General features: G+C 40.5%; 6 protein-coding genes across 17 annotated transcripts; 4 read left to right on the forward strand and 2 right to left on the reverse strand.

Moving 5' to 3' along the window:
* Positions 1–1,561: 1,561 nt before the first annotated feature.
* LOC131197241 (GDNF-inducible zinc finger protein 1-like) lies at positions 1,562–23,894 on the forward strand. Its single transcript, XM_058181047.1, has 6 exons — positions 1,562–1,867; positions 5,246–6,493; positions 17,434–17,528; positions 19,831–19,998; positions 20,758–20,915; positions 21,960–23,894. The coding sequence occupies exons 2-6, from the start codon at positions 5,247–5,249 to the stop codon at positions 22,197–22,199; spliced, it is 1,908 nt and encodes a 635-aa protein (XP_058037030.1). The 5' UTR covers positions 1,562–1,867; position 5,246; the 3' UTR covers positions 22,200–23,894.
* A 3,442-nt stretch (positions 23,895–27,336) lies between these two features.
* Positions 27,337–44,444, forward strand: GZF1 (GDNF inducible zinc finger protein 1). Of its 4 annotated transcripts, none has more exons than XM_058180899.1 (6): positions 27,337–27,385; positions 29,838–31,215; positions 36,162–36,256; positions 38,073–38,240; positions 39,461–39,618; positions 41,216–44,444. In XM_058180899.1, the coding sequence occupies exons 2-6, from the start codon at positions 29,849–29,851 to the stop codon at positions 41,573–41,575; spliced, it is 2,148 nt and encodes a 715-aa protein (XP_058036882.1). In that variant the 5' UTR covers positions 27,337–27,385; positions 29,838–29,848; the 3' UTR covers positions 41,576–44,444. The 4 variants fall into 4 exon arrangements, with proteins under 4 accessions (XP_058036882.1, XP_058036890.1, XP_058036872.1 ...); XM_058180907.1 differs by lacking the exon at positions 27,337–27,385 and adding an exon at positions 27,526–27,710; XM_058180889.1 differs by lacking the exon at positions 27,337–27,385 and adding an exon at positions 27,731–28,959.
* A 1,522-nt stretch (positions 44,445–45,966) lies between these two features.
* On the reverse strand, positions 45,967–86,762 carry LOC131197230 (beta-soluble NSF attachment protein-like). The gene is made up of 11 exons (XM_058181021.1): positions 86,593–86,762; positions 66,091–66,170; positions 64,227–64,343; positions 62,722–62,768; positions 62,508–62,585; positions 61,914–61,969; positions 61,411–61,495; positions 58,928–59,032; positions 57,564–57,632; positions 52,086–52,136; positions 45,967–50,650 (listed from the first exon to the last, which is right to left on the reverse strand). The coding sequence occupies exons 1-11, from the start codon at positions 86,697–86,699 to the stop codon at positions 50,546–50,548; spliced, it is 900 nt and encodes a 299-aa protein (XP_058037004.1). The 5' UTR covers positions 86,700–86,762; the 3' UTR covers positions 45,967–50,545.
* Positions 86,763–98,648: 11,886 nt separating this feature from the next.
* GPCPD1 (glycerophosphocholine phosphodiesterase 1) lies at positions 98,649–153,944 on the reverse strand. Of its 7 annotated transcripts, XR_009154903.1 has the most exons (22): positions 153,687–153,944; positions 141,901–141,978; positions 137,338–137,434; positions 135,188–135,272; positions 129,719–129,794; positions 127,505–127,543; positions 123,497–123,620; positions 122,748–122,994; positions 121,597–121,759; positions 116,304–116,436; positions 115,753–115,807; positions 113,469–113,561; positions 112,001–112,078; positions 111,001–111,040; positions 109,760–109,821; positions 107,178–107,243; positions 106,345–106,481; positions 105,352–105,487; positions 104,840–105,000; positions 104,127–104,231; positions 101,147–101,185; positions 100,141–100,242 (listed from the first exon to the last, which is right to left on the reverse strand). XR_009154903.1 is itself a non-coding variant. In XM_058180943.1 (21 exons), exons 3-21 carry the CDS (start codon positions 141,947–141,949, stop codon positions 100,056–100,058), a joined length of 2,028 nt encoding a protein of 675 aa, XP_058036926.1. In that variant the 5' UTR covers positions 141,950–141,978; positions 144,762–144,969; positions 153,687–153,944; the 3' UTR covers positions 98,649–100,055. The 7 variants fall into 7 exon arrangements, 5 of the variants coding, with proteins under 5 accessions (XP_058036926.1, XP_058036937.1, XP_058036910.1 ...); XM_058180943.1 differs by lacking the exons at positions 101,147–101,185; positions 104,127–104,231 and adding an exon at positions 144,762–144,969 and having other exon boundaries at positions 98,649–100,242; XM_058180954.1 differs by lacking the exons at positions 101,147–101,185; positions 104,127–104,231 and adding an exon at positions 153,355–153,449 and having other exon boundaries at positions 98,649–100,242.
* Positions 153,687–232,543, forward strand: SHLD1 (shieldin complex subunit 1). 3 transcript variants are annotated; one of them, XM_058181010.1, is made up of 5 exons: positions 153,868–153,988; positions 164,441–164,490; positions 168,747–168,820; positions 187,165–187,323; positions 230,616–232,537. In XM_058181010.1, exons 3-5 carry the CDS (start codon positions 168,787–168,789, stop codon positions 231,122–231,124), a joined length of 702 nt encoding a protein of 233 aa, XP_058036993.1. In that variant the 5' UTR covers positions 153,868–153,988; positions 164,441–164,490; positions 168,747–168,786; the 3' UTR covers positions 231,125–232,537. The 3 variants fall into 3 exon arrangements, with proteins under 3 accessions (XP_058036975.1, XP_058036983.1, XP_058036993.1); XM_058180992.1 differs by lacking the exons at positions 164,441–164,490; positions 168,747–168,820 and having other exon boundaries at positions 153,687–153,988; positions 230,616–232,540; XM_058181000.1 differs by lacking the exons at positions 164,441–164,490; positions 168,747–168,820; positions 187,165–187,323 and having other exon boundaries at positions 153,687–153,988; positions 230,616–232,543.
* Positions 232,544–253,458: 20,915 nt separating this feature from the next.
* On the forward strand, positions 253,459–273,034 carry CHGB (chromogranin B). Its single transcript, XM_058181057.1, has 5 exons — positions 253,459–253,573; positions 262,147–262,193; positions 265,295–265,388; positions 267,726–269,437; positions 271,633–273,034. The coding sequence occupies exons 1-5, from the start codon at positions 253,522–253,524 to the stop codon at positions 271,714–271,716; spliced, it is 1,989 nt and encodes a 662-aa protein (XP_058037040.1). The 5' UTR covers positions 253,459–253,521; the 3' UTR covers positions 271,717–273,034.
* The last annotated feature ends 2,453 nt before the right edge of the window (positions 273,035–275,487 follow it).

Here is a 275,487-nt window from a genome sequence, read left to right on the forward strand (position 1 = left end):
TCACATGCATCTTTTAATTATTTTTTTTAAACTAGAATAATTTAAAAATAAATTCAGACAGGTCATGGACACCAAGAGAAGTTACTGGGGCAGTAGTGCCCATAGGTACCTAAATCTTATTATATTATATAAACCCTGATACTATCGGTAAACGTGTGTGTGTGTGTGTGTGTGTGTGTGTGTGTGTGTGTGTGTAGCCAACTGTGGTTTATACACAATGTTTATTTAACAAACTTCACAATTCATTCAAAGCAAAATTTGATTGATTCAGTAAACTGTGATCAAGTAATGATGGGTATGAATTTCACCAATCAATGTTTAAAACTGCTTAGCTTCACCAGCTGGCTAACATAATAAAACGCAACATAGGCTGTGATCACAAAACATACTAAATCCTAATTTATAAGCCGTAACAGCTAGATTCTCATAGCTTGCTAGCCATATGGCTTTTTCATAATCCATGATTTAATGTATCTTCTCACCATCATCCAGTCATCACTGCAGTGATATAAAGCCTGTTCTCATTATTATTTTGGAACAACCATGGTTGGATGATTCGGGATGAATTATAGTAATAGGGTAAACATAACAGGCCTTTTTGTTACAAAGTCTTTTCAAGGTTTCTGTATTATTAATTAAAAGAACCATGGTGCAGCAGTGGTTACAATGGAGTTGACTCAGCCTTCCATCCTTCTGAGGTCGTAAAATGAGGACCCAGAGTGTTGAGGGGAAAATGTTGATTCTGTAAACTGCTTAGAGAGGGCTGTAAAGCACTTAAAGTGATATGTAGGTCTAAGTGCTTGTGTTATTGCTAAAAGTTTGGGTCCTTCCCCTATCACCATTCTCTGCTTCAATTTCAGTCTTTCTTTTGAAGAACAAATACAGAGAAGGAACATGATGACATGTGAATTACAACACTGAAATATTTGCATCAGATTTTGGAACAGAAATACACTATTGGACGTTTTGTATGAGGACATCGTACTAATTTTTTATGGACACAATCAGGATGGAACTATCCAACTTTCTTTTCAAACTACTTAACTGTTTTTTTTCCCCTTTTCCTTTCTTTTCTTTTCTTTTTTTTTTTTGTAGGAAATCCTGTGGAATCTTACTTTTAATTTGCCACCCCATTAATGGCAGAAACAACATTTTGACAGCGATACGGCAGAAATCTTAAAAGCACAGAAATGCAAAAGTATGGGCCATCCAATCCAGCAGGATTTACACCAGAGGAGACATGGGCAAAACTATAAGACATGTGGCTTACCGCTATTTCTCTATACACAAAGATGAAACAAAGAAGCTTTCGCAAGGAAGCAGAAATTTACTTTAGGTGGGGATAAATCTCGGTGCATCCCAGTGTGACCCAAACGCTGCTTGCTTATTCGCTATTTCTCTCTGTGTCTGCCTGTCTGTCTGTCTGTCTCTCTCACCGATCTTTTCCATAAGCTTCGGAAAAACTGGGAAAACAACGCTACAAAGCGAAAGACGACACAGCGCGGACGCGAGCCTCCAAAAGAATGCACCGCTCTTCCTAAACTCTTCCTTTCTCCAGCAGGTGGCGCGAGCGCACCAAGTCTAGCGTGTTTCGCGCTAAAAGATGGCTTCTGAGGCTTCCTTGCCCACCGGAAAGATGGCGGACCGCTGCGACTCAATGGCATACCATCGATGACGGGCGAGGAGGGGGACGTGCTCCAAATTCCCAAGCACGCCTTCCCTTATTCCTTGGGTAGACTCTCGGTCCCGGGGCTGCGCCTCTATGGTGGCCGCCGAAGTCGCTTTGACAGCTGAGGCTTAAGTACACGCCCGCGCGAGAATTCGGCTTTTTCTCCCCGTTTCGACGCGCTCCCCCCATTTTGAGCAGGTCAGTCGAACCTCCCGGGAAGGCGCCCCGGAGCATCGTTCCGATTGATGTTTGTGCCAAACAGGCTGGGTGGGAAGATGGGATACAGCAGTGGTGGGATTCAATTTTTTTTACTACCGGTTCTGTGGGCGTGGCTTGGTGGGCGTGGCGTGGCTTGGTGGGTATGGCTTGGTGGATGTGGCAGGGGAAGGATATTGCAAAATCTCCATTCCCTTCCCACTCCAGGGGGAAGGATATTCCGAAATCTCCATTCCCACCCTACTCCAGGGGAAGGATACTGTAAAATCTCCATTCCCTCCCCACTCCAGGGGAAGGTTACTGCAAAATCCCCATTTCCTCTCAATCAGCTGGGACTCGGGAGGCAGAGAATAGATGGAGGTGGGGCCAGTCAGAGGCGGTATTTGCCGGTTCTCCTAACTGCTCAAAATTTCCACTACCGGTCCTTCAGAACTGGCCAGAACCTGCTGAAACCCGCCTCTGGGCTACAGCCTCTTTGTTTGTCCGCAACCGGGCAAGAGGCTATGTACTGCCTAGAAATAGGTCTTGTCACTCAAGGCTGCTGCAGGACCTTTTTAACCATCTGAAACTCTGGCTGGTCCTAATGCAATCAGCCTTGTGGTTGACCGTGGAGACTTCTTTGGGTGACAAGTAAAAGCCAGGCAGCTTTCCCCAACTTGCTTCTTTCCAATGAGTTTCCAGAACTATACAATACAGGTAATCCTTGATTTACAACAAACAGCTCATTTAGTGACCGTTCAACGTTACCACAGCACTGAAAAAAATGAGTTATGACCATTTTTCACACTTAGGACCGTTGCAGGCTCCCCCATGGTCACGTGATTTGCATTCAGGTGCTTGATAACTGGTTCATATTTATGACGGTTACAGTGTTTCGAGGTTATGTGATCCCCCTTTTGTGACCTTCTGACAAGCAAAGTCGATGGGGAAGCCAGATTCGCTTAACAACTGCGTCACTAATTTAACAACTGCATAGATTCACTTAACAAATGTGGCAAGAAAAGACATAAAATGCAGCAAAACTCACTGAACAAATTTCTCACTTAGCAACATAAATTCTGGGCTCAATTGTGGTCGTAAGTTGAGGACTTGCCTGTATTGTAACGCCATTATCCTCTGTCAGCGGGAAGCAGGGGAAATACCTGGAGGGTATGGTTAGTGGATCACTTCCTTGAACCTTCCTTAACACAGGGCTGTCAAACTCCCGGCCCATTGGCCGGATGCGTCACACGCAGGCCATGCCCACACCAGGTTTAGCGAAGGGGGAAAATGTCTCAGTACGTCACATGATACCACTGTGATGACACGCGTTTGACACCCCTGCCTTAACATAAGTACTACATGGAGTACTGCTTTTGTTTCATTAATCCTGGTTCTCTTTCCGTATTGGTAAAGATTTAACTTCTTGCAAGATTAAGAAATAAAACTTCTCTTTACATCTTGGGCAATCTTTAGAAATCATAGCATTTATGGCCCTCAGTTTTTCTGAGAAGTCAACCGTCAAGGCTTACATGAAGTTCTCCACTATAGTTATCCTCACAATCCCCTTGTGAGATAGTCTGGACTAAGGGAAGGTAAAGATCCAAAGGAAGCCCTGTTGAATGATGCCTTGAACCTCAACCTGTCCAATTGCCATTACTGCTGTATTATACCTTTACCCAACATAATGCCCTTGGAGATTATAGTTCAACAGATTAATGCATTCCCCTGCTGCTACAATTGACAGAATGTGTGGTCTCTTATGTGGATGATTGTAGGATAGTAATGCCTCTTTTTGATCATTCTCTGTCGGTCCTTTCTCTTCTGGGAAGCAAGGGCAAATGTGTAATTTTCCTAGAAATAGATCAAGAGAACTGGCCCTGTTAATTATCTATCAACCAGCCCTGCATATTGTCTGATCCATTTAATGCATTCGTTCAGATGAAGATTTTGCTGAGTTGCATTACAACAGGCCGTTTGTATTTTTGAATATTCTTTCATTTAAATAAAAACAATTTCAAGTAGAAAGACTGGGGTTGGGGCAAAAGTCTGATTTTGTATTTTTTGTGTCTTTTTCTACATATTTGTACCTGAAAATTTCTGAGGGAGCAGTATTAATTCCATTGGGAGTGGTACAGGCTCTGGAATGAACTGCCATTTACTATAAATCTACTGAACTGAGCATTAAGAATGTATGAATTAGACCTCTGACGGAGTTAGATCTATTCTTGTGTCATTGGGTTAATCAAAGAAGCTTCCTCCTTTCCCAAGTTGGATGCTTTTATACATAAACGTAATTTTTTATAAAATTTTACACTAGTGTAGAAGAATTTGATTTATGTATGCTTCGTGTTTCTGTTTTTTATATGCTGGTTGTCAAAAAGTCATCCTTTCAGCTTTACACAATTCACAATTGTACAGGACAGAGGCTAGAATATAATGCAACCTTAAGTAAGCTTAGATGGTATTGTAGCAGTGGTGAAATCTGAACCGGTTTACTATCGGTTTGCTGGCTATGCATGCGTGCCATGCCCCAAATGCGTGCTACGTGTGCGCACCAAACGTGAGTTGTGCATGCGCACACGCAGTGTGCATCAAAAGGAGGCTTTGGAAGGTAAGTAGAACAGCGTGGGAGGGGGTGACCAGCTGTGGCACGTGTGGGAACTTTTTAAAAAACTTTTTAAAAGCATTTTTTACTACCGGCTCAGGCAAATAGGTAGTAAAAAAATGCTTTAAAAAAGTAAAAAAAAAAAAAAAAAGGCTCCGGTGATCGCACTGCACAACTGTGAGTGTCGGAGCCTTTTTTTTTACTTTTTTAAAGCATTTTTTACTACCTATTCACCTAAACCGGTAGTAAAAAAATTTCTTAAAAAGTAAAAAAAAAAAAGTTCCGATAATGAACTGAGCGATGCATGATTGTCGGAACTTTTTTTTTTTTACTTTTTAAAGCCTTTTTAACTACTGGTTTTGAAGTAGTTTAGTAGTTCTGAAGAACCAGTAGTAAAAAAAATGCTAAAAAGGTTTTTTAAAAAAAGTTCCGATGATTGCGCGTTGCTCAGCTGATCATTGAAACTTTTTTTTTTTTACATTTATTACTACTGATTCGGCAAACCAGTAGCATTTTTTACTACTGGTTCAGGTGAACCAGCCCAAACCGGTAGCATTTCACCCCTGTATTGTAGCTTTTGAATTAAATGATAATTTTTCTCAGTTAATCTACCATCATCTATCTGGCCAGTGATTGTAAGAATTTTAAATAACTAAAAATTTGTATAAGTCCTTAGTGAGAATATGAAAGATCTGACATTAAAACTGATTTGGATTAGAAGGGTAATTTAATTTATGCAAGCTGATGTTGTCAACTGTATTTCCGTTTAATAGGATGGAAAAAAAGAAAATTTTAATGAAATCCAGTGTTGCTGCCTCCAACCTCCTGAGAGCATTACATTCTCTCTATCAATTTGGACATTTTTGTGATGTTACAATATACACAAACCAGCTGGGTATCCAACAAGAATTTTACGTCCACAAAGCTGTTTTAGCAGCTTCTAGCAATTACTTTAAAAGCCTTTTTCTCAATAATGAAATGAATAACGTCAAAAGCTGCGCAGTGATCCTCCAGGATATTCAGGCTGAAGACTTTGTCTCCTTCCTGAAGTTTGTCTACACTGCAGAGTTAGAAATTGAAGTAGACAGACTGCACCAGATCAAGGAGCTCGCTAAAAGATTTGAATGCCAAGATCTGCTTGAAATTTTTGAAGAAATGAAGGTTGTAGGTGGAAACTTGGAACCAAATGTTCATTTGGAAAAAAACAAAGGTGTTAGATTGCCTGGGAATCAAACAGAACTTGAAGGAGAAAAAGCACAGCATGATTTATCTCATGTTTTGGCTGCTGCACTGATGAAGAAGAATCATTTGGGGAAAAGAACAAACCATCCAAAACCAACCACCAATTTTGATGATATTAAAAATAAACATCTAAACCCTAATGAAGACAGGATTGCGAGTTGTAATTCCAAAGATGAGTCAGCAACGACGTCTGAGCATATCAGTGTGACTGACTGTCCTTCAATAAATGAGGAGGACTTGAAGGAAGCCCACATCGCTTTAAGCAGGATATTGCCTGACCAAAACGATGACAGTAGTTTGACGCTTTCTAAGGCCAAACTCAGAAAGTCAACCCGCAGTATATCAAAAGCCTTGCCAAGATCATATGCCTGTGACAAGTGTAATCATTTATTCCATTTTGCTGAGCAGTACCAATCACATATTGATCTGGAGCATAGCACAAGCTTGGGAATTAAGTATAGCTGCAGTATATGTAGCCAACTCTTTCCCAATGGTCACAGCCTAAGGCAACACAGGCTCACTGTCCACAGCCGACAGCGGACCTTCCCTTGTTTGTTGTGTGACAAAAAGTTTCAGCGCCAGAAGGATATTGATGCTCATATCCGCATGATTCATGAAAAGAAGCAGCATCCTCAAAAATGCCCCTACTGTGACAAAGTCATCAGCTCCAAGTGTGGCCTGACAGTTCACATACGAACCCACACAGGAGAGAAGCCTTATAAGTGTCAGTGTTGCCCAGCCAGTTTTGCTCAGAGGTCAGCCTTTAATACTCACGTAAGGTAAGTTTTTTTAGCATTGATGTAGTAGCAGAGTTCCTACATTAGGATTGGTCATAGTAGAGCTGTTGTGATTTTGGTTTACTGTGGATTTTTTTGGTGTAAATTTTATTAAAAATTGATAACATAAAAACTAACCCAGAGTAACAAAGTTACTTGTAGGAAGACTAAGGAAGTAAGGAAGAGTATTAGGAAGCAAAGAAAGAAGAAATAGAAAAGAAAAAAATGTAAAAAGAAGTAGAAAAACCTTCCATACAGTAAATATAAGTAGAATTACAATATTGGCTCTTACTCTTACAAAACTCACTTTTTTCTGTTATCCAGTTTTTTCTAACCATAAAAACCAGAAATCATGAGTAATCTTTTCCATTTCATGCAAAAAGTCTATAAGCAGTTTCTCATCAGACATAAATTCAGATACTGATTTTTTTGTAATCAAAGAAGTTAATTTAGCCACCTCTACAAGTTCCATCATATTCACTAACCACTACTTCATTGTGGGTAATGTCAAATTTTTCCATTTCTGAGCACAAAAGAGTCTTGTTGCAGGTATCCTATATAAAAACAAAAGTTCCATGGGGTTGGGGGTTTTTTCCTGTCCATTAGTCCCAAAAGAAAAATCTCTGATTTCAATTGTACTTTAACCTTTAACACCTTCTGGATTAATGCATGTATTTATTATAGCCATTTGTTTTAACTTTTTGCGTGTCCACCAAATATGGTAAAATATCCCTTCAATGTGTTTACATTTCCAGCGGAGATTCAAAGTACTTTTATATATTCTAGAAGTTTCTGTCTATAATGATATCTCATTTTATAAAAATTCTCCTTGAGGCTAGAACATAAAATACAACTAATCCCCAACCTACAACCAGTCACTTTGCAACTGTTCAAAGTTACAGCGGACCCCCCCCACACCCCAAAGTTATTTACGAACCAGTCTCAAAATTTTGGCTGCTGTGGTAACTTCCCCCTCATTCGTCCCACTGGGCCCTACACCCTCCTCCTCACCCATCACACTGTTACCTTTTGAAGATCTCTGGAGCGCAGGTTTGGGAACCAAAGCAAGCCGCTTTGTTGTTGGGCTGTGCGACTCAATCCTGGAAGTGGCTACCATGATGGCCACAATTCAGTGCAGCCCCCTAAAAAATGTGGTGGCCACTTTGATGATTATACAACACGGCCCAACTATGATGTGCTTTGCTTTGCTTTCTTAATACAACCTCTACATGTTCTGCAGCGTTTATATTATATCATATAGTATAATGTTAACGGAAGCCCCCCCCCCAGAATGAAATATTTTGGGGAATATTAATAGAGGCAGAATATTATATTTCCCCTAAAGGAGAAGAGGAGAAACATGGTCTTAACAAAGGCAGAAAGCAGCCCCAGTCTCCCTGCCATAGGAAAACAGCCTCAAGCAGGCTGTTCTTTTGGAATGGAGATTTTTGTATCATTCAGAAAGAGTGGGCTAATCTATTCATAAGTAAAGAGACTCCAAATAAGCAACATGTTTAGGCAAGCCAGAGCTGACAAGATTAGCTCAAATACCTAGGATTTGCATTTCCCATTTTACTTATAGAGCCAGCCATGACCCTCTACATCAGGGGTCTCCGACCTTGGCAACTTTAAGACTTGTGGACTTCAACTCCCAGAATACTTCAGCCAGCAAAGCTGGCTGAGGAATTCTGGGAGTTGAAGTCCACAAGTCTTAAAGTTGCCAAGGTCGGAGACCCCTGCTTTATATGACTCCATAGGAATCTGGCAACAGCCATTAAAATATTAAAGGACACATTCTTACACAGGAAAGCCCCAAAGAATATATAAAAACCCACCTATCCCAACCTCATTTTGTCAGCCACCCCAGAAACATGATGTTATCACTGAACTTTCTGGGCATCCAAATAGAGTCCTTCTTTTCCTGCAGCCAGCCTCCATTTTATTTCCAACGTTTTTCTCCCGGATTGGAACCGGACTGGATTTTTCTTCCAATAACCTCTTTGCTGGCATCCCAAACTATCCTCTTGTTAGCTCCTTTATTTAAATTATTTTCCAAAAAATCCTTCAATTTCTTTTTACAATCCTGAACAACTTCATCCTCCTGTAACAATACTTCATTTAATCTCTATCTTCATTTTTAGTACAACAAAACAAGAAGTCCTACATCAGCAGAATAAAAAAGATAAGCTCCTGCCTGTTTTTTGTTTTCCTCTCACTTTTAGTCCCTTTCAGTAACCTTCACCACAGCAAAGCTCAGATTTCCATGGCATCTGAGCACCCATCACTTAAATTCTTTAAAAATAACTAGTAACATTCCCATGCCAGGCTGATCTTATTAGCTGGCTTAATGAAAAATTGTAGCAAAGCACTTTCATCAAAAAATAAAATTAAAAAAATAGAGGAAAAAAGACTGTCCCCTTTAACTGTTTTTTAAAACATTCTTATCTTAGCTGAGCTATTAAATCAATCTTGTGTTGTTTTTTGTGATCTCAAAAAGATTCAACTTACCATAAGGAGTATTATCTCTGTTGCAGAAACAAAATCTCTTTTCATCTATAATTAATTACTTTCCAAAGTGATTAATAAGTGGATGGGGGTGGGGAGAAAGCATGTAATGTCCATTTGGCTCCACTGTAGTTAGGAGCATAGATGGAGGTCCAGATCTCTCATCAGCTCAACCCCTGAGCCAGATGTAAAAAACTTCCAGTTTTTGCAATATCTCAGAAGAAACAGAGTACATGTGGTTGATCACTAAATCTTCCTTTAATCCAGGAAGATTGCAGTGACCGGAATCTATTCTCAACTGTCCCAGCTGGCATTTATTCATCTGTGATGGTTCTCCACACCTGGAGAGTATCAACTTGCCATTACCATATTTTTTGTTCCATAAGATGCTCCTGACCATAAGACACACCTAGGTTTAGAGGATGAAAACAAGAAAAAAAAATCTGCCTCTGATTCCTAGCATCCATCTGACTAGCATCCTTACAGCAAACAGCCTAGTCAGTTTCAGCAGGTGGCTCATCAGCTGAGCGATGGCTGGATCCCAGCCTCCCTTGGCCCTGCCGATCAGTGGGCTGTTTGACTAGAACTGCCTCCTCTGTGTCTGCTGCCTCTGCTGGGGACCGCTGGAGCTTTTGCCGCTGAGCAGCTGATTGGCGGTTGCATCGGCCTCCGGGAATACCACTGATCAGCTGTTTCAGGTGGCGGGGATCACTGCCGCCATTCACCGCTGTTGCCTATCGCCCATATTTGCTCCATAAGTCACACCAATATTTCAACCCATTTTGGGGAGAAAAAAAAGTACATCTTATGGAGCGAAAATTTCGGTAATTCCCACCAGAAGTCCAGTTTTGGTTTCCTCTGTTGACTGAATCCAGTCAATGTGGTTTCTGCACCCTGCTATATGACAGAGAGGGGAAACCTATATGACAGCTGTTGGGTCCGGGAAGTAACGAGGCTGGAGACCAGGGTAGTGACAACAGCTCTTTAATATAGGGTGAACCCAGCAACAGGCTGGGGGAAAAACCTCTCCTTTTATACAGTTCTGGTGGAGGCTTCGACCAATCAGCAACGTGCTGATTTCCCGCTCAAATATTTAAAGGTACAAACATGAATACATAACACTCCTCCCCTCCCAGAAAACACTTTGCCTCTATTTACATATTTATTTACATGTTATTTTTCGACGTAGTCACGCAAATAACCTGGGCGTCTCCTAGTTCTTTCTGACCTGCGCGGTTCAGTTCTGGGTGGTGTTTTGAGCTGGTCGGAGGGGCTGTTTTCCTCCCAGCTCTTTCTCTGGGCCAACGGGCTCCGGATTATTGGCCGACTCTTTTCTTGGCCATCCGCCTTGGATTAATTTTGGAACTTTCCTGCTGCTTCCTCGGGACCTGATGGCGTCGCTGGAACTCTGGGACCTCAGCTAAGTCTTGCGCCCCCGGTCATTGTCAGCTGTGGATTCAAATTGGTATTGGTCATGATCTGTTTCATTTGGTTCGGTTTGATCAGTTATTCGCTTCCTTAACTGATCTATGTGGCGCCCACACTCGGTTGTCTGGTAGCTCTACCACGACGATTTTGGGCCGGTTATCTTTATTATTTGTCCTGCGAACCAACTAGGGCCGCCCCATAGTTTCGGCCCACACCCGTCGCCTATGCTCATTTCCTTGTCTTTTCTAGTTCCCCTTGTAACCCTCGGGTGTGTAATGGGGTTCAAACGGTCAAGTGGGCACCGGAGTTTCCGTCCCATTAGCAATTCGGCTGGGCTTTTCCCGTGGCCGTGCTTGGGGTTCTGTGCTGGACGGCTAGGAAAGTCTATTTTGTTTGCCAGTCACCTGGCTTGAGCCTGACACGCCTCCTTAGCGCCCGGACGGAACGCCTGCAAGGCCATTCGACGCAGGGTGGAAAGGCGCAGAGAGGGCATGTCGGATGCCTTCCTCTGCCAGGTATTCTTCAAACTGGGCTGCCGTGAATTGGGCTCATTGTCGGACACCAGAGTGTCCGCAACCCGTGAGTTGCGAATAGGTGGCGAGGGTTGCGATTACTGCTTCGGCCGTAGTGGATTTCATGATTATGATCTCCAACCATTTAGAAAATGCATCCACAACCACTAGGAATGTTTGGCCGTGAAAAGGGCCAGCAAAGTCAATGTGGATTCTTGACCAGGGCCCTTGGGGCTTTTCCCATTCTCTGACTGGGGCTGTTGGGGGTAGAGGTCTGACTCTTGGCAAGCTTGGCATTTCCTACCCTCTCAGCAATCTCTGCGCCCATGAGTGGCCACCACATAGCTTCTAGCTAACCCTTCATCCTTACGATCCCTGGGTGACCCTCGTGGAGGAGGTCCAATACCTTTCCCCTTAACTTATCAGGAATTATTACACGATCACCCCATAACAGGCACCCCCCTTGAGCCGAGAGCTCATCTCGTTTTTTAACAAATTCTTTGAACCGTTCGCCCGGCGCAGCGGGCCACCCTCTCTGTACCCAACCGAGTACAGTCCTTAACACAATGTCCCGGTATGATGCCCGAGCCACTTCCTTAGATGTGACTGGGCCAGAGTCCAACGAGTCAATAAGTAGGATGGGCGTCCCCGGAGTGGGGTCTTCGGTCGCCCCTGGTAGTGGGCATCGGCTTAACGCGTCTGCATGCCCCACTTCTTTTCCTGGTCGATGCTGCAGCTTGTAGGAGTAAGCGGCTAAGAATATAGTCCAACGGGTCAAGCGTGGCGAAAGTGCCACAGGCGTTGGGCGGTCGCCAGCCAGTATCCCTAGTAGCGGTCTGTGGTCAGTCACGATTTCAAAATTCCGCCCAAAGACATACTCGTGGAATTTTTTGACCCCTGACACAATGGCTAGTGCTTCTTTGTCTAATTGGCTGTAGTTCCTCTCTGGGGAGGACATCGTTCTAGAGTAGAACGCTATGGGGGCTTCTGTGCCGTTTGGAAGTCTATGGCTGAGTACAGCCCCCACCCCATAAGGGGAGGCATCGCAAACCAGCACTAGGGGTAATGAGTCGTGATATTGGATGAGCAGGCTATCACTTGAGAGCAGGTTCTTTACTGCTTCAAAAGCCCTATTTTCTGACTTTCCCAAGACCAAACAGTATTTTTCCTAAGAGCCTATGCAGCGGTTCCAAGAACGGTTGCTTTGTTCTTTAAAAGACCGCGTAAAATTAACCAATCCCAGGAATGCCTGCAGCTCTGCTTTGTTTTTGGGCGCTGGAGCCTTCCTAATTGCCTTAACCTTGCTCTCAGTAGGGTGAATTCTTCTTGTCTATCCGTAGCCCAAGAAATCGACGGATTCGACCCCTATCTGGCATTTGTTTGTCTTGACTTTTAATCCGCTGTCCGGAAAATGCTCAAGACCTTTCTTAACCGCCTCCCCAATTCCTCCATGTTTTCCCTGAAATTAGGACATCATCAAGTAGGGAACTACCCTGGGAGCCCCTGCAGTAGTCGTTCCATCAGGTTTTGAACAGCCCTGGTGCCACACTGACCCCAAATTGCAATCGGTGCACTTGAAGGCCCCCTGTGCGTCACAATCGCTTGGGCTTCGCCAGCGGGCGCCTACTGGCAGTTGTTGGTAGGCTTGGGCCAAGTCTAACTTTGCAAAGACTTGCCCTTGCCCCAAAGAGTGCAATAAGTGTTGCACCACGGAACCGGTAAGCGCTTTTCTGTAAGGCTTTGTTAAGCGTCGCCTTGTAGTCAGCGCAAATTCTAATTGACCCGTCCGGTTTTATGGGGTGACGATTGGCGTCTCCCACTTTGCGTGATCGACTGGCACCAAAATCCCTGATTAATGAGCTTATCCAGCTCCTTATCGATTTTTGGTTTTAGGGCAAAGGACTCTCCTCGCCTTAAGCCTAATGGGGCTACCTGGGGTCTAAGTTGAAGGAAATAGGGGTCCCTTGTACTTGCCCAGGCAGTCCTTGAAGACATCTTCGAACTCGTTAAAGAGAATGTCTTTCAGGTTACAGTCACTTGTAGATGCCAGTCACTCCCATGCCCAGGGCACGAAACCAGTCTAGTCCCAACAGACTGGGCAGAGTTCCTTCGACGATCGTGATGGGCAGGGTCTTTTATGTGGACCGTACTCGACTCGGACGGAGGTGGTCCTCGAACAGGGATGCGATTCCCTGGTAGTCGTGCACTCGTAGCCGTTGTGCTTGCAGGTGGCGCCGCGACGGACGGCAGCGACTTCGCCAAAGTGTCCCAGGACATGATGGTGATCGCTGATCCCGTGTCTACTTCAAGCCGGCACCGTACTCTCTATTTTTGGCTTGGTGAAGATCTTCTTCCACTTTGGTCGAGGCGCGCCTATGACCACAGTTGTTTGGTTGGAATCCGCGCCTTTTTGTTTGAGCCAATCGCGGGCCGCCTTGCCGATTCCGCGCCTGATTGGCCGATTTGAATTTTCGGCGGAAGGTTGGGCCGCTCGACAAACTTGAGCTAGGTGCCCTTTCTTCCCACACCGCCGACATGTCGCGTCTTTAAACTTGCAGCGTTGGCGCTGGTGTTGACCCCGCAGCTTCCGTGATTCGCCTCGGTCCCCTTTGTCGCGTTTCTCGGTGCGGCAGACCCTTCCTCGCCTTCACCGCCGGATTCGGTCTGAACCTCCTCCTGGTGCACCGGAGTTGCCTTCGCGCCGCCTTTGTGGGACCGGCTTCTGCAGCGTCTCTGCCGCTTGGGATGACATTTCATGTGCTCTGGCTTCGCCCAGAGCGTTGGCTAGCGTGAGGTTGCTCTTTGCCAGCAGCCGCCGCCGCAATCGGATGTCTTTGACCTCGGATGAGTTGCTCGAGAGCACCTCGCCCAGGTCACGGTATCCGCAGTCCTTGACGCCTTCTTAGGGCGCCATGTAGTCGCCATGGATTCGCCTCCATCTGCCTTCGCCTCCGAATTCAAACCGCCGCACGTATTTGGACGGCGCAGCGGCGTGGTTTCTTAGTAAAGTCTGTAGAGTTGGCCACGACACCGACTGCAACGGCGTTGGCTCTGCCAGGGCTTCCGCGATGTCGATGACCTCCGACCACAGTGGCTTAGGAAATAAGCCCTCTTCGGTTATCTGGAACTCCGTGCAGTTCGTTGGCTTCTAGAAAGCTTTCGAAACGGGTCATATACGTTCCCCATTTCTCTTTAGCCGGGTCAAACGGTGCGGGCGGAGTGTAACTGGCCATCTCCGCTTTTCTGCCCTGGGTTTGCTGGGTTCGGGTCTATCGTGCTTCAGCTCGGTTCTGGTTCTCCTTAGCCTCGAGATCCCATCCTCGTCGCCAATGTTAAGTTCTGGAAGTAACGAGGCTGGAGACCAGGGTAGTGACAACAGCTCTTTAATATAGGGTGAACCCAGCAACAGGCTGGGGGAAAAACCTCTCCTTTTATACAGTTCTGGTGGAGGCTTCGACCAATCAGCAACGTGCTGATTTCCCGCTCAAATATTTAAAGGTACAAACATGAATACATAACAACAGCTGTGGTTCCTAGAAACTCCATTTGTAATTTTCAGAGCAGCCTGAATAGATAAGGCTAAAGATTTTGAAACTCCTTATTTTGAGAGCTTGGGACAAAGTTATTGGGCAAAATCAGGCTGATGGCTCTCATTTGGGAAGATACTATGTGCAAATGGCTTTTAAAAGTTTCTGTAAGGCTCAAAGTACCATTTCCCTATCTATAAATTCTTTTTTCTCCAATAGAAAGATACACGAATCCAAGAAAGAGGGGAAATGCATGCCAGCTTACTGGAAAATAGTTCCACCAGCAAAAAAAGTAGATGTGATAGATAATAGAATCAACAGGAGTAACAAAACACAACTCAAGGTACCAAATAATGATCTGCAAAAGGAAAGACTTGGCAAAGCTACTCAGGAGCCTGAGGGAGAATCTGGTAGATCTCTTCCAGAGGAAGCACAATCTGACAACCAACCAAACAAGAAGCTGGAACTAGGTACTGAAAATAATACTAAAAAGTGGGAAACTTGTAGACAAAGGCCTGTGGATGGGAAAGGAAATGGAGAAAGAGTTTGTGAAGCAAGTGTATATAGCAATAAAGACAATGAGTCTTTCTCTTCAGATGATGATCACAATGAGGACTCAAATGATCACGATACAGAAGACCCCGAATGGGACGTAAATTGCAAAGTCAACAAAACAAAACAAAACAAAACAAAACAAAACAAAACAAAACAAAACAAAACAAAACAAAACAAAACAAAACAAAACAAAACAAAACAAAACAAAACAAAACAAAACAAAACAAAACAAAACAAAACAAAACAAAACAAAACAAAACAAAACAAAACAAAACAAAACAAAACAAAACAAAACAAAACAAAACAAAACAAAACAAAACAAAACAAAACAAAACAAAACAAAACAAAACAAAACAAAAAACAAAACAAAACAAAACAAAACAAAACAAAACAAAACAAAACAAAACAAAACAAAACAAAACAAAACAAAACAAAACAAAACAAAACAAAACAAAACAAAACAAAACAAAACAAATTATATTCAACATGAGAAAGTCCACAAAATGACTTATCTGAACTCCGCAGTTCGTTGGCTTTAGAAAGCTTTCAAACGGGTCATATACGCTCCCATTTCTCTTAGCCGGGTCAAACGGTGCGGGCGGAGTGTAACTGGCCATCTCCGCTTTTCTGCCCTGGGTTTGCTGGGTTCGGCCCATCGTGCTTCAGCTCGGTTCTGGTTCTCCTTAGCCTCGAGATCCCACCTCGCCGCCAATGTTAAGTTCTGGAAGTAACGAGGCTGGAGACCAGGGTAGTGACAACAGCTCTTTAATATAGGGTGAACCCAGCAACAGGCTGGGGAAAACCTCCTTTTATACAGTTCTGTTGAGGTTTCACCAATCAGCAACGTGCTGATTTCCCGCTCAAATATTTAAAGGTACAAACATGAATACATAACAACAGCTGTGGTTCCTGGAAACTCCATTTGTAATTTTCAGAGCAGCCTGAATAAATAGGGCTAAAGATTTTGAAACTCCTTATTTTGAGAGCTTGGGACAAAGTTATTGGGCAAAATCAGGCTGATGGCTCTCATTTGGGAAGATACTATGTGCAAATGGCTTTTAAAAGCATTTTTCTAAAACCTCTTCGACTGAAGAGGTTGTAGAAAAATGCTTTAAAACTCTTTGATGATTCAGCTGAGTTGCCTGATCGTCAGAAGCTTTTTTTTCTTTTAAAGGCAAAAAAATGCTTTTAAAAGAAAAGAAAAGCCTCTGGCGATCAGGCAACTCAGCTGGGATCATCAGAGGAGCCTTTTAAAAGCATTTTTTCTACAACCGCTTTGGCCGAAGAGGTTGTAGAAAAAATGCTTTTAAAAGTAAAAAAAAAAGTTGGCCACGCCCACCCAATCACATTACACCCCCCAAGCCATGCCCACAGAACCGGTAGTAACAAATTTTACATTTCACCACTGGCCCTATGCCAGTCCTTATTAAACTGAATCTGAACCAGAACAGCAATTCTTTTCCCCTGTTTTAATAGAATACTATTTCCTTGAATTGCTGATTTTTCTCTGTTGCTTCTCATGAGCTCTTAAAACTGGGATGTCAAACTTAATTTCATTGAGGGCCACATCAGGCTGTAGTTGACTTTGGGGGTGGGGTGGGGGGCACTGGTTAGTTTTGGCCAACTGGGTGGGCATGGCCAGCTAGACACCACTGCCCAAACTGCTGGCATGTTTCCTCTTTACACTGAGTAGACCGGACCGACGCCACCCTTGCCCAATATTTCCTCTTCGCACTGGGTAGGCTGGGCCAGAACCGATGCGGCCTGGCCCCTTACATTTTCCGGGATGAACCTGCGAACTGGCTGGATCCGATCCGGCCCGCATGCCTTGCGTTTGACAACCCTGTGACTTAAAACATGTAGAAAAATAAGGACTCTTTGTCGGTCAAGGATTTCAATTCCAGCATTGCATCTATCTTCATTTTGCCCTAGTCAAGAGAGTTACATGATGAAGAAGTATACTTCCTATAGCCCTGGATATGGCTGCTGCAAAGTTACTGCCTAATTGTAATTTTTAATATGGTAGAAGGCTAAGTTATTAAATACATAGAGGACAATGGAATAAACTCTGTGGATTTAATTAGAATCATATTTCACTACAATAAAATACAGTTTCGTTTTAATTTAGTATAAGTTAAAATGGAATGAAAGCTTTTTTCAGGTTTTTTTTGGGGTGTTTTCTCCAACCAAAGTTTCCCAATCATCAGTTTAAAAGTCCTTGTTATATGCCTCTGGAAAAAAAAGGGGGGAAATTATTTTGTCCAAATTGTGGAGTGGAGGCAGCTTCTTTGTACCGAGTTGCTTTCATGCATACTTTTGGTTTGCAATATAAGGTCTTGATGAACCCCTTGCAAAATTTGCAGCGAAATTTGGTTTTAAATACTTGGACAGCATTTTCATATTCCTCTGAATGCAGGTCACACACAGGTGAAAAGCCATATATCTGTGAGGAGTGTGGGGCATCTTTTGCTGATAAAGGCAAACTTAATGGCCATAAGAGGACACATACAGGTAAGGCTTAAATTAATTTCCTGAACATGAAAAAGGCCAAATTTACTTACAAAGAAGGGGTATCATATTCTCTTTTAACGAGAAGAAAATCACTACAGTAGTAAGGTATCTTGATTCAAGCAATTCAACCTGTTGTCTGATAGCCACATAGAGAATAATTTAGGGTTGACTGCATGTGTGCACACGTTCCTGGTTTCTTGCTGCTTGTACGAGTGGGAAAACAGGGATCAGTTCCTCAATGGAAAGTTTTAGGTGGGTTTTTTTTTTTTTGCTAACTAGCTGGTCATGACAAGGTTCCAGTGGTGGGATACAAATAATTTAACAACTGGTTCTCTGCCCTAATGACCAGTTGGGTCGGCGTGGCTCGGTGGTCATATGATTGTGTGGGCGTGGCCAACTCAATGTCACTCACGTCGACAGGTGCTTTGCCTTAGCTGTTACAATATAATAAGGGTTAACCAGAGAGGCAGTTTCTGTAAGCAGGGCAATAAAGATTAGGCTAGAAACACCACCAGAATATTTTCCTCCTGCGTTCCTTACAGGATTAGCCCTAGAAAAGTGGAAAAAAGCAAAAATAAGATTTCTTCCAACAACCGGTTCTCCGAACTGCTTAGAAAGTTAACAGCCGGTTCTCCCGAATAGATGCGAATTGGCTGAATGCCACCACCGCAAGGTTCCCTACAGTTCCAAAAATCTGCATATAATGTAGGCAAGGGTTGGAGATTGCCCACTTCTACTGCAATTTCAAGCGGTTACACTGCAACTTTGCATACTGTTAGCTTGCTGCTTTGCAGAGATCCTTCAGGAGAAAAGGAATGTTGAACTCTTCCCCCCAACATCACCTTTTCCTTTTGCAGAATTTTAGGAGAAATGGAGGAGTAAGCTTAAGCTCCCTCTGTCCATCACATGCTTTTGTTTTATCGAAGGAATCGTTTGCAAAAAAAGAAAAGGTTTTCAGATGACATTTATTCAGTATCATAGAAGAAAAAGAAACAGGAGGAGTCCAGGTGGTCCTCGCTTACTGACAGCCCTTGTTTAATGACCATTTTTAGTTATAAGGTGTAAAAAAAAACAAAAAAGCTTTGCAACCAATCTTTACATTTCTGACCATTGCAGTGTCCCATCATGTGATCGCACCTTGCAACTGGCTTTTATAAAATTTTAAGTTATGTCTTTTGCTTAACAACCAGAGTGATTAACAACTGAAGGGGAAGTGAGATGATAAACCTAGCCATCCAGGTTCTGTGATGCTTCATTTAGTGACCACAGCGCTTAGCAACAGAGTTACCAGTCCCAAAGGGCCTCTGGTGGCTCAGCAGACTAAGTCTGTCTGTTATTAACAGCAGCTGCTTGCAATTACTCCAAGTTCAAGTCCCACCAGGCCCAAGGTTGACTCAGCCTTCCATCCTTTATAAGGTGGGTAAAATGAGGACCCAGATTGTTGGGGGCAATAAAAGTTGATTTTGTATATAATATACAAATGGATGAAGACTATTGCTTAACACAGTGTAAGCCGCCCTGAGTCTTCGGAGAAGGGCGGGATATAAGTGCAAATAAAAAAAAAATTGTAGTTGCTGAGTGAGAACCACAGATAGTTGTTGATTTACCACCATAACTGAGCCCAGAATTATGGTCGCAAGTCATGCCAGTCATAAAGCAGCTCATCACATGACTGCATCTTTTTTTTTTTTTGCATGGTTTTTACATCCTTAGTCTGTAATGGGCATTGCTGGAAACTGGCCAAAAATGTCGTAAATTGCAGTCGGGGGTGGGGGGGGTATGCAAGCCAAGAGCCCAAAATGCAATCACGTAACCATGGGGGGGGGGAGGGCAAGCTGTCAGAACTTCAAATCTGTCTCATAAGTGGCTTTTTCAGGATCTGTCATAGCTTTGAATGGTTGCTAAGTGACCAATTGTATGTCAAGGACAACTTGTATAATATGCAAGTCTATAATGTTACAAATAAGCCCTTGGGCATGCAGGATACAGCAAACTGACAGAATTTTTAGATTCTTCATGGCTTCACAAGTTCTCAGTATTAACAGTAAAATGCATTATTTCTGAAAGGTTTTTAATAATCATGGGGAAGGAAAAGAGAAATATATTAAGAAAAGCTTGAGAAAACATTATTTTGAAAATCTCCGCTGGATGATCCTCAGTTTGGATGATCCTGCATTGGAATTGAAATTATTCATTCAATTATCCCTTTTCTGTCCTCTGTATAATGTAGCTTACCATAAAAGAGAATATAGCGATGGCTACAGTAGATACATGTGTATGTATGCATGTATTTCCTTTACAGGAGAACGCCTCTTCAGATGTGATGTGTGTGGGAAACATTTTGCTACCAATGAATATTTAAAATGTCACAAGCGTTGCCACATGGGAGCTAAGCCGTACAAGTGTGATGTGTGTGGGAAAACCTTTGGATTGAGAGCTTCATTAGCCCAACATAGTAATGTTCATGCAGGTATGGAAGAAATTGTGTATTGGAGAGATGGATATGCAAAAGAGGTTTCTGGGGTTTGGTGTTCACAGTTACCATAAATCCTATACGTGTATCAAGTACAGAAAACTAGGATCCCCCTAGTTTTTCTGTTTGATTAAAAAAATAATGACTTTCTGTTCATTAATTGCACTTAAAATAATTTAGCTTGCAAGCCAAACATCTATGCATCTATGCAGAGGTGGCGCCAGTGGTGGGCTTCCCCCGGTTCAGACCGGTTCGCAAGAACTGGTAGCAAAACCAGCGGAAGGCTCCGCCCACTGACCTGGACGTCATCAGGAAGTTTCTGCACATGTGTGCGCAGGGTCCCATTGCGACCATTAAAGGTAAGTAGAACCCACCTCTGGGTGGCGCAGTGGTTAGAATACAGAATTGCAGGCTAATTCTGCCGGCAGTTCAATTCTCACCGGCTCAAGGTTGATTCAGCCTTCCATCCTTCCGAGGTGGGTAAAATGAAGACCCAGATGGTTGAGGACAATATGCTGATTTTGTAAACCGCTTAGAGTGGGCTGTGAAGCAGTATATAAGTCTTATTGGACTATTATTGGACTATTGCTAAGTGCTATGCCAGTCCAATATATATGCAAGCATGATCTAGCCTGTCTTCACCTCTGCAGGTCACAAAGGTCAAAAAGCAAGATAGACAATACGTTTTAAAAAGTGACATTAGGATTGGAAGTAAACTAGCATTGGCTTGCTTCTTCACATTTGTTTTCTTTCCAGAGACTCCTCCTTATTTCTGTGAGCAGTGTGGAAAGACATTTACTCAGCAAGGAGCTCTAAGACGTCACCAGCGTATTCACACTGGTGAAAAGCCATATAAATGCAGGGCTTGTGAAAGAACCTTCACAGATATGTCTACCCTGAGGAGGCATGTATTGGTATGTTCAGTAGTTTGTGCTATAAATTTTGTCTGTGGGAATAGGTCGATTTATGTCCCAAGGTCATTAAATAGTTCTCTCCCTGAAGGTTTTCTTAAGCCACGCCTGGCATGGCAATCATCTTTCATTCTTCTGTCACTTTGTGCATTGTGGCACAGCTGCTGAGTTAGGGAGGCAAAAGCAAAGGCACCTCTGCATGGGCAGAGAAAGCCCCAGTGATTTCTCCCCTGTTTCCTTATAATACCTACAACTCTGTAATGCACAAAGACTACACAACTTTGGAGAGACAAAGGGCCAACAACACCCACACCGTTTGTGGTTTCAAAGCAGTTTTGAAGCTAACCTTGGCTTAGAACAATGTTTTTCAAACTTAGCAACTTTAAGATGTTTGGACTTCAACTCCCAGAATTCCCCAGACAACATGATAGCTGGGGAATTCTAGGATTTGGTCCAGTGGTGGGTTTCAAAATTTTTTACTACAGGTTCTGTGGGTGTGGCTTGGTGGGTAAGACATGGCTTGGTGGGCATGGCAGGGGAGGGATAATGTAAAATCTCCATTCCCACCCCACTCCAGGGAAAGGTAATTGCAAAATCCCCATTTCCTCCCCATCAGCTGGGACTCGGGAGGCAGACAATAGATGGGGATGGAGTCAGTGAGAATTTTTACTACCAGTTCTCCAAACTACTCAAAATTTCCACTACCACTTCTCCAGAACTGGTCAGAACCTGCCGAAACCCACCTCTTGTCCACATATCCGACAGTTCCACATATCTTAAAGATAATGGTTAGACTATTCAATGTAGGGGAGAAAACTCTGTAGAAAGGGTAATACACTTGTCTTATTGTAGCTAAAGAATGTAAGTTCTCAATCACTGAATTGCGAATGCTCCATTTAAAAAATCAATAAATTAATAAATAAGAAACTTATCCAGATTTCATTTTTTAAAAGTTAATGACACTATTTATGGGTTTTTTTAAATATGTTTTTGACAAGACAAATGAGACCTTGAATAATGAAATATTTCTTTTTCCTTCTGTCATAGGTCCATGATCGGAATGCTCATTGGAGAAGTTTCTTAATAGATCTTACTATCAAAAAGGATCATAACTGGTCCAAAATAGAGACTTTGTCCACTGTTTGTATGGAAGAGAATTCTGCTACAGTTTGGCCTGACTGCCAAGAGAAATGCTACACATCAGAAAACACAAATGTTAAAAAAGTAGAACAGATACCAGGCAGTAGCAATGTGAAAGAATCTCAACCTACCCTTATGCTTTTATAGCTATTAACAATTAAAGTTCAATATGGATATTATAAACTTCTCATATTGTTTCAATTTTTTCCCTGTATAGGAAGATTTCAAATGCCTGTAGGATCCACAAATAGATATGGCGTCAGCTTGGATATGGAATGTTTTCTAAGTGAGCTTTCTCTTAGTTTAAAATGGTAAATGTTAACATTTTACTACTCATTTGAAGACTTTTTTTTGTTTCTTTTTTTTATTGAAAAAGTTTTAACAAACAAAAACATTTTTCCCCCTTTCCCCCCCTCCCCCCTCCCCGCAAAACCCCCTTCCCCCCTCCCTTCACCCCCCCCCCGCTTCCCGGGTCAATCACAAGGTATTGTTATACATAAACCAAACATAGCATAAAATTTTCCCTTCTAATCCAATTAACCTCATCCAAATCTTTTCATTTCCTAACCCCCCCATTATATAAAATAATACATCCTAATTATTCAAAGGCAATCTGATATCTCTTAATCTGATATCTTTTGAAGACTTTTTTTTGTTTGAGTACAATAATAAAGACAAATCAACAACTTTGTTACATTTATTTACTAACTTTTATTTGTACATAATAAAAATGTAAACCTGTATCCAACAGTAGAAAACATACATAGCTCCAGATTAAATTGTTGAATCCATCTTCTCTAATCCTGCTTCTCTTCCTGAAGATGTTTTATTACCAGTCTAAGTAATATCAGTGCATGGGGAAATGAAGTTCATTGACTGTTTACATATGGTAGTTTGCTCTACCAGCCTTGGTGAAGTATTATCTAAAATTCAAGGTAATAAAAATAATAGAGGAAGAGAAGTAATCTGACCTATTCTATTACAGAAGTAATAGAAGGTAATTCTTAAATTATATTTGTAAATGATACTTGCTTTTGAGTAATTGTAGAATTACATAGTCAGCTATTGCCTAATTAATGTTGCCTGAGAGAAAAGGATTAGGGAAAAGGGTGCATGGAAGAAACTGAAGGACATAGAAGTTCCAGTTATAAGAGACCTTGGTATGTTGGAAAATATAGTGCTGGAATGAAAAGAGGACAAGGTCGTGAAAGCCTTTGAAAATAAGACTAAGGCATGTTTTGCTGGATTTGGAGGACAAGAAGCCCATAAAGAAGAAGCATCTGATTAAAGCATGATAAGTTAGTATTTACGAAGTGCTGTATAAATAAAAAAAGCAAAATGAAGAGAAAAATAGATTCTAATACTAGAGCAAGCATTCTGTAGAACTTAAAAGATCACCCAAAGAATGAATACAGATTTTTTTTGGGGGGGGGATTTCCTTATAGAGATACTTATGTAATTGGAGCACCTTTAGATAGTAGAGTTGTAACATACAGAAGAAAAATGGGATAATTTATAATAAAGTGTTTTATATAACTAAATACTTACACTACCGTATTTAGCAGTAGTTATATAAGTAGTTATATAAAGCGAGAACTGGGATCCAATCATTTGTTTCTTTCTGATCTTTATTTTTTGAGATACTGCTTTTAGGGCTGCTGTGCTCCCTACAAACGCAGGCAATTGTGAAAAAAGGCACTAAATTTGGTGCTTCCCATGCAACTATTCCACATACTTTGCATTGTAAACAGATTGAGGGAGTTGGTTCATATCCATGATGTTTGACTCTTGTTTAAGTTTGCTGGTATTCTACTTTTGTGTTGGGTGATTTGCATACCCATGAGGACAGGTGAAGCCAATAAACAGTTGCTGTCTCTCTTGTTTGAAAAGTTTTTCTAATCTTTTACAGGGTTTATTACCTTTAGACTGCTTACAAAACACACCAACAGAAGTTTACTTCTTTGTGACTTAGCAGAGATATACATATGTTAAACTCAGGTTAACAAAACACAACGTGCAATGAATGCCTTATGTTGGCCAGTTTATCCTCTGATGTTGCAAGTCCAAATCGTCCATTCCCATTGTAGTCTAGCCAGGTTATTGAGTGAATCCAACTATATTTGAAGCCAGGGTTTACAATTACTATGCTTGGAAGGGTCAGTGGTAAAAGAAAACGAAGTCACCAAAAAGTAGGTGGTTAGATACCATCAAAGCCAACACCAACCATAGCATAAAACAACTGAAAGAAGCCAGACAAGACAGGAAAATGTGGAGCTAGTCCATAGAATTGCTAAAAATCGGACATGATGAAAAGCTATCATCATCATCATCAATGGTGAGTTTCAAAAAAATTTGCTACCGGTTTTGTGGGCGTGGCTTGATGAGCATGGCAGGGGAAGGATACTGTAAAATCTCCATTCCCTCCTCACTCCAGGGGAAAGATACTGTAAAATCTCCATTCCCACCCCACTCCAGGGGAAGGTAACTGCAAAATCCCCATTTCCTCCCGATCAACTGGGATTTGGGAGGCAGAGAATAGATGGGGGTGGAGCCAGTCAGAATTTTTACTACAGGTTCTACTCAAAATTTCCACTACCGGTTCTCCAGAATTTGTCGGAACCTGCTGAAACCCACCTTTGACCACCATGCTATGTAAAGATAATCTCAATTGGACATGGACAAGCCAGATGCCGCTGCCCTATTTTTAGAAGATAGACTGTGACCACTTTGAAAATGGCTAGCGTAAGACTACACGAACAGCAAAATCAAATAATAATCTTTTTCATTGGTATGCTGCTATGCTTGAAGGTATCCAAGCCAGTACTGGTAGTCTTTGACTTACAAAAATTCATTCAGTGAATGTTCAAAGTTACAATGGCAATGAAAATGTGTCTTATGGCCCCTTTTCATACTTATGACGGTTGCAGCATCCCCATGGTCACATGATCAAAATGGAGACATTGGCACCTGACTCATATTTATGATGGTTGCAGTGTCCCGGGGTCATGTGGTTTCCTTTTGCCACCTTCTGATCAGCAAACTCAATGGGAAAGCCAGATTCACTTAACAACCGTGTTACTAAATGAACCACTGCAGTGATTCACTTAATAACCGTGGCAAGAAAAGTTGTAAAATGGGGCAAAACTCACTTAGCGACAGAAATTCAGGGCTCAATTGTGGTTGCAAGTCAAGGACTACCGTAGTTATGCAATGCCTGCAAAAACAGTCAGCTGGGAATCCTCAGCTGTTGTAAGATATGCAGTACCAAACTGCTTCTCTCTTTGTGTGTACATGTGCCTTCAAGTCAGCACTGACACTACCTGGACTGATCCCTGCAGTTTTCTTGGCAATATATATTATTGCCAATATATATTATTTCTCACCTAGTATATTTAAGCATAAGTATGAAATTACTATACAATATATAAGCATATGTATAAGTATGAGAATGTAATAACTATATTAATTGGATATAACGAAAGGAAACAATAGGACAGGAACGGTAGGCCCGCTTCTGCTCTTATGCACAATTATTATTATTGTTTAATTATTTTTAATTATATTTAATTATATTATTTATATTAAATATAAATTATATTTAATTATATTTATTATTATTATTATTGCCAAGAAATATATATATATTTTTAAGAAGTGGTTGCCATTGACTGCTGTTTGAGGCTGATAGAGAAGGATGGCCCAAAATCACCCAGATGGCATTGGCGCGGTTCACTGTATAATGCACTGGGAGTTGAAGTCCGCCAGACTTAAAGTTGCCAAGGTTGGAGACCCCTGATATAATTTATTTATTTATTTATTTATTTATTTAATTTTGTCACAACATCATATAAAAAGGATTATATAGTATATAAGCATATATATGAGTAAATATTAGGAGGTATAAGCATCAATATATATATATATAGGAAGAAGAAAAGAAAAGAAAGAAAAAAAGAAAAAAACAATAGGACAGGAACGGTAGGCACGTTTGTGCGCTTATGCACGCCCCTTATGGTCCTCTTAGGAATGGGGTGAGGTCAATAGTAGAAAGTTTTTGGTTGAAGCTTTTAGGATTATGGGAAGAGACCACAGAGTCAGGTAAAGTATTCCAAGCACTGATGATTCTGTTACAGAAGTCATATTTTCTGCAATCTAGATTAAAGCGGTTAACATTAAGTTTAAATCTGTTGATTGCTCTTGTATTGTTGCAATTAAAGCTGAAGTAGTCTTTAACAGGAAGGACATTACAATAGATGATTCTGTGAGTTAAACTTAGGTCTTGTCGAAGGCGACGGAGTTCCAAGTTTTCTAAGCCTAGGATTTCAAGTCTGGTGGGATAAGGTATTTTGTTGTTTTCAGAGGAATGGAGAACTCTTCTTGTAAAATATTTCTGGACTCGTTCAATTGTATTGATGTCAGAGATGTGGTGAGGGTTCCAAACAGGTGAGCTGTATTCTAGAATTGGTCTAGCAAATGTTTTATATGCTCTGGTTAGTAGTGTAGTGTTTTGGAAAAGAAGCTACGAGGATTAGATTTACAACTCTTAGAGCCTTTTTTGCTATGTAGTTACAGTGGGCTTTGACACTTAGATCATTTGACATGAAAACTCCAAGGTCTTTAACGGGGTGGGGGTCATCTGTAAGGTAATGTCCATCAAGTATGTACTTAGTGTTTGGGTTCTTTTTTCCAATATGTAAGACTGAGCATTTGCTGGTTGAGATTTGGAGTTGCCAAGTTTTAGACCAAGCGGTTAGATTATCAAGGTCTTTTGGGATGATAGATGCATTGTCTGTGGTGTTAAATAGTTTGACATCGTCAGCAAAGACAACACAATTACTTGCGATATGCTCACAAAGATCATTAATGTATAGTATGAAGAGTGTTGGATAATGGATATCCAAAAGCCAGGCTAACCAAGCGAAGGAGACAATCGAGCAACCTCAAACACCGCGAGAAGGAACGCTCGAAAAAGAGATTCTGTAAAACCCGGACAACTTTGCTAGGCACGGAGAGCCTCGCCTTTCTAGCCCTTTTAGACGTCTCTATGGTGGAAGCCCTTTCTCTGTTTGGGTAGGGTAGGACAATAGAGCGGCCACCCCTCTTCATAGGAGCCCGGCGGAAGTCTTAATGAAATCAGGGCTAGGGAAAAATCTGACTCCTCCCCTTCCCTCCCCCCTCCGCCGCCGCCTTCTCCTGGCAACGAACGCCGTAGGTATGCCGTGACGTCATCGGGAGGAAGGGGCGGCGGGGCAGCCGTTTACCGGATGTGGGAGCGTGACGAGGGGGGGAGGGGCCGTCCTGCCCTGAGGCTGCCCAGCTGCGGGGGCTGCCCGGTGAGTGGGATGGGATGGTGATGGTGGAGAGAGTCGAAGCGGGAGGGGCGCGGCCGGTCCGATGGCGGGTCGGGCGGAGGGGAGGCGAGGCGGGGGTGGGGGCTGAAGAAGTGAGCCTGCCCCTTAGGAAGGGGGTGGGGGGAAGAGACGAAGCGAGACAAAGTGGTGCCCCTATTGTGCTCATTCTCCTCCTCCGTGGTGTGTCTTTGAGTGTGTGCGGTGGGTCTCCTGCAGAAAAGATCGCGGTGCGGAACTGAGGACGAAAAGGAAGGCGCCGTCATCCCCCCCCCCATCCCAAATACTGTGTGGCTGTGAGCTTGGCAAGGTATTCGTAGCTAAGCTAGATTGATTCTTGATGAACGTATCTTTTCTTTTATGCACACTGAGAGCCTATGCACCAAGACAAATTCCTTGTGTGTCCAATCGCACTTGGCCAATAAAAAAATCCTATTCTATTCTAAAAGGATGGGGAGTAATTTATGCTTAACATCATTGCGCTGGGACAACAACAACAACAACAAAAAAGCGGATGGCCGAAGGATCCTCCCGCTTCCACAGGGCTTCTAAAATAGCCTTGGTGCCTTCCAAATAGATGGAGGACAATTTCCAGTTGCCCTTAGCCGTTGGTCATGTACCTGGGATGAAATGGGACTTGTGGTCCCATATCTGCATGGGCATCAAGTTAGCTCAGGCTGATGGTCCTGGAGGGCAGCAGACAGAATGGGAGGAAAGTGAAGTTCAGCTGAGAGAAGAGTATATATTAAATGTATATGGAGGTGGGTTATTTAAAACACACACACACTAGTAAAGATGCGCATACTTAAAATATAGGATTTCTAAGCAGTTTTGTGTTTAGAATGGTTTTGAACTAGAAGTTCGAGACCATAGGGGGGGAAAAATGCTCGTTTGATATTTTTTATTAGAGGCTGGGGCAGATTTGTTAGCAAAAGAATGCCAAACAGTTAGCTGTGCCTGGAGTTAGGAGGGTGAAATTGCTTGATTCTATTGATAAAACTTGCCTTCTTCCTGTCTCTCAGTGAATAAAACTGGGAGGAGGGGGAAACCAGAAGTCTCTCTGGCTCTCTGACTTTTTCTGTCAGATCTCCTGAGCCCCTTATTGTTGTTGTTATTAGACTTCGCATCTAATAACAATAAATCATAAAATAATTTCAGAACAGCTTCATAAGTTTAACCGCCAGTTTATTATCTAAATGAGATTGTGTGAAAGGAAAAAAAGCTGAGGAGAACAAGCAAGTGTGGATTCTAGTTCTTGAACTGAGTTTCATTATATGATAAACCCCTGGCTATCAGATGGGCAGGTTATCCAAAGTCACCATGGATCAAACCCTGGTTAAAGCCCTAATTTGTTTTAGGTTTACTTCCCTTAGCCATAGGCCTGTGTGTCATCTCAATCCAGGTGTTTTGGTTAACTTTGATTAACTCTTCTTCCCAAGCAGTTCAGGGGGAGTGTCAAGATGAAGAGAACTGGATGGATGGGGTGTACATCAGTGAGCTGAAAATTTTAAGAAAGCGAAATATGGAAAACTGCAAAGTGCAAATTTATTCTAAATAAAGTAAGCATTTAACAGGACTGTCAATGGGGCTGAGAAGAAGGGAAGGAATGACAAAGAACTTCAGTTTGTTAAGCTTCAAAGAGGCCACATACCTATCCCTCCCCAACCCCAGATTTTTGTATCATTAGAGATCTGAACTAAGCAGTTTGCCTCTCATTGTATTTAATTTAATCAATTTTTTCTCTACCTGTTTTTCTCATCCTTCCTTTTGTACGTATGTGTGAATGAAAAAACACAGATTTCTTGGTATGCCATCCTACTCAGGAATATTTTTTTTAATCTTTCTTTCTGGCCTGAGCTTATAGTGTCAGAAGAGTTGTGACAGCACAGTAAAACCAAGTCCAATAGTTTGCATCAAAAAATAACAACTTCTCCTTTCTTGCTGTTTATATAGGTAGTCCTCATTTAGGCTGCTTCGTTTAGCGACCATTCATAGTTACAACTGTGATATAAAAGTAATTTTATAAATTTTATAAAAGTCCAATTCCTGCAAAACCTTTTGCAGATCTGTAAAGCAAAGGAAAAGTGAAGTAAGATAATAAAAGAATTGTGTTTCACTTAGCAATCAATTTGCTTAATGACTGAGTTGCTGGTCCTATTTATGACTGCTAAACAAGGACTACCTATATATGCCAAGCAACTTAGGGAGATACAGTTGCAAATCACTGGCAGCCTATCAAAGTCTATGAGGGCCTACTACCAAGGAAATTGTTATATACATATTGAATATTCAGAGACCCTTCCAATGAATGGTCATAATTGGATTTTGCCGATTTTGTGGATCTATTTCTTTTTTCAAACTGGCTGGGAGAACATTACTTTGGGGTATGAATCTCATTTGCGTGGCAGACTGTTAACATGTAATAATGTATTTTTAGAGAGGAAGAAGATGGAAAGTAATGCTGTTCTTCTGGAATCCAAATCCTCACCAATCAACCTTCTGAATGAAATGCACCAACTGCGTCTCCTAGGTCACCTTTGTGATGTCACCGTGAGTGTAGAATATCAAGGTGTAAGAGCAGAGTTTGTTGCTCACAAAGCTGTGCTGGCAGCCACAAGCAAGTTCTTTAAAGAGGTCTTTCTTAATGAAAAAGGCATGGATGGACCAAGGACCAATGTGTTACTGAATGAAGTCCAGGTAGCTGACTTTGCGTCTTTTCTGGAGTTTGTTTATACTGCCCGGGTAGAGGTAGAAGAAGATCGGGTACAGCGCATGCTGGAAGTGGCTGAGAAACTGAAATGTTTAGATTTGTCAGAGACCTGCTTTCAGTTAAAAAAGCAAATGCTTGAATCGGTATTGCTGGAGTTGCAAAATTTTTCTGAGTCACAGGATACCGATGAGGATGGCAAGGCCCATCCTGGAACTTTAACTGAGCCCAAAACTGTCACTGAACCACAAGGGGACAATATGGATTATTTTGCAAGCTCCGCCCTCAGAAGACCCAGAACTGGACCGGACCTCGAGTCCACCACCCTGAAATTAAAGGAAAAGTTGGACAAAAAAAAAGAAGCCCTGAAGGCCCCCTGTGCCAAAATCAGGCGGGCGAGTGGCAGGTTGGCTGGCAGAAAAGTCTTTGTGGAGATACCCAAGAAGAAGTACACAAGGCGCCTGCGAGAGCAACAGAAGTTTGCTGAAGCTGTTGTGGAAGAGAGCCGGCTTTCCAAAGACCAGGGCCCCCGTGAAAAGGGTAGGGAGGAGGAGGAGGAGGAGGAGGAGGAGGAGAAAGATCAAGCGGTGAACAGCGTGAAGCTAGAGGAGAAAGGGCCTGATGGTGCTGAGGACCACCGGGAAGAAAACTTAACTAAACTGGAAGAGGATAAAAAGAACCGCAGTGGCAACTTTACTTGCAGTACTTGTGAGCGGGAATTCCTCTACGAGAAGAGCTTTCTGAAACACATCAAGCAGAGCCATGGCATCGCAGCCGAAATCATTTACCGTTGCGAAACCTGCTGTCAGACTTTTGCCAACCGGTGCAACCTCAAAAGCCACCAGCGCCACGTCCACAGCAGCGAGCGCCACTTCCCATGCGAGCTCTGTGGTAAGAAGTTCAAGCGCAAGAAGGACGTCAAGCGGCACATTCTGCAGGTTCATGAGGGTGGTGGGGAACGTCATCACTGCCTCCAGTGTGGAAAGGGTTTGAGCTCCAAAACGGCCCTGAGGCTTCATGAAAGGACACACACAGGCGACAAGCCTTATGGGTGCACAGAGTGTGAGGCTAAGTTTTCTCAGCCTTCGGCACTTAAAACACACATGAGGTATGAACAGACGGGATGGGCCTTGTAAGCTAAATCTCCGGGCAAAAAGCTAATGCCCTCCCTGAGGCAGCTTCTTCCTGGGCAAAAAAAATAATAGGTTGAAGCTCCTCTCTGGCGGGTTCAGTAATAGGGGTTTTTCCTTTGAAACAGCAGATCGCGGCCATAATCTAAAATGCTCCTGAGCCACCGTAACATACGTTGGAATGAATGTAAACCTTAACTAAAGACCAGAGAACATTTAGAGTCCTGATTATTAACGTGCTCAAGTTGTGGGAATGACAACAATATTCCAGTCACAGACTGACTTGGGTAAAGTACAATACTGTGTAAAAGTTAAGGAGAATTGTAGCAGGTTGTGTCACATGTTAGAAAGCCAGTTCATACGATTAAACCTTGTCTAGGTAATATTTGAAAAACTGTCAGGAGGGTTACAGGGGTATTTATTCTTTAACAGCCTTCTCATTCTGGTGCTCTCCAGATGGACTGGCTGAAACTGCCAGAACTACAATTCCTTCCCCCTCTCGTTTTGACATGAGTTTAGAGATAATCAGTGCTGTTGGCAGTCAGTTTACCATATTAAACATTCAGAGAGCAGACTTTCTTTAGTTGACTGTATCCCAAGCAGATACATTGTCTCCGTGGAAGTTTGAGGGTCCTGACTGAACATTTCTAATTACTTTTGGCTAGATTTCTTTTCTTCTGAAAAGAAACCAGAGTATGTTTCTAATATTACTTAGAGTAGAAATGATATTTCCTTGGTAAAGACAAGGAATTGGATTGGTCTTTGAGAAAGAGATATTTCTGCCTGTGTTTGGCTGTATAGCCCTTTTCAGTCATAGCCGGCCAAATAAAATAATCCATGTAAGGGATATGCAAAGCTTTCATCATGTTTGGAGGCTAGACCAAGCTTTTGTATAGCGTGACATAAATGAATGTAGCCTTTTTGGCTAGTTGTTTTCTCTTGCTATTTCTGCATTGATTGAGGAGAATTTCAGAATCTGTTTAGTTTTGACTGGTCCTGATTTATTGTTTTGCCTAAATTGGGAATTACAGGTGAAGTCTGATTTCAAAACAATTCAGCTTCAAACCATTGGTTACAAATTAGACGAAGATAATCATAACGCAAAGCTCTACGTTTGAATGAAATAGGTAGCTGTACTTACCTAATGGAACAGGGCCGGAATAGCTCAGGCTGTAAGGAGCCTGTTATTAGAACACAGTAGCCTGCAATTACTGCAGGTTCAAGCCCGGCCCAAGGTTGACTCAGCCTTCCATCCTTTATAAGGTAGGTAAAATGAGGACCCAGATTGTTGGGGGGGCAATAAGTTGACTTTGTAAATATACAAATAGAATGAGACTATTGCCTTATACACTGTAAGCCGCCCTGAGTCTTCGGAGAAGGGCGGGATATAAATGTAAAAAAAAACAAAAAAACAGTTAAAGACTGTGCAAGTAGAAAAGAGGTGTTGGCATGCTTAGGAGAAAGCTGTGTGTACTTAGCTAAGCAAGGATTTAGAACCATAGCTGAATGGCTTTTTCCGTGGCTTCCTGGCTGGGATACTGTGACTAAGCACCTCAGCAAAGATATATGCCACTGAATCTCGGAATGCAGGTAATTCTCGACTTAACCATTCATTTAGTGACTGTTCAAAGCTACAATGGCACCGTAAAAAATTACTTAACAATCATTTTCCACACATATGACCATTGTAGCAGCCCCATGGCCACATGATCAAAATATGGGCACTTAGCAACTGGCATTTATTTATATCGTTTGCGGTGTCTTGGGATCATGCAATCACCTTTTGCAACCTGGCAAGCAAAATCAGAGAAGCCAGATTTATTTAAGAACTGTATTGTTAACTCAACCACTGCAGTCATCCACTTAACGACTCTGGCAAGAAAGGTTGCAAAAGAGGACAAAACTCGCTTAACAACTCTCTTGCTTAGCTCAATTGTGGTCCTAAGTCGAGGACTACCTGTACATAGAAGGTGAGAACAAGGCAGATCTAGGGCAACTATGAGTTCAGCCCCTATAATGTTGAGCTACAGCTTCCATGATCCTTCAGGCGATATAACTGACATCCATGCTGATTAAGAATTACAGGAACTGAGGTCCAATACATCTGGAAGACATAGAATTGGAGAAAGCTACTTCAGCGATTGTTGTTTTTATACTTCCTGTTATGCAGCAGCAGACAAAATGCTGCTGCTAATCCTAGCCTGTGAATCATCTGAGATAAGATTCTGTTGTTGTGTCCCACTCCTCCGCTGACGGCCGGGTCAGGGAAATCCGAATCAGGCTTGCCTCTGCAGCTCTGCCCAAAGTCCTAGCAAAGTCCTCAGAGCAGGCAGGAGACCAGAAAGTGACTTCAGCAAGATAAGTTCGACTTTGCCTGACTCAGAGACTGCCAGAAAGCAGATCCTTTATATAGGCCATGGGATGTGGCTCCATGACTCAGCACTCATTAAGGCCTGCCCCTCCCTTCCTTCTGTTGCCTCCGCCTATCCAGTCTTCTGATGCGAGGGTCACTCCAATCAGCAGCTGTTGGAAATAAACTTTCCTCAGGCTCACATGCTGTGGAGGAGGGGGAGGGGTCTACTGCTCCGTTTGCCTGGGCATGGAGCCAGGGCTGGGGCCGGGGGGTGCTCCCTCCTCTGCAGCCTGCTTGGGCATGGAGCCAGGGCTGGGGCCGGGAGATGCCCCCTCCTCAGCCTGTCTGGGCATGGAGCCAGGGCTGGGGCCGGGAGGACATTTTTCAGCGTTCGGAAGCAGATAAGCAGACCCCGGCTGCGGTGAGAGCGGGCAAGACACAACACCTGCTTATTCTTGGAAATAGAGAAGTTTGGATATACAAAGGTTGAATGAAAAATAAGTGGCTCCATAAATTTTAGTTTAAAAGGGAATATTTAAATATATGAAACAGGGGAATCATCCTTGAAATGACCTGCACTTACTTCTCCATATAATCACTAGCATTTACTACACACTTGCCAATGATGGACAAGCTTCTTAAAACTCTCATTAAAAAAATGGTGTCTTTGCCCTAGTCCTAATAGTCTTTCTCACTTCTTCATTTGAGTGAGAGAGATGCCTATGAAGGTATTTTTTCGATTGTGGGAAAAGGTGGAAGTTGTATGATTCCAAGTCTAGACTATACTGCAGATGGGCTAATACAGTGAGATCAAGCTTTGCCATTGTCTCCTGGGTGGCCCATGGGTGAGGCCTAGAGGTTGACGACAACAGAGTTGCATCCATATCTCTCTGTGCTTCTAAACCCTGTCTAATCGTGTGTGTTTTTCAGGCATTTTAAGCTGATACTGGTGCTAGGTTCAAGGAAATCCACATAAATAATACCACATAAGTAGACTAAAAAGTGGTAACTGAATGTTTTCCTGACAAAGCCAGTGTTTTGAATTTTTTTTTCTCAAGGTGAAATTTTTTAATAATATTCCATGCACCGAAGTTTCATTTCTGAATCTCATTGACAAGCCCATGTTGCACTGACTCGATAATGTAGTAATGAAATTTAAACCTTATCTTCATCCTTACAATAGGACAATGATGGCTGACAAATTTCAACCCTTGAAAGCTTTTGTCTTAGATATCAGCATGAGAGAAACACATCTTGCATGTAATGTGAGTCACATTGCTGATATATTGAAGTATATCAGTAATGCGACTGACCCACACATTCCTGTTACAATGCTATGGTTGTGTCCCTTTGACTGATTCACCAATTCTCTTTGATCTGTTTATCAACATTTCTCATGTGAGGCTTGCTAGATGTTGTCATAGGTTATCTACGGTACTTCGTTCTTGATTATACAAATCAGCCTTTCCCATCTGTATCTTTTTTGGCTCAGTGATGCAGAATAGACATATCAAGGCAATAATCACCCCAAACAATCTACATTTGTTGTGAATTTCAGTTGGAGAGATTCCTTTGGCAATCAAAACTTAAAAGCGCAATCTTCCATTTTACAAAATGGGGAAAAAACATGCTGAAGGAACTATCTAACATCTCGTACACCAGTATTATTGCCATCTGTTAACTTACGTAACATCGGAAACCTTGCTTTTCATTCAGCCCTTGTAATATAGGAGAAAAAAAATGAGAATTTAATGGGGTTTGGATATATCACCTCTATTCCTAAAGCAGATATCTGTGGTGAAATCTGGTTACAAAGCTATAGGGACATTTTGGTCCTTCATGCTTCTTGATTCAGGAGTAATCGTTATTCTAGGGGCAGAATATGAAATACTACCTGCACTCAGAGAGGAAATGACCTATAATCCACATGTACTAGTATTTTTTTATTTAAGGAGCTCAAAATGCATTTGCTATATAGCTTCTATAAGTAATTTTTCCCAGCCTTTGAAAATTGAAAAATATTTGCAGTATTTGCATAAATGCAAAAAGACATTAATCTGAAAGTTAAGGCATTTTCAGTTGTGATTCATTTCCCAAGTTAAATTTTAATCATGTTTGTTCCTTTTTTATTGCAAGTTAATTTAGATCACTGTTGCTTTTGATTTTAAGAAAATAACTTTTCATTTGACTATTGTCCATTTTGAAATTTATTTCTGGTTTCTCTCTTTTGAGGGGAAGCATGCCTAGACGTACACCTAGAGTTTTATTCTCTGAATTTTGTTTTAAAAAAGTATTTTTAATATGAAAGGTTATCTTCCCTTCAACTGGAAAAGTATATATATAGAAGACATCTACGTACATACTACCTGTTGGATTGAGCACATCATGCACAAGGGATACGCTAGGTATTACATTTCCCAGTCAGTATTAGAGATCCCCATTCTGGACTGGAAATCTTAAGTGTCATCCTAGTAAATGCCATTGTTTGCTATCCACTGACTTATGTCTCAGTGATGCTGAGGAGCAAATATAATACATATCTTGATTTGTGTTATTCTTTTCTTATTTCAGAATCCACACAGGCGAAAAACCATTTGTTTGTAATGATTGTGGAGCAAGATTTACACAAAATCACATGCTTATATACCATAAAAGGTGCCATACAGGTAGTAGGATAATACTGCATTTTCACACTCCAGTTTTTGTTTTTGTTTTATTCAATGACCGATACGTGCAGTATATAATCTGTTTTGATGTATGTTATTACTATACGTAGGAGCTGATGGGGATTAAGGTTAATGTTCTTGAAGATCAATGGCTATCAAATTTTATTCTTTGTCAATTTAAAATTATTACCTGGTCCTCATTAGTTTAGAAAAATCGTTGTTTACCTTTGCTCTGGATAGTCCAGTCTGTTTTCCAGAACTATATGGCTCACAGCTATTATTGGAATCAATAGAAATTCAGTTTTCCGCTTTCAAAAAACCAATCAAATGATAAGGGTAGGTTGTTATTATATCTAGTTAAATGTTATGATTTGTTATTTAGAAATACAGTATTCCTGTTAGCAGTATCCCAAACCATGAAATAATTATACTAGCCAATAACCAGTATCTTTTGTTCACATAAAGTGTTGTCCCATGGTTAACTGAATCCTAGTTCACTCAGGTAACCCAGTTGGATATATGGTTTTTTTACCTGAAACTATTAAAATCATTTGAACAGGTTCCTAAGTTATGCAAGCCTAAACCATAATTGGCTAGTTTGTAGTTCATTGTATGATGTGAAAACAGCCTTATTATCTACATTAGTAGCATTAATGAGATTCTGCTAAACCAGCAAGACCAGGATAAGTTCCTTTTTTTTTACATTAAAACAATGCACAGAAAAATAGGCGCTGTTGGAAATGCCATAATATATTAAGAAGGGATATGTATTGGCAACTTGCTATTCTTCAAACTCCGTAATCAAGCATATGTACAAACTGTATCTTCATTAGCTAACTAGCAAGTTGGATCCAATATTGCTGTGGTTTTATCTCAATCTCATTTTAATCTTAAACCCTAGTCATTTTGAGTATAACAATAGGCTTTTTGTGGCCGCTATAAAAATCTAATGAATCTAATTGCACGACACTCTAAAGCAGTGGTAGTCAACCTGGTCCCTACTGACCACTAGTGGGCGTTCCAGCTTTCATGGTGGGCGGTAGGGGTTTTGTCCGATACTGAAGCACTTTCCTTTTTTTTAATTTAATTGACTTTTAAAAAAAATTCATAGCATTACTTAAAAAACATTTTCATTAGGTTTTCATAAAATTCCCCATGACAATTTACATTTCTAAAAATATACTATTTGTATCGCCCACACATAAGTTTAGTTCACGTTACCTAAGTGAAACTAAATGGCGCTATAGTGCAACCACAAACAAAAGAGCCTCATCCCAGAATAGCTCGCGCATCTCCCCCCACACCACCCAGCTGTAACAGACAAGCAGAGCTGGTAGCCGGCACCCCTCCCTCCAAACCCAATCCATGACGCGCAAGAGGCATGCGCAGACGATGATACACAGTGCATTACTCTGGAACCGGTGGGCGGTTAGAAAATTTTACTACTAACAGAGATACAAAAGTGAGTGGTAGGTATAAAAAGGTTGACTACCCCTGTTCTAAAGTAAGAACTGTTTTGCAAAGTATTTTTATTTCATATTTTTAAAAATGTTGACTATAAAAAGTTTTCAGTCATCCATCATTAATTTTGGAATACATTTCAGAGAAATCTTTTTGGCCATGTTAGCTTTGTAGAGATGTCAGTATAAAATATTTAGGGAGCACTTGGTTTTCTATAACTATTCTATAACTATAATAGACAAAGCAGAAGTGGATGGCCTTGTGTGGAAACGCATGTTCATATATGTGCGTTGAACTTGACATCTGTAAAAAACAGTCTTTCTGCTTTTTTTCTTCCAATTCCTTTATGCTCTAGGAGAGCGACCTTTCATGTGTGAGACATGTGGGAAGAGCTTTGCCTCCAAGGAGTATTTGAAACACCATAATCGAATCCACACTGGATCTAAGCCCTTTAAATGTGAAGTTTGCTTCAGGACATTTGCGCAGAGGAATTCCCTCTATCAGCACATCAAAGTTCATACAGGTAGGAAGCTACAAAAACGACTTAGGAAAAGGTTTGGCTTTAAAACTTTTTTGGGGAAAATATAGAATATTCAGCTCTGACACTTTCTTGCTAGCTGATGCCAATCTTCTTGTAGCCCTTCGTTTTGTCAGCTGATAGTAGCATCCTTTACAATTTCCAGGTTTCCATAGTGCTATCTGCCAGGTCACCAGATTGTCTGTGTTTCAGCCTGAATTCACTACTATACCATATTGTCTTGAGTTTTTGCCCAGCCAATCCCAGTGATTTGTAAATCATCATTTGTGGCTTTATGAATCAGACTGCTGTAATCTCGTACTTAAAACAAACTAGCTTGAGCTAAGTTCAAATTGATTGTTAGAAATAATTATTTCAAGTGTAATATTTAAGATTGTTTGAATCTGACATACACAATCTAGAAACATACACTATTTTCAGTAGTTTGAGATTCCAGATCTTGTATTTTTGACTGTTTTCTTGGGGTATTGTTATTTAGTTTTAGAACTTATGTAAAGAACAGATAATGTTTTAGGTTATTTATGCAGAAATATCAAAAATTCAAATGGTTTCGCAAACTTTGAAACAACACTGTAAATATTTCTTCCCAATGTCTTTGAATCTAATTGTTATATTTTGAACTCTTCAGAAGAGTTGTCTTGTTTTCCTCTGATTGCTTTTGGCTGAACTTCCTGTCCCTAAAACTAAAATTTGCCTGTTTTTGTTTACTTCTTCAGTTTTTTTAATAAGTGCATCTATAAACTTGTTTCTCTGCTTATAATCTTCACTGATTCCTGCTACTTTTTATAGCTTTAACCATTTGGGGTTGTTAGTGTTGTGTTTGCAGACCTGCAAATTCTCGCAACTCCTGTATAGCTTTCTGTATTATTCCCTGAAATTCTGTTCTTCAGGCCTTTAGGCATTTTCCTCTTTAAAGTATATAAGAATCTATTTCATTGAATTCTAACTGCATTACCAGCTAATATTCTTTGCATCTTTTGAAAAGAATCTCCCGATTAGATTCTTCAAGAGATTAGGCCTATTTTTTTCCCTATAAACTCGAATTGGTAACATTTTTTTTTTTTGCTTTTAATTGGAGGTGTAAATATGCTGAGTAGCACAGCAACCTCAGCCAGGTGGCAGTGTAGTCAAGGCTTTCAGTCAGGTTATTCCTGCATTTCTTTGGCAAAACCTCCCCTGATTTCTGTAGGTGCTTTATCTTACAGGTGAGCGTCCATACTGCTGTGATCAGTGTGGCAAGCAGTTTACTCAACTCAATGCACTGCAACGTCATCATCGGATCCACACAGGAGAGAAGCCATTCATGTGCAATGCCTGTGGACGGACATTTACCGACAAGTCTACTCTTCGGCGTCACACCTCAGTAAGGGAAAACAGGCACTTTTGTGAAAATCGCTTTTTGTGTACTTCCAGTTGCATTTTACTGGTGCATTAAAGGATAGGAAAGGTTATCTTGTATAGATCCCACAGTATGATATACCGTATTTTTCGGACTATAAGACGCTTTCGGACTATAAGACGCACGTAGCTTTTGGGGAGGAAAACAAAAAAAAATTGCCTCCCAGCAATTTGGCTTCTTGCAGCAAACAGCTTGGTCAGCTTCAACTCAGCCTAATTTAGCACGACCAGCTGATTGGCGGTTGGATCCTGGTATACCACCGATCAGCTGTTCCAGGCTGCGGGGATCACTGCTGCTCATTGGCGCCAGCACCGCCCTTTGTTGCTGCCACCTATCACCATCTGCGCGCACCCTATTTTTGGCATCCACACAACTCATTTTTGGCCTCTGCGTGTCCCATTTTCGGCCGCCTATCCCCACCACCTGGAATGGGCCAAATACAGGATGTGCAGAGGCCGAAAATGGGGCAGCCAGAGGCTAAAACCAGGATGTGCAGAGACTGAAAATGGGGTACGTAGAGGTAACGATAGGTGGCAGTGGCAATGGGCGCTGCCGATGGGCGGCGGCAATCCCTGATACCTGGAACAGCTGATCGGTAGTATTCCGGGAGGCAGATCCAACCGCCAATCAGATGCTCGTGCTAAATCAGGCTGTGCTGAAGCTGACCAGACTGTTTGCTTTTGCTGCAAGGAGGCAAATTGCTGGGAGGCAGAGGTCAAAGAGTGTGGGTCGGCGGATGGGCGGGGCTTCAGCAATATTTATTCTATAAGACACATAGGCATTTCCACCCACTTTTTTGGGGGGTGGGGGATGCGTTTTATTGTCCGAAAAATATGGTATATGGTTGCCTTGGATAATGAGATTAGAGTAAGAACTTTTCATGGATGAGCAGTTTATGCAAATGAAAAAAAATGGGAACCTTTCACATATTAGCAGAGGGTATTTCCATTCCTTTGGATGAAATACCTTCCTTATTGCTGGATTGTTGGGTTCCTGATTGGTGACATCTGCCAAAGCAGGCTTTTCAGAATTACAATGACAATTTTGATTTTTGTTTTGAAAATCCACAAAAAGTCATCCCAACACAATTACAAAATGTGATCCAGAATGTCAAACATAGAGCCTGATCTTTGCCATCAAAAAGCACACAAGCTTTTCCTTGAAGGAGAAAACAATTTACATGTAAATGAATGCACGGGCAAGCTTTAATACTTGAGATTATTTTTAGTTTGCCTTTAATGTTTTACACCTTCCCTTCACTTGGGAAAAATGTGTCCCGCTTCTTGCTATCTCAGCATTTTAATTGCCACTGTTCTTCTCTGAATTCTAAATTTTCTTTAGTGTAGACTTTGTTACTTGAATATAAACCAATTCTCTCGAATAGTCTGCTGTATTTGAATGAAAAAAAGAACTGTTAGGTTGACTTTTACTTAACCAAGAATCTCCTCCATACTGTATCAGAGTTTAAAGCTCTGCGCAAGGGGTTTGCTACAGTCCTTCAGACTACAGAAAGTGCGTAGAATCCAGTGATTTAGTATGGGTAATCGTTTTTCTTTAATAGATTCACGATAAGAACACACCCTGGAAGTCTTTCCTTGTAGTTGTTGAAGGTGCTTCTAAGAATGACGAGGATCATAAGACTGAGCTTCCTGATGAGGAATATGATGGACCTCGTCCCAAGTTATCAGAAAAGCTGCTGTCGTACGCTGAAAATGGGCACTATCAAAGTTTGACGGCTGTTGAAGAAAGCATGGCTGCTGGGCATGAAAATGGATCTTCCTCTGTAACAGACTGTAAATTGAGGCCTGCAGCAGAGTCCCAAGAAGCCCCTATAGCTACAGCTTTGCATGATCTGACAGTGTTGCACACCCAGACAGACTCACTTCAACCGCCTCTTCACAACTTGGTGAACATGGAATAGGCCCATCAGTTGAGTGGAGAAGTTCAACAAGGGAAAAGTTACTTTATATTGTGTAAAACTCTTGTAGTACAGTGACCTGTGAAAAGATGCTGTTAAGAGTCCTATATTCTACCCAAATTAGTTGAATTCAAATGGATGAAGTCAGTACTTAACCTATTTGTCAAAGAGAAAAGTGCTCTTTCATGTTTTATCTGCATAATGTAAAGTAGGGTCCAGATCACAGTCATTATAGAAGGAAATGGCGGTTCTGCTTGAGTCCAGATTTTTCTTTTTCTTTTCTTCTCGGCATTATATCCCGTTAGTTTCCTTTTTAAAAAAATATCTTATTTAACTTTGTTTTCATATTGTATGCAGAAGAATGTGAAATACTGTGCCACAATCTCTCTCTGGGTCCAATACTTGATGCAGTGTAATCTTTTTTCAAAGAAATCTCAGATAGCAGGAAATATCTAACACTGTTTTTGTAAACTACAGAACTGCTCGTCTGATGAAATTCAGGAAAATCACCATTTGAATCCAACTATGTCCCTTGGCTGTTGCAATGAAGTCCTGGGTTTCTCTTCCCTCATGTAACCCTTTTGCACCTGTCAAAAATCTGCCAATGCTTTGGATAGTCTCCAGAATTGATGTGTACAATCACCATAGAGGGAGAAAAAGGGAAAATCACCTCGTTTGCCCCTACAATTTGGATGTTGACTTAGCTTTGTAAAAGGAATGGAGATTACATTAAACTAATGTAATCAGTATGACAGACTACTTCCTGGGGGGGAAAAACTTGGAAACAGATTTTTTTTAAAAAATTGCAGCAGCTTTGTTCTAAAGCTAAATTCCCTCCTAGGTAAGCCTGCTAGCTCTCTGTTTCTTCAGTCCCTACTGATCTGTCCATATGATAGTGATGTCTACTACAGAAGTAAGGAACTGACAGTTTTCCAGAGATAATGCTAAATTACCGATCACAGTGCCAACCAGCATTTGTATTAATGAGACTAACTGAGAATTGTTATCTGACAACGTCTAGAGATTTATAGGGCCTGTTTTATAAATTCATCATCTTATTGCATCCACCTAGGTGTCTTCTCACTACTGCACATTCTTTGCCCCGAATCTCTCTTTAGATTAGAAGGTCCTGCACGTGGTTCTTGGTTCCCCCATTCCCCGCTCTCCAGAAGTTATTTCCTAGTTGCTGCTGTATTCTACTTACTGGTATTTGCATATGGAGTTCTGTACCTTGAAGAATTTCATGGGCAGAATTCTCATAGAACAGATTGCTCCAAATATTAAAAATGTTTTTTTTTTTCAAAGATGGTACATCTTGTAGATAATTTATTGTAAATTACCTTGCTTTGCCCCATTATATTAATATTTTGAATTAAGAAAGTTAAAATCATCAGATTTCTGGCAGTGGTGCCTGAAATATTCTGGATGTAATTTTCCTGCTTTGGATTTACGTTTGCATGAAACACTTCAATCTCTTGTGGCAAATTAAGTTATAATCTGGGCTGTTTGTAGATTTTTACAAATAGATTCACCCAATTATGTTTCAGTCCACTCATAGCTTGGGAGACTATGCAGTGTAACCAAGATAAAATAGTTGCTCCAAATGTAAAAGTAAGTTTCCTATATCACACAGGTTGCGGAGATGAAAACTTTTAACTCAAAAAGCATCAGTAATGTGCCTTTTTACTTTTAAAATCAGGAAATAAGAAGTGCCAAAGCCTATGTGAATTTGAAATTCCACCTATGTCCTGAATTTGCTAGTATTCTGGGTTTTAATTTTTATATTCAGAAACCATCCTTAGTACTATTTAAGACTTTAAAAAATTACCAACATGTTAAATGTTTCTTTCCAAATCACGTATATTGCGGTGTTCGTGGTGTTTTTCTACATTGGGGAACTAAGTTGTAAGTTAAAGTGTTGTAGTTTCTGTCATTCTGTGTGCACACCTAAATTTTCTTTGGAAGGTTGTGAGAACCTTAAAGATGCAGCATCTTTAAGAGAGCTACAAGATGGAGAAAACAACAAAATAGGGGGAAAGCCCATTTCAAAAGTGGAAATCTGCTCACATGACATCAAGTATCAATCTTTTTAGGCATTTTTAAAATATTCTGTCCCTTTCAAAAATAGGTGCAACTAGTGATGTGTGTGTTGGGGCATGTACTCTTTATGACAAAAAAATGTGGTAAATTTGAGAGAGACACAATTGTTTTGTCTTAAGGGACAGGATTTTCACTGAAGTAATCTTGTAGGATATGATTTTCCTCAAGGCATTTGTGGATTCAGAGAATATGCCAGCTGCTTTTACTTGGTTACTTTTCAAAGTTGATTTATTCCCGCATTGGATCCGATTTTGGATATTGGTTGCACCCTTTGGTAAAGTTTTGGATTCGTTCAGTTGTGTATCCTCAAAATTTCCTCTTTTTCCTTACATCAAATTCAAAATCACTTTGTGGAGGGGAGGAATAATTTAGGCCAACTTTGCTATATTAGCTTTTCAAATTCTTGCCCTAATATTTTGTTTCTTCAGAAGGAAAAGCAATAAAAAGTTCCTATATATAATTTTTTAAAGGTAAACTCTGTAGTAAGAGCTGTATGTCATTTCTTCTGTTTTTATTTAGTCTGGTAAAATGAATGTTTTTAGAAATACTATCCAGGGGTTATATTTACATATTTATTTTGTATACCATGTGCTCCTTTTGACTTGCATTTTAATAACCAGTTGCAATATATTTGTAGGGTATATTTCAACCTTAAATACCAATAGATAGGGATCATTATTTTATACTGTATAAATATGTGAAAGTAGATGGACTTTAATAAATTGATTGGCCTTATTAAAAAATCAAAGAATTCCATCTTTTTTGCAAGTTACTTATTTAGAGAAAGTGGTTACATTTTTTGGAAAACATTGCAATCCAGAAGGCTGAGTTGCAATTTACATGCACTGTAAGCTTTCATGTTTGTGTTCAAAAATAATAGAACTGCTCTCTACTAAAGGATGTGTTTTTCACAGCATACTAAGCCCTAATGTGGTTTCTTTGGTGTGAATTCAGCCATTACAGAAGGATCTGTAAGCCACTTAGGTCTTAAAGCAAAACCAGCCATTGTGTTGCAATGTACAGCTATACTGGAGAATTTTTAGTTTGTTAAAATTAGAAAGGAACATAAGGGACCTAGTCCTACCTGCTAATTACTAATTTCTGTGCTGAAAGTGTTGAAATGGCATCTGTTCACATTGGTGTGCTATTTCATGCTAAATTAAGATCAGTTTCAGCAAAGGTAACTGAATAAACCACACTTGGATTTAGAATACTTTGAGGCAGTTCATGCTTAGTTTTCTTACTCATGGTTACTGATTAAACTGATTGATACAGTCCACTAAGCCAAAAGGTGCTACAAAGATTAAAACCATTACATAATTACATAAAGGCTTTTTCATTAACTCGAAATCTACAAATCCTGCGAAGAGAGAAAACGCAATTACAACTTTTGAGTGTTTTATGTAGAAATAATTCACAACTCCTTTTTGGAGTCATAAATCGTTCAAACAGTTGAATAATTTTTTTTCTATTTACCAAAATAATATGCTGGGCTTCAAACTAAAGGGCAAAATGTGATACGGGGGTCACTTGGCAACTGCAGGAAATAAACCAAACACATTTTTTTTCTTAAGTTCATGTATCATCTGCAAAGGGCAGTCACATGACTGGAGAAAATCCTAGCTGTATTAAGTTTTTGGGATATATACTACATGCATGCTCCCAATTCCGTCTTGTCCTTTAAATCTGATTCTCTGCACACACACAGAATTATTATACTACTACTAGTATTCTAGTAGAATTAATACTACTAACGATATTGTACCAGTGGTGAAATCTGAACCAGTTTACTACCGGTTCGCTGGTTGTGCACGCGCAGTGTGCGCGCATGCACAGCACACATAAAATGCGAGGTGCATGCGCCATGCATGCCAAAAGGAGGCATGAGGTAAGTAGAACAGCACGTGGGTGGGTGATCAGCTGTGGTCTCTAATCTTTTTTTTTTTTTTTAAAGCATTTCTTCTATTGGGCTGTAAAAAAAATGCTTTTAAAAGTAAAAAAAAGGCTCTGACAATCAGGCAGCTCAGCTGTGATCATCAGAGCCTTTTTTTTAACCTTTTAAAAGCATTTTTTAAAATAAGTGGGCAACTAGGCGATTGGGTGGGCATGGGCCGGGGGGGGGGCAGGGATTTTTGCTACCAGTTCTCTGAACCACCTGCCGCCATTGCTACTGGATTGGCTGATCCGGTCTGAACCGGGAGCGTTTCACCCCTGTATTGTACCAGCCTGACAAATCTATGAAGAGAAAAAAATACAGGACTAGTAAAAACACACTTTGTCTTCACAGTGGGTAATAAACAAGTTTAATGACACTGCCAACAATAAGCAATGCAAACAGATGAAATCTTCGGTATATTGAATTACAGTTCCTTCAATTAAACATGATCTCAAGAACTCGGGTGGTTGCAACCTTACAGCTGCTTCAGAGAGTGTAGTATTTTCCAGCTTTTAAGAGAAAAATCCAAGAGAATTCACCAAGTGATGCCACTTCTATGCCTCATGTTACAAACGACCAACAATGAATTTGCTGTGTGTGCATCCAGGAAGATTTCACAGATTTCTAAACTATATTACCAATGCATTACTACGTGAGTTGTGACTGTAGTCTGTCAGTGACTGAATATAAGCATGGCTATAGTATCTCTTCAACACTTGAGTATTTCACAACATGGTGGATTTTTATTTGAAATATTTCCAAAGCTTACCAGGTGATGCTTTTTGTTGAAACCTAAAGCAATGGTTCTAAATACTGCTAACATTGGCTTGTGTCTTAATCCTGGCACACCAAACATACACATGCATCAAACAACTGTCTTTAGCTTAAAGAAATGGCATTTGTTGTTTGGGAGGAGTGAGTCCAAGCAACTCAACCTTGTATACACAAACACTCAGAACAAGTGAGTGGCACCACAAAGTGAGTTGCGCTGGCATTAGCATTCGGTGAAAGAAAAAAAAAGTTCACACTGCACAGTGTGAGGAAATTCTGTTCAGTGCACTGGAGAGTAATCCAAATTTGATTTTGTGCCCATATTGAGCTTAGGAAACCGGATCCATTTATTCAAAAAAAAAAAAAAAGCCCTGCAGAACTCAAAGAGGCGGGCCAGATCTAAGTACCCCACGGGCCAAATCTGGCCCCCAGGCCTTGAGTTTGATACCCGTTTTAGACCTTTCCAACATAAGGGATTTCCAACATTGGAAACCACGAACCACAGATAGTGATAAGGAGAGAAGGAAGATACTGCATTTGCTTTCCAAGGCCCGCATTGTTCTTCTGACCTTGGGAAACAAACCTCAGCCCCATCTAAAGCTCTGGGATCCTTTATGCCTGAGAAGACTGCCTAATGAACTATTTTAACAAAAGCGCGTGAATGAATTTGAACATAGTGAACACATGGTGCAGAAAAGTGGTAGTAACAAAAAGTGTTACAAATAATTTTCAGGGATACCAATAAAGTTGAGATTAATTCTTCAATCACCACCATGATTCATTTGGAAAGAAATAGAAAATAATTTCCTAGTCCTTTTTCCTGGGTTTCTTCCCAAGCTAGTTTATAACTATAATCTCTTTTCTAAGCACTAAGCAGCTCTGACATTGCTTAGATCTTTCATATCGGGCAAAGTTGGCTGGGCATAGCCACCTTCAACTTACAGATAAACTAAAAATTCCAACATAGTTCGCATTAACAGAGTTATAGAATCAAAGATTATGTGAAGTGTTAATACCACTTTATAATGCCTTGACAAGATCACATTTGGAATATTGCATCCAGTTTTGGCCACACTATAAAAAATTTGTTGAGATCTAGAAAGACTAAAGAGCTACAAAGATGATTAGGGCACTGGAGGATGAAACATGAACAACGGCTGCAGGAATTGGGTATGTCTAGTTTTATGAAAATGATAGTGTTCTAATGTATAAGGTGATGCCACAAAGAAGAGGGGGTCAACCTATTCGCCAAAGCACCTGAGGGCAGGACAAGAAGCAACGGATGGAAACTAATCAAGGAGAAAATAAACCTAGAACTAAGGAGAAATTTCCTGACAGAACAATTAATCAGTGGAATGATTTGCCTCCAGAGGTTATGGATGCTCCAACATTGGAGGTTTCTAAGGAGAGATTAGAGAGCCATTTGTCTGAAATGGTACTATAGGGTTTCCTGCTTGAGTAAGGGGTTGAACTAGAAGATCTCCAATGTCCCTTCCAACTCTGTTATTCTGTTATAGCTTCATTAAATAATACATGTTTGTATATCAAGTATAAAACTAAAAAAAATAGCTCTAGGTCAATCTTCCTTCTCCTACTACAATGCTAGGGAGCACATTTTGTCTAATGATCTTCCATTGGAACCCTCTTTAGATCCAGACTCACTTTATTTGAGTGGGTTTCAGCAGGCTAAGGCGTAAGATAAACCTGTATGGCACTCATATCATAAACATATGTCTTATCTTCCACATCTATTACCCACTGGCTGCCTCTGTTCCTTTTATCATCTACACTTCACTGCCAGTGCCATCCGAGAAATACTAGTGAAATACTCTCCTAGCCAAAAGTATAAGGTGAATGGAATTTAAGGCTATAAATATTGTTAAAACTGAGGGTAGAGCAGCTTGTTACTGTTTTTTAACGATGTTGAGGAGATAGGACCACAGTGTAGACTTCTTTGGAAGACTGTCACCTGCAGAGCTGAGAATGACACACACTCTCTCTCTCTCTATTTCCTTTCTCTCTCTTTCTTTCCCTTCCTTTCCTTTCCTTTCCTTTCTCTCTCTCTCTCTCTCTCTCTCTCTCACACACACACACACAGTCTTTCTAAAATACCTGACAAGCTAGGTCAAAGGTCTGATAAAGCAGAAGGTAGGCAGACAGAATGACCTCTATGTCTTTATACTTTTAGAGTGAGATGCCATTGTAGAAGCAAAAAGCAAAATCAAGACCAGTGGAGAGAAAAATTATCTCTAGACAGTTGTGCTTTGAGGGAATCTGTATGTAAAGGAGTGTCAACATGTATGGCCTTCTCATCTGCTGTAGTTGTCAGCGTTATCATACCAAGCATCCATCACTTCATTCTGTGTGGGCCAGACATGAGAAAAACAATTTGGACAAACAATTTGTTTCCTATACTTCCTCACTGTTACTTATTTCAAACCCCGATTGTTCTGTAGTTTCACATACCAACTGAATACGTATCTACCCATGCACACTGTGTAGATAAAAATGGCGGGTTTTTTACCAGCAGCTATTGAAACAATCACATATAGCTTCATACAGACAAAAAGTGAACTGTATAAGTACTATCTGATCCAACAATTCCCTGTGTCATTTATCACAAATAAAAAATACACTCTCATAGATTAAAGGTTTATCCCAGCTTAGAGAGGGGAGAGGAATGAGCGTTTGGGGCGGGGGGCGGAAATCTTTTCATTTTTCTTTTCAGTTCAACTGAAAAGTTCAGTTGAAGTTCAGTTTCCAGATCATATGCAGTTCAGTTTCCAGATCATATGCACCCTGATCAAAATTTTTGCAGCTCCAAAACAGAATGGGCTACAACTGATTAATTCTACAACTGATTAATTCACATAAACTCCAATCTACTCTCTTGTTTATTACAGATGGTGGATCATATTGTCCCAGATCTTCTGATCTGGTTTCAAGAACTCTGCCATCCTCACTCATCTCAAGTAATGGTAATTATAACATGCAATAATTTTTTCTGATACATTCTTGTCATCAAAATAAACACAAGGTTATAATTTGAACATTGTTGAGGATACTCTCTAGAAATCAAGTTGTCTTTATAGTGCAACCCAAAGCATCTTTGGGACTTACAGAGGTAACTCCAGTCTCATTGTGAAAGTCTACTTCGGACAGTGGAACGAATTGGACAGCAAGTTGGAGCCCAGTCACTTTGTGACTCCTTGTTGGTGCAGTCACCTCACCATACTTAAAACATAGCTCTTCTTCTCCAGCTGATTACTGTCCAAAGATTGCCTCTGAAAGATCCTCCAGATCAGGGCACTGAGTGGGCTACAATCAATGCTGCTGTGGGCAGATGAGACAGCCCTATAATATGTCATTTTGAGGATTCCCTCAATGACACATTCTGACGCATGATTCTGATGGCCAGGAAATGTCCAGGGGGACAGGAGTTAGGTGACCACCAGTGAAAGCATCTGCAGAAGTGGGAGAAAGGGGCTAGAAATGGATCCCTTGAAGCTACCTTTTGGGTCTTATTCTTAATTATGAAACATCATTGAAGCTTCACACAATCTTGTTCCACTGAATCATGCTTGGGATTGCACTGCAAGGATAACTTGTATTTTGGTTACCATCTCAGTGCTATTCAGTGTTGTGACTCCACTGTGTTATACCTGTGGTAGTGCAAATCACATGTGAACAACGTAATATTGGTTAATATTTTAAACTATACAATAAGTGGTGTTCTTTTTGTGGTGATTCTGTAATAAATAATATTGAAATAACACTATTTCTAGGACAAGAGGTATGGAGTCCAGTATCATGGGAATATAATTTAGTATCAGCAGACTGACTGGTTTGAATATGGCTTCATGAGAACTTACTTCAGAGTTAACTTACACAATCCTATGCTCATTTATGAGGAAGATCCATGAATTTAGTGGGACTTGCCTTTCTGAGTAAACATGCATAGGATCAATCCATAAGCTCTCCCTCCAGAAATGAAAAACAATATAAATTCATGTTCACAGTTACAATGAATGAGCCACAACAGGATATTAAACAAGACACCAGCCAATTAAGCAGAAAGCATTGATCATATATTCCATAATGATCCTTGGCCATGACACAGGGTATTTCAACAGACAAGTCACAATGCCACACGCTGCACAGAATGTTCACTTTAGGTCCCCGTCGGTTTCTCCTTGAATTGACTTTTTAATGCGGAGTAACATGGTTGTGAGCCATTGATCCAAGCGGGATATTGAATCAAATTCTTTAACCTAGTTAGAGATAAATGATCAGGTGATGTAGCGTCAGCACAGAATTCACGTTTTCTTTTCTTTCTTTCTTTCTTTCTTTCTTTTTTTTTTTGCAATTTTAAAAACTTTGCCCAAGAGGAAAACTATAAATATATGACCATTGTTCAGTTACCCAAAATTAGAAATAAGCAGAAAAGAATAACTGTGCATATTGCAAAACCATTTTCAACACCACCAACCCACTCATCTGAGCAGCTTTAAGAATCTGGGGTGAGAAAAACTGCCAAGTGAGTCAAGTTTTTCAGCTTCCTTTTTACCGCCCCCTTGGAAGAATAATTTCCTACTGGGGGAGGAGTGAGACTGCGTTACGCCTGTTCTTACGACCATCTAGAATACAAAGCACCCAAGAATAATAATGGGCTATTTGAGGAAGAACAGAGTTAGTTTTCTCCTCTCAGCCACCAGCAGGTTGACAAATACCACTGCAGATTAATTGCACACTTCCTTACAAGGCTGTTTCCCTCTGAACTGTAAGTGAATGGTGCTTGATTCCTGGCAATCATTCACACACAATCCCAAGTTCTTCTTCCCATTTGACCCTAAATAGCCCAGAAATTAATCAGAGGACCCTTAATAACCAGAGAGTTATCCACTGAGAAAACACAGCAGAGTATTTCGACACACTGAATTTTCCATGAAATAAGGCAGCGATTGGAAACGGATCTCCCAACATGCCCGGCCCTACTTTTTTTTTTTTAATTTACATTTATATCCCGCCCTTCTCCGAAGACTCAGGGCGGCTTACAGTGTGTAAGGCAATAGTCTCACCCTATTTGTATATTTATATACAAAGTCAACTTATTGCCCCCCCAACAATCTGGGTCCTCATTTTACCTACCTTATAAAGGATGGAAGGCTGAGTCAACCTTGGGCCTGGTGGGACTCGAGCCTGCAGTAATTGCAGGCAGCTGTGTTTTAATAACAGGCTATCTTACAGCCTGAGCCACACCGCGGCCCTTTAGCACCGATACCATTTATTTAATTTATTAAGAAATTTTAAATTTAATTTATTCAGAAAATTTGAATAACCAAGGCAAAGCATGATGATATCACCATCCTCAAAATATTGTACGTAATCCTCTCACTCCAAGTTCTACAAGTCAGATGAGTTAGATTCAAATCAAATTAGCTCCCTTGAAATCAGCGAAATTTCAAAGCCGATTGCTTTCAGTGGAAACTAAATTTGACTGAGGGTGCATCTGATAACCATTTAACTAAGACCTCTGCTGAATTCCAACTAGATGTGCATCAGGTTGGACTGCAATTTGACGCTTCTGCTGCTTGATGGCACCAGTCGCCTGGTTGTGGTTCAAAAATGCTCGTGAGACAAAAAGTAAACATTTTTCTTAACTAAAACTCAGTTCAAATGTTTCATTAAAATAATAGATCTACTTACTGCTTCAGTGTATGCTTCGCAATTTTGTTCTTCGTGAGCTTCCAGTAATTTCTAGCAAGACAATATAACAAGGTTAGCAGCAAAAATGATCTTTTTACTACATTTTTTTTATAAAGGATGGGTATGTGAATGAACTCCATTTATATTCTTTAACAGTGAAAAAAGACTATGCATTATTTGAAGAGACATTTTATAAAATATCTAATTATTGAGAGCCTTCAACTAGAAAAAGCCATTCACATCCAATTCTCACACACACCCCATCCTATTCAGACTATTGAATCTGATATCTTGCTTAAGGTGCTTGCAGTTTCTCCCACATATATATTCAGAGATTGTGACCTCACAACGGCAGAGTTATAGGCAGTGGAATAGGGAAGACCACACTGTTCTGAGATCCCAGCTGCTGTAGATTTCATTGTGAACGGAGAGAGAACAAGATTCAGGTATGAAGGGAAGGCCCACAAAGTACCTTCAGCATACTGAGGTCCCCACAGTAGATTTACAGATAAGCATTTACAGATAAGATGTGAGCAGTGCCAACCCAGAGTTTTGAGAAAAGTATTCAAGAATTTCTACTTGGGGACAATTCCACTACTGTATGCCTTGATTTCATATCAATGAAAAAGGAAGAGGATGACGCTTGGAAGGAGAAGCTGCCCCAACACGGAAAGGGAAAGAAGGAAAACACATCATCATCATCATCATCATCATCATCATCATTATTGTTTTTCTACAAATGCTTCTTCAGGTGCTCTCCTACCAGCGCAGGGATTATACAGTAGCCCAGTATATTAAAGTTCCTTTCATGTAACAAAAAGGAAATTAAACAAGAACAGAGTATAGCTTGGAAACTACAGTAGACCAAAAGAGAACTTAAAATCATAGAATGGAAGGGTTTGAGAACATTTAACACAATCCTTGGCTCATTATGGGAATCCATAATTACAGCATCCTTGACAGATGGCCATGCAGCCTGTTTCATCCATCAAAAGTAAAGTCAACAGCTTTAAGACAGTTTCTAATTTGTAAAGGTATTGTCGTGTCCCACTCCTCCACTGACGGCCGGGTCAGGGAAATCCGAATCAGGTGTGCCTCTGCAGCTCTGCCAAAGTCCTAGCAAAGTCCTCAGGGCAGGCAGGAGACCAGAAAGTGACTTCAGCAAGATATGTTTAGACTTTGCCTGACTCAGAGAATGCCAGAAAGCAGATCCTTTATATAGGCCATGGGGTGTGGCTCCATGACTCAGCACTTATCCAGGCCTGCCCTTCCCTTCCTTCTGTTGCCTCCGCCTATCAAGTCTTCTGACGCGGGGGTCACTCCAGTCAGCAGCTGTTGGCAATTGACCTCCCTTAGGCTCACATGCTGTGGAGGAGGGGGAGGGGTCTAGTTGCTCCGTTTGCCTGGGCATGGAGCCAGAGCTGGGGGCTGGAGGTATTTCTTCTTCTTCAGCCTGTCTGGGAATGGAGCCAGGGCTGGGGCCGGGAGGCATACTAGAACATTCCTCCGTGTTCGGAAGCAGGTAAGAAGACCCCGGCTGAGGTGAGATTGGACGAGACACAACAGGTATTTCTGAAACATAGCACTCAGAATTGAACACAATATTCAGGATGTATCTGACCAACCCCAAAATAGAGCAGGACCATTTCTTTTTATTTTGACACTATTGCTGATACAGCCTAAGCTTTTTTTTTTAGCGCTGATATCACACCTTTGGTTCATGTTCAGCTTGTCTTTTTGACATACTGTTCACTGCTATCTAGTATAGTCTCTTAACCTACATTCATGCCAATGATTATTCTTACCAAAATACAGGATTTTGTTTTTGTCCCAGTTGAAATTCATCTGACTAGTTTCTGCCTACAGTTCTAGCTTGGAAAGATCCTCCTGGCTGATCAACTGTCCTCTAAAGTCTTTGCTGTTTTCTATATCTTTCTGCTACCTGCAAATTTTATAATAATTGTATTTTCTAACTCTTATCCCAAATATTATCCAAGAAATACTGAACAACACATAACATAGCCCTATGATATGGTCTGCCTGTCTGCCTATTTATCTATCTAGATTTATCTCTTTATCGTCTATTTATTTATATCTATCTATCTATCTATCTATCTATCTATCTATCTATCTATCTATCTATCTATCTATCTATCTATGGCGGTGGCGCAGTGGTTAGAGTGCAGTATTGCAGGCTACTTCTGCTGATCACCGGCTGCCAGCAGTTTGGCAGATCGAATCTCACCAGGCTCAAGGTTGACTCAGCCTTCCATCCTTCTGAATTCGGAAAAATAAGGACCAACATTGTTGGGGGAAATATGCTATATAAATCACTTAGAGAGGGCTGTAAAGCACTATGAAGTGGTGTCTAAGTGCTATTGCTATTGCTATTACTATCTATCTATCTATCTATCTATCTATCTATCTATCTATCTATCTATCTATCTATCTATCTATCTATCTATCATCTACCGTATCTATATCCATATATTTGAGGATTTCCATATTTATGATGCCTCTCTTAAATACAGTATTTATAAACTAGTCCAGGAGGACATCTAGCCGATCTTCTGCATGGATTGACTATTAGTAATACCTCCCAACCTTCCTAACATCTTTGATGCTTCTCCTCACTTGTGTTTTTACAAAAATGTTCTTGACTAAACCCTCAAATACATGAATCTCAATATATATGGGCACTGTTTTCAGATATGCCTTTCCTTCCCCTCTCTCTGGCCTATTCCTTTTGAATAATTTTATCCTTCAATCCATGTATTTCATCTACATGTTTTGTCCACCTGGTTTAGCAATGCCTTCTACATTATATTTGCCTTCCTGCATTCAAAATTTTAGTTCTTCCTGTTTCCCTGTGCTATGCATTTATAGAACCACAATCGAATCCTGGCTCACTTGACTTGACTTTTCTGGAGGTTTTTAAGAAACATTTAAAACAGCCATTTGTCTGAATTGGTGTAGGGCAGGGGTCTCCAACCTTGGTCCCTTTAAGAATAGAATAGAATAGAATAGAATAGAATTTTATTGGCCAAGTGTGATTGGACACACAAGGAATTTGTCTTGGTGCATATGCTCTCAGTGTACATAAACGAAAAGATACCTTCATCAAGGTACAACATTTACAACACAATTGATGATCAATATATCAATATAAACCATAAGGATTGCCAGCAACAAGTTACAGTCATACAGTCATAAGTGGAAAGAGATTGGTGATGGGAACTATGAAACGATTAATAGTAGTGCAGATTCAGTAAATAGTCTGACAGTGTTGAGGGAATTATTTGTTTAGCAGAGTGATAGCCTTCGGGAAAAAACTGTTCTTGTGTCTAGTTGTTCTGGTGTGCAGTGCTCTATAGCGTCGTTTTGAGGGTAGGAGTTGAAACAGTTTATGTCCAGGATGCGAGGGATCTGCAAATATTTTAAGACTTGTGGACTTCAACTCCCAGAGTTCCGCAGCCAGCTTTGGGAGTTGAAGTCCACAAGTCTTAAAGGGACCAAGGTTGGAGACCCCTGGTATAGGGTACCCTGCTTGGGAGTGGGGTTAGACTGAGGGACCTCCGACGTCCCTTCCATCTTTGATACTCTATCCTGTTATTTTTTCTATGATCATGTGTATCCATCCCATCAAGCCCCCCAAAAGTCCTGAATGGTATAGGATCTCCTGCCATGGCCAGAGGGTTGGACTAGAAGACTTCCACAGACCCTTCCGACCCTACTATTCTATGCTCTATATCCTGCCTTGTTTTTATGTGCTCATTATTGATTCCCCATCCTAACCACTCTTCCCAATCCCAGCATTTCTAAACCGCAGCCCATCTCTGGTCAGAAGTCCCCCATCTCTACTTCAGAAACGCAGTCCAGTGAATCCAAACCATTGTCACTGGCACTACCTGTGTACCCAGCTTTTCATTTGAAGTATTCTTTCTTTGACAGGAAAGAGTAAAGAAAACACCAACTGTCCCTCCAATGTAACTTTTCATAAATTAGTGCCTTGTAGTGTCTTCAGGCCTATGTAATGTATTCTCACGTGTATTAGTAGGACAGAAAATTTGCTAGAGGAGCTAAAGAGTCTTGGGATTTCTTCCATCATGTTCCAAAAGAAGAGCATTGAAAATAACTAGCTTCTTTATGTTTTATAAGATCTTTTCGTGAATGGTTCCATCCATTTTAAGAGTTCCAATGGAATAACGAGAGATGTTCTGCCTCCTGATTTGAAGAGTTTTCAAATTAGCCTGATGACAGCCTTGGAGCCCTTGTCCCCTGGCACCTTCAGGGCTGCCTTAGTGGAGATGAGTGGAGCTGTGGGAACGGGAGTGGGGAGGTAGAGATAGCTGGGCAATTGTAGTCAAAATAAAATTCTTTCCTGTGAGAACCAAGGACTTCTCACCAGTGTGAGGAGGTAAGATCTGAGACCAAGTGACCTTTGGATTGTGACCTGATTGGACCATGTGATGGACTGTATGGACAAGGAAAAGAAAATTTACTTTTAACTAGGGGGAAACTCGATGTGCCAATATGACATGCCTAATAAATCTATACTTTGAGGAATATGCTTGCCTTGGAGTTTTGATTCCATTGGGTGTGTTACTTGGAACCCTGACACCTGAAACATATTTCACATAGCTAATGTTTAAATCAGACCAAGAAATAACTTGTTACTTTTTGACATGTAAATTGGGATGGTCATTCTTCTTCTCTTTTCACAGTGAGACTATAGTCTTTAGTCCAGAATGCAGCTGCGCGGGTGATAGAAGGAGCTCCGCGTAGCTCCCATATAACACCGCTCCTGCGCAGACTGCACTGGCTACCTGTGGCCTTTCGAGTGCACTTTAAAGTGTTAGTTACTACCTTTAAAGCACTCCATGGCTTAGGGCCTGGGTACTTACGGGACCGCCTGCTGTTACCACATGCCTCCCACCGACACGTACGCTCTCACAGAGAGGGACTTCTCAGGGTGCCGTCCGCCAAGCAATGTCGGCTGGCGGCCCCCAGGGGAAGGTCCTTCTCTGTGGGGGCTCCCACCCTCTGGAACGAACTTCCCCCGGGTTTACGCCAAATACCTGACCTTCGGACATTCCGTCGCGAACTGAAGACACATCTTTTTATTCGCGCGGGGCTGGCTTAAATTGATTTTAACAAATTTTTAAATTCTTAGAAATTAATTTTAAATGGGGTTTTTTAGCTTATTATATATTTTACTTCTCAGGCCAATTTTAAAATAAGTTTTTTAACTGCATTTTAAATTTGTATATTGTACCGTCTGTTTTATTCTTGCCTGTACACCGCCCTGAGTCCTTCGGGAGAAGGGCGGTATAGAAATCAAATAAATAAATAAATAAATAAATAAATAAAATAACCCTTCATCACTGTTTAATAAATATAATACTTCTAATTAAGACTAGCAATCATACATCAATTCTGTTTTCAACACAATAAAAAAAAGCATGCTGTTTCACTTACTTTCAATAATTTACACTCTCTTGAATCTGTGAATGCTGGGAACATTTCTTCATATTTCTCAAGAGCCAGCTGAAAAATAGCAACTGTATTTACTTCGTATCAAACAGGTGTTATCTCATAATAGATGTTTTCTCAGAAAACTAGCCAACTCTGCCATGCTGAATAGCCATTCAACACCATGACATACACAAGTTATGCTCAAAACAAAGTCATATGTTTTGATGAATCTGAGCAGCCACATATATATGCTTTTCTGTAAAGTGACAAATTGGGATATTTTAGGGTTACACTAAACCACATTTAAGAGGAGAAAGCCTCCCAATATGTTTTTTTCAGAAATGGAACTGCATGGCATGTTTTTCACCTGAGGAATAACAGGGAAGATAGTGTCAGCTACCCTAGGTGGGCCAGACCAAATCCACAAGAAGGTTAAATTTATTTTTATTGAGAGTGGTTATAATAACAGAATTTTGCAGATTTGATTGTGCTGAATCTCCTTTCTTCTTATATTTCAGTGAATCCATCTGAGCTGCCTCTAAATACTATACAGTATATCTGTTGTGTACTTAAAATATGTTTTACCTCTCATCACTTTGGTAAAAAAGCTTTGCATATTTATGTCAAGGCCATCTTCCTTACTCCCTACAGAGACATTGCTTAAGCCTGTACCATCCCACAATTAGTCCACTAAAAGTCATCTCTGATCAAGCTGCTTTTTTCTGCTCAGAAAAATTACTATGAAGTCCGTATCTATAGTTTAGGTTGAGTTCTGTTCATGCATCGCCTGCACAGCAGGTAAATTAATTCTCAACTTGCCATAAACTGCAATTCTTGCAAAATGTGAATATTATTTGCATTGCACATTAGTATTAGATTGGAGGATTTCGTAAAGTAATAGTGATACAAACATCTGCAATGGTCAAACATGAGGCTTCCAGCACATTCAATTGTTTTCAGCAAATATGGCCTTGCTGTGAATTCCAACATCTATTGTCTGAAATAATGAAAACATGGAATATTGTTTTTGAATCAATTTGTTTTGTATTGAATTCAAAACTACAGGTCCGTATTTGCAAATGAAAACTCTGGTTCTAACAGGCACGTACAAGTATCAGCTAAGTCATATGGCAAGTCTACAAAGCAATGTTATCATTCTTGTGGCACTCCCATGTTTACATAGCCATGTTTACATGGCAATGCACAGAAAGGGTATTCAGATTAGAAAGCAGAATTTATGTGATGTTTCATGCAATAAGAGCAGGCATTATTGATAGTATGTTACAAATAAAATATTTTGTTTATTCTTGGGATACTCTGGCATGCTGATCTCTTTAATTGTAGTATATTAAAAAACCTGCACTAACCTTCGCATTCAACTCATCGACAATAAAGTGACATAAAGCTGCTTTAAAGAAGTAGTCCTTTGCACTGTGCTTGAGCAATGGATTATCCATTGTACTTGTACCAATCTAGGGAGATAAAAATTACATTTAGAGTTGATAAAGTATGCGAAAATGCAGAACATGATTGAAAACAATATTTTAGTTCCCTGAGAATCCCTGTTCTCGTATTTGATATTTTCCCACTACAAAAGAACCCATTTTCCAAAGTTCCCAAATGTCACATTGTTCCTTAAATTTCTCTGTAAGACCTGACATTGTAAATACCTTTCAAATTCTGTAACACATTTCTCCACACAAGGATTTACGTATATTGAATCTCATGCATGTTATTGTTTGGCAAAAAGCTCAACAATCAATAGAAATCCTCAAGCATTTCATCGTAGCCAGGCATTCTTATCACTTCATCATTTACATTATTATTTACGTGAAAATATTTACAGATCCCTCACATCCTGGACATAAACTGTTTCAACTCCTACTCTCAAAACGACGCTATAGAGCTCTGCACACCAGAACAACTAGACACAAGAACAGTTTTTTCCTGAAGGCCATCACTCTGCTAAACAAATAATTCCCTCAACATTGTCAAACTATTTACTAAATCTGCACTACTATTAATCTTCTCATCGTTCCCATCACCAGTCTCCTTCCACTTATGACTGTATGACTGTAACTTTGTTGCTGGTAATTCTTATGATTTATATTGATATATTGACCATCATTTGTGTTGTAAATGTTGTACCTTGATGAAGGTATCTTTTCTTTTATGTACACTGAGAGCATATGCATCAAGACAAATTCCTTGTGTGTCCAATCACACTTGGCCAATAAAAAATTCTATTCTATTCTATTCTATTCTATTCTATTCTATTCTATTCTATTCTATTCTATTCTATTCTATTCTATTACATAGTAGCTTAGAAACTAGATATTAAAGCAGTTTGTAAGGATAACTGGATTTTCAGATTTTAAAATAATTCAAGAAAGTTTTAAATATTGGAAATACTGCGTAATAATACGTCTTTCCACCTATATCTTGAGATGATGTATGTTGTAAACTGAAACTTCTCTGATGAGTTCAGTTCGAAGAATCTTAATCCAGCTGCTTCATTTGGCAACTGATTGGTTAGTGCTTTGGGCTTCCAGTGAATGTGGTTAGTGCTGGTTAGTGCTTTGGGTTTCGAATGATTAGTGCTGGTTAGTGCTTTGGGTTTCGAATGATTAGTGCTGGTTAGTGCTTTGGGCTTCCAGAGAATGTGGCCGACTGACCAGTTGAAAAAGCTCTTTCCAGACCAAAGCTTCTCCAATTTACAGAGACCTGAGTTCCTTAAATTTATAAGGTTAAGGAGAGTCCCAGAATTCTTGGGTTAAGGAGAGTCCCAGAATTATTCCACAAAATCCTCCATATAGCAGCAGTCTGCAAGGAGACTCTGGAGCAATACTCCAAAAATAACCAGGTGAATTCTCCATAAACTGGGAAATGGGGCTGCAATCACTTTATTGCTGAAAAAGCAGCCATTTTGGAATATATTTTTCAAACAGACACCTAAGTCATGCCTTTTACTTGTTATTTACTTGTTTAACATGTTATTAAATTATCTTTACGAAACTAAAAGACACTCTTTTCCATCACATGCAGTTGCAACATCTTTTGCAATAGTGGTGAATATCTGTAGCTCACATGTAGAATGAGGGTAAAAGTTCGTTCTCCGAGCTTGTGGGTTGGTTTCCAGGTTAGGTAACAGTATCAGTGTTCTGTTTGTAAGACCTTCAGGTGTGGGTGTGTCAAGTGAGGGTTTGTCTCACCTGTCACAAGACCCTCACTTAACACACCCACACCTATAGCCCTTATAAACAGAAGAACACTGACATTAACATCCCCTAAACTCCACTGAAGGGTTACTTAGCCTGGTAACAAAATGTTTAGAAATCAACCCACAAGCTCAGAGAATGAACCTCCACCCTCATCAACATCTTTTTCTCTCCTCTTTTTAAAACTGTTTTATCCTGCAGTCCCTCCCCCTTTTAAACTTTATGTTCATTGTATTTTATGCTGTGATAATAAACTTTAATAAAACTTTCTTTTTTAAAAAAAGGTTACTGCTTTGATTAATTTGTACTCTGTGCCTCTGATTTACAGTTCTCTTTTAACAAACCAAATGGTAGTGTACCAGTGGTGGGTTTCAAATTTTTTTACTACCGGTTCTGTGGGTGTGGCAGGGGAAGGATACTGTAAAATCTCCATTCCAACCCCACTCCAGGAGAAGGTTACTGCAAAATCCCCATTTCCTCCCAGTCAGCTGGGACTCGGGAGGCAGAGAATAGGTGTGGGCGGGGCCAGTCAGAACTTTTACTACCAGTTCTCCGAACTACTCAAAATTTCTGCTACTGGTTCTCCAGAACTGGTCAGAACCTGCTGAAACCCACCTCTGTAGTGTACCTACCTGTTCAAAAATTTCAGTTGCTTTCTGATATTGCTCCAACTGGGCAGCATATCCAGCTACCTTCAGCAGACACTTGTTGGCAGAGCTAGAAGCAAAAGGCATAATGAACTGAAGAGCACAGAAACGCAGGTGTGAAAATCAAAGCGTGCCCCTGTCAGGTGGCACTCTGGCTAAAAGGATCTGACCTTATTTGAGTAAAGATTCATTTTGTTGATATTCATACAGAGCCATCTTCTGATATTTCTGTTCTCGCTAACCAATTTTCAATTATCATGACAATAACATTTCTGAACTCTGTATTCAGAGTCACGCAATTGTCATGCAAATAGAATGCCAAACCAAAAGTTATTTTTAGGATCTGAAAGTTCTTTTAATAGCATTAAGTGAGGGAATCATAACATTTCATGTCATAGTCACACAAGAAAAACAACAACCCCAAAACAAAATAGAATGAATCTAGATTTAGATAATTGGCACTAAGATTGTCTTTTGTGGAAACTTGCCTGTTAGATTCTTCCCCTTTGTAATAGTCTGCAGATTGTTCATAGTGGGCGATGGCCTAAAAAGAATTCAACGTATCAATTTTCAACATTATACTTTGACATTGTGATGATAGATTAGACAGATTCAGGCCATTTCATTACTGTATTAGTGTAGAGATTTACAACATTTTCACGGTATCGCCCAGCCATCACTGGGGTGAGATAAAACCTGTCCACACCACTTTTAAGATGTTAAGATGCTAACAAGCATCCAGGTTTACAGATCTTGGGTGGTATTAGCAAGTTTACAGTGAATGCATGATCAAGATGCTGTTTTTCAAAACAAACAGGAAACTTCTCACATATACATATATTAAAATATTCCTTTCCTATGTCATTCACCATACATCCATACAGTGAGAGAATTGATGAGTTAAATCCAAAAGTGACAGTCTGTGATCACCAGGGCCTTTCATTTAGTGGAAGAAAACACACTTGGACAGTAGCCATGGAACCTGAAGTGATGGGCTCACTCAATTCTTCCAAATTTAATGGCACTTAAGCGTATGCCTAGGAATTAAACCCAAACCTTTTCAGATAAACACATTGGCTTACCTTTTCAATGTCTACCAGCTCAGATTCATAAATCTCTGCAATAGTAATGTGATGCTTGGCAGCAATAGTAAATCGGCCCTGAGGAGAGAAGAATTTGGCCCGATGTGAAAGGGGGCAAGCAATGAATACAAACTGAATACAATTTGAATTCATGACAACACCAATAGGAAAGGTTGTAAATTGGAATCCCAACCTAGCACTTTGGATGTCTTACCATGTCTGTGTAAATATCGATGGCAGCATTTAAGCAGTTGATAGCCTCTGCATTGGATGCATTTGGAGGAAAACAATGAATACAATCAACTCAGGCATCCAAACGTAATCATTTTGTCAGTGCAAGAAAGTGGACGTTTGTATCAGCACATTCAACAACTAGATTCTCGGCTATTTTTCTATGCAACATCCGCTGAAGAAAAACCTCCTTCATCTTTTTCTGCCAGCATTGCAGACTGCAGATTTATAGGATATTCATGCATTCATTCATTCCATTCCATTCCATTCATATATGATGAAGTCTCAAAGTCCACCAAGTGAAAACTGATGCAAAAACATACACCAAAGAATTGTGTATTGAAAGCTCTGTTTTGAGTGCTGAGGAGGAATAAATGTCATAGTCTTTCTACACACACACAAAAAAAAAAACCCCACTCCTAATTATTCCTACCTCTTTATTTCAGTGATTTAGTTTTGGGTAGCAGAAGGACACAAAATGTAGAGTGAGAAATCTTTGCAGTCCCATTCACTGCAAATCACAGAGAATTCAGTAGTCAGATCCAGACCTACGTGCTCTGTTCTTGCTCCCATAAAGTAATGCCTTTAAGGAATTGATGCTGTGGTGTGATGCAGATTTCTAGTTTCTAGAGTTTCTCTAGAAAGCAAGGTAGTCCTTGCTTAATGACCAATTGCTTAGCAACTGTTCGGAATTATGATGGACCTCCCAAAAGGTACTTATAAGCCAATTTCAAAGTTCGGGTGGCTGCAACACTACCACTACCACATATGAACACATTTTGGGTACTTGGAAACTGGCTCACCTTTACCGCCACTTGCAGCATAATAGACTGCAATTTTCAACATTTTTTGCCAGTTTCCAGTGTTTACTTCTCAAAAGAAGGAATGGCCAAATGCGGGGCAGAGTGAAAAGAGGGATCAGTCTAGAATCCCTATATAAGCACAAAGTCTAAATCCCTTTGAGTGCCATTGTCCCTTATCTAACTCTAACCAACTTCCTCCTAATTTTCCTATCATGATCTTTTTAATCCTATAATTAAACTTTTAATTACTCATGAACTGGCAGGACAAAGTTAAACGATCAGCAACATATTTAGGTGTATCTTAGCCAAACGGATTTAGTTTGGGGGGGGGGATCACTCAAGCGTTTTAATCATATTCAAAATGGCAAGACATATACTATATTATACATATATCTACACTCACTCCATTATCCCATCATGGCAAATGAACAACTTCATATAATGTGAATAATTCATATAGTATGATAATTCATATAATGTGAATTGGTACAGCACTCCATTGATCTCAAAGCTCTTTAGATGTTTTCAGGATTATTTATGTTGATCTGAACAATGGAGAGTTTGTTGTTTTTGTCTGGCGCTTTATTTCTTTTAACACATCCTTATAATCGGTGATGTTCCTATCTATCTTGTTTACCAAGAAGAAACATCACAAGGAGGCCACTCTGCCCCCAATACACCTTACCTTGAGGATCTGCCTTTTTGTAAGCGTTCCCTGCGTCAACGAAACAGGTGGCTGAATCGTGTTTACTCTGCAACTGCATGTGGAGTTTTGCTGCCTGACAAAAGGCATTACCTGCAGCTAAAAGAGAAACAGAGCAGCATTTTGACATCAAAAGTAGATATATGAACCAGAAAAAAGCACTTCTCCCAAGTATTTAAGGAACTGTAACTGAAAATCTACCAAGGTGTTCCTTCATTGGAGTGTTGCTTTTTTTGACAAAGATAAGGAGCCTTAAATTATTTCCACGTTTCCCTACCTGCTTCAGCCACATAGCTGTTCAATTTAGCCACAGCGCTTTAAATCCTCTCTCTTGAGATAATCAGTTTCTCTAACTAAATGGAAGGGAAATCAGAGGCATTGGGTTTGTTCAGCCTTTTCCTTTTGGCCAGAATTTTAAGTGGATTAAAGTAAGCTGTGGTTTGGCTACATGGAGATTCCATTATTTAGATCAGTGGTTCTAAACTTTTATGAATCCGTGGCTTAATATCAAATAGAACAGTAATTGCTGTACCACATTAGAAACAGAATGGAATAGGAATAGGAATAGAATTGGAATTGAGAATAGAATAGAATAGAATAGAATAGAATAGAATAGAATAGAATAGAATAGAATAGAATAGAATAGAATAGAATAGAATTCTTTATTGGCCAAGTGTGATTGGACACACAGGGAATTTGTCTTCGGTGCATAAGCTCTCAGTGTACATAAAAGCTATTATGATGATCATAGTCATCATAAAAATACATTCATCATAAATCATAAGATACAACACTTAGTTTGCATCTTATGATTTATATTTTATAATAATTTGATTTAAAAATTATTAATACATTTTGTTAAACATGTAACGCAGGGGTCCCCAACCCCTGGCCTATGGACCAGCACCGGTCCATGGCATGCCAGCAATTGGACCGTGCAAACAAGTGAAACCCCATCCGCACACAAAACCACACACCCTCCTTTTTCCAAAGAACTGCTCCCTGGTGCCCAAAAGTTTGGGAGCCACTGATGCAAGACATGGCTCACAAGCTAAACTTTAAAAAATCCTGCATTGTATTGAATATGTGGATAGTGCAGAATACATATAACCCCCCAAAATAGAAAAAAGGAAGAACTTTTTTTCTTGTGGCACACTACAAACAAATCCATGGCATATCTTTGTGCTGTGGTGTGCTAGTTGAGAATTACTGATTTAGATGAAACAGCGACTTCTATTGTTAGGGGGACATATTTATTATCCTGTAGCAAAGCTTCAGAAATATATTAGTAGTTCATAAAGACAACTGTTCAATGAAATTAACAGTTGTGCAACCAATTTTCCTATACATTTACTTAAAACAAATTAATGGCAAAAATATCACTCCTCAATTAGTATACCACGGAGTTGAAAATACAGTACGCGTAATAATTTCTGAGGAAACATGAATCACTCTATTTCATTTTGGGGGGAAAGGGACTGGGTTATCAATAAACAATGGAGAAAGGCAATTTACTGTATGCAGAGATGGATGGCTTTTAAAGTTCAATGATAGTGAGTCACAACTTGAAATATCAGATAAAGCAGCTAAATCCCCAGCTTGTGATCACTTCTATGTGCAATTAAGGCATGTTATTTCAGGACAATGACTTTGGATTAATCCCCTCGGCTACTGCAACAGTATCTGAATTTTCTACAGGAAGACTGAGGGACTTATAACCCAATTCTCAGTAGCTCCAATCAGCATGGCCATTCTTGAAGGATGTCAAACTGAAGTCAAACAATATCCAACCCTGTTGTAATATCCTTTATATTTATAAAGAAGATAAAAATGTCTCTGTATATACCATTCCAGTTTTTGGCTATCTTGAACATATTTGCAGCTCTTGTATACATTTCACATGCTTCTTCAAGCTTTGTATTTCCCCTAGGAGAAACAAAAGGAGACACAGAATTAGTAGATACCGTTGCATTATGAAATAGCCAAATATGAAACATATTCAAAGAATACGAAGAAAAATTGACAGAATTGGCACAGAAACCAGTTCCCCATAAATAGTGCCTACTGCAAGCAAAGAATCATTGGTTTTGTTAATGTCGTGTCCCACTCCTCCGCTGACGGCCGGGTCAGGGAAATCCGAATCAGGCTTGCCTCTGCAGCTCTGCCCAAAGTCCTAGCAAAGTCCTCAGAGCAGGCAGGAGACCAGTAAGTGACTTCAGCAAGATAAGTTCGACTTTTGCCTGACTCAGAGACTGCCAGAAAGCAGATCCTTTATATAGGCCATGGGGTATGGCTCCATGACTCAGCACTCATTAAGGCCTGCCCCTCCCTTCCTTCTGTTGCCTCCGCCTATCCAATCTTCTGATGCGAGGGTCACTCCAATCAGCTGTTGGTAATAAACCCTCCTCAGGCTCACATGCTGTGGAGGAGGGGGAGGGGTCTAGCTGCTCTGTTTGCCTGGGCATGGAGTCAGGGCTGGGGCCGGGAGGTGCTCCTTCTTCTGCAGTTTGTCTGGGCATGGAGCCAGGACTGGGGCCGGGAGGCATACATTCCTCCGTGTTCGGGAGCAGATAAGAAGGCCCCGGCTGCTCTGAGGGCGGGCAAGACACAACAGTTAATGCATCGGAAGCTGAATTGTGCATAGTGAGTACCCAAGAGAGCCAGAGTCCTTTGACTCTTTACAAATATTCCCTCCTGACACAATCACATATACATACATGTTACTTGAATGGATCCAATCACAGCAGCATGCAGAAAACTGGATTGTGGAGGCCCTCTAGAAGAGAACCTGGGATTGGTATCATTTCAGTACTAACAAAATAGAGCCAGATCAATACCAAGTTTCCCTGAAAATAAGACCCTGTCTTATATTTTTTTTGAATCCTGAAATAAGAGCTTGGCCTTATTGCCATGCGCTCAAAAGCCCGATTGGGCTTATTATCAGAGGACGACTTATTTTGGGGGAAACAGGTTATTAGGTCTAAGAAGTTAAACTATAAAGGAGAAGAGCTAGGTTAAAATCCCCACTCAACAGAGCTTCTGGATAACATTGGGCCAGTCATTTTCTCTGTCCAACCTACTTCATATAGTTGCTGCTATAAGTATAAAATAGGATATAAATAAATACATAAGTACTGGGCAAGATGCAGTGTCCCCAGAAAGAGAGTCATCATTACATAGTTGCTATTAAATAGAGCTTTAATATTATAGTAGCCTCTTTCCAAGTGAATGTAAAGATACTAAGAAAGTCCATTAAGCTAAAGTGGAAATTTGATCTATTTATAGAACAGATTGTTCGGAATGTGATAATACAATTTTTTAAAAAATCACAGGAATTATTTAACGAACACAAAAAATGAAGTTTATACTAACTTTGGGGTCGGGGGTACTATTCCTGTTAGCTTGCCACTCTGGAAATTAAAAAAATAAACATCTACTGCATTATACAGGTAGTCCTCAATTTACAACCACAATTCTGGCTAAAATTTCAGCAAGACATTGGTTGAGTGAGTTTTGCTCCATTTTTCAACCTTTGTTGCCAGAGTGGTTAAGTGAATCACTGCAGTGGTTAATAACATGGTTGTAAAATGAATCGGGCTGTTGTGACCCAGGTTCCTGGACCCGGACTCCTGGACTCGGATGATTCAGAAAGTGAGGGAGAAGACCTGGCAAGCCCTGCGTCTCTTGGGCCCTTTCCCTCCCTGGCACCCACTCAAAGGGAGGAGGAGGGGCCGGCAAGGCCTGATTCTCCCGAGCCTTCTTCTGATTTGGCAACGCCCCAAGAACAGTTTTGGAGTGATGCAAGACTGCGCAGACGTGACCGGCGCGCGCAGCAGAGGAAGCGTTGGGACAAAGCCAAGGAATGATGGTCATGCAGTGACATCTGCAGAGACTATAAATAGGAGGCGGGACTTCCTGGTTTTTTGTCTTGGACAAAGCAATGAATTTGCACGGGCAAACTGTATCAATGGAGGGAAGAATATATTCGTGAGTAATTCTGGCCTTATCTATAATTTCCTCGTTATCTCCAGAAACTTGGCAGGCCCGTGGGTAGACGTGGCCAGGACATTTATCTATGTAAATAAAGTAGAAGAGAAGGCCTTTGACTGACTCTTTGTTGGGAGTATTGGGGGAGGGAAACAGAACATTTTGTCCAAGACCCCGACTAAACCATCTTCCACCAAAGATGGACCAGCAGCAGGTACAGCAGCAGTTACAGCAGCTACAAGCGGCTAATCAACAGCTCCAGCAGCAAGTGGCTCACTTGGCAGGCCAACTTGCTGCCGGGAATGTGCCTGGAGCCCCCCCGTCCTCCCACTCCTCCTCGTCGTCGCAAGTGCCCGATAACCGTGCCGGATAAGTTTTCTGGGCAGCCTGAGATGTTCCCGACCTTCTTGGGACAGTGCCAGCTCTACATGGCTATGCGGCCAGAGGATTTCCCAGACGACCGGGCTAAGGTGGCCTTCGTGATTAACCTTCTTTCCGGCTCGGCTGCTCGATGGGCCACGCCCCTTTTGCTCCAGGACAGCCCCCTGCTAGCGAACCAACAGCATTTTTGGCAGCACCTGCGCACCATGTACGAGGACCCCGTTCGAATGCTGATGGCAACCAGGCGCCTTAAGGAACTCCGTCAAGGGAAACGCCCCCTGCAGGAGTACATCGCCGAATTTCGTCTTTTGTGCCAGGACTCTGACTGGAATGATGCAGCGCTGGTGCACGCGTTCCAGGAGGGACTCTCAGAGGAACTGCAAGACGAGCTGGCCCGGGTGGAGGCGCTGCGGACCCTCGACAACTTGGTGCCCCTTTGTCTCCGCCTCGACGCCCGTCTGCAACGGCGACCGTCCCGTCACGCCCCCCGGGACCCGCCGTCAACATCTGCACCCCCACTTCCTGCGCCACCAGCACCCCGGGTCGCCCCACGTTTTGTAACCACTGCGGAAGAGCCCATGGAGTTGGGAGCGGCCCGACCTCACCTGACAGCCCAGGAGCGGAACCGGAGGCGCCAAGGGGGATTGTGCCTGTACTGTGGGGAGCCCGGCCACTTCACCGCTTCTTGCCCCAGAAAGTGAAGTGGGGCACGCACGCCGGTCCCTGAATCACAGCGTGACCAATCGGGAAACGGAGCAGGCCCGACCTCGGGGAAACCCAAGGTTGGGAACGTACTAAGCCCCACTGGACGTTGCGGAAGTAGACTCTGGGCCCCCTCGGCATCTGATTCTGGACACACGGATATGGTTGGGGAACCAGTCGGATGGGCTCCAGGCACATGCGCTGGTGGACTCAGGGGTCACAACTAGCTTTATGGACCAGGCCTTTGTGACCCAGTTTGCGGTCCCTGTGGTTCCGGTGGATCCTCCGATGTGGGTAGAGACAATTGATGGACAAGAACTGGTGTCCGACCCCATTAAATTCGCCACCCAGCCTTTGCGCCTGGCTATTGGGGACCATGAGGAGGCGATCCAGTTTTATGTCACGGTGGACCTTCATTTTCCCTTGGTCCTTGGGTTGGCCTGGCTTCGGACCCACGATCCTCAGGTGGCCTGGTCGCAGAACGCCATCTCTTTCCCGAGTCTGCAGTGCGTCGACCACATCCGCCACACCTGTGTCGGCCAGAACGTCCCCACCGCTGCCATCACCTTGCCTCTTGAGCTGACGGACTTCGCCAACGTGTTCAGCGAGAAGGAGGCGGACCGACTACCCCCGCATCGGCCCTACGATTGCCCCGTGGACCTTCTGCCCAACGCACCACTGCCTGTGGGACGCCTGTATTCCATGTCGGAGCCCGAGTTGGCTGCCCTCAGGGACTTCCTGGACAAAAATATGGCCCGAGAGTTCATCCGGCCTTCAAAGTCCCCTCTCTTGGCCCCGGTCCTCTTCGTGAAGAAGAAGAGAGGGGACTTGCGCCTGTGCTGTGATTACTGCCGGCTAAACGCCATTATGGTGCGGAATCGCTACCCCCTGCCGCTCATCCCGGAGCTGCTGGAGAGGTTGCGGGAGGCCACGATCTTCACCAAGCTCGATCTCCAGGGGGGCCTACAACCTGGTGCGGATGCGAGAAGGAGACGAATGGAAGACGGCATTCAGCACCCGATAAGGACACTACGAATACACTGCCATTTGGGTTGACCAACGTTCCCGTCGTTTTCCAGCACTTCATGAACGACGTGTTCTGAGACATGTTGGATCGGTTCATGGTTATCTACCTGAACGACATCCTCATTTACTCCCGGTCCAGGGAAAGTCACCTTCGACATGTCGGTCTGGTTCTGCAACGCTTGTGGGAGCAACAACTCAATGCGAAGCTGGAGAAATGCATCTTCTTCCGGACTTCCATAGAATTCCTTGGGCATATCATCTCGCCCGAGGGCATAGCCATGGACCCACGCAAAGTAGAAGCTTTGTGTAGCTGGGAAGCCCCTCGTCGGGTGAAGGATGTTCAGTGCCTGCTGGGCTTCGCCAACTACTACCGGACCTTCATCCTGGGCTTCGCCACACTGACGGCTCCACTTACCCAGCTCCTCAGGAAGAAGGTCGCGTTCCGGTGGGGTCCCCCGCAGCAAGAAGCATTCACAGCCCTCAAGAAAGCCTTCGTCACGGAACCCATCCTGAGGCATCCCGACCCGCTCCGGCCTTTTGTAGTGGAGACGGACGTGTCCAATGTGGCTCTGGGAGTGGTGCTGCTACAGGCTCCGACGAATGGCGGCACACTTTTTCCCTGCGCTTACTACTCCCGGAAACTCAATCCTTCCGAGCGCAACTACACCATCTGGGAAAAAGAGTTGCTGGCTATCAAGGCTGCATTCGAGGCTTGGCGACACCATCTGGAGGGGGCCCGACATCAGGTGGAGGTCCGAACGGACCATCGGAATCTCGAACACCTCACCACAGCTCGGAAGCTGAACCAGCGGCAGATCCGGTGGTCGTTGTTTTTTGCCCGGTTCAACTTCCGCGTGACCTACATTCCCAGTGGTCACAACCGGAGGGCGGATGCCCTGTCCCGCAAGCCAGAGTACCTCTGCGCCAAGGACCCCCTTCCTCCACGGATGGTGCTGCCGGCAGAAGCCTTGGCCGCAGCACGGAACCAGTGGACTTGCGAGCCCAGGTGCGAGAGGCGCAGCGCCAGGACGCCTGGTTGCAGCAAAGGAGTGTGGAGGTGGGCCCCGCGTCTCCTTGGACCTTGGAGGAGGACTTACTCAAGTTTCGGGGGCGATTATATGTGCCCACAGGACCACTCCGAGCCCTCGTCATGACCCAGTGCCACGACAACCCTGCAGCAGGACATTTTGGGTTCTTCAAGACCCTCCACCTGGTGACACGGACCTTTTGGTGGCCCCGAGTGCGGCATGATGTACATGCCTACGTGACATCCTGCATAGCGCGCCGGCAAGCCAAGGCCGCCACGGGGGCCCCTCCTGGGCTCCTCCAGCCCTTGCCGACACCCGACAGACCCTGGGGGGCGATCTCCATGGACTTCCTGACGGACCTGCTGCCGTCCTCTGGGTTCACCACGGTGCTGGTGGTGGTGGACATGCTCACCAAGATGGCACACTTCATCCCATGCCGCAGACTGCCCACAGCCGCAAAAACGGCCCGTCTCTTTCTGCAGCACATCTTCTGCCTCCATGGTCTACCGGACAGGGTGGTTTTGGACCGCGGAGTTCAGTTCACAGCTCGCTTCTGGAAGAGCCTGATGGCCGCGTTGGAGGTGCAGGTGTGTCTGTCATCATCGCACCATCCGGAGACCGACGGGGGTACAGAGAAGGTCATCGGTATCCTGGAACAGTATCTCCGTTGCTTCATCAACCAGCAACAGGACAACTGGGCCGATTACCTGTCCCTGGCGGAGTTTGCTTTTAACAACTCTCAGCATACCTCTACTCAGATGACCCCGTTCTTTGCCAATGTGGGGTACCATCCGTAGCTCTTCCCTCTGGCACCACCGGACTCTCCTGTTCCCAAAACGCCTGCCTTCCTGACGGAATTGCATGTGGTCCAACAGTTGGTACGTCAGCAGCTGGATCGGGCAAAGGAGGACTACAAACGGTCCGCCGATCGCTCCCGACGGGCAACGCCCCCGCTGGCAGGTTGAGACCGAGTGTGGCTCTCCACCAAACACCTCCCGTCCGACCGCCCAGTAAAGAAGTTGGACCACCGATTCATCGGCCCGTTCCCTGTCGAGGCAGTCATCAACCCGGTAGCCTACCGACTGACCCTGCCACGATCCATGCGGATCCAACCCGTCTTTCACCGGTCCCTTCTGGTTCCTGAGGCCACACCGAGTCCCCTTCAGTGCCCAACAGCACCCGTCACTGTCGCCGAGGACGGGTCGGAGGAATACGAAGTCCACAGTGTACGAGACTCCCGCTGGCTGAAGGGTCGTTTCCAATATTTGATCGCGTGGAAGGGATACGGGACTGATTTCTCTTGGGTAGATGCCTCCGACATTCATGCCCTTGACCTGGTGCAGGCCTTCCATGAGCAGAACCCAGCCCGACCGCATCCCGATCGTCAGCCCCGGGGGAAGGGCCCTGTGGTGAGGGATAGTGTTGTGACCCAGGTTCCTGGACCCGGACTCGGATGATTCAGAAAGTGAGGGAGAAGACCTGGCAAGCCCTGCGTCTCTTGGGCCCTCTCCCTCCCTGGCACCCACTCAAAGGGAGGAGGAGGGGCCGGCAAGGCCTGATTCTCCCGAGCCTTCTTCTGATTTGGCAACGCCCCAAGAACAGTTTTGGAGTGATGCAAGACTGCGCAGACGTGACCGGCGCGCGCAGCAGAGGAAGCGTTGGGACAAAGCCAAGGAATGATGGTCATGCAGTGACATCTGCAGAGACTATAAATAGGAGGCGGGACTTCCTGGTTTTTTGTCTTGGACAAAGCAATGAATTTGCGCGGGCAAACTGTATCAATGGAGGGAAGAATATATTTGTGAGTAATTCTGGCCTTATCTATAATTTCCTCGTTATCTCCAGAAACTTGGCAGGCCCGTGGGTAGACGTGGCCAGGACATTTATCTATGTAAATAAAATAGAAGAGAAGGCCTTTGACTGACTCTTTGTTGGGAGTATTGGGGGTGGGAAACAGAACACGGGCTTCCCCATTGACTTTGCTTGTCAGAAGGTTGCAAAAGGTGATCACGTGACCCCCGGGACACTGCAGTTGTCATAAATACATGGCAGTTGCCAAGCATCTGAATTTTGATTATGTGACCACAGAGATGCTGCAATAGACGTAAGTATGAAAATGGTTATAAGTCACTTTTTCAGCGCCATTGTAACTTCAAACAGCCACTAAACAAATGGTTGTAAGTCAAGGACTATCTGTACTAGTAAGTATACCTGCACACGGTCCTAATTTTATTCCATAAGCATAAAGATAAAAGGTTCCCCTCGCACATATGTGCTAGTCGTTCCCGACTCTAGGGGGTGGTGCTCATCTCCGTTTCAAAGCCAAAGAGCCAGAGCTGTCCGAAGATGTCTCCATGGTCATGTGGCCAGCATGACTAAACGCTAAAGGCACACGGAACGCTGTTACCTTCCCACCAAAGGTGGTGCCTATTTTTCTACTTGCATTTTTTACGTGCTTTCGAACTGCTAGGTTGGAAGAAGTTGGGACAAGTAACAGGAGCTCACCCTGTTACATGACACTAGGAATTCGAACTTCTGAACTGCCGATCTTTCGATCGACAAGCTCAGCGTCTTAGCCACTGAGCCACCGCGTTCCTTTTCTATAAGCGTAAATGAGGGAAAAAGATTTATAGCAGATATACAAGTATTTTCTCAGTCACAAATTTTGGTGAGAGAATCAGTGTTTTTCAGATGATGAGAAGGAATGGATGGGATATGATGATTACACAGAGTTAATGGACCACCTTATAGTATGTCTTATATACATATATGCTTATAGTATGTACAAGTCCTCCACTCCTCTGATCACAACAAAATACCTTATGCCACCAGACTTGAAATTCTGGATTTAGAAAATTTAGAACTATGCCACCTTCGGCATGACCTGAGCATAACTCATAAAATCATCTGCTACAATGTCCTTCCTGTTGAAGACTACTTCAGCTTCAACCACAACAATACACGAGTACCCAATAGATTCAAACTTAAAGTGAACCGCTCCAATCTTGATTGTAGAAAATATGACTTCAGTAACAGAGTTGTTAATGCCTGCAATGTACTACCTGACTCTGTGGTCTCATCCCAAAATCCCCAAAACTTTAACCAAAGACTGTCTACTGTTGACTTCACCCCATTCTTAAGATGTCTGTAAGGGGCGTGCATAAGAGCACCAGCCTGCCTACCGTTCCTGTCCTAATGTTCCCTTTGGTTGTATTCAGTTTGTTGGTTTATTTCATGCTTAGACTAATATATATTGTTGTGTTTGACAAAATAAATAAATAAAAATAAAATATAAATAAATAATAAATGTGCATAGGATATGATATGGTGGTAGGGAAGCTGCAGCTTGCTTAATTGATGTTTTCCACAGGGCCCTTAAGATCTAGTTCTTATTCCAGCTGTTGGACTATGGTGGTTGAAGTCCTTTATGCATGTATATGTTTATGGTATTAACTGGATTGGCCACCTCTTTATTGTTATATGCACTCTTTTTTATTGTATTTTTTTGCAAAGAGCTGCGGTGGCACAGTGGTTAGAGTACTGCAGGCTACTTCTACTGATCACCGGCTGCCAGCAGTTTGGCAGATCAAATCTCACCGGGCTCAAGGTTGACTCAGCCTTCCATCCTTCTGAGGTGGGTAAAATGAGGACCCAGATTGTTGGGGGCAATAGGCTGACTCTGTAAAGCTTAGAGAGGGCTGTAAAGCACTATGAAGCGGTATCTAAGTCTAAGTGCTATTGCTAGTGCTATTTTTGTGTAACAATATTCAGGAATGATCTTGGGAGATAGGAGGAAAAGCTGCAGCCTAGACAACCATCAAACAAAAGGTATTTCAGTCCACAGAAGGAGGCACGGAAAGCATCTCCAAAGGGACCCTCCCCAGCTTTCTGAAAAGTAAAAGCAAAGAAGGAAAGAGGTGCTTTCAGACATGATTCGCTTACTGTAATCTTACAACAAATTTAGTGTTAATACGAGTAATCCTTGACTTACAACCAGAATGGAGCCCGTAATTTACATCATAATTCATGACGGTTGTAAGTCACCATACCCACATGACTGATCTTATTTTACAACACTGGTTTTTTGCAACAGTCATAAAGCGAGCCAATGCCATGTAACCACGGAATGTGGCCACCGACCATAAGAGTGAGTTGGTTGCCAAGGCACCCAAAATGCGGTCGTGTGACTAAGAGGTGTGTTTGTGTGTGCCACCATTGGAAAACTTGAAGTACCTTTTTTGGGAGGGGAGGGTTTTGTCATAACTTCAAATGGTTGCAAAGCGACCATTAAGCAAGAACTATCTGTACTCAAAGTTGGTGCTTCTTGTTCTGGACTTCCTCGAAGGGCTGACCATTTCTTGTTTTGTTTTTATGCTGTGAATACCCAGAGTCGATTAAAGTTAGGTGCTATCTATGATGAATTGTATAATTTTTAATTGAAGATATGTTATATTCTGGTTCAGAATGGTAGGAAACCGTGATGTTGATTTTCAGCAACGATTTTACCGATCTTCAATGGTGCTGTTACAGGGAAGCAGTAAGACATGAAGGTCTTCACGTGGCTGTATATGATGGGAAATAGGAATAACCTTGAGGAACAGAAGGAAAAGCTGAGGCTTCCCAGGGTGTGGCAAAGGTATGTGGTTCTGGCCTGCTTGCTGCCCCACAAGACTGGATGCAGGGGAGCCAAAAAGACCTACAAAAAGACACACTTCCCCTCCCCCCCAAAAGAGGGTGGAAATGTTGGTGCGCCTTATACACCGAATACAGCCATTTTTGGCCTCTCAAAGCCCCTCTCTGCACATCCTGTTTTTGCAAAATGGGCAAATTTTTTAAATTTGAATTTATATCCCGCCCTTCTCCGAAAATTCAGGGCGGCTTACACAGTGTTAGCAATAGTCTTCATCCATTTGTATATTATATACAAAGTCAACTTTTATTGCCCCCAACAATCTGGGTCCTCATTTTACCTACCTTATAAAGGATGGAAGGCTGAGTCAACCTTGGGCCTGGTGGGACTTGAACTTGCAGTAATTGCAAGCAGCTGTGTTAATAACAGACTGTCTTAGTCTGCTGAGCCACCAAAAAGGGGCACACAGCTGGTTTGGGAGGCCTGCAGAGTGCTCCTGTGGGCTGGGGAGGGCAAAAATACCCCCGTTTTTGCAAAAAAATGGGCCTATTTTTGGCCTCCCAAACCCCCCACGCATCACATTTTTATTATTATTATTATTTATTATTATTATTTATTATTATTAATCATATTTATATACCGCCCTATCTCCCGAAGGACTCAGGGCGGTTTACAGGCACTTAAAAACACATAGACACATAAATACACTATAAAAACAATTAAAAAACTTATTCTATAAGCCCGTATTTTAAAATATAAAAAAATAAAACCCAATTAAAACCCATAAATTTAAAATCTAGCTCAGTCCTGCACAATTAAATAGGTATGTTTTGAGCCCGCGGCGGAAGGTCCGAAGGTCCGAAAGCTGACGAAGGCCGGGGGGTAGTTCGTTCCAGAGGGTGGGAGCCCCCACAGAGAAGGCCCTTCCCCTGGGCGTCGCCAGGCGACATTGCCTCGCTGACGGCACCCTGAGGAGACCCTCTCTATGAGAGCGCACGGGTCGGTGAGAGGCATTCGGTAGCAGTAGGCGGTCCCGTAAATAACCCGGCCCAATGCCATGGAGCGCTTTAAAGGTGGTCACCAAAACCTTGAAGCGCACCCGGAAGGCCACAGGTAGCCAGTGCAGTCTGCGCAGGATGGGTGTCATGCGGGAGCCACGAGGGGCTCCATCTATCACCCGCGCAGCCGCATTCTGGACTAACTGCAGCCTCCGGATGCCCTTCAAGGAGCCCCATGTGAGAGCATTGCAGTAATCCAGGCGAGACGTCACGAGTGCGTGGGTGACCGTGCATAGGGCATCCCGGTCCAGAAAGGGGCGCAACTGGCGTACCAGGCGAACCTGGTAGAACGCTCTCCTGGAGACGGCCGTCAAATGATCTTCTAAAGACAGCCGTTCATCCAGGAGGACGCCTAAGTTGCGAACCCTCTCCATCGGGGCCACTGACTCGCCACCGATGGTCAGCCGGATTTAGCTGACTGTACCGGGATGCCGCATCCACAGCCACTCTGTCTTGGCGGGATTGAGCTTGAGCCTGTTTCTCCCCATCCAGACCCGTCGGCCTCCAGACACCGGGACAGCACTCGATAACCGTTGGGGTGGTCCGGTGTAGAAAAGTACAGCTGGGTGTCATCCGATACAGCTGGTACTTCACACGAAACCACTGATGATCTCACCCAGCGGCTTCATGTAGATGTTAAACAGTAGGCGAGAGGATCGACCCCGCGGCACCCCACAAGTGAGGCGCCTCGGGCCGACCTCTGCCCCTGTCAACACCGACTGCGACGGTCGGAGAGATAGAGGAGAACCACCGATAACGGTGCCTCCACTCCCAATCCCTCCAACCGGCGCAGCAGGATACCATGGTCGATGGTATCGAAAGCCGCTGAGAGGTCTACTAGGACCAGGGCGGAGGAACAACCCCTATTCCTGGCCCTCCAGAGATCATCCACCAACGCGACCACAGCCCTCTCCGTGCTGTAACCGGGCCGGAAAACGGACTGGAACGGGTCTAGATAGACAGTTTCATCCAGGTGTAAGAAACTGATATGCCACCATACTCTCTACAACCTTCGCCGCGGCGGGTTGGAGACCGGACGATAATTACCTAAAACCGCCGGATCCAGGGAAGGCTTCTTAAGGAGGGGCCTCACCACCGCCTCTTTCAAGGCGGCCGGGAAGACGCCCTCCACCAAAGAAGCAATCGTAATCGCCTGGAGCCAGCCTCGTGTCACCTCCCGAGTGGCCAGCACCAGCCAGGAGGGGCACGGGTCCAGTAAACACGTGGTGGCATTCAGCCTACCCAACAACCTGTCCATGTCCTCGGGAGCCACAGGGTCAAACTCATCCCAAACAATATCGCCAAGACCACCCTCGAGCATCTCACCCGTGTCACCGCAATCTTGGTCCAGACCATCCCGAAGCTGAACGATTTTATCGTATAGATAACCGTTAAACTCCTCAGCACGTCCCTGCAACGGGTCATCCCGCTCCCCCTGGTGTAGGAGGGAGCGAGTCACCCGGAACAGGGCGGCTGGGCGGTTATCTGCCGATGCAATGAGGGAGGAGGCGAGCTACGCCGCTTCCTCAATGCCACTAGGTAAGTCCTAGTATAGGACTTCACTAGTGTCCGATCAGCTTCCGGACGGCTAGACCTCCAGGAACTCTCTAGGCGTCTTCTCCGGCGCCTCATCCCTCTCAGCTCCTCGGAGAACCAAGGAGCCGGTTGGGACCTGCGCCGGGTCAGAGGCCGCAAAGGCACGACACGGTCTAAGGCCCCCGCCGCGGCCCGTTCCCAGGCCGCAACAAGTTCCTCAGCCGAGCCGTGAGGCAGACCCTCAGGAAATGGCCCAAGCTCCGTCCGGAACCCATCCGGGTCCATCAGGCGCCTGGGACGGAACCAACGACGGCTCCGTCTCCCTGCGGTGGTGAATGGCGGTCAGAAAGTCCAGGCGAAGAAGAGTGATCTGACCATGACAAAGGTTCAGTGACTATTTCCTTTAAGTCCAGATCTCTCAACCACTGACCAGAGAGAAAAATCAGGTCCAGAGTGCCACCCCCAATGTGAGTAGGGCCATCAACTACTTGGGTCAGGTCCAAGGCCGTCATGGAAGCCATGAACTCCCGAGCTGCCGTCGATGACGAGCCGGAAGATGGCAAGTTAAAATCCCCCATGACTAAAAGTCTGGGGGTCTCAACTGCCACCCCAGCCAGCACCTCCAGGAGCTCGGGCAGGGCGGCTGTCACGCAGCAAGGAGCCAGGTACGTGACCAGCAAGCCCATCTGACACCTATGACCCCACCTCACAAAGAGGGATTCACACCCGGCAATCTGAGGTACAGTGGTCTCCCTCGGCTCTAGACTCTCTTTAATAACAACCGCCACCCCCCCACCCCTGCCCTCTCCAGCCCCCAGGAGCACTCTGCAGGCTTCCCAATCCCTCCATGCACCCCGTTTTTGCGAAAAACAGGACATGCAGAGGATTTGGGAGGCCTGGAGAGTGCTCCTGGGGGTCGGGGAGGGCAAAAACTTTTTTTTTCCTTGCTTACCTCTTCAAAATCTTGGTGCGTCTTATACACCGGTGCATCTTATAGTCCGAAAAATGAGGTAGATGGGAGGAAATAGACAGATTGGGGAATCTGAAGCACTCTGCCGTTTAAGTGCAGATGGCTGCCAAAAGCCTAAATTTTGATCATGTGACGGGGTGGGGTGGGGTACTGCAACACCCATAACTTTGGACTCAGTTTGTAAATTCATTTCTTTCAGTATTGCCATAACTTTGAAAGGTGGCTGAAGAAATGGTCATAATACGAGGGCTACCAATATACGTACATCTTGTATTGTTTTCATTTTGTTAAAATAATAAACATAAAACTGATTACTCTTCCTGATCATTTTTATACAACTAGTTTTATTGCTTTTTAAAGTGCAAGTGAACCTTATTTCATTGTCAACCCTTTTTAATTTCACACTTACATTTTTAGTTTGTGGGTTATTCACAGTTGGATGTTATCCATGGGAAAACAACCTAGAAATTCTGAATTTAAATACCTAATTAAAACTAAACATTTGAAAAGGGAAGTCTGACAGAACTAAATCTGCTTTATGGTTATAGTAAGAGAAAACATCCAGTTCCACTTGCTAGTTTACATGCAGAGGTAGCTTCTGTTAGAAATTTGTAATGATAGATTGATCCTTTACTAGTTTCGCAGAATCATAAGAAGATTCCTAAAAACTGCATGTTCTCTTAAACCATGAACTAATAATATTATTAGTAAAATATACCTTAAAACTACCAGAGTCTCTACCAGAGCGGATTTTTTTTTAAAGAGAACATTGTATTTTTGGTTACATTTCCTAAGCAAAAGGCCATTAACAATTTGCCTATGGTTCATTTTAAGAATCCAAAATTCCTTCTGCTTGTCGTTCACACTCAGCCTGCAGTGTATGACTTGCTAATATTCAACCTGGAGGTCCCCAGATATGCTAAGCAAAAGCATTGCAAATCAAAGGCAGCACAGTAATTCTCATTTTCCTGATTTAAAACTAGTGCGGCATTCAATCCTAACCAATGCCAAAATAAGCTATTTTCTGCTGCTTGTCAAAGGTCAAAAGTACTTCCATGCATAAGACTGTGCAGATGAATCTGTGCAGAAGTAGACTTAAGGCTGGTGGGCATACAATTCCTTGAATTTAAACTTTACTACAGCCATTTACAACATAGAACAGTGATGGCTAACCTTTTTTGCAGTTGCGTGCCAAAAGTGTGTGCGCATACGTGCAATAGCGCAGATGTGTACTGGCACCCATAATGCAATGCGCGCCCTACCTGCGCATGCACACATAACTCCACACACACTCCCCCACACACATGCCTGCATCTCCACGCATGCGCGCATCCCTCCCACCTCCCGTTTTGGGCCTGGAAAGCCTCCTGCACCAAACTTTGCTGGCACAAACGGCCTGCTGCCCCTGCCACATGCCAGGCGACATGGCTCTATGTGCCATAGGTTCGCCATCACGGGCATAGAATAATAAGAGCATAGAATATAGGGAAATAATACACTGTAATAAAAAGAGGCAGACATAAAAAGCAGTTATAAGATAGCAAAGACTGCCTAAATCGATATTACAGGGAAGGAGGAGGAGGAGGAAAGACATATTATCAGCAAACCAGGCCAAAATAGAAATATTTAGCTAAATAGCTATAGTTTTATTCCTACCTAAATGAATAAAGTATAGCTAAATCTAACGCCATTATAGTCATCATATGTGTAAAATATATTAGCCAGTGCATAAAGCATGTAAGTATTAGTATGTGCTAACAGCTCCAACGCAAATCACCTTCCTATATATTTGTTCTGTCCCACTCGCCTCAGTCCAAGCGATGGCTTAATTAGCCGGCACTATCAGCTCTGGCAGCAAACTAGCGAGCGTCTGCTTGATGCTGATGAGTCAACAAACAGTACTTCAGCTCTAGTCAAGCAGTTGATTTGCCTGCTACGAAGAGGCATAGCAGCCCTTGCTGCTTTTATATCCTGTGGGTGTGGCTCCATGACTCAGCACTTCGTAGGCCTGCCCCACCCCTGCTTCTGTTGTTCCCTCCTCTCCTGCCTACGAAACCTAGGGTTCAACCAAGCCTGATTGCCATCAGCGGGGTCTGGAGGCATGGCCTGGGGGTGGGGGGAAAGAATCAGGGGACGGAGGCCTCGTTAACTCCTCCACCTGGCCTGCCTCTGGCTCCTGGACCTGAGCCAGGGAAGCCGGTGCTCCCAAGGTAAATCCTGACGGCCCTTCCCCCTCACTTTCCGAGTCACTTTCTGGCAGGGGCCCTGGCTCGGGGAGCGCAGACACAACAATACTGGAGCAACTCCTACCAACTTATCTTGACACCAACAATGACAAAAATCACAAAGAAAATTGCTAGAATCAACCCACAAACCCATTTGCACTGGGCTGAAAAGGTTGGGGAACAAATGGGGATGGGCTGCTTCCTACTTCCTAATGTGAGCAGCTCCGTAACCTTTACACAAAACAGATATTAAGATATCGAACAATCTGGGCTCAGCAGTTTTAAGTAGACGGAAGAACGGCAAGTTCCAGACTTGGAGAAAGGAAGTTAAATTCCTGAAGAGCTTTACCTGCCCTCCTCCATCTCTCCCTAATGTGCCTCTCCAAAATACTAACAGCACAGCAGTCTACTAACCGTTGTAAAAAAATATTCGTGTGTTGGAGCAATATAAAACCAAATCTCAAGACAAGTTGTTAAAGAACTTGCAATTTGGAAATGCAAGAAGGATGGACTACATCAAAGTTCACAGAGAGCAGCACCTGATGCTAGTTATCATTGTCAATTCATTTCCAGGGTGAAAGATAGAAAGAGAATAACAGAGACCAACCTCTGAGGAGTATTTTCTTCAGCAATTCCTGTCAACTGCAGCTACAGTGCTTACAGGCACCAACCCCGGAATCACAAAACACCAACATTTGTTTTCTCTGCATTTATATGAATCAACTGGTGCCAAAATTTTCCCCTATTTTTTTTTCGTTCCATATAACAAGCAGAAACAGTTGCACTGAAAATGGGAACATTATGTACGAGGAACACAGAGATGCTGTCCCAATCCAGCAGTATCCCCATCTGTATGTTTTTTTTAAGAAAGAAAGAAAACACTGAGATACAGGTACATAACTGGGCCCTGAACTATAATTTATGCTATTTATCTAGCACTAATCCCTTTAAGAAAGACAGAATTAAAGGTTATCAGACACCAGACAATCAATCAACTAATAATCTGAAAACAAATCTTGAGATTTTCTATGTATAAAATAGAAAGCAGATGTGAAAAGTGTTCAGTTTGAATTAAAAATTCTCGTCCCAATTCTCATCGCAGCAACTAAAATGATATATAAGCAAAATTATTATGCCGATTTAGACCCTAAATGGGATTTGACTAAAAGCTTTCCTTACAGTACAAGGAAAAGGAAGAGCCCTGATTATTAATGCACATAATTTGGACTACAATTTGGAATAGCAATCAAGAAGACATAGACTGTACAGTCTGAATACAGTGTGTTATCTCAGTTGCTCTTTAGGAGAACTGTCCCAATAGACAAGCTGGGGCAAGTGGGTAAAAAAAGAGAAAACGTACATGATTTCTCCTTGTCTTCTTTTTCCCTATTTAGAGGCTGTTTTATCCCTGGCCTAAAGAGGCTAAATAGAATGCCTCTTACTTAAGTCTTCAACTTACAACAGTTCATTTAGTGACTGTTCAAAGTTACAGCAGCACTGCAAGAAGTGACTTATGACCATTTTTCACAATGACGACCTTTGCAGCATCCTCATGATCAAGTGATCGGTATTCAGATGTTTGGCAACTGGTTCATATTTATGACCGCTGAGGTGTCCCGAGGTCATGTGACCATGTTCTGACAAGTATAGTCAGTAGGGACACCAGATTCACTTAACAACCGGTTACTAACTGCAGTGATTCACTTAATAATTGTGGCAAGAAAGGTCATAAAATGGGGCAAAATTCACTTAACAAATGTCTCACTTAACAACAGAAATGTTGGCATCAACTGTGGTCATGGGTCAACGACTACCTGTATTTTAATAGTTTTGTCATTTTCTTTTTGACGTTCATCTCCCCTTGGTGGCATGCAAAACATTAAGGGAACTGAAGAACAGTAGCAGTATAGCAATGCTAAGGGTATAGCAATACTAAGAGTAAACAGCAAAACAATATCATTAGCAGAAAAGAGATTGAAGTGGCAATTATTGAAACACAGTGCCATAAAATCATCATAAAGGGCTCTTTGAGAACCCGACAAATTGTGTAAACATTAATTATTAATTATTATTAATATTGTTGCATTAATTTAGGCAATTTCAGGGATCAAATGACAGTGCAGTTGTGGGGGGGGGGAGTTGAATGTTTCCCCTCATTTTATCTTACCTCAGATCTTTGAGACAGATTGTTAAACTTCATGATTAAGCAAAGTCATGAAATATGGCTTCCCTAATCCCAGACTAGTAGCTTGATTAGTAAACCAACTTTGTAGACATGCAAATTCTTTTTCAAGATGAACGCCTGGTGGCTTTCTGGGCATGTCTATATAGTTTTTCGGCCACATACAATGGTAATAATATTAATAATATGGAAATGCTATGCTCCTGTCTTCTTCCAGGGTGGAATTTTGATTTCACAATCTAACCTATACTCATATTTTCTCACTTCTCACCCTTGTGCGAAGCAGACGTAACCCTGCTTAAGTTTACAGTCCACATGAAGTTTGGCTTTAAGGAACCACACGAAACACCATCCTCCTGATACTCACCAATTTTTAGTTTTCACAACTGTGGATCAATGAAGAACCATAAACAGACATTCATTTATCCTCAAGGTGCCATGAAACATTAGTCTCAATTGACAGGGGGGGAAATGGTAGACTGAAGAGTCCAAAGACTATGTTATACAAGAAATCCAATCAGACTAATGGAATTTCTATGCCAAACCTAAATCTGTAGAAAATAAACATTTAGATCATTTGCAACACAAGTTGCTATGGAGATTCTCAGTCATCCAGGTCATGGTTGTCCCAAAGGTGGGTTTTTTTTTCAAGAGGCAACTGGACTTTCCAGTTTTTCTTTGAAGGCATTTCACTTCTCATCCAAGAAGCTTTTTCAGAGATGAGAAGTGAAACGTCTTCAAAGAAAACTTGGCATGAAGCCAGTTGGGTGACCTTGGGCCAGTCACTTTCTCTCAACTCTAGGAATAAGGCAATGGCAAACCACTTCTGAAACACCATACCAAGGAAACCGCAAGGACTTATTCAGGCAGTCACTCAGAATCAGACATGAATGAATGGAAGGGGGAAAAAACTTTTTAAAGTCTTTTAATTAAGGCCTTAACTCCAAACTGTACACTTACAGAGTTAGTAATTGATACTATTAAGACACACACACACATATATATATATAAGGTAAAGGTTCCCCTCGCACATATGTGCTAGTCATTGCCGACTCTAGGGGGCGGTGCTCATCTCCGTTTCAAAGCCGAAGAGCCAGCGCTGTCCGAAGATGTCTCCATGGTCATTTGGCCAGCATGACTCAACGCCAAAGGCACATAGAACGCTGTTACCTTCCCACCAAAGGTGGTCCCTATTTTTTCTACTTGCATTTTTATGTGCTTTCGAAACTGCTAGGTTGGCAGAAGCTGGGACAAGTAACAGGAGGTTACCCCGTTACACGGCAGCACTAGGGATTCAAACCGCTGAGTTGCCAACCTTTTGATCGACAAGCTCAATGTCCTAGCCCCTGAGCCACCGCATCCCTCTCTCTCTCTCTCTCTCTCTATATATATATATATATATATATATATGTGTGTGTGTGTGTGTGTGTGTGTGTGCGTGTGCATGTGCATATGCATATGTATATGTATATTTAAAGCTGTATGTGTCAAGCCGGAGCTGGGCTCAACAAACGAACTCTAGAGAAGGTTAATTATTATCAATAAAAAAAACCATTTGAGCCATCTGAAGCACTGCTTTTGATGGCACTTTATCATGTCTAAACCTCTCACTGTCCTTACTTATACAGGTAGTCCTCAACTTCCAATCACAATTGAACCCAAAATTTCAGTTGTTAAGTGAGACATTTGTTAAGTGAGTTTTGCCCCATTTTATGACTTTTCTTGCCACAGTTGTTATGCAAATCATTGCAGTTGATAGGTTCGTAACCCAGTTGTTAAGTGAATCGGGCTTTCCCATTGACTTTCCTCGTCAAAAAGTGGCAAGAGGGGATCACATGACCCCAGGTCATAAATACCGATTGCCCAGTATCTGAATTTTTGTCACACGATCATGGGGCTCCTGCAAAGGTTGTTAATGATGAAATGGTCACTAAATGAACCATTGGTAAGTCGAGGACTACCTGTACTGGGGTTACCTCCGCTGACTTCCGCTAACTCTCCACGCCTATGACCACAAGTCCACAGGAAAGTATGCCGCATTAAAATCCCAATTATAATTTCACCAGACTCCTTGTTCTCATTTTGTAGACCTCTCAAATGTGCCCTGTCACTTCGCAGGCTTCCTGCAACCTGCCTTCAGACATTCTGAAGCCCTGCTTGACAGGTGGCAAGGTCAGATTAAGGGCCGCTGGGGGCTGGGTGGGGGGGGGGAGAACAACCCTTTTATTTACAACCCTTGAAGGTATGTAGAATTAACTCCAGATTTCTTTTTCCACTCGCAAAGCTTCGGTCCTAATTGACTCGGGTTCGCCCCTATTCCAGCAGGGTCGCCCTCTTTTTCCCTATAAGCCACCCCCCAATTCTCCCTTCGCCCGGGCTACCGGGGCCTTAACATAGGTGTGAGTCAGTGAATGAATGAGTGTATTGTGTGTGTGTGTTTGTGTGTGTGCTGATGTTGGCGACATCAGCACAAGGATGCCGGCGCGGAGAGCGGCCGGATCAGAAGACCCAGAGCTGTGTGGAGGTAGCTCCGAGGAAGGTCTCCTTTAGGGCCGAGGATAGCGGTGCTTTGCTCCCTCCCTGCATGCCTGCCTGCCTCTCTTTTTCCCGCTCGCTGGCTCACCCGAAGAACCCCCGCAGGAAAGACTGGGAGGATTTGACCCGCTTCTCGGCCTCGGCCAGGAGCTGCACGGCCTCCCGCTCCTTGTTGCCCGCAGTTGAGGCGTCCATCTCGGCGGCGCGCAGGGAGGAGGAGGAGGAGGAGGAAAGACGGCAGCCGCCTGCGATGCTCTGATTTCTGGCGAGCGCGACGTTGGGAGGGGGGGGAGAGAGCGGAGATCCGCCTTTCGCTCCTGCTCCGCCTCCTTCCTCGCCTCCCGCCTCTGGCGGCGCGGCTCGTTTGCCTCCCTCCCCCCCCCCGCTATAATACCCGCCCCCTTCAAGGAATAATGTGAGCAACCTGCAAATGAGAGCATATGCACCAAGACAAATTCTTTGTGTGTCCAATCACATTTGGCCAATAAAAATTCTAAATTCTAAAAAAAAAAAATTCTAAATGGATTCACCTTTATGACGTCATGAAGTTCTCTTCCCCACAGGCAACAGGGCTGGAGCTCCCCCCCCCCCACCCCTCTGAACCATGTAGTTCACTATCTCCTCGTTTGGCCAGGTATGTGTGTTGAGGGGGTGGGGACACAGAGATCTTTGCCTTCTCTGTAGCTTTCCCCGCATGCCATACAGAAGTACAGAATGCCCCGAATGCTCCTTGCCTTTCTTAAACGACAGGAAATGAATACAGGTAGTCCTTGACTTAACAGCAGTTCGTTTTGTGACCGCTCAAAGTTATGACATCACGGAAGTGACTTATGATCATTTTTTTCATATGACCGTGATCTTGTGATCAAAATCCAGACGCTTGGCAAGTGGTTCATGCTTATCGACCGTTGCTGTGTCCCGCGGTCATGTGGTCTGCCTTTTGCAACCTTTTGACAAGTGTTGGAAGAAATATCCATCTGGGTTCAGTTCCAAGTGGGGACAAAGACACTGGAAACATGGAGGCTGCTTGGAAAGATGGTTTAATGGTGGTCAGGATCACATGGCTTGAGATCCTGAACAGAAAAGGGCTGAGATCCTGTGCGCGCCCTGGCTTTATGCTTTTTCTGAGCTTTGAACTTTCTGGGGCACAGGAAGAGTATCCTGATTGGCTGTCAGACTCCCAGGGGGTGGGAGTCTTAGCTAGCCTTGCTGGCTGATGTAATCTTCCCAGGTGTCATGTGGTGAGTTTCTGTTGCTAGATGGGTCCTATTATGTTGCAGATGATGATGGCCCAAGATGGGGAGAATGAGTTTCTACCTCTGACCCATTGACAAAGGTGGGGGGAAATGAGTGAGCTTAGCTGAGGCTTTAATGGCCCATTGACAAAGGTGGGGGGGAGTCAGGAAGCTGCTTTGTCTTTAAAACATGTTTCTCCATTTCTCATCCAGGGAAATATATTCTGCCTTTTTAAATATTTTCTAAAATATTTCATTCTTCTAGGAGGGTGGTGGGTGCTAAATTCCTACACAAGCAAAATCAATTTTTCAGATTCACTGAACAACCGGGTTACTAACTTTATCAGCCGCAGTGATTCACTTAACAACTATGGCAAGAAAGGTCGTAAAATGGAGTAAAACTTACTTAACAAATGTCTCACTTAACAACAAATTTTGGGCCCAATTGTAGGTGTAACTTAAGGACTACCTATAAAACACAAGAAACAATGGATGGAAACTAATCAAGGAGAGAAGCAACCTAGAACTAAGGAGAAATTTCCTAATAGTGAGAAGAATTAACCAGTGGAATAACTTACTTTCAGAAGTAAACACTGTGTTGGTGCTGGTGTTCCATCACAGGCTTTTCAAAAAGAAATTGGACAGTCATTTGTCCAAAATGGTATAGTCTCTTGCTTAAGCAAGGGATTGGACTCGAAGACCTCTAAGGTCCCTTCCCACTGTATTATTCTGTATTCTGTTCCATCAAGAGTTTAGGACCTACTGATGTGAGATATGCCCTTTAGATAAATTGTTCATTATTTGCTTCTGCTTTTATTTATATGCATCCTTAGTGGGCAATCTATAGAACTGTGTAATAAAAATGTATTTGTCAAGAACAAAAGTTGCCAGATCAATCTTAGCTTCTTGATTAATAACTTTTAATAACTTTTATTTAAATGATTCCAAAATGATTCCAAATATAAAATGATTTATATTGATATATTGATCATCAATTGTGTTGTAAATGTTGTACCTTGATGAACGTATCTTTTCTTTTATGTACACTGAGAGCATATGCACCAAGACAAATTCCTTGTGTGTCCAATCACACTTGGCCAATAAAAAATTCTATTCTATTCTATTCTATTCAAAGCCAAAAGTGCAGTTGGAGTAGGCCATAGAATAAATGTGTTGATGTGGCTATATGAAAATTGCAAGGGGTGAGGACTGGTAAAGAGCAGAGCCCCTGGGTGGCTCGGTAGAAGACTTGCTTGGAGACCAGTATTTGATCTGGGTCTGAACTGGTATATGTGGCCATCTGGACTGAGGAGTGAACTGGTGGCAGAATGACACCAGTCAAAGTGCTGCTGGTCAACTATATGGCTGTTTGCAGAATTGGGCTGGAGGTCCTGCCACTCAGTTTCTGTATTGTAAGATCTGTGCTGCTGTACTGGTGATGGAGCCAGCCATGACCCTCACCCAGGTGGCAGCAGTATGGTTATGCCTGGCTGAGCCTGCCACTTCATCTCCTTCAGAGCAACAAACACCCAGGGATTCCCACCCACTCAGAGGATGTGGACATCCAGGTGGCAATGCTTAATGGCAACAGGGGGCAAAGCAGACTGATGGATCAGCTGGAGGCCTGCACCTTGCAGTTGCAAGGCCTGCCACATTGGTAGTGGCCGTCTTTACCTCATCCTTGTTCAAAAAAGCAGGTGTTAGCAGCTTCAGAGTACTGGTAATTCACCTTTTGGTGCTAAAGAAATGATTGAAGGAAGGATTAGGATTGACAAACTTGGATCACAGAGGATCTAAGAGATAATGGAGAGGGGCTGGTAGTGGTAGAGAACTGATGCCTACTCCACCTTCCAGGTGAGGGGTAGAGGGGGTGATACGACCATCCAAATCGTGCCAGATTAATAGAATAGAATAGAATAGAATAGAATAGAATAGAATAGAATAGAATAGAATTTTTTTATTGGCCAAGTGTGATTGGACACACAAGGAATTTGTCTTGGTGCATATGCTCTCAGTGTACATAAAAGAAAAGATACCTTCATCAAGGTACAACACTTACAACACTTAATGATGGTCATAGGGTACTAATTTAACACTTAATGATACAACACCTAATGATAATCATAGGGTACAAATAAGCAATCAGGAAACAATCAAAATCAATATAAATCATAAGGATTACCAGCAACAAAGTTACATCAAGTAACTTTGATCAAGTGGTTGGGAACAATTTGGATTTACTGAAGCTATCTCAGGTGGAAACAATTCAAGGACTTGGTCGCTGCGTATGTCAAACACCTTCTTTTCCTGTAAAAATCTGCCCAGCCAACTGTACAGAGAAAACTCATTAAATACTGACCTATTAGGACAGTGATGGCTAACCATTTTGCCATCATGTGCCAGGAGGGGTGACCCCCCCCCCCGGCTTCTGGCACATGATGGCCTGATAGGCGCGTTTTTCTCTCTCACCTGGCTCCAGAGCCTTTCTAGGAGTCGGGGGGGGGGGCGAAAACGGTGGGACTGGAAGTTTGCAAACGGCCTTTTTTCGGCCTCCAGAGGACCTCCGGGGTGGGGTGGGGAAGGTTGTTTTTGCCCCCTCAGACTCTGAGGGAGGCTCTGGAGCCAGGTGAGAGAGAAAAATGGGCCTTCCCCCCCCCAAGGCCCTTTGGAGGCAGGAAACAGCCTGTTTCCCTACTTCTGGTGGGCCCAGAAGGCCGAAAAATCAGATGGCACGCTGGAGCTGAGCTCACATGCCTACTGATATGGCTACGTGTGCCACCTGTGACACGTGTGCCATAGGTTCACCATCACGGTATTAGGCGATACAGTTGGAGGGATTCAAAGATGGGTGTTTTTTCAGGGGATCCTGTCAACTGGAAGAATTTGCCCTCCAAATAAAGGATGACACCCCAGGCCTTTTTCTGCAAGGCCTTCTGCAATTCCAGAACCATTACAGGTTGTCCTTGATTTATGACCACAACTGAGCCCAACATTTCTGTTGCTAAGTAAGAAAGTTGTCAAATGAGTTTTGCCCCATTTCATGACCTTTCTTGCCACAGTTGTTAAGTGAATCACTGTAGTTATTAAGTTAGTGACGTGGTTGTTAAGTGAATCAGCTTCCCCATTGACTTCGCTTGTCAGAAGGTTACAAAAGGTGATCAGATGATTCCGGGATACTGCAACCATCATAAATAGTTTCCAATTGCCAAGTGTCTGAATTTTGATCATGCTGCAACCATCGTAAGTGTGCAAAAATTATTACAAGTCACTTTTTTCAGTGCCATAATAACTTTGAATAGTCATTAAATGAATGGTTATAAGTCAAGATCTGCCTGTATTAGAAGACTTGTATTGTAGTTATAGATTGTTTTATACATATATTGCATTATTATTTTATGATATTACCTAACCATAACCTTCTTAGAGTCCAGTTGGAGTAAGGCAGTGTCTAAATTCCATAAAGAGACAGGTGGCATTCCTGAGGGTTGTTTTAATTGTTTGTATGGTTTCTACCTTGATTGAGTTTCTCAAGAGCTTTACACCCACCCTCCGCAGGGAGGCTGGACCTATTAAATTGGTCCTCCGCTGTCAAGGATCAGAAGGAGCTGGGGGTAATAACTGCAGATCTATTGTGCAGTCCATCTGAGCTCTTAGTCACTGTTTGGAATAGGAGGGTGACTGAGGCTCTGGATAGGATTGCACCCATGTGACCTCTCCTCACCCGTAGACCTCTCTGTGCCCTGTGGTATACAGAGGAACTGAGAGGGATGAAACGCATTAGGACAGAGGTCCCCAACTTTTCAGACCTCAGGGACCACTCAATTCATAATTTTAAATCCCGTGGACCACTACTATGATCTGCTTAATGACCAGCTGGGTGGGTGTGGCTAGATAGTCATATAACTGGGTGGCCATGATCAACTTGAGGTCACTCACATCGAGGGGCACCTCACCGGCCTCTACTCGTCCCTCCCCTCCTACCCACTCCTCCCCTGCCTTCCCTGGGCTCCTTAGGGCCCCAACAGGAAGCAGTTGTTGGAGCTAAGCAGCCACCATGAGAAAGAGTTGGCAAAACAGCTGGCTCAGTTCAAATTGGATCTGACCGAGAAGGAGGCTCAACAGAAGCACCTCGCTGAGGACTAAGAGCATAGGCTTTCCAAGCAGAGGGAAGACCCGCAGGAGTGCAAGGCCAGCTTCAGTGGGCTGAGATGGTCAGCCAGTTCCAGGCCATGATGCACTCCCACTAGAACAAGGCCCTCCGGCTCTTCGCTACCAGCAGCACTTCCCTCCAGCCTTCGCCCAAAGCCCCACACCAGGAGGCTGAAGCAGACCCCAACCCACACAAAAAGACCCTGAAGAGGGAGACTCTCTGCAGCAACACAAGAGTTCATTGCATGTATCCAGTCCAGGGGCCATAATTTGAGGACCCCTGATTTAGTGCAATATAAAAAATGCAAATAATTTTTCTGGGAACCACCAAAATTTTCTCGCAGACCACCAGTGGTCCACGGACCACCAGTTGGTGACTGCTGCATTAGGAGACATCTAGAGCACTGCTGGTGGAAGACAAGGCATGAATTCGATCAAACACTGGTAAGAGCTGCTATTAAGGCCTACCTTGTGGCAATTTGTGTGGTGAAATGTAAATACTTCTCCACACTAATTGCGTCTGCAGCCCAGTGACCCTCTTTAAGGTGAGATGCCTTCTCCTGCGGAAGGAGGAGATTGAGGTCCACCTGAAGGGGCGCACTGAGGAATTTGTGGATTTTCTGGAAAACAAAATCGCTTGACTTCATTCCCAGTTAGATGCTGGCAGGGTTGCTGGTCTGGTAAAAGACCCTGAGGCAAGTTCTTGCTCTGTTATCTGGGAAGAGTTTGATCCTGTTGCTCCTGAGGAAGTGGAACGGATCCTGGGAGTATGTGCACAAGCACCTGTGTTTTAGACCCATGACCCTCCTGGCTTGTGAAAGCTTCCTAGGAGGTGACAGGCGAATGGACTCTGGTGGTGATTAATGCTTCCCTACAGGAGGGGGCAGTGCCCCAGCACTTTAAGTAGGCTGTGGTCCGCCCTCTTAAGAAGCCATCGCTGGACTCTACCCAGTTGGATAATTTCCAACCTGTCTCCAATCTTCCTTTTTTGGGGAAGGTTGTTGAGAAGGTGGTTGCGTGGGAACTCCAGAGATTTCTGGATGAAACGGATTATCTTGACCCCTACCAGTCAGGATTCAGGCCTGGATTTGGGACAGAAACGGCATTGGTCGCACTTTTGGATGATCTCTGGCAGGAGAGGGATGGGGTAGCGCATCCATCCTTGCTCTACTTGACCTCTCGGCAGCTTTTGATACCATTGATCATGTTATTCTCCTGGAGTGGCTTCGGGGGTTGGGAGTGGGAGGCCTTGTGCTATCCTGGTTCACTTCCTTTCTCTGTGGCTGCTCTTAGTCAGTGTTGATAGGAGGGGAGAGATCCAGCCCTCGCCCACTGCTTTGCAGGGTTTCGCAGGGCTCAGTACTCTCTCTGCTCCTGTTCAACATTTATATGAAGCCGCTGGGTGAGATCATCGGTCCCCATGGACTAGGTGTCACCAATATGCTGATGATACTCAGCTGTATGTCTTGGCCCGTGGTAAGTTAAGTGATGCTGTGTCCTCCCTCTCGCAATGCCTGGAGGCTGTTAGGGGCTGGATGGGGAACAATGGAGAGAACTGAACCCTAGCAAGAGCAAGTGGTCTTGGATAGAGTGGCACTACCCCAAACAGACCCTGTCAGTAATCTGGGGGTTCTCCTGGACTCACGATTCCTGCTCAAAAAGCAGGTGGCGATTGTGGCCAGGAGTCCTTTGCGCAACTGTGGGTTGTGCATCAGTTATGCCCTTTCCTGGACCAACAATCTCCTGGACCCTACTCGCAGTCACTCATTCCCTAGTCACTTCCCATCTTGCAATGTGCTCTACATACACCCCCTCCCATTTTGTAAATATTTAAGTATATTTTTTCATGTGACAACACTGAAGAAATGACACTTGGCTACAATGTGAAGTAGTGAGTATACAGCTTGTATAACAGTGTAAATGTGCTGTCCCCTCAAAGTAACACAACACACACAGCCATTAACGTCTAAACTGCTGCGGTAGTTGCATTGGCTACCAATTTGCTTCCGGGTGGAATTCAAGGAGGGAATATACCATCACATCCTTCAAGGGTAGTAGAATCCACCCCCTTGTTCAAAGAGGATAGTAGCACAGGATGAGCCTAACTGTAGGCAGGTGGACTTAGGGAAAGCTCCACTGTTTCTGGCTCCAGATCCCATTAGATGTGTTGTTGCTCCTGCCAGCTATGTTAGTCAGCAAACCACCGGAAAGCATTTGCATTTGCATGGTGCCATGCGCTTCCATCAGCTGTCCTGTATGGCAGGTATAAAAGGATACCATTCAGGGAAAGACTATCCCTGCAGCTCAGGAGAGGTGGAGACTGTGGGTCACATGCTCCTTAAATGTTCCTTTTATACGGAGATTAGGAAAAAACATATTCTGCCAGTAACTGCTAGGTATCCTGGCCGTTCCGACACTGCCTATCTTCATTAAGGGTGAACAGTCCATAACTACAGCACAGGTGGCCAGATTCTGGCAGCAGCACTGGGGATTTGTTGCAAATACATGTCTTCTCCACCATAGTGATGTTATATAACAATTGTGGCTAACCCTTTGCACTGCTTAGTCATTTCCCTTTTAGCATTGAACCTACAATGCGCCAGACAGTTTAGGGACTGCAACGATCGTATAGTCAGACCATGTATAATTGACCATGTATAATTTTTACTTGTTATTTATTATTTCATACTAGAATTCTTAAGTGTATATATACTGAGTGCTTTTATTTGTTCAGGTCTAAGACTATAATAATAAATTGTATTGTATTGTACAGGTGAAACTCAAAAAATTAGAATATTGTGCAAAAGTTCATTTATTTCAATAATGCAACTTAAAATGTGAAACTAATATGAAATAGACTCATTACATGCAAAGCGAGATAGTTCACGCCTTGATTTGTCATAATTTTGATGATTATGGCTTACAGCTCATGAAAATCCCAAATTCACAATCTCAGAAAATTAGAATATTGTGAAAAGGTTCAATATTCTAGGCTCAAGGTGTCCCACTCTAATCAGCTAATTAAGCCATAACACCTGCAAATTATTCCTGAGCATTTAAATGGTCTCCCAGTCTGGTTCAGTAGGAATCACAATCATGGGAAAGACTGCTGACCTGACAGTTGTGCAGAAAACCATCATTGACACCCTCCATAAGGAGGAAAAGCCTCAAAAGGTAATTGCAAAAGAAGTTGGATGTTCCCAAACTGCTGTATCTAAGCACATTAATAGAAAGTTATTTGGAAGGGAAAAGTGTGGAAGAAAAAGATGCACAAGCAGCAGGGATGACTGCAGCCTAGAGAGGATTGTCAGGAAAAGGCCATTCAAAAGTGTTGGGGACTTTCACAAGGAGTGGACTGAGGCTGAAGTCAGTGCATCAAGAGCCACCACACACAGACGGATCCTGGACATGGGCTTCAAATGTCGTATTCCTCTTGTCAAGTCTCTCCTGAACAACAAACAACATCAGAAGCGTCTTACCTGGGCTAAAGAAAAAAAGAACTGGTCTGTTGCTCAGTGGTCCAAAGTCCTCTTTTCTGCTGAGAGCAACTTTTGCATCTCATTTGGAAACCAAGAACCCAGAGTCTCGAGGAAGAATGGAGAGGCACACACTGCAAGATGCTTGAAATCCAGTGTGAAGTTTCCACAGTCTGTGTTGATTTGGGGAGCCATGTCATCTGCTGGTGTTGGTCCACTGTGCTTCATTAAGTCCAGGGTCAACACAGCCATCTACCAGGAGATTTTGGAGCACTTCATGCTTCCTTCCACAGATGAGCTTTATGGGGATGCTGACTTCATTTTCCAGCAGGACTTGGCACCTGCCCACACTGCCAAAAGTACCAAAACCTGGTTCAATGCCCATGGGATTACTGTGCTTGATTGGCCAGCAAACTTGCCTGACCTGAACCCCAGAGAATCTATGGGGCATTGCCAAGAGAAAGATGAGAGACATGAGACCGAACAATGCAGAAGAGTTGAATGCCGCTATTGAAGCATCCTGGTCTTCCATAACACCTCAGCAGTGCCACAGGTTAATAGCATCCATGCCACACCGCATTGAGGCAGTAATTGATGCAAAAGGGGCCCAAACCAAGTACTGATTACATATGCATGCTTATACTTTTCAGAGGTCTGATATTGTTCTATGTACAATCCTTGTTTTATTGATTTCATGTAATATTCTAATTTTCTGAGATTGTGAATTTGGGGTTTTCAAAATTATGACAAATCAAGGGGTGAACTATCTCGCTTTGCATGTAATAAGTCTATCTCATATATTAGTTTCACCTTTTAAGTTGCATTACTGAAATAAATGAACTTTTGCACGTATTCTAATTTTTTGAGTTTCAGCTGTATTGAGCCTGACTGTATAACATCTCTCAGACAGCTTTCACAAGCCAGGAGGATTCAGGTGTGCACCAGTTGTGCCCATTCATGAATCAAGAGGCCTTCCTCACAATTTCTGACTTGGGTCTTTCAGGTTACCATTAAGCTGGATTCCAAAACCAATGGCAAGCGGGTGAATTTAAACTGTAGCTCCCAAAGTTTTTGTGCTTTTTAATGAAATGTCAGAAAAGTGCCTCTAAGACTAATTTTACACAAAATAGGGAGGACACAGTTGAATGGGTAAGTCACACGTGGTTGTTTTATTGTAAAATTTGGTGCCCCAGGAGCCATCTACTGCAAAATAAACAGAATTGACTTTCATTTGCAATTCAAAAAAGGTGACTGAAATTTTGCTTCAAGAGCAACTTTAGGGAAGTAAAAAAAAATGGGACAAAATAATTTTCTTATGTTCTGTCATCTGGAAGGACTTATAACAGCCTTTCAAACCAGTCCAGGTATTTTTTACTAGAAGTATCATCTCATCTTCCCTTAGGGAACAAACTGTTTTTGCTGACATTCTAATGTTTTAGAGGACTAAATATGGAGATGTGGGTAGTGGGAATAACAGACCTCTTTGTTTCTGAAATGAGTATGTATTTGGATTGTTTCCATCAATAGTTTAAGGTAAAGCAATTTACAGGGCTTTTCTTTTTAAACATGGGCAACTGCTCTGCAGATTTTTGAAGTTATCACAGTAACCTTATTAATTGGCAACAGTGAAAAATGTTAACATGTCCAAACTTTTTTTTTTGGTAGCGTTGAACAAGGAGATACTATTCCAAGAGCTTTCAAACCTAAAATGGAAAAAAAATGGAAAAAACCACAATCCTTGCATTATAATTCTGGATAAAATTACTGCCTGTTCTCCGCCACTGCAGCAGCCCATTAAAATGGGAAAAAAGCTGTGAACATACTCAAGAACTCGAAAGGTTTGGAAGGGAGATCTGCTAAGGACCTATAGATGTGAGCAAGTTCTTCACTTTCTACCTTTAGAAGGTTGAGACCCAAGATGGAATATCATTTCATTAAAAAGCATAAAATGATAGCATATTGCTCTAAAACAACAGCATGTGATACCCGAATATCCTTTTATCATGTTAATAAAGGCAAAATTTGTTAGGACAGGATCAGCTGCACTGAATTTCATGAACGAAGCAGGAAAGCTTCCTCATGGCTTTTGAGCACTTAAGAATACAGCGACACAGAAATGTCTAGAGCATGCTCCTGTTTCTGTATAAGCGTTACTTGATGAAAGTAATACCTACACAACAATCAGAATAGCTAGAGAAGTTACATTCTCATAGGCAAATAAAATGAAACATTTAAAAAAATAAAGTAGGGATTTCAAGTTACTGCTTTGGTTTCATTTCACACAGCTAAATTCTGCACAACAAATTTATTTCTTGAAACACATATTGTTTTAATATGTATTTAGAATGCTTTGCCTCCCTATTTCATTTTTATTCTCCTTCCGGTGGGCATTCAGTAGCTACTTGCTACAATGTTTTTCAAAAATGACCAACATATCTGCATCTCACAAATTCTATTTGACAAGTATGCTTAAGGGCTAGAGAATCATTTGAACTTTCATCTCTCATAGAGGACAAATTTTTAAATTTTTCATAAAATGAGAAAAGCTATATACTATTTTAAATACTTTATTAATCTTCCCCAGAAAATTATTGAGGCCTTAAAAAATAGTATCTATGGTATTATCTAAAACCAGTGATGCACCCATTCTCACAGAAAACATGCTATTTTACAAAATAACATAACAAAATGTTGAACTGTTATGGAAAGCACATGTAAATTAAAACTGATCAAGATGGATTACAGGGAGAATCTCTGTATTAGTACCCTCATGTCCAAATAGAAAATGCAACATTAATAAAAAGACTGAAACAAGATGAAGCTCTTTATATATGTTCACATTTTCTTATTAATATCAACCAATATAAATTGTATAGTGCAAGGCAACCTGCTTTAGAAAGTTTTTAAATTACCAGATCCAAATAGCGCGAATCTCTTAGAGCAGCTATCATCTAGAACAGGGGTGTCAAACTTGCGCCATCACGGCGGTATTACGTGATGTCTCGGGACTTTTCCCTCCTTTGTTAAACTGGGCATGGGCAGCACGTGGCACATCCAGCCTGTAGACCACGAGTTTGACAGCCCTGACCTAGAACAATAGCAAAGTAGGGTGTAAAAAGCAGGTGCCATAAGCAGATGAAGTTAAAATATATGTTCCTACAAAAGAACGTATGACATAATTAATTTAAATTAATTCTGACTGAGTAGTAAGACTTAATGATTCCAGTTGCAATTATTAGATAAACTCATAATATATCCAAACTATTAATAAAAGACAGACTGAATGTAGGTATAAAACATGCTTTTATTTCTAAAGTAGGATAGTGCCCAGACCTTAAGACCATGTTGTCTGTTGAGGATAAACACAAATACAAAGCTTTAGAAAAATGAACTACTTTATCCAAACAACTGGGTTGTACAGACTTCCATTTATGTAATAATTCATACTTAGTGATACATGCCTGCATTTATTTGATCTATAATATCAATTAGCTTTGTACAGCAGTGACAAGGTTCATATCATACAAGTTGATTGGCCATTGCAAGAAAAAATAAATATATTTATAGTTCAATTTTTATGATGTATTTAACACTTCAATACAAAGGTAAAGAAACTTCATTTCAACTATCTGAAGTTTATAGAGAGGTCTGAGCTCAAAGACATGCAAACAAATATGTGACAAATACTCTTATCATAATTTTGAGTAAGTTATACACAGTACATTAGCTAGAGGTTAAAGACTATGACCCTATTACATTCTGAAAAATCAATTAAACTGTGTTTTAAAACAACAACACTATCACATTTATTGGGCTAGGAATACAGAAATGATAAAATCTTCATTTTACTAGATCCACCTAGAGGCTTGTGGTTTTTCAGCAAAGATGCAAGCATTTTACTCAGCCCTTACTACCCTTGCACCATGTAGCACCACAAGGGCGCAAAGACTGCTGCATACATCTACAATATCACACTTAGACCCCATTGGTTTTTGGATTGTGCATTTAATATTTAAGTACAATGATAATTTTTTCAACCCAGAATCAAACACTAGCAATTTAATTTATATTGATTTACAACGTTCAGATCACCCATAAACTTTAGATACAAAAACAGTGAAGAAGGGATGCTATTCACCCTTGGGTTGCTAAAGAGATCATACTATTTACCATTGTGTCTGGCAGTATAAACAGAAAAAAATAATAGCCCAAAGGAAATTGGTGGATGAGAGGATAGAATCTAAAGATTGCAATGTGATGGCACACATTTGTATAGTTGCATGCATCAGTGTAAATGCATGCACTTGAGGTATTTTTTCCACTTGAAAAAATACTATACAGTACATTATTATTTATTATGACTGATCTTGAATCACTTAAAATAATGATATTTGGCTGCTTGGATCTTAGCTACATAGATAACTATTGCATTTCTGATTCTTCAGAAATTAGGTGCATATGTTACAATACCATAGATTCTATCTTAAACTGCTTAAAATGTATGAGATCCATAGAACTAGAATTATTCAGGCATTTTAGCAAAATTTGATAATCTACAATAACATTTAATGTTCTACAGTGGACCATGAGTTATTGCTTCATTTAGATGCAAGATGAGAAGAGTCTGTTACCATATTCAGCGAAATTAATGTGTTTCATGTGAAACAGCATTTTTTTTCTCTGTGAGTCCATTAGAAACCAGTTGTACTTTCTGCCATTCTTGCTCTTATCAGACTGCTACTGCAGTTACACAGAGCAAAATTAAAGTGGCTAACAGTGGGACACACACAGCTTTTAAGCTCTGGTAACTCCTTCTTCAGTCTTTCAAGCTGCTCTGTCTGGAATATATTTGGCTGCTCAGGCATCCAATCATAAATCCTAAAACAGACATACAAAGAAAAGAATTAAAATCTACTATCAATCTGTAACAAAGCTGTATTGGAAGCCACATAAACGTTTAATGCCAACATTTAAAAACTACTGAAAATTGAATAATCACTTAAAATGGGTTATATGTACAGCTTATATCCTAGCATGTTCGTGATTGTTTCCAAAATAAGCATTCGGTGTCTAATATGCTACTAAGTGGAAATCTGGAGGTAACAATGCTAATATAGATGCCAGAAATGTTACTGGTAGTTAGGCATTACTGGGTTATAAATTGAGCCAAATTTCAGACTACATGCATGAACTCAGCATAATTCCACTACTTGTTACTCACATGCCATGTTATTCATTTGTATAGATATTGGAGTAGACACTCCAGAGTGCCTACTCAGTGCCCAGGACTGGGATTATGTTGCCAAAACAAAGCAATAAAATGGCCAGCATTTGGCAAGATCTCTAGTTCAGTTACCAAATACGGGTTGAAATAGATAAGGAAATCTGATTTTGCTCATTTCCATAATTATCCCCACCCTCACCCCCAGATAGATCAACACTGTGTGGCAGAAATTAGGGAGACTGGAGTTATTTCAAGAGTGGAAACAGATGTAGTTTATGTTCTTGTCTCATTCATATCCCTAAAAACTCAGCAAAACACCAAAACACATGCAAAAAATAATAATATCCAGCCCAATCCTTTTTTGATGTGACTACTCTTCCAGAATTGTCACCCCAAGTTCTTCAGGAAGGAAGTTCCCCCTCACTCTATAGTTCATTTGCTAAAGAAAGCATAGTATAAACTTTGTTTTCAAATCACAAGCATGCCATACAAAAGGAATTGAAAAGAAACGGATCCCAGAATTATTTTAGAAAAGCATTCTGGGAATTAAATACAAACCTGACATATCACGTGGAAGTTGAGGATCTTGTTAAAACTCTAGAGGAAGAGGAATCCATGTGTCAAGGGCTAATTAGTTGCTTGCCTATTACAGATCCTGAGCTAGCATGCTCAACAATTTTAATGTTCTAAAGTGGGGTAGAAAATCTGTTCTACAAATGACTCTGGTTTATCTCTGATGATTGGCAGTTAGAGTGGAAGAGAGTCCAAAAGTATCTATGGCCGTATGTTTCCCATCCCTGCTTCAGATTCTTGTTGATGGTTTATAAGTATAATATTTTTGTCTGTTCTCTCAAAACTAAGAATCATCCTCAGGGCTCTAATTTCAGAAATATTACAACTATAATATATTCAAACCGATCAGCTATTCCAGGCGGCGGGGATCGCTGCCGCCATTCGTCACTGCTGCCTGTCACTGCTGTCACACCAACCCCCTCCCCCCAGGTATTGCAAACCACTGTGGTCCTGTCTGTAACTCAATATTTGCTCCATAAGATGCACAGACATTTCCACCCACATTTGGGGGAAGGGGAGTGCAAAAATATGGTAAGTTTGCTAATTATTGACTGGATTGTACTCTCAAGCAGAATTACTCACATTTGGAATATTAACTAATACTGAAGAAGTTGGTGACTTACATACTGTATTTATCTTACACCAATGGATAGGAACATCATTGCTGGATAGTGATACTCAACAAGATGGTTCAGTTTTGTCTTCCAAATCTGAGCACTATTTTACTCTATCTTTTTGTGTGCCTTTGCATCAGTGTTAATAACTCTTGGCAACTGCTTCAGATTATTCCCTGCAGTTTTCTTGGCAAGATTTTTTGAAGTGATTTTTCACTGTTTCCTTCCTAGGGCTGAGAAAGAATGATTGGCCCAAGGTCACCAAGATGTACCTAAGATGGGATTAGAATCACAGGCCCCAATTCTAGGCTGGTACCTTAGCCACTATACCAACTGACTCTCTTATTTAAGCCTGTTTTGAGTTTTATCTAATGCAGCATGGAATTCAATTGGGGACTTTTTGAAAACTGTAGTACTAAAGTCAACAATCAAAACCTGGTTTCATTCAATCAAGTCCTTTACAATATTCTCTACCTTAAGATGTCAACTTCCCTACACAATGCCTAGAGTTGACCCAGTTGATAGATGTTATGGCAGCATAATAAGTTTCCTAAATAGCTTTCCAGTTGTCAACTGTCTTTAAGGAGATAACTAACCACTACATTTGGACAAGCACTTAATGATTGGTCAACTAGAGACTGATGGTTAGTTTTCTATCCTCACAGGTAAAGTATGTTAAAATTTAAAGTCTTGAGTATTTAACAGCTGAACAGCAATATGAAGGAGAAAGGGCAGGGATGCAGATGTTGTGGTATCCAGATTGGCTGACAGATGAATTATTCCCTAGAATGATTAATTCATTCCAGACCAGTTAAGGATGATAACTAAGGCCCATTGTTTCCACTACCTTCCAAAGTTTGCAAGGCATTACAGTCTTCTTGCCCACAATCTTCCCAATGCCTATTCTACAATGCCCCACTGTTTATTTTGTAGAACTAAATATGTTCCTTCTAAATAAGGATCAAAGAATTAGCACAAAGAAAAACACACCAACAACCGCACCTGAAATCTGATAAATAGAATTGTTTTGTCTCTGTACTGTTCTTCAGAGAGAATAGAAACACCCTTAAATAAAACCAGCACAGTAACAGAATTGTAATGAATATCTTCAGTATTATTATCTTGATCTCAAATAGAGAAAATCCTGCTAAAAAACCAGAAACTAGAAAGCTGAAGGCCAACTAGATTTTTTGGATATAACCAGATTTCCCAGAATCTGTGAGCCAAGTGGGATATTTTCTCTGAAACTGACTACATCCATAATATCCTGTTAAGTTTAGTACACATCTTTTGCCAAATGCCAGCCTTGTTCTTCTTGCAAGCAGTGTAGACACCCCCACACAGTGGCTATTCACAACATTACATTACATTAGCATGATAAAGGTTCAAATTTGGGGTTGGGTCAGCAAATGAAAAATTTGAAATTTGTTGCAATCAGAGACAGCTGTTCTACTTTTTCAAATACTTCACCAACATAATAAAGCCAAGTAATTGTTAATTTATTATCAATGGATTTCAGTGCATCCTCCTCAGAGAATTTAAAGATGTGCATGAAATGGAAAGTTGCCAAACAGTTCTGAGTGGGCTGCAGTTTTGCAGAATCAACACCTAAGCCATTCTGGTTGTTCTGAAGTACAACCAGGATAAAGCTGTTACACTTTGCTCCCCTCTTCTTTTTCACGGGCTGCGAATTGGTCCACTCACCAATTGTCCTAGTGCCTTATCTTTCTTTTTGCCAAAATTAAGGAAAAGCTCATGGACACTTTCTCACTTTCTTCATTCCACTCAAAACTCTTTGGCTCAGAACCATCTGGATCAAATACATGTTTCAGTACAGAAATGGATTGCCTGAAATGAACTGTTCAATGCATGGAATGATTTGTGCATACAGTGCTTTGCATGGTACAGGATGTATTGGAAAGGGAATCAGGACAAAATACTTACCCAAATTTACATTCTAGTAATTTCTATGACCTGATCTGGATTTAGATTCCTATATAGATATGCAAATATAAAAAATCCCTTGTGTAGAGCTTGACTCCTGGTGACTACATGAACACATCCATGTAATTTACTGACCAAAATGCAGAAATAATTTCAGCAATATTTGTTTGACTTCCCAGTATAATCTATTGCTTTGGGACTTCATGATAATCCCCCGTCCAAGTACAAATCAGCTTTAATACTACTTAGCTTTTTTTTTTTCTAGATTAGTCATAGTTGCTAGGAGTTAGTCCTATGTAAATGGACATTTGGAAATAAATATTTTAGATCTGCTGCTTTCTAAATCATTTGATACAACATTGAAAAGAACTATAAATTCTGCCTAGGCAAATGTTTCATTTAATTACCGGCCCGATGCAGATAAAATGCAGACTATCTGCCGCACAACGTTTGGTGATGAGAAGTACATGTATATTTATCCGTTCTTCCTTCCTCCTTTTACACAGGTATCCCTGAAGCAAGTATAATTGTTACAATATGCCACTCACACCATGGCAAAGCTGGTTGCTCATTTGCATACAGTTAAAATTGCATACAGTATTTTGTATTATGTTTATCATTCCTATTAGTGATTTTATATTAAGAGCATTTGGTTTCAAAACTGAAAGTGTAGAAGACATGGCTGCAACACATGATGATGATGATGATGTCTTATTAAACATGTGTGCTGCCCAACACTCAACAATAACAATAATTTATTAAATTTGCATGCTGCCATATTCACCATGATCAAAGAAAGAAATTATAATAAAATCATTAAAAAAAAAAGGTAAAGGATGGCAAGTGCAATGAAGTTAGGTGTCTCCCGCACTGAAGGCCTGGATAAAGAGCCATAGTAGATATAAGCATGGAGGGTAATTTTGATCACCTAAGTTTGATTAGCAATCACCTGGCCTAAGAAATGCAGTTGATCAACTTAATTCTTAAATAAGAACAGAAATACTGAAATAAATTTGTTTCTGTTTATAGTCTGTTCAGTCATAATAGGGCCCAGCTCAAAAATGCAAAGAGCTTAAATGTTCACTATAATTTACAAGTGATAGTTAGGATGTTGTAATACCTATCATACACCAGACCATGAACTCCGTATTCCCTCAGCTTCTTTCTGTTCTCTGGATCATTTGCTTCATCTCCCCAGCAAAAGACAACTAAGCCTTTAGATATGGCATGGTCAATATATGATGGAGTTTTCAGCAACTCTTCAGTATGTGCATTAATACCCTGGAAAAGAAATAGAATGCCTAGATCAATTTGAATGCATCAGAAATGTTACACGTGATGTTTATAAAGATACTGTGCAGTCATTATAGTACCCTTCTAATATTTAGTTTGCTGCAAAAAAAAAAATACAGTTAGCAGTCTATGCAGCACTTCAGAATACACAAACATATTCATCTGCATTTAACCCCCTGAGGTAGTTATGGGAGTGGCTGCTTTAAAGTGCAGCAGAAAGGGACTAGGTTTACATTTCAAAATACTTTCTGGAGATCAAAACTGTGGTGCTGTCCAGGCAATGGACAGAAAAAAACCCAAACAGTTGCCATGAAATTGTCTTATTGTTTTATGACTTACCAGCAAATTTTCAAAGAGTGCAAAACTTGTAGCAATCGCTGTTGTGCGGCATCTGAGATCCATGAGTTCTGGGTAAGTATCACATTTCCCTTGAGTTAGAAACAATATGGGATACTTATTTTGCTTATGTCTGACCCTAGAACGTTAAAATAAGATTAAAAATGTATTATCTTCTGTGTGGTTCTAATATCACAACTATATTCTTTCTTAATTTAGAAAATTTAAAACAGTATCACTTATGTACATAGAAATGACTATGGAGTATCTTACAAGGTATAAGAAAATTAGAGTGAAGTTATGACCATCATCTTAGTAAAGCCAGCTGCCCAAAGATAATGGGGAATGTACTCCAGCAATTGTTGAAGGGCCATAAAATCCTCACTTGCTATTCCTAAAGCATATGAAATATTCTGAATCCCTCTTTTAAAGTAAAATGTATTACCAAAATCCAGCAAAGTTATATATTTCCTACATATATAACTTTGCTGGATTTTGTTACCTTTGACAGGAGTTTCCTTTGAATTGAAATATTCAGTTTCAAATACCTCTAGTCTATTATAACCTTTTTATTTGGGCTCTTAAAAATATCGATTTCATTGTTTAAAAATATTTAGGTAACATTTCCCATATGTATAACTTTGCTTGATTTTGGTAATACTTTTTACTTTAAAAGAGGGATTCAAAATATTTCATATTCTTTAGGAATAGAAACTGGGGATTTTGTGGCCCATCAACAATTGCTGGACTACATTCTCCATTATCTTTGGGTAGGCTGGCTACTAATTTGGGATACTCACTGCTGCAATAGATATCTTTATTCCCTGGCTTAGAAATTTCAAGCATAGTAACATGAAGATTGCTCGCCCATGTCTGTTTCTATTAGCATTTGGGTGGGTGGGGGGAACGTGAGTCTTCTAGTTATACGGTATTTTAAATTCTAAGATAAAACTACTTCACTGAAATGGCCCTTAAAAATATTTCCATTAAACTCACATTGTGCATATATCTGCATCAAATGAAGAAAATATAACCCTCCTTCCTCCAGCTTTGAGCAGAACAGTCTTCAAAATTATATCTAGATAGACGTTCATGTCAAAGTAAGTTGAAAGGTTGCCATCCCACACACCATCCTAAAAAAAAATAAAAGTCACAGAGGTTATTGAAGTTTAATGGAAAGACACTGATTTAGATCATGTTTAGACAACATGTCTTGACATATAATTTGGCTCCAAATCACTGAAGTTAGTAGAGCAAAACCTCAATTTAATGGAACGCCAATTAATGGACTTCAGCAACAAGAGACTAAATTTGCATTCAGACTTCACCCCTGAAATATCAGAGGTCAGTTTTTTTCAAAGTTTGTTCAGACAATTGATGTTATTTATGAGGTTTAGGCAATGACAAAACATTAATATCACTTGCATCAATTTATGTCATTTGTTGATGTAAATATCATGTATACTAATGCAAATGATATAAAAACATAAATAAAGGCAATATGAACTAAATTTCGATCAGTTTAAACATTGTGTAGTATGGAATTAAATAGCAATTCTGAATTTTTACCTGGATCATGTACAGATTTCATATCTCCATGTTTTACTCAAGTCATAGTCTTTCATCTTAAAAAAATTTCCTCACACCAAAAGCTCTAGTATATATATGTCTGCATCAATCTATTGTGCTATACATTGTAGTAACAGACAACCATTGCAAATGTCTTAATCCCTTCCAACACCAGTTTTATAATATAACTACTGGCTTAAAGGAAGTAGATAAAACTTAAGGTTTATGTAAACACTGTATAGTAAAGCACTGATTCTTACCTTTTGCTGGCAGATCCATTTGATTTCTATATTAAATCCAACTTCTTCAGGAATCAATTCTAGTACCTAGATAAATTCAGCAATATAAGCACTACTGATCAGGCCAAGTATAAAACACTGATTTACAAACCTGCATTCAATAGGTTTTGGCTGTTATGGACAAAATCTGAACTTGTAAATGCTATGTAATTTATATATATTCATGTAAACTATCATTTTGCATACACAATTTCTAAATTTGGCATTACATAATTCATCAGTAAAACTGTATTAATGTTATGGTCCATCATCAGCCTACGGAGCTGGCAACGGAGTCAGACAGCGATGAGGCTGAGGTAGGGCCAGGGCCATCGGGAAATGAGGTGCGGACTCCAGAGCCTCCAGAGACTGATAGTAGTGAGGCAGAGGAACAGGAGGAGCCTGTTCCTAATGCACGCATGAGAAGAGCTGCCAGAAGGCAAGAGCAGCTCAAGCAAGGAGGATGACTCTGGAGTAGGGCCAAGAGATGACTGGCCCCTCCCATAAGGCTTAAGACAGACCAGCACCAGTGTTTCAGCTTTACTGGAAAACAATGTTATAGCTGCGTCTTTTGCTTCGTATATGTCTTTGTTTTTGTGGCTTCTGGATGTTTGCTAGGAAGGGCCTTAGACAGTTTGTCTAATTGGACTAAGGTTTGTGAGATAACTGAGGAATTTGTGTTGGGAAGCATTTGTTTTACTTCGAGTTGAACGATGCTGGGAATGAAGTAATTCCCAGCTGTTCGAATAAAGTTTGTTTTTCCACGGACTAAGTTTATTACTACCTATTTGAGCCTGGGTCACAACAATTAACTTGCCTGCATTTAGAAGTGATTTTTTTAAATTTAAAATACCTTTTAGAATGTATAAGAGTTGTTTTTGAAGACTTCCAAATAACTACAAATAGCAGCTTGAAAATCAATTATTCTATTACATTTTAATGAATGCCACATAGAAAATCTACCATCGCATAAAAGTAGGGGCAACCAACGAAAGGAAATTTTAACCCTTATCTAAACTGAATCCTCTAAAGCAGGGGTAGTCAACCTTTTTATACCTACCACCCACTTTTGTATCTCTGTTAGTAGAAAAATTTTCTAACCGCCCACCGGTTCCACAGTAATGCGCCATGTATCGTCATCTGCGCATGCCTTTCGTGCATCGTGGATTGGGTTTAAGGGAGCGCCGGCTGTCAGCTCTGCTTGTCTGTTACAGCTGGGTGATGTGGGAGGAGATGCGCGAGCTATTCTGGGACGAGGTTCTTTTGTTTGCAGTCGCACTATAGCGTCATTTAGTTTCACTTAGGTAATGTGAACTAAACTTATGCATGGGCGATATAAACAGTATATTTTCAGAAATGTAAATTGTCATGGGGAATTTTATGAAAACCTAATGAAAATGTTTTTAAATAATGCTATGAATTTTTTTTTAAAGTGAATTAAATTAAAAAAAAGGAAAGTGCTTCAGTATCGGACAAAACCCCTATTGTCCACCATGAAAGCTGGAATGCCCACTAGTGGGCGGTAGGGACCTGGTTGACTACCACTGCTCTAAAGTCTGTGCTCTGAAGTTTAATGCTACATTGCAAAATTTGACTTTTAAAAGATATAAATTTTATTAGGTTCACTTCATCAATGAATGCACTGTTTGTTATATTAACTTCCTAGCTTTTCATTAACTTAATCAGCTTTCATAAAAACATTATTTTTTACTTATAGATTTTTTTTAAATGTGCACACAGTTAACTGACCTAATTTAAATGATCAGTTTCTTGAATCTGCTTTTTATAAGTTTAGTACACTGGAGTTTTCTCTACACCTATGTTTTATTTATGGAATTCTTGATCCAGGACACCTCTTTGACATTATCGGAAAGAATTTCCATTGGTTTGGAAGATTAGCATTTTGTAATAGCCACCTTAATGTCTATCTGGTATTTTTATCTGTTACCTAGCCTTGATTTAATTTCTTTGATTATATGTAATTTTAAAAATTAAGTTTGATACATATATTTTGGTTATTCTTGCCTTGAGTATATTCACATTACATGTATATCAAATTAACAAAATAAATGCTAACAGAGTTCCATGAGGCAGAGACACTGAAATCATTGTCTATAACAGTGATTCCCAAAGTGTGAGCCGCGGCTCCCCAGGGAGCCGCGCTATCGTCATGGGGGCGCCGCGGAATATCTGCACCCGCTGGGTCTGGCGCTGATGCGCCATTTCTGGTGCGTCTGGTGCGCATGCGCAGTTGCAGGTCGGATTTCCGGGGGAGCCGCGGGCGAAAAAGATTGGGAACCTCTGGTCTATAAGCTGTCTTTAGCCACAAGCATTAGAAGCATAAAAGTTCAGCTCTGATTATGCAACAGATTTAAAAATACTTACAAAGCAACAAAAACAATTAAAATTATTTACATCATCTTGCTCACTATCTGTAATAGAACCAAATATTATTTTTAGTATTTTTTAAAATCATGGGATTATTCTCTTAGGTTTTAATACCTCTAGTATTCTAATTCAGAGCTTATACTAAAATGTACTAAAATGACTAGATGGTAGCTTACTGATTGTAAAGAAGGGAATGGCTGCATCTCAGAAGGTACATTTTCATCTTCTTTAAGTGACTCTGTAGAGAAGAAATATAAAATGAAAGAAAAAAATTAAATAAAGGGCACCTAATTTCAACCGTTAATGAAATTACCAATGATGCATAGTCTGAGGTAGAGATGTCCAATTTTTTTCACCTTGGAGGTAACAATTCACACGCGTAACCTGATAATGGATCAGAAACCTTTCAATGAGACCATGATGTCAATGGAAGGGACACAACTGAAAAACTAGGAGCTATTTTTGGATTTGAGGATTAAGGGTGAAAGGAGACTGTGTACTCTCATCCTCACTTTTATATCACTCTTTTTAAACATGTAAATCGCACCATCAACATTCTGACATTCTGCCAGGTACTTTCAGGGCCAAGGTATCAGGGTGCTTCAGTTGGTCGACAGAGTACCCTTCCATTTATAAAGGCCAGCAATTTATCTTGTTCCAAGGCAGAGCTGTAATAACATAAATGTAATATGTAATGGCTAATTTAATGATAACAGCACATCTAAATTGTCTCCCATTAATCTTCTTCCTTGACTTTTGTGAATGATAAAAACATTTCATACATCAATAAGCATCTGTTATAAAATCCATCTTAAATGCCTCGTAAAATAGGAGGGAGTTAGACTAAAACAGAGGTCCTCAACCCCGGGTCCATGGACCGGCACCGGTCCACAGCATGCTAGAAATTGGGCCATACAAACAAGTGAAGCCCCATCCGCGGGAATTAGGCAGCACATGAAGCCACACCCCCTCCAGTCTGTGGAAAAGCCTCTCTCCACAGAACCAGTCTCTGATGCCCAAAAGGTTGGGGGCCACTGGACTAAAAAACATATATGCAGTAATTGGCCTTCTTCAATATCTCAATACAGAATTATGAAAATGTATCCGGTATATTGCTCAGTTTAACCAGGAACCAATTCCAAAGGGATAGTTTACTAATTCGATTAAAGAACTGCTGTTTGTTTTTCTATTTTTTGGTGGCTTATTGCTTTATTAAAAAATAGGATAGTGAATCACTAAAAACCGGTGGAGAGTTCTCATAAATAGGAAATCTATTTTGAATATTAACAGTGCTATATTATAAAATCTACTCCCACCTAAACACACTACAAACTATTGAAATTAACCAGCAAAGTCATTAATAAATTCATAAATATGCACTGTGGAAACATGACCAAGAGTTTAGACTTCTACATACCTTGACTATCTTTAGATTTCAAAGCAGTCACATGTGTCAACTACAAATTGAATGAATAAATATTTTAGAAACCTTTGTTTATCAAAAGTCGCAAAACTTTTCAAGCATATTCATTTTCTGAGCAGTATCTGTAAAATTTTGTCCTAAAAATAAAGACGTAAACTGTCTACCTGATAATAAAAACCTTGTTGCTATGTGACTTTTACAGGGCACAGCATCACGAATAGTCTTATAAATGTCAATGTCACGAATGTATTTATAAAATTTCTATGCTGCCAAGTCTTTACAACTACAATGGCTTACAACAGAATATTCAAATATCAAATATTAAAGGCTCTAATGCTTGGAAAGGTGGAAAGAAAAAGAAGACAACAACCAGGAATAAAGTGGTTGGCACACTATTGGAAGACCTGAAGAGGTTATGAACAGCGCATAATGGAGAAAATCTATGTGGTCTCTAAGAGCTGATGCTGACTTGGTTGAAAGCACATAATCAATCAAACATTTATAATATTTAATAATGAGAAACAGACATCCAAATAGCAACAATCACAAATATTCCTCAAAACCAAGTCTTCAAAGCCTTCAGAAGACAATCAGTGAGGGAGACAGCCTAATTTTTAGAAGGAGTTTGTTCCATAATGCAGGCACCATGATAGAAAAGCCATCCAGATCCTGCAGGCAGGAGTTAAACAGCATTTCTAGCAAGATCTGAGATGGCAATATTAAAATGTGTACGAGCAGTATATTAATAATTTTGCACCCCAATAATCCTCCAAGCAGCTTCACGAAGATACGAAATACAAAATGTAAGAGAACATTTGGGGTACCTCACAAAGGAGAGATCACTGAGCCAATTTTGTATCTCCCACTGACTGGAACTGCCCACTAAGACAGGAACAAATGGTTCCCCTAAGCATAGGTAACCCAGATAAATAACACTGTTACTTGGTATATTTTTTGAGACACGGTTAATGAATCAGGCAATACAATACTGTACCTTTAATAACTTCAGCTGGGGAAATGTAAGCTCTTTAACTGCAATCTCAAATAATTCCAATGGTTCAGTTTCCTTTTTCTTTATAGAAAGAGTGAAAAAATACAGGTAGGTTATAAAGTCACTGAACGTTAGAAATTCTTCTAAGGCTATCTGCTAGGAAGTAGATCTGGTAGTTAAGGTACCAGGTTAGAAACCAGGAAAATGTGAATTCTAGCACTTCCCCCCTTAGGGATAAAAGCCAGCTGGGCAATTTTGGGCAAGACATTCTCTTAGCCCAACCCAGTTTACAAGGGTTGCTATGGGAAAAATAAGAGGAAGAATGAGATATTTATTATTTATTTATTTATTTTATTTAATTTTTAAACCGCCCTTCTCCCGAAGGACTCAGGGCGGTGTACAGGCAAAAATAAGAACAACACAATATACAAATTAAAATACCATTTAAAAACTTATTAAATTAGCCTGAAATTAAAATTTTCCATACTAAAAACCCCATTTAAAATTAATAAAATTTCCCTTAAAACTAATATGTTCATTGCCTTGACTTATTTATAAAGTAATATAGGTAAGATAAAAAAACAACCCTAATACATAAATTTAATAGGACTTACTCCCAGATGAACATATGCAGATTGTGTTGTAGAGTCAATGTAAGTATTTTTGTAGTAATTATTTATACAAATTTGTATTAATCTATAATAGTTTTATATTAATTAAAAAGCAAATAAAAAACTGAAGCTAATAAGTAAAGTAACAATCAGGATAATATTAAAGATTCCCTTATTAGGAATTTCAAGGTATTTAGACTATAGGTAAAGGTAAAGGTTCCGCTCGCACATACATGCTAGTCGTTGCCGACTCTAGGGGGTGGTGCTCATCTCCGTTTCAAAGCCAAAGAGCCAGTGATGTCCGAAGACGTCTCCGTGGTCATGTGGCTGGCATGACTCAATGCCAAAGGCGCACGGAACGCTGTTACCTTCCCACCAAAGGTGGTCCCTATTTTTTCTACTTGCATTTTTACGTGCTTTCGAAACTGCTAGGTTGGCAGCTGGGACAAGTAATGGGAGCTCACCCTGTTACACAGCAGTACTAAGGATTTGAACCGCCAAGCTGCCAACCTTTCGATCGACAAGCTCAATGTATAGACAACATAAAAAGAACAAGAAAAGACAGCATACTCTCCTGAAAGACAGTGCTTTCTAGAAAACCACATATTTTTTTCCAAATTTCCCATTCGAGGCATGTTACTCTAATAAATATCCCTGTGATTCATTTGGATAAATAGCTGCTTTAAACTTAATAATTTAATCTTGAGTATCAAGAGAAGGAAATAAATAGGTAAAATACAGTATTCTGAAACAGAAACCATTAATTGAATTGTATTGCTATCAACAACATTAGCTTCTTGAATTAAAACCATGTAATGGACACTCAAAACATTAACTATGTTCATGTACAATGAACATACCTTTTTCATTGCAATGCAGCAAGTAAGATCATGATATATAATTGGGACTTGATCTCGGGAAAGGTGTACATCAAATTCCACAAAGGCTGCTCCCTAAGTAAAAAGGGTGAGGGGGAGAAAGGCGGAGGGAGATAAGCAATGTAGAATTTAGAAGCTGAGTAGAAAAAACATGCACATAAAGGAGTTCTCTCCCATTCATTCCAAGCCTGTTAAAATATTTTCATGTCATCTTTCTCCGATGGAGTCTGATGGCTCAATATATACTTTGAGAGAAATCCCAGGAGTTGCACTCCTAGAAGCAGGGCCCAGCACACAAAAATAAATTTTATTTTCATTAAAAAGCATTTAATTAACTAAATCACTTAACATCTATTTATTATCTCATGAAATTAAAATTTTCCTCCATCTTTCCTATTGAAATTTACAATACAAAAATAGCTTATTGAGATTCTGTGGGGAAACATTTTAGGTACCTTCAGGTTGCAAGAACAAAAAATTCAAGCAATGTTCAGTATTATACCCCTTCATAGAATTCATCAATGATCCCTTATCCCATTACTACGCATTAAAATTCCCTTAGGCATTAGGTACATAATTTGGGCAATAATTGTAAAATAATTCCTTGACTTTGAATTGGAGCCACAGAGCTTCCTTTACAGATTCAAAGCGGTCTTCAATTTAGAATGAGTGGGGAGATCTCTTCGAATAGATGGGCATGAATGCATGAAGAAGAAATATATGAAAATTTAAGATCTAGAATAATTTGTACATTCATTCTTTCCCCACAATTTCATCTGCATGTATTCTAAAAAGTAACAAGCTTTTTAAAGTTTTCAATCACAAAACAACTAAAAAAACTGGTGCAAATGGAGTCAATTTCTTTCAGTGGGAATATCAGTTACTATAAACTGACTATGTAAATATGGTTTTCCAGAGGAAATGAACATATTATCAAGGACACAACAGATATTTGTTTGACAACTGTTTTTTTCTTATGATACTATTGCTGCTTCCCCAAATGTGCTATGAAATAATTTCTGATATTTAATATTGTTCTCGATTTTGTTCCATCACGCTTACCTCGAGCTATATAGTTAATATATTTTAAAGATAAAGGTTTTCCCTATCCAGTCATGTCCAACTATAGATGATGATGATCACCTCTGTTTCTTAGCCAAGAAAGCCAGCATTGTCCAAAGAGACTTCTGTGGTCATGTGGCTAGATAACATTGTTACATTTCTACCGTAGTACCAATTTATCTACTCGCATTTGCATGTTTTCAAGCTGCTATGTTGGCAGCAGCTGGGCAAGTAAGAAGAGCACCTTGTCATGCGGCGCTTGGGTCTTGAACACAGATTTTCAGCTGACAAGCTCAATGCCATTAACCACTGAGCCATTGCTTCCTGTTATATTTTATATATTGCATCAACTGACAATTTGCTAGCATAAGATATTTTTTAAGTAAACAATCAATACTGACAGGAAGGCCTGGAGGAATGTTGTCCATGGGGTCGCGATGGGTCGGACACGACTTCACAACTAACAACAAATAACAACAACTGACATTTTAAAAAGAATGATATAATTTCAGAGTCTTTTCAAAGTTTTTGTCCTTTACACTTTTTGCAGTCCTTCTTCTGCCTTTTGGGTGGAGGGCTCGTGTCATACAGCTAGAATTTTGAGGTAGTTATTAGGTTGTAAAGTAATTGACAACTATCTCCCACTGTGAAAATTCACAAGACAGTAATTATTTTACAAGGATAATATTTGGGAATATCACTAAAGCCTATTAAAGAGATTAATACGTTAAAATCTCAAGTACAGCAACATAAAATTTTCATAGAAAATGTGACAATTAAAATATGTAAGGCTAAACGAGGATACTGCTTTCCACCCAATCTTTTATCTTTTATAGGTGCTGTATAATTAAACTGCAGAAATATCCCACTGTCAATTTCTTTTGCTTTTTAGAGAGGGGAGACAATAGTTCTAAGGAATGAAAAGGAAGATCGAAAACTGATGTTTATAAAAAACTAATGTATTAATTCATGTGTGCTATAATTGGAACCCAAGATAATTGGTGACTTTCAACAGCACATTTGGAGAACAGAAGGGGGAATGGCTCTCTCTCTCTTATATTGAGGGCTTATCAGTGGCAGAAAAACATTAGTTGGATTTCAGCCAGTTTTTTTCAAGCATGGATCATTTATTTACTTGCAAACAGATATTTCTAAATGTTAGTATGCAAAAATAAATCTATTTTTTAAAAAGTAGTATACATACATGTTTAGCAGCATTCTTTAAAGAAGCAATGGTATTTTCTCGAATTTTAGCAAGTCTGAAAAGACCCACATATAAAGGAAATCAGTGCAAATACAATAAAACAGATATGATCTACAATATGTAAAGATACATCTTAAGTCATGTTTTCCTGTTAATAGAAATAATATAAAATCTTATGCTACAGAATTTTCTGTTTTTAAAAAAAAATATGAAAATCAAAAATATTACTGTAATTCAAAAGTCATACACAGAGTTGATGATACTGCCACTAAAATATTTTATTACTATAAAATAAACATTACTTACTCCAAAGCTTTTAATTTATGAACTTAGTTGAGGAGTAAATATTTGGGCCCAGTACTTTAGAATGTGTTGAATTGAAGTTCTAGCTTTTGCCTCTAATTTGACTTTTCCCCTTCAGACAAATGAGGGGAACAAGGAATTTTATTTCATGCAGATTGTACAGGATTGAAGAATCCACTGTCCCTACCTTTCATACAGAAAGCTTCAATGTATGAATTTATAATTATAATTCAATCAGATGATCTTACTTAGTTGTAGTTGTAGAGTTCCCAGCGCCCCTATGGCCAACATCCAGTCCTGTTCTTGGTTTCCAGTATTTGGCATATGAAGCTTCCATATCACAGGAAAACCCATTAATTGGCTTAATAATTATATAGTCCACTATGGAAAGAGAGTAAATAGCATTGTTTTTCTGATTCTTCATTTTTAACAATTAAAGTATATTTCATTTAAGTCCACTGGAAAGCGACCAAGCTTTCCAAACCTAAACAAGAAAGGTTCACTTATACTGATATCAATAACCATTAAATAGATCCTTGTTACTTTCATTGCATACCATGTTTGTTTTCATAATAATAATAATAATAATAATAATAATAATAATAATAATAATAATAATAATAATAATAATAATAATAATAATAATAATAATAATAATAATAATAATAATTTAATTTGTATACCGCCGTTCTCCCGAAGGACTCAGGGCGGTGCACAGCCAGGATAAAATACAAAAAAGAACAACACATACAATACTAAGAACAACCCTTAAAAAACTTATTCAATTGGCCAAATTTAAAATACAATAACACCCTATAAAATTTACAAAAATTTAAAACCCATAAAATCAAGTTAAAATTTTAAAAATTCAAGCCAATCCAGCAAGGTGGAATAAATAGGTTTTAAGTTCGCGGCGAAAGGTCCTAAGGTCAGATAGTTGTCGAAGTCCGGGGGGAAGTTCGTTCCACAGGGTAGGAGCCCCCACAGAGAAGGCCCTCCCCCTGGGGGCTGCCAGTCGACATTGCTTGGCTGACGGCACCCTAAGGAGTCCCTCTCTGTGAGAACGCACCGATCGCTGGGAGATAGAAGATGGCAGTAGACGGTCCCGTAGGTATCCTGGTCCTAAGCCATGGAGCACTTTAAAAGGTAGTAACCAATACCTTGAAGCGCACCCGGAAGACAACAGGCAGCCAGTGCAGTCTGCGCAGGATGGGTGTTACATGGGAGCTCCGAACTGCTCCCTCAATAACCCGCGCAGCCGCATTCTGGACTCACTGGAGTCTCCGGGTGCTCTTCAAGGGGAGCCCCCTGTAGAGAGCATTGCAATAGTCCAAGCGAGAGGTAACGAGAGCGTGAGTGACTGTGCATAGGGCATCCCGGTCCAGGAAGGGGCGCAACTGGCGGATCAGGCAAACCTGATAAAAAGCTCTCCTGGAGACGGCCGTTAAATGGTCTTCAAAGGACAACCGCCCATCCAGGAGCAGGCCCAAGTTGCGCATCCTTTCCATCGGGGCCAATGTCTCGCCCCCAACGACAGCCGCATCTGCAGCTGACTGTACCGGGGTGCCGGCATCCACAGGCCACTCCGTCTTGGAGGGATTAAGCTTGAGCCTGTTCCTCCCCATCCAGACCCATACGGCTTCCAAGCACCGGGACAGTATATCGATAACTTCGTTGGGGTGGCCTGGGGTGGAAAAGTACAACTGCGTGTCATCAGCGTAGAGTTGGTACCTCACCCCAAAACCACTGATGATCTTGCCCAGCGGCTTCATATAGATGTTGAACAAGAGGGGCGAGAGGATTGATCCCTGCGGCACCCCACACATGAGGCACCTCGGAGTCGATCTCTGCCCCCCTGTCAACACCGTCTGCGTCCGGTCAGAGAGGTAGGAGGAGAACCACCGATAAAAGGTGCCTCCCACTCCCAGACCCTCCAACCAGCGCAGCAGGATACCATGGTCGATGGTATCGAAAGCCGCTGAGAGATCTAATAGGACCAGGGCAGAGGAGTAATCCTTATCCCTGGCCCTCCAGAGATCATCCACCAACGTGACCAAAGCCGTCTCTGTACTGTATCCGGGCCGAAAGCCGGACTGGAACGGGTCTAGACAGACAGTTTCATCCAGGTACTGGGGTAGCTGACATGCCACCGCACTCTTTACAACCTTCGCTGTGAAGCGAAGATTGGAGACTGGATGGTAATTTCCTAAAACAGCTGGGTCCAGGGAAGGCTTCTTGAGGAGAGGTCTCACCACCGCCTCTTTCAAGGAAGCGGGAAAGACCCCCTCCCGCAAAGAAGCATTTGTAATCCCCCGGAGCCAGCCTCGTGTCACCTCCTGCGTGGCTACCACCAACCAGGAGGGGCACGGGTCCAGTAAACATGTGGTGGCATTCAACCTTCCCAGCAACCTGTCCATGTCCTCGGGAGTCACAGGGTCAAAACTATCCCAAACAGTCTCAACAAGACGGGTCTCGAAACTCTCGCTTGGATCTACCCAATTTTGATCCAATCCGTTCCGAAGCTGAATGATTTTATCGTATAGATAACCGTTAAACTCCTCGGCACGCCTTTGTAAAGGGTCCTCCCGCCCCTCCTGTTGAAGGAGAGAGTGGGTCACCCGAAACAGGGCGGCCGGGCGGTTATCTGCCGACGCAATGAGGGAGGAAACGTAGGAACGTTTCGCATCCCTCAATGCCACTAGGTAGGTCCTACTATAGGACCTAACTAGTGTCCAGTCAGCCTCAGAACAGCTGGATCTCCAGGCACTCTCTAGGCATCTTCTCTGGCGTTTCATCTCCCTCAGCTCCTCGGAAAACCAAGGAGCTGGTTGAGACCGACGCCGGGTCAGAGGCCGCAAAGGCACGACACGGTCCAAAGCTCCAGCTGCGGCCTGTTCCCAGGCCGCGACTAGCTCTTCAGTCGTGCTGCAGGCCAGATTCTCGGGAAACGGCCCAAGCTCCATCAGGAACCTCTTTGGGTCCATCAGGCGCCTGGGACGGAACCAACGTATTGGTTCCGTCTCCCTGCGGTGGTGGGTAGTGGTCAGAAAGTCTAGACGAAGGAGAAAATGATCTGACCATGACAAAGGTTCGACAACTAAATCATTTAAAATCAGATCATTCAACCAGAGATAAAAATCAAATCTAGGGTGCCTCCCCCGATGTGGGTAGGGCCGTCAACTAATTGAGTCAGGTCCATGGCCGTCATGGAAGCCATGAACTCCCGAGCCGCCGAGGATGCCGCGCCGGTTGATGGCAGATTGAAATCCCCCATGACCAACAGTCTAGGGCAGGGGTGTCCAAACTTGCCCCCTTGAAGAGTGGTGGACTTCAACTCCCAGAATTCCCCAGTCAGCATGACCTATAAATATGAGCAAGTTGCTGGCTAGGGAATTCTGGGAGTTGAAGTCCACCACTCTTCAAGGGGCCAAGTTTGGACATCCCTGGTCTAGGGGTTTCAACTGCCAGCCCAGCCAGCAACTCCAACAGCTCGTGCAGGGCTGTTGTCACGCAGCAAGGAGCCAGGTACGTGATCAACAAGCCCACCTGAGTCCTACGACCCCACTTCACATAGAGGGATTCACATCCAGCTATCTGAGGCACAGTGGTCTCCCTCGGTTCCAGAGGTCTCCCTCGGTTCCAGACTCTCCTTAATGATAACCGCCACCCCGCCACCCCTACCTTGGGCCCTCGGCTGATGGAATCCTCGGAAACCTGGTGGGCACATCTCTACTAGGGGAACCCCCCCTTCGGTGCCCAACCAGGTTTCCGTAATGCCCATAACGTCCATGGTCCCCTCCTGAATTAGATCTGAAATCAGGGGGGCTTTGTTAACCACGGACCTTGCATTACATAACATCAGCCGAAGGCCTAAGTCCCGAGTACTCTGGCCACTCGGGGAACGGGAAAATTCTGGGGGGCCGGAGCACGCGATCGCTCTCAAACAGCGAGGGCGTACCCCAAAACCTGATGTGCCCCCCCCTTCCGCTATATCTGCCTCTCCCACTTACCGTATTGATAACACAACCCTGATAAACTGGAACTAGACCCTCCCCGCCACCTTCGGACCTGTTAAATTACCGCCGCGAACACATGTTGGACTTGGCTCCCTCCCCGACGGGTTCCCCCACCCACCCATCCTCCCCCCCAACCCAGACCCGTCAATTTCCCTCCTCCCCTTAAAATTCCCATTAAGACTCCCCTTAAAAAAAGGATTAAAACAATTTGTTAAAAATCCCCTAAGCCTCCTAGATTTAGCATGCCAACTCTCGGAGTTCCAAAACCCGTCCTCAAGATGGGCCCTTGATAATGTGGAGGACCAAACCTGCGAGAGAGGGGAATCTCGCAGGGCAAGAAGGTCCGCAGTTGAAAATATCCGCATGACAATAGTACGGTTAGCGGCCCATCCTGGCCGGTCAAGATATCACCACAGCAGGACGAGGCTCCCCGGCTGGCAGAATGGACCGTGGACTTCCAGGACTCCGTGGGGCCGTTACTCTACCACCAAACCCAAATCGGCTACCACTCGCCCCAGGTCCAGATGAAACCAGCCTCTCTCCTCCGTGCCAGTCCAGTAGGCCTTGATGTTAAAAGCCATGTGGGCCAGGGACCAACACCAGGCACCAAAGAAACCAGAGGTCGGGGGTCCTGACCAAATCCGGCCATGGAAAAGCCAACGTCGCTGCCCTCGCCGCCAGCAAAAGTCCATTGCCGACGCCGCCGACACGGCTGCCGACACCCCCCGAAGGCGGGGGCCAGGAAGAGGGCCCGAACCTGCTTTGAGCCCACTCTTCGGCAGGTTCCACCCTCAGGTTGTTTCCTCCAACCTCCTCTGGCTCTTCAAACATAGCCTTGGTGAGGGCTTCGATCATCCAAGATAGACCCATCAGGAGGAAAGGCCGCTGCGCCGCCGCCGCCGCTGCCATCCTGGGCCGAACTGCAGAGGGTCCGAAAGAGGGCCAGCCTCGACCTCCAACTCCCTCTTCAATGGGCTGGACCCTCCAGATGCCTCGTCCGACCCTCTGCCTCTCCAGTGTCGATGAAAGAAAACCTTCAGCCCCCGGGGGAGGCCGCCACCGCCGCCACTGGCGGCGGAAAGTGGAAGTCATGCTGCGGCCACTGCGGCCGCCCCCCCAGCAGAAGACCGAAGGCAACGTTGGGCCTGCCGCTTGTCCCGGACCACCAGCTCGGCCAGCTTTACCACGAACGCTGGGTAAGATTTTCCCCCGGCAGGGTCTGGGACCAGAAGGTCAGAAAACAAACCCCTCTTGATCCCAGCCCCCTAGGAAAGGCCGCCATCCCGTTCAGTCGGAATTTTCACTGCGCCATCTTGGAGCATGCGCAGTGAAAATTCCGACTGAATTTAAATTTGCCTCTTGGTATTCTGGTGGAGTCATTAGATTATTACCCTCCCTTCCAGCATGCATGTAATTCTGTCAAGTGCTAATCAAATCAGTATTTAAAAATCAAGTAGTAAGAAATGTATTTAGCCTAAGTCCATGTATGCATTGCTACCATTATTTTTTTAGAAAATAAACATACCTCTAACTTTTCCTATTGTTTTTCGTGAACCTCTGTTCATAATGGGAAGCGTGAGAATACCAGCGCTCTTTCCTGATTCTCCAAGGGTGGAAGATAACAGACAAGCGGAGCCCACATGGCCTGGAATCTCATCTCCTTGGATAACGGTTTCACTAAGATCCTCCTATAATTACAAAATTAGGTATTTAAAATTATTACTTTGTTTATGCAAAAGGTGAAAGCATATCAATTTTGCCTAAAATTGGAAAGGTATTCCACAAGACAAGAAACAATGGATGGAAACTAACCAAGCAGAGAAGCAACCTAGAACTAAGGAGAAATTGCCTAACAATCAACCAGTGGAATGGCTTGGCTTCAGAGATTTTGGGTGCTCCATCACTGGAGGCTTTCAAGACAAGACTGGACAGTCATTTGTCTAAAATACTATGAGGTCTCCTGCTGAAGCAGGGACTAGATGACCTCCAAGGTTCCTTCCAACCTTGCTATTCTGTGTTTAATTAAAGCCATTGTTATGCTTGATTTATAAATAACTCATCTTGTCACTATTTTAAAAACCCCATGCTAGATTTAGAGATTTAAAATAAGAATTTCTTGAAAAAGCTAGATGATCTGCCTAAGCTCTCTATATTTGGTAGTATATTCAATACTTTTGAGAAGGGCTAATGAACTATGGTGCTGATATTTAAGGCAAGAGAGATTTCTCATTAAAGTAACACCATGATGTTTCCATTTGGATACTAGGCCATGGTATAGGTAACATATTGCTGTCTGGACATTTTGATCCATTTAGATCCATAGCTCTATTCAGGCATAACCAACAGGTGACTGTGGAAATTATAATTCAAAGTATCTGGAGGATACTAAGCTGCCTATTCCTACATCAACTTGAGGTTTGGTCTATATGTTATCATGCAGTTCTAGCAGAGACAAATGTTACTGAAACATAGAGTGAGAAACAGATCCTTCCAGTCCATAACATCTAAAAAGTATCAGGCTTCCTATACACACTAAATAAGAACTTTAAATAAAAATTGTAGTCTGACTACAAACTCATTCTCTGTTAGAGCTTATTTTAAAAAAATGTCTGAACATCAACAGTCATTAGTCATCAAAACAAAAGAACCAAGTTTTATACATAGCTAAGTCTTTACCTCAAAAAAGTCAAAGATTAATTCAAGGTTATCTGGTTCCATGGTCTGTATGGTATATTCTGTCCAGCGATCTGGCTGCAGACCATATCCACATTCAGGCTGAGAATGTCGAGACTTGTACTCAGTATCACTTATAAGTGAAATTTCTAACGTATTTGCCATTTTATGATGAAGCATAGGTAAAAGTCTGTCATCATCGTCATCATCATCATCCTCTTCCTCCAAACCTTCAAGGGTGAGTTTCACTCTAAACAGTAAAAAAAAAAAAAAAGCTAAGTGATGTAGTATACATGATTGATCAGCTGCCCACATGCCAGATGCCCTTCAAAGGTATACTCTTATACCTTACTTGATGTTTTTCTAGAAGCATTTCATTGGCCATTATGGACAACAAGAAGCTGAACGAGACAAGCTCTTGACTGATCCAAATGTGCTTTACACAAGACATCCACGGTTACTCTAATAGTACATTTACTAAAAATGTACACTTTTTTCTACACTTATTCAAAAGTTAACCATGAGTATGCTTAGTATAGACCTTGTTCCAGAGGTTCAAGTGAACCAGTTTTAGAACTGTAAATAACTTCAATTCTCCCACTGAGAATTGAGGTTGGCACTTATTTTACTATTGCTTTTATGAAAAAGTCCACGCAAAGCCCATACAAAAGATATGCATAGAACAACCATTACATTTATAAAAAGCAAAGACAACACTTTAATAAACTGTAAATGGACTAAAATAACCGTACCTAAACCTAGATTTTTTGAATTTTTTCTTTGTTATCGATACAGGTGGTTTTTCAGAAAAATGTAGCCGTAGCCTTATTTCTGTCTGACATGTCAGCCATCCGGAATCAACACTCTCCACATCATCTGACAAAACAACAAAAGTATTGTAAAATCATCTTGCTACATTCTGAAATATCATTAAAACCCATCTAATAAAATATTTGGGTACTTTATACTATGGATAAGCTGAGAGTTTTAGGTTAAAAAAATATAGCCAAAAAGTTTGGCTTATCCACAGATGGATAGACCACAAGTATAGACAGTAAGTAATAGGTACCTCTTTATATTTATAGACTAGCCCATCTGAGAATAAGCCAACCCTTCAATTATAACTGAAATACCATGAAAAGTGCACGATCCATGGATAAGCCAACTGCAAAAATTAAAACATAATTGAAATTTTGAAGGTTGGCTTATGTGCAGGTGGTATATATTTATGCTATTTAGATTAAAAATGGTCACCTTATCTGTGGATGGGTTTATTTTTCAGTATATATGGTACTATTGCATTAGTATTCGTTTCCACATGGAAAAGCCATCCTAAGCTTATTTCTTACTGAACTAGTCAATATGGATCCAAATCAAAATAGATTTTGGTTGGCCCAATTTTAGCAACTATTACATGGAATACTAGTACAATTCAAGTTTGGATTTCCAAAATCAATCCTACATAGTAGAAAGGGGATTAGTTTATGTTTTTTTCTTGTAAACTGTTCCCTAGTCAAGTTAAAGAAACACTGGAGGGAAGAAAGACACACTAATACATACTCATCCCAGCATTACCAGCAGCAAATACATTAAGCCTGGTAGTACTGGCTCTAAATTAAATTGGATGAATTTTGCAGAAGATGGAAGGAGCTACAACAGAGATAGATCTTATCGAAGCTTTCTTTCTATTACAGGGCTTCCTACTGTTAATTTACCTGTAGGAAGGATTCTTTTGAGTTATATTTTAACATAATTAGAATTGAATTTTAAATGTAGAATCCAAATTATTCTTATAAACAATGTGGTAGTGTGCATTGAAAGGATCAATGCAACTGCTGTGAATGGTTTTGTTGGTTGTCTAGGTATTGGCTAACTCAGGGATGTCAAACTCGCAGGCCACTTCGCGGGGTCATCCCGGAAAATGTAAGGGGCCGGCCCACGTCGCTTTGGCCCAGTCTACCTAATGCGAAGAGGAAACATCGGGCCAGTGTGGCTTCAGCCCAGTCTACCCAATGGAAAGAGGAAACAGCGGGCCAGCGGGGCTTTGGCCCGGTCTACCCAATGCAAAGAGGAAACATGCCAGCAGTTTGGGGATTGGTGTCAAGCTGGCCACACCCAATTGAGTGGCATCATGCTGGCCACGCCCATCTAGTCATCCCCCCCCGTGCCCAAGGTCAACCACAGTCCTGATGTGGCCCTCAATGAAATTGAATTTGACCCCCCTAGACTAACCGAAGACAACTCCACTGTGGATGACTGCCCTGCAGGACAAGAACTGGCAAGAAGATCAGTTCTTTGGAATCTCTCCAGATAGGAAGAAAACAGGAGATCACCCATGTGTACTCTGTCTGGCAGCTTCTTGTGAGGAGACCTTACAGTAGTGGTCTCCCATGGATTTGAGTGCCAGAAGCCAAGGGAGACAACATCTTTGCTCCCAGCAGTCGCAAATAAGCCAGATTAACTCACTTTTTAATCACATTTGGAAATGTTCAATTCAACTATTTTATGGATATTAAAGAACTTCAAAATCTGACGCCTGTTGAGTCTTACCTTCTTTGAATTAAAGAAGTTTAAACAGTGATTTAAAAGTTTGAAATAATATACAATTGGCAAAAAGCAAAAAAAAAAAAGAAAATTTTGATTTAAATTTTAAATGGATTGGGAGAATACAGAGATTTGGAATATTCGTTATTTTTTTATACAATTGTATAATTAAATACTATACTCATGGGAAATGACTGAAACAGAAGTAAACTTGTATTACGAACTGAGGTTTGATGAAGGTTGCAAATGAGCACTAGAGGAAACTGAAGGACCAGGCAGAAAAGAGTTATAAGGCCAAGCCAGCTATCACATTTACTTGTCTTAAAATAATCCTTCAAAAAATGGGCTGATATATTAATAACTAGTATCTCAGAAATGATACAGATTTCAATGTTAAACATTTAGAAGATGAAGAATTTAAAAAAACCCTCTTACCTGACACAGACATTATACAATTTTGAAGGCATGGAAGACAAAAAAATTGAGATTTCCAAAATGGGAATACAAAAAATAAGTCAAGAAAAGAATCTGGGCCTGGAATGGGTGGGACAAGAAATCCCAAAGTAGGCTGGTTCAAGCTTTGAAGGCTCCTTTTGAATGTCAAAGACTCCTTTGATGAAAGATCAGATACTGTGATGCCATTAGAATGATTTAAAGGTCAAGATTATGAAGAGCAAAAATAAGAAACATAAACTCGGACAGTTACATCACGGTAAACTATTAGATATTTTTGGTGATTCCTAATGGATCTTTTGCTGAATCATTTCACTGCCTGAAAAGATGATGATTTGTGGACTATACATAATAAAAATTAGGCTATAGTTACCTACAATAGAAGAATGGATATTGAAGGTTGCCAATTTGGCTGAGATGGCGAAGATATCAGCCTTTTTGAAAGATAATACGCAAGAAAGATACTTAAAGGAATGGAAAAAATGGATTGATTATATTCAACGTAGATATCAGACTAAGAGTTATCAGACTGTTTTTGAATGATTATGATGTATTATTTTTTATTGTTTTTGGGGGAAGTTAGGAATTGATGATTGTAGGGGTATAATTAAGTTGGGATGAAAATTTTTTAGCATATGTTTGTTTTATTTTTAACTATACCTTGTGCCCGTTCCGGGAAGTCGGGGGGGGGGAGCGGGGTTGTGATGGGAGGGGAGAGGAGGGGGGGAAAGGGGGAAAAAATTTTTGTAAAACTTTTTGAATAAAAAAAGAAAAAAGAAAAAAAAGAAAAACAAAAATTAGGCTATAGTAAGAAGTTGTTTTATTCATAATTTTAAAAGAGTGAATTATATTAACTAGAAGTTTTATTTTCTCCTTTTTTCTTTCCTCTGCATTTCTGAACTTCTTTTACTTTTCTTGTTTTTTCTAGTTTAGTTTTATTACATTTTATTATGTTTACTAAACTTTCAGTAATTTTTTGGTTTCAAAATGGAATATTTCCAAGTCACATTGCTTAGGACTGTGACTGCAAACCTATGGCACGTGCCATAGGTTGCACGCAGCACCCTCTCTGATGGCATGCGAGCTGTCACCCCAGTTCACCTCTGCCATGCATGCACAGGTATCTGCCATGCATGTGTGGGGGCATGGCGCATGCAGGGACCCGCATGTGCATTCATGGGGGCGGGGAGCGTGCAGTGGCCGTGCGCGCATGCAAGGGGGTCAGCCACATGCACGGGGGCCACGTGTGCATTGCATTTGGGGGATTCGGGCACACGCTTTGGGCACTCAGTCCGGAAAATGTTAGCCATCACTGGCTTAGGAGTAGTGCACTTGAACAGTCCGGTGTAACTGCTGTGAATAATGTTGTTGGTTCTCTGCAAGTATGTACATGTTTATGCATGGCTACTTCAACTTTTGCAATCAGGATAAAAGTGTCTCTACATGCTTATTTAAGCAACTAGAAATTCTTACAAGCAGCCAGATTAAGCCTTTCATAAATTTAAGGAGTGATGCTTTGCTCAAGTCACCAGGTTTTCAAATGCTTTCCACAGCCATAAAAATCAGTAAGGATATACCTTTCCTTCTGGCACATTAAAAATGAAAATTTAGTAAAAGATATTTGGAGGGCTTTTAGGGCTTTGGAAGGTTCTACTTCTCTGCCATTCTAATTATTTAAAAGCATTTTTTCATTTAAAGTGCAGCATCTTATTACTAGTGTGTTTACATATTACATCTTAACATTTTAAGTTAAGACCACTTACCAAAGACTCCAAAGAATCCATCATCAATGGAAATATTATCTAGAATTAAAAGGACAAAGTGTGAGAATAGTTCACATTCGCAGATTATAATTTAACTGTTAGTTTAGGCAGCAATACTACACACTTGCCAAAGAGTAAATCCTTTGGACTTAAGCAACTTATTTCTGATTAGACAACTAGAGGTTTACACAATTAACAATACCTCTAATTCAGCACTATTTTCAATAGAATATTTAAATATGAAGATACTAAGTAACTTTACTGCAACCTAAAAAATACTGCTTAGTTTTGTTTACTAATAAAGTGTGTCTTAAAATATCCTTAGAAGGATGTTATTTCTTTCCATCCAAGTTATCTAAAATATGAAAACAATATGTCATCAACTTGACAATGTATCATATATTACTAATGGAATGAATCAGAAGATGATATCAGCTAAGAAGATAAAATATCTGATTTGCTACGTTTATCGTTTAAATATTTTATTAAATATTTTTTCTTTTCAAGCATTAGTCTTCACATGCTACAGAAATGTAAATAATTCTTTAAATATACAATAAACTCAACATGGTTAAATAAGTTTTTGAAAATAAAACTTTGACATACTGATAGCTATATTTAACCCTCCCTTAAATTTTAAATTATAAATATTATTCATTTCTCAATGTGAGAACAAGACACATTTCTTCCAATATTACAAAGAAAATTCTGTTTAGAATAATAATAATAATCCCCTTCATAGATAATAATGCATTTTTCTATTTGATTATTTTCTCCAAGATTGGAAGGGTAAATAAAAAAAACTTTAATACTAGCTGGAAAATATCACAAATATTTTTTCTAAAATGTGTGCAAGTTGAGTCACTGGTACCTAGAGACTTAATCTAGAAAATATTTTGATTATAATAAGTTACTAATTTACCTTTAAAGGCAGGTGAAAGTTATTTATCATGTTGTATCACAAAGAGTCTACCTGAATTTAAGATGTTATCTATGCTTGAACAGGATGGAATCTAGACTATCAGAGAATGAAAAAAACTTTTATTACTGAAGGCCATAAATCTCTGATTATTTAACTAAAAAAATGAATCAGTAAGCCAAAGTAATTTATGACTGGCTTGTTTTTAATCAGAAAGCCCGAAAATGAAAGTAAGCCGCAGATAACATGTACAGCAGACAACATGTATATCTACTCAGACAGGTCTCACTGAGTTCCCTTTGACTCGTCCTGTGTAAACACTCACACAGCAATAGCCTAAGACTATCAACCTAGGTTTAATAATTTGAAGCCTTATTTTTTTTAAGAAATGGAAATTACTTTTGAACAATATGTTTAGATTGAATGAGAAATGATGTCTGTCAATTAAAACAGAGGTGTAGAATGAAAAGGCTCGGGACAATATTTTCAAGTTCATTGAAAACAAGCTACTTTATAAAATCACCTTTTTAATGGAGGCAAAAGACCAAATTATACCAGGTTTCCAGTTGCATTGTTTCTCCTAAATTAACCAAAGGTATATGACTTATGCTTGCAGTAATCCATGCTTATTTTAAAACCTGTTTTATTCATGAGTATGTTTAGCAAAATATAGAGAGACAAAGAATGTCTTGCTTCTGAGGTCATTGTTCTCTTTAAGAAAATTTAATTCGTATTTAAATGTCAACTTACCATTAACAATTTGTATTTTCTATCACTCAGGCATGATTTTTGAAAATATCAGTATGGACTTTCAATCTCAAAGCATAATGATTATCAATAGTATTTCAATGTCTTTAAAAATGAACTTAAGAGTCCACAACTTCCTTTTCCTTTCTGTGAGCCGAGTAAGATTCAGTGTACTGAATCTCCAGACCATAATATATCTGTGTGAGGATGATACCCCACACCTTTTCCTAGCTTCTAGATTGAAGGTAAGAGAGCTGGGATCCAACCATGCCATGCCTTAAAATCCAGATGTGCAAACACAAATTTTGGCAATGAAAACCTGTGGACATCTGATTAAAATGGACTCATGATAATACTATTTGTAAGTCTTCTATCATATAAATTCATTTCAATTTGTGAAAGCAGTGCTCATATTGGCTAAATGGAGGATCCCTTTGTAGTGGAAGTTTAATGTTAATCCTACAAAATAACATCAACCCAATTAAACCATTTTGTAACATTAGTAATCTTATGCATATGTTTCAAACAGATGCAGTTGATGCCCATACCTAAAGGGGTTATTGATCGTGCTGGTAGATGAGTCTCCCACTTGTGAATTATGACTTGGCATGGACCATCGATAGTCTGTAATTTAAAAGTTAAATGTCTGCAATAATTTTTGTTAATTAATGTTTATCTGTGATGCCATTTACATTCTTTCATGAGCCAAATTTGCTTGTACATCCTTTGAAGTACAAAGACTGTCCTCAATTTATACCATGTTTATTATAATAATTGATGCTACTATGATAACATTAGCCCACTGTAAAATCAAAATCCAATCTATTATATTTCCAGACAAAGAATGGTATTGGTGGATTCTGATGTAGCTTTTTACCATATTTCCCACATATATGCATTCATCCTTCTCGCTTATAAAATCTGCATATTTCAGCCATTAAGAGGCTAGATTGAACATGTGAAAATCTAAAAATGACTAGGGGGTATAATCCCATCCAAATATACCCTTCTACCATAAGTCATATAAATAGGCTTCTTATAAAATGGAAGCCCAGACTGGGAGTAATAGAATTCTCTTAACATACAGTAGTTTAGGACAACATTCTTTCTAGAATATGAAGTATGAATACTTCATACTTATGATAGGATTATATTTTCACATGATAGTTTTGCAGGAAATCACAAATTATGGAGGTATTGCAGCCTCTGTAATTATTAATTAGGCTGAAAGTCTATATAACTTGCCACATGTAACTATGGAATATACACAATATTATCACTGAATGGACTTTTGGCTGAAAATCGGTGGCAATTACCTAGATTCAACAGAAAACTTTTTCAGTGTGGAGTATCCGAAAATTAACAAAATATTCCATCAAAAGTAGCCACAAGCCTACTACTTGTATATTATACATGTAGCCCACGACTTACAACAGTTCATTTAGTGACTGAAGTTACCATGGAACTGAAAAAAGTGACTTCTAACCATTTTTCACACTTATGTCCACTGCAGCATCCCCATGGTCACGTGATCAAAATTCAGATCTTAGTAATTGATTCATGTTTAGTACCATTGCAGTGACACTGGGTCACTTGATCTCCTTTTGCCACCTTCTGACACGAAAAGTCAACCGGGAAGCCAGATTTACTTAATGACCGTGTAACAAACTTAACAACTGCAGTGATTCGCCTAACAACTGTGGCAAGAAAGGTTGTAAAATGGGGCAAAACTCACTTAACAAATGTCTCACAACATAAATTTCAGGCTCAATTATGGTCGTAAATCAAGGACTGCCTGTATTTGTTTGAAAAGTATCAAAATTGCTCAGCTGCTCTTTATAATTTTTTCCAAAATTATACTTTAAAACATAATCTGTCCAGAGTCCAGTTAAACTTTAATATGCATAAATTTCTAGGTTATGCATATTTCCTTCTTCCTACATCAACAATATTATTTACATATATCTCTAAGATCTAGTTGAACTAGCAAAGTGTTATTTAGGAAATACAGGTCCACTCTCAGGATTAGGCAGACAAACACTATATATTTTAATTTAAATATATTTTTTGAAAAGGAATTAAGTAAGCCACCGATCCAGGTTTGCCATTACATATATGGGGGGAGGCAACGATGCTGCTTTGATTGCAGATTCCCAAGAAATAGTAGTATTTGAGAAGACAATAAATCTGGAAATGAATTTAGATTGACCATTTCTGTTTAGTATTTAAAAGCAAGGCCACCTGGAGAATATAAAACAATTAAGTAAACAATAGTTCAACTGGTAAGCCAATTTTGTTGCTGAAGACAACAGTCTGAACCTGTGAAGTTCTAGCCAGAGTGACCCTAAACTTCAGGACAGATCAGATAGCAGACATCTTGCTATGAAAGGGTGAATATATAAGCACACAGCCGAATCAAGCACTAAATGGTTTTATTAAGAGATCTGACCATCACCAAAATGACCTTGAAACTAAATCATCCCGTAAATTAGTAGCAACAGGAAGCAGGAAAAGACAAATGTACTGCATCTGACTGTTAGGAAAATCTGGTATGGGGGTAGCATCCTTTTGGAGATGGAATGTTAGCCAGAATATACTATCTAATTATACAGCAGTGTCTTAGTAACATATATCTATTAATTTAGAAATCCGTCCCTGGGTGGAACATTAACTCAACGCATATGGCGTAACATCCCATGTTCAGTATTTTATATAGCTCATGTTATTTATTTTGATAGAAGCAACTAAATATGTATTTTCTTTTCTATGAAAAGATTTGTTTACGAGTTTTATTAAAAACTACCAGAGAATTCATAGGACTAGCATTTAAAGCTTTAATAGAAAAAGAACTGAATCATAGATGAGGTAATTCATGGACACTGTCATACGTATTAGTGAATTACTTCACTGAGGTCCTCCACAAGGTCACTGTATAATTATCAGATAACAGACAAACACTGATCTGCTAGGAGAATAATTTTACAAAACAGAAGGCCTGGTCTGGCCAAAGAAACCTGGCATTGTAAATTATTTCCTTCTAATTACATGGAAGCTGACACAAAAGCTATGGAAAACTATCCTTACATCTGCGGTTGAGCATCTACAGTATGCCAGCAGAAATTTTCTATCACCCAGTTTTTTACATATAGGACTGGTTTTCAGCATACTTCCCATTGAAAACAGAATATGTTTTAGAATAAAAGCTACTTTAATAAACAAACATTTAAAATGCTGGTGTATTTGAATTACTGACACAATCATCTGCTGAGATTTTACAAATTAAACTTTTATGATCACTTGTGTCCCTGAATTATTAGATACTGTACTCATTAAATGTTTGTATTACGCATGTCCATGGTCAAACAATGTATTTCAAATTAAAATAATTAAAAGTAGAAGATACATTTTCTGATATATAAAAGTATTTTGGGCACATTATAGTCCTAATCAACAAAGATTACAATAATGGGATAAACATCCCAAATGAAAAACAATAAAAAGGACATGCAAGTAACTTTGTCTAGTGAGATTTCAGTTTTCAAATGAACACTCAGAGATGCCAGGAAGGAGATTAACTTCCATTGTTCAAGTCAAAACTTACAAAATAAACAGTTCAAGAAACAAATAACAATAAAAACCTAAGTTCAAATTGACAAAATCATTGTAGATGGGGTTTTTGATTGGTTTAAGAAACAGGAAGACCTTATCTCAAAAAAAAAAAAAAAAAAGCACCATTTATAGATTTCTCAAGATGCTTGAGCCAGAGAAGGAGAGTATGGCATATATAGTTTCATTTTTCTTAAAAGTAAAAATTGGATTCCTGATTGCCATAATAAAAGTAAAAAGGGTTCATAGCCCATATCTAGTATTCTGCCAGTCATGTGCATTTACACTAGTTTTTTAATAACTGTTTTTTTTTACTATATGCTAATGAATCAGTGTTTCTTAAGTATCCCAAGTAGGTGCTTTTCTGTCAAGCATGATTCTTGAAGCATTAATCAAATGTGAATCAGTTTTTAAATATGGTAGCAAGAAAGTGAAAAAAAAGTTGAACTATTTGACAATGTTTGAATAATTCAATTTAATCCAAAGCACTGTAATCTAATACATATGCAAGTCACCATCTCTTGGCAAATCAGCCTGCTCTTACTAATATCCCAAGAGTATTATGTCAGTATCCAAAATATTTGAGACTAAGGCTCATTTAATAAGTTGCTGTAACAAAAAAATATGGCACTTTCACAATCTCTAATGATTAAGTCCAAAAGCAAACTGCTGTTTTCTTTTCTTACTGCCATTCTAACCACAAATTAGGAAATCAAACTTCAACATGTAAAGGTGTTATTATCAATTTTAGAAATTTGGTAGTTTCCAAATACAATTCATGAAAAATTTAGAGATTGGCCATCTCTTCTTTTAGAGGTCTCAAAAACAAAAAAACAAAAAAATAATCAAAAAAACAACAACAAACAAATCACCAATTCATCTTAATACTTAAAATGTCAAATAGTACATGGAAGTAAACCTGCATCAGTTGCTGTACTTCCAATTTTTATTTCATGTACTTCAAAATAATATTCAATTCCTGTGTTTCTAATCATTAAAAAATGATCTTAATTCAGTTCTAAATGTAGGCAGTCTCTCAGCTCAAGATTAAGGAATATGAAACATCTGAGAAATATTGAGTAGATAAAATTGCTAAAAATAGATATATAGCAAAAATAGTTTATAAAAGGACTATCCTATCATTAATTCAATGCACATGATACAGTCATTTTTCATTGAATTGCAATCACACTAAACTCTATTTTTTCATCCTTTTCTCATTTATTTTCACCTTGCTTGTACTGTATCCCGACATTGAAACAACAATACTTCACTGCAATATATCCTTTCCCACCAACTCCATCCATTGTTAAATCTTTGTTGGCAACCAGGTTCATGATGGCCCTTGTACTGATTCTTTATGTATGTTTCTACTCTGCTATTCCATAAAATGTATACTTACCACAGAAGCCTCTGCATCACACGGTACTTATAGCGTGCACGATACAGAGTACCTACTCAAAGGAAACACACTTACCAATACATACTGTGAAGTTTGCATGTATTATAAGGGGGTATATCTTATTACATTAGATCTATCAATGTTTAAATGGTTTTAACGGTTATCTTATCATTTATACTGTAAGTGATTAACAATATGATAATTCTGAATTGATTTGGCAAGAGTTCTAATTTATGGATTTCCTGCCTTCTCTATGTCATTATCTACTTCTAACATGTCCTTCAAACAGGACTTCTATTTTCTATTATGAAAAAAGTTGTGAGTGCCATATTTAATACTTTATATTCAAATGTACGTTATCAGCAACAAGGTGTTTTGAAGGTACCATTAAGTTTGATATTTTTTCTTAGGCTATTTATGCTCTACACAGAAAGCAACTGAATAAGAAAAGCATAGAATATACTACTTCTGTGCATTCATCACAAGTATTTGGATCAATGTACATGGGTTGAGAAGACTAAATCAATTGTAATTCCTATCTATACAGAAAAATACATGCATTTCTTTTGCCATACAAATTTTACGCTTATCTACAATATTTTTTCTGTAAAATAATGTGGATTTAAAAAGAGTCTACTGTCAGGATATTTCAATTTCATTAGCTGACTATTAAGTACAGATACCCACAGAGTTATGCAAGACTTGTCTTATATCAGTTTGACTTGGAACAAATGTCTTTATAAGCCGTATTTAAAGTTTTCAAGGTTTGAAAATTAATTAGCAATTAAGTCCCTCATTATCCACCACCAAAATTCCAACCTCAGATTACTGTGAATATACTTCAGTTTTTGGACAGTTGGTGCAATTCTGACTTGTTCAAAAATTGAATGAGACAATATTTTTTGAATAGGTATGTAAGTCTGGAAGTGCCTGTAGATTACTTTATTTCTAAACACCTTAGCATCAATTAGCCAAGATGTTTAATTGAAGTTCATGGATGTATACATACCTTGGGTTCTAAGAAACTTCCTTGAAAATATCGATATGAAATATTCTTTCCCCTGGGGAGATCAACTGTAGCTTTCCACAGCAGACTGCAAAAAAATATTTTTTTAAAAAATAGGGGAAAGTTAAATAATAATACATAAAAATCACTGGCTGTGTAAGTGTATATACACATGCATGCACAACAGGATTTAAAAACCTTTCTATTCTCTTTTCCTTTGATCATAGTTTTTAATTACCTCCACAGTTTAAAGAGAACATAAAAATTATCCTAGTACCCTAGCACATTATTCAGGATTTTTAAAAAGAAGCACTTATCAAGTGTTTTCAGACAAAGTCGCTTGCATGTTCTAGTAAAGCTCCCAAACAGTGAAAAAAGAAGTTGTTTACATTTTGAAAAGAAACATGAAATCTAATGAATGTGAAAGAGTTTTCCTGACAACAATCTTGACCTTCACAATATTTTGTTACTCAAAAATAAACTAAGAATGGTCAATATATAACTCTTGGATCCATTTCAAAAGTCCTCTGAAAATGACTCAATGTTAGGAAAAAACAATGTATTTTCCCAAGCAGGCTACTGTGCTGCATTGAAAGGTGTAGGGGGGGGGGAAGTATGTGCAGTTGCGCAACAACTACCAACTAGAATGTATTTCCCAATTAGAAATTAACCTTATGGGAATGCAACTTATTCAAAGGCTTCATTTATGACAATAATACTGCTTTAACAGTACTTAACAACTACCCCAATGCTGTATTAATTGGGCTGATGAATGCCTACAACCAACCAGGCTATAATACAATTTATTATAATATAATCATGTCTAAGCAAATGAGCAGAATAACATCTCCACTCACTTGGACTGAGAGAAAAAATATTTCATGTTGAAAATTAATCGTAAAGTTCAATTTTTTCCAAAACAGCATTTCTTACTCCCCTAATTATGCAAGCTAGTTAGGTAAAATGAGGACAATAGTAATGCAAAAGAAAATATGAAATTAGCAGTAAGGCCACATTGTAAAGGTGTGCTTTTTGGTAATATAATGATTACTTGGGATCCCCTGCTAATCCACAGTGGGCTGAACTACTGTTCTCCCATCAGCATGGTCCTTTAGTATAGTGCTAAGAAAATGTGTGGGCCATGGGAAACATTTCACCTTATTCCATCAAAGATATCCCTCTTACACCTTCCAACCAGTGGTATTAGCTGGCATAGTTGATGTAGGCATATTGTGGTTCTTTCCTTCCTCTATACCAACTTCTGTTATTTCTTAGCAATTACAGACAAGTGGGGATGGGAAGGAGTCTCATGTTATTTCTCATTCCGGGTTCCACTTTCCAAAATTAGTTGCAGACATGTGAAATTTCAATTTATAATAAAGGTAACAGAGATGTACTTAGAAATTTAACATGTGTTATAAAAATGGATCCGGGGAAAACTATTTTTAAACCTTAGGCATTCTGTGGTTGTGCCCCTAATGAATCCTCGGGACATCAAATATGTCAACAAGCCAATCAAATACTTTAGCCACATAACTATGTTATGCTGCCAGATTAGTGATCGTAGTCAAAGAACCGGACTGAATTCTGGAGGACTCAAGTTCAGGTCTACACTTAACTACAGATAGTGACTTTGGGCCACTTACATTTTTTCAGTCCAATGTATCTACCAGGTTATTTCAGTCCAATTGTATCCACCGAGGAAATAAAATGAAAGAGAGATCCCCATGTGTAGCACCTGAGCACTCATACAGAAAAGGTGGATACAAATGCAATAAATACATATGAGGCCCAATTTGTTGTAGTGAGTAAGGTGCTGAACTATAAACCAGGAGATGGTGAATTCTCGGTCTTGTCCTTCTTTAAGCATGAAAACAAACTATGTTTCTCTGGGCAAACCCTTCTCACAAGGTGTTAGCTATAGGGAAAACAGGATATGGTGGCATTACATATGCTGCTTTGAACTGTAAAAAAGGTGGGAGATAAATCTAATAATTAATCAAATAATCCTTAACTTTAGGCATGTCAAATCAGCTGAGAACTATGGAATTGGATACCAGTTAAATAAATGACACGAGCAAATACACTTAATATTATCCAGAGTACTGTTACAGTTATTATTGGGTTTTAATATACCACTGAAAAGAGCTTACGTATCACCAGCCTCATCTTCTGGGTGAAGGATTACTGCACACTGCGGATTCCAGTTTCCTAGAGAATAACAGCTTCCACATATAGCCAAAACCTCTCCTAGAAAAGAAGTGTCAGAAAATAAATAATAAACTTTCAAATATTGAGTATTCAGACTAACATAAATAACAAATAATATACATTGAAGCAAAATGATACAACCTGTAGATATCTGATCTAAATAAGCTTAATGACTGAATTAATTTCAGAATTATTACATTTTTGTTAACTAAGTTCTTATTTTTGTCATATTTATTTTATTTTAAACAGTGTAATAGTTGTTTTTCTCTTCACCATATAATCATCATGTCCAAAGTAGAACTACTTTAAAACATTATTTTGAAATGCCCCATTGACAAAAAAAATAGTTGTTTCCTATCATTTTAAATTATTGTTTTGGAAGTGTACTTAAACCAGTTCTGTTTTCAGTTTAAAACATTATTTCAAATTCAAAGCACTTTCCAGATTGAAAAAGCTTCTCTGAACTGTGTTCTGCACAGTTTGCACATACCTACTTCACATCCCATCTTAAATAATAGAAATAACAGTGCACACAGAACAGAAAATTCATAATTTTGTCTGAATGTTGCTGTGAAGATTATACTGAGGTATATTAGGATTAGTGGTATATGTATTGGCATTATATGGATATCGCACTTGGAGCACAAAAGAGTGGGGTTTTTTAATACAATGTAGAACATCAGTATGTATGTGTAACATAGTTACACATCATTACTTTTGTAAACATTTGAAGTTCACATGTTCTAGGCTAAAAAAAGTCAGTTGCCTCTAATCTAAGGCATCCACAACTTGCTAGTTGCTAGGGGATTTGTTATGCAATATTTCTGAATATGTTATCTAATAAAGTTTTGAAAGGGATCAGTTATGCAATTAAGACAACATACAACCCACAAATGGAAAGAACAGAACAGCTCTAAACTGCTTTAAAAGAGGCCCAGGCAACTTGAAGTGCCAGGACCACATGCAGTTTTCCAACATCTTTTTTCTGGTCCCCAAAATTCACCGTTTTCTGAATCATTAAATTTTGCATGGTTTTGTGGTAGTGGAAAATAAAACATTAAGTGTATGAATGTCAAAACTCATATTATCATACTCCCCCAATGTGTTGGGAATGTAATTCGCAGAACTTCCATTTCCAGAACTGGGACATCATACTGGAAAAGCTGTGCTAAAATATTCTTCATGCAATTAATGAAGGTGAGCAAAAGGGAAATAGCCAGATAGAGAATGGTAGCAAGTTCAGCCTTCTGAAATATCATGCTAGATTATATCAGGAACTACAATAGGCTTAGTGTATTTATTAACTCTAACAATGTGCTTTGGAAACTGTAGTCTACGAGCTAGATTTACTTATGGATCAGGCAATTTTAGCTAATTCCATAAACCAAAACTAAACAATGACTTGGAAAAATGTGCAAACCAAGCCAAGTAGCAATTAATGCAAAAAAAAAAATCACTTCTCTGTGTGTGGGATATTAGAAATTATCTCACTTATGCTTCCTGACAATAATGCATGTTTTATGAGCTGTCAACATTTCTCCCTGCCAATTCTCTACATTCTGGCTGGGTATGTTTTAGGGAAGGGGGGACATAGGAAGAAGAGTAGACAGTTATAATGCTTCAGCAAATTGGAAGTGACAGAAAAAGCAATTCTTAACCCCACCCAACTTGCCAAAAAATTTAGGATATCGTATGGAGTTTGCCCTTGCAATTCCAGCACCCAGGAGCAGAATATGACATTGTAACAATATACCTCTAGCTGAGGTCCCCAATGTGATGCCAGGGAGAACAATAGATCCATTATGATGTTTTTACATTTAAAAAATAGTTTTTATTTAGAAGAGAGAGAAAAGGCAGCAAGCTGCAACATATAATGTTAAGTTCCACCATCATTTATTTACAATGATACTTCTATTTTCTCCATTTAAATCTCATAATCTTTCTTGGGAAACAGAAATGAAGGGCAATTGCAAATATCTCTGGAAAAAAGGACAAATGTAAACAGAACTAGTAGGAAATGTCTTCTAAAGGAAGTAACAGCTAGCATTTGATAAATTGATGTTTTGTATCTGATTTGTAGCTCTACATTCTGTGTATGAACTCTTTAGAATATATTTTGCCAAACCACGCAAAACGTTCTCGAAATCCCAAATGCCTCCATCAACCTCAAAAGAATACAACTCTTATGATATACTGGCAGAAATGAAGTCTGTCACAAAATAAAACTGCTAATGAAACACTATCCATTGTACCTCCACAGAAAGAATAACAATTATACTACTTTATCTGTACTGAGGGGAAATAATATATAGGAAAACATGGTAAATGTTTCAGCTGAATGTAGCTATTTAATATTCATATCAAATATATATTTTATTACTATTAAATAGAAGAGTACTTTATTTAAATAACTGAGTCTTTTTTAATGTTCATTGATTGTATCTGTCAGGCTTTACAAAGGGAGGAGGAGGAGGAGGTTTACCTTCAAGGCAGTGTTGACTCTAACCATTTAACCTTTAATTCAATTTTTAGCTAAACTTGGTAGGTAAACTTCCTGTCTCAAGTTGCCTAGTTTAATCTGTTTCCTGTATTGCAAAGACTGAAGTCATAGCTGAAGTCACAACACTTGATTGCCTACTGCAGAGCAGTAAGGCAAAGTCCTTATTTATCAGCTCCTGCATTTTATATCTATGTTTCTTCTTACTCTAAGTCTAAGTTAGCATATTAAAGGTTTTTTATGATCTTAAACAGCTGCAATGTGTTTACTTTCTGTGGTCTGGAAATAATTGCCACTTTTAGCTCTAAACTTTCAACAGTTGATCAGATATGCGACTCATTACATACTTAAATGCATATATTCTTTTAAATAGTGCTGTCAAAAAAATTCTTAGTGAAGATAATCCGTGATTTGTCCAAAGATTAATCATTTGGCCCCAACTTCTTGTCTAAATAAATAATTGTGTGTTTCTTATACATATTGACTATCTCAATGCTAAGAGATTCTATAGAGCTACATATAAGCCCTATTTTATAAAGCTGTGATTTTATTCATTCAAAATGAATTACGATTCAAAGCTGGGAGACTATAAAAACAACAAATAAACATCCAAAATCTTCTCCCAACAGACTTCCTGTATCCTTAATTTTTTTTAAAAAATGCTATCCAGTGTCTTATATTATTTTTAAAAAGGGATGCAAGTCATTTAATGTAAAACAACTTATAGCACAAATTGAGGGCTTTGGAGAACAAACTGTTTTTAATATTTCTTCCATTACTCAGTTTTAAAACAGATGCATTATAGAATGAAACAGCAGCAATTGCCTAGTCACAAGCTCTACTTTATTTTATATCGCAGAAATTTTTGTGAAGCACTGTTATGGAATTGCTTGGGAGAAGGAAGGGAAATACAGATAGTCCTCGATTTACAATAGCAATCAAGACTAGCATTTCTGGGCTAAGCAATTTGATCATAAAGTGCAACAGCATCACTTAAGAGATGACAATTTCTGCCATCCTGGTTGCCACCATTAACTGAATCTCAGGATCATTCAGCAGGGAAACTTTCTACCATCTTATCACAACTAAATAAATGGGAAACCAGCAGAAAGTTGCAAAGTCCCAAGCTGCTTGCAAGCAGCACAGCAGGCAGGTCAATGGCTGCTGTAGAGTGAGGAAGGTTTTTGTGAAATTGCAAGAGTGGTGCATTGAAACACCGGGAGGTTGTATGTAAGAAGTAGCAGGGGAGACACATCAAAGCCCCAGGAAGGTGGTTGGGAGTGCATGAGTGACCAGTGCAATATGAATGCAGAGGGGTAGTAAAAGGGTATGTAGGTAGGGGTGACTTACCCTAATGACTTGTAACCTTCCCTGCCGGCTTTTCCACCAACTTTCAAGAGAAGACAGCAGAGAAAGCAGCAAATAGCGATCAGGGGATTGCAAGGCCCCACAATTGGTCGTAAGTGCAAGCCAGTTGTCAAGTGCGCAGAATCATAATCTTGTGACTGTGGGAATTCTAGAAACTCTGCGGACTGATTATAATCATCATTCATTTAGCACTGTCATAACTTCCAATGATTGCTGAATGAACTTAAGTTAAAAACTACCCGTATGATACCATTTTTGAGAAAAAGCATTCAGTTTGGGTAGGGATTAAATTAAGCAATAGAAAAAACTCTTCACATAGAGTACAAGCAAAAAATGTAGGTGGTAAACTGATCTGAAGAGGAAATATGGAAATTCAAGTTTTCATATACTTACAAGACATAATCATAGAAATATTTGAGAGGGCATAATATTTGAAACAGCATACTAGAACTAAGGAAACTTATCTTGTTCATTAAAAATAAATTTTTACATACATACTCATTAAATGCCAAGCATATCTACAAAATGTAACAAATGAAATTTTCTAAAAATCCCATCTACAACTGCGTGGATATAATTTGTTACATGGAAAATTAACTTTCAATTCTATTGCAAGTCTGCACTAAAAGCTACTTTGTACCTGGTGGAGATACTCCTCTTATTTCAAAGGTAACCTGACAAGGTGCCATCTTCAATTATTTTCAAAGAGTATAGTAATCTGTTAAAAAAGAGAGGAAACCATCATGTTATTATTTTATTTATCTGCACACATTCTTTCAAGAAAGCGCCCCAATTTAAATTACAATACAAGCCAAAATAATAAAAACAGAGGGTAAAAAAGGAGTAGTGGCAAGTTATGTACTTTGAATTTCAGAGGGAAAAAATGTTATATAGTGCACATCTAAACAAAGTCCAATGTTAAGTTTCTCTGCAAGGGAAGCAGCTCTGCAATCTGCCAAATTGATAATAACTATTGACAAACTAGAGATGAAGGTCTATGAAATCAAATTGAAATATTCATACAGAATTGAGTGATTCTTCAAATGAAGCATATAATAAGGTATTTTTGCAGATTTAAAAGCCAACTATTTTTTGCAAGGCTGTGGAATAGTTAGTGCACAAATTATTTAAGCTATGTCCACCTTTTCCCAATGAAGTATTTTTCAGTTACCTCTGCAGCATCCCTATGATCATGTGATCAAAATTCAGATACTTGGCAACTGGTTCATATTTATCACAGTTGCAGTGCTCCAGAGTCATGTGATCCCTTTTTGCAACCTTCTGACAAGCAAAGTCAATGGGGAAGCCCAATTCCCTTAAGAACCAGGTTACTAACTGATCAACTGCAGTGATTCACTTAACAACTGTGGAAAGAAATGTCGCAAAATGGGGCAAAACTCACTTAACAAATTTTTACTTAACGACATAATTTTGGGTGCAATTGTGGTCATAGGTTAAGACTACCTGTATAGAAAAGGAGCAACACTTCCTCTTTAAATAGAAATGATCTCAAGCTGAGAAATACCATTTTAAAGAAAGAGTAAACACTGAATTTGATTATGTGTCACCAAATCTTTTTCAATTCCTAGTGATCATAGATAGATTTTCTCCTTAATGATCTATCCCTTCAATGGTGCACTGACTGTCAATGTAACTGAGTCTACCCACTTACTATTTTCTTCCACCTTTTCCAACACTACAGACATTTTCAGAGATAAGTCTTTGCATAATGTATCTGAAGTAGGATAAGCTGAGCTTGCTCATTCGTGCAACACATGAGAATTCTGGATTGATTTGTTCAGTGATTCTTTTGTTAGTTTACTTGAGTATGCACAAGTCTTCTCCAATCAGGGGTCTTCTCCAATCTTAAGCCTCTATCCATCTAGCTGTTTGGTTGCTAAGAGTCAATACAGATAGTCTTTGACCTATGACCACAACTGAACCCAAAATTTCTGTTGCTAAGCGAGAAATATGTTGAGTGAATTTTGCCTCATTTTATGACTTTTGCCACAGTTGTTAAGTGAATCACTGCAGTTGTTAAGTTAGATCAAGGTTGTTAAGTGGATCTGGCTTACTTATTGACTTTGCTTGTCAGAAGGTTGCAAAAGGTGATCAATTGACCCAGGGACACTGCAATCATCATAAATATGGATTAATTGCCAAGTGTCTGAATTTTGATCACATGACCATGAAGATGCTGCAACAATCTTAAGTGTGAAAAGCAGTCATAAATAAAGTACTATTGTAGCTTTGAACAATCACTAAACAAATGGTTGTAAGTTGAGGACTACCTATACTGACTTGATGGCATATATTCATCAAGCCTCTTCTGACTGGTACAGATGCTTACTTCACATACTGTAGTATGTTTTAGTTTGTTTTAATCAAGATTTATTGAAGAAGTCATAGTGATCTGGCTCATTCATAATGTTAAACCATATGTTATTTACAAACCATAATGGCTGAAACTACAACTGCACTATATGTTTCATACTAAATTGGTCTGTATTTCATGTAAATCATAGTTTCACCATGATTTGCTGACTAAATCACATCAAACACATCTAATTCAATCATTCATACAGTATATTAAACTAAAACAAAACAACTACATTATGACTTAAGACACCATGAATCTAATTTATTTAGAATTAAATTGTTTGATTCTTTAATCTGACTATTAGAAAGCCCAAGCTGAACAGTCAACATTCCTGGCTTGATCCATTAATTTATTGACAAAGAAAGCTCTTTCTCTTCTATAGGAATAGCTAACACAGTCTTGGACAGAGACTTTACACACTTCTTTACACTCAGGATATACTGCATATTCAAAGGACCAAGAAGTTGGGTATCCAGTATATGGGATAAGTTCTGAAAAACCATTACTTTAAATCACAATGTATGACATGTATACAACGAAGTTGGTTAATCTCAGTAACTGTATAATATGCTTATTTTCCTTTACATTATTGCACAGCAGTCTTCAAATATTTCATTCTTTTGGGAAATAGATATATTAACAAACTTGCAACTTATCTAGTTCTATCAGTGTGTGAAATCCCCACATACAAGAAACTATATAACAACATTCAAGTACCGTATATACTCGAATATAAGCCGATCCGAGTATAAGCCGAGGTCCCCAATTTTACCCCAAAAACTGGGGTAAACTGGGGACTCGAGTATAAGCCGAGGGTGGGAAATGAGGCACCTACCGGTTGGGGAAACCCTCCCTCCCTCAGCTGAGAAGGCTGGCGGCTCCCCCGCCCCGCCCTCTCACTGCACCGGCAGGGCTCCCGTCCGGTAAAATGTGAAAAAAAGAAAAAAAAAACTCGAGTATAAGCCGTATAGACCCGAGTATAAGCCGAGGGGACGTTTTTCAGCACAAAAAACGTGCTGAAAAACTCGGCTTATACTCGAGTATATACGGTATATTATTTACAGTCAAATCCTAACCCAGTATAAAATATTCAATGCAATAGTAACTAAAGTATCTATTACTGCAAAAATTCTTTTTCCTGTGGACCTCTACTTGTCTGTATCTGCGTCTTCTTCTCATAGTTTGCTTTAATCTGCAATGCAGAATTCATCGACCTCAAACCTTCAGCTTTGAGCATTGCAGAAAGCCAGCAGAACATAGAATAGAATAGAATTCTTTATTGGCCAAGTGTGATTGGACACACAAGGAACTTGTCTTGGTGCATACGCTCTTGGTGTACATAAAAGAAAAGATACATTTGTCAAGAATATGTCATAATATGCATTTCATCTTTGTGGACTACACAGTAATCAATGACTTTGCATGAAATGCAATAAAAGCATGTGAATAACCTGTTAGAAAAAACACTTTTCTGATATGGATAAGAAATTAATAAACTGCTGCTCATCAAATTCACCACTGTGAATTTATAAAGCATCAATGTTATAATTATATGTGATACAAACACCTTACAGAGCTTAGCTAAGGAAAACCCAATTGTGAATTATTTGAATTCTACTGACTTAAGTCTCTCTGTCATGTTTACAACAGAGATAGTCATACATTGATAACAATAAACAACCAGGTACTTAGGATACATTGTCTTTAACAAGAAAAAAAATACAGTACACCTTTGGATGCCCCCATGAAATCTACAGCAGCAACTACAGGAAGTCCTTTACTTATGACCACCATTGCGCCAAAATTTCCATTGCTAAGCAAGACAGTTAAGTGATTTATGCCCCATTTTATGACTTTTCTTGCTACAGTTGTTAAGTGAATCATTACAGTTGTTCAGTTAGTAATACAGCTGTAAAATGAATCTGGCTTCCCCACTGACTTTGCTTGTCAGAAGGTCACAATGACCTGGGACACTGCAACCGTCATAAATATATGCCAGCTGCCAAGTGCCTGAACCACAGGAATTTCCCCAACCACAGGAATGCTGCAACAGTAATAAGTGTGAAAGATGGTCATAAATCACTTTATTCAGAGCTGCTGTAACTTTGAATGGTCACTAAACAAATGGCTGTAAGTCAAGGATTACCATACAGGTGAAGAGCAGGTTGAATTGAAATTTAAGCAGAAGTAGTTATGTAAAGAAAGTAAAATATGGTTCATTATAGTTAATTAGGATGACAACAGAGGGCTTTAATGCTAAAGACACTGTCCATTATCTATATACTACTAAATCCCTTGTGTCTGTAATCTTTAAGTGGGCAAAATGTTGAAGCAGAAGGCCAAATCTTTTCAACCAAAGTACCTCAAATGGGTTTACAGAACACTGGGACTAAGGGAATGAAATTTGGGAAAGTTGTGATTGTTTCACTTCTAATGGATTACTGCTTCTTCAGCACTGCTGCCACTGCACTGCTGCAGTCATGTGACCCTCATTTTTGATGTTCTCTGACAGCTTCCCAGCCACTCATGCAATCACTTGGTTCCTACTCCACCCAACACCAGTCACTTAATTGCCTCTGGGAAGGAAGGGAAGGAGGGAGGGAGGAGCACAAAGAAAGGGAGAGGAAGAAAAGGAAAGAAAAGGAAGAAAAGAAGGGGAAGGAAGAGAAGTGGGAGTGAAGGAGGGAGATTTTGGATGCTCACTGCCAGCTTCCCATAAGGAAATTCAACGGGGAAGCTGACAGAAGGTCAAAAGTTGCTCTTGCTCTGAATTTTTGCCCTCTGGTGGTTATTCTGTTTCTCTGCTTAAGTAAGGAAATCTGTCTGAAATGAGATTTCAGAGGTCACAGGATGTTTACTAGCATGTTAAAAATGACTTCCAACCATTCCAAATTGTTATGGAAAAAAGTGAGCAGACTCAGCTATAATATCAACGCAGCAGTAAGCCGAAAGAACAAGTTCTACTTTCATTAGTGCTTCTAAAGCAGCTCAAATCACAAATAATAGACAGAGATTATGGACAGGCTAGCAAAGGAAGTTCCACATACCAGGAGGACTGAAGATAATAGTAATTTATTTATTTTTTATTTATTTTTATTTCGTCACAATATATGTAGGTATCATACAAAAAGATTATATAGTATATAAACACATATTTGAATAAATATTAGGAGTTATAAGCATATATGTTTTCTGAGGTTTTCTCCGTGTAAAATTGGAAGTGTCTTGGCGATGTTTGACAAAGTCTCATTCGTCATCTTCAGGCTTGAGCTTCGTGAAGCACGAAGCTGAAGCCTGAAGATGACGAATGAGACTTCGTCGAAATGTCGCCAAGACACTTCCAATTTTACGCGGGAGAAAACCCGAACAACCAAAGACCTACATACATACATACATACATACATACATACATATATATATATATATATATATATATATATATATATATATTTATAGGAAGAAGAAAAGAAAAACAATATGACAAGAACGGTAGGCACGTTTGTGCGCTTATGCACGCCCCTTATGGTCCTCTTAGGAATGGGGTGAGGTCAATAGTAGAAAGTTTTTGGTTAAAGCTTTTAGGATTATGAGAAGAGACCACAGTCAGGTAAAGTATTCCAAGCACTGATGATTCTGTTACAGAAGTCATATTATCTGCAATCTAGATTAAAGTGGTTGACATTAAGTTTAAATCTATTAGTTGCTCTAGTATTATTGCAATTAAAGCTGAAGTAGTCTTTAACAGGAAGGACATTACAATAGATGATTCTGTGAGTTAAACTTAGGTCTTGTCGAAGGCGATGGAGTTCCAAGCTTTCTAAGCCTAGGATTTCAAGTCTGGTGGGATAAGGTACCGTATATACTCGAATATAAGCCGATCCGAGTATAAGCCGAGGTCCCCAATTTTACCCCCAAAACTGGGGTAAACTGGGGACTCGAGTATAAGCCGAGGGTGGGAAATGAGGCACCTACCGGTTGGGGAAACCCTCCCTCCCTCAGCTGAGAAGGCTGGCGGCTCCCCCGCCCCGCCCTCTCACTGCACCGGCAGGGCTTCCCCACGCTAATGCAAAAGCCCGCCAAGTTTGTGCCGGTAAAATGTGAAAAAAAGAAAAAAAAAACTCGAGTATAAGCCGTATATACTCGAGTATAAGCCGAGGGGCTTAAAAAAAAACAAACAACTCGAGTATAAGCCGTATAGACCCGAGTATAAGCCGAGGGGACGTTTTTCAGCACAAAAAACGTGCTGAAAAACTCGGCTTATACTCGAGTATATACGGTATTTTATTATTTTCAGAGGAATGGAGAACTCTTCTTGTAAAATATTTCTGGACACGTTCGATTGTATTGATGTCAGAGATGTGGTAAGGGTTCCAAACAGGCGAGCTGTATTCTAGAATTGGTCTAGCAAATGTTTTATATGCTCTGGTTAGTAGTGTGGTAATAAAAATAATAAAAATAAAAGTAATAAAAATCTTACATATTTTTGGCATGAAGGATGTGTGTATGTATAAAAATTTTACTGCCAGACATTCACCATCAGAGACTTGACTTTAAAAAATATTTGATATCAGAATGTTGTTCCCTCAATAGTCCAAATGTCACCATAACACTGCCCTTTACACCAAGAGTACTTAAGAATAAAATAGAATTCTTTATTGGCCAAGTGTGATTGGACACACAAGGAATTTGTCTATAGTGTATATGCTCATATATATATATATTGTAAGTTAAGAATATATTGTAAGTTACATTGTATTACTGAAAAAAATGAAAATGCCAATTTTTTCCACATGTGGTCTTCTATATTATAAGATAGGGACTGTATCACTAATTGTAAACTGCTTTAGGTTTTTTTGCCAATATGTTTCAACTATATAAAAAAGTAAATACTTGCTACTTAATGGACCAACTAAAAGAATGAGTTCAACTTTAGTCTAGATTTATGTGCAATACTGTATTTTTTAAAAAATAGGTTATCTACAAGAATTAAAATTATTTTCCCTATAATTCAGAAAAAGCATGTTCATCTTTAACAAAGAATCTCATTCATCAAAGAATGTCTAAGTAAGTTGTTTTGATGCTTTCATTTGTAATGCTACTTAAGATTTAGTATAATCTGATAGTCAAACTAGAAGTGCAAGCTTTGTGAGCATTAATATAATTCCATTCTTCCCAGACAGCTGTTCCATATCAGTTGCTTCAGTAAAGCAAGATTCTACTTATCAGGACATCCAGCAAAACCTTTAAAATTTAGATCTTCTCATCTTGTCTATATGGATACAATCATAGCAAATGCAGTAATTTAAAACTTTTATACAGTTATCTTTGACAGATTCTTCCAACTCAATGACAAATGGGATCATGGAGAAGAGCCTTCTCTACCATGACCTGCACTTTTTAAAACAACTTGTCTCCTAAGGTAAGGTCTGCCTCCACCTTTCTGGTCTTCCAGAAGAGCCTTAAAACTTGGCTCTGGTTGGCCTGAAGCCTCAAAGAAGGAATGGTTATGCTGAAGGTGATTAATTGAGCATCTGTACCAATGGATTTAATCTTTAATTATTGTTAATCTTAATCTTGATTTTAATGTTTTTATATTTATGCTCTTATATTATTGTAAACCACTCAGTCACTCGGGAGAGCGAGGAAGCATATAAATTTAATAAATTTTCATGAGAATCTGGTATTCGCCATTTGCTCTGCAAAGTACAATCCAACCAACTTTCATTGTTCATTTTTTCTTCTACAAGAGCAGACTGCTTAAGTGCTCAAATCTTAATAGTTGTCCTGAAATCTCTGTAGCCTAGAATTAAACCAAGGATTTTGTTTGTAGCACCAGCCATTATAAACAGGCTTTGTCTTTCCTGATTATAAATGGCTATATTCACCTTGCACATATTAAAGACAATTAACTGTATCATGTATGTATGAAATTGACTAGAACTTAATAAAACAATTGCTACCACCTGCCTTCCATTGAGGACCTGTATACTGTATGAGTCAAAAAGAGGGCTATGAAAATATTTACAGACTCCTCACATCCTGGACATAAACTGTTTCAACTCCTACCCTCAAAACGACGCTACAGAGCACTGCACACCAGAACAACTAGACACAAGAACAGTTTTTTTCCGAACGCCATCACTCTGCTAAACAAATAATTCCCTCAACAATGAATAGAATAGAATAGAATAGAATAGAATAGAATAGAATAGAATAGAATAGAATTTTATTGGCCAAGTGTGATTGGACACACAAGGAATTTGTCTTGGTGCATATGCTCTCAGTGTACATTAAAGAAAAGATACGTTCATCAAGGTACAACATTTACAACACAATTGATGGTCAATATATCAATATAAATCATAAGGATTGCCAGCAACAAGTTATAGTCAAACTATTTACTAAATCTGCACTACTATTAATCTTTTCATCATTCCCATCACCCATCTCCTTCCACTTATGACTGTAACTTTCTGGCTTGTATCCTTTGTATCAGTTATATTGATATTGTTTCCTGATTGCTTATTTGTACCCTATGACTATCATTAAGTGTTGTAAGTGTTGTACCTTGATGAAGGCATCTTTTCTTTTATGTACACTGAGAGCATATGCACCAAGACAAATTCCTTGTGTGTCCAATCACACTTGGCCAATAAAAAAATTCTATTCTATTCTGTTCTATACATTGTTGGTGGCTAAATAGGTTGCATGAATTAAAACATCTGAATAACCTTGACTAAATAAGCCATCACTCAATTCAATTTAAAAACCAGATGTTTTATTTTAGATTTTCAGGTGCAAAACGTATGTAGAAATTTACATGTAGAATATTCATTTTTATTGGAATTATAACAATTCCAACATACAATTGTATGTTATGGATAATTAATACATTTTTGCCGCCTTCTGACATATCAAGGCTACTATTACATGACATTGAGTACAACTACATTGTAGCTCAGCATGTTATGCTAACTATATATATATGTTCATATTCTACAACGTATTGCAGAAACCTAGAAAATTGAGTTAGATAAACCACAGTTAAGATAACTATGAATAAAGCATATTGTGGAAATGCAAGCTGATTTTTATTTATTCGCAGCAAATTATTTTGGTATCGAAGTTGACTCAATCATGGCAAATTTTTTCATTGAAACTTGTGGTTCAAATCAGTTATTACTCAACACTCCCCATCTGCCAGATAGACTGTATTAACATATTAAGATAAAGTGTGTCTGTCTAATTTGTGGCTTAGTGCACTATATGGACGGGTGGTATGGTTAGTATATGGCTCAATGCTTTGTAAATCCAGATTATTTGAATTAATATAGTTTAGTTAACCCTGGATTAATTTGCTGTATAACTATATCCATACATACATAATGGAAAAAAAGTATTAGATCAGAGAACTCACACAAGATCAATACATACATGACTATAATATTTTTTTAAACAAGTGTCTATTTCTGTACTCTGTTTTCTTCTGTGCAGTTCTTAAAACCATAGGAGCTCTAATATCCTCCTTTTCATCTGGTCAAAAAAAGGGAAGTTGGCCATCTTTCAACTGAGATTTACACCAGCCCACAATCTGAATTAAGAGACTCCTACTGATGATAAATATATTTCATTTGCTACATCCCACAAATACTTTTATTTCATTTGCTCCTCCCCCTACTGAGTTCCCAATTATGGTTAAGATAAGAAGCAAAAAACTTATTTGAAGAATAGTTCCCTTCTAGAGTAATACTAATATGTTTGACTGTTAGAAGGAAGTGTGTCTAATTGTGAAAAGTGTGTCTAATTGTGAAAAAGGCCAATTGGAGAAAAGTCGGATGCTTTTAATACCTCTCTTCTTGTACTATACAGGTGAAGGAAGTTAGCACTCACCCCTCTCCTAGAAGAATGAAATATTTTAGGAAATATTAAAAAGGCAGAATACTATGTTTCCCTGGATGAGAAAAGGAGAATCATGTTTTAAAGACAAAGCAGCTCCCTGCCCCCCCACCTTCAGCTCCAGGGTGGTGAGATTAAGACATGGCCCTCAGGACATGATAGGATTAGCCCTCTACCCATCTCACCACGTGGCACCTGGGAAGATTACATCACCCAGCAAGGTTCAACCAAGCCTGGGACACAGACAGCCTACAAAGTTAGCTAAGACCCCCGCCCCATGGGAGTCTGACAAATCAGAATACAAACTCAAATTCAAAGCTAAACAGAGGGTATAAATCTCTCTCACCCATGTGCCTTTTTTGCCTAGGACCTCAAACCATGTGGTCCCATTCCCCATTAAAAACCATCTTTCCAAACAGACACGTTTCCAGTGTCCTTCTCCCCACTTGGAACTGAACCCACATGGACATTTCTTCCAACACAGGAATTTCAACAGCAACTCAAAATAACACTATTCAAAAGCCAAAGATATTATTTCCCAACGAAGATTATGCACAGATTCCCTCAACTTTTCCATTTTTCAAAATAATGGCAATTGTATGGGATTGTTATCAGAGCAATAGGCACTTAAAACCTGGTTTTTCCTCCTTGGAATCTGTTATTAAACAAAAGGGGGAGGGGGCTTAGGCCCAGAAGAATGCTATTAACCCAGTGCAATCATCCAGCCTTTTTCATCTTTTTCTATCAATAGCTGAAGTCACAAAGGAGGACTGCAAAGAAACAGCTAGCCTTGAGCTTTCCTCCCCATCTGACAGCCTTTTCCTTTCCCAGAAGAAATATTTTTAAATTTCTGAAGCTAAACTTCTCTGAGTTACTGGACTTTTATATTAGTCCATAGTTTCTTCAAAAAATATGAATCCAGAATCAAAGATACAATATCCTCATTTTTTAACAAATCCTCATCCTTTAAGTAGTTTAAGTCTCCAGTTTTAGGAACACTGTGTTTTCACAAAGCCAAGAACTACACTGAGCAAAACCAAAACATAGTCACATAGGGACACACTATCTTCAATTGCTCCAAAGGTTAAAAGACCAGTTTAACACTGACCTTCAAGGAGTAGGAGTATACACACAACCTGCAAAACAAAATACCGCCCCCCATCAATACAGTGGCAGAAGTCTCCAAAATATAGTTTTGTTAAACAATTAAAATACCATAAAGTAAATCACTTGTGGAAATACTATTTTTTCTGACCTTCTCTGAACTCCTTGTCTTTGTCCCATTAAACTATTACTCAGAATTCCTTGCCTCTCTCTCAAGTGAATTGAATAGTGAGCTGTAATCTATTAATCTACCCACAAGATGCCTTGTATGCCAGTCTCCAATTCTACTTATGCTACTTCCTCCTAAATGTGTTGTTTATTATGACCACTCTTTAGACTGTATGGATGGTTATTTTTTTTTATTTCCAGAAGTCTGCTTAACAGCCTTTAATGCTAATGTAACAGAGTTAAGAGCTATTGCCCCACAAGCATCACCGTCTTACCCTTCATTGTGCATAGCTCTTTAGTCAAGTTGTATCGTTTAAAGTACTTTAGTGTAAATTGTCATATAAATTGGCATTGTTTTAGGTTTCCTGAAATCGATTTGAATCCAGGATTTGTCATAAGTCTGATTTCTCCAGAGCTGTTTGTTTGGGGTCTGAATGAAATATAGCAAACTAACTAAATCCCATCCTACCATGTCCGTTTATCAAAAAGAGGAAGCCTCACCACATCACCCCTGGCCACCTTGTCTTATAAAGCCTGCAAACCTACCTAGTCAATTGTGCTTTATTCAGTAAAGTGTCCCCTTTCAAACAAGCGCCCAGTAACTCCGTCAATTCTTGCCAGGGAGAAAGAAACCCGCATTGCTGAGGGAGGAAAGAGCTCCATTATGTACCGTTAACAGGCAGCTTTGCGGAGGGGGGAGGATGGAAAAGGGTCCGGAGGTGTCGGAGGCGGCAGAGTCACGGCACCCCCTTTACGGTACACGAGGAGCTACTTTTCCTTCCCACCCCGGCCCTTCATGTGGGCTCCTGCTCGTCTTCCCCCCATCCCCCTCACCTTCGTTTCGCTGCCACCTCCGCCGCCTGAAGACCGGGACTAACCTGTGCCGGCAGGGGAAGGCGAGAACTGCGGATGGAAGCCGGTCGGGATGCGGCAAAAGCACCAGTTGGCTCTCGCTTCCTCCGTCTGGCAACCACCTTCCCCCGCAGGGAGGAGGAGGAGGAGGAGGAGGACGGCGGCTTTCAACGTCAGCGGCAGTCGCGAGGAAGAAAAAAAGGGGCGCGGCGCTCAGTTGTTCAAGTTGACGCCTCAGCTTCTCCCCGGCCTAAACCGGTTACAGCCGCCCGGCTGAAACCGCCGTCGCCGGGCGGCGAGGAAGGGAAACAAGCGGCACCAAGAGCACGTGAGGCGGCCGGCCAATGGGAGCGCGCGTGCGTGCGCGTGCGTGGTGGTGGGGGGTTTGTCTGTGTGTGTGTGGAAAGGCGATGGGAGGGGCGGAGCGAACTAGGGGAGGGGAAAGACAGGGAGGGCGACACCTTTCTTAGGAAAACGGGCGCGGGCGGTCTCGGGAAAATGGGGGTGGGGCTTATCAAGGCCGCGTGGCTGAATAAGCAAAGACGGGTACGTGAGGCCGCCTGGCTCGAGCTGCAGTCCTGTTGTTATTGTGACACCTACTATTGCTGGGCTAGTTGACATTTATTATTAGACCGTTTATAACAACACAAGTATGCAAAACGACCTATAATAAACTCTTTGGTTGCTTGCAGTTTATTTTCTAAGGAACTGTAGGAAGTAATCGCCGCCTCTTCCCCCAGGGCAGGTCATTTTAAAATGTACTCCTATAGTGGACTTGTGGTAGGTAATAGACGTGCTTTCGAATAGCACTTAATTTATTTTTATTTATATTTATTTATTTCGTCAAGCATGTATTTTATGACAGATACAAGTTTAAACAGAATTATGTAAAGGATAGGAATAAAGGAAAACATTAGGACAGGAACGGTAGGCACTCTGGTGCTCTTATGCACGCCACTTACAGACCTCTTAGGAATAGAATTTTTTTTTTTTATTGGCCAAGTGTGATTGGACACACAAGGAATTTGTCTTGGTGCATATGCTCTCAGTGTACATAAAAGAAAAGATACGTTCATCAAGGTACAACATTTACAACACAATTGATGGTCAATATATCAATATAAATCATAAGGATTGCCAGCAACAAGTTATAGTCATACAGTCATAAGTGAAAAGAGATTGGTGATGGGAACGATGAGAAGATTAATAGTAGTGCAGATTTAGTAAATAGTTTGACAGTGTTGAGGGAATTATTTGTTTAGCAGAGTGATGGCCTTTGGGAAAAAACTGTTCTTGTGTCTAGTTGTTCTGGTGTGCAGTGCTCTATAGCGTCGTTTTGAGGGTAGGAGTTGAAACAGTTTATGTCCTGGATGTGAGGGATCTGTAAATATTTTCACGGCCCTCTTCTTGATTCGTGCAGTATACAGGTCCTCAATGGAAGGCAGGTTGGTAGCAATTATTTTTTCTGCAGTTCTAATTATCCTCTGAAGTCTGTGTTTTTCTTGTTGGGTTGCAGAACCGAACCAGACAGTTATAGAGGTGCAAATGACAGACTCAATAATTCCTCTGTAGAACTGGATCAGCAGCTCCTTGGGCAGTTTGAGCTTACTGAGTTGGCGCAGAAAGAACATTCTTTGTTGTCCTTTTTTAATGATGTTTTTGATGTTAGCTGTCCATTTGAGATCTTGCGATATGATAGAACCTAGAAATTTGAAGGTTTCTACTGTTGATACTGTGTTGTCAAGTATTGTGAGAGGTGGAAGTATGGAAGGGTTTCTCCTAAAGTCTACCACCATTTCTACGGTTTTGAGTGTGTTCAGTTCCAGATTGTTACGGTCGCACCACAAGGCTAGTCGTTCGACCTCTCGTCTATATGCGGATTCGTCATTGTCTTGAATGAGACCGATCACTGTTGTGTCATCTGCGAACTTCAGTAGCTTAACAGATGGATCGTTGGAGATGCAGTCATTGGTATACAGAGAGAAGAGAAGTGGGGAGAGCACACAGCCTTGGGGGGGGCCCTGTACTAATTGTACAGGTATTTGATGTGATCTTGCTTAGCTTCACCTGCTGCTTCCTGTTTGTTAGGAAGCTTGTGATCCACTTACAAGTCTGTTCCGGTACCTGTAGCTGGTTTAGCTTAGTTAGAAGAATGTCTGGAATAATGGTATTGAATGCTGAACTAGAAGTCTACAAAAAGAATGGGGTGAGGTCAACAGTAGACAGTCTAAGAAAGTTTTGGGGATTTGGGGAAGAAACCACTGTCAGGTAGTGCGTTCCAGGCTTGACAACTCTGTTACTGAAGTCATATTTTCTGCAGTCTAGTTTGGATCGGTTTACCATGAGTTTGTATCTATTGTGTGCTCTTGTATTGTTTTGGTTGAAGCTGAAGTATTCATTGGCTGGTAGGACATTGTAGCAGATGATTTTTATGTACTATGCTTAGGTCAGACCAAAGACAGCGAAGTTCTAAGCCCAAAATTTGGAGTCTGGTGGCATAAGGTATTTTGTTGCAAGCAGAGGAGCGGAGGACTCTTCTTGTGAAATATCTCTGGACTTGTTCAATTGTATTAATGTCTGATATGCAGTGTGGGTTCCAAACAGATGAGCTGTATTCAAGAATTGGTCTGGCAAAAGTTTTGTATGCCCTAGTTTGCAGTTCAACATTACCGGAGAAGAAGCTATGCAAGATTAAGTTAACAACTCTTAATGCTTTTTTAGCAATGCTGTTACAGTGAGCTCTGGCACTTAGATCATTTGAGATGAGTACTCCAAGGTCTTTGACAGAATGAGGGTCATCTGTTAGGTCGTATCCGCCCAGCTTGTATTTTGTGTTCTGATATTTTTTTTTGCCAATGTGTAAGACAGGGCATTCGTTGGTTGAGATTTGGAGTTGCCAATTGTTTGACCATTCTGACACATAGTCAAGGTCTTTTTGTAGAGTAGCAGCATTGTCAGTGATGTTGAATAGTTTTACATCATCCACAAAGAGAACACAGTTGCTTATAATATGCTTGCAAAGGTCATTTATATAAAGTATAAAGAGTGTGGGTCCTATTTTATTTCCAGTGTCTTTCTCCCGGCTTGGAACTGGACCAGATTTTTCTTCCCACAATGACAAGCGGACATCCATCCATGATGTGTTGGTACCTGAGGTGCATTGAGGCGAATCCCACAGCCTGATGAGTCTTGTGGAGATCGATGCTGCAAATAACAAAATAACACAGCTGGAAGGGCCTTTGCATGCCAGCAACTAGGCTGTGCAAACAACCGAGGCCCCATCCGTGGGATGCAGGCAGCATGCAAAATCACGACCCCTCCAGTCCATGGAAAGACCTGGTTGGGGCCACTGTTCTAGTCCAATCCTCTGCTCAAGCAGGAAGCCTTATAAATTTTCAGACAATGGTTGTCCAATCTCAAAATGGTGTAATGGTATCATTACACAACTCATTTTTAGGCATTCCCTTCATGCCAAAATCGATTTACATATCTTGGTATTGCATCATCATCTTTAGATCAGTCTTTTTAAGTGAAGAACTGAAGCACATTCAGGTTCAGTTCCTTAGAGCAACCGTGAAATTTGTACATGTCAAGACTACGCGTGGATAAGCATTGTACAGAAGCAAACAAAATGACTAGAAACAATTTTATTGCTATTAGAAAGATTATCCATACTTCTCACATTACCCTCTCTGCAACAGCCCTGTGTTCCAGAGGGACAGGACACTTCACTCTTTATTTACTAGAAACCAGCAGAGAAAACCTGCTGTAGGGTGGTTAACTCAACAAGAGGGTAGCTTGGATCTTAGTTGAGGTATGATATAGAGCACATGAATCAAAGAATGTGTATCCTAATTCTGCACCCTATCTAACGATTGTCAATGAATATTGAAGCCATATTACAATATGTGAGGATAGCTAAATATCCTTAGTAACTGCCAGTCTGGACTCTTACAGTGTGTACATGAAATATTAGTGATTATTAAGAAACAAGTCTAAACATTCATGCAACTGCATGATTTGGTTTTATGTAAACAAATATTTGTTTTTTCTCCCCTATCTCTTAAGTGGCATAATATTTTTATACTAGGAATTTTACTTTCAGTTTTTCAAAAAGCATCCTGGATCTTCCCTCTGGATCAGTTTCTTGGGTTGGGAGTAGTTCACTATGGTTTGCAGTTCTTGGTGGAGGAGCAGGTAGCAGCAGTGGCTGGGGGATGTGGGTGTGGGCTTTCCTATTGAAAGCACCTGTTCCTAACCCAGGAGTCTTGTTCATAGTTTCTTATTCCTTGGTCACTTCTTGGCTGGATTATTGCACTATACTCTACATGAGGCTGCCTTTGAAGACTATCCATAAATTGCAATTGGTCTGGAAGACTTTTGAAAATCAAATAACCTTTACTCATGGGCCAAGAAGTTATCGAGTATTTTTTTTTTTGCATTTAATATATTGTAGATTATGATTGGGTTCACATATTCCACTGCCATGGCTTATTTGAACATTATTTTCTGAATTACAGTTAGCTGAGATTACATGATATTAAGTGATAAATCATGGTTTACAAGACACAGTGATGGAGTCAAAGTTAAATCAAGCAATATATGACCCCTGTCTGTATATTAGACAGCTCACATCCAAACCATACTTCCATGTACATTTGTCTTCAGAGCCAGATATGAACTATTTATATTGCTGAAATAAAACTCCTCAGTTTTTTATCCTTAATAATAGATGTGTACATTCCTTAAATGTATAAGATTTCTATCTTTATTCTTAGTGTGCCTTCTCAACAAACTTGTCTAATCTGTCTAATTTGCAACTTTAATGATCTCAGAAGTGATTTTAATTAAATCTTAAATGAGTGACAGGATATCATTATGAATGTGGAAAATTAATTAAAACTGCACGACTGTAAAGGAGATATTTAATCTGAAATGATGGGGGCTGATATGGTCCAATTACCATTCCTAGTAAAGTAACAAGAAAAAGCAGCTGAGTTTTATCTGATTTGTAAAAAATCTCCTTACTGTGATCCAGGTTCTTGAAGTAACAGCTCTAAATTAAGAGAAATGGCTATTCACATGGAGGTAGAATATCTCTTAGGGAAGATACTCAGAATAAAAGGGATAACCCAGTGATGGCTAACCTTTTCCAGACCAAAAATAAAATCAACAGTCTTAAATCACCTTTAGAATCTTTGCTGTTATTTTTATCCTAAACCATCCTACCCTTTAGCATTTCATTAGAATTGATCAGCATGTGATGAAACTGATTTTTTCAGGAAGATTTATCTTATAGTAAATATATTGGTTTGTAAGATTCCACAAGGTGCTTCTTTTAATAAGGTTTTTTACTTGCTTTTTTCTCACCCACTTGTGCTCACATAAGCTGGTGACTACCATCACACATTAAGCCAAAATCAAAGAAACACTATGGCTGAATAAACCTATAATTGAACCAGTGTGTCACAAAATCTTTAGATTTTTTTGGGGGGTGGGTATAAGTAGGAATATGAATCATCAAATCAACTCTAGAGTTCTTACTGAAAGTACTAATAACCAGACCCATATTATCATATTTTAGATACACTATGTACAAATTAGCTCTCTTGTGAAGTTTATAATACAGATAGTCCTTGGCTTACAGTCATTTGTTTAGAAACCTTTTAAAATTACAACTACAATGAAAGAAGGCCCTTGCACCTTCGACTGTTGCAGCATCCCCATGGCCACGTGATCAAAATTTGGCTGCTTGGCAACCAGCATGTATTTCTGATGGTTATGGCATGTGATGGGTCACATGATTGCCTTTTGTCATCTTTCTGGTTTCCAATAAGCAAAGTCAATGGAGAAAGCTGGATTTGCTTAATGATTGTGTGATTCACTTAACAATTATGGCAAAGAAAAGTCATAACATCAGGAACATTACTTAGCAATGCCTGGTCCCAATTCTGGCCACAAGTTAAGAACTATCTGTACTAGGAAAGAGAAAACAACAGCCAGCAGTAAGGTGGGTAGAGTCAATTATAGAAAGGATGGCTTCACTGTTGGAAGATCTTAAGGGGCAGATTGAGGACAGATCATCTTAGAGAAGGTCTATTTATATTGTCACTAAGAATCAACAGTGACTTGGTGGAACATAATCATAAGATAGGAGTAACTGTGGTTTACATGAGTGCAAAAAGCTGCAGTCAAATCCACAGCAAAGAAAAGAACACGTTTACATGATGCATTTCCAAGATCAGAAATGTTGTCAGCTGGCAGTTCTCGAAATATTGTTGGCAGAGGAACTTCTCTGCTCTGACGCAAATGTTATGCTTTGGGCAGTTTTTGGCTTGGCTTGCATAAACTGCCAATGACCTTGCTCCAACTTGGATTTGGCAAGTGTCTTTGCTGAACTATAGCTGGCAATTTGAAAAAGTCTGTTTGCTTCTACAAGGTGTACCTCTTGTTTGTTTAAGCTGGCACTGCCTATCTTTTTCAACTTGGTCAGGGTGAGGGAAAGATTGATCAACTCAGAATATATTTTGCACAGTTCTGGGCAGAGAAACGTAATTGCATACACATCTTAAGCTAGTTTTAAGCGAAATGTGTAAACTAAATTTTTAGTTTTGAAAAAAATCTCAACCCTTCCAGGTCAGCGAACCCTCTTGCCATTGTAAATCCACATTAACAGCGGTACATTAGGCCATCCAAAAGCTCTTGTCAAGACTACATTTAAGATGGAATAGTATGGGATATTCTGCTATGATGGGGGAAAACTGGGTAGAAAAAAGGCATTGCTTGGAAAAGGGATAAATAATCTCGTGGGGCAGAAGACTCCATTCCTCTCTGGGTTCCAGTAGGGAAATAGCCCACTTTTAGGAGAGCATATCTCATGGAAATACGATGCCATATTAAAACTCTGTAATTAATACAGGTGATTTATTTGGAGCTTATGTAACCCTGGAGCGGCTTTCATTTTTGATTAGTGTTAAATGTTTTCTGGTGGAATAAGAGAGGCAATAAGCAGATGTTTGATAAATATCTTAGTAAGCTCTGTGTCCCCCAAATCTATTTAAAAAAAAGATCAAGGTTTATTGTTCATTCCTTGATTGAAAAAAATGCTCCCTTGGAGGAAAAAAATCAGGCAATTTGGCATGTGTAAAAAGATTTTCTTCTGCTAATATGCATCAGTGTAAATGTAGGTCATTTTGGATTTTAAATCTGGCAATTTCTCAAGTTAGAAGAATTGGACACAAATAATACCACTACTGCTAAGATTTTTTGTTAGCCATGTATAATAACATTAAGAAATGGGATTACACAAATCTTCCTTGGAATAAAGATAAAGAAAATTTAACTTTTTGATCCTTTATAGAAGACAATGACCTTTCTTCTTATTGTCATGCTGGATTGTTTTGACTAGTCAGAATTTCAGTTGACTTAAATGCTAGTACATTTTTACAATGTGTATGTTGGCACCATTCAGATATGCTGCACTAAAATTCCCAGAATTACCAGGCAATAAGGCTATCATATTTTTGGAGCCCAACACACTGGGCAGGTGCCAAATTGAAGTGATTTTTGAAGTTAATTTTATGTTCCATCTAGGAACAGTTTGCATAATTGTGTCTAAAGCCAGTAGCCCAGATTGACCAATAGAAATTCCATCTTCAATGGAAGCACAAATTCAATTTTGAATTAATGTTGAAAAACCTTTAGTTGTAGGCAAGGTTAGACTATGTGGCCATTGAGATGTTGCTAAATCCTAACTTTGAAGTAGACTAAGGGCAGTGATGAAAGTTAAAGAGAGTTAGATCTCCACAAACATGCATGGCTCCCATTCTCAAGATGTTCAGGGTCTAAAAATTTGGCTTTGCTCCCAGGCCTGGGAATAGGATGGTTGCTTAGCCTCTACCTGGTGTGTGTGTGCAGATAATCCTTGATTTACAACCATTTGTTTACCAACAGCTTGAAGTGCCACTGGCACTGAAAACATGAATTGTGATTAATTCTTGTACTTATACACTTTACAGTGGCCCTGTGGTCAATGATCAAAATTTGGGATGACTTGCAGCATCCTGGGGTCATGTGTCCACTCTTTGAGACTTTCCCTTCTAACCAGCAAAGTCAATTTGGGGAGCCAGATTCACTTAACCACTGTATGAATTACTTAACAATTGTGAAAAAAAAGGTAGCCCAATCCACTTAACTGCTTTGTTTAGCAAAGGAAATTCTGGGCCCAGTTGTGGTCATAAGTCGAGGACTTACCTGTATGTATCGAGTTCTTGACTTACATAACATTTTTGTTTTATTATTCATGACAATGTAAGCCATCTGGTGTCATATAGCCTTTAACAATAATTAAACATACAGCAGATCATATACTGTCCCCTCCAAGAAATAGGGTTAATATGATGTAGATCTTATCAACCAGTTCAATAGGACATGGCTACCTGTTGAGATAATATTCTCCTATACCATCTCTATAAAAGGTATTTTCAACAGATTCACAAAATCTGTTTTTCTCAATCTTTTGCAAAGAGCTCCAATTGCCCATTCTTGATATGATTCATGGCTACATGTTATGCCCACAGTGTCACAATTGTGCCTTGCCTGTGTGTAAGTCTTCATGCTGCCTATACTTGATTTTATTTGTCTTAATTTGGTTCTGTCTGGTACAACCGGTTTTCCCTGAAAGCTTGAAGTGTTTTCAGAAGCTATACTTCCTGGTCAATTACTCCAGTGGGCTGATGAAAAATTACAAAAATTCCATAGTCTTGATGACTATAGAATCACAAATCCAAGATTAGAACAATCATTTAGGTAGAAAAAGACAATAGGATTGAAGATCATTCATAAAACCACAGCAACTTAATGATTAGTTCTTAACATACATTCTTTGGCACCGCAGCTGAAAATTAAAATGGAAATCCATTCAGGACATAATCACATGTTTTGCCTTTACTAATAACACAGATCTTGACTAATCTCCCAGACCTGTGTGTGAGAGAGAAGAAAGGGAGGAACTGTAGGGTTTTAAAATCCAGCTTGCTTTTTTTTTAAAAAAGGCCAAAAAAAAATGTAAACCTAGCTTCCATAGCAGAAGAGAAGAAAGTAGCAGAAGTTAATATCTCCATTATTTTTCCATTTGGCAACTCTTGCTTTTTGCTCTATGTAGTACTGTATAGTTTTTTCTACTGCTCAGCTGTGAAAATAAATGTTTCTTCCAACCAATACAGAATGAAGAGATGAAGCATTCAAAATTGTATTAAGACTCAAGAATTTACCAGCTTTCCAGTATGTTGTAATTTAAAAGCTTGGCAAGTTTTAGCTTCAATTACTTTAGTTTCATTGTTGTTGTTAGTTGCGGAGTTGTGTCCAATCCATCACGACCCCATGGACAACATTCCTCCAGGCCTTCCTGTCCTCTACCATCCTCTGGAGTCCATTTAAGCTCTTACTTTAGTTTACAGTCCCCTGAATTCTATCGTACTGTAAGATGATATTAGTAATATCAAACAGCAAAACAGTTCAATTTGAAGCATCAGACCTTCCCTCTGTATTGTGGGTCTTTACATATCCTTCATAGGATAGTTTACAGCAGCTCCTGAAGAGCCTCAATCAGCAGATGAGTGAGGAGATTTGAAGCCAGATGAGTGGCAAGAGAAGCTGCTGCTCACCTGTTGCACTGGGCTTTAGTCAACATTAAATCAAAATCATTATTATCACCATAAATTAATATATATAGCCTATGGAGGCTAGGTTTACATTTTGTTGCCTTTTTTAAAAAAGCAACCTAGATTAAAAATCCCTACAGTTCCTCCCTTTATCTCTATCTACTGCCAGAGAACAGCATCCACAGGCTGTTTATAGAGCTCAACATCAGGTACACTTGGGGTCTACAGGTGAAATCTTGATAAAGGATTCTTTAAAAAGAAATGATCATGCTAGAAGTAAGGGATACAATTAAATGATAAAGAGTACACCTTGGTATTTCCTTGCTGTGTTGCACACATTAAATCCTTCTATTAGACTGTTTCTTTAGAACAGCAAGTATTGTGCTGTTCCAAATTGCCCTGAAGAATTGCTATCAGAAAAACTAACAATCCAGTCCATACATCATACAATCATCTTCTACATCATTAAAGGGAACAAACTGGTTGTTTTTATTACTGCCGAGAGTCAGTTGCATAACTAATCCTGGGAGTGTCAGCTGCCCTCAAGAACTTGTTATGTGACACTTTATGTGTAGCAACGGTAAACAACAAATTCCATCATTGCTGATTATCTCCATTTTTCATGGTATCCGTAACAGTTGTGTAAAATTTATCTTCTTTTTGGCACTCAAATCTGATTGAATACTGTATTAGATCGTATTTAGATCTGGCAGAAAAGGAGCTATAGATAACAATCATGCAGGTTTACACTGAACAATTAATGAAAACACGAATAAGCAGAAATGTGCAAAACATCTCAAAATATAGTTTTAAGCTTGGAAACACTTGTAATTAGTTTGAAATCGGTCTTCTGAATATTTAGAAATATTCCAAGTTTGCAATATCTGGGTTTCAAGTTCAGAATAGTTCCTTAATGGTTGAAACAGCCTATTTGGACTCAAAAAAATATTTTGGTCGCAACGGGTTCTTTCAAATTCAATTATGTTTTGCACGCTGTGTATGGAATTCTATGCGCCAGGTCAGAACCACCTGGAAAACAGTGCAAGTCTGTTTTTCCTGTCTGTGTCAAGAAAGAGGTGACAATGTTATCTTTTGCTTTTCCCTACTTGCAACTCTAGGAATCTTTACAAGGGAGCAAAAAGGATCCTTTGCTGTTATTTTGATGCAGGTGAGAAATTTTAGCGTGACTTTTAAATCTAAACTGTTCTGCTTGTCTTGGGGATTGTGTTGATATAATTGTCACTGGATTATTAACTTGTTCATTGGATAAGAATGGTACTTACCGTTCATGCACTAGTAATACTGTGAGGTGTCATAACAATTGTGTCTGAATTTCATTGTGAATCAATGTGCGATTTGTTGAAACATTAATATGCAAATAAATGGATTACATTTATGAAGGGAAGGAAGGTAGTCTGAATCATAAAAAATATAATAGGGTGGATTCAAAAGTCCCAGGCTTTGTCTGGTGCAAAGGAAAGCCCTCAACCATGAAAACACTGTTTTTTAGCCACTCCCCCACTCAGCAAAGCCATTTTTCAATTTTGGCCATATTTGGTGTAAATTTCAACTCTCAAAAATACCCAGCTACAGCAGAGTGGGTTTCAGCAGGTTCTGACCAGTTCTGGAGAACCAATAGTGGAAATTTTGAGTAGCTGGGTGAACCGGTAGTAAAAATTCTGACTGACCCCACCCCCATCTATTCTCTGCCTCCCAAGTCCAAGCTAATTGGGAGGAAATGGGCATTTTGCAGTAACCTTCCCCTGAAGTGGGGTGGAAATGGAGATTTTACAGTATCCTTCCTCTGCCATACCCACCAAGCCACACCCACCAAGCCATGCCACACCCACCAAGCCACACCCAGAGAACTAGTAGTAAAAATTTTTGAAACCCACTACTGAGCTACAGTATTAGCTTTTGCAGACAATTCTGAAAGGACTGCCATAATTTGGGATGTTCCAATTCCCTCCAATTTTATAAAACTATAAAAAAACCCTCCTGTTTGAATGTTCTACTTTAGTAATTTTTCTCCATGTCTGCATAAAGGGATCCTTTCAATGAGAAGGGTTAGTTTTCCCATGGCTGTCCTAGACAGATATTGCATACACTTCAAGTCCAGCAGTTTCTGAACTTGACTCATTGTGAAGTATCTAGGGAGCAACAGTATGAAAGTAGATGTCACGGTCTTCAAAGCAGGTTGACTTTTCCTCCTCCTCCTTTATTTTCATATTGTTATTTAGAATAACAATATCAATAGCACTTTGACTTGTACTTCACGGTGCTTACAGCTCTCTCTAAGGGATTTATAGAATCAGCATATTGCCCCCAACAATCTGGGTCACCTCATTTTACTGACCTCGAAAGGATGGAAGGCTGAGTCAACCTCAAGCTGGTCAGAATCAAATTCTCGGCTGTGGGCAGAGTTAGCCTGCAATACTGCATTCTAACCACTGTGCCACCATGGTTCTTAATCTTAATGTAAGAGCCATTTACTGGGCCTAATGTTTTGACTGTTTACATCCACATGGTTATTCAGTTTATGTCTGGATACAGTAGCAATGTTATTAATTTAATCTTTGCTTGCAAAAACCTTATAGTACAAACTTTGTATAAATGGTTTTAGCAAACAAATCACTGAGATAATTTTGAAGGGTTTCCAAATAAAGACGAGCCTATTGATTAATCTGAAATGACTTGTGCACAAAGTACACTCTTTGTCCAACAGTTTTAGCTGAGTATGGAGGGGTGACTGGCAGATGGGAGCATTGCCTGCCCTGATTCAGCATTCTTAGCCCTCTCAATCCACAATTATATATCCAGAACAACTCGGATTAGTGGCTTTATTATGATGCATAAAACTGGATGTTTCAGGATCCATCCTTTTTGCTTCATCCATTAAAATACGTTGGTGATCTATATATCCAAAAGCACACACATTAACAGTCTTTATAAAACTGTATGCTTGTGATAGGATGAGGTATTCCCTCATTCTTCTAGACCTGTCTGCTCAACCATTCCAGTCCATGTACCTCTGTGTGGTTTCACTGGATATCCTTTAGCAGCTAAGGATATAAATCGCAGTCCTCATCAAATGCTGCAAATTTTTAAATCTTTCACAACCAAAAGAACTAACGGGATTTCAAATGATAGGCAGGTCATTTCCAGTCAGGTTTTAAATACTATATCTTTACAGACATACAAAATACTCAGGATATTGGAATGTTTTTTGCAATAACTTCAAGACATTTAACAGAATGAATCTTTGTAAATTAGTCTTTGAAGTGCATTATGGTTCAAATCAAGTATAAAGGATTCAGAGTTGAGAAAGTAACTTCTCAAGTTACTTTCAATGCCGGCAAGATCAGTTTTCAAGTCTGAGGAAATATTATTTTCCACTGCATGGCTTCAGATCTTCAGAGAATCCTAGCGCTCATTTTAATCTAAAAGTGATAATAGGTACTCCGCTGGAGGTCTATGATACCCTATCCTATTTAATAACTAAATATAACTGCCAAACATTATTCAGGAAAAAGGCCTTGGATACTGGTGAAATAGTTAGACAGTAGCTTAATACTATAAAGCAAATAGGTTTTGCTGGCAAGTGAACTGTATAGCTGCCAGAAGACCTCTGTGTCTCTGGAATCAGTTTATTCATTGACAAGTCTCAGTCATTCAGCTCACTTTAGGACAGAAGAACGAGTTGTGTTTGTATATCTGATAATAAATATACTAGGCTAATAAACACCTAGCATCCTAATGAAACCCCACCCAGATATCCAGTTACATAATTTGATTTCCACAATTTTTTATTACCTTAAACAAAAGTCTTGTTGCTTTGCTGGAATATAAACAACCATCCAGGTTCATTCAACCATGTGGGCAAAACATGTTTTGATAGCACACATCTGTAAAAATGTAACAGCTGTTTCAAAGATTGCAACCAGCCAGTGTGATTGTATTGTGACTGCCACCTAGCTCTTCTGCCTTTAAGCTAGCATGCAGACTATTTATTTTATACAACATAGAGGCTGCCCACACAAATCTGGACAGCTTTCAATAAAAACATACATTTCTAAAAGGAAACAATATTTAACAAACAAAAAAAGTCACCCATTGTACTCCAAGGCCTGGGAAAATAACCAGGTCTTCATTGATTTTATGAACATAATCAGGGTGGGAAACCTATAGATCTCTGTGGAGAAGTTATAACAGATGGCAGGCACTGCACCAGAGAAGATTCAGTTCCTAAGTCGTGATAAACACCACTGTTTGAGAAAAGGAAAGATGATCAAAGGCCTGGAGACTAAACCATACGAAGAATGGCTGCAGGTTTGGGGTCTGGCTAGTCTAAAAAAAAAGAATAATTAGGGGTGACATTATAGTATTTCAGTATTTGAGGGGTTGCCACAAATAAGAGGGAGTCAAATTATTCTCCAAAGCACCAGAGGGCAGGACAAGAAATAATGGTTGGAAACTGATCTAAGAGAGAAGCAACTTGGAATTAAGGAGAAGCTTCCTAACACTGAGGACAATTAACAAGTGGAACAGTTTGCATTCAGATATCATGGGTGCTCCATCACTGGAGGTTTTTAAAGAGAGACTGGGCAGTCACTTGTCTGAGATTGTATAGGTTCTCCTGCTTCAGCAGGGGGCTGGACTAGAAGACCTCCAAGGTCCCTTCCAGCTCTATTCATTCATTCATTTGATCAAAAAGGAATGCACCCAGTCTCTCTGGTTTTACAGGCCAGGTAGACGTTATCAGGAGATAGGTGTTCCTTCCAATAGCCAGGCCTTATGTCACAAGGACTTTATAGGTTATTACAGTGGTGGGATTCAGCCAGTTCGCACCACTTCGGGAGAACCGGTTGTTAACTTTCTGAGCAGTTTGGTGAACTGGTTGTTGGAAGAAATCATTAGGGCAGAGAACCGGTTGTTAAATTATTTTAATCCCACCACTGGGTTATTACCTGTACTTTGAATTGTATCTGGAAGCCTACTGGTATCATCTGGACATACTTCTGCATGGCAATTACTTCCGCTGCTGCCACATTCTAGGCTCATTCAGGGTGGTCTTCAAGGCCAGCCCAATGTGGAACACACTGCAGGAATCCAATTGTGACATCACTTAGGCACGAGTGACCCTCTGAATGACTTTCTAACTTAGGAAGAGATGCAATTGGCAGACCAGATTAATCTGTTCAAAGGTCCTCTTTGCCACAGTTGCCACCTGTTCTTCAAATAGAGGCTATGGATCCAAGGAGACTACTAAGTTACACATCAGTCTCAAATGACCTAGTACTATCTTATTAGACATTAGACATGGAAAGTCCACTCCACAGGACAGGAAAGAGTCAAATATCCAGAACCTCTTAGTCTTATCAGGATTGTCCAAGTCTGTTTCTCTCCATCTCCTTCTCTACACAGCTTCCAGACACCGGGACAAAACTTTCAAGCCCAGGTCAAGATGTACAATTACAATGATCCCAAACTAGTTTCAGGTAATGATTGTTTTCTTTATATACAATTTGATTGGATTTGTTGTATGTCACCCAGAATCACTTTCTGTGAGATGGGCAACCATATACATTTGATTAATAAATAAGCCAGCAGGTACTCTTTTACTGCCTTACACAATGTAAGCCGCCCTGAGTCTTCGGAGAAGGGCGGGATATAAATGTAAATAATAATTTAAAAAAAACAGTGGTTTCATGTAAATATTAAACAAAAAGGGCAAGAGTATTAAGCCCTACATCACCCCATAACGAGCCACAAATCTCTTCCCCATCAACACTGACTGGAATCAACCACCGAGAAAGAACTACTAACACAGCATCTCCCAGTACCTATTGTTCATCCAGAAAACTATTGTGATTAATGTTATCAAAAGCCCCCTTGAGAGATCAAGGTAGTTTTTCTCCAGCTACACTGCTATTAGCTTACTTACTTACGTATTATATTTTGTGTTTCAAGACTATTTCTATTTATTTGGCCTTACTCATGCTTCAGCTTGTTTCCTGCTTGTTCACCCTAAAATTACTGCCCCAGTTTTCAGTGCAAACAATGGTTGATATTGTTTAGATTTTGAAATCAGAGTAGAAGCTCTGTTTACAGCAAAGGACATTCAGAGTTCAGATTTGACACATTTTCACAATATGTGTCTGACACAGGAAGCACTTGAGCAGATTACTGTAAATGTTTAAAGTGTTGTAGTTTTACAGTGCAAGCTCAAACAGATTCTGAGACAGGCAGGTAATTATGGCTGATTGCTGATTTAGAGACCTGTTTCTTTAGCTATGATTATTACTCTGTGATTAACTGTTTCATTCAAACTTAAACTTTGATTAGAAATACTCTTTAATATATGTGAAAGCAAAGTGAAAGGAACCAGGAACAACTGACATATTTATTTTTGGCACAACAAGGTTAAGTTTCACACTGGCAGGAATATATAACATTAAGGGCTTTGTGCCAAGCTGTCATTCAATCTGTATTCTTTTCTAGGATAGTTGGAAAAGGAAAACTGGGCAGCAAAAGATGACAACCATGAGTTGTAGTACAATGGGAAATGCCTTATTTGTATGGATTGATTTTCATCTTACCTGAAATAGCCTTGGATAACCAATTCATTCAACCCAAAATAAACAATACTGCCCTTTACATTTTACTACAATGAACTTCTAAATAATACAATTGTCTGAGAGATCTACATAAGTTACTCTTGTTAGATAATTTTGGAATACCATTGCTCCTGTAAGGGGCGGCATGGTGGTTTAGCAGTTAAGAAGCTGGGCTTGTTGGCTGGAAAGATGGCAGCTCAGGTTTGAGACCCAGGCACCACGCAACGGGGTGAACATCCGTTCCTTGCCGCAGCTCCTACCAACCTAGCAGTTCAGAAGCATGTAAATGGAAGTAGATTAATAGGTATCACTTTGGTGGAAAAGTAACAGCATTCCATGATATCATGCAACAACTAACAAAGTAAAATCTGCAGGGACTCCTTTATTTTTACTGCTCCTGTAGAGGTTCTCCACTAAAACAAGCTAATTTTGAAACAGGAAGAAATACCGATGACACTTTATATTGCTGCAGTGAATAAAACATATCATTTTAATAATCCCAGAACAAGTTGCATAGCAATAGTTTAAAAACTTTGCAGGAGAGGGAGATCAAATTATGCTGAACAAGTTATTTACTTTTGTTGAACTATTTTAATTAAGAGATATAATGATTCATTTATAAGGTTTGGGCCTGCTAGCTATCCTATACAACTGAAATAGCTGAAGCCATTTACCGGTATATCAATTCTCTACAGCATTTCCCAATGACTCATTACTGATGCAATATACCACATGCTAGCCCAATAATAACAATTAGTTTCTGGTTGCTTTCAGACCAGCACCACCCTGTCGCTTTATCTGAGGTTCAAGGTCCACTATCGAGTGACATCAAACTGCAAACAAGTCCTTTTACTCACAGGAAAATAGCCAATCGGTACACATTAAAATAACTGCAAAAAGGGATACAGTCAATGTATAGAACATAAATCATGCTTATTCAGCTAAGAGGCATCTGCTAACAATGAGCCCTAAAGGCATAATATGCTCCTGCCACAGACATTAGTAATGGTCAAGGGGAAATAGGGAAAGTCCTGAGAAGATGAGAAGTTATAGGCTGGTTGAACACGCGACTCTTGTCATACTACAGTCATATTACATTATCCATAGCATATCCAACTGGCTCACCTATCTTCCTCTGATTTTGGAACATCTTCCTTTCCTCTTTGATGTCCACCTGAGGTGGAAAAGAAGGGGTTGGGAAGATTGGGAGGAGCAGATTGGTGGGTATATCATGGCTGAAGTAAGTAAGGGAAGAAAGGCATTCAGAACTCATACAAATGGGCCATGCAGGACCAAGGGACACCATATTTGCCCTCCTTGTTTTATAAGACCTCTCTGGATTTGTTTTATCTGAAACCTGGAACATCTAAATCTATTTTGGAATAAATTAATATCAATTTGGATCACCTCTGATTAAGATATTAAAAAAAACTAATCTGATTTACCTCAAAATGCTGGTTGGCAGATTATTCCACTCATTTATTATTTGAACCACATTCTCCAACTGTTGGAGATTTTAGTGCAATTAACTAATTAATTCTAAACCATTAATCCCTTTTAACAGAAAGTTGAAGAAACTCATTATTTACATGGCCTTTACATAATGAACTGGGGCACCCTGTCCTGGTCAGCAGTGGAGCTCTATTTAAATGGCCTCTGTAGCTCAGACTGCTAAGACAGTCTGTTATTAACACAGCTGCTTGCAATTACTGCAGGTTCTAGTCCCACCAGGCCCAAGGTTGACTCAGCCTTCCATCCTTTATAAGGTAGGTAAAATGAGGACCCAGATTGTTGGGGGCAATAGGTTGACTTTGTATATAAAAATATACAAATAGGATGAAGACTATTGCTAACATAGTGTAAGCCGCCCTGAGTCTTCGGAGAAGGGTGGGATATAAATGCAAATAAAAAATAATAATAATGTGAAATCAGATTTCTATACTATTAAAATGAGTTTAATGCTAACCCCCTCAGAGAGAAGTCAGTTGAAAAAGTAATTCAAATGGCTTGGATTTGTCCTATTAGTGCAAAATTGGGGGCCAAAATCAACGGGACTATTAATATGATTCTGTGTGTATTAGAGAGGCATGTGCTTTTGATTTTATCACCAGTATTTGGAGTCTATTAACAGGGGATTTTTCAAATATTGTGTTTCACTTAGGCAGGGCTGTTAAACTCACGCCCTGCATGCATCACGGTTTAGTGATACATGACTTATCAGGATTTTTTTCCCCTTCGCTAAACTGGGCGTGAGAGTGGCCAGAGCATGATGCATCTGGTTCACAGACCAGGGTTTGAAGACCCTGGTCTACAATAACCAAAACTCATAAGGAGTCTGATAGCACCTTTTCAGAAAACCACATTTTGTTGAAAGCCTTTTCAAACAAAATTCATCAGTGTAAAAAAGTGTTACAAAACTCCACCACTCAAATGTTATACATGTAGAGTAACTTTTCGACAAAAAGCACAGGAAATTTCTCTCTCTCTCTCTCCCTCTCCAATAATTAATAATAGACTGAAGACATTAGATTGAACAGGCTATTGCTCTTTAATTTTACCGTATTTGTGTAAACTTCTTAGAGATATCAGATTGTCCGTTGTAAAATCATAATATTGAAACAGTAGATTATCTGGAATACAGTTATTTGTTTCAAAGTGCCATCTGTCTTATGATATCTTTGATTCCATATGGGATTTTAAAACCTTATCAAATTATTAAACAAATAAAAGCCAATATCGTGGGTTTTCTCCCCTGAATTATTTTACAAAAGATTCAAGGATCCCCCACACTTATTGTTAACACTTCTCCTATCTACATTTTGGCTTCAGTCATTAGGGCATTCACCTATGTAAAATAAAATAGATGAAATTATAAAAAATTATGACAGGGATTCCAAATATAGAAGACATAAATTACTGAGAAGGTGGAACAAAGGGATATGGTAAGAGAAATGTTAGAGGTGTTTTTTTATATTGTTATGTATTGAGAATATTTCAGTACACTGTTGCAGTATTACAAAGGGATTGTATCACATGGGGCAAGTAGAGGTTGTTCAAGTCACTTGGCAGAATATAAACAGCAATATGTATTCAAGCAAAAAAAGAAAAAGCATGCCAGAAGAGTCCAAAGTCCTTTTTGGTGCAGATTACTAGACTACTCTGCTTATTTCTTCAAGCTTGTGTGCATTATCAGCACAGTGATATTTTCTTGGACAAAAAATAAAAGCCAAACCTGAAAAAAGACAAAATTTGAAAGAGGTTCATAAGGATTAAAAAAAATTGTTTATGTTTGTAACTGCAGTACAAAGAAAAATTCAAGAACAAAACCAATACAAAAATGCGTATTCTAATAAAAATATCTAAAATCAAACAGTGTGTAACATTTAAAGGCCTGCCCTTTATAATAAAGGGTCACTATAATTACCAGGGAATAAAGCTTTCCTAAAAAAGAGTAAAGAAATAGGATAATATTCCACTCTAATAATTCTAGCACCTTAGAAAAAATATATGTCATTCTCGCTTCCTCCCTTCCTTTTTGCCCACAACCAAGATGACAGGAATAGGGTCTCTCCCTGCCCCACCATTCCGGGGTGAAATCCAACAGATTCTGATAGGTTCTGGAGAACCAGTAGCAGAAATTTTGAGTAGTTTGGAGAATTGGCAGATACCACCTTTGGCTGGCCTCAGAAGTGGGGAGGGGAATGGGGATTTTGCAGTATCCTTCCTCAGGAGTGGGGAGGGAATGGAGATTTTGCAGTATCCTTCCCCTGCCACGCCCACCAAGCCACGCCCACAGAACTGCTAGTAAAAAAAAAATTGGATTTCACCACTGCCCCATTCCCTCCTTATTTCCATCTTCAGAAATAGACCATTTCCCCCAGTTTCCTAAATACTTTAAAGAGGCATTATTGCACACGTTTTAATTGTTTTTACATTTTAAAGCAGTATTTCAACCGTTAAATTTTTTTGGCTCGGCTTACTAGAGGAATGGGGCGGGGGATTTCATACAATACGAGCGAAAGAACCAGACGTAAAAAAAGGGGGAAAAAACACTCTGGTCCCCACAGACCCGTTTCTGTCTTGTTCTCACGTGCTTGCGGACTTGTGGCGCTTCCGGTAAAGCCAGACTTCCTTAGAAGCGGAAGCAGCGCCTGGCTTAGAAATTGGTTGAGGGGTCTCCGTTTCTACGGGTACGCATTGTGCTGTGGATTCGCTTCGAGGCGGGGGCTGGAGAAGAAAGCGCGGTAGGGCTTCTCTCTAGCAGACGCCGGGAAAATGCCGTGACCCGTCGGGGGTGGGTGGAAATGCTTGCAAAAACCTCCCCGTATTAAGTCACGTTTGCATCCTTAAACGGCCGCCATCCTTTTTTATCCTGTAATTCTTACCCATCCCAAGATCCTCTCTCTCTTTCTCTCTTTAAAAAAAAAAAAAAAAAAGCAATTCGGATTAGGAATGATGGAAATCGCAGGGATCAGGAAACCCTGGCGAAGATTAGCCCTAATAGAGACTTAATAGAGGATTGGTCTGAAATAAGTGCAGTTTCTTTGCTCAGCTGTAGGGGAAGAAAGGCTGCACTATTCTTAGATTGCTCCCTGAGAGGCAAGTTAATTCATATTGATTTTAGATTGGGAGGTGTGGGAATGTGAAGTTCTTCTGCCTGGTTTCCTCAATTTGCTAGGGCAGTGGGTTTTCCCCCCAACTTTTTTCACTCTGGAGCCCTTCCAGCTTTTAAAAATTATGGGGGAATCCAAAGAATGTGGGTTATGTTTATTAATACAGGTCCTTGATTTACAACAGTTCCGTTTAGTGACCATTTGAAGTATCAATGGCACTGAAAGAAGTGATTTATGACCATTTTTCACACTTATGATCATTGCAGCATCCCCATGGACAGACACATCGTCAAAATTCAGACCTTAGCAACTGATTTATATATGGATGTTTGCAGTGATCCCAGGTCACGTGATCCTCTTTTGCGACCTTCTGACAAGCAAAATCAGTGGGGAAACCAGATTCACTTAACAACTGTATTACTAATTTGACAACTGCAGTGATTCATTTAACAAATATGGCAAGAAAAGTCACAAAATGGGGCAAAACTCACTTAACAACATAAATTTTGGGCTCAGTTGTGGTTGTAAGTTGAACACTACCTGTACTTACGTTAACATTTAAAATGAATGCTTTTGTTGCTGCTACCGCTTCTCATGATTGTTTGATGGGATTTTAATATAGATAGTTCTCAATTTGCCCAAAAATGGTGTTGCTACGCAAGACAGTTATTAAGTGAGTCATGCCCCATTTTACTACCTTTTTGCCACAGTTGTTAAGTGAATCACAGCTGTTGTTAAATGACTCATGCGGTCACTAAGTGAATCTGGCTTCCCCCGTTGACTTTGCTTGTCAGAAGCCAGCTGGGAAAGTTACAAATGGTGATTACATGACCATGGGACAGTGCAACTGTCATATATACATGCCAGTTGCCAAGTGCCTGAATTTTGATCATGTGATCGTGAGGATGCGGCCATGGTTGTGTGACAACAAGTCGTATGTCACTTTTTTCAATGATGTAACTGAACAGTCACTAAATAGTTGTAAGTCAAGAACTACTTTTGTCATCAGTTTTCAGCATAGGCTGGCAAATACTTCTGATTTTGGAGACCCTGGGAAGGGGTCCTAGGACCATATTAAGCCATAATATGATGTATTTGGTTTTGACATAACAATTTGCAGGAGCTTTCTAAAGCATGAATTGAGGGAGATGGTGGGTGAATCTTACTGATTGTGGCTTACAGTATTTCATAGGCCATAGTTTAATCATTCATGGTTAAATGTGATACATGAATATAGGTTTTTCTTTCTCCTGCAGCTTTGTAAAGTGTCTTAATTCTACAGTGTTCTAACTTGTTAGATGTTTATCCTCACTTTTGTTTGCATTGTTTGTCTGAAGTCTAATTCCCTGAGCTAAGTCTTTGTGTAAACTGTACCCTAGTCACCGTGAGTTGGGCAGCCATATAAATTTTCTTAATAATGAAAAACATTTGTGGTGGCCCACAGTACACATTATTCTCATAGGACCAATCTGTTTTGTTTTGGCCTTTCCTGTGGCTCTCTTGATGTGCCATATTTTAGTGAACATAATCAGGAAGTAGATGATAAAGTAGGTGATGAGATACCAGATATGTGTACTACAGTACATGGAAAGTTTTAAAGGACTGGATATGCTTAGCCTGAGAAAGAAATCATGTGAGGCAATATGATAGCCAAACACATGATGGATTGATTGCAGATGAAATATGGAACAAATCTATTCCCTGTTTCTGCTTTAGAAATATACACAGCCTTTTAGGGTTGAACTGCAACTAATATCATGCTTCATTATTGGTCGCAAAGGGAATTCATGTTACTCAATTGTTCTAGAGCTTAGGATCTAATTATCCAACTCGTATTACAAGATCAGGATTTCTACTAATCTAGAGAACCACTTTGGTGTAGTGGTTAAGGCACCACGCTAAAAAGTGAGAGGCCATGGGTTCTAGTCAAAGCCAGCTGAGTGATCTGGGGACATTCTATCTTTGTCCTAGGAAAGAGACCGTGGTAAATCACTTCTGGAAAACCCTGCCAAGGAATTTGCTGGTATTCATGCAGGCAGTCACCAGGAGTAAACATTGACTTGAAAGCACAAGAAAGTTTTTTTTTTTTAACTTCTGAAATTTTACAGAGAGATGCTGTAACGATTATCACATTTGGGAAAATGTGTTGATCCTTTACATAGCAATAGAAATAACACTTAGACTTACATACCATTCTATAGTGCTTTACAGCCTTCTCTGAACAGTTTACAGAGTCAGCCTATTGCCTCCAGCAATCTGGATCCTCATTTTACTGACCTCAGAAGGATGGAAGGCTGAGTCAACCTCAAGCCCCATCAGGACTGCACTCCTGTGACTGTGGACACAGTTTGTCTGCAATATTGCATTCTAACCACTATGTCACCAGAGCGTCACATTGTTGAATACAGTTACCAATATCTGACTATTCTGGAGAAATGATCGTCCTAGCCCAAAAACATCCTTGGATTAATCAATAAACAAAACAAGCACCTGTTTAGGATACCAAAGGGAATACCAAAGAATATTTTCCCGTAGCTATCATGCTCGATAAAAGACATGGCAGTGCTTTGCGAGTTGACACTTATTTTTGAACTGCTGTTTAACTTTAATCTTTTTTTTTTTTTGGCAATTGTCCTTATCTGCCATCTTCAACTTTAATCTGTAATGTTAAAAACATTGGCATGGTAAGTGACTAAATTTTAAAAGTTTGGTTTGAAGGTGTCGTCTGTTATCACATTTGTTTCATGGCATGAGAGGTTTTTTTTATCAAGGGACACCATTTTGGGCTGTACTTAGGACACCACTTGGCCTTAATTTGGCCTTGCCTAAAATAATATTTATTAGCTTATGCATGCGTTCATTCAAACATTTAGGTACTTATTAAGACCACGAGTAGCTTCCAAGAATTGGATTATGTTTATCTTAATATCTTTACCTTTAGAAGTAGAAAGCGTAATGGCAACAAAATTGTCAATGTTTAAAACGCCAAATCAAACTCCATCTCAGTTATAAAACCCAGGCCTGAGGCTCACAACTTATTTATCAGCTGCAGTAAGCAAAATTTGAATTTTGTTAAGTTGATGGAGTCTTCTTGCCCCATTTTTTAAATTTAGAAGGAAGTTCAACAGAGTATGCATTTTTTACGACCAGACCAAATTAGATTCTGAGAAATGAATGTATATTGCTTGCCCTGTTTTCTGAATGTAATTTTCTGAAATAATAACCATAGTATTTTGACTGGAAATTGATAAGAACCCTTAAGCTTAACCCTTTCTTCTTGAGCTACTTTTTCTATCGAAATTGCTTTGGGGAGATGTTGTTTTTCATGGATAAGCTCATGTGACTTTTTCTCATTTTTCGGCTTAATGTTAATTTAAGTCTAGTACAGTGGATCTCATTCAGTGGTGGGTTGCTACTAGTTCTCCCTGGTTTGGGAGAGTTAGCGGAAATGTTGATGTGATAGCGAACCGGTTCACTCCAACCATCAGCTGGGCCCTCCTGCCTGCCCCTGCGCTATACCTACCTATATTCCTTCATTTTTAGCCTAGCTGAAAGGTGTAGCAGAGCAGATTGCCATGCCTCAGCTGTTCAGCAATTCAATGCACTTGTGTGAAGCGCAAGTTTGGCGTGCCTGCGAGCAAAGCGAGCATGCACGCACGCCAATCACGCACAAAGCGTGTGCGTGAAGCAAACCAGTGGTAAAACCAGTTAGAGCCCACCTGTTGTGGCTCCCGCCCCCGAACCTGGCCCCATGCCCGAAAGTGCCTTGGAGCCGGGCCTGCTGCCAGAAAGTGACGTGAACAGTGAGGGAGAAGGGCCATCAGGACTTACCTCGGAAACACCGGCCTCCCTGGATCAGCTCCAGGAGCCAGAAGTGAAAGAGATAACGAGGCCTCCTTCTCCTGACTCTTCCCACCCCCCCAGGCCATGCCTGCAGACCCAGCTGACAGCAATCAGGCTTGGCTCAATCCCAGGTTTCGTAGGCAGGAGAGAAGAGAACAACAGAAGCAGGGGAGGGGCAGGCCTAGGAAGTGCTGAGTCATGGAGCCACACCCCACAGGATATAAAAGGCAGCAAGAGCTGGTGTGTCTCTTTGTATCAGGCAAATCCACGGATTGACTAAAGCTGAAGGTTGTGACTCACCAGCGTCATGGCAGCCAACGAGGGCTCTTGGCAGACGCTGGCTCTTTTGCTGCCAGAGCTGATAAGAGCTGGCTAATTAAGCCATTGTTCGGACGGAGGCAAGGAGGACATAACACCACCACTGATCTCATTGTAGTTAACATCTGTGGAATGGTTTTAACGGAGGTGGTCAGGTTGTGTAATAATATGTGGGAATGACCCTGAGAGAAGAAGAGCCAAGACTAGGCAATTGTCAGATGAGAGGCAGCTGAACCCACAGAAGGGTGTGTGTGTGTGTGTGTGTGTGTGTGTGTGTGTGTGTGTGTGTGTGTGTGTGAAATGTTTCAGAAAGGACCCTCTCTAGTTTCTTGGCCTGTAAAGCTGAGGGAGGAGAAATTTACTTTCAACCTTGTAAGATTCAGTTAATGTCACCTTACAATAAAGAGAGAACTAGTAGTTCTGAATGAAAAAGATCAATATTTTCAGGCCTGTTACCAACATTTGTACCGATCTAGGCTTCAATGTATGTCTGAAGAAGAATGTATAGTATGAGGGGTTGTCTCATGAATGCCAAGAAGAGACTTTGACTGAATTCACCCTTCATGACCTATTTTAAAAAGTGCCTATTTTAAAAAGCCTCCAATTACTTTAATTAACTTTTTTCCTTCAGTAAAAGTGGTTATAAATTATATGGAAGTCAGATACATAGGGTTTATGATTATTAAAGCATGACTGAAGACTGTCATAAAAAAACAGAACGTTTCTTTCTAATACGAGTGATTCCTACTTATAATATGTTCACAGCTGTTAGCAGTGATGAAGGTTTTAGAACTGTTGTGGAAGCATTAGTGTCTTCATTTTAATGTACTTTTATTACTTGTTTCTTTTATCTCACCCTGGAACGCAGGATATTGTTTAAAGGGGAAAAAATCTAGCTCTATCTCCTCATATCTTCCTATCTAGCCAAACTGATGAGCTGCTGTTATTGAACTGTGAGTTGGCTAGTTAGGCATGTTATCTGTTATGGGGTCGGGCTTTAAAATTGTGTTCTGCAGAACCCCAAGATTCAATGAGAACTTAATGGGGTTCCATGGGAGACTAAAAGTAAAAATAACAAGAATTCACTAATGCAGCCAGTGGTTCTTCGTTTTTGTTTTTTTTACTATCAAGTGTAGGAAGTTAGCACCCACCCCTCTCCTAGAAGAATGAAATATTTTAGGAAATATTAAAAAGGCAAAATATATTTCCCTGGAGAAACATGTTTTAAAGACAAAGCAGTTCCTACCTTCCTGTCTCCCCCCCCCCACTTTGAAAATGGTCCAGAGGCAGAAACCCAATCCCCCCCCACCTTTGTCAATGGATCTGCAACACAATAGGACCCATCTAGCAACAGATTCTCCCCACATGGCACCTGGGAAGATTACATCAGCCAGCAAAGCCAGCTAAAAACCCCACCCTCTGGGGGTCTGACAACTAATCAGGATACTCTTCCTGTACCCCAGGAAGTTCAAAGCTCAGAGAGGGCATAAAATCAAGGCACGCTCAGCATCTTGGTCCTTTTTCTGCTCAGGAACTCAAACCACGTGATCCTGTCCACCATTAAATCATTTTTCCAAGCAGTCTCTATGTTCCCAGTGTCTTTTTCCCCACTTGGAACTGAACCCAGAGAGTCATTTCTTCCAACAAAGGTTTCATAGCCTTAAAAGTTTTATACAGTATTATACAGCACAGTTCATTAATGTGATAAATAAACTCTCAATTTTTGTACTGTTGCTGTGAGCCTGCTTCTTTCTAGCTGTAGCTGAAACAGTGGATTGTTCTTTTCTTTGCAGAGGCTGTGGCAATGCATCTCTGTGTCTTTTAGAAAAGAAGGATCTTTTTTAAAATAACCAATGCGCTTATCTTTACTTGATAAACAGTACATTTGTTTTCATGGTCATGGTGAGATTTGCAAATGCTTCAGAAAGGAAAGTTTTAGTCATTCTGTTTATTTTGTTCTAATGAAGGCAACCACATTTCTTAGAAGGGGTGTTTGTATGACAGCTGTTAAAGCATGCAGCTAATATGTTTCTCCTTGGCTGTTGCCCAGTGGGATTGTAGAAATGTCAGAGTGATCTTTGCAATGTCAGACGAGGGCCCCTTTTAGATCATCAACTCTCACTTAGGCTTCTGCCAGCTCATCTGCTTGCTAACTCCGGATAAACATTTTGGGCTGAGTTTTTTAAAATTGTTGCTTGTTTTGCTTCTTCTATTCCTGTTCCATTTACTTTAATGGCTAGAAATAATTGAAAGGGCAAATGGACAGGATGTAAACAAGTCTGTTAGCTTATTGCATTTATTTACAAATGCTTTCAGCATTCAAACCTTGCAATTCATTTAAATTAAAAACGACAAACTAGGTAAGTAGTGAAGCTTAAGGCTAAAATAATAGTTAAAATCTAGGATCCCTGATATCCCTTTTAATCTCATTCTTAGAGTGATAAACACAAATTTTTTGGCCTGAATGAGCACAATTTATCAGTTGTTTTTCCCAGCACTATTGTGTGTCATTGGAAAATGGGATCTTGATCACTTTCTGGATCTAAACTTAAGTTCATTTGCCATAACATAAAGAGTATCCTTCTTCATCCAGAAAGAACAATTTGGTTTTTCCTCTTCCAGGCTCTTTTATATGGAAGTTTTTCTTACAAGGATTTTGACCTCGCCTCTGCTCTGTAGATCTGGTAACCAGATCTTGCTGTAATATGAAAACAGATAATAGGAAGTTAATTACTGAGTATCATGCGAAGAGGCTAAGTCAGCAGCCTTCTAGAAAAAGAGTGGGGAGCACATCAGTGTCATAAAAGTTTTTTAAAAAATCTAATTGGTGACAGGATAGATTTTGAGTACAATATTGGAATTGCTTATCACATTAACACATTTCAAGTTAAAAGTGCATTGAAATGTAACATCTCCTCCTATATAAAGTTACATATAAAGATTTTCAAATATGTTCAGCACTTTTTCTCACCAATACTAGGAAAGAACACTGCATCACATTTTTGAACTACGATGCAGTGGAATGTAGTAGCCTGATTTTGACAGATAAAAGTAGTTACAGTGCATTTTGGGGTAGAAGTGAACTGTTGATTCTTCTAAGCAAAGCCAACGGGGAAGCCAGATTCACTTAACTGGGTTACTGACTAATCAACTGCAGTGATTCACTTAACAACTGTGGCAAGAAAGATCATAAAATGGGGCAAAACTCACTTAACAAATGTCTCACTTAACAGAAATTTTGGGCTCAATTGACATAAGTTGAGGATTACCTGTAATCAGTGGTGGGATTCAGCCAGTTCGCACCATTTCGGGAGAACCGGTTGTTAACTTTCTGATCAGTTTGGCAAACTGGTTGTTGGAAGAAATCATTAGGGCAGAGAACCGGTTGTGAAATTACTTGAATCCCACCGCTGCCTGTAATACATCTCTGTATGATGTCTATCACTATTTAAGGGTATAGGGTTGAATTTTTAACTTTGTTGACTTTTAAACTTTGTTATAGTCTTGGGATTGTAAACTGCCAAGAATTATACAGCTTTGGTGGTATAGAAGTAAAATGAAATAATAAATTAAGGCCTAGTCAACAATTACTCACATGATAAATTAAGACCTAATCAAGAGATACAACAGTGATTGGTTTCATTTCAGATGGTGATGAGTCTGCATATAGGCAGGAGATTGAACAACTGGCCCTGTGGTGTAGCCGGAACAATTGAGAGCTTAACACACTTAAAACTATAGAGATGAGAGTAGATTTTAGGAAGAACCCTCCTATTTTACCACTTCTTACTACCGGTACATTAGAGGGCACAGTATCGACAGTAGAGTCCTTCAAGTTATTGGGTCCTATAATCACAGGATTTGAAATGGACACCTAACATTAGAACCATCATTGAAAAGACACAGCAAAGAATGTTCTTCCTGCATCAACTCGGAAAGTTCAGAATGCTTCAGGCACTCTTCTTGATAGATGAATTATTGAGTGTGTCATTTGTACTTCTATAATTCTCTGATTTGGTCCAGCAACCAAACAGGACAGATACAGAGTCCCAACGGATAATTATGAGTGCAGAAAAAACAGTTGCAACCAGCTTGTCTTCTGTTGAGGACCTGTATATTGCACAGGTCAAAAAGAGGGCTGAGAAATTATCTACAGACCCTCTCACATCCTGGACATAAATCGTTTCAATTCCTCCTCTTGGGATATCATTACAAGGTATTGCATGCCAAAATAACTAGCTACAGAGACAGTGTTTTCCCCTCGTGCCATCACTTTGCTGAACACCTAATTCCCACCATACCGTCTTATGTCTAAATATATTTACCAATGTGGTATGACTGTATTATTATCCTTCTCATCTTTCTACTAGCTTTTCTTACTGGTATCATTATTATTATTACTCTCTTGTTTTGCATGTATACTGAGAGCTTCTGCACCGGAGATATATTCCTTGTGTGTCTAATCACCCTTGGCCTAAAAAAGTATTCCATTCCATTTTCTAATCGGTAGGCTAGGGAGTACTATCTCAAGAAGAATGGTAGTTCTTTAAGGGGAAAGAAAGATTGGCTGGAGTGTTTTCAAGAATAGGCCACTCGGAACTAGAAATGCTCATTGGTGATGGAATACTAACCATAAAGGGAAGGTGGAAAGCCAGAAGAATGCATAGTATATGGGGGAAGAATAGTATGAAAAACCTAGAATGTTGAAAAGGAAGATTTCCACATATTGTGCTGAGGACCCATATACTGTATTCCTGCATATCCAAACAAGTGAGTAATTCAGATGTAATGCATGAGAAGAACACATCCTCAACTTGTTAGCAATACATCTGTATTCCTGGAAAAAGAACAATGTTCATCTGATGAGACCATCTGTTGATAGCTGTAAAGGTTTGATCTGTATTTTTAGGACAGCCATTAAAATATATCTCTGGTGAGAGTCATGGTGACTTGCTGCATGAAATCCTTTGCCCACAAATGATGTTAATTGCTGCTCCAACTAGGTTTTAGTGGTAGGAAATTTAATAACATATATTTATTTATTTATTTTATTTTTATTTAATTAGATTTTTATACCGCCCTTCTCCCGAAGGACTCAGGGCGGTTTATTTTTATTTTTATTTATTTTTCAAATTTATATACCGCCCTATCTCCCTAAGGACTCAGGGCGGTTCACAGGCAGTTAAAATACATATAAATACAGATTAAAAAACAACAATTAAAAAACTTATTCTATTGCCGAATTTAAAAAACAATATAAATAATAAAAAAAACCTTAAAACCAATAACTTTAAAATCTAATCCAGTCCCGCGCAGATGAATAAGTGCGTTTTAAGCTCGCGACGAAAGGTTCGGAGGTCCGGAAGTTGACGAAGTCCTGGAGGGAGTTCGTTCCAGAGAGTGGGAGCCCCCACAGAGAAGGCCCTATGGTTGACAGCCATATAAAACCATAATAATAAATATAATAAAACAATAATTAAAAAACCTATCAAATACAGCCCTATATAAAATACATATAAAACAATAAAACCAATTGAATTAAAACCCCAATAACAAGAATTAAAATTCTAAAATCCTATGCCAGTCCTGCTTGACGAAATAAATATGTCCAGCTCACAGCAGAAGGTCGGGAAGTTGACAGAGTCCCGGGGGGAGTTTGTTCCAGAGGGTAGGAACCCCCACAGAAAAGGCCCTTCCTCTGGGGGTCGCCAGTCGGCATTGCTTGGCCGACGGCACCCTGAGGAGTCCCTCCCTGTGAGAGTGCACAGGATGGTGGGAGGCAAATGGCGGCAGAAGGCGGTCCCGTAAATATCCCCGTCCTAAGCCATGGAGCGCTTTAAAGGTGGTAACCAATACCTTGAAGTGCACCCGATAGACCACAGGCAGCCAGTGCAGCTTGCGCAGGAGTGGTGTTACATGGGAGCCGCGAGCGGCTCCCTCTATCACCCGCGCAGCTGCATTCTGGACCAACTGGAGCCTTCGGGTGCTCTTCAAGGGACACTTTCTTCCAAGGAATTGTTGCTTCTCCTTATACAATCTTTTTAACCTTCCTTCATAAACACTTCCTATGGGATTTTTTTTAGATTAGCTTAAATTTAGATGTAATCAAGCTTTATCTCTTACACACTTAATCAGTTATCTTTAAAGATGCTCTGGGATTTTTTTTTTGCCTTTGAAATTTATTTATAGAATAACCAAATATTGAAACTTTTCTGTGTTTTAAAGTTCAGTTGTAACTTCCTGATTAGCCTTAAACAAGATGGTCTCTGGATCTCTAGGGAAATGCCCCTCCATTAGGCTGGAGCATGAGTTAAAAAACAGAGTTTTGATTTCTTCTCCCCTAATTTCACTTTTGTGGGATTCTTACCCTTTCCAGCTCAGGACAAACACACTGGATTGGTTGGTTCTACCTGAGGGAGGTAATCCTGCAGTACCCAAGTACCAAGCCCTAAAAAGCTTTATATGTTAATCATTGCACCTAGCTAAGATTCTGTGCAGTTCGGATAACCCCCAAATCCCAATCCTAGTTGGCCCACCCCGCCCCTCCCAGGAGTCCCCACATGGCCCGTTTTGGATGCAGGTAAGTGCAGGTCATACGCGGAGACTCAGGGAGGGCAAAAAATGGGCTTACCGGAAGTTTAGGAAGGCCGGAAACAGGCCCGTTTCCAGCCTCCAGAGAGCCTCCAGAGCCTGGGGAGGCTGTTTTCACCCTCCGGGAGGCTCGAGAGATGCCTCCAGAGCCCGTGGTGCAGGAGGCTGACTAGGCCATGCCCACCATGGCTACATCCATCCAACAACCAGGCAGAGAACTTTTGAAGCCCACCCCTGTGGCCATGCCATGACTTCATGGCAGAAAATTTGCTTTGCTTGTATTCAGTCCTAGGATGCAATCTTTAGACTTTCTAATTAAAAAGATCTTTGGTATAAATTTGCATTTTCTTCACTAACTGTAGGGTGGAGATGGCTGAATATATTTCCAGCCAGAATATCTGTTTTTAAAGGGTTGTAATTTTCCTAGCTGAAAATAAAACATATGCTTGAATAGGATCAGGAAATCATTGCTTTGGGATTTTCAAGAACGAATATACGAGTGATATATTCCAAACATGAAAATCATTGGCTTTGTGGCTTGCTTGTTTGCTTCCTTGCTTGTTTGTTTGTTTGTAGACTGCCTTTATTATTTTTATAAATAATTCAAGGGTGGAAACCCACACAGTATTCTTTTCTTCTTCTATTTTCCCAAAGCAAAAATCTTGTGAGGTGAGTTGGGCTGAAAAAGAATGACTGGCCCAAAGTCACCTAGCTGGCTTTCATGGCTAAGATGGGACTTGAACTCATGGTCTTCCAATTTCTGGCCTAATGTCTTAACCACTAGACCAGCTACAAATTTGCTATGATTTTAGGTGTTAGGACACAAGAATTCAGTGTTAAATCCTACTAGTGGTGGTGATTGGGAAGTTAGATTGGGATAGTGAGACAAGATTTTCAAGATATTATCCTTTAAAAAAATGTAAGTCTTTGTACCAGTGGTGGGATTCAAATTTTTTTACTACAAGTTCTGTGTGGGTGGCTTGGTAGGCATGGCATGGCTTGGTGGGCGTGGCAGGGGAAGGATACTGCAAAATCCCCAATTCCTCCCAATCAGCTGGGACTCGGGAGGCAGAGAATAGATGGGGGCAGGGCCAGTCAGAGGTGGTATTTACCAGTTCTCCCAACTACTCAAAATTTCCACTACCGGTTCTCCAGAACTGGTCAGAACCTGCTGAATACCACCTCTGCTTTGTACCCTTGGTTTGATAATAGATTTTATTTATTTATTTATTTATTTATTAGATTTTTATATTGCGCTTCTCCCGAAGGATTCAGGGCGGTTCACAGCCAAATAAAAAACAGTAGAAAATACACAATAAAACAATAATTAAAAAACTTATTAGATATAAGGCCAGATTAAAATCCCTTTAAAACCATAAAACCCCATAAAATTTAGATTAAATACTAAAAACTACTAAAAAGATACTGAACTTATACTGTGTTTCCCCCAAAATAAGACCCTATATTTTTTGAACCCCGAAATAAGTGCTTGGCCTTATTTTCAGGAAGGTCTTACTATTTTGGGGCGCATGGAGCAAGATGGGGCTCCTCTTGCCGTGTTACCTGATTTCCAGCTCTGCATTTAAATATTTTCAGGGAGGGCTTATTTTCAGGGGAAGGCTTATTTTAGCACATGTGCTCAAAAGCCCGATTGGGCTTATTATCAGGGGATGTCTTATTTTCGGGGAAACAGGGTAGTTACAGATTTGTTAAATATCTGCAATCTTTTTTGTGTTGAAGTGTTTTCAGTGTGATTTGTTTTCATCTGTGATGTTAATGCATTCAAGCACTTTGATACCAAAACTGGGAAATGAGATAGACATTTCAAAATAAAACAAAACTCTCTGGTCTCTGCTTCAGTGATGGAACGGAATGGAAGCCAAAGAGCCTCAAGTTCCCAATCTGAGGAAAGCAGCCTGCTGGACTTGCCTGATGACATAACTCCAGAAAGCTTTCTATTGAAGCCAAACCCTGTGGAAGATGAAGCGTTTGATTTAACGCTACCAGCAATTGACGCAGGTAAAAGCTGTTACTATTCTTGCACTGACTTAAAGGTGACCCAGGCAAAGGAAGCGGCTTGGGCGTAGAAGTCTAGTGAAAAAAATTCCAATTAAAAGCAGGAACTCGTGGGCATATGTCACTATTCGCCTCATTAAGCATTGATCTCACAGTACTTCTTAGTTCAGGCTTCAGATTAGCAGCATTGTCCGGAATGATAATGTCTTTCACAAACTCCTGCACTGGCTTGAGAGCAACCTCGTTGTTGCTGTCTTTTAGCAGACTTTTTTATCTAATGAAATGTAATTCTATCATTTCTATATTTCTCAGAAAGGGCTGTTTTTGCCTGTGTGTTCTGAGTAACTAATATTACTTTCAGTTTAAAAATTACGCTTGGAAAGAAGCAGAAGAATAACACATATGAATGACCATATGCTATCTGAACTATTTGCTTGTTAAGAACAATAGTGCTTTTTTGAAGGGGGGAATGGGGAAATAGAAGATAGTGGTTGGATTCCCACATCACCTAACTAAAAAAAGAAAGACATTTGAACAGCTTGCTGTATAAAAAGGGGAAATGTGCTTGATTCCACAATACTCAGGCATATTGGTCTCTGTCCTTATTCACATCTGTCAATTCCTTTTTTAAAAAAAGAAAAACTAACAACAGCTATCTGCTGTCAATACTTCTGAATAAAGAAAATCTAGAGCCAACAATGACTGGGTTCACACAGCACACAAAAGCAAAGGCATATTTTTTTCTGTGACTTAATATATTGTGTACACCCAGCTGTGGTAGTTTGTAAACCATGGGCTATGGCGCAGAGTATTAGTTATTTCTGGTTTATTCCAACCAAGTAAACAAGAGTTTAGCCGATAAGTCAACCTACAGCAGCTTTTCTCCAATCTGTTGGCCTTTTGGAATGGTGGAGTTAAAAAAAATGAGACGACAATAGTATATTGGTGGGGCAGATTTTAAAGCCTCATTGCATTGCATCATTGGTTTACAATAAAAAAAGTATCTTGTGAATTGTTTGTTGTGTTTATCTAAGCAGAGTAAATGTCATAATTGCCTTCTGTCTCTTAAACTCCTAATATAGGGTTTGTGGGTTAGGTTTATTACTGTGTATTAGATCTCAATAAGTCGTAAGTTAAGATTTTTGTGATAGGTTTTGAATAAAACCAACATAGCATCATAACTTTCTTCAAAATTGTTCTAGAGGTAATACACATGGTATCAAAACAAAATTGTTTTCTTTCTCTGTGCTCTATTGTTGACTCTTATAAATAATTCAGGCCTCTCTTGCCCCAGGAGTACAGAATTCTGCACTTTCTTTATATGTGATTTTTATATTATGAATTGCTGTATTTGGTGACTTTGTATTGTTAATATGATTTCATGTATTATGAAATTCCTTCACAAAGAGATTTCTCTATAGGAGCTAAGATGCTGCACCTTGTACCTTGCGCTATTTAACACCAATAATCTTGTTTCCCTTCTTTAATTTGTATAATGTCTTTAATCTTCTTATAGGACAGGTTCTTTCTGAAGCTGAGTTAGTTCCGAAGTGTTATATGTAAGAAGAAATTTGTGATATTTCTGCTTAGATTCTGGATTCTGATTCCTTGCTCCACCATTAAAAGAGATTTAGATTTCAAAACAATAATAACAGAACAGAATAACAGAGTTAGAAGGGACCTTAGAAGTCTTCTAGTCCAACCCCCTGCTCAAGCAGGAGACCCTATATCATTCCAGACAAGTGGCTCTCCAATCTCTTCTTAAAAGCCTCCAGGGATGGAGCATCTACAACAGGGGTGTCAAACTTGCATCCTCACAGTGTCTTCACATGATGTATTACGACTTTTCCCCCCTTCGCTAAACCAGGCGTGGGCATGGCCAGCGTGTGACACATCTGGGCCACGAGTTTGACAGCCCTCATCTACAACTTCTTCTTTTTTTTATTGAAAAAGTTTTACAAGATTTTTTTCCTCATACATCCCCCCTCCCCCCAGCCCTAACCCTTCCCCTCCCTCCTCCATCCTTCCCCCATCCCCTCTCCCCCCCCCGACTTCCCAGAGCAAATACAGGGTATCGTATCTAACAATCATAAATTAAAATATGCTAATTAACATAAACTCTCATCCCTCTTCTTGAACCTCAACTCCCCTTTTCCATAAAAAAAGAAGAAAAAGGAAAATATTAATACTAATACAATTACCTTCTATTCATTTAAAAGCTATTTAGTATTTTATTATTTCAATCTCTATTATATATATCTTTCAAAAATAATCTTTCAAATATGGTGATAATTCTACCTTCTCATCTAAGTCATCCCATCTTCCAATGTTGTAATATCAAAAATTATTCCTCAGTATACCTTATAATCCATCATATTTATATCTCCATCATACTTAATAATAAACATCTTTCCTTATATGAATTTAACATTTACCTCATATTCTTCCCCATATTCCCCATACCATAACTTTCTAAACAATTTACACCACGTTTATCATAACTTCTTTCTACTTTCTACTTTTTCTGTTCAGAAATATCGCTTATAATTTACCCTATCCCATGAAAGGAAAGTCTTTTCATTTGAAAAATTACTTCTTTACTCCTTGCTGTTTACGTTTAGTAGTTACAATTATACTTTGATCCTTCCCTATGGCTTTCTGTGTTTTTTCTCCCAAATTTACAACCCCAATTTTAGGTTGTATTTGCTTTGCTTCCTTTTCCCCTTTTTTAAGCATTCTCACCTCTCCTTTCAGCTTTCGTCTTAACTTCTAACAATGACAAACTTCCAACCTTCAATACTTTAGTATAAAAATCTCTTGCTTTAAAAACTGTATTAAGACAATATCTCCCTCCCTTATAGTTTACTGTTAATCCAGCTGGTATATTCCATCTATACTGTATCTGGAGATTTCTAAGCTGATCTACAACTTCTGAAGCTGTTCCATTGGTTAATTGTTCCCATTGTTAGAAAATTTCTCCTTAGCTCTAGGTTGCTTCTCTCATCTAGTTAAGACGGCAATTAGAATACTGTCTCTACCAGCACTTCTATTACAGCTTTAACTAGTGTTAAAAGAATATGTTTGTCAATATTTGTTTCCATAGTTCTCTTGGAAAATAAATCATTGGTGGACTACAGCAAATGATTGCATTGCTTATCATTAGTGCTTTTTTTCTGTTATAAATGCGTAAACATCTAATAATCTTTTCTAAGGTTTTCTTTTAAACATGCCAGAAATGCTTTATTTTTTGGCAAAAAATTACTGTGGCAGAGTTCCAGAGGGAGAAATAGTGGACTAAAGATCACTCTGGAAAAAGCAACGCTGACAACCATGGGAAAGAATGAAGAGCTAGTGACTGGCTCTTCATGTCAGCTCTCCCAGATAAACCAGTCATGAAATATGACTAGAATTAATTTTATTATATTATGCAAGTTTGAAAGTACAGGCGACCTTTTAATGTTTGAACCATTAGGATATGTAATTCCTAAGTTTCTTTCCCTGACCATTAAGCCACTGTGTGCCTCTGCCTCTGTTGCCTGATTCTTTCTTGGCAGCATCTTTTCCTTTCATTTCCTAAAGTCATCCAAACATTCCATTACACTTCAGACTCTCTCTGGACAGGGAGAGGATGGAAGATTGTCTATAGCTCGCCCCATTTTCGGCTTCCCACATCCCATTTTTGGTCTCGTGTAGCCAGCTGGGTCCCTTGAATTGCACGCATGCACCGGAGGCTCGAACACCAGCTTGGGGGGGGAAGGGGGCGGGCATGTGCAGCTGCAGGTGAGTTGGGTGACAGCTCTTGTGCCTGGAAAGATGGCTTTGCGTGCCATCTTGGTCACGCATGTCATAGGCTCACCATCACAGATATAAGATTATGTACTAATAGTTTCTTCAGAAGTAAATCCTATTGGGTTCCGTGCAGGGGTGAAATGCTATCGGAGTGGATCACGCGATCTGGTAGCGACCACGGCTGGTAGTTTGGTGATCAGATAGCGATGGTGGAGCTATCCACTCAGGTGTCATTACTTCCTGGTTTTAACTTTGTGTTAAACTTGTGTTTTTGACCTTCTGTGCATGCATTCCCGATCCGGTAAGGAAGGTAAGTAGATTTCACCCCTGGTTCAATTGGATTAATTAACTAAGAAGGGCAGCCATATACAGCTGTCATCTTTTCTAAGTAATTATTTTATAACTGATTTGTTATAAATCAGTCCATCAAATTTGTTTCATGTGAAATAGATGAAAACTTGCTAGCTTCTGCAGGCAGGAAACATATGAAAGAGGAAGAATCATGGGAAGAAACAGTTTTAATCAGCCATATTGTAAAAATGATCAAATGTAAAGAAGCTTCCACTAGGGGGCTGCCAAAGAATTGTTTATACCACACAATATTTTGATTTTCTAGATTCCTGTGGAAGAAGCAGGAGTAATAGCCCTTGCAAGAAGAATCTGCTGTATATTTCTGCAGCATTCTGAAATCTGTCACAATTTTCAGCATACTGCCTTCCGGGTGTAATGCTGTTTAGATTTGATATTTTAATATTTTTAGGACTAAAAAGTTTTGTTGGAAGCTCTGACTTTCCCAGATTAAACATTAAATCTGCCTATAACACTGTGTTTTATATGTTGCATATATCTTGATTACCATATGCATGAATGGTAAGGATATAGTGTTTTTTCCTCTCACCCCCCCCCCTTCTCTCTCCCACTCTCTCTCTCTCTCACACACACACAGAGATAGATAGATACATAGATAGATCTTCCCCAGGATGTTTCCAAACCTTCAGGTCTTCCAACAGTGTACCCACTGAGTCCAACTGCCTTGCTGCTTGATTGTCTTCCTCTCTACCTTTTCCATCATTATCAAAAAATAATTGGAGCCTTATTTGTGTCTGAAGTGAGATATCTGGATTTGTTGGATAATCCATTTGTTCCATTTCCTTGACTATCCATGGTATTTTCACAAATCTTCTCCAATACCAAATTTCAAGTTTCAACACTCTTTCTACTCTGCTTCTTTAAAGTTCAAGTTTTGCTTCTTTAGTGTGTCATGGGAAAAACCTTGCCTTCATGATCCTCATCTTTGTAGGTGTAGACATATCCCAACATATGAATAACTTTTCCAAGGCCATCATGGCAATTCTGCCGAGTGCTAATCTGTGGAACGTATCTCGATTGCTGATTACTTCACTCTTGATTGTTGATTCTAAAAAGGCAGAAGCTGTCTACCACTTTAGTATCTTCATAGTCAGCTTAAGGCTGATTGATGTACCTGTTATCTTTATTTGGCCACCTTTATTATTGGTCACTTTTTTTTCATTCTGCTCCTTGATTTTCATTAACAGCCACCAGATCAGTGTCATCTGCATGGTACAGGTTTTTGATGATTCTTCCTCCAGTTTTAAAACCCATCTTTTTCAATGCAGCTATTCCCAGTATATATTCAATATAAAGTCTGAATAGGAAAGCATTCAGCCTTGTCTCAATCCTTTGTCAGTCTGCTCACCGTGTTCCATTAGGACTGTGGCTTCTTGTCCTGTGTATAGTATGAGGCAGTGAGATTCCGTTTTTCCTAAGCATATTCCATAATAGTCAACAGAACTGAAGGGTTTTCTGTAATCAGTTAAGCACATAGTGACTTTCTTTGGCTTTTCAATTATCAGCCCTGCATCAGCAATAATGTCTTGTGTTTCTTGGCCTTTTTAAAAGCCAACTAGAACAGGGGTCCCCAATCTGCGGTCTGTGGACTAGCACCGGTCCACGGCATACCAGAAACTGGTCCACACAAACAAGCAAAGCCCATCCACAGGATGCAGGCAGCACACAAAACCCTCCCCAAAGTCCATAGAAAAATCTCTCTCCATGGAACCAGTCCTTGGTGCCCAAATGTTTGAGGGCCACTGAGGTAGAACATTTGGCATTTCTCTTTCCATGGAGGCTTCTAATCTGAGTTGGATTACTCTTAAATATTATTTTGCTTGCTAAATAATTAAATGATAATTTAAACAATCTGTTAAATCTCCTTTGGTGTTGGTATATAGACTGCCTTCTTATCTGTTGGCTGTTGCATCATTCTCCAGATTTGCTGCCATAGTTTGGTTAAACTACCTTTACAGGTTTTTCTATTACATGCTATACATTCTGTTCCGTAACAAATATCCCATTAATTCCTATAGCCTTTCAACTTGGCAATAGCCACAGTGCAGATATAATTTCATATTCTAGTGCTAGAGATTTTTGTAAGTAGAGCATAACTTGTAAGATACCTTTGATGTTGACATCTGTACTTGATGTTCTGCATATGCTCGACAATATGTTCTCTTACTAAGTTTCACTGTTTTTTTTAAAAATTTCATTTTCTTTGCTTAATTTCAATTCCATCATAATGATTGAGTTCTATTCTGTAGAACTGACCATGCAGAAAGAAAGAGAACAGTTGAAAAACTGTGACTAATCTGCTATATAGTGATTGCTTCTTTTTTGCCCATAGAGCACTTCTGGATAATACCATGATTAAATTATTTTGAAAAGTCCGTAACTCTTAATAAGATCGTGTGCCCCCACCTTTATCCCAGCATAAATCATTCAACAATATGGCCTTTCTCAATTAGTGCTTTCAAATATGTTGGAATTCAACTCCTCCAGCATTGCCAACTACTAGGGAAGGTTATGTTATGATGTCCAAAATTATTCTAGTTGCAACCCATGTGCTAACTCGGTGTAGTGACCCAGGTTCCTGGACTCGGACTCCTGGAGTCGGATGATTCAGAAAGTGAGGGAGAAGACCTGGCAAGGCCTGCTTCTCTTGGGCTCTCTCCCTCCCTGGCACCCACCCAAAGGGAGGAGGAGGGGCCGGCAAGGCCTGATTCTCCCGGGCCTTCATCTGATTTGGCAATGCCCCAAGAACAGTTTTGGAGTGATGCAAGACTGCGCAGATGTGACCGGCGCGCTCAGCAGAGGAAGTGTTGGGACAAAGCCAAAGAATGATGGTCATGCAGTGACATCTGCAGAGACTATAAAAAGGAGGCGGAACTTCCTGGTTTTTTGTCTTGGACAAAGCAGTGAATTTGCACGGGCAAACTGTATCAATGGAGGGAAGAATATATTCGTGAGTAACTCTGGCCTTATCTATAATTTCCTCGTTATCTCCAGAGACTTGGCAGGCCCGTGGGTAGACGTGGCCAGAACATTTATCTATGTAAATAAATTAGAAAAGGAGACCTTTGACTGACTCTTTGTTGGGAGTATTGGGGGAGGGAAACAGAACACTCGGGGATGTCAAACTTGATTTCATTGAGGGCTGCATCAGGGTTGTCTTTGACCTCGGGGAGGGGAGGGGCCAGGGTGGGCGTGGCCAGCTCATCGTCACTCCTGTCAGGAGGCCCTTTGGTGACCTGAGCACTCTGCCAGTGAAAACGGGCTCCCAAGCTCCAAGCTCCGTTTTCACTAGCAGAAGGTTGGAGAAGGCTGTAGCAGCCGAAAACGGAGCTTGGGAGCCCATTTTCGCTGGCAGAAGCACCACTGGCCATTCCTTTGCTGTTTCCAGGGCAGCCCCGTGGGCAAAATTTAAGTACCCCCGGGGCCAGATTCATCCTCCGGACCTTGAGTTTGACATCCCTGTGCTAACTGAAGATCTCCTCTCCCATTTTATATCATTATCCTTGCACCTGGTACAAGAATTGGAGCTTAAGTAAGCAGCCTACCTGTCCCAGATTCTTTGAGAATTTTCCTTTGATAACTTTTGCAACCCAAAGACAAAACAGTTTACATGTATGCTAGTTTAAGAAATATTAGGGGCCTTAGGTAACCAATCTGGTCTAGAATTTCAAAGAACTTTTTACAGTTAAGCTTACAAAATGTTCGTGTAAGAGAAGAAATTCATTTATATTCATGTAGATTTTTTCTTTTCTGATAAGTGATATCCTTCCTTCAAGACTGAACTTTCTATATTGCCTTGAGCAAGAATGGAAATGCATTGAGCTGTGAAGCGAAACAGGAAATTAAATTTTAATCTGTAAAACTGAAGTGTCTTTTTTAAGATAGAAAACAACCTGTATTTTACGTAACATTTTCCAAAGCAAAATAAATTCAAAATGTATCAAGTAGAAGATATTGTAGGGGATATAATGCAGTTGATATCTTTGATGAGCAATAACTGATTATTCTATGGAGAATTGAAAGAGGAGATTTAATTTTTATTTACGCTGAAAACATACTGTCTTTTGCTATGTATAAGATAACTGAAACTCAGTTATTTTAATTAAAAAACCTGCTTCCTTCCCCCCCCCCCGCCCCCTTTACAGGTAGTCCTCAACTTACAACAGTTCATTTAGTGATTGTTCAAAGTTACAACAACACTGAAAAAAGTGACCAATGACCATTTTTCACACTTATGACCTTTGTAGAATCTACAGGATCATGTGATTAAAATTCAGGTGCTTGGCAACGGGTTCATACTTATGATTGATGCCATGTCCCAAGGTCATGGGATCCCCTTTTGTGACCTTCTGACAAGCAAAATCAATGGGGAAACCAGATTCACTTAACAACCATCTTACTAATTATAACAACTGCAGGGATTCACTTAACAACTGTGGCAGGAAAGGTTTTAAAATGGGGCAAAACTCACTTAACAAATTTCTCCCTTAGCAACAGGAATTTTCATTTAACATCAGAAATTTTGGTCTCAATTGTGGTCGTAAGTTGAGGACCACCTATACTTGGAGAACTACCTCTTCTTTATTTTATTTTCCTATTCCACCAGATCCGGCAAGAGAGAGCATGTTACAGGTTCCAATAGTTAGGAACATTTGATGGCATGTAGCTAGCAGGCCTTTTCTGCAGTGGTGCCCGCACTGTGAAATCTCCCTCCTGAGATGAAGTTCTTTGCATCACTTCTGAATTCCTGAATTCGGAATCCCTGAAAGTCTTTTAAGACCAGGGTATGCCAGCAAGCCTGGGGACCCCAGGGAATGGGTGAATTTGTGAGGTGGCTCCATTATTATTAATATCCTTTTGTGTGTTCCTTCCTTGTGTGTTTCAGTTTTTATAATGTTTTTTAATTATGATAAAAGATATGTATTTAGTCACCATTTTAGATTTGTTGTGTACCCAAGGTTGCTTTTGGTAAGACAGGTAGCTATATTAGATAGATAGATGATAGATAGATAGATAGATAGATAGATAGATAGATAGATAGATAGATAGATAGATAGATAGATAGATGTGGTGGTCAAAAGGTCAGCAGTTCAGCGGTTCGAATCCCTAGTGCCGCGTAACGGGGTGAGCTTCCATTACTTGTCCCAGTTTCTGCCAACCTAGCTGTTTGAAAGCAGGTAAAAAATGCAAGTAGAAAAATAGGGACCACCTTTGGTGGGAAGGTAAAAGCGTTCCATGCGCCTTTGGCGTTTAATCATGCTGGCCACGTTACCATGGAATTGTCATCAGACAGCGCTGGCTCTTCGGCTTTGAAACGGAGATGAGCAGCGCCCCCTAGAGTCAGGAACATATGTGCGAGGGGAACCTTTACCTTTACTTTTATAGATAGGTATGTACGTAGTTAGGTAGATAAATAAAATGCTTGTTTAGTTTCCTTATTTTTTTTTTTATTTTGAAAGTACATTTTTTGACCTTCCAATTGCTAAAAGAGCTTTAAAAGAGTAATTGCAATATTAACATACAGATCAAGCTTTCTGGATAGCTCACATTCCAGAACTGACTGAGAAGTCTAGATGGAGGCTATCATGAATGAAATAAAGGCTAGAGGCAAGTGGTTTTGTTATTGTCTAGCAATCATTTTATAGGACGATTGGGGCAAGATAGTAAAGTAATATTCTGAAAGAGCATTCTCATTAAATTTTCTCTTTTCCACTGTCTTTTGCATTTTCCCTCTATTCAATCATGTGCAGTTCTCGTAAACACATAAACAAACCTTGCCGTTTTCTTGGCAAGTTTCTCCCCCCGCCCTCTTTCTAGGACTGAGAGAAAGTGGCTGGTCCAAGATCAACCAGCTGGCTTTGTGCCTAAGGTAGGACTAGAACTCACAGTCTCCTGGTTTCTAGGCCAGCAAGTTAACCACTACACCAAACGGGTTCTCTCATACTGTTGTGACCCAGGTTCCTGGACCCAGACTCCTGGACTCGGATGATTCAGAAAATGAGGGAGAAGACCTGGCAAGCCCTGCTTCTCTTGAGCCCTCTCCCTCCCTGGCACCCACTCAAAGGGAGGGGCCGGCAAGGCCTGATTCTCCCGGGCCTTCTTCTGATTTGGCAACGCCCCAAGAACAGTTTTGGAGGGACGCAAGATTACGAAGGCTTGATCGGCGTGCGCAGCAGCGGAAGAGTTGGGACAAAGCCAAGTCATAATTGTCATGCAGTGACATCTGCAGAGACTATAAATAGGAGGCGGGACTTCCTGGTTTTTTGTCTTGGACAAAGTAATGAGTTGGCGCGAGCTAATGAATTGGCGCGAGCTAACTGTTTTAATGGAGGGAAGAATATATTCGTGAGTAATTCTGGCCTTATCTATAATTTCCTCGTTATCTCCAGAAACTTGGCAGGCCCGTGGGTAGACGTGGCCAGGACATGTATCTATGTAAATAAAAGGAAAAAAGGAAGGCCTCTGACGGACTCTTTGCTGGGAGTATTGGGGGAAGGGAAACAGAACACATACCAAATTCTGTAGCCTTCTAAAACCATCCAGCTGGCTTTGTGGCTAAGGCAGGACCAGAGCTCACAGTCTCCCGATTTCTATCCTGATGGTTTAACCACTTCAGCAAACTGGCTCTCGTTTTGCATAAAATCATTTTTTTATATATATAGTTGTTTGGAATACAAAGCATATCTATAACCTCCAACTTGCATCATCCACAGATTATATGTATACCTACAGAATTCCTGCCAGCTGTTTTATAGGGATCAGATACACCTGCACTGATTCCCTGACTCATGGGGTTGGTAATCTCATTTGGCAGTGTTTATAATTTTGCATAGCACAGTTCAGCTTGCAATTCTTCCAAATAATGTAGTCCTTTGATAGTGCGGGGGATTGTTGCGGAAGCCCATCTCATGTGAATCCTTGTTTATAGACCCTGGGGTTTTATAATGTCTCTCATCTACTTGCCATCTATGCATTTTTCATCCATTTCTCTTTCTGATATTCTACGATCCTCCTCGTGTGATCACCAGATTAGTTAGTTAATTTGTTTGTTTATAGAATTTATATTCACTTTCAGTGACTCTTGGCAGTTTACAAAAAATAAAAATAAAAACCCAATATACAAAGAGTAAAAACAATAACCCCTTACCTCCCCAGAGACTTGTTGATCTCTGCTTCCGTCTGCAACCAACAGTCTTTGGTCACACTTTTGGGGCTTACTGATTGGAGTTCATTATAGAATAGGACAGAATATACATGGAACGTGGCAATATATAAATGAAAACCTGTGATTAATTCTGATGATGACTCAGCCTCTAGAGAGCATTTGCAACATTAAATAAGACTGGAATCTTTAGCAGTATGTCTTTGGATGTATCCGTCCAATCAATAGGTTTAAAAAACCAAGAATTCAAGAGATTGTTCAGTGCTTGAATGCTAAAAGTGCGTTGTCATTCTGTACCTCTAAATATGCAGCTGAAAGCTCAAAAGCTAGAAAAGTTGAAAACTGCGTATACTGTTGATATGTTTGCTTGTGCATTTGTGTTGCTTCAGTGTCTTTTTTCCTTCAAGGAATTGAAAGTGTCAAATTCTCTTCCATATTTTGCACCCACCCAGGGTCTGCAGAACATAATAAACAAAACCAGTGGTTATACCTCTGGCTTGGCTGCCCTCTCTTCTTTCTTAAAGTTGTCTGCTATCAGGAAGCCATCCACCATCACAATGTTGAGTGACAGTTTTGACAGATGGGTAGACTTACAGATTTAGCTATCTCTGGGAATGAAGCAGCTAATCCACAGAAAACGGTTCTCTACTGTGTGTCATTCTGTCACAGCTGTCCTGTGCCCCAAATAAGTTGCCAGACAGTTGATAACCCCTTGACTATGAAGTTCCTTTACTCTGCCATTCAGTAGTTTGGGGCTCTGGAGAGTTGCAGGTATCTTGTAGATAGTAGCTTACTGTGCCCTACAACCAAAAGAAGAAAACATGGGGACAGAGGAGAATGGCCTGGACTCCCAGGGTAGAGAACTGCCCAGCATCAGCCCAAAGTAACTAGCCAGAGATAGGTCCATGCCACCCTCTCTGGGCCACCTGACTGTGGCGTTAACAACCTGGACTGAAAAGCAGGGCAGACTATCCTTGCCATTAAGCTGCCACTACTTGCTGTTTACTGTTTTAAAAGTTTAAACATAACTGAAACTTGTTTCTATCAAGGGGACAGGATGACAGCGATGTCATGAGGGCACAGTAGGCTAAAGAGACTGCCAAGGCATGTTCCTAATGTGACAGACGGGGAAAGGTTTCTCGTAACTTTTATGTCTATTGTTGTGACCAGGCCAAGTAGGTACTAGTAGACGCAATCAGTTCAAAAATAAACAGACTTTATTAGAACAGCTGAGAATTAACTCATTCTCAGCGTAGTCCAAACTAAATCAAAACAAATTCTTCATAACACAATTCTTCAGTCTTATCACCAACCTTGGTCTAATTAGGCAAACTGCCAAAGGCTTTTCTTGGCAAAAGTTCAAAAGCAGAAGACGCTGACAAGAAATAAATGCAGCAAAAAAAGGAGCAAAGCTATCAACGTTGTTTTCCGGCAAAGAGCCCAAACGCCGTTGCCGGTCTTTTAAGCCTTATGGGAGGGGCCAATCATCTCTTGGCCCTACTCCCAAGTTGTCCTCTCTGCTTGAGCTGCTCTTGCCTTCTGGCAGCTCTTCTCATGCATGCATTAGGAACAGGCTCCTCCTGTTCCTCTGCCTCACTACTGTCAGACTCCAGAGTCCGCACATCACTCCCCGATGGCCCTGGCCCCACCTCTGCCTCATCCGGGCCTTCCCCAGCCTCCAGGACTGGTCCATGTTCTTCCTCAGCCTCATCACTGTCCGACTCCATTGCCAGCTCCACAGGCTGCTGGAGGACCACAACATCTATTGAGCATAAGATTCCCCCAGTCATAAACACTGTTTTATAGTTGGTCAATATTTCAAGCCCTTGATAGATGTTACTGCATTGTCTAATCATTAAAATAATCCTGTAAGGGTGGTATTAATTAGTTTCACATTAGGGTGGTATTAATTAGTTTATTGCACATTAGGGAGAGAGAAGGGGGCTTTGTGAAGAATTCATAGCCAAGGTGAGATTTTGGACTGTCTCTTAACTATACTTCTACTGTTAATCACGAATGATCCTATACTAAGCAAAGTTATTCACATTTTCTTTGTTTTCTTGTAATACTTTTATCTATTTATTGGTGATGGCTGAGATCTCCTGAAACTTTTAATTGCTGTTTTATGGAGGGTCCTTATTGTTAAAAAAAACAACATTAGTCCTCCATCTCTGAGTGGGCGAAAAAAGGCTTCAGTTAAATGTCAACAACCTTGGAAAGGAAAAGAGGCAGAGAATTAATATCCCTGGAAACGTTTGCTCTTTATAAATTCGGAGAGTTTCTTCCCTTGCTTCATCTGATGGTTAAAAAGTGATGGTTATTCATTGTTGACCTGATGGAAAAACATCCTTTGATATTGGATTTCTATTTTTCAATATAGAATCCTCAAAGCAGATATTTTTTAGTTGATTTGCTGAGATTTTGCCATTTACTTTCTGGCAATTAACATTTGAGCAAAGACTGTTTTTGTAACTCAAGCTAGACTTTTATTTAACTTTTTCCAGAAAGCTGCTATAATTTATCTTCAGGATAAGTTAGCACAAAAGGTATTTGTTATCAAATAACTCACTCCCAGGAATAAGCAACAAAAGATCTCTCCAATGCTTCAGATCAAGGTTAACAGAATTTGTGGTTGTGACTAAGTAAAATCAAATCATGAAAGTTTAAAAACCTTTCCGGTTTTTTACATCACCAATACAGAAAGTTGTCAGTTCCTTTTTAAACATTTTGACGGGTCCATTAGACCCAGAAAAGTATTTCAGATGACTTAGGTTCATACTTAAATTATAAGAAGTATATTTCATACATTTTAGTGACTGAACCCATTGATTTTCCAAAATTGGATGTTCTTGTTCTTCCTTTCACAGATTTTAATATAGGTTATGCTAATTTTTGTTGCACTTTCAATACCGTATAACATTAAGTTATTAGTTTCCATTCAGCACAATCTCTCTTAAAAAGGTAAAAATTGTGAGCATCACATACACTGCTAGAACATCTAGACAAGCAGCCCGTAACCATTTGGGCACCAGGGACCAGTTCCATGGAGAGAGGTTTTTCCATGGACTGGAAGGGGCATGGTTTTGCATCCTGTCTGTATCCCGTGGATGGGGCTTCGCTTGTTTGCGGGGACCGGTTTTTGGAATGCCGCTGTTGTGGTCCGCCAGCAGCCTCCGGAGCTGGCAATGGAGTCGGACAGCAATGAGGCTGAGGTGGGGCCAGGGCCATTGGGGAGTGAGGTACAGATTCCAGAGCCTCCAGAGACTGATAGTAGTGAGGCAGAGGAACAGGAGAAGCCTGTTCTTAATGCACGCATGAGAAGAGCTGCCAGAAGGCAAGAGCAGCTCAAGCAAAGAGGACGACTCGGGAGTAGGGCCAAGAGATGATTGGCCCCTCCCATAAAGCTTAAAACAGACCAGCAACGGCGTTTGGGCTTTGCCAGAAAACAGCATTGGTAGCTTCGTCTTCTTGCATTTATTTTTGTTATCGGTGACTTCTGAACGTTTGCCAAGAAAGGCCTTTGGCAGTTTGCCTAATTGGACCAAGGTTTGCGATAGGACTGAGGAATTTGTGTTCGGAGGAATTTGCTTTAATTTAGTTGAACTATACTGGGAATGAAGTAATTCTCAGCTGTTCAAATAAAGTTTGTTTGTTTTTTCACTGACTGAGTTTCCTACTACCTACTTGGGCCTGGGTCACAACAGCCGTGGACTGGTGCTGGCCCACGGACCAGGGATTGGAGACCCCTGTTCTAGACCATATTATTTAGTTGTATAGTTTACACTTGTTTAGTACTATATGTTGCAGTTGTACATATATCTGTACACTGAAGGCAAGTCGAACTCAGAGGACAATCTTTCAAAAGTTTTAAAGGTGCCATTAAAAATCAATTGATTCAAAGTATTAATCCCTGGTTTAGCCCAAGCTTTCCAATTAAGCATCTTCACTATTTTCAGGTTTGGGTTACATCACTTCTAATGTGATTCAGAATCAAATTGTAACTGCTTATTTATTTTTAGGCAAGCAGACCTTGCACCTTTCAAAAGATTAAACAAAAATCCTAGTTTACTGTATTTGGGTCCTAACACATTCTAGGATTTCAAAATAGTTACCTAGTTGCTTTCCAAACACACCCAGGGGAAAAATCATAAGAAGTCTCATTCCGGAAAAATGAAGGTATTAAGATAAAAGCTTATTGACACAGCTGAAAATCTGGCAATTAAAGCCAACATCCTCATAAGTTTACTACAGTTTGGTCAAATATATTCTTAATCCTATCATAAAAATAACTCATTTGTCTATACAATAGCAATTAACATAGGAATCCCTTTTAGGATATACAGTAATCTTAATGCAGTGAAGGATGCATTGCAGTAATAGAACTCTCAGTCAAAAGGATTCATCTAAATTTATTGTAAGCTAGAGTTGAGTACTACAGTATTGTGTACATGTGGATACATGTACAATGAAACCCATTTATAAGTTATGGTTTCACTAGATAAAATGAACATTTTATTTCGTTTTATAATCTGAATCTCAGGTTTGTAATCTCATGGTAGTAAGATCAGGACTTGCAACAATGATTTGAATGTTACTGGCATTTTTAGAGCTGTGAGTGTTATTAAGTCTTGTACCTTATGGATATCTGGAAGTCTAGTTCTTTATCAAAGAGTACTAATTGCATATTCTTTAGTACATAATCAGATTTATAGAAGTGGGGATAGGGGAAGCTACAAGTCAGATACTGAATTATGCCAAGTCTGAAAACCAAAACTCTGTTTACACCAATACAACGAAGTTTGTGTGTCTCAGTCAAAAGAATATATTTGAATTTATAGACATAACTTAACAACTTCCTGAACTCAAGTAGCATCTTTATATTGATAAGCTTGCCAGCATTCTGAAGTCTCTTTCTCTAGCAAGACTTTGAGGAAAGGAGGGGGTAGGAACAAGATGCTTTACTTAGAAATTAATGGCTCTAGTCTAGAGAGCAAGGCAGATGATCTTGATGCAGACTCTGTTGCCTGGGTAAAGAAGATGATGTTGGTTTTTTTAAAATCCAAAACACCCAGATAAGATTCAGAAACAACTCAGGCAGGCACCTGCCTAGTTCACTGAATTGTAAGAAAGAGGAGGAGATAGAGCATAATCAAACTTGGAGATTTTCCTTATTAAAGCCAGCCTCAATAAAAGTTGCTTTAGCCTTCTGGTGGAGTTGATTTTCTGGTCTGGTCTACCTAGTGGGGTTAGGCTAGGGGTCTCCAATCTTGGCAACTTTAAGATTTGTGGACTTCAACTCCCAGAATTCCTCAGCCAGCAAAACTTCAACTCCCAGAATTCTGGGAGTTGAAGTCCACAAGTCTTAAAGTTGCCAAGATTGGAGACCCCTGGGCTAGGCAGGGAAGAATGTCCTGCCCACTCTAATGTCAACATGGTCATAACAAAAAAGCGAACTTGTCTTAGTTGGAGACTGTTTGTTCCACCTTCTTCTTTCTGTCTCCTTCTCCCTTTCCCTTATAGATTTCAGGAGAACTGATCATCCAGGTCCTTTACCAATTGTTGGAAAACATTACAATAGAGGACGCTGTCTAGTAATGCTTAGTTTCAGCTCTTAGTAGTGCTGAGAAGATGTCGAGTTGTCTTTCCAATTAGCTTTCAAACATGAGACCAGACAGGGTAACCATTTTTTAAAAAAATAATCAGATGCAAATGGCCTGTAAAAGGCAGTGAAGACCAGCTGGCAGCAAAGAATAATAAGAAAAGAAGAAGAATGAGAAAATTGTCTTCCAGTTTTTGCTTCAAAATCACTCCCCCTGAAATTTTTCTTTTGCTCAAGCAGCTATGCTGCATGGGAAATACAAGGATTCTGTGTTCTGGTTTTTTTCTTCTTCTCTACGTGTGAAAACCAGTTCAGAGAGAACAGTTTTGAACATTGGGAGTGGAGGAATGAAAGCAATTAAAAAACACATCTCTAAGCAGCCTTCAGACACAAGTAGAGCTTTGGGGCTGTTTACCCTTGAGTCTTTAAGTCCTTTTATTCTCAAATGATAGAAAGAATGCACTTATCATTTATCTCAGCAATGTGACTCCATTTTTAATATTCAAAAACTGCGTTCTGAGGAAATCCTGCTTTTTGGGGGGAGAGGAATTCCTCATGCTTTCTTAGGAGGGTCTACTTAAGCTGTGCAAATCTAAAATATTTATGCTGGTAATCTCTACTCATGTCATAGTAAGGGGCAGCCCCCAACCAACCTCAGCTGATCTTGGAAAGGTGAGTCAGAGTGAGATTTGGTTCGTGGTTGGGTAGAAAGCCACTAGGCCAGTGTTTCTCAACATTGACAATTTAAAGATATGTGGACTCCCAAGAGTTCCCAGCCAGCTGGGTTATGCTGGGTGAAGAATTCTTGGAAATGAAGTCCACACATTTTAAAGTTGTCAAGGTTCAGAAATACTGCAGTAGGCAATCACACATCGATAGATGGATTGGAAAGTTGAAAAGTCATCCCAAGGAATGGGAATGGGTGCATTCCATGCACTGTAGCCATGGAATGTGCCCACATACCTGAAAAGAATTGAATTTGACTTGAAGAGGCATCCCTACTTTTGATTTTGTCTGTCACTATAAATGAAGCAGGGGCTTCCTGCGTTGCTTCTTTCTTCCTTTTCTAGAACAATTTAAAAAAAGGAAATTGAAATAGGGCATGCAAAAAACCAATTTCTAGGAACTAAAATAAGCTTGATCTGAGGCAATGTTATTACTTCATGGATTCTCCAATGGGGAAAATACCATGCCGGATATCAGATATGTACGTACAATTTGTATTCCTCTTTATTATTTTTTTAAATTAGAACAAATAGATGGATGGATTTAAAAAGAGATAATTCAAGAATGAGAATGTCACCCGTTCTAAAAGCATTAATATTTTTGATGGTGGTAGGATTATTAGAATTGGAGCCAGCTCCTCACCTTATCTAAAAACTACAGGTTTATTTTTTTGGGACAATGCCACAGGTTCCTACAGTGCAATCTCTGCCTTGTCTTGTATGGTAACTTTTACCTATGAGATTAAACACCAAAGGCGGTGCAGGTGCTGAAACTGCCATCACTTTCATGGCTACCTGTTTTTCGGCTTATTGAAAACCTTAACAGAGAAGTTACCTCAGTCTGAAGGCTACATTAATTTAAAGCTGTTGTTCAGCCTGAAATATATCTTGGATAGTTAGAAACATGTTAATGGCCTCTAGGAGTTCTCAGAACATTATACTGTGGAGGCAAGAATATCAATAAAGCAATGCAGGAAAGAAATGGACTGGGCCTGTTCTTAGCTCTCCTGAGACACGGCCATATACTGTCTGCATACAAAGAAAAGGAATGTTGTTGTGTATCAGCAAGAAGAAGTGTCTAAGTTTATTACGAATCACATTTCTTACTACAATAATGCAGAATGGACTTTTATGTTAGCCTCCAGCAATTTCACTTGTGTATGTACATGTGTGTCTCAGAACCACATGTGACAAACATGTTTCTAAGTCTTATTTACAGCTTCCTTTGATGATGTGTGGACCAATCAAATTTAAGTAAGAAGCTTATTGTTTTTGTCCCCTGAAAACAGTTTATAACTGCATCTTCCAGAGGTTTAACTCTTCCCTTATGGATCCCTCAGTGTTGCCTATTGAAATACTTTGCAAAGGAGATGTCTGCATGCTGATGTAACATTTACATATTAGGACTGTTGGGATTGGTCTATACATATTATAGCTTTGGGCTCAGAAAGAGCTAAGACTTCTGACAAATGTCAAAAATAACAAAAAAAATGCTTTTTCGAAAGGTTGATCCTCTAGTGGAAGAAGATGACAAGTAGGTGATGGGCAGCAGGGAAAAGCAGAACTGCTTAATTCCTTTTTTTTTTTTTTTTTGCATCTATCTTTACACACACACACACACAAATCTAACCTTCAAAAGGAGTACCTTTGGGAGACAGAAAAGAAATGCAGATCAAAGTAGATAAAAAATCAACAGAGGGATAGTATCAAGATCAAGGGAAGTGATAGAACTGTGTTATGAGGCCATGTTTGGAAATACTGCATCCTGAACTGGTCACCACAATACGAAAAATGCTGAGGCTCTAGAAAGAGTGCAGAGAAGAGCAACAAAGTTGATAAGAGGTCTAGAGGCTAAATCCCATGAACAGCTTAAAGGAACTTTGCTTAACAAAAAGAAGCCTGAGGAGAGACATAGCTGCCTTCCAATAGGACTCCCACAGGGGAGAGGGCATTGATTTATTCTCCATAGCATTTGAGGAGAGGACAAGAAGCAGCGGGTAGAAGCTGGTCAGAGAGAGATCAAACCTGGAAATAAGGAGGAATTTCCTGACAGAATTATTAAACTTACCTCCTGGAGCTGAGGGTGCTCCATTTGCTGGATGTTTTCAAGAAAAGATTGGACAGCCAATCCTGATGACTCCTGCTTTGGGCATGGGGTTGGATTAGGAAACCTTCCTTTCAACTTTGTTCAGCAGGCCTAGAGAAGACTGACTGCTGTTGGGGCAGTAGCTGTCAGAGACATTTCTCAGGCATGCATGCCCCAGCTATGAAGAAGATTTCCAGTTACAAAGGGAAAATGTATTTTCTCCTGCACACTCACTCTGATGGTTATAAAAATAATGGTTGGGTTTTCACAATCCTAAAGCTAGAAATTTAGTGTTCTTGAGTGAAATGCAAATGGCCAGATAGAAGATACTGTAATTCAAAATTTCAGTTCTGCAGAATTCTTCCTTAATCAGGACATGGGGGTGGAACAGAACAGAAATGCTAACATCTTCAGAAAGCTTAATTTATTTTTATGTTACTTAGTTATTGGCCAAAGCACCTGGGAAATGTTTAATTCTTACTCTATCAGTAACATATCCTTCTCGTGGTCTGGAAGGCCAAGGCAATGTGGTGCTAAAGATGGTAAAAGAAATGTGAAAGACATTTGAATAAATCTAAGTAATTCTTTATAAACCAGTGGGACAGTTAGAGTGAAATTCTTTGGTTTCCCACTTCTCTGAAATCAAATTGCTGTGCTCAAACCTATGCACATTAAGGAAAATAATTCACCAAAAAATTTAGTTTACCATCCTATTTTTTTCCCCCAAAATTAAAACAATCCTGCAATTATCATTCATTCACAAAAGGTAATCCTAGTGAATAGACCGAAATCTAACAATTTAGAAGACACCTGGCACAATAATTCTCTTCTTTAGCTGATCAGAATGTTAGTTGAGCCCAATTTGTACAATTGGCTTGGATTATTTTTTTTATTAGGAGTGTTAGTTGCATTGTATTGTTAAAGTGTGTTTAATTAACCCACAAAGTGGGTTTGTGGGTTACAGATATAATAGTAAAAATTATTATTTTTATTTTTGTGTTGTGTTGCTGGGATATTATGTGTTGTTAGTAACCATATTTTCAGGGTTCTAAGTAACACCCCCAACAAGCAAAAAGATGGCTTCCAGGCCTGACACATATGTTAGTGTGGTGACATGGATTGCCATACTAATCATCTAAATTATTGAAGTTCTGAGATAGTGTTTCCCTATGAGATCCTTACATTAATCACAGAAACACACTGGTCCTGTTTATTCACCCTCTCTGCCCCAGACAGGTTCCTGATTCTAATCCTGCTGTGTCTGGCAGAATGTAAGAGTTTTACAGAATCAAGGATGCATCCTATGAGAAATGAGACCTTGTAATTGCACTCAAAGACAAAATAGTTCACATGGACTTTGGGTAGTTTCTCGCCATGCTGATGGCCTCTTATATTGGATTTCTTTCATTTTGGAACCATAATCTCCTCATCGGTATTACTTATTGCTCTGTGTCCAAACTGTTGAACAAACGGAAATGAAACTGTTTTGGATGGAGAGCTTTTATTAAGAAAAAAGTATATAAACATTCAGAAAAACTATGGAGGTCCAACTGTATACAATACCAGCTACCCTCTTTTATGAATTGAAAAGACACATATATGTGGCAAGTTAATTACATTTAGTGTTCACCCTGAGCTTAGCTTGTCTCAGGATCTGGAATTTTTAATAACTAGACCATTGTGCAGATAGTTTTTAATAAAGTGCAGACAGATTAAATTTCAGGCTATGTCACAATGCTGCTCACCTAAAGGTCCATGTGTTGGAAACTAATTACCACTCAAGCAGAAACTGATAGTAGCCTTGCTTTGCATCCAGGCAAAAACAATAAATAGCTCCCTGTATTTGTATGTGTTCTTTTTTTGAAAAAAAATTACAAATGACCTGATTTTAAAAAGATAATCTAATATGCCTTGATGTTTATCGTAGCCTAAAGTGTGTTTTTTTGGGCTTCTTGGTCTTACTAATCAGATTTACCTGCCTCTATAATGTGATTTCTTTCAATTATCTTCTTTCTAGCTCTGGGCTGTTTATGCTAGAAAACATAGTAGTTTGTTCTTTTTGGTGGGTTAGAGAGGGGAGCTGTTTTTCTTCCTTGTTCAGTTTTCTTTCACCCTGATAGAGATGGGCTGCATAGGGTTTGTTTGTTTTTTAAGAGCAAGAACATCCTGCTTCATCTTTTCATCCAGAGAATTCAGGTGGAGGTAGCAGAACACAATTATGGTTTCCTATCTATATGGGCTGGAATCCTTGCATAGGTCTCCAGCAAGACATAGACTTCGTGAGCTTTTCTGTCTCTTGATACTTATTGATTTGTCTGGCTTTATATATTACTAATTGTATTTCCCCGAAAATAAGACTGGGTCTTATATTAGTTTTTGCTCTGAAAGACACATTAGGGCTTATTTTCTGGTTAGGGCTTAGTTTCAGGGAAATACGGTACTATGTGTCTGTCTGGCTGACGATCTTACTTGGGGCTTATTTTGGGGGGTAGGGCTTATATCAACTGCGCATGTCCAAGATGGCGCCGCGCCGCTGAACAGCTGTGACGGCGACGGGCCTATCTTGGACCCGACCGGGTCGGGGGGGGTCTTTTGGACAGCTTTGACCCCCCGCCCGGGGAGAGGACAGTACGACGGATCGGAGGATGGGCGAGGAAGCGGGCGCCCGGTTCCTTCGGGAGGAGTCCCGGCGCACCCCCCCCCCCCCGGGGGGCGATAAGCCCGGCGGCGGCCTGGCATTTTCCAGCGGCGGCGGCGGTGGCGGCGGCGGCGCTTTTCGGTGGCTGCAGCGGCGGCCTCGCTTAGCTCTGCCCTAGGAAGGGCTTTAGAGCCTCTCCTCTTCGCCCCTTGGTCTGCGGTGTCGGAGGTGGGGGCCTTTTCCAACGGCGGCGGCGGCGGGCGAGGTTTCGGCGGCGGGGGCCTGGGCTGGCGGTGCTCCTGGAGGAGCCTTGAGCCTCTCTCCGTGGTGGCAGCGATGGTGGCGGCCTGGCCGGACTGGCCTGGTGGGGGCCTAGCCTGTCGGTGGGCGGCTGGGTCTCGCGGTGGCATGACCCAGCAGGCCCGGCGGGTGAGTGGCCTACTTCAGCTGGCGGCCTGGCTTAGCGACCATGAAGAGGCCCGGTGGTCACCTTCTTTGCCACTCTGAAGGTTATCCACGGGCCTAGGGGACGCCCTCCCTACCATCTTGAGGGCGTCGATGGCTGTCTGTGGGGGCTTTTTTGAGTCCTTTGCCCCCCCCCCGGATTTTGGGAGAGAGGCGTGTCGTCGGTGGAGTAGCTGGCCATTAGGCACGTGTCTGCCCTCTTTGTCATCTTGAAGGACGATCACGCCAAGCGGGCGCCTTTTTTCCATCATTTTAGAGGACGCCTAAGGGCCGGCTACAAGGGGACTTTTTTAAGATCTTTGGCCCCAGTGGGGTGAATTGAGACGGGTCCTGGACAATCCTAGCTGGACTATTGTAGGACTTTACCTTTTTCCCCCATTTCCTCGTCCATAGTCCACCCCTCGGGATAGGAGGGGTTGGTGCTCTGATTTACTCATGGCGGTTTTTCATCTACCGCCTAAGAACTATATTTCGTCTGTCTTTCACCCGGAACTACTGGTGTGTCAATTTCCATCGTGACAGGTCCAGGATGGGTCTACTTGCCGGACTTTTAGCATGCGGACATTTACTGCGGCTGACCTTCTTGCCCTGCGAGATTCCCCTCTCTCGCGGGTTTGGCCCTCCACGCTATCGAGGGCCCATCTTGAGGACGGGTTTTGGAACCCCGAGAGATGGCATGCCAAAAATAGGAGACTCAGGGGTTTTTTAATTAATTGTTTTAATAGATTTTTTAAGGGGAATTTTAATGGGAATTTTAAGGGGAGGGTGGGGGAGGGATTTGGCGGGTGGGGGAGAGAACCCGTCGGGAGGGGTGGAGGGTTGAGGCGGGCGTTGGGGGTAGCCCGTCGGGAGGGGAGCCAGTCCTTGCACGTGCTCGTGACGGTTTTTTAATAGGTTCGGAGGTTAGGGGAGATTATGCCCTGTTGGTGAGGGTGGCCTGATTTCCACGGTAAGTGGGAGGGGCAGATATGGCGGAAGGGGGATCATATCGTTTGGGGGCGCGCCCGATGTGTGCAAGCGGTCGCGCGCCCGATCCCCCGCCCTTTCCTGCCTCGGATGGTCAAGACCCCAGAGCCTGGGCCTTCGCTGATGTTATGCAACGCACGGTCCAGAGTTAATAAGGCCCCTAATATACGACCTTATCCAGGGGGCGCCATGGACCTTATAGGCGCATGGAAACCTGGTTGGGCACGGAAGGGGTGTGCCCTTGTTGAGATGTGCCCACCGGTTTCCGTGCATTTCATCAGCCGAGGCCCAGGGTAGGGGTGGGGGGGGGTGGCGGTTGTGATTAGAGAGAGCCTAGAGCCGAGGGAGACCACTGTACCTCAGATTGCCGGGTGCGAATCCTCTTGTGAGATGGGGTCATAGGTGCCAGATGGGTTTGCTGATCACGCACCTGGCTCCTTGCTGCGTGACAGCTGCCCTGCCCGAGCTCCTGGAGGTGCTGGCCGGGTGGCAGTGGAGACCCCAGACTTTTAGTCATGGGGACTTTAACTTGCCATCGTCCGCCTGCCATCGACAGCCGCTCGGCAGTCCATGGCTTCCATGACGGCCTTGGACCTGACCCAAGTAGTTGATGGCCCTACTCACATTGGGGGTGGCACTCTGGACCTGATTTTTGTCTCTGGTCAGTGGTTGAGAGATCTGGACTTAAAGGAAATAGTCACTGAACCTTTGTCATGGTCAGATCACTCTCTTCTTCGCCTGGACTTTCTGACCGCCATTCACCACCGCAGGGAGACGGAGCCGACACGTTGGTCCCGCCCCAGGCGCCTGATGGACCCGGAGGGGTTCCGGACGGAGCTTGGGCCATTTCCTGAGAGTCTGGCTCACGGCTCGGTTGAGGAACTTGTTGCGGCCTGGGAACGGGCCGCGGCGGGGGCCTTAGACCGGGTCGTGCCTTTGCGGCCTCTGACCCGGCGCAGGTCCCAACCGCCCTTGGTTCTCCGAGGAGCTGAGAGGATGAAGCGCCGGAGAAGACGCCTAGAGAGTTCCTGGAGGTCTAGCTGCTCAGAAGCTGATCGACACTAGTGAAGTCCTATACTAGGACTTACCTAGTGGCATTGAGGGAAGCGAGGCGAGCTACGCCTCCCTCATTGCATCGGCAGATAACCGCCCAGCCGCCCTGTTTCGGGTGACCCGCTCCCTCCTACATCAGGGGGAGCGGGGTGGCCCCCTGGAGGGACGTGCTGAGGAGTTTAACGGTTATCTATACGATAAAATCGCTCAGCTTGGGGATGGTTTGGACCAAGATTGCGGTGATACGGGTGAGATGGCTGAGGGTGGTCTTGGTGACATTTAATGGGATGAGTTTGACCCTGTTGCTCCCGAGGACATGGACAGGTTGTTGGGGAGGCTGAATGCCACCACATGTTTATTGGACCCGTGCCCTCCTGGTTGGTGCTGGCCACGCAGGAGGTGACACGAGGCTGGCTCCAGGCGATTACGAGCGCTTCTTTGGTGGAGGGTGTCTTCCGCCGCCTTGAAAGAGGCGGTGGTGAGGCCCTCCTCAAGAAGCCTTCCTGACCCGCTGTTTTAGGTAATTATCGTCGTCTCCAACCCGCCGCGCTAAGGTTGTTGAGAGTATGGTGGCATATCAGTTTCCTTACACCTGGATGAAACTGTCTATCTAGACCTGCTCCAGTCCGGTTTCCGCCCGGTTACAGCACGGAGACGGCTTTGGTCGCGTTGGTGGATGATCTCTGGAGGGCCAGGATAGGGGTTGTTCCTCTGCCCTGGTCCTATTAGACCTCTCAGCGGCTTTCGATACCATCGACCATGGTATCCTGCTGCGCCGGTTGAGGGATTGGGAGTGGGAGGCACCGCTTATCGGTGGTTCTCCTCCTATCTCTCCGACCGGTCGCAGTCGGTGTTGACAGGGGCAGAGGTCGCCCCGAGGCGCCTCACTTGTGGGTGCCGAGGGATCGATCCTCTCGCCTTCTGTTCAACATCTACATGAAGCCGCTGGGTGAGATCATCAGTGGGTTCGGTGTGAGGTACCAGCTGTACGCGGATGACACCCAGCTGTACTTTTCCACACCGGACCACCCCAACGGTTATCAAGTGCTGTCCCGGTGCCTGGAGGCCGTACGGGTCTGGATGGGGAGAAACAGGCTCAAGCTCAATCCTCCAAGACAGAGTGGCTGTGGATGCGGCATCCCGGTACAGTCAGCTAACCGCTGCTGACCATCGGTGGCGAGTCATTGGCCCCGATGGAGAGGGTGCGAACTTAGGCGCCCTCCTGGATGAACGGCTGTCTCTAGAAGATCATTTGACGGCCGCTCCAGGAGAGCGTTCTACCAGGTTCGCCTGGTGCGCCAGTTGCGCCTTTCTGGACCGGGAGGCCCTATGCACGGTCACTCACGCCTTGTGACGCCTCGCCTGGATTACTGCAACGCCTCTACATGGGGCTTCCTTGAAGGGCATCCGGAGGCTGCAGTTAGTTCAGAATGCGGCTGCGCTGGTGATAGAGGGAGCCCTCGTGGCTCCCGTGATAACACCCATCCTGCGCAGGCTGCACTGGCTACCTGTGGCCTTCCGGTGCGCTTCAAGGTTTTGGTGACCACCTTTAAAGCGCCCATGGCATAGGGCCGGGTTATCTACGGGACCGCCTACTGCGACCAGATACCTCTCACCGACCCGTGCGCTCTCACAGAGAGGGACTCTCAGGGTGCCGCCAGCTAGGCAGTGTCGGTTGGCGACGCCCAGGAAGGGCCTTCTCTGTGGGGCTCCCACCCTCTGGAACGAACTCCCCAGGACTCCGCCAACTTCCTGACCTTCAACCTTCCGTCATGAGCTCAAGACACATTTATTCATCTGTGCAGGACTGGCTTAGATTTTAAATTTAGAGGGTTTTAAATTGATTTTAAATATTTATATTTTATATTTATATTTCTATTTTTAATAATTCGGGCGCTAGAATAAGTTTTTTAAGGATTATTTTAATTTGTATATTGATATTGATGTTTTATATGCCTGTGAACCGCCCTGAGTCCTTTGGGAGATAGGGCGGTATATAAATTCGAATAATAAATAAATAAATTATATTACGAGCATCCAGAAAAACCATGCTAGGGCTTATTTTCCAGTTGGGTCTTATTTTTGAGAAAACATGGTAGCCACTCAGGTTTCTCAGAAACTTCAGAAAAATAAAACTAAAGCAAATCTTGATATTAAAGTCAACAGTGAATACAATTAAAAGCATATTTGAAAAGATATCTTTAGGGTCTTTTTTTTTTTAAAGAAAAGCCCCTAACTCAGCAGGAGTTGTGAATACCTGGGGGGAGTCTGTAGGAGAGTGTTTCTATCTGAGTCACAACAAGGCAGAACTGTGACAACTGTTAGTGAACGTCTCCAGATCTATTTTGAATATTTCAGATTTTAAATGCTAATTTAAGATGCATCAAAGTATAATTAACATTTGTGCCACAAGTTATGAAGACAAACACTGGCTTTAAAAAGGGATTAGAGGAGGCTGGAGCTGCAAGCACTTATTCCCACAGCCAAGTGGGGCCTCCTGTTTTGGATGAAAGAAATCTTTTTAATGGAGAACGAACAATGAGAGAAGGCTGTTAGCTTTATATTTTGCTTTTAAGTATCATGGAGACATCAGGCTGGCTCATAATTGTGATCTAGGTACCTATTCAACAGGCCTTCCCCTATTGTGCCAGATATTGCTTGTGCCATCTGTAAAAGCCTTCCTTCTTTTATCCCCATTATAATCAGGGTCTTGGCAAGGGATTACTTGATGCAAAGCATGAATCAGTGGTGCTAAAGGTTTATTGTCTCATAGGCCACTGCATCACAGTTTCATTAGAAAGTTGGCCTTGGGTTGCTAAAATTAGCCAGATTGTTAAATGATCTTTCGCTTCTCCTTGTTTTAAGGAAACCCATAATGCTTTCCCTTGGTTTGCTCTCTGGAGCAGGACCAGGAGCAGGGGTGAAATCCAGCAGGTTCTGACAGGTTCTGGAGAACTGGTAGCGGAAATTTTCAGTAGTTCGGAGAACCGGCAAATACCACCTTTGGCTGGCCCCAGAGTGGGGTGGGAATGGAGATTTTGCAGTATCCTTCCCCTGCCATGCCCACCAAGCCACGCCACGCCCACTAAGCCATGCCCACAGAACCGATAGTAAAAAACAATTGGATTTCACCACTGACCAGGAGTCAATGGGTGCGCTGAAGGAAAAAATGGAGAGCAGACTTTAGAAATTTGTTTACATCTATAGCTCAGGTTTTCAGACACAAACCTGCTTTCAGGTGAGCACTTGGTGGGCTTTGCTTCCTTTAGCTGATCTCCAAAACGAGAAATGTCTCCTTTCATACATGATGGTTGTTTGAAGGCCCATATTTAGTTCTAGTGACAGCTTTCGACAGCAGAGTTCAAAGAATGCACAATCCTTTCAATGGATGTTTGCACTTTTCATGTAAGTTGAGACTTGATTTTTTTAAAAAAATATACGATAATAATGTTCTTTAGATTGCCAGGTGTGTTAGCAAAGCAAGGTTCTAGGCATATTTTCCTTATGGAAAAGTTCTTTCTGTATTCATGGAAACATCTGTTTCTAACCTGTTTTCGTAGCAATTTCCAGGAAATTTGTTTATAGCCTTGTAAACAGATGAGTTGTAATATGCTGTGTTGAATGCTGTTATGTAAATGAAAGTTGCTTCATTAGTAACCAATGCCTTTGAGATTAAGGTGAAACCATTTTACTTTCAGAGACACATGCTTGCTTTCTTGGAAGAAATTCAAAATGGCATCCAACCTGGTAGTTGCCCAACTGATCAACCAGAAGAGTCTTTCAGGAACCCTTCTTGAAGTCAGCATTGGGTAGCAAAGCACTTTACTATGGAGCTAATTTGGTTTCCAGTTACGACCAGATGGTCCTCCACTTAAAGCAGTACATTTAGTGACCATTCAAAGTTACAACGGCGCTGAAAAAAGTGACTTACAACCATTTTTCACAGTTACAACTTTTGAAACATTCCCATGATTATGTGATCAAAATCCAGATGCTTGGCAACTGGTTCATACTTATGACTGTTAATTTGTTCCAAAGTCATGTGATCCCCTTTTGCAACCTTCTGAACAAGCAAAGTCAGTGAGGAAGCCAGATTCACTTAACAACCGGGTTACTAACTTATCAACTGCGATGATTCACTTAACAACTGTGGCAAAGAAGATCGTAAAATGGGGTACAATTCACTTAACAAATGTCTCACTTTACAACAGAAATTTTGGACTCCATTGTGGTTATAAGTCAGGGACTACCTTTATAGTATTTCAATCAGTTACAATATTCAAGCCTTCAGATATGTAAAATTGAGTTTTCCTAAGAATTATCATTTGCCTGAGACATTGAAGCTTTCCTTCCTTCTTCCCTCCCTCCCTCCCTCCCTCCCTCCCTTCCTTTCTTCCTTCCTTCCTATTTTGTGATGGAATTCTCTGTGTCTGGAAAGGAAAATGGACATTTGTAAAACGTTGCAGAATAAAACTAGATGAATATTTTTCTGGTATCAAATAAACAATTAGAGTCCTCTCTTATTAGAAGTAAAATCAAACATAATAAGTAGGTCCTACCTTAATATTCTCACTGATTAAAAAAGGGAACAGAGATATAGGTATATATATCTAGTCCCCCAGATTCTGTAACTTAAGTTTTTTGTCCTTGCAGTAAACAACCTATTTTTGATTACTGAAAATTCTGCTTTCTTGGTTACAAACTTCTGTAAAGAGCACACCATATAATTTTTTCTAATTGCTTTTCTCTTTTTTTTAATTTGCATTTATATCCCGCCCTTCTCCGAAGACTCAGGGCGGCTTACACTATGTTAAGCAATAGTCTTCATCCATTTGTATATTATATACAAAGTCAACTTATTGCCCCCCCAACAATCTGGGTCCTCATTTTACCTACCTTATAAAGGATGGAAGGCTGAGTCAACCTTGGGCCTGGTGGGACTTGAACCTGCAGTAATTTATCCTTTATATTTTACAAGTTACCTTTTGTGACTGTTTTTATTGTATTCCTTTATTTATTTATCAAATTTTGAAACTGCCCGTCTTCCTCACAGATGAACTGGGTAACATGAAGACACTGTATACAAAAGAGGCAAGGATAATTAAAATTCAATGTTAATTAAAAGGTGGAGGGAAGCCTTTCAGGATGCTTTTTGAAGAGAGATTAAAAGATCCTATGGTAGATAGGAAATAGATTTTCATGCCAAGGTCTACCTTTGTGTTGGTCATGAGTCTGTCCACCTTTGTGTTGGTCATCCTCCTCTTCTCTTTCCTTCCCTTTTTCCCAGCATTAGAGCCGTCGCCAGAAAGCTGGATCTTTGCATAATGCATCCAGAATAGGATAATTTGAGCCTGGTCATTTGTATCTCAAGTGAGAACTGTTAGCAGGCTGAGAATAGGTTAATTTATTTATATATTCAATGCGTATCTGTTGCAATCAAAAGTTCCTTAGTGATTCATCTCGGTCTAAGAATAACAATCCTTCCTAAAGGCAGGATCCAATTTTTTTTTGTTGGCTTTTATTGGTTGTTTATCCTCATTGTAGACCTACAGTCATGCTTTTTATTGTCCTGACTTCTTACTGCCTTAACTTGTCATATAGTCTGGCTTACTGCTGTAGGCCTGACTTTTAAACGAGCTACTTAGACCATGGATAGAAATGCTGTCCCTGCACCACAATATTAAACGTGCGGGAGCAGAACTGAAAGAAGGAAATATCTGTCAGAAAATGCTCTGTGGATATTATTGACACAAGATATGATGATGATCACCATTTTTGATGGATACAGAGTGAGATTAACAGGTTGGCTGACCATCCTGATCTCTATAAATCCTGATGGCTGATGTGTTCTCTTCTGAATCATAGCATAACTGTAACTATCAGATACGAGGCTGTTGCCCTTCCTTTCCTTTCCTGCTTTTGATTACAGGTGGTCCTCGAATTATGACCACAGTTGGGACCGGAATTTCTGTTGCTAAGCAAGGCAGATGTCAAATTAGTCACGCCTGATTTTATAACCTTTTTACCACATTTTTTAAGGAGATCATTGCATTTGTTACGTAAATCATGTGATTGTTAAGCAAAGCCGGATCCCTTCTCCCCCAATTGACTTTGCTTATAAGAAGCCAGCTGGGAAGATTCCAGGTGGCAGTTGCATGACCCCAAGACGCTTCAACCGCTTCAACCTTCATACTTTGGCCAAGTGCCCAAATTTTGATCACATCACTATGGGAATGCTGTGGCAGTTATAAGCACAAGAATTGGTGGCAAGTCACCTTTTTTTTGCTGCTGTAACTCTGAACAGTCACTGAACGAATGGTGGTAAGTCGAGAAGACTACCTGTATTCCAAATGTACTGTATCTAGATGGCCACTGCATGATTGAATACTGAACTACCGTAGACAGACCCTTAGTCTATTTTTCTCCATTAACCGTTGTCCTCCAAGCGTTTGGTTTACAAACAAACCTAACTAGCATTGAGCCAAAGTGCCTCAAATTAGGAAAGTGATCTAGAGAACACCTGGTTGAGGAAAACTAATTTAGGAAAAGAGTGCTCAGCTATCCAGACATAATATTTTGCCTTTATTTACATGTTTTAACATTTTACTATGTATTTGTGATCCTTGATTGTCCTATTGTCAGCTGTTTTCAAAGAGCTCTCTGAACCCCATTGTTTCCATATGACATGATATTTTAGGAAGGGGGCTGCCCATTTAATTTAGAAATATAATTTTGGAACTCCTTATAATACCTGAATTGTTTAGCCACCTCACTGCTCACTCTTGATTCCAGATAATTTATAAAGGTTGTACTGATCCCTGGATCACCTCACTGCATATTTTTTCCAAGGTAAAATCATTTTTAAAAAAATCATTATGGAACGCGCTTTTAAATAGTGTGTGATACATCTTTTTCTTACTGCACCATGTATCAGAAAAATATGGCTGAAAAATAATTGAGGGTTGTGATGGAGAAGAGAGAGAGATTCAATTTTGTCTTTTCTTTCAGCTTTTATATGTTGATTTATGACTATTAGTCATCTTGGCTATATGATATTTGCTATAATGTCAGAAGCTTTATGCTTCTGAATATCTGTTGCTGGGAAACACGAACAGCAGAAGTTATCCAATTGTGTCATGCTGTAGCCTTTTCAGAGGCGAAGGTGCTCGACCAATGAGGTCTCTGCTATGATTAATCTCATTCTTCTTTTATGTTCTTCTTACGTACTTCTTCATCTTGAAGTTTACAGAGTTGTGCCCATAAACCTAGCCTCCACCTCCAAAGATATAGGCTCTATTTTATTATGGTCCAGCCTTCCTAAAGAGTGGCAGAGTGCACATGCAGGAGATGAAAGCCTGCAATTAATAGGAGAAAGTTCAAAGCATGAGGAGCTTCATGCTATGATGTCCTTTTAATAGCCACATTGTAGGGTGACTCAGCTCCCAGGCTGTTTATTTAATAGCTGTGTTTAGGCCACAGGGCTTCCTTTGAACAGGCTTTCAGGTTTATATGAAATGCTGGCCTACTTGTCATGTTCCAATAAATTATACAAGATTTAGCTTGAAAAACCGCTGCAGGATGGCTCTGCAAAAGGCAGCCACAATTCTCACGAGCTTTACCCAGCTTTACCTGCCACTCACACAGAACCTTCTCCTCTCCTCTCCCCCACTGTCTAGAAAACCGAAAAGATTGGAAAACACTGTTTTAGGATATAATTTTTATAGGGATTTTGAAGAAAAATCCATTTTATCTACCTCAAATTGAGATTTGCTTTCTCTTCCCAATTATGAATGGTGTCTTCACAAAAACCCTCAGTTCGTTAGAAAGAACAAGTGGTTACTTCATTTTGCTTTGAATTAAAAGTACAATATAATTACTATCGCTTATAACTCTCCTCTATACACTTGAAATGGAAAGCTTGGAGGATTTGGAACATCACTTTTATTAATGGAGCCACAGGATGTGCTAAGGGCTTGTCTTGACGTGGGAGAACCAAAGTACCACAGTGGGAAAGATGAAGGTGACAATGGAAGAGCTGGCGTTTTCGTTTTCTTAGGACTGAGAGCAGTGTTTCTTGCATTTTAAAGCTAATTGCAGCTGGTTTCAGGCCATACACTAGTTTTTTTAGTGTGTTTCCTAGTTCAAAAACTCACACTATTTCCAATTTTCAGGCATCCATCATTAGAAGAGGCCCTGGAGGTTGCAAAATGAGGATTGGTGGACATTTATGGCATGAAAACTTCTTCTAATATAGCTAAAAAGCTGACTTGAGGGGTGTTAAAGAGCATATAACTATTTAGCAACGTCTGATACTTGCAATTACTTATCAGACCTGGGAGATGGATTGTAAATACCTGAAAAGCAATCTTTACAGTTTGGAAAAATACTCAATAGTCATATCCTAGGGTCAGGGTCAATAATAAATAGTATTTCCCCCCTCCCCCATTGCTTCTTTAAATTGCTCTTGCTGATATGTTTAAGATGAGACTGGAGTCAGTTCCCTACTTCTACTTTTTATTTGTTGCAGACTTGTATGTAAAATCAGAATAAGCAACAAAACTGTGTGCACTTGTCTGTGGTAATAGGAATGCCTACATTTTTATTTATTTTTGTTAAAAGAAAATGTGATGTGGCTCTGACTGAAAATACTACCTCAAGAAATAAGGAAAAGATCAAGCAGAGGAGAAAATTGGAGAACCTTTTCAAAATCAGTCTGATCTGGTTTTGAAATCTGACAGGTGAGGAAAGGTACAGTATCACACGGACTTTCTATGATATTCAGAATTTGATAGACAACTTAATGCAAACTGCTGTTTCAGGACTTTTTATCCTTTTATTCAAACAACCAGGCCTAAAATCAAGCACACAACTTATTTTTGCTCTTCTCAGTAATCTTTCAAGATTTGCATAGGAACCAACATGCTTTAAGCAGTATAAATACTGCCAGATCCAGTTCAGGCTTATCAACCCCCATTGTTCTTTATTAAAATCACGAAATTTTCAACAGCCAGAACTGTCTAGGTCCATCTTATGTCGGGTATTTTCTTTCCCTTAGTTCCCCTTCTCTCATTCCTCCAATATGTAGGACTCCCATCATTAACGCCAACCCAGCATTTCCAGCCACTTCATCTGTCTTCAGTGGGAACGCTTCTTGTGAGAAACAATTCTCAGATTTTCCTCAGAAGTAAGTCACTGTATCAGTGAGATAGGCGGCATAGAAATTTAATAAATAAATAAAAACTAACTCACAGCATTTGTTTGGGCATCGGCAGGGACACTGAACAGCAAGGAGCAAACCATAGCTGAATGTAGACTGTCACATACAGCTAGTACTCAACTTACAACAGGTCATTTAGTGACTATTCAAAGTCACAATAGCACTGAAAGAAGCAACTTTTGACAATTTTTCACATGACTGTTGCACCATCCCTATGATTATACGATCAAAATTCAGGTACTCGGCAACTGACTCATATTTATCACAGCTGCAGTGTCCTGGGGTCATGTGATCACCTTTTGCGACCTTCTGACAAGCAAAGTCACTGGGGAAGCCAGTTTCACTTACCAGTAATAACCATGTTACTAACTTAAGAATTGTAGTGATTCAGTTAATAACTGTGGCGAGAAAAGTTGAAAAATGGGGCAAAATTCACTTAACAAATGTTAGCAACAGAAATTTTGAGCCCAATTGTGGTCCTCAGGGCTACTTGTATAGGATCTGTCTTTGTTCCAAATTTTTAAATCTTGCATAAAATTTCACTTCGATTTTGCGCATCGCTTCCAGTCCTGCTCCAGCCAACATTTTGGTACATACACAAGACAATTTGAGAAGAATGGATTTGTCACATCCTTGCCAGTTCTTGTTTTCCAAAATAAGTACTCTTTTCTCTTGAGCTTCCAGCATATTTGTGAATCTGAATTCCTTTGTTTCTTATCAATTATGAATCTGTACCGCCAAAGATTATAAAACACAACAAAAAAGCTGTTAAAAGTTATTTTTGCTTGTTCATCTCTGACCAGCTTAATAGGCTTGTCTAAACTTTTAACTATGTGTACACTATGTGCTGTGGTACATTTTTCAGTATATATCAGACTAGGGTTTCTCAACTTTGGCACTGTAAGATAGGTAGACTTCATGGTACTTGAAGTCCACCCATCTTAAAATTATTAAATTTGAGAACACCAGTATTCTCCTGTGCACTGCTTGGAGAGTCCAAGCATGGATTTAATTCCGTCTGATTGACCAGAGACTGAGTTGTAATTTGTTTGGCCACGCCTCTTCCTCCCATCCTAGCCTCAGTGTTTTAACTCAGTTGGCCTAGAAAGACATATATCGAGTTGACTCTTACTAAATTGATTGAGTTGGAAAGAAAGAAGAAGATTCAAAGAAACATCTAATAATTCTGTGGTGGAGTTGCTGTGGCGTGGGGGAGACTGCGGTTTGCCCTTTCCTGCCGAGATCGGTGCCGTGATAGCCACCATTACCATGTGGTCGGCAAGATCCCAAAGGTCAAAGGCAATGTGCTGGTGGCTGATCTGAGACCTTCTAAAGACCGAGGCTTTGGTCAGCAGCGAGGGAGACAGCCAGAAAGCGTGCAAGTAAACTGGGTTGCTGGTTTTAGCACTAATATTATATTGCAGGCATTTATGACCATGTTGCCAGTCTCCTGCCATTTGCCTCTGCCACTTCTGCTGTGAGAAGTCTTGCGTGTTAAAAAACCGTGTTGCTGGTTTTAGCACCCTATTGCGTCTGGATTCGCAGTGAGTACCTGGATTAAGGTGTTGGTCACCTTATTGCTAAAGAATTATTTCAGCAATTGTGGTTCATTTCTACCGGGGCTTGCATTGTCAGAGGGCAGATAACATCAGCAGTGGCAGCTTAAAATGGCAAACCACAAGGAATCAATTGCAGCAATTCTGCTAACTCTTCTCACAGCCATCAGGAAGCTGGGGCTTTGTAGCCCAATAGGGCTAGATCAAGGTCTAAAGGGCCTTCTACCAGATGTAAGGCCAAGCACCCAAGATCAACCTCTTCAGCTTCTGAGAAGGATGCAAAGAGGAGACAAAGGGCCTTAGAAAAGGAATTTGCAAAGGCCCAAAAAATGGCTGAGGCTCCAAAAGATCCAGGAATTCCTGGGAGTTCCAGGGAAGTGGGCATTCCCTTGGGTGGGGACTTGGCCCCTCAAGCCTTACAGGAGGAACAGCTAAACTGGTCTCCTAATGTGATCACCAGCCTGCAGGATTTTCAAACACTTCCCTACAAGGTAGAGGTTGATGCAGCCTGGCCACTACAGGAATGCGACCTGTGTCTGGCCATAGAGCTTCTGCTCCATCTGCCATGTTTACTCTGACTGCAACAGGGCTCTGCCCTGAGGAAAATATGGAGCATGGTTTGTCAGCAGAATTGCGTAACATCATAGCACAAACCAGAGGATTGATACAGCCCTCCACCAAAGAGGATTAATGGGATCTTCCCGGCCGGGGACCTTGCTGTCTCATTTTCACCCCGAGGCTGGATATCTTAGGGAACAAGCCTCTTCACATCCTTTGGTTCATAGCAAGGCTTCGCTGGTGGGAGATGAAGAAATGGGGGAGTATGATTTATCAGAAGATGACGATATCTCCCCAGACCAGCCCACATCTGCAGGGCTTTCCCCCCCAATCTGTTTAAGACCTTGTTGTTTAAAGCCAAAACAATGGCCAATTTGGGGATGTCCGGGGAGCTAACTTTTTACTTCCTCAGAGCCTCTTTACAGAATAGGTGATGACACAGGAGGTGATTCCTTCACCAAAATTTTTTGTTGATGTTATACAACGTCAGTGGGATCAACCGGCATCCATCCTGGCTCCCAGTGACATGCATAAGAGAATCTATACCACAGAGCAAGAGCTAGAGGAACTTCTAAAAGTTCCCATTGTAGATGTTTCATTGGCAGCTTCAGCATCTATCCTACCCTCGGGTAATGCAGAAGGGTTAAAGACAGAAGACAGGAAAGCAGAGCTCTCAGCTCGTAAAACACACCAGGCAGCCGCTTGGGCAATTTGATCGGCCACTGACACTTCCTTTTTCTCTCATACATCCCTAATTTGGTTGCATCAGATGCAGCCCAGGGCATCCCTGGAGAATATGAGACTGCATCAAGACATTAGTTAATTGATAGCAGCAGCAGAGTATTCTGCAGATGCAACCCTCAATGCCTCACAAGCTTTGGCATCCAACGTAACATCCCGACGCCTGCTATGGCTTCGCCAGTGGCAAGCCGACACAAAGTCCAAATGTAGATTAGCATTTGCTCCATTCAAAGGAGGTCAATTTTTTGGGGATATATTAGACCCCATACTAGTTGAGGGGAAAGATAAGAGAAAAGCACTTCCCCATGTGTACAGAAGAATGGAGAGGAGGACTAGCCCCTTTTATAGGAGACAGTCTATCGTGGCCCTGAAATGGGATTGTCAGCTCCCAATTACCGGAGATCATTTTTCCAAGGCCCGGATCGGTCCCAGGACAGATCATCATTCAGAGGCAGGGCTAGACAACCACAATCCAGGAGGCCCTTTCATGGTACTGGTAACCAGCCCTACCGCCGCACCAAGTGACTCACGCACAGATACCCATTGGCGGCAGGTTAAAGATGTTTGCCAGCCAGTGGGAGGATACCACTACCGATGCTTGGGCATTACAAACATTGAGGCTCGGGCTCACTCTCAAATTTTGTTCCATCCTGCCAACAAGGTTTGGATATCAAGGCAATTGAGCCAGTTCCAGTAGGACACCTAGGTTTCAGTTTTTATTCTATCCTTTTTCTGTTGGATGGGGTGTCAAAGAGCCATTTTGATTTGAAATAATTCAATGTTTGTATAAAGTACAAGAAGTTCAAAATGCAATCCCTGTCCACCATTTTGGCTGGAATCAGACAGGGGGATCTTTTAATACCTATAGATCTTAAGGAGGCATACCTCCATGTCGCTATCAGACCATCTCACAGAAGTTTCCTGAGATTCACCTACTCAGGCCAAAGGCAATATCCTTTGGCCTTTCATCGGCCCCTCAAACCTTTACCAAACTTCTGGATGTCCTAGCAGCCCTTTTATGGGCAAGGCCCATAAGGTTACAACGTTATTTAGACACCATATTAATCCAGTCATCGTCACGGCTTCAGGCACAACAGGATCTCCAGGTCACAGTCCAAACTCTCCAGGATCACGGGTTCTCTGTGAACTGGGAGAAAAGCCATTTGTTGCCCTTCACCACCATCATGCACTTAGGAGCGGTATCAATACACTGACATCTCAGGTTTTCCTATCCCAAGAGCGCCAATCCAGCATACGTGCCCTGGTACCACAGGTCAAATTTTTGAGACTAGTTCCATTGCTTCTTCTTTCCCAGCTGTTGGGAAAGATGATCTCTTGTCTGGCAATAGTCCCCTGGGCCCGGTTTCATACACGGGCCTTACAATGGCTGCTTCTGCCCAGTCAGAAATCAGGAATCAGCAATTCAGCATCCAGAAGTTGAGTGCCTCGGAGGGTGCTCCATTCCTTGGACTGGTGGATGTCGGCAGCAGTGGAGAAGGGCTGTTTGCTCAAGGAGCCCAACAGGCTGGTCCTCATCTCGGATACCAGCCTAGTCGGTTGGGGAGCCCATCTGGAATCCCGAGCGACCCAAGGTCGGTGGTCTCCGGAGGACCTCCTACACAACACCAGCTGGTTAGAACTGTGAGCAGAGCATCTGGCATTATACCATTTCCAAGACATCTTGTCAGGTCAACATGTGCTATTGTTGACCAACAATGTGACAGCCAAAGCACATGTGAACAGACAGGGAGGCACCCTCTCCAGGCCACTGATGCGTGAGGCTTGGAGCTTATGCCTTTGGGCAGAAAGCCAGCTCTTGTCACGGAGTTCGGAACACATTGCAGGCATATCCAACACCCAAGCAGACTAGTTGAGCAGGTCAACGATCAACCAGTTCGAATGGCGTCTCCACCCAGACATATTTCACCAGATAATAGAGAAATTTGGGTAGCCAACCATGGATCTATTTGCTAGTCCGTTGAATACTCAACTCCTGTGATTTTTCTCCAGGTTCCGGATGAAAGGGGCTGAGGGCACTAATGTCCTCAGATGCCTGTGGCCTCCAGGCCTGTATATGCCTTCCCTCCAACCCCTCTCCTACCAAGAGTCATCAGGAAGATCTTGGATGAGGAGGCAGACATGTTACTGGTGGCTCCCTATTGGCCACAGAGGCCATGGTTTGTGGACCTAGTGATGCTGTCCATAGCTCATTCTTGGAGAATACCACCACACTAGATCTCCCTCAGCCAGGGGTCAGTGGAGCACCCAGATCCTCAGTGGCTCCAATTGGCCATTTGGCACTTGAAAGGGAGATCCTGAGGAAGGGACACTTCTGGTAAAGTGATCAAGACCATTCTGGCCTCTCGCCAGGCATCAACAAACAGAATTTATGAGGCAACATGGGCATCCTTTTGACACTGGTATGCCAAGGAAAAGCTAGTCCCCACTTCTGCGACTCTCCCAAAAGTGTTGGACTTCTTACAGGTGGGACTAGATAAGGGCTTATCCACAAATACACTTTGAAGGAAGGTGGCAGCCTTGACCACAATCCTCCCAGGAGAAGGGACGGTTACCCTTTCACAGCACCCCAGGGTCCACAGTTTCTTAAAAGGGGTATCTAATCTTTTACCACCTTTTACCACCTACGGTACATTGTTACCCAACTTGGGACCTGTCATTCGTCTTACAGGCACTAACAGCTCCTCCGTTTGAGCCCTTGGAATATGCCAGCCTCAGACCCTTGACTTTCAAAGTTGCCTTTTTGGTGCAATCACTTCTGCCCGCAGGATCTCAGAGCTGGCAGCACTGTCGGTAAGACATGTCCTATGCATTTTTCATCCAAATAGTCGTTCTCAGACTAGATCCAATATTTATACCAAAAGTCAACACCTGGCTCCACAGGACACAAGAAGTTATCCTACCAGACTTTTGCCCTAAGCCCAGACACCTGTGTGAACGTCGCTGGCATACCTTGGACGTCCGCAGAGCGCTTTGCAAGTACATTCAAAGTACAGCATCGTTCCGATGGTCGGAATCACTGTTTGTTTCCTTTCAACCCAGGTCTATGAGCAAGAGAGTATCACCATTTAGCATTGGGCGCTGGCTGAAAGTGTGTATCTCCTTGGCCTACGAACACCAGGCCAGGCCTGCTGCAGGCCATATTACGGCACATTCAACTTGAAGTGCAGCCACTACGGCAGCTTGGGCTACACAAACCTCAATCCAGGAGATTTTCAAGGCGACTACCTGGGCTTCTCCTTTGCCATTTGTACAGAATTACAAGTTAGATATGTTTGCTGAGGTTGAGGCAGCGTTTGGACAGTGTGTCTTACAGCAGGTTTTGCTGGCCGAGGGGACCCTGGACCAATCAGTTTCCCGCCCCACATCAGTTTAGCTTGGGTATATCCCATGCTTGGACTCTCCAAGCAGCGCACAGGAGAATGAACATTGGACTTACCTGAACGTTCTTTCTATGTGTGCTGCAGGAGAGTCCAACCCCACCCTGGTTCTAACAACAGTCCGGGGTCCAGAAGTGGCCGATTTCATCGGATTTGCTGCCTCCTCTCCAGATCCAGGTCTTCATTAAAAAACTGAAGCTGGGCCAGGAGGAAGAGGTGTGGCCAAACAAATTACAACTCAGTCTCTGGCTAATCAGACGGAGTTAAATCCATGCTTGGACTCTCCTGCAGTGCACATAGAAAGAACGTTCGGGTAAGTCCAATGTTCATTTTGAGACAGGGTTTATTTTGCTGAAGTTATTGTACACATTGTGCACACTTTTCCTATTTTTTTTTTAAAAAATGTTTTAGTTAATAGGTCTTTAGAGCAGGGGTCTCCAATCTTGACAACTTTAAACCTGGCGGACTTCAACTCCCAGAATTCCCCAACCAGCAAAAGCTGGCTGGGGAATTCTGGGAGTTAAAGTCCACCAGGCTTAAAGCTGCCAAGGTTGGAGAGCCCTGCTTTAGAGTGTTGAGTGACTATCCCATCCCATCCCACTTTCTCTCTGAATTACATTGTACTATCTACAGAAGAAAGATGGGGAAGGAGAGATGGGCTAATCTTTCATACTGTGGAACCTTAAAGCTGTCTGTGTCACTGCTCCCTAACAAACATCTGTAAGTCGGTGGGGGGAATCAATAGAAGATATTTACTAGCCGAAATGAAGATGTACGAAATTGAAGATGTACCGATTCAAAACAAAAGTGTCTTCATCAGGCAAGACCAGAAGGAGATGGAAAAGAAGAAAAAATCTTAGAGCCATGTCTGTACCATATTCATTTCTTGGATGGGAGAAGAGAGAGGCTCCAGACATGTAAATCACTTTAAAACTTAGGTTAATTAAGCAGCAGGAAAGTAATTGGCAGAGAAAGCAACAGAGGGCGTATTGGCAGTGAGCCACTTACTGGATTGGGGCTAGGATGGCTGTTCTCTATACTGGCATCCATATTCCCTTTCTGTAAAAAAAATAGCAATGGAGAGAGAGATGCAATTTTGAAAAACACAACAAAGTCATAGGGTAATTGTTAAATAACAGTTTTCCCTTTTAGTGCATAAATGAACACTTCAGTTTTCTATAGGCAGTTCACTTATTTGTGGAGAAAATTAGCCATAGCTAAATGTAACATATAATTTGAATGCAGTTGCTGCATATAAACCGGCATAATTAGTTTAATGGGGTGCTAGTTTACTAATAGTGCAATCAACCTGAACGTGGTCATTATATCTGCAATCAAATAGCTCACCTATGGTTCTTTTCTTTACAAAGTGTATAATTTTATAAAACATAAAAAAGTTCTAACTACCGGCAGTGCTCCTACATTACCCTGTTATTGAGTTTTATTAAGTGAATCATCTGCATTTTGAGAGGGGGGGGAAATGACTATTTCTAAGCCTTTTATTTCCCCAGGGAAGCTCATAACTTTTCAGTACAGCATTCAAGTAATAAAAGGACTCTAGCAAATCCAGAATAAAATTTCATTTTGCAGTGGATGATTTGTTTGATGGCAGAAAACCGTTTAAGCCAGATGTGCATGCATGACCCTCATAGAGAAAGAGTGTCTCTAAATATTGTTGAGAACCTAGAAGGACTGTTGATCCCTGGTGGCATAATAAACATTGGTCATAGTCTAGGATCGCATATGAAATTTGTATTTATTTTTTTATATCTCACCTTTATTATTTTTACTAATAACCCAAGGTGGCGAACATGTCCTTCCTCCTCCTATTTTCCTCGCAACCACAACCCTGTGAGGTGGGTTGGGTTGAGAGAGAGAACAACTGGCCCAAGGTCACCCAACTGGCTTTCATAGCGAAGGTGGGACTTGAACTCACAATCTCCCACCTTCTGTCCTGGTGCCTTAACCACTAGACCAAACTGGCTCACAGTTATAGACTGCATGGGCATTTGGTCTCTCTTGTTGCCCGCAAGACAAATGCAAAATGGTATGTGCTATTTTACCTTTCAGTGCAGTGTGTTTTATCTTTGTCTTATGTGACTTCATAAACACCAGTAATGGAGGGTGAAGTTGGAGATAACACCATTCCTTAGGGAACAAAGTGACCTTCAAGAATTATGTGGTGCCCATTGCCATCTCTGTGTTGTGACCGCAGATTACTAAATCTGCTCATTTAAGCCTTATGGGAGTGGCCAATCGTCTTCAGGCCTTACTCCCGAGTTGTCCTTTTTTTTTCAGATGCTCTTGCCTTCTGGCAGCTCTTCGCATGAGTGCACTAGGAACAGGCTTCTCCTGTTCCTCTGCCTCTCTGCTGTCCGCTTCTGAAAGCTCAGGAGTCCGCACATCGGTCCCAGATGGCCCTCGCCCCATTTCTGCCTTTGATGCAGAGCTCTCGTCCGAGCCTTCCCCTGACTCCAGGACTGACCCATTGTCCTCCCCAACCTCCTCACTGTCTGTCTCTATTGCCAGGTCCGTGGGCTGCTGACAAACCACAACACTCTGTGCATCTCTTTCTTTCAAAGTGGACTGGTTGGGTACCTTTATGTGGATTGTTTTCTGGGTCTGTGAAGCAGCATTTTTGTTCTACCAGTACACATGGGATGTGTAGTTTCCTGTTGATCCAGACCTTCGAATTGGCCAATTTAGGAAATTCTTACTATCAATCTTATGGCACTTGTAAGCTCAGAGGTGTCCAAACTTTACACATGAAGTGTATGAATGCTCTCTTGCCCACTGAACATAGTTGTTCCAATTTGGTCCAAAAGGAATTTTAAACTGGAGTTCTGCTTCAAAAATTATTATTATCTGGCTGGTCAGGGATTAGAATATGGGCTTTGCACAAGCATAACATGCTGGTCATTGGATCACATTCCCTGATCAGCTTTTTCTATTTGATTTTTTTCTTATTTCTAGGTTATTTCCCGACAGAACCCAGCAATCGGTTTCTCCCAGGGCCGGATGCCAAAGGCAACATCACTCAGTGGCCTTACCGCTATGAGAGGAGAGAGCCTGTCAGCTGCGAGAACACAGAACACCTTCAACACAGTGAAATTGCGGTTCCTGAGCAAAGGGGAGAAGGGGAATCCACCCTTAGAAAATCTCTGGACACATTCTACAGGACTTTGTGCCAGAAGAAGCCATCTGGAGGGAGTCCAAGATATGAATCAACTTCACAGTGTTTGTCTCTTAAGACTGTGGATCTTGCAGGCAAAGAGGGAATGAAATTTGTAGTGAAGAATCTCCAAATTGCTCAAATGGTTTTGAACAGAGAGGAGAATAAAATCTTTCCTCAGCCTCCCTGCAACCACTTCTGCCTTTTGACTCCTGTCAGTGCCGATGCTAATTCAGAGAAAGGAAAAGCAATCCCTGGACTCTCGGATGATGTCCTTCAATTTATCTTAAAACAGAATGCACTGAAATGATGCTGAGCCTGAGCATATTTCTAAAATCGTAAGAATCGATAAGATTTCTTTAGCTAGGGAATGAATTGTTAATAACAACTTGAGAGAACCAAGAATATAAAGAAGGCGCATGATTGAATTGAAAAATATCGTAAAGCAATTGCTTTTAATTATTCCTCATGTCAGTGATTGGAGAGTACATTTTCTGTACGCAAAAAAAGCTCGAGACTCAGACTTGATTATGTCCAATATTAACAATTCCCTTTCTTCTAAGAATAGAACTGGATTTGAAAATGTTCTGTTTGAAAACTAATAGGCTTTCGGGTTAAAATATAAACTGAGAAATAATTGCTTCTACTTCTAAATGAATTCATGAGAGGAGATAAGCTTTGCAAAGAATAGCCTTGTCCTAATGGAGAAACCAGCATAGCCTGTTGATACGGTTCCTTATGATCCTAAATGTATTCCTTCAAATGTTGCTTGAGACTAATAGGAGTCGAAATTCACATTTATAAGGTGACAGGTTGCTCTCCTTGCGCTAATAGATTAATCTGCTAACCTCCCCATCTTGGAACGCTTCATCTTTTGTAATTTTATAATAGTGTTTTATATATTTTTAAATTTTTCAATCTTAAATGTTTCTGTTTTTAATGCTTAACTTTATTGATTAAATTGTACACTGCCTAGAGCTCCTCTCCAAGAAAGATGGGCAGTTAAAAAGCTAATTCATATTTTGGAATGTGTACACAGAAAGAGGTTTCTCTTTTCCCCCTGGGAGAATAATTGATTTTGCTATTTTAAAATTTGCTGCTTGAATACTGAATTCTGTGTTTCAGGCATGCATCAGGTAACATGATATAAATGGAACGTATTACACTCCCTTTTCCTTTTCATACCTGCAGACATTGTAAATACACCGATGAACCATACGATGTAAGATCCAGGGAATTGGCCCCTGGAAGGGTGCTTCTATGTATTTTTATGTATAAGATCTTGTTGAATCTGATGCATTTAAGAACCTCTCATTAAAGGAACCCAAAAGCTTAGACCATCACTTTTTCCACTGATAACAGTTCCACTGAATGGCCTACACTAGGCTTTTGGCCCTTCCTTCTCCCACAACTTGGTTGATAAAATTAGCTCTAAATTAAAACCTGTGGCAAGTTTAAAATGCATATAGAAAAATTATTTTTATAGTTATGTTTCATATGATATCCAGAAGAGGAAATATAAAATTGCTTCTTACACAAAACAGCACTGCAAAATTGCTTCTTCTATTCAAATTTGCTTATATTAAGAGTCCATTATATTATGCGGGAGATGATGCAGTTTGTCACATAGGATGGTTTTATCCCTTTGGTCTCAAATAGAGGACCAATGTACGGTTTGTATCTAAAGGGAAAATGGCATTTTCCATTCAGGGATGTACTGCAGAAACTTATTTATTACACTAGTAATAACTGAGCCAATCGTTGGAAATCTTGAGATTTTTCTCAGTGGTTTGTACTCGAAAGTATTGGATAGTATCCAGGCAAAACAACATATGCAACAATACAAGCAAAAGTAAAGTCCACCCATTGGGATTCTTATGAAAAAAACATAATTTCCTTTTTTAAAATTACACAACAAACCAATGCATTACATTTTTATTAGTTATTCAAATATCTTTCTACAGATCTAATAAAAAATAGGGACCTCACGTACGGTTTTATGAAGGTAACATCTGTGATTATACCCTAATCAGGAGGTTCTTGGCCTCTTTTCCTTCAGAGATAAGACTTAATTACAAAATGTGTGAGTTGATTTGCATTCTGCTAAAGTTCTAAGGCAGGGATGTCAAACTCAAGGCCTGCAGGCCGGATCCGGGTGGCAGGGTGCTTAAATCCAGCCTATGGGGCCGGCCTGGAAATATCAAAGGACCGGCCCGCGGTGCCTTGGCTGGACAAAACGGGCCCCATGCACATACACACCATGGCCTGTTCTTGTCCGGCAGAGTACTGCTGGAGCTGGGGAGACCAAAAACAGGCCTTGCAGGGACCTCAGGGGACCTCTGCATGGCCCATGTTTGGCCAGCAGAGTGCTGCTGCAGGCTGGGAAGGGTAAAAACAGGGCACATGGAGGCCTCGGGAGCCTCCCCCCAATTTTGGCCAGTAAAGTGCTGCAGGAGGCCGTTCAAGTAAAAAATGGGGCAGAGGGGGCTGCGTGCAACCCTCCCGCACCCTGTTTTGGCCAGCAGGGTGCTATGGGAGGCATCCATCCCATCTCCCCCCCCCTGCTCCCTGCTTCCCCACCCCCTGCCCCGCCGGCCCACAAAGAACTACAATATTGACCCGGCCCTCGAAGAAATCCAGTTTGACAACCTTGTTCTAAGGTATTCTGTCCCTTAAATTCTTCTACTATCTAATTAACCCTAATCTAGTGGCACGGCTTCCTTCCTGCACTCACCTTAAACTGCAGTTTGAGGAGGGATTTATTTACTCATCGTGGTTCCATCCCTGATTGGATATTCCTGGAGTCACTTTTAAAATTGAGAAAACAAGCACACCTCTTGGAAATTTTATACCTATGAATCATCCCTGTAAAAATGTGTTCCTTTTGCTATCAGTGACAAAGCAAAAAGCACTGTCTTTAAACTAGAGGAACACAAGAAAACCAAATTAAAATTCATGCAGTGCAATCCTAGACTTGTTTATTTGGGGTTAGCACATTGTATTTTAGTTGCATTGTGGATTTTACAACTCATTCACCAGGAAGACCCGTCCTCACACCCTTTCCTTGATTGACCGACGTGACTTGAAATATTCAACCTGTCAACTTTGAGGAATATCTTTCTGAATTAAATGGGACATAACTTTCCCCAGCTGGGGGAAGTATACAGCTCATCAAATTGCAGCTCACCAAATCCCCAATTAATGGTTGTGGAAGGCTGTTTTAAAGCTTCTAGAATCTAGACTGTCCCCTGTCTCTCTTCCACTGAAATATCCAACAGATACCGCCAAAAAATATTGGTACCCATCCACTTTCCCCCCCACCCCCGATTTGCTGGGAAATCAGCTGAAACTGATACAATTAAATAGCCACTATTCTTTATAGTCCATAGAGCAGACACTTTGCTTTTGGGGTAAGTAAAGTCATAAGTGAAATTGGCATGGATATAATTATCGGTACCCTTAACCTAATATTTCATAGCATACACTTTTGAGGCAATAATTGCAACCAAGTGCTTTCTGTAGCTCTGAATTTCTATACTTCTCAACTGGTGATTTTTTCCTTTTTTAAGAAGCCTATCCAATTTTATTGGGTTGGATGGGTTCCTTCCAGTGGTGGGATTCAGCCAGTTCGCACCTCTTTGGGAGAACCGGTTGTTAACTTTCTAAGCAGTTCGGAGAACCTGTTGGAAGAAATCATATTTTGGTTTTTTTCCACTTTACAGGGCTAATCCTGTAAGGAAGGCAGGAAGGAAACATTCTGGTGTTGTTTCTAGCCTAATCTTTATTGCCCTGCTTACAGAAACTGCCTCCCTGGTTAACTCTTATTACATTGTAACAGCTAAGGCGAAGTGCCCATTGACGTGAGTGACATTGAGTTGGCCATGCCCACACAGTTACATGACCACCAAGCCACGCCTATCCAGCTGGTCATTAGGGCAGGGAACCTGTTGTTAAATTATTTGACTCCCACCACTGGTTCCTTCTCCCAATGGTAAGTTTCAGCTCTTCCCATAAAAGTTCTCTTGAGACTCATAGCAGGCCCCTTCAGAACAGTCCAATGTTTGCTCTTCAACCTTTCTTGGTCATTTAGATGTATGTTTTGGGATATTATCCAGCTGGAAGACTCATGACCTGCAACTGAGACAGAGCATCTGCTATCATTGTGTCCTGAACAGATTTAAGGCACCCTGTCTTTCTCTCCCATTCAGCCTTATTTGGAACTGTAGAAAACACTTGAAGCAAACTGTCTCCTCTATGGACTAGGGATTAAAGAATGGTGGATACTATTTCTATGTCTCAGTTTCAATTTATTTCACCCAAATTGGAATTCTTTGGAGAAAAAGTGGGAGGGGGGAAACCAATACTTTTGGCTGTGTCCATAGATCATTTCCAATACTGCAGAAAGAATTTATTTTCATGTCTTTATTTGAACTATTTATATGGCTGTCCATCTCATTCTGTGTGGGAAAAAGAGGTAAAAATAAAGGAGACTGCGGTTTCTATTCTTCTTGCCAGTGTGTATTCTAATGAAAAGGACCGTCATTCCCCTTTCTATTTATGCTTTCACAGTTATCAGCATTTTATAACGCACGAACATGCTGCAGCATATGGTTTCTGCAGGGCGCAGAGAACCTTGCAGATTTTGTAAATGCATCCCTTTCGTTAAGTGTGACACCTTTTGTTGGCTACATTAAAAATAGAGCTTTCATTAGAGCGTAATAGAGTTGCTATGTTCATAATTGGTTTGTGGGTTCATTGATGGAAGACACCAAACCTTGACAAAAATGATTGGTTCTGAACATCTCTGGGGCTTCTCGGGCATCCAGGTCATGGTTGCCCCAAAGATGCTTTTTTTCTTTTTTAAAGATAACTGGTTTTTCTTTAAGATATTTCACTTCTCATCCAAGAAGTTTCTAACTAACTGGTGGGGAATGAAGGGGGTTTATACCCTCTGCAAACAGCCAATCATTAAAACTCTGAGCATTGTTGAACAATCTAGGGCAGGGGTCTCCAACCTTGGCAACTTTAAGACTTGTGGACTTCAACTCCCAGAATTCCTCAGCCAGCTTGCTGAGGAATTCTGGGAGTTGAAGTCCACAAGTCTTAAAGTTGCCAAGGTTGGAGACCCCTGATCTAGGGGCTAATCTATGTCCTTAGAGTCCCTGAATCAGAATGCAAACAAGTGCGGAATGTCTTGGGACTGTTGAAAGGGCTGCTTTGTAAACAGGAGGTAAATGGTGTTGTAACCCTCCCCGGTTTGTTGAGAGAGGGCTGTTCAATTTTAACATAGGTGACCTCTTTGACTCCTCTTTCAAACCAGTGGTCCACTCTGTCCAGGATGTAAACCTTGCTGTCTTCAGAGGAGTGGCCCTTTTCTTTCAGGTGCAGATGGACTGCTGAATTCTGAATTCTGACTGCTGAATCATTGCCTACCAGTCAATTAGAACTGAATGAACTTCTTGAATGAGAAGTGAAATGTTGTAAAAGAAAAAACCCAAAAATGTCCAGCTGGAAAAAAAAGTACCTTTGGGACAAAAGCCTACTATTGGGAAAAGCACTTTTGGGACAACCATGACCTGGATTATTGAGAATCTCCACAGACAACTAGTGGGGGTTGCTTTTAGGGCAGCAGATCTGGGATTATGTCATCTCTTTTTGCTCTCCCAAATTTGTAGGTGTCCAGTCTTGGGTAGGCAGGAAGTACACATCTGCCCTTAATTCCATTTGTATTGTAAGCGCTTCAGTCACTTTCTTTAAGTTCAAATAAATGCAACAGATCTAAGAAGCCTAAAGTCTGTTCATCGCTGGCTTAGGAAATTGACATCATAGGCAACCATTCTCAGTTACCCAAGATAAGGAGTGTTTATGATAATCTGTTCAGGGCTTTCTAATATCCTTTTGCAGCTAAGGATCAATGATAAACCTTAATGGGTTTTGCCACAAGAATGAAGCTTATTAAAGTTGAATTATTTAGACAGGCTGCAGTAGTTTAGCTGATTTGCAAACTGTAGCACAATGGATTATTGAAGACTTCTAAATGTCTAAATGACATTCAGCAGACTGTCTTTTCTTTTGCTATTATATTCCCTATAGGGAGAACATACCGGTTACTCATCAGAGATCAATGAGTGCTTGTCAAACTCTGAAATATGAAAAGCTCTGATAGCTCAACTTGCAGTTAATAGCGAGCTATTTCCTTCGTAAACTATTCCTCCAAAGGGCCACTTCTCACAACTCCCAACTTTCTAAGTGGTCAGGTGGGCACAGCTTTACATTTCCTGTGCAGAAACAATTTGGTCAGAGCACCCTCACTTTCAACATGGTATAGTACCTGGGGGTTTGAATATATATGTAATTCAACCCCTAACCCTGCATTGCACATTGTGCACCCAACCACATCTTCTCCCACACACAAAAAATGCGATGAGCCCCTCCTCCCCACCAGAGTACTTATGAAAGTTGCTACTAATATGATAAAAAGGGTAAAATAATTATTGGGGGAATCGCATGATGTTATTAATTGAATTTATATTCAGCTACATGAAATATTTTTAATCCTGCTCTTTCTTTGCTCAGCCTTCTACTTTGGGACAGCACAACCCCCCAATGTCTCAATCAGAAAAGGATTGAGCACTGTGACCGGAAAGGAAGGAGATCAACCCTGACAGCTGTTTAGAAGGCCAGATCCTGAAGATGAAACTGAAATACTTTGGCCACCTAATGAGAAGGAAGGACTCCCTGGAGAAGAGCCTAATGCTGGGAAAGATTGAGGGCAAAAGAAGAAAGGGACGACAGAGAACGAGGTGGCTGGATGGAGTCACTGAAGCAGTAGGCATGAATTTAAATGGACTCCAGAGGATGGTAGAGGAGGAACGTTGTCCATGGGGTCGCGATGGGTCGGAAACGACTTCGCAACTAACAACAACAAATGTCCCAAAGATGCTTTTTCAAAAGGCAATGGGACTTTCTTTTTTTCCTTCTAAAGAAAGCCCAATTGCCTTTTGAAAGAGCACCTTTGGGACAACCATGACTTGGACCAGGGCAGTGGTGAAATACAATTTTTTTTTTTTACTACCGGTTCTGTGGCGTGGCTTGGTAGGCATGGTGTGGCTTGGTTGCGTGGCAGCGGAAGGATACTACAAAAATCTCCATTCCTACCTCACTCCAGAGGAAGGATACTGCAAAATCCCCATTCCCTCCCAACTCTGGGGCCAGCCAGAGGTGGTATTTGCCGGTTCTCTGAACTGCTAAAATTTTCCGCTATTGGTTCTCCAGAACCTGCTGGATTTCACCCCTGGACCAGTGGTTTCCAACCCCCCCGGTCTGTGTACTTGCACCGATCCTCGGCATGCTAGAAACTGGGCCACATAAACAATCAAAGCCCCATCCACGGGATGCAGGCAGCACACAAAACCACACCACCTCTGGTCCATAGAAAAATCTCTCTCCATAAAACCGGTCCCTGGTGCCCAAAAGGTTGGGGACCACTGCCAGAGATGACTATTGATCTGCTCAGCAGACACAATCTACTATTAATTTTTCCTCAGTGCTGTGATCTACCATGCTTGGCTGCTGTCCAGCTGGCCTCCCTGGGCCAGCCGCCTCTTTTTTTCTTTTCTTTTACAGAAGCAATGGCTGTATAATACCAAGGGGATTAAGGAGAGCCGCTCTTTTTCAAAGGCAGTTCTTTTGTAGAAAGCCTTCATTTGTGTTAACCGGAAAAATCAATGCGGTAAATAGCCTTCTGCTAAACTTAAGAGCTCTTGGAGAGAAACATTGGTAAAAGATGCTGCCAGGTATGCAAAGAAATATTGGGTTAATCATTTTAATGTTTATTTACTCAGCTCCGAACAGCAGGAATCGCTGGTCTTGTTTTAAACATACAGGTAGATTTACGGTTCTGAAATTAGTCTTTGGGATCCTAAGTCACCGGTGTAATAAATCTGCCACTTGGCTGCTGAGGACAAAAAGTGGAACGTTTTTAATACTTACCTTAAGGGTGAGGAAAAAAAGGCTTAACAAAAAACTAACATATCAACAAAAAGATGCCATCCTATTTAACTTGCTAGATTGTAGGATTATAACATAGCCTAACATAACTGTGCCCAAGATCTGGTTTCTGGTAAGATTGCCAAGGCCCCTTCATTATAAACCAGCCAGCTGAAATGCTGAAGTGGTGGATTCAAATTTTTTTACTACCGGTTCTGTGGGCGTGGTTTGGTAGGCGTGGTGTGGCTTGGTCGGCGTGGCAGGGGAAGGATACTGCAAAATCCCCATTCCCTCTCCACTCCTGGGGGAAGGATATTGCAAAATCTCCATTCCCACCCCACTCTGGGGCCAGCCAGAGGTGGTATTTGCTGGTTCTCCAAACTACTCAAAATTTCCGCTACCGATTCAACAGAACCTGTCAGAACCTGCTGGATTTCACCCCTGGTCTTATCCCTTGGAAACTGCATAACTACTGGATGAGAGTTGCATGGAACCTGATGCCAGTTTGGTGGGTGGTGGCAAATTGATATTTAGTACAATGCAACTCTCATCTAATGGTCATGCAGTGGTTTCCTAGGCCTGCGCTAACAGCATTTCAGCTGGCCAGTTTAAAATGAAAGGGCCTTGGGAATCGTACCCGAAGCCACACCTTGGGTATAGTCAGATGGCTAAATTATGATCCTACCATCCAGTAAGTAAGTTGGCATCTTTTGGTTGGTAGTTTTTTGGAATGTCATAATCCAAAATGTCTTATGGCAATTAACAACAGAATGAAAACATCCAAAATAAGTTACAAACAATAAAAACCCCTTCAGTAAAAGATACAAGAATCGTAACAATGCAAAATTATAGTTTGTCAACTGCAAAGTATAATTCTCCAGTGGTCCAAGAGAGACAATCCAAATATCTCACTAGAGGGTTGCCTGTCTCTTTTCAGTTCAAAGATAATATTTCCTGGTAAAGCTTTTGGCCCTTTATTGAGCCTCTGGTTGTTGTTGTTTTTTCTTCAGCAATACCATCCCAGTTGGTGAAATGTGCTTTGCTTTAGATCAGGGGTCTCCAACTTTGGTCCCTTTAAGACTTGTAGACTTCAACTCCCAGAGTCCCTCAACCAGCTTTGCTGGCTGAGGAACTCTGGGAGTTGAAGTCCACAAGTCTTAAAGGGACCAAGGTTGGAGATCCCTGCTTTAGATCAACCTTTTGACTTACCTGGGCCACACTGAGTGAAGAGGAATTATCTCAGACTGCATGCAACACAGATAATATAGTTAATGTATACAAATCACATAATAATGTTAAAAGTTTGTAATCATGTGGGCCCGCATTATTTGCTGTCCAGAGGCATATGTAGTTGGAGGCCATGGGTTAGACACACTTGCTTTAGATCAGGGGTCTCCAACTTTGGTCCCTTTAAGACTTGTGGACTTCAACTTCCAGAGTCCCTCAACCAGCTTTGCTGGCTGAGGGACTCTGGGAGTTGAAGTCCACAAGTCTTAAAGGGACCAAGGTTGGAGATCCCTGCTTTAGATCAACCTTTTGACTTACCTGGGCCACACTGAGTGAAGAGGAATTATCTCAGACTGCATGTAACACAGATAATATAGTTAATGTATACAAATCACATAATAATGTTAAAAGTTTGTAATCATGTGGGCCCGCATTATTTGCTGTCCAGAGCCATATGTAGTTGGAGGCCATGGGTTAGACACACTTGCTTTAGATCAGGGGTCTCCAACTTTGGTCCCTTTAAGACTTGTGGACTTCAACTTCCAGAGTTCCTCAGACAGCTTTGCTGGCTGAGGGACTCTAGGAGTTGAAGTCCACAAGTCTTAAAGGGACCAAGGTTGGAGACCCATGCTTTAATCTCTGAGCCCCTATTAAGCTGAAATGGTGATTTATTGTCCTGTTTAAACTCACCCGCCTGTTCACTTTGAATGGCAAATTATGATAAATTTTTATCTGCTTTGAAAAACAGATAAGCTGGTCTGTCATTTTGTGAATTGCAAATGAGAAGCATTAGCACTGATTGATTCCAGAAGTGACAATTCCAGATGTGAGGCAGGCATTTTGTATCAGATCAGGCTGTTGACAAACTATAATAAAACTAAATTAGTTTTTTTAAGCATGGCAAGAACAACCACTTTTAGAACTAATTACGTGATATTGCACAGGAACAGTGAATTATCTCACATTTCTATGTGTGAGGTTTTTGGTTTTGGTGGGGTTTTTTGTTTTTTTTGGAGTCACACATAAGCTTAATTACAAGAGAGATGTTACAGTCATTCCCTGAAGCAAAACAAACTCAACTGAGGACTGTAATGAAAATACATGAGAAATAGCAGGGTTTTTTTCCTCAGAGACACATGCTAAGAATGGAATACAAAAATATTATTCTTAGTTCAATATTAAGTTGCACAAGACATAGTTGCTATGGATAAATTATAAAATATCTCCCAGCTTAATAATGCTGACAACTTTCTCTTCTACCTGAGTGTGTTCAAAGATACAAACACAAAGACCTAATTAAACCATTAGCTCTGTGCATTAAAGTGAGTTTATCCATTTATTTAATTTACATCTTGTCCTTTTGCAAAATGGAGCTCCAATTAGTGATATGATACCATCCGTTTGTGTGTTTGGCATACTCTGTATGTTTGTATGTAAAATGTTTGCTACGTTTATATGTTTTGCTATATCCAAAGATGTTTACTGATGGAATCGCACGTGCGTGCACACACACACTAATTCCCAAAATAAACAAAGAGCGACAGTTCATCAAGGAAACCTGGATTTTGTTGAAGATAAAAGGCAACTCCGACCAGGGGGAAAAAACAATGTTTGAGAACCCTTAAGGTAAAGTGGTTGAAGTGTGAGAACCATGGTTGTACAGATTCAGACTGAGCTCCTTGCTCAACCATGAAACTCACTAAGAGATTTAAAATAGTCATAACAGGTAGTCCTCAACTTACAACTATTTAGTTTAACAGCCATTCAAAGCAGAGGTGGGTTTCAGCAGGTTCTGACGAGTTCTGGAGAACCGATAGCGAAAATTGTGAGTAGTTCGGAGAACAGGTAAATACTACCTCTGACTGGCCCTGCCCCCATCTATTCTCTGCCTCCCGAGTCCCAGCTGATCGGGAGGAAATGGGGATTTTTCAGTAACCTTCCCATGGATTGGGGAGGGAATGGAGATTTTACAGTATCCTTCTCCTGACATGCCCACCAAGCCACACCCACCAAGCCATAAAAAAGATGTTGAGTCTCTAGAAAGAGTGCAGAGAAGAGCAATAAAGATGATTAGGGGACTGGAGGCTAAAACATATGAAGAACGGTTGCAAGAACTGGGTATGCCTAGTTTAATGAAAAGAAGGACTAGGGGAGACATGATAGCAGTGTTCCAATATCTCAGGGGCTGCCACAAAGAAGAGGGAGTCAAACTATTCTCCAAAGCACCTGAGGGTAGAACAAGAAGCAATGGGTGGAAACTAATCAAGGAGAGATGCAACTTAGAACTAAGGAGAAATTTCCTGATGGTTAGAACAATTAATCAGTGGAACAACTTGCCTGCAGAAGTTGTAAATGCTTCAACACTGGAAATTTTTAAGAAAATGTTGGATAGCCATTTGTCTGAAATGGTGTAGGGGGCACCTGCCTGGGCAGGGGGTTGGACTAGAAGACCTCCAAGGTCCCTTCCAACTCTGATATGATGATGATGATGATGATGATGATGATGATGATGATGATGATGATGAAACTCCCACCAAGCCACACCCACAGAACCAGTAGTAAAAAAAATTGAAACCCACCACTGATTCAAAGTTACAATGGTAGGGGGGAAAAGTGACTTACGACTGGTCCTTGTACTTATACCATGGTAGCATTCTCACAGTCACTTGATCAAAAGTTGAGTGCTTGGCAACTGGCATGCCTTTATGATAGTAGCAGCATCATGCAATTGACAATTGTGACCTTCTAATCTAAAAAGCAAAGCCAATGGGGAAAGCCAGATTCGTTTACTGACTGCGTGATTTATTTAAGAATTTTCAGTGATTTGCTTAATTGCAGCAAAAACGTTGTAAAGTTGTCTGTGACAGATAGGAAATTGAATATAAAATTAAAATGTGATGTTTTACAGGTGGCACTTACCCCTGACAAGAATTGCCAGAATGTTCAAGGATAAATCCGAAAAATGTTGGAAATGTCATCAGACACCTGGATCATATTACCATATGTGGTGGACATGCATGGAAGCTAAAAGATACTGGACTAAAATACACACATGGTTGGAAAAAATGATTAAAAAACATATAGATTTTAAGCCAGAAGTTTTCTTATTGGGGATCATACCAGAAATATATAGTAGAGAATTGAAATATCTGGATGGTGAATATTATAACAGCAGCCAGGATTGTGTTTGCTAAAAATTGGAAAAATGAGAAGATACCTTTGCAAAATGAAATTATTAGGAAATTAATGGAATGTGCAGAAATGAGTAAACTGACATTTGAAATTAGAGAGCAGGAAGAAAAGCAATATTATAAGATATGGGATTTATTTTATCAATGGCTAGAAGGAAAGTTATGTTAGTAAAGATTAGAGGAAGATCACTATTAACTGAAATATTAAACTGAATGGTTTTAGAATGATGGAATGAATGATGTTATTAGATAAAATATATATTTGTGGACATGTATATGGAATGCGAGAATTTATTATTTATTTATTTATTATTTAGATTTTTATACCGCCCTTCTCCCGAAGGACTCAGGGCGGTGTACAGCCAGATTAAAACAGTACAATATACAAATTAAAACCACAATGAAAGGCTATAGCCATTGGTTAATTAAAAGATCAGATGGAAGTAATGTAATATTAGATGAATTAAGGATATTTCTATGTTGAATGCACATAAGAGTTATGTAACCACTCCACCGACACACAGTAATTAGATTGAAAATATTTTTATATTTACCGTATATACTCAAGTATAAGCCGAGTTTTTCAGCACGTTTTTTGTGCTGAAAAACGTCCCCTCGGCTTATACTCGGGTCTATATGGCTTATACTCGAGTTTTTTTTTTTTTTTAAGCCCCTCGGCTTATACTCGAGTATATACGGCTTATACTCGAGTTTTTTCTTTTTCACATTTTACCGGACGGTGGGAAGCCCTGCCGGTGCAGTGAGAGGGCGGGCGGGGAGCCGCCAGCCTTCTCAGCTGAGGGAGGAGGGTTTCAACCGGTAGGTGCCTCATTTCCCACCCTCGGCTTATACTCGAGTCCCCAGTTTACCCCAGTTTTTGGGGTAAAATTGGGGACCTCGGCTTATACTCGGATCGGCTTATATTCGAGTATATACGGTATGTGTTTTTTGTTAAAAAAAATCAAAAAAATCAAATAAAAAAACCAAAAATAAAATTAAAATGTGTAAATGCTTTGATTCAGGTACTCCTTGATTGATTTACAACCACAACTGAGCCCAAAATTTATGTTGTTAAAAGAGATAGTTGTTAAGTGAATTTTACCCCATTTTGCAACCTTTTGTCAAGTGAATCACTGCAGTTGTTAAGTTAGTAACATCGTTGTTCAGTGAATCTGCCTTTTCTATTGACTTTTCTTGTCAGAAGTTTGCAAAAGGTGGTCACACTGCAACCGTCATAAGTACATGCCAGTTGCCAAGCCATCCAAATTTTGATCACATGACCATGCAACGGCTGTTAAGTGTAAAAAATGGTTATAAGTCACTTTTCTCAATGCCTTGTAACTTTGAACGGTCGCTAAATGAGCTGCTGTAGGTCAAGGACTCCTGTATAAAGAGAGTAAGTAGCATGCAACCATTTGCAAATAATGACTGTTAGGAAAGCAAAAACGCTATGTAAAACATGGTGCTGCTATCTACTTTTTAATAGAATAGAATAGAATAGAATAGAATAGAATTTTTTATTGGCCAAGTGTGATTGGACACACAAGGAATTTGTCTTGGTGCATATGCTCTCAGGGTACATAAAAGAAAAGATACGTTCATCAAGGTACGACATTTACAACACAATTGATGATCAATATATCAATATAAATCATAAGGATTGCCAGCAACAAGTTATAGTCATACAGTCATAAGTGGAAAGAGATTGGTGATGGGAACTATGAGAATATTAATAGTAGTGCAGATTCACTAAATAGTCTGACAGTGTTGAGGGAATTATTTGTTTAGCAGAGTGATGGCCTTCGGGAAAAAACTGTTCTTGTGTCTAGTTGTTCTGGTGTGCAGTGCTCTATAGCGTCGTTTTGAGGGTAGGAGTTGAAACAGTTTATGTCCAGGATGCGAGGGATCTGCAAATATTTTCACGGCCCTCTTCTTGATTCGTGCAGTATACAGGTCCTCAATGGAAGGCAGGTTGGTAGCAATTATTTTTTCTGCAGTTCTTTAATGTGAGAACTGAAGAAAAACAGAGGAAATTAAATATAGGGGGAATGGTTAAATTAAGAGTAAAGCAAGAAGAGATAGAGTCCAGACTGAATGAGTAATAGATGAACATGGGCTGAATACAAAAATGAAGGACCAGTCAGGAAGGAAAAATATTGAAATGGTTCAGCCAAAGAAAACAAATAGAACTGCAAAAGAAATACATGACGACAGAGGGAAACAATTGAGAGGAAGGGGAAGGAGGAGAAAAGTCATGGTTGGATAGAACTGAGATCCTCAGAGAGAATTGGGATGTTTAAAGAACAGACAGCACTGCATGAATCAGTAATACACAAATGCTGCTACGGTTTGCAAGATAGGAAGATATAGGGGGCTATAGTGAAATGTGTAGGTATAAATCAGATTTTGATTTCCTTTCTTTGCTCTTATCTTCTACCTTTTCCTTAGTATTTCTAATATTTGTGTAACATGATTTATCTTTAAAGGAAAGGAAATATTGTAATGGGTATGTATATATGTATGTATTTTTATGGGAAAGTATTGAATGATTCCTTAGGCTGTGACATATGATTGGCTTAAATGATATGTCCTCTTCAGTTATATTATTCAGCACTTTATATTCATATTTAGAACCTAAGATAGGTTCTCTTTGTATGTCTCTGTGTCAACATATAATGTCTATTATAATATACTTAAAGGGAATCACTGAGGGAATATCATTGCAAGTATCCAAGGAACCACAAGCAATGTAGGCCATTGGATCTCCATTCCTGTGATATGATCATCTATGTTTACCAGTCAGATAAAAGTAAAAAGTAAAAAAAAAGTAAAAAGCAACATTACATTTATATCCTAAAAGTGTGTTTTTTTTTTCCCTCCAAGAAAGCTACTGGATTTTCTGGGTTTTTTCTTTGCAGACGTTTTGCTTCTCATCTAACCGCTTGGTCTAAAAATTGGCACTCCAAATTTCAACCAGCAAATGCTCAGTCTTACATATAGGAAAAAAGAACTCTAAAACTAAGTACATACTAGATGGACATTACCTTACAGATGACCCCCATCCCGTTAAAGACCTTGGAGTTTTCAGGTCAAATGATCTAAGTGCCAAAGCCCACTGCAACTACATAGCAAAAAAGGCTCTAAGAGTTGTAAACCTAATTTTGCGTAGCTTCTTTTCCAAAAACACCACACTACTAACCAGAGCATATAAAACATTTGCTAGACCAATTCTAGAATACAGCTCACCTGTTTGGAACCCTCACCACATCTCTGACATCAATACAATTGAACGTGTCCAGAAATATTTTACAAGAAGAGTTCTCCATTCCTCTGAAAACAACAAAATACCTTATCCCACCAGACTTGAAATCCTAGGCTTAGAAAACTTGGAACTCCGTCGCCTTCGACAAGACCTAAGTTTAACTCACAGAATCATCTATTGTAATGTCCTTCCTGTCAAAGACTACTTCAGCTTTAATTGCAATAATACAAGGGCAACCAATAGATTTAAACTTAATGTAAACCGCTTTAATCTAGATTGCAGAAAATATGACTTCTGCAACAGAATCATCAGTGCTTGGAATACTTTACCTGACTCTGTGGTCTCTTCCCATAATCCTAAAAGCTTTAACCAAAAACTTTCTACTATTGACCTCACCCCATTCCTAAGAGGACCATAAGGGGCGTGCATAAGCGCACAAACGTGCCTACCGTTCCTGTCCTATTGTTTTTCTTTTCTTCTTCCTATATATGTTTATATGTGTATATACTATATAATCTTTTTGTATGATGTTGTGACAAAATAAATAAATAAATTAAAAAAAAAAAATCATGACCTGGATGAACTGAGAACCTCCCTAGACATTACACTTATATCCATTCCTGTTACAGAAATCACATTGCTCCCTTCCTGGCAGCCATTTTAACGATTCCACATGATTGACTCTCTTTAAAGCCTTTAGGACCAACTGGAGGACTTCTGGCTTAGATGTAATGGAGGAGGAAGGTCCATGAAATGGATATAAACTGGAAAGTCTGGAGCTCTGTGTTCCTACTGGTGGAATTCTCATCTGATTTCCTTCTCCTTAACTCTTGAGCTGTCTGCTTTATAAAGTCCTGGAAGAGGAATGCTAGTTTGAAAACTCCGTCACAGTAGACCAAACTGTTGAGATCAATCACTAGAGTTCTTGATTGTTGCTGATGTTTTTAATTGCATTTTTTTGTCTTTAATCTCTGTGTGAAATGGGCTATGGGGAAAAACCATGGCTGTTGTTGTAGAAGTCACATAGCAGTTTGGCATACGATTGTGATTGTCTATCCTTGTCAGCATTTCTGAGCTGGCAGAAGGGAATATGGTCCTGGAGAGAGAGATAAAAGTGACTGAAGACTGTTGAGGCTTACTGTATCACTCCCACCCAATTTTAGGGATTAAACGTCTGGCTTTTAAGAAGAGACCGGACAGCCACTTGTCTGGAATCATATAGGGCAGAGGTCTGCAACCTGCTGCTCTGGAGCCACATGGGGTTCTTTCATCCCTCTGCTGCGGCTCCTGTCGCACAAAATATGTGTCACAGCCACCAATGTGTGACACCCGCCGGCACATGATTTATTGAGCTTTTCGGCCCATCTTTTTTTTTTCAGAGTTCAAAATGTATTTGTTGTGTGCAGAAATAAAAAAATGTGTTTTCTCTGTAGCAGGTCACTGATTTCATAAATGCAGCACACTATAGTTTTTCTTTATAAAGGTAAAAAGTGATGTATGCAGCGTTATCTTCATTTTAGATGTCAAACGGGTTTTGTGGTTCCCGGTGTTTTCTTTTCTGTGGGAAACGGGTCCAAATGGCTCTTTGAGTGTTTAAGGTTGCCGACCCCTGACATAGGGTTTCCTGCTTGAAAGGAAGTTGGATTAGAAGACTTCCAAGGTTCCTTCCAATGCTATTATTCTGTTAAAGGGAGGTTTTTTATTAAAGGAAAAAGCCTGAAAACATGACATAAGTAATACTGACTTGAAGAAAGGCCTGTGAAAAGATTGGGATGAATCATTAATCCCACTGGAATCTAATTAACTAAAGGATTTCAATTAACTCCAACTATTACCCTGTTTAGAAAAATGAATATTTTAATGATAGTTACATATTACTTAGCTGTGTTTCATCTGTGCAGATAAATTCATATACCATAGGATACTGCATAAAAGTAATTAGTACACAACAGAGATATTCTCACAACTACTTCACTTATGCTAATGAGGGAAGACCTATAAACCTGTTTCACGAAGCAATTTATCAATTGCTAAACCCAGAAGCAAAAATGAAAATATTCAATTTCTCTTACTGTTTTCAGTCCTCCCACTATTCAATAGGGAAGCTGACAGATGGTGACCACATAATGTTGTGCTTATCCACAGTGCAGGATTTGCTTAATGATGGGAAACCAGAAATGCTGGAACTGCCATCACTATGACACAATTGTGTATCATCACCACTTTATGACCATGTCTCCTAATGACATAAATCCTGCCTTAGTTGAGCAAGGGCTACCTGTAGTGACATTATGTAAACAGGTGGTTCGTTGTGGGTCTTCTCTTTTTGTCCCTTTTGTGTGTTGTGCTTCTTTTTTTAAATATATTTTTATTGTTTAGACATAAATATATTGAATACAGTGCAGTTGTCCTGGCATTCCACTTGCCATGAAACAAAGGTAAAAACAAACTAACATATTGTCGTGTCCCACTCCTCCGCTGACGGCCGGGTCAGGGAAATCCGAATCAGGCTTGCCTCTGCAGCTCTGCCCAAAGTCCTAGCAAAGTCCTCAGAGCAGGCAGGAGACCAGAAAGTGACTTCAGCAAGATAAGTTCGACTTTGCCTGACTCAGAGGCTGCCAGAAAGCAGATCCTTTATATAGGCCATGGGGTGTGGCTCCATGACTCAGCACTCATTAAGGCCTGCCCCTCCCTTCCTTCTGTTGCCTCCGCCTATCCAGTCTTCTGATGCGAGGGTCACTCCAATCAGCAGCTGTTGGAAATAAACTTTCCTCAGGCTCACATGCTGTGGAGGAGGGGGAGGGGTCTAGCTGCTCCGTTTGCCTGGGCATGGAGCCAGGGCTGGGGCCGGGGGGTGCTCCCTCCTCTGCAGCCTGCTTGGGCATGGAGCCAGGGCTGGGGCCGGGAGATGCCCCCTCCTCAGCCTGTCTGGGCATGGAGCCAGGGCTGGGGCCGGGAGGACATTCTTCAGCGTTCGGAAGCAGATAAGCAGACCCCGGCTGCGGTGAGAGTGGGCAAGACACAACACATATATACTATTTTAAACAGTGCTAGTGATGTACAATTATTTCTGACCATCATATTCTAGAGCAGGAGTCAGCAACCCTAAACACTCAAAGAGCCACAAAGGTCCTAACCGGAAGCCCCCGTTCATTTTTGGAGCAAACCAGAAGTCTGGTTCCCCCATCATAGTTGCCTCCTAGCGCGGCACCCTTTTTCCTCTGCTGACCAGAAGTCCGGTTCACCCACCATAGTCTCCTCCTAGCATGACATCCTTTTTCCTCTACTTGCCCTAACCGAAAGTCCTGTCAATTGTGGTGCCGACCACCAACAGGGAGCCACAGCAGAGGGATGAAAGAGCCATATGTGGCTCCAGAGCTGCAGGTTGCTGACTCCTGTTCTAGAGTATCAAATTTATCTTTCATTCTAGTACCTACATTCTAATACATACATAGTATCTCTTTCCATTCCCACCTAACCTGATTCTATCACATTCTAACTTCCAACCATTGATAGAATCTATTCCATATAGCATAATATTCTGTATGCCTTTACCTTTTATTTTTAACGTTAGTCTGTCCAGTTCCACACAGACCAGTATCTTCCTTATTGTCTCTTCTTCTGAAGGGGTGTTTTCGCTCTTCCACTGCTGTGCATATACAATTCTTGCTGCGGTCAAGATGTGTAATATTAGGTATATTGTCCCATTATCATAACCATCTGATATAATGTGTAATAAGAATAATCTGGCTTAAACTCTAGTCTATATGTTGTCTAGTCATTTTTTCTAACCACGTACGAATTTGTATCAAAAATTTCTTTGCCTTTATACAGGTCCACCACGTGTGGTAATTTGTGCCAGATATTTGTCTGCCTTTCCAACAGTTTGGGGACGTATTGTTAAACGTTTTGGACAATCTTGCTTGTGTGTTGCACTTCTGAATCGTCTTCATGAGTCCTGATATGATTGCAAATAGGGACTGCATTAGCTAAGTTATTTCTGGCAGAGTCCTTGAGCCTCTGAAGTGATTTAAACTTAATGTCAACCACTTTAATCTAGATTGCAGAAAATATGACTTCTGTAACAGAATCATCAGTGCTTGGAATACTTTACCTGACTCTGTGGTCTCTTCCCATAATCCCAAAAGCTTTAACCAAAAACTTTCTACTATTGACCTCACCCCATTCCTAAGAGGAGCATAAGGGGCGTGCATAAGCGCACAAACGTGCCTACCGTTCCTGTCCTATTGTTTTTCTTTTCTTCTTCCTATATATATATTGATGCTTATACCTCCTAATATTTACTCATATATATGTTTATATACTATATAATCCTTTTTATATGATGTTGTGGCAAAAATAAATAAATAAGTGCTTGAACGCAGGCACTGTGCAAGTTGCATGGATAGCAGCACAGGCTGTGGGTTGGTAGAGCTGTGAGGTCAAAGGCTGTGTGGCTGTCTGAGCTGCACGAGAGATTGCTGGCACAGTCCTAGACTTGTTGTCACTATCAGTGTTTCCAGGGTTGTTTCTCTTCATCTGCTTTCATGCGTTTGTTTTTTCCCCCGTCCATGTGCAACGTGTTCTGGAAGCAATGGTCCTTCTTCTACTGTAGCCATGTCTTATCCTTAGCCATAGCTTAAGGTGATTACAGAATTGCTCTGTCTATGCAGAAAAAGAAGTTTTATTTATTGGTTAACTTCCACTGTTCTTTCGGCGGCTCAAGAAGGAATTTGTGTCATTCTTTTTCCCCATTTACTTCAAAACAAAAATCGAGTGAAATAGGTTGGATGCAGAAAGAGAGAGAGAGACTAACACAAAGTCATTTGGTAAGTTTCTGTGAATGGGTTAAAACCTGGATCACTCCAACATATCAATCACTTCATCACAATGGAGTGAAAACTATCATGAATAAACATTACTATTAACAATGGTTATCATCATTTTAAAAGTCTTAATTGTGACCACTTGAAATCAGCTCCTGTAACTTCAATCCTTAGCTTTAATAGAGCCCACAACCTAGTTCTTTTCACCCCATATTAAATATGACCTGTTAAGAGAAGGAAACTGCAACACAGCTCTCTTAATTAGGGGCATGTATTATGTTAATATGTTTACTTGGGTTTGGCTCAGGGGATTCTGTGAACCCAACTAATTATGGCTTATTCCAGGGGGTCTCCAACCTTGGCAACTTTAAGCCAGGGGTGAAATCCAGCAGGTTCTGGAGAACTGGTAGCGGAAATCTTGAGCAGTTCAGAGAACTGGCAGTGGAAATTTTCTATAGTTCGGAGAACTGGCAAATACCACCTCTGGCTGGCCTCAGAGTGGGGTGGGAATGGAGATTTTACAATATCCTTCCCCCAGGAGTGGGGAAGGAATGGGGATTTGTAGTATCTTTCCCCTGGAGTGGGGTGGGAATGGAGATTTTGCAGTATTCTTCCCTGCCACGCCCACCAAGCCACACCCACAGAACCAATAGTAAAAATATTTGGATTTCACCACTGCTTTAAGCCTGGAGGACTTCAACTCCCAGAATTCTCCAGCCAGCAAAGCAAAGCAAAGCTGGCTGGGGAATTCTGGGAGTTGAAGTCCACCAGGCTTAAAGTTGCCAAGGTTGGAGACCCCTGGCTTATTCAACAACTCTTGATGAAACAAACCAATTAAGATTTACTGCCCGGAGCTAATCTATAGATGAGCTGACACAGACTGCCCTATGCAAATTAGGGAAAAGCTTAGAGGGGAAAGTAGATAGCAAAGAAAGCAGCAGAAAAAAATATGAGAGAGACAAGACCAGGAAGAGAAGAAATATTTGCGCAAACGCCTCTATTCAAGAATGTGTCGAAATGAATACTGTATGGATGGTCGCTGTGGAGAAAAGACCAATTCATTCTCCCGCTCTTGGAGAGAACGAAGGGGGGAAGGGAGAACATCCCAACCGCGCAGAGCGTTTTGGAGAAAACAGGACGTCAGCAGACAGCAGTCCCTTTTCTCATTGGGTTCCTTCCATTTCCCTCCACATCATAACAAACGCCTGAATAAACAGGACGTAAATTTCTGCTGGCGGAACCCCTTTCAAGACGCGATCATTCTCTCATCCCATGAATGTCTCTGGGATGAAGTGAGGCAAAAAGCACAAAAGCCACAGAATGGGGGCGTGCGGACTGAATATCTCTGCTGAGAATGAGAATGAAGGAGAGAGCGAGAGAGAGCGAGAGAGCTAGGAGGTGTGTGGGCGGGAGGGCGGGGGAGCGGACCAGTGAGTGAAAGGGGAAGAGGGCTTTTCATTAATGATCTTGTATCGAACAGCCAGAGTTTCCTAAGCATTCAAGGCTTCGCACGACTGTCTTTAGGGGCTGCGCAGTTTGCATTGTACCTTACATTTCCTAGTCTATAAGCAGATTCCTGTGGGCGTCTTGCTCTCTGTCAGTGTATGAAAGAAGGCCTCTCTCCTTTCGGGCGGGAGGGGGGGCACGCCATGGTTTAGGAATCCTAGTCACAGTAGAAAGGGAGGATTATCATGAAGCTATCGAAAGAGCTTCGCAATGACTCTGCTTGGCTGGAGATCAGAAGGAAAATATCAGGCCAAACAGCGTGGGAGGCTTGAATGAGGATAGAAAGGGGACACTTGTATTTTCAAATGGGGGGTGGGGGGATAGGGTACAGGTGGCCTTCTTAATAACAGTGCTTGTCAATTCCAAAGGATTGGGGGGGGGGCTTTACCTTCTCTGAGAAATAAGGACCACCCTGCCGAGGTGGGAATTGTGGGGGAGGCTTTCTGCAGCAAACAGAAAGATGGAGATGTGGTGGGAGTCCTTCCTTAGCGGATTCTAAGGGAGGGTCTTTGAGGCCATCTCAGGAATTCTCCGCCCCGTTCCTTTGGGGTCCACCTCTGACGCAAAGTTCTTCCCGCCTTCCTCTCGCTTGACTCTGGCGCGTATCCCCCCTCCCTCCCTTAAATAGCCTGGATCTGCTCGTAGAAGAGAGCTGATACGAAGAAGCTTCAAGCCTTTGCGTGCCAACTTGCTTGCTCCGCCGGCCATGGTGCCTTGCGTGGCGCTGCTCAGCCTGCTCGGAATCGCAGCTCTGGCAGGTAAGTCCGACCAGCGAAGCAGGATCAGCACTTTGGACAGCGGCGATGGGATTGAGGAACGCGGAGGGATTGCCGAGCGCGGAAAAAGCACGGTGGGAATTCCACAGCACTCACCAACCAAGCGCTTCTGTACTGGTTGAGAATTGGCACAGGAGGAGGGAGTAGTCTTCTGTCAATGAACAACTGATATATCAATCTGCCTGTGACTCTGACCTCATATAAAATGTTTGGGCTAGAAGTTAATTAATTACCACCAATACCTACTCTTACCATACACATACAGAAACAAGAATGTGGATGCATACGTGGTCTACTTAACGATTAATGATAGCTAGAGCCTGTTAATGTCTTTGCTGAAGGAAGCTCCAGCAAGATTCACTGCTGTGCAAATTAGCAGAGCCAAAATCTCACAAGTATGTTGGAAATGAGACTAGTCAAAGGGCAGCTTCTGTCTTTCAGAAGTGCATTAGATTTCCCTGTTAGAACCATCCATCCATAAACTGGGCTAAGTTTTTGGAGGGAAGAGGAAAAGAAAAGATACTAAGGCTGGGGGAAATTAATGCAGTGTGCATGTGTATACGTGTGTGAATGGGCACATTTGAATCTGTATTTGTCTCTTAACTTGTTTATGAGAAAAGAGGCAAGAAGGAAACTCTTGTCTAGTTAGAGTGCAGGTACATATTTGTTTTTCTGTGGTAGAAACACACACACACACATACACGCATGTATGTATATATGGTTTAATTCTTCAATGATTAAATATATTGTACAAATGTTCAGATAATGCTTTTTGGAAGTTAAGATCTTCTTTTAAAAAAATCTAAATGTTAAAATCAGTGAAGAAAAGTAATATCCAGTAATTTGACAAGAATGTTACTAGTAGCTCTGTGTTTTATCAATTGACCAAAGCATATAAAAGCTGTTTTGCTTTTAAGATAACCTTTGACTTTTCTCCTTGAACAAGCAGACGATTAAGAAAATGCTGCTTAGTCCTCATCAAATAAAAGCAACTATTTTTTTTAACAAAAGTACTCTTGAGGGTAATTGTGTTACTCTCAAGTGTTGTTGCTCTTTCCTTTAAAACCTGTAGCATTTAAACCTCTCTCTCTCTCTTTTTAAAGTCTTTTCGCTTTCCCTTACAACTGTGTGGATTATTCAGGTTTTAAAGCTTTAGCAAGAATGGAAAAATATGATTCTTGAACTTCACATCTGTGTATATCTGAAATGCTGCCCATGCAGAAAAGTAATTAAACAAAATGTATGCAGATGTTGACCAAATTGTGTGTGTTGTGTAAAATCTCATGCCTACGTATCAGAAATTTATCCTGGATCTAGTAAAAATAAATCCATAATATGAATTGGAATCAGATTAGGAATGGACAATTTAAGCCCCTGCCATTTTATTCAGTCTACTCTATTATGATTGAATCTCAAATGAACTCTACTTGTTACAATAATGAAATGCAAATCTCCATTCCCCTATAGGCTCTATGTACTTAGCAGACTATCAGCATCACTGAATTTAATGAGGCTTACAAGTTAGCATTTTTATATGAGAGAACAGTCAGTTTACCATTCTGTACTCATTAGGAGTTGTCCCAGAATATAACTTGATATTTATATTGTACAGTAGTTTAAATCAGGAGATGTAACAGTGTAAAACTGTAATAATTTCACCCCTCCACAAAGAATTATAGAATCAAAGATAAATAGCCAACTGATAATGTATTGTTGTACTGTAATCTTCAAGAATGGTTTATAACTGCATGTAAAAATTATACCTTGGCTCTATATTTAAGTTAAGGCATGACCAAGCAGAACAATTTGAACGGCTAATTCCATTATCTTGTGAGATACCAAAAACTGTCTTACTCATAAGAGTTCCCCAAAACATTTAATTCCCATTAAATTTTCTCATGAACATCTGTCAGTCAATATAATATTCTATATTCAATCACTCTTACAAATGTTTTACTTTTCTGGAATGAAGAGGAAGCATTAGCCACACGTATATAAGTAAAAATTGTTCGGTGTGTGCATCATACATACAGAATCTGAGAGTGTTCAAAGTTTTTTCAGGGATCCCTGAGAAATTATTCATATAATTTCATATTATTCTCATATTAAATCCAGTTTAAGCGAGAAATGTGAAGAACTATCATATATTATCATTGCTTCTGATGTTTGATAATGTCAGCAGAGCAAGGAATTCTCACTGATGCCATTGGTATCATGTTGCTATTGACTAGTTCAGGAGTCCCCAACCTCCTGGTCCATGGATCAGCACCGGTCCATGGCCTACCAGGGACTGGTTCACGCAAGGAAGTGAAATCCCATCCGTACACATACAGAACCACGCCCCCACCTGGTCTGCAGAAAAACTGCTCTCCACAGAACCGGTCTGCAGCATCCAAAATGTTGGGGGCCGCAGGACTAATTGGGTTAATAAACAGAATGGAGAGAAGGTCCCTTCAATTCCAAAGCCTTCATCTGACTGCACATTCAAACTTCTTTCCCTTGTCCTCTCTCACCTGAGAATTCCTGACCACACCAAGGATAAAATGCCTTGCATCCCTCTTTTCAATATTGGAAACATAGGGATGTTATATTGCTGATGCCTCTTTCATTTTTTAGATGCTCCAAAGCATAGCTCTATTGCTGGCAATATGGTAGCCAAGGTAGCCATGGGCCTCTGTGGCTCAGACTGGTAAGACAGTCTGTTATTAACAGCAGCTGCTTGCAATTACTGCAGGTTCAAGCCCCACCAGGCCCAAGGTTGACTCAGCCTTCCATCCTTTATAAGGTAGGTAAAATGAGGACCCAGATTGTTGGGGGCAATAAGTTGACTTTGTATATAATATACAAATGGATGAAGACTATTGCTTGACATAGTGTAAGCCGCCCTGAGTCTTCGGAGAAGGGCGGGATATAAATGCAAATTTAAAAAAAAGGAAGGAAGGAAGGGAAGCTTGTTTATTTGTATATTACTCATTCACAATGTTTCAGGTTCTTTATCACCACTACAGTCCTCACACACTGGTTAAAATTCATTTAACTTCATTAACTTAAAGCATTTCATCAGCATCCAAATCTTACAAGCTTTAACAGTATCTATCCTGGTCAGTGGCTTCTGTACCAACTGGAAGATTAATTTTAGTTGCTTTCATAGGCTGAGTAATTGGCATGCCTGCTGTTGAGGACTAATGAAGCAGAATCACTCATACACCTTAGAAGAGAATTCTGGAAGATGTATTGACTCCAGGGAGTCACCCAACCTGGATTGCCTCTGGTATGATATATCAATAATTCTCTGCTGTAGCTTAAATATAATAAAAGCAAGAACAGACAACTAGCAGGCAGCCTGATTATTTATTAATCTGTTTTACTATAACATTTGTCCCCAGGCAATCTATTTTGCAGCTTTGATCATGATGAGACATAACCCAATGAATTAGATTAGGTTTAGAGATAATGACCTACCCAGAACCATATGGTGAGATTGTTGCATGGGTAGAAGTTGGGGTCTGTCTGTCTGTCTGTCTCTATGGATATCTCCTCATATTTAAGCTCAAATGCACCATGTTCTTGAATGTCTCCTACTATGAGAGGGCTGGCTCTGCATTAGCAAATTAGGGCTGTTTATTTTGTGCTGTTTTCAGCTAGCTGCAATTAACCTTAATTAACCTTAATGGGATGTATAGACTTATACAAAGTTAGGGAACAATATGGTGGCCGATCCACCTGAACTCACTGTTGTATATTGCAACAAAAAAAATTAATGTTTCATCTAATGAAAAATAAGCAAGTATAGAGAAAGGCACAAGATTTGTATATTTTCATAGCTTTAGGAATTAAACTAATAATAAACTAAAGATGTATATTTTCTAATCTGAGGCTATATTGTTCTTATAGCAGTAACAGTAATTTATTACCATCACTGAGGGTTATTTTTGTTCAACGTGACCCATTTTCTCTAATCCCGAACAACTGCATTGTAATGGGAAGATGCTATATTCATGTAAAATACATGTACAGTTGTCATATCTTATAAAAGTACACTCACTTTATGCCAAGGAGGACATCAACCATTATATATAATAGTGTAGCTTTTCAACAGACAAAACAATAGACAAAAGAAGTCTGGTATGTGTGTATATAACATAGATTGTAATTATACCAGTCATAACAATTATATTAAGCAATTTCTTAATGTTCCCTTAATCCAAGACAGGACTTAGAAATACAAAGTTGCTTGCAATTGCTCTAAAATTTTATTTCATAGAATTATATTCTTAAAATGAAATTTTCATTATTTTTGTGCAAGATTTAAAACTGAAGGATCCACACAGGGAATAAACAGAATTTTCCATGTCTGGTATTAAAAATGTGATTTTTGCAACAAATTTGGGAAGCTATCTTATATTGGATCAAATGTCTACGCTATTCTATTGTGGATGTCTGTTTTGGATCTCAATTCCTTTTTTATCCTCACCTTGCATGGCTTATGGCAAAGAGTTGTGGCCTGCATCTTCAATATACTTCCTCCTTGGTCAAATGCATTGTCTTTTAAAGCTCATGTAGCCTCACAGCTTTGAGACAAGATCTTTTCTTAAACTTCTCAGTCTGTATTAAACACTCAGATCCTGGCTACACAATGACCAATACAGTTCATATATTTTAATTAGCTGTAGAAACTGTCAGGATAAAACTTCACACTGAGTGATTCTCTTATGTGCTAGTTAAATGTTTGATACCAGTTAAAGAAGGAACAGCCAGAGCACTGATTCTTTCTGAGTTTATCAAAATTTTGAACCAGCAAAAATGGAATGGCGATGACTTAAAATGACACCATTCTGCTGGTGATGCAATTTCCTTCCCCAAACACCACTTTAGGCAGCAGCATTTGACCTCTTCACATATCACACTATTATTTAATGTTGCAATATAGCAATTTATTGAAACATTGCTTTGACCTTTATCAGGAGCTAGCAGCTTAATGGATAGTGACTGTTCATCACATGGACCCCAGTGTTTGTTATTCTACATATGTAATTGTAGGATACAATCCCTCAAGATTTTCCTCCCATTAAAAGAAAAGCGGGGACTACATCCCAAATTTTGTGGATTTTTTTCCTCATGCATTAGAAATGGGATTCTTTACCCCTCCCCCCTTTTTTCTGTATCCCTTCCATTTCAAATTTGGTCCACAGATCCTCCAGCTGTACAGAGCAGGTGTGTGCAGCACAAAAGTTGCAGATGGGACGGAAAATCTGAAAAGATGCAATTTCATGAGAAGACAGACTCACCTGGACTCAATACAGACAGTAGAGTAAAGATGTATATTGTACTGCGTGATCCTATCACACAGGATCAAAAGAATGTCAGATCTGTATCCAATCTTCTTTGCAGCTGCACCATAAAAGAAGGATTTTGTTCTAGAATCTAGAACTCTTTCCATTTGGTACAAGAGGCATCCCACCATGAAAAGCACCAACATAAATATTGGGGAACATAACTACCTTTGTAGTCTTAATACAGTTATATAAGGAAAGAGAGAGAAAGGGAGGGAGGGAGGGAGAGAGAGAGAGAAAGAGGGAGGAAGAGAAACACTCAATGTATGGTGCTCCAGGGATATGGTCCAAATAGACAGTCCTCTATGCTCTTTTGCCAGCTGACAGATGGTAGCATTTTTTGTTCAGTGCTTAAATTACTGTTAGGGAATTAAACAAACTCGAAAGCAATTTCACTCGATTCCTATCAAAATGCTTTCCTTTGTAAGCATTTTGAATGGCAGTTAGTTTAGGAGGCTGTGAATCTCAGGCCTTTCCAACAGCCTCCGCATCATGGCCATGTACAATGAGGGCTGGAGTCCTGGAACATATGGCAGAGTTCTGGCTTGAGTGTCAGATCTAGCACAGCATTTGGCTTCCATTATAGTGCTCTTGCATTTTAGCTCCTTTATATACTGGGGCAAATATGAAATCTAGTTAAGAACAATCTCTTCCCTGAACTGCAATGCCAAAATTCATCCACAAATAGCCAGATAATGAAAAGGCTTTTTTGTGCTAACTTTCAGCTGGAAAATACCTCAATAAGCTTATCGTTATGTTCATAAAAAATATGAGAGGAGGCAGCATCAATAATGTTAGAAATCCCCTTTTCATTCTCTACGGTGACAAATAACCTGATAGCCCAATCTCTTGTTACCCTGGTCTCCTGAAAAAATAATAAAAGACTTTTCACTTGTGAAATAATCCAGTTCTATAGAGGGGACTGTCAATCTCTGATTGAAGGCAAAGGAGACTCTACTGCCATGAAGACATTTCTTGTAATGTTCAACTAAAATCTCTGTTTAGGTCAAGTTATGCCTTTTGGGGAAGCAAAGAACAAGTCTTTGCCATCTTTGATGGTATTAAGTAGAATGTTGAAGTGTTATGTTTTACCCTTCTAATAACTAATACTAATTGCTAAGTTTTCTTCTAGGCAATTGTTGGCAACCTTTTAAATCACACCGAGGGAGTTCTGTAATAGTATTTTGACCCAGAATATAGGAACCAGAGGTCCTCTTTATCAAGCAGGAATAATGTAAAGAAATGGAGATCACATCAGGAGTGAGATGATGATGACCATACTAACAATGGGGAAAAAAATAATACAGTGTGTGCCTTTAATGCTTGTAGTGATTTTAATTAAGTAATTAAAAGCATTGAAATTTATTTAAACAAATGCAAAATTTCAATCCTATAGGAGGATTGGGAAAGGAGGTTGAAGGGATTCATGCAGGTTGTGGCTTGACTACTTGTTAAGCAGGAAAGGGATAAATGATGGGGCTCTATATAATTATGGGAGATAGGCGACTGCATGTAGGCATTTTTTTTTTAAACTCTAGCACATGAGTTCTTTAAATTTCAGGCCCAAACCAGCTTCCCCATATAAATGATTGAAGATGAACAAGACCCTTTAAGTTGAGGTTGCAGCTATCTTATATACCACTGGCAGCTCTGGTGACAGATGACAAATAGCTTGAAGTAAAAGCAATTTACCAGAGGATACATGCTAGGAAAAATGGGCTGCGTGCCAAGTGCCCAAAGGGTTTTTCCAATGTTTTATTCAAAGCCTGTTCTAATTGGCTCTCACACTGTATCGTTCCCTCTTTCATGAAATATCAAATATCATGTTCCATCACTGCACCTTATATAATAGACATTGTCATTTGGAAGAGGCTGGAATGATCCAACAGGGCCGTCAATGCTGTTTTCATTTTTCTCTCTCTACAAAGTATACCTTAGCCCTTTGTAGCATCAAAGCTACAGGCTGATTTTGGGACGAGGGTGAGAAATTACAGCACCTATAGACTTCTGAACACAGCTTGGGATGCACCAATTGGGATTTGCACTACCAATTAGTGTCCTGCCTGATGGTTGGCTGAACATTGAATGTTCATTCATGATTAAACTGTGTGAGCAAACCAATTTGCTTAGATTGGTGCTCTGTCCGTGTCTGCTTTTTACTGCCTGCATTGCAGATGGAGGCAGGCACTCATGTGGGGAGGGGGAGGGGAGATAGAGGAGGGGGTGATTTCAAACGCAGAGGCAGGAAACATGAACCAGCCCTCCCTCGACACACTAAGATGGGGAAAAAGACACTCCCAATGCCATCTGGCAACTTGCCAGGGACTTTTGCATTGCTACTATGATATCATAATTCACAAACAATGTGAAAGTTAAAAAGTTAAATTGATATATTTAGTTGATCATCTTCAACTTATCTTCTTGTTCTTCTTTCTTGGTCCATTATAGCTGTTATTATTTGAACCCAAGGAACCTTTTAAAAAGGGCTTCATACAATCATGCTAGTGGAATAATACAAAACAACATGCTTTATTAATAATGGAAAATCTCAATATCATATAAATCAGCTTCAGTAAGAATTGCAAATCAGTTATAAAATGAAACAATGCCTACTCACTGGAACCAAACAAAATAAATCAAATAGGTCTGTGCGTGTATGTGTGTGTGTGTGTGCGCGCGCGTGCGCATTGCTCACCTGAGTATGCTAAGGGAGGGGAGGGAAGCCTCTTCTAAAACTCAGAACTAGTTGTTGCTTTAGCTCTGCAATAATCGCAATCATAATCACACTAATCATAATCACAACAAACTGCAATGTTGATACATGGCTGTATTTTCACTGTACAAATATGCATCGTTGTATATACAGTACATTGTAAATACAGACAATCCAAATAACCCAAATAACCATCAGGTTGCTCTCTCTCACACTTGGCTGGCCTGCTCCCAGATGTATTAGATGCAGTTTCTGCACTGCTGGAAATAAAGATGCTGCTGCTTGCTATCATTTGTCTAACCTCCCACTAGTACCTTTTTAAATAAAGAGAACGAGCAGAGTGTCAGGTTCTGCCAATGGTGATGGGGAGCCCTAAAACTAGGGCATGAAAATTATTCTTTGTTTGAAAATGCTTTCAAATATTCAGTAAAACCAAAGCGGGTACAGTTGTCTTTTCTAAAGTTGTGATTTTAAACACTCTTCTAATTTTTCTATTTTTTGGTTTATAGGTATTCACTCAGCTCCAGTAGAAAATGATGACCATACTGGAGAAATGGTGAGCAGAAAACTTATTTATCTAAAAAGTGAAATTTATTAGGTCACTTTTTTTTTTTTTTTTTTTTATTCAAAAAGTTTTTATTAGTCAAAAAAGGTTTATACAAATACATATCAGGTATGGTAAATTTTCAGTTTTCTTATCTAAAATAAGAATTTTACTCAAATTTTTTAACACATACAACAGCCATATGGCAAGCAGGTGACACGAAGTAGCTAAGTTTACAAATTTTAAAAACGTAATAAAGAAGAGTCAAGAATAAACAGAATATCGTACAAAAGAGAATAAGGAAAACCAACACAATCCCAAATATCTTTATCACTTCCTAGTTTTGGATCTCAGAACTCTGGGTTCAGCCTGAGCCAACTCCAGGGCCGCAACAGCGGCAGCCGCTTCCGCCCCATGATCTATAACCTCCCCTTCTTCAATTCCTGGATCATCTGATTCCAGGAGGGCTTTGTGTTCCTCCACATAGGCCGTAGCCTCCGCAATTGTACTGATTTTTTCGTAATGCCCTCCCGGAAAATCATCAATCCTCTGGCATCAGCCATCTGAAGCCCACTCCTTCTGGTACAATTTGCTTGACAAAAATAATATTTCTTTCTTTTTCACGTACCTGTCTGGGAATCTGCCTCAGAATGGCTATCTCCTGCCCCTGTAAATCAGTGCCCCACTCCTATGTTTTCTAAGAATTTCATCTCTCGTCTCTCTTCTCACAAATTTGACATGAACCTCTCTGGGAACTGCATGCGTGCGTGCATATTGCGAATTAACTCTATAAACTCGATCCACATCCCAATTCATGAAATCAACACCTCTCCCAAGAAATTCTCCCAACAATTTAGTCACAACATCTCTCAAGTCTTCTTGGTCCACTTCTTCCAAATTTTGAAACCTAAGGAAATAAGACATTTTATCCATCTGTAGTCCAAGCACAGCATTGCCTGTCGTCTCCTCTCTTTTCTGCACTGCCCGCATCTCACCCTCCAAACCTTCCACTTTCTGCTTGTTTTCTGCTGAAACTTGTTGAGTATCCTTTAAATCCTTTTGGATAGTCACAATTTCTGCTCTTATTTCATCAATTTCTTGTCCATATTAGATAACTTTTCCAAAATTCTCTCCATCTCTCCAGCAGTTGGTCTCTGACCTTTTGCCATTAAGGAAAAAAAAAATACAAAATCCTCAGGCAGGCACAGTATCCTTGTAATTTCCTCCGGATCCACCAGGGGGCACTCACAGGAGCAACGAGTCCAGAGTACAGTTAGTCAACCAGGAAGCCGAAGGGAAGTGATGTCATCAAAATTCTCATAGTGAAGGCGGAAGCTGGGCGCCACCACTGTTCCCCAGAAGGAGGGGGGGCCTCAAACCTTCCCTCCTAAATTTCTCCATCACCTCTTCTCTCCAGAGCTCCACAAAACCGGTAATCTTCTTATTTTAAGTTCTCCTCTCTCCAGAATAACTCGTGCTCCTTCCAACCGCAGGGGAGAGAAAACCCCCCCGCACTCCGGAGCACTCCACTCACGTTTACCGATATTCCCTTCCTTCTCCTCCTCAATTCTTCTCCGTTCCTGTTCACCACCAGGCTGCTGCAGTTATAAATCCAATGCCCGGTGTCACGGGCACAGCGCCCAGGCGACGACCAAAATAATGGCGGCCTGTGGCCTCCAAACCCGCCAAGCCTAGGACGCGCCAGCATCGGTCCCCACAGTCCTGTATGTCGGCTGGGAGACCCCTGGCGAGCCGTCTGCGGCAGGTGTCCTTTCGGAAATGGTGAGCAGAAAACTTATTTATCTAAAAAGTGAAATTTATTAGGTCACTTTTGTAGGAGGAGGAGTGGCAGGGCCTGGGGTAGAGTTAAGAGAGGGATCAGCCTAGAATAATCCCACAAGCAGACTAAATTCAACCCCTCTTGAATTATAGTTGACTAGATTCTTGGAGATAGGCATGAGCAATAAATCAGCTTAATTGGAATTTAACACCTTTTACAGATTATTAGAAATTCTTGCATGGTCTAGACATACGAAGTGCCTTATACATAGGCACTGCCATGTTTTAATGGCTGACAACTCCTTTGTTTGGAGTAAGGACTTTTCAGAACAATTTAGCAAAGGACAGGGTCAGGAGTCTTTTGTGAACCTGTGGCCTCCTCTTCTCTCCTCTTCTCTCATGCATTTTTTTTTCTGGATTGTGTCCAATTCAACATTTCCATAGGGATGTTCAAACCAGAGAACTGGTCATTCTCTTCCCATATTTCTGTTGTCAATCAAAACATCTCTTCCTAGGAGTCGATTTTTAAAATATTAAAAACAGGAACACAAAATGTTTACACTGAGACTCCTTAAGTCTAACTGAAGTCATGGGAATTCCAGCTACTATGTCTCATTACATAATATTTCATAGCAAGTCCAAATCATGGTATCCAATCATAGATACTTTCCATATGTGTCCCTGAATTAACTTAGCCATATCTTATGAAATAAAAGCAACTTTATTTGTGCAGTACTTCATAGTACAATGCAGGATATCTGACTGGTGTTTATATAATTTTAAACCTTTAATATTTTCTGTCTTCTCAAAAAGGCAGGATCACCATATCTTTCTTGATAGATACCAAAACTGAGATCATTGCAGGAAGATGGTATAATGAGGATGCATAAAATGTTGACGGTCAGCTGGCTACAAAACTATTGTATCTTGACGCAAAATTCAGCAGCATGATTCTATGGGGATTAGATACCACAAAAATATGGCTGAAGTTTCCATGTGGGACTAGAGGCCTTTTGAAATAAGTAAGGCATATGGAAAAAAACCCCATTTTTGTTGGTGTCACATGCTTTAGAAATCTACTGGCCTAAACTTTTGGATTTCCTCCTCTCGTTTATATCTTTATGGTGAAAATAAAGATGCTATTATTTAGCTGGGCATTTTTTGTTTTTTGAGCAACTATTAAATAACTTAGTTTTCTTTGCTTCAGGATTACTTACTTGGAATCTTCCAATTATAAATTTGTTTTCCATGCTTATGATTTTAATCAGCTTGACTATTTGGTTGAAATATTTCAGAATTAAATGAATCATCTTCCTTTGTTGCTTTTAATCTAGATAACCCGATGTATTATAGAAGTCCTTTTGAACAGTCTGTCAAAAGGCAACTCTCCGCTTATTAATCCACAGTGTAAGGAGCTTCTGAAGAAAAGTAAGTGCATATCTTTTAAAAAAACCTAACATATTTTCCATGACCATCAGAGGTGGTATTCAGTAGGTTCTGACCAGTTCTGGAGAACTGGTAGCGGAAATTTTGAGTAGTTTGGAGAACCGGTTAATACCACCTCTGACAGGCCCTGCCCCCATCTATTCTCTGCCTCCTGAGTCCCAGATGATCGGGAGGAAATGGGGATTTTGTAGTATCCTTTCCCTGCCACACCCACCAAGCCACGCCCACAGAACTTTTGAACCCCACCATGTCCCACAGAACACAGACTTTTTGAATCCCACCACTGAAGACCAGCCTTTATATTAATTGAACATTACATAATATTGTAATATTTACGTAATGTGGCCTGGGAGACTTCCAAAATTGCTCAGTTACAATTTCCAGCAGATTTTACCATTACTACTAGAGATTGCTGAAAAAATGTAACTCAACAATATCTGAAGAAACATATTCCAAGTTCCTAGTGTAAATGGAATCAACAGTGTCTTAAGAATCCACTGTCTTTCTTATTTATTACATTTATCTGACTGTCTGAAGTAGACTCTAATAGATATGGCACTATGTATAGAAAGTAGTAGGAGACATTTCTGGGAAAGTGAAGCTTCCCAGCAATCACATTAGAGAGAAGCTCAAGTTCATTGCTTCTTGTCTGAAGAATCATATTGTGGTGGACTCACCAGCTAGAGTGGGGTGTGGACCCAAGAGACTGGCAAGCTTGGAATCCCTCCAGTGGTGGAAGTAACAGAGGTCAGACCCCACTTAAAATCCCTGAAACCTTTACCTGTCTGTTCCCATGATAATGGAATCAACTTCATAACGTCATTGGTCCCCTGGGGGAATAAGTCTGTTGGCATAACCAGATCTTGAGGGACTTTCGGAATCTCATGAATGATATGGTCGATCTTATCTCTGAGGGAGAAGATTCCACAGTAAAAGTGCCACAGCCGAAAAGGCCCACTGCCCATGCCTTACAGCCTACCAAATATAGACCTCTAGACAATGGAACCTATAACATACCCATTCTGTGAGATCTGTTCAGACAAGACCAGAGGGTGAAAACTGGCTCATTGAAGAGTACAAGTGTTAATGCAAATAGCAATGTAAATACTAATTTTCAGAAAGCTGACAACAGTTAATAGGTTCCAAGTGCAGTTATTGATTATGAGTTCACATGCACTGTTAAATGGAATTCTGATCTGGCACAAGCCACACACACACACACACACAAGTCTGAATAGAAAACATGATGAAGAATATCTAAAAATTGAACTTATTTGGGCTGGAGATCCACTTGTCCCAATCCCTTAGTGCTTGCTCAGGAAGCTTGGGCTAAGAAATGTTTATATTATTTGTATAATATATTAGCGTTATTATATTAACGTATTATGGCATGGGATACATAAAACAATATAAGTGGTAAATTAAATATTTGATTTCTGAATAAAGTTTTGGTGCAAAATTTCAGTCAGTCAGTCAGTCAGTCAGTTCTATAGCCAGCTGTCACACTCAATGACTCTGGATGACTTACAAGTCAAAAAACATATTACAATGAAGGAACTAAAATATTTTAAAACAACAAAAAAACAAAAGCATCCAAAATAAATATACACAGCAGCTGAGATGCTTGGCCAATTAGAAATATAGCCAGGAAATGGGGCCCTTGACACATTCAGCCCTCAAGCTTGGGAACATTTTAAACAATTTAGTTTTAAAAGGGGACATGAATAGGCATACATACTGTATATACAACCATAATGATAACTTTATTCATCAAAAAGAAGGACTCCCATGTTCTAGGGTCAAGGACAAGCTAAAGTGGCAAACGTACTTAAGCTTCTTCTTGACAGATAAACGTTTATAGGCAAGAACCCTTGTAACAGGGGCATGTTTGTAAAAGAGTAAGTAGTCCTCCATGTGCATTCTGTGACCTGATTTTTTTAAAGGTCAGATTAAATATTTGTATCCATTTGGATTGTAAATACGGATTCAAAAATTGCTGATTTCTATCCATAATGCCCATAGAAGAGCCCCTCTGTTTTCTTTGCTACAACTTGATGGCATGGCTGTTGCCAGGTGAGAGTTGAGGGAATGTTGGGGGAATAGTGAACAAGTGATGAAGTCACCACTGACCATTATGAGGTATGCACAAGGTAATAATAGTACAAAGAAAAAAAAATTCCATGGTTGTTGATTCTCTTTGGGAGGTTCTGAAGAGAAAGTGGAAGAAAATTAGCGACAGAAGACAAGTAGCCCACAATGAACATGAAAATATAATGATATTATAATCAGGAATCCATAGCATATTTTGTTTTGTTGCAGGTGAACAACAAAAACAAAAAGAGAAAAATGTACAACAAGACATGGAACTTGGTACAAGAACATTATCTGAATCGGAAGAATTAACTAAGCAGTCAGAAGGAACTGTGAGGGAAGAACAAGATGTGAGTCAAGAAGAGTTTAAAAGACAGACAGAAGGAGATGCCAAGTGGCATCTGGAAGCGAAAAAATATGGGGGAAGCAGCAACCCACAAACTGCCTCCCCAGGGACCTCTTATGTTTTGGATAGAGACCATAAAGAAGAAAAAAAGAACGAGAATGAAAAAGGAGCTGAGAAAGATAGAAATCACCACAATGGAGACGGAGGCAAAGAAAAAATGGCCAGTGTAGAAGTAGAGTCTGAGCCTCTAGAGAAAAAGTCCGTTCTTACATCTGGAAAAGTGAATGAGGACGATTACAAGCATTCTCATGGCCAAAAGTATGTGGAAGAAATAATTCAGAGTCAAGAAAGGGAAAATGAAGACAGTGAGGAGGAGGAGGAAGAAGAAAAGGAAGAGGAGGAAGAGGAGGAAAGTAATGAAAAATATCGTCATAGTTTTCACGAACAATTTGAAGATTCTTCAGAGAGGGACGGTGGCGAAACAGAGAAGCAAGACCGCAAATCAGGACATTACCGAAGAAAACCAAGATTGGGTAAGTCCTCTGAATACAACAATCATCATATTGGTGAAAAAAGGGGCTCATCTGAAGAGCCCAGTGAGGAAGAAAGTGAATTCTGGGCTAAAAGGAGTCATCATCCCAATCATTATGAGAGAGGACATTACTTTGTGGAGCCAAGAAATGCTATTGAAATGCACAGGTCTAAGGAAATGGAGAGAGAGAGCAGGAATCAAGGATATTGGGATCAACACTACCCCAGCCAAGAGGACAGTGATGAAGACATGAAGCAACAGAGTGAGGAAAATGAAAGAAAACAGTATCAGTACATGAGGAAAAGACTTTTCGGTGGACCATCAAGGGAGATCAGACATCACTACGAACTAAGGGTCCCTTACAGCAAAGCAAGCAAGGAAAATGGAGGTATTAAACAAAGCCATGATAGCATAAATGAGAAACGGTACCGTGACCAACCAAGTGTACAGCTAGAGATGGCAAAACCACAAAACAAGGAGAGAGAAGATGGAGAGCAGCGACTCAACAGCCAAGAAGAAAAGCGCTATCCTAGTAATGATGGAGAGCTAGAAACGCCACACTATAGCGATAGAGGAAAACACTTTGAGAATAAAAGGACTCTTTTACTAGAGGAGGGCTATCCAAGAAGCCACTATCTTGTAGAAAATGTAAAAAGAGCTTTAAAATCATTTTATTCCCAACAGCCCAGGTGGAAAAACAGATCTGTGGACAAGAACGCTGACATCATTAATCCACTGTTGGAGAGTGAAGAAGAACACAAGTCCCACTTGAATAAGAGGGAATTCTTTCCTGAATATAATGATTATGACTTGTGGGAGAAGAAACAGATCCTGGATAGCTTAAACCCCAAACAGGACAACAGTAACAATCCTGAGAGGCTATACAAACCTGAGATAAAAAGGCAGTATGATAGAATGGATGAGCTGGCCCATCTTCTGAGCTACCGGAAGAAATCTGCAGAATTTCCAGAACTGTACAACTCAAAAGAAGACATTGAAAGGGGACATGTAATAAGAAGTGGCAAGGAAAAATTTAATCAGAGGCCTCTGACACCAGAAGAGGTATTTATTTTATGATTTCTAAGAAAGCTAGAACAATTCTTTTCTAAAAAAGTCTTTTATTTCAGCAAAATAATACAGTATGTGGCTAGGCGCAACATGATCATACGTTAGGATTATATTCTCACTATCATGCTGAGAACTTTCTATGTGATCAAAAAGTATGAAGCCCTGTTAATTCAGGCTTCATACAGTATTAAAATAACTGACAGGACCATCAATGTGTTCCAGTTAATAATCTGGCTTTAGCTGTCTTTCACTTAGCCTTCTCTGTCTCTAGGTATCATTTACACTTGTACTTCACTGGAATGATGCAAACTGCTGAAGTTGCTTCATAATTACCCTACTGAAATTGTCAGCAAAACTGGATCTTAAGAGGAGGGAAGAAAAATCCTTGAGTGTTAAAAATATCTAGAAAGCTATCAAGGGCATGTCATTCAAGGGCATGTTCTGATTTATTTAGTGTAGAAGATGTTAAGACTCCATGTAACTTCTTTGAAATGAATATATCTAGGATTGCACAATCTACTTAGTCCCTATTTAAATCAACTTTTTTGTCATGGCACGGCAAAGCATTGGCTAAGGCAAGAACAGGTGACTGATTTTCTGCAAAGAACTTTCTTCTGGGGATAATCTGTAACAATCTTTCTAGTTATAGACTAAGCTAGAGCGAAACCTTAGTTCTGGTTTCATTTCTTACAAAATACCTGAACAAAAGGTAAGCTCCAGGAAGTCATACATTTTTTTTAAAAAAGAAAGGCATTCAGCTTGTAAGCCACTAGGCTCATTCTTCTTGCTTTAAATTGATCTAGTTAAAATAGCTGCCTTTCTGGATTGATATCAGCTGCTAAGACAGGCAAATAGTCTTCAAGTATTTTTTTAAGGCATTCACCACATTTTTCACTGTAACATGGACGAGGACTAACTAAAATGCTGCATAGGGAATACTTTGTCCCAGGCCAATCACTTAATCTAAGATTTTACTCAAGCAAGATACTTCTGTGTATATACATACATGGGTAGCTGCATGACACCCAACACTACATCATCGCAATAGTAACCTGCTTAAAATTGTCCAAAATTTCATTTGAAATCTGTTTTTGCTCTGTTCATGTGTTCATTTTAATTCTGGGCAGCGGGCTTCATTTCCTCCCATACTTCCTACTTAGAAATAATCAGATTTCTATCAGGCTGCCTACGTTTTCAGGAATGACACATCCTGACTTTCTATATTACACAACGTGGTATATCAGGTCTCACTGAAATAACTATACAAGCAAGTGTGCACAGAGTGACATAACTGCCATACTATAAATTCATGTTCTGGGAAAACCATCCGACCACATAACTTGACACATGATCAGTGCCAAATATTCTTAACACTAACTATGAGGATGCAGAGAAGAATTAAAAATCTGAAGAAAAGCATGAAGATTTCTGGTCATTTTGTCAAAACGTAAACAATTGGCACTTATAAACTGATTCCTAGAGAAACTGTAGTTCTCTATAAATGCTAAGTCAAACTCACAAAATATGAGTTACTATAATACAGAAACATGATAAATGGCACAGGTTAACATCAGATGGTTGATCTGCATGTTTAGGAATCATCAGTATGCTCTGATGGAAAGTAAGGTTAATTTCATCGTGCTCTCCTTATGGAAATGGATCACATGAATCATAAAAATAGAATGCACAAGTATTTAGAAGCTCTTCCCTACACTTCCTTTCTCAGTTTTCTTGAGTGAAGTTTGAGAGATTATATATTTACAAAATTTTAGTGCAATAAAATCACATTTTAAAAGTATTTTGCAAACGTTACATAGGTAATTAAAATAGAATGTTTAATTCTTACAGAACCTTGAGTACTTTTTTTCTGATCGATTTCTTGACTGTTGTGAAAGCAGCTCCTGGATGTCTCCATACACGTATGCATACATATGTTGCTTACTTTATGCAGCCTTAATAGAAAAGGCTGTTGGAAGAGCCAGGAAAAGTAACTAGAGCTACATTAGAATTAAAAATCCAAACATAATTCTTGCATATAAGCCATGATCAAATCTAATTAAATCTACATCTAATAAGATCACTAAGCAGTACAATTGCATGGATTTCTAACCATCGAATTCTCAGAATAAAAAAGTGATTTATGCTTTTAAGGTCATAATCTACATGGATTTCCTTTTCCATTATCACAGGAGAAAGAACTGGAAAACCTGGCTGCTATGGATTTGGAACTGCAGAAGATAGCTGAAAAATTCAACAATAACCAGAGAGGATGAATTTTATTTGACGTAATGTGGTATGATGAAGAGTAGCTTTATTTAAAGTATCCCGTATTTGCTAGTAAAGTCACTGCCTCAAATGTTGTTCTCCCTAATTAGAAATAGTTTACCATCCTTTAAATATATAATTTACACCAGTTCAAAGCATCTTTCTGTTCCAAAAGATTTGTTCAGATCAGCATGAATTCTTGCCTTCTGAATTTTGAAATGTATGAGAATAATTGTGTGTGCATTCTTCAGAAATATATTATCTTGGTAAAAAAATAATAAACTTTACATTGTTACATACCGTAGTTAACTGCATGTGCTCCAGCATAGCTTGTTTATGATTTACATAGTTAGATTTGTCAGAGAAGACACAGTAACATGCTTATAAGTCTATATGGAAACTAGTTTTTTTGTTCCTTATAAATTAGTTGTATATTCTGTAGTACCATAAAATCTACTTTGGGAGTCTGACAGCACCAAAATAGATGCACCATCTAGTCCTATATTGTTACGAGATAAACTGAACACTCACAGCTTATGAAAAAAGGACACTGGCTGCAGCCCGCTCACAAAAGCATTGAATGTGCTTCTTAAACTACCCACAAAGTTTCTATGGAACTGTATTTTTAAAGTCATTGATACATAAGTGGTTACCTACATAATTGCTGCCTTAATTATAAATATAATAAAGGCAGGATTAAAAGAAACTAAAATAAACATTCACAGCATTTACAGTAATTAATTTTAATGTAATATGTATTTATTTTTTATTGTACACTCATCAACTTTATTTTGGGCTCACTCACTTTTGGCGATATCGTTCTCACCACACTACTCAAGCAAAACAAAAATTAGAGATTACCCCCGCTTTAAAACAAAACGGAATCTTAACCATCTGGTAGTATCAGAATACCTGAAGGAATTACGGTAGTGAGGTATTCAACAGGTCAATTACTGCGTTTCATCATATTCTGATGCTGATGAAGAACTTCAAGAAACTTCCCAGTTCTTATTTTATAGCTGTTAATTCTAGTAGCACTTAAGCAGATTGTTTTTATTCATCTTGATAACAGGCCCGGAAAATGCTGATTCCTTTATATGAAAGCGAGCAGGCTTTGTTTATTCTCCAAAAGCACCAGCAGTATCAATGATTTTTATTAGAAACAAAAAAATCTCTATTTCACTGATTGCAATTTAAGATTTCAGCACTTAAGGCCTGCTAGCCAAAGGCACTCTGGCCTCAAAATACCAAACCAGTCACACAAATATCAAACGTATTAAACATTTAATTAAAAAGTTAAATGAATATAAAACACGGGAAGTACAATTGTGGATAGGCATGTTAGCTATCGATCTGAGGTAGTCAATATTTTCATAGGTCATTTATTATCATTATCATTATCTATTCTTGATTCTGATTGCCACCTACTGGATGTTGGAAATATTGCTTCATATCATGAGCATAAATGAACATTCCTTCTGCTTTTTCAAGGCCAAATAAAATAGATTGGGGAATCGACTACAAGTTATTTTTCTTCCTACCATAACTCAACTGAGAAAGATTAAAATCTTTCTGAGAAAGTAGGCTAATAACTTGGATTCACAGTGTATTTTCCAGAAGAAAATATCTCCAGGTTGATTTTGTACCTGCAGTATATGTGAACTATGCATTTGTTGCATTTATAGACTGCCTTTTTTCTAGATCAGTGAAGTGCATGGGGGAGCAAATCCCCAATATTGTAAAAGTAAAAACAGTCTAAGTTTTTATGGGCTATGTTACACATGACTCTCACAGAAGCTTAGTTATTCAATGCTTAATAATGAAACCGATTAGAAAAAATTGTTCAGGGGCCAGAATGATCTTCCTAGCTGAGCTGGGCAATAAACATACATTTTAATGATTGGGCCCCAAGTTTCAGATTTTAGATTACATTACAGATTTCAACCTAGCAGTTTCGAAAGCACGTAAAAATGCAAGTAGAAAAAATAGGGACCACCTTTGGTGGGAAGGTAACAGCGTTCCGTACACCTTTAGTGTTGAGTCATGCCGGCCACATGACCACGGAGATGTCTTCGGACAGCGCTGGCTCTTCGGCTTTGAAACAGAGATGAGCACCGCCCCCTAGAGTCAGCAACGACTAGCACATATGTGCGAGGGAAACCTTTTTTACCTTTACCTTTTACAGATTTACAGTATAATGCCAGATTTCTTCTCCAATACCAAATTTCAAGTATTTAAGTTGCTTTGTAAACCAATTTACATACCTATCCAGCAAGACTTTCGATATGGGCATGGAAAGAGAGAGAGAAAAAGCAAAACTCCAGTAGAAAACAAACGCATTGCAAACGCATTGCAAACAAACGCATTGCAAACAACGCATTCTTTGCTTTCCCAGCCTTGTTGTGATATATTCTAGTGACATAGTTAGTTATTACCAAGTTCATGGCACAGTAAGCGTTTTTAGCCCCCAGGCTCTGCTTTAACTTAACTACTTAGCAAACCAAGCTCTGCAATGGATGCAATGATAATGCTGCCAAGGGGGGGCTAGATTTTTATTTATTTATTTTCAAAGACTTTTTCACAGGGTTCATAGGAATTTTTGTGTGTGTATGTGAGTAATCCTCGCTTTATAATAGTGACTGAGAACGGAATTGCTGTTGCTAAGCAACACAGCCATAAATTATGAAAACATGTGACTGCATCACTTAGTGACAGTAATTCTAGCAGTCCCAGATATTGTCATTAAACAAGGACTTCATGTGACCATGACTTCCAACTTCCTGCCAGCTTTTTCCATTGATTTTGCTTGGGGGAAGCTGGCAGGGAACCCCGGAATTCAGGATCTCAAGACTGTAGCTCCCTGCAATGTCATAATTGTGAGCTGGGTTCTAAGCACTCAGAATGCAATCACACAATCGCAGGGATACTGTGATGCTGGACCTCCAAGGACCAGTTGTAGGTACCACTCATTCTGCCCCACTGTAACAAAAGTCTTCCACTACAAGGGATTGTTTATTTATTTATTTACCAGATTCATAAGGCTGCTCAAACAATGTAATTCCAGGCAGTGTCCAACAATGAAAAAAAAAAAACATCCCAAGAAAGATCCATGTAACATTAGAAATACATGATATACTGTATAAATTTGAAATATAGAATATGTTGGTAATCAAGCACTATAATAAAAAGAGCTGAAGGGGAATCCCGTTCAACCAGCCCCAAATGCTTGTGGGGAAAAGCCAAGTCTTAAAGCTAATTGTTGATTATCTTCTTAAATTAAAAATAAAGGATTGCTCTATGATCTGGATTCAAAGTGATTTAGACCATGTTTATAGAAGGATCACCACACTGGTCTACGGTTCTTTCAATCAAACCCATCTCTTTTTATAACTCTTTCAAATGAGTCTGTCTCTTTTTTCTTCATTAGACACTTTATACCTTAACTTTCTTTCCCTGAGTCATTCAAGACAGCTTATAAAGGCAGTGTATAAATGCTAAGAACTGAAGAAATAAATTACCGTATATACTCGAGTATAAGCCGAGTTTTTCAGCACATTTTTTGTGCTGAAAAACGTCCCCTCGGCTTATACTCGGGTCTATACGGCTTATACTCAAGGTTTTTTTTAAGCCCTCGCTTATACTCAGTATATCGGCTTATACTCGAGTTTTTTCTTTTTCACATTTTGCGGACTGAAGCCCTGCGGTGCAGTGAGAGGCGGGCGGGGAGCCGCCAGCCTTCTCAGCTGAGGGAGGGAGGGTTTCCCCAACCGGTAGGTGCC

Source organism: Ahaetulla prasina, chromosome 1 (genome assembly GCF_028640845.1).
Source record: "Ahaetulla prasina isolate Xishuangbanna chromosome 1, ASM2864084v1, whole genome shotgun sequence".
In the NCBI taxonomy this organism is placed as follows: Eukaryota; Metazoa; Chordata; class Lepidosauria; order Squamata; family Colubridae; genus Ahaetulla; species Ahaetulla prasina.

Excerpts from the sequence above, each read along its gene's own strand:
- LOC131197241 (XM_058181047.1), top strand. The coding sequence starts at position 5,247 with ATGGAAAAAAAGAAAATTTTAATGAAATCCAGTGTTGCTGCCTCCAAC. Across the intron at positions 19,999-20,757 it reads ACATAGTAATGTTCATGCAG|AGACTCCTCCTTATTTCTGT; the intron begins GTATGGAAGAAA and ends TTTTCTTTCCAG. Across the intron at positions 20,916-21,959 it reads CCCTGAGGAGGCATGTATTG|GTCCATGATCGGAATGCTCA; the intron begins GTATGTTCAGTA and ends CTTCTGTCATAG.
- GZF1 (XM_058180899.1), top strand. The coding sequence starts at position 29,849 with ATGGAAAGTAATGCTGTTCTTCTGGAATCCAAATCCTCACCAATCAAC. Across the intron at positions 31,216-36,161 it reads GCACTTAAAACACACATGAG|AATCCACACAGGCGAAAAAC; the intron begins GTATGAACAGAC and ends TTCTTATTTCAG. Across the intron at positions 38,241-39,460 it reads GCACATCAAAGTTCATACAG|GTGAGCGTCCATACTGCTGT; the intron begins GTAGGAAGCTAC and ends TTTATCTTACAG.
- LOC131197230 (XM_058181021.1), bottom strand. The coding sequence starts at position 86,699 with ATGGACGCCTCAACTGCGGGCAACAAGGAGCGGGAGGCCGTGCAGCTC. Across the intron at positions 64,344-66,090 it reads GATAGCCAAAAACTGGAATG|CTGCAGGTAATGCCTTTTGT; the intron begins GTATATACAGAG and ends TTTCTCTTTTAG. Across the intron at positions 62,769-64,226 it reads CAAAAAGGCAGATCCTCAAG|AGGCTATCAACTGCTTAAAT; the intron begins GTAAGGTGTATT and ends CATCCAATGCAG.
- GPCPD1 (XM_058180927.1), bottom strand. The coding sequence starts at position 141,949 with ATGGCACCTTGTCAGGTTACCTTTGAAATAAGAGGAGTATCTCCACCA. Across the intron at positions 137,435-141,900 it reads AAGAGGAGTATCTCCACCAG|GAGAGGTTTTGGCTATATGT; the intron begins GTACAAAGTAGC and ends CTTCTTTTCTAG. Across the intron at positions 112,079-113,468 it reads GCTGCATTGCAATGAAAAAG|AAAAAGGAAACTGAACCATT; the intron begins GTATGTTCATTG and ends CTTTCTATAAAG.
- SHLD1 (XM_058180992.1), top strand. The coding sequence starts at position 153,718 with ATGGAAGCCGGTCGGGATGCGGCAAAAGCACCAGTTGGCTCTCGCTTC. Across the intron at positions 153,989-187,164 it reads ACAAGCGGCACCAAGAGCAC|TGATGGAACGGAATGGAAGC; the intron begins GTGAGGCGGCCG and ends TCTCTGCTTCAG. Across the intron at positions 187,324-230,615 it reads GCTACCAGCAATTGACGCAG|GTTATTTCCCGACAGAACCC; the intron begins GTAAAAGCTGTT and ends TCTTATTTCTAG.
- CHGB (XM_058181057.1), top strand. The coding sequence starts at position 253,522 with ATGGTGCCTTGCGTGGCGCTGCTCAGCCTGCTCGGAATCGCAGCTCTG. Across the intron at positions 262,194-265,294 it reads ATGACCATACTGGAGAAATG|ATAACCCGATGTATTATAGA; the intron begins GTGAGCAGAAAA and ends CTTTTAATCTAG. Across the intron at positions 269,438-271,632 it reads GGCCTCTGACACCAGAAGAG|GAGAAAGAACTGGAAAACCT; the intron begins GTATTTATTTTA and ends CCATTATCACAG.